This window comes from Anolis sagrei, chromosome 5 (assembly GCF_037176765.1).
Source record: "Anolis sagrei isolate rAnoSag1 chromosome 5, rAnoSag1.mat, whole genome shotgun sequence".
NCBI classification, from domain to species: Eukaryota; Metazoa; Chordata; class Lepidosauria; order Squamata; family Dactyloidae; genus Anolis; species Anolis sagrei.
Genome location: NC_090025.1, coordinates 103,841,516 through 104,102,164, shown reverse-complemented (window position 1 = coordinate 104,102,164; position 260,649 = coordinate 103,841,516). Strand labels below are relative to the sequence as shown.

Below are 260,649 nucleotides of genomic sequence, written 5' to 3'. Positions count from 1 at the left end.
TGGGCCCTGAAACTGTAAATGTATAAACTGGTCTTACTTAACCCCCTGTCTGGGAACAGGAAATGGCTAAGACAGCTAATGTATGCATGTCTAAAAGCCCAAACTACTACGAGGGGTATTTTTTAAGTAAGGTCCGTTCTGTTGTAGACACTAGTAGTTCGCGCGCATACCGCAACGCGAGCGTGCGTCGTGTACCGGCATGCCTCGGGAACAACTGTGCTCAGTTTCCGCTCTGTAGCTAACCTGTACGGTTCTGTTCTGTGCTTTAAAATGTTTAAGACCGGGATTGTGGCTCAGCTGGCTGAGTGTCAGCTGCATTAAGATCACTCTGACCAAAAGGTCATGAGTTCGAGGCCAGCCCGGGCTGGAGTGGGTGTCCAGCCATTGTGTAGCCCGTTGTCGACCTTTGCAACCCGAAAGACAGTTGCATCTGTCAAGTAGGAAAATAAGGCACCACCTTGTGTGGGAGGCTAAATTTAACTAATTTATGAGGCCATAAAGAAAACTCCGGGGAATGTGGAATGCGGAAGAACTTCATCGGTGTCGTTGATGGACGATGAAAAGCAGCAGCTCCCCTGGCGACCAGAAAAAAAAAAAGTTAAATAGCCTTGGTGTATTTGTCTGTATTTGTTGTCTGTCAAACTGGCATTGAATGTTTGCCATATATGTGTTTACTGTAATCCGCCCTGAGTCCCCTGCGGGGTGAGAAGGGCGGAATATAAGAACTGTAAATAAATAAATAAAATAAATAAATTAAGACTATCAACTCACCCTCTGCATGTGAGGTTCGCTCAGTGATATGGTTTTTGTCAGCAAGGAACCTGCCTGCTGCAGAAATTCATCGACAGATTTGTGAAGTGTACGGTGATACTGTTATGCGTGAAAGCAAAGTGCGTAAGACAATTCAAAGATGGCCATGACAACGTCCACGATGAGGACTGCTCCGGTCGCCCTTCTTTGATTACAGATTATTTGGTGGCTTCAGTTGAAGCGAGGATTTATGAAGAGGGTATTTTAAAATTGGTTCAGAGGTATGATAAGTGTTTGAACAAACTTGGCAACTATGTCGAAAAATAGAGTGAAGTATGTACTTTCTGAAAATAATTTTACTTTTTTTGAAATAAACGTTCGTTGTGTACTTATGTTCAAACAGACCTTACTTAAAAAATACCCCTCGTATATATGTAAACTGCAACTCACCTTTCATATACGTATTACCTCTGTATATGAGGGCTAGACAGGAAATGCACACCAACACCCCGATCCCAGGCTGGTGTTTTTCCTAGCTCTCTACTGAGAAGCCCTTTTCAACACAAGGGAGACTTGCCTACATTTTCAAAACTGCTCACATATTTATTTGAGAATTCCTCATAAATGTATAGTCTTCCATATACCTTGTGTGATCTTATCATATATGCTTATTAATAAAGGATAAACTAAGTACACTGAAGCTGGATAACAATATCTGCGCTCATACGATCCAGGGCATACCCCCTGAAGAACTAAAATAATATGAGGCTAAGACCATCAGGCGATGATAATACCAGCATGTAATTATAATGCCATCATGTAAGATAGTTTCCTGGCTCCCTGATAGGGATAATGATCGTTTGTGAGATTAGCATAACTCAAAAACCACTGGATGAATTACCACCAAATTTGGCCACAAGATACCTACTAATCCAAGGAGTGACCATCACTCAAAAATTTATTTTGTCATTTGGGACTTGTAGTTGCTGGGATTTATAGTTCACCTACAATCAAAGAGCCTTCTAAACTCCACCAATGATGGAACTGGGCCAAACTTAGCACACGGGACTCCCATGACCAACAGAAAACACTAGAAGGGTTTGGTGGGCATTGACCCTGAGTTTGGGAGTTGTAGTTCACTTACATCCAGAGAGCTCTGTGGACTCAAACTAGGCATGAATATTCCATATGCTCAAATCTAAACACCGATGGAGTTTGCGGGATATAGACTTTGACATTTGGGAGTTGTAGTTACTGGGATTTATAGTTCACCAACAATAAAAGAGCATTCTGAACCCCACCAATGACAAAATTGGAGAAAACTTCCTACACAGAGTCCCCTTGACCAATAGAAAATACATAAGGCCACCCAGTCCAACTCCCTTCACCAGGGCAAGAAAACGTAATCAAAGCCCTCCTGACAAAGAGCCATCCAGCCATAGATATAGATAGATATACATGATTCACACACAGAGATATATAGTATCATAGATTTGAAAGGGACCCCTAAAGAAGGACAATTATATGTTGCATGTTCCAGAGTAGGCAAACCAGACAATCTCCACATCAACACTGACAAAGAAATAGCAAGAAATACTGTTTACCCACAAGCATCAAAACATTACATATATTAGAAAGCAACATTTACTCATTACTTTATTTTCCAGATCACCAGTCTGGGCCACAGCAACACCTGGCAGGGGACGGCTAGTATTTGCATAAAAATCCATTGTGTTCTCCAATCTTCTTACTTTGTATTTACATGGACTGGACATTTAAGTCAATCACAAAGGTATTTTACCCTATTCATTGACAAAATTCCTGGACTCACGCCCCTCATGGGGGCGGATCTATGAACAGACTTGGATTTTAAACCCACCATTCAAAGCTGTTCCTTTTTGCCACTGCCGTCCTCCAAACGGTGACATCAGGAGAGTTCCCCAGCCAACAGGAGCCTGGATCGAAACCAGGCCAGTTTTTCAGCCAATCAGGGGACGTCGTGGATATTTTAAATGGTTACCAAAGTAAATAAAATGTTCTGTATTTCTCGGTAAATCTTACGTTGGTTCTTTTAGAGCAGAAGCTTTGTACTGACATCGTAGTAGAATCTCTTCTAAGAATTAAAGCTATAGTAGTTTCTAACCAAGCTCTGTTAGCTTTTTAGTTTTTAAAATAAAATTGCATAGACTTTTTGTATTATCCAGCTGTCAGATCAAGTCAACAAGTATTTTGTTTCTATGCTGTAACGGTCTTATTTCCTCTATTGTCAATAATGTTTGTAAGGCTGTCTTTTAAAAAATTGCAGAGAGCAGCTTTTATATTTCAAATTCAATAGGTTATTTCTTTTAATTAACCTGGAGTTGACAGACCTTGTAGGAGGTTCCCAGATGGGCATTAGGGCATCCATGAAATGGGGAAAACATTATTTGAGTTCATTCTGTAGTACTATTCCATTATCCGGGTGCAGGCCACTAGTGGGCACTAGAGAAAGAAGGATAGTCCATTTTATCATCATCATCATCATCATCATCATCATCATTTAATAACTTATTAATCGCACTCCATCCGAGAATGCTCCAGGCGATTTACAGCTAAATTACAAAAGATAAAATACATACATACAAAAATTAAAAATCAACAGAGATCGAATGCGCTAGTAAAAAGCCAGGTCTTAAGTGCGAGACTGAAAGGCCTTAAGTCACGCATGGCTCTCATGTAGGGCGGCAAGGAATTCCACAAGGCAGGGGCAGAAATAGAAAAAGCCCTGCGTCTGGTACTTTCCAAGTGCACTTCTCTAGGACCCGGTATATGGAGGAAGTCACGTTGGGCTGTTCGTTGCGACCTCCGATGATGGGAGAAGGAGAGGCGGCCCCTAAGGTACAATGTACCTTGGCCGTAAAGAGTTTTAAAGGTCAGAACTAGCATCTTATACAGGCCACGGTACTCAGTTGGAAGCCAATGTAAATGTTGCAGCACTGGTGTTATATGGCATTTCATGGGCATTCTTGTGAGTAACCTGGCTGCCGCATTCTGAACAATACGAAGCTTTCGGATCGTAGACATCGGAAGACCCACATACAGGGCATTGCAATAGTCTAGCCTAGCCGTGACCGTGGCATGGATGACAGTTGCCAGACCCTCGTCAGATAGGTAGGGTGCCAGTTGCCTCGCTTGTCGTAGATGGAAAAAGGCCTGTTTGCTGGCAGCAGCGACCTGAGCTTCCATTGTCAGCTGTGAATCCAGGATGACACCTAAGCTCTTAACAGTGGTCGATGGAGATAGGGCGGCACCATCGAAGGTGGGTAATGGAGGAGTCAAACCTGCCGGGCGGCCATGCCAGAGAATCTCAGTCTTCGCCGGCTTCACCTTCAGTCTGCTAGCACGTAGCCAGTTTGGCAGAGCTTCCAGACATAGGGTGAAATTGTCTGGAATTGACGTTGCTCCAGGCTCCAGGCGCAGAAGGAGTTGGGTATCGTCTGCATATTGGTAGCAGTCCAGGCCGAAACGCCGAGCCAAACTAGCAAGGGGTCTAACGTAGATGTTGAAGAGAAGAGGAGAGATAATTGCTGTTACCCCCCCCCCCCCCGCCCTTTGTCATTCATGATTTGGGGTTTTATCAGTTTTACCATATCTTATCATATTTATTTACTGTATTTTGTGTCTTATTTTAACTTACTACATAGAATGCAATCAAGTCTTATCAAGCCTTGTTGTTTGGTTTGGTATTGTGATATGGCCTAAGGGCTAATCAATAAAAATATTATTATTATTACTATTGAAAGGGTCTTTGAGTGAAATTAGCAAATGCTAAGCAAGGGGCTTTAAATGAAATTAGCAGCATGGAAGAAAATGTTTTTAAGAAACAAGATGTGGCATGTAGAGGTCATACAAAGTTCGAGCTTACATAGGAAGTCGGGTTGTGGTTAAGCCAAAGGTTGTGGTTAAGCACAAAGTCTGCAGGTACAAGAAGGTACTTTCCATCAAGAGCTTGATGGGGCAGGAAGAATAAAGGTCAAAGTATTTTCAATGACAAAAATATTCTTGTTTACTTGAGGGTATATAATGGTATACAAAAGCCAAGGGGGCGCGGCACTCTGTGAAAGGACAAACAGAAGTGCTGTCTGTCTGTCTTATGCTGATCAGCTTGAATAGAAGGTGTGGTTTACCTGAACCTATTGGACTCTGTGGATTTCTTCAAAAAGGGACCTAAACCCGTGATCCCTTATATTATTATTATTATTATTATTTATTTATTTATTTATTTATTTATTATTTGGAATCCCCAGTGGCACAGTAGGTTAAACCACTGAGCTGCTAAACTTGTTGATTGAAAGGTCGCAGGTAGGAATCTGAGGAGTTGTGTGAGCTTTCGCTATCAGCCCCAGCTTCTGTCAACCTAGCAGTTTGAAAACATGCAAATGTGAGTAGATCAATAGGTACCGCTCTGTCGGGAAGGTAACGGCACTCCTTGCAGTCATGCCGGCCACATGACCTTGGAGGTGTCTATGGATAACGCCAGCTCTTCGCCTTAGAAATGGAGATGAGCACCAACACGCAGAGTTGGGCACGACTGGACTTAATGTCAGGGGAAAGTCTTTACCTTTAATACTATATTATGATATGGGAAGAGGGGGGACAATCAGCAAAAATGGGGAAATTGTTTTCCTCCTTCAACTCCCTCCCTCCCCCTTCTCTCCACATCACCCCTAGTAGCCTCTGCCCAGATAAGGAAGAGTACCCTTCCTGTTAATTTGATATGTTCCCCTCAGAAGTTGAACCAGTCTTTGAAGTTATTGATGTCCAGACTAATCTCCATGGAGGAAATCATTTTGAATTCAATAAAATGAACTGCAAAAATGGTGTGTGTCCATATTTATGGTTTTTTTTTTCTCCTTGGTGAAGAAGTCTGTCGTATTCATCAAATTCTCAGACATCTCCGTAGCATCTCAAAATGTCGAGAACCACTGTTCAAATTAAAGTTTTATAATAAACTTTATGTTCTTGTCATTTCTGGTCAGTCGCAAGGCCGAACAGGGTATAGGGTTACAGCCTGTGCTGGATGGGGTCGCACTCCCCTTGAAGGCGCAGGTTCGCAGCTTGGGTGGGATCCTGGATTCATCGCTGAGCCTGGAGCCCCAGGTCTCGGCGGTGACCAGGGGAGCATTTGCACAGCTCAGGCTCGTGCGCCAGCTGCGCCCGTATCTTGGGAAGTCTGACTTGGCCATGGTAGTCCACGCTCTGGTTACATCCCGCTTAGACTACTGCAACGCTCTCTACGTGGGGTTGCCCTTGAAGACGGCTCGGAAGCTCCAATTGGTCCAACATGCGGCAGCCATGTTACTAACAGGAGCGGGGCACAGGGAGCATACAACCCCCCTGCTGTACCAACTCCACTGGCTGCCGATCTGCTACCGGGCTCAATTCAAGGTGCTGGCATTGGCCTATAAAGCCCTAAACTGTTCTGGCCCAAGATACCTAGCTGACCGCCTCTCGGCCTATGAACCCATGAGATCTTCCGGGGAGGCCCTGCTCTCAATCCCGCCTGCGTCACAGGCACGGCTGGCGGGGACGAGAGATAGGGCCTTCTCGGTGGTGGCTCCTCGGCTGTGGAACACCCTTCCCGTAGACATCAGGCTAGCCCCCTCCCTGATGATATTCCGCAGTTAAAGACCTGGTTGTTTGAGAAGGCATTTGAATAGAAGTGCAATGACGGGTAACTCGACCATAGGAATGGAACAACGGAAATGATATTGGATTGTGAACTTGACGATGAGATGACTCGGAATGGCTTGTAGTTATATTGATGTTTTTGATGAGATGTTTTGATAATGATGTACTGTGGATTATTATTTTTTTTGTATGTTGTATTTTTGCACCTGTTTTTCCATGTTGTACACCGCAATGAGTCGCCATTAGGCTGAGAATTGCGGTATATAAGCGAAGTAATAAATAAATTTCTCAGAATGAACCTTCAAAAGCTACTCATCACTCCATCTGGGAAAAACATTTTGAGCCCTTCCACACCGCTATTAACACAGAATATCAAGGCAGATAATTCACAATATCTGTTTTGAACTGAGTTATCTGAGTCCACACTGCCATACAATCCAGTTCAATGTGGGTTTTATACAGTTGTATGGAAGGGGACTTTGTTTCTTGCTCTGGTATTTTCCTTTTATCCAATGTACAAATAATCATTTCATTATACTGTTAATAATCAATTGGGTGTTTTAAAATCACCTTTTATTACACCATCCATTTTCTGGGTCTTATCGCTTGCACTTTGACATAGGATGTGAGGTGGCTGGTCATTCCGGAAGACAGAGAAAGATGGTGATACCTTTCCCTCTACTTTCCTTCCACTCATGGGATGAAGTTCTTAGTGTTTCCATCTTCATTGCTATGATACTTCATCTTGCTGACGGGAAGCTTCCCACCAGAGTGGAAATCATCTATCGGACAGATGGCAAGCTATTCAACCTCAGCAGACTGAAAGCCAAAACCAAGGTTACAACAACATCTGTTAGAGAACTCCAGTATGCTGATGACAACATCATCTGTGCGCATTCATAAGAAGACCTGCAAGGCGCTCTAAACACCTTTGCAGAAGCATACGAGAAGCTCAGCCTGTCATTATTATTATTATTATTATTATTAACTTTATTTGTACCCCGCGAGCATCTCCTGAAGGACTCGATGCGGCTTACACAGGCCGAAGCCACAAAACACAATACAATAGAAAACATAACATAGCAATAACAAAGCAAATCAACAATTAAGCAAAACAGCAATGACAATACATCAAGACATATTAAAACTGGTTCGGCCGGCGTGAAGGGGTACAGGGTTAAAAGTGCTGAAATGGCAGGAGGGGCGTAGGAAGTAAAAGTGCGGTGTGCAGCGATGTTAATTGTGCTAAAGTGCTACTAGGACTTGGGATGGGGATTCCTAATCCGAGAAGGCACAACGGAACAGCCAAGTTTTCAAGTTCCTTCTGAAAACTGCTAGTGTAGGGGCCTGTCGGAGATCTTTTGGAAGGGCGTTCCAGAGTCGGGGGGCTGCCACGGAGAAGGGCCTGTCCCGTGTCCCCACCAAGCGCGCTTGCGACGTAGGTGGGATCACGAGCAGGGCCTCCCCAGATGATCGAAGCGAGCGTGTGGGTTCATAGATGGAGATGCGGTCACGCAGGTAGGGTGGTCCCAAACCGTTTAGGGCTTTGTAGGTGAGCACCTGCACCTTGAATTGGGCTCAGAAAATAAACATTGAACATTGAGAAAACCAAAGTACTCTTCCAGCAGTCACCGGCCAATCCCTCTCCAATGCCAGAGATACAGATTAATGGTGTAACATTAGAAAAGGTTGACAATTTCCGCTACCTTGGCAGCCACCTCTCCACCAAAGTCAACATCGATAGTGAAATACAACACCGCCTGAGCTCTGCGAGTGCAGCATTTTTCCGAATGAAGCAGAGAGTGTTTGAGGACCAGGACATCCTTAGGGATACCAAGGTGCTTGTTTATAAAGCTATTGTCCTCCCAACCCTGCTATATGCCTGTGAGACGTGGACAGTCTACAGACGTCATATGCAACTCCTGGAACGATTCCATCAGCGCTGCCTCCGGAAAATCCTGCAAATCTTATGGGAAGACAGGCAGACAAACGTCAGCGTGCTGGAAGAAGCAAAGACCACCAGCATTGAAGCAATGGTCCTCCGCCATCAACTCCGCTGGACTGGCCACGTTGTCCGGAGCCCCAGCATCCGAATGATGAATTCGAGTCTTTCATCTCTCTCTAATTCTTGATGTCAGTTTCCACCCAAACTTCTAATGCAGAGCATTCTACAGTTTCCATGTTTATGACACCCTGTTTAAACATGTATTATTTTGCAGGACAGTAATTCAGTTTCCCTAAAAACCAGAGGTTAAATCAACCCCTTATAAGAGATACCGGCATATTTTATAAATTGTAATCACGAAATATATGGGGCACAGCACATCTCATGAAAACTTTTCATTTAAAATTTGTAAAGTATATGAAGATAGAAACATACATTTCAAAGACTTATGTAATTTAGGAGTAACATTGCAACAATATACATAAGATTTTTTAAAAACTATATAAACACATATAGTTTCTTCTCTAGTCAGAAGTGGGAAGGTGAGAGTGGAACCTCATGGCAAAGTGGATGGGTGGCAACTCTCCTGTCTTTCCTTTTTAATTTACTCATCACAGCAGCATTGATTTGGAGGCTGGTGACAGGATCCTTCCTGGAGGGTCGATCCCAGTTGGTGAAGCTGGGAGACGCCTGCTCGGACCCCTGGCCTTTGACCTGTGGGGTCCCGCAAGGCTCTATTCTGTCTCCCATGCTTTTTAACATCTACATGAAACTGCTGGGAGAGGTCATCCGGAGTTTTGGAGTTAGGTGCCATCTCTATGCAGATGACACACAACTCTATTACTCATTTCCACACAATTCCAAGGAGGCCTCTCGGGTGCTGGATGAGTGCCTGGCCACTGTGTCTATCTGGATGAGGAGGAACAAGCTGAAGATCAATCCCGACAAGACAGAGGTCCTCCTGGTCAATCGTAAACCTGACCGGGGTATAGGGTGGCAATCTGTGCCCCTGAAGCCACAGGTCCGCAGTTTGGGAGTCCTCTTGGATTCATCGCTTACGCTTGAGGCTCAGGCGTTGGCGGTGTCTGGGAGGGCTTTCGCACAATTGAGACTTATGCGCCAACTGCGACCGTACCTCGCAAAGGCTGATCTGGCTGGGGTGGTCCATGCCTTGGTCACCTCCAGATTGGACTACTGCAATGCGCTCTACGTGGGGCTGCCCTTGAAAACGGCTCAGAAGTTCCAACTGGTCCAACGAGCAGCGGCCAGGATGTTAACTGGGGCCCCTTACAGAGAGAGGTCAGCCCTCCTGTTCAAGAAGCTCCACTGGCTGCCGTTTATTTTCCGAGCCCAATTTAAGGTGCAGGTGCTTACCTACAAAGCCCTGAACGGTTTGGGACCATCCTACCTGCGCGACTGCATCTCCGTCTACGAACCCACGCGTTCACTTCGGTCATCTGGAGAGGCCCTGCTCGTGATCCCGCCTGCGTCGCAAGCGTGTTTGGTGGGGACACGAGACAGGGCCTTTTCTGTGGTGGCCCCCGACTCTGGAACACTCTCCCCAAAGATCTTAGACAGGCCCCTACCCTGGCAGTCTTTAGAAAAAACTTGAAGACCTGGCTGTTCCGATGTGCCTTCCCAGAATAGGAAATCTCCAATACCAAGTCCCATAAGCACTTTATTAAAACTAAGATTGCCGCACGCTGCACACTGCACTTGCCCTATAAGCCTTATATACCACCTGTCACATCAGCACTTTTAATCCTGTACCCATTACTCTGGCCAGGCCCAGTTTCATTATGTCCTAGTGTATTGTTTATTGCTTGTTGTTATATTGCTTTAATTGTTTTTAATTTGCCTTGGTTTTTGTATTGTTATGTTGTGTGTTGAGGCCTTGGCCTTTGTAAGCCGCATCGAGTCCTTCGGGAGATGCTAGCAGGGTACAAATAAAGTTTAATAATAAAAATAATACTTCTAGGCATGACTACTTTGAGGCACCTTAAAGATATCCTGCATTGGGTTCATAATGCCTTTACATCACAAATGTTTGTAGTTGGCCCTGTCGCTTCCTTTAGAAGTGCTCTAGAGCACCAGATTGTGAAGTCAGAGATGCTACTCTTCCTCACTTTTCAAAGAGATATTGGGTGGGGAGGAATGGCTCATCTGAATGCAGGTTTTTGGAGCTTTGGGGTTCAATCTACCATGGAAAGAGCAATGCCCTAAAATAGACCCTCCCACAAGGCAACTCCTTGCTCCTCCCTCTGACCTTATCCTGTCTCCTTTGCAGAACCTCTGGAAGGTCTGTGAGACCCGATTTACCTTTTGCCAAAAGAGGAGATTGAATAAAGTGGCTCCTGCCAGGTATTCCCTTTCCTCCTTCTCTCCCGCTTGTTTTATTTTAATTCACTGGTGTTTTAGTGAGCATCCTTCAGCGTCTTCTCCCTTTCTGGGTGAAGGATGAGTGTTTCTCCCAAAATTTATGTCATTTATGAGTCACACTGCAAGACTGTTACTCATAAAGGCCATTAATTGTTGCACTCTTGCCCTGGAACACCCTTTCACCCAACACTACACCAGAGTCCAGTACTCCAATAAAAGAATGTTTATTAAGAGAGCATATAAAAAGGAAAAAGGAAAATACAAAAGAGTCAGTAAGAATATAAAATGCAATTCTCAAAAGAAGCCAGAGTTGAGTAGCAGTAATCCAAAAAGGCCAGGTTGGAACACAAAACCAAGGAATCACTCAAAAACTCAATTTTGGAACGCATCATTACCCTCATCCTCAAGACATTCAGAAAAATCTCTGAACATTGCCAGACTACAACACTAATTCACGGATGCTTTACTGAGTATCCTGTAGTAACCCTTGATCTCTTTCAGCATAGCTATATGAGGTTCCCTTGGGAACATTTTGCTGTTTTCTCTTCTTCTCTAGTACTCCGGATGAAGCTCAAGAGTTCTCCTCCAAGGACAGCAATCTGACCCCCAAACAGCTGCTCTCGCAAGGCGACTCCCTCCTCTTCCCTCTGACCTTGTCCTCTTTTCTCCTTTGCAGAACATCAGGAAGTTCTGCGAGGACTGTTTTTCGTTCTGCCGGAGGAGGAGAAGTAAGAATATAATAATAGTGGCTCTAGCCAGGTATCCCCCTTTCTCCTTCTCGACTACTTGTTTTAATTTAATTCACAGATGTTTAGTGGGCATCCTTGATCAAGGTTCAGTTGCTGACATTTTGCTGTTTTTTCTTCTTCTCTAGTGAACCAGATGAAGCGAAAGTATCCTCCGAGGACACTTGGGATTTGGATACTTGGGTAAGGAGGGAAAGGCAGGAGCACTGTACTTCTACGAAGAGGAGAGGATCAGAATTTGAACAAAGTCTCCTCTCTCTCGTTTACAGCGTTTCTGGAGGGTATCAGCACCGCAGCCGGACCCGGAGTGAGGGCTCCATTCAAGAGGAGTCCTTTGAATCCTGGGTAAGGAGCAAAAGGCAGGAGGACTGTCTCTCTGCCAAGGGGAAGGGGAGGAAGTCTCCCAATAGTCACTTTGCTCTTCTCTTTCTTTCACAGTGCACCATCACTAAGAAATCCGATGAAGACCTGCGCACGGACACACTTTGGAGCCAGCAGGCTCAGAAAGAGAAGTAACTTCTTCTCCCTTTTAGGGTGGGGGTTGGGTCTTTGTGTGGAGCTGGAGGAGTCTTTGAGTTTTATGTTCTTACATGTTTTTTTTGTTTCTCCTAGTGCAACACCAGACATAGAAATTGAAGATTTAGAATAAGAAGATCCTGAGACTGCTGGGTCCAAAGTGTGCTGATACCATCCAGAAATGCTATATCAACAGATTACCCTCCTCTTGGTAAAAAAAATCCTTTGTTTTATATTGTGTGTGATTTCTATAGTTGATTTTTTTAAAATAAAAATGTAAAAAGTAGTATAATGCTCCTGCCTTTTGCCCAAGAGTCATGTAAATGTTTTTATCTCAACAGGCTTAACTCAACCCTCTTCCAAAGGAAGGATGCCTCGGAGACCCGGAGAAGAGGGTGGGCAGTGTCTTCTTCTTGAGCTGCGGGAATCTTTGGGTTTTATGTTCTTAGATATTTTTTGTTTGTTTCTCTTAGTGCACCAACACCCATCAAAATCGAGGATTTAGAAGAAGAGCCTGGGACTGTTGACTCCATAGTGTGTTCATAGCTCCACTTGCTTTTCGTTCCTCAGGAAGATCTGGAAAGAATGCTTTCCTTATTGCCGGAGAAGATGAAACAAAGTGGCTCCTGCTAGGTAGCCCCCTCCATCCTTCTTTATTTAAATTCACTGTCAACTCCTTTAGCGTAGCTATACAAGATTCTGTTGCTAACATTTTGCTGTTTTCACTTCTTCTCCAGTGCTTTGGATAAATCTAAAGAACCCTCCGCAGACAGCTCTTTGGACACTTGAGCAAGGAGAGAAAGGCAGGAGCATTGCACTTATCTGAAGAGGAGAGGATCAGAATTTGAACAAAGCCTCCCCTCTTTCCTTTACAGCGTTTCTGGATGGTATCACTTCCACAGCCGGGACTGGATTGAAGGAATGGGGCCCCCTTCAAAAGGAGTCCTATGAAGGAGTAAAAACCTCCGCAAGGACACACTTTGGAGCCAGCAGTCCCAGGAAAACAAGTAATCGTCTCCCTTTTAGTGTGGTGGGCTGCATCTTCTTTTTGAGCTGTGGGAATCTTTGGGTTTTATGTTCTTACATTTTTTTTGTTTCTCTTAGCGCAACACCAGACATCCAAATTGAAGATCTAGAATAAGACCTGAGACTGCTGGCTCCAAAGTGTGTCTGTTGCTCCGCCCAGGATTCATAGGACTCCTCGTAATGGGGTCCTCACTCCTTTCCTCCCGGCTTGGCTGCGGCGCTGATACCATGCAGAAACGCTATATTGAAAGGTTGCTTACCTGTAACCGTGGTTTCCTGAGTAGTTACCTGCGAATTCGCACATTGTGGTATTCCTGCGCCAGCGCAGGCCAACTTCGGAACCTTCTAGAAGCTTAAAATCAATGTATCCCCCTCAGGCCCCACCCTCCCCCCCTCGAGTATATAAGCCCCAGAGAAGGGCCAGCCTCCATTCCTCTTCCGCCGCAAAGCAGCCAGAAGGTGTGGCATGACACTCGAGGGGAGGAGGGAGGGTATGTGCGAATTTTGATACCATGCAGAAACGCTATATCAACTGATCATCCTCTCCTTGGTAAACAAATCCTTGTTTTATATTGTGTGTGATTTCTATAGTTTAGTTTTAAATAAAAAATGTAAAGAGTAGTATAATGCTGGTAACTACTCCACAGCCAGACCTGGATGCAAGAAGTAAGGGCCCCCTTCGGGAGGAGTTTTATTGACTGGATGCAAGGAATGGGGGGGCCCATTCAAGAGGAGCCCTATGAATACTGGATAAGGAGCAAAAGGCAGGAGTACTGTCTCTCTGCCAAGGGGAAGGGAAGGCCAAGCTTTCAGTGGAAGTCTCCCAATAGTCACTTTGCTCTTCTCTTTCTTTCATAGTGCACCATCACAGAGAAAACATCGAAGTGCCGGAGGAGGAGAGCTAATAGAGTGACTCCAGCCAGATATCCCCTTTCTCCTTCTCTTCTGCTTGCTTTAATTTCATTCAAGAGTGTTTTAGTGAGCATCCTTGATTTGCTTCAGCATAGCTACACAAGGTTCCATTGCTGAAATTCTGCTGCTTTCTCTTCCTTTTAAGGGAACTCACAAGACCAAGGTATCCTCCTCCGAGGACACTTGGGATTTGGATACTTGGATAAGGAGAGAAAGGCAGGAGCACTGTACTTCTGCGAAGAGGAGGGGATCACAATTTAACAAAGACTCCTCTCCTTTACAGCGTTTCTGGATGGTATCAGCACCGCAGCCGGACCCGGATGCAAGGAGCGAGGGCTCCATTCAAGAGGAGTCCTATGAATCCTGGGTAAGGAGCAAAAGGCAGGAGTACTATCTCTCTGCCTAGGGGAAGGGGAGGCCAAGCTTTCAGAGGAAGTCTCCCAATAGTCACTTTGTTCTTCTCTTTCTTTCACAGTGCACCATCACCAAGAAATCCGAGGAAGACCTGCGCACAGACACACTTTGGGGCCAACAGGCTCAGAAAGAGAAGTAACTTCTTCTCCCTTTTTGGGTGGGGGTTGGGTCTTTGTGTGGAGCTTTGTGTGGAGCTGGGTTTTATGTTTTTTACAAGAGTTTTTTTTTCTCTTAGTGCAACATCAGACATACAAATTGAAGATCTAGAATAAGAAGATCTGAGACGGCTGGCTCCAAATTGTCTGTTTTCCGTGTTGCCGGAGGAGGAGAGCTAATAGAGTGGCTCCAGCCAGGTATCCCCTTTCTCCTTCTCTTCTGCTTGCTTTAATTTCATTCACGAGTGTTTTAGTGAGCATCCTTGATCTGCTTCAGCATAGCTACACAAGGTTCCATTGCTGACATTTTGCTGTTTTCTCTTCTTTTTAAGTGAACTCTAGAAACCAAGGTATCCTCCTCCGAGGACACTTGGGATTTAGATACTTGGATAAGGAGGGAAAGGCAGGAGCACTGTACTTCTGCGCAGAGGAGGAGATCACAATTTAACAAAGACTCCTCTCCTTTACAGCGTTTCTGGATGGTATCAGCACCGCAGCCGGACCCGGATGCAAGGAGTGAGAGCTCCATTCAAGAGGAGTCCTATGAATCCTGGGTAAGGAGCAAAAGGCAGGAGTACTATCTCTCTGCCTAGGGGAAGGGGAGGCCAAGCTTTCAGAGGAAGTCTCCCAATAGTCACTTTGCTCTTCTCTTTCCTTCACAGTGCACCATAACCAAGAAATCAGATGAAGACCAGAGCACGGACACACTTTGGAGCCAGCAGTCCCTAGAAAACAAGTAACCGTCTCCCTTTTAGTGTGGTGGGCTGCGTCTTCTTCTTGAGCTGTGGGAATCTTTGGGTTTCATGTTCTTAGATATTTTTTGTTTGTTTCTTTTAGTGCACGTACAACCATCAAAATTAGGAATTTAGAAGTAGAGCCTGGGACTGTTGACTCCATAGTGTGTTCATAGCTCCACTTGCTTTTCATTCTTCAGGAAGATCTGGAAAGAATGCTCTCCTTATTGCTGGAGAAGATGAAATAAAGTGGCTGCTGCTAGGTAGCCCCCTCCCATCCTTCTCTTCTGCTTGTTTTATTTAAATTCACTGCCAGCTCTTTTAGCGTAGCTATACGAGGTTCTGTTGCTAACATTTTGCTGTTTTCACTTCTTCTCCAGTGCTTTGGATAAATCTAAAGAATCCTCCGCAGACAGCTCATTGGACACTTGCGCAAGGAGCATTGCACTTCTCTGAAGAGGATGGATTCAGGATTTGAACAAAGTCTCCTCTCTTTCCTTTACAGCATTTCTGGATGGTATCAGCACTGCGGCTGGACCCGGATGCAAGGAGTGAGGACCCCCATCGAGAGGAGTCTTGGGCAAGCTCCACCTGCTTTTTGCTCCTCAGGAAGAACGGGAAATAATGCTTTCCTTATGGCAGGAGGAGATCAAATAAAGTGACCCAGGAAGAGAAGTATGTCTTCTCCATTTTGGGTGGAGGTTTGTTCTCCTTGTTGAGCTGGAGGAGTCTTTGGGTTTTATGTTCTTACGTATATTTTTTGTTTCTCTTAGTGCTACAACAGCCATCAAGATTGAGGCTCATTAGTACAGAGATCACCTCTAGCCAGATAGGTCATAGATAGGCTTCCATAGAGGTTTGGTTGGATGAAGTGAGCAGCATGGGTCAAAATCCTGTTCCTTCAACAAAAAAGGAGACCACCTACTCCCCCCCCCACCTTTTTCTCAGAGGATCATTTCCACAAATTGCGTAAATGTATCATTTTAAACCTGAGAACAACTAATGCCATCATATTACAGCATTCGCTATTTCGCCCATCTACATCTGGATCATTACCAAAACCCACTTCCCAACCAGCTCTCAAAACATATGAAAAGATAGCTGTTACCAATGCTTTAGACACGAAAAGAAAGCTCTACCCTACACTTGAACCCAACATAATGTGATTAACACTGTGGGTTACCACTTCTGAAGTGTATGAATCAGTGGAATTTAACAAATGTGATGAAGTGGAGGGTCCCTTCATTCAGCGGCAGTGAGCTATCAGCTAGAGGAGTCTTTGGGTTTTTTGTTCTTTCATCTGGGTGGTTTTTCTTTCTTCGTGCACAGACATCTTTGGAGATTGAGGTTTATGAAGAAGAAGAAAAGGCTTCTAGCCATCGGATATGGAAGGCTGACCTCTCCAACAGAACAGGCCAGGGTGGATATGTGGGTCTCCTCCATTTCACCAGGAGACGCTATAGGGATTATTACAGGATGGGAGAGATCTGTGGCTCGTGGAAAGCAGTAACACTGGTCACTTTTGCAGGATTCCTTGAAGAACTGGTGCCTAGAGGATGAAGAGCTTTCTGATCAAGGTATGCTTTTCTACTAGAGCCCCAGAGGCTTATTAGTACAGGGTTCACCTTTAGCCAGGTAGGTCATGGATAGGCTTCCATGGAGGATTGGTTGGATGATGGAAGGGAGAGATCTGACTTCCTTTGGATGAAGATGCATTGTTCTGCTGGAAAGAGAAGGTAATCCCATTTGAGCATCCAAGGTTGATGTTCACCTTGCCAAGGTTTCCTTTCCTCTACTTCTGCTCTCAGGATTACCAGCTGTGAAGAAAGAGAAGAATGTGAGCAAGAAGGGGCCCAATTCACTTCAGGCTCATGTGTGCCAGTCTATCTGAATAAGAGAAGGTATGAGGCTTAGAGCAGTGGTTCTCAACCTGTAGGTCCCTGGGTGTTTTGGCCTACAATTCCCAGCCAGTTTACCAGCTGTTAGGATTTCTGGGAGTTGAAGGCCAAAATATCTGAAGACCCACAGGTTGAGAACCACTGGCTTAGAGGGTATTCTTGAGAGAACGGTATGCAGGAGCTTGTATGCTCAGCTGAAAACATCAAACCCCATCAGGAGCTTTGCTAATAAACAGAACAAATGATCGCACCCCATTGAGTTGTAACACTTTTCAAAATGTTGGGAGAACATCTATGAGGAAGTCATCCTCCAGCTGCACTATTGAAAAATGAAACATGCAAGATACCAGGAGGAGAGACCTGAGAGAACAAGTTGTCTCTTCCTCATTAAATGACAACACTCCGAATCACTGTTAGAATGCAATGCCTTTGAAAAGATGCAGAGCCCCCGTACTTTTTAACAGACCTCAGGCTGGGTAAAATGAAATGTCTCCTTTTTTAATGTAAAAGGAGGAGCCACAGGTACATCTACGGAATATGGATCACTTTTGGCATCCAACTGGACCTGAATGATTTAGGATTTTATCACAAAAGCATAACATAGTGCAATTGCAGATGTATAAGAGGCCCTGCAGCCATGTTTTTGCGCAGGACGGTATGACTCTCTTGATGCTGATGTGCAACAAACCTACAATGGAACAATTCTGCCAAAATAAATACTTTTTGAAAAGCACATGAGCTGGGAAGGACTGAGCTGGAAAGAATGGCCACAATGTGATCCACCTTTCATAACCCAAGTGGAAGTCAATGCCATTAGAGAGAAGTTTCAAAAGAGATATCATGGGGCATGTTCCTGCTTGCTTTGAGCGCAGTTTGCACCCAGGACTATGTGGCAAAGACGCTGCACATAGGAGGGGGCTTTGATGGCCTCTTGAGCAGAGCCCAAAAGTGCCAAACCTACCTGGCCTGCTTTTCCAGTGATTATGAGGGAAAGCGAGAGTGACTGAGGGTTTTTGAGAGCCGTTCAGCAGTGGAACTCTCTGCCCCAGAGTGTGGTGGAGGCTCCTTCTTTGGAAGCTTTTAAACAGAGGCTGGATGACCATCTGTCAGGGGTGCTTTGAATGCAATATTCCTGCTTCTTGGCAGAGGGTTGGACTGGATGGCCCATGAGGTCTCTTCCAACTCTATGATTCTATGATTTTCCCTCCTTCGATTTCCCCTTATATCTTTATGGCCACAGGTAGAGCTATAGTGCTACTATATCATTCTCAAACCTCTACTGGGAGTTGTATTTGGCCATCTTCCTTGCTACAACCCCCTTTCCCCTCTATTCTCATCTTATCTCTGCTTTCTTTAGAAATGGATCTAGTGAGCAGGGCCTGGCCTTTCCTTTCCCAGTGCAATCCAGAGGACCCTCCATCTCTGACATCCCTCTGTATTTCTGGGAAGGACCAACCTTCCAGTATCTTCCTGGCCTTCTTGGTCAGAGCTTGGGGACATCTGCCTGGCTCTGGGCTCCCCACGATCTGTACCCACCTCCCTTCCTCCTTGTTAGTACCTCCTCATCTTGGGAGCCATTTTGGGAAGTCTGTGTTCCTGGTAAAGCCACAGTCACTGAATTTTCCAGCTCCCATATAGCACACTGGCATAGTCCCAATCTGTCACACAGTGTCTCAGCCTCAGATGAGCAGTATTTGAAGGGTCACCCTGTCTCAGCCTCAGATGAGCAGTCTTCGAAGAGGCACACTGTCTTATCCTCAGATGGACAGCCTTGAAGAGTCACAATGTCTCAGCCTTTAGGATCACCACATCTGAGTCTCAAACTGGCAGCCTTGAAGGGTCACCCTGTCCCTGCCTCAGAATGGCAGTCTTTGAAGAGCGACACTGCCTCAGCCTCAGAAGGGGTGGTGCTTCTTTAAATGTGCCAAGGTGTTGGTCCTGGAGGGCCACACTCCCTCAGCCTCAGGCCTCCACAGGGCTTCCTGGAAGGGGACTCTGGCCTTCCTTACTTCTCTGCACGCCATAAGGCCCAGGAGCAGCCATAGTGCCAGGCCCCACTCAGGCCAGGCCTCTTCCTGACTCTTGGCCTGCAGGGAGTGCCCCCCTCCCTCTCTGCCCAGGAGGGGGCTGTGGCCTGCTGCACTTTAGGGCAAGAATGCTCATTCGTCCCAGTAACATTTGAGTCGACTGTGCCCCATAAGCAAGGGACTAGGCGCTGGGCAGCCTCTCCAACTGGACTCAGCAGGCCTGGGCCTGGCAGGAAGGGGCTGGGCCTCCATCGTGAAACTGGGGCTCCTCTTTCCTCCATCATGGAAGTGGCGTGCATCCCCTCCTTTTGGCATTTTGGGCACATGCTGGAAGAAAGGCCTGCCTGTTTGGGTGAGGGGACTTCCTTCACCCCAGAATCGGGCATTTCCTACTGATTTTAACATACACAGATGCATTCATGCCCAGCCATGGCCTGATCCTTGAGTTCCATGGCCAGGCTGGATTCTGCCCTGTCCTGGGAGGAAACCTCCTGCGAGTCTGTCTCCAAGGCTGGCATGCAGCCGCACAGCCCCCTTTCCCCCTTCCCTCAAGGGCTGAAGCCTGAGGTAGTTCTGGGAGGAAAAGGCAAGTGTCTGGAGAATGTGCTACAAATTGGGAAACACAGGGAGCATCCAGAGTGCAGAATCAAGGCAGTTGGGTACTGCTTAACTGCCGTGGCTCAATAGTATGAGATCATGGGAGTTGTAGTTTGGTGAGCTATAAACCGTCTTTGGCGGTTGAATGACTCCCATAATTCCGTGGCATTGAGCCATGGCAGTTAAAGTGGTATCAAGCTGCATTCATTCTACACTGTAGATCAGTGATTCTCAACCTTCCTATTGCCACGACCCCTTAATAGAGTTCCTCCTGTTGTGGTGACACCCCAACCATAAAATCATTTTCCAAACTTGGCATGGATACTCAATATGCCCAAATGTGAACAGTGGTGGAGTTTGGGGAAGATAGACATTGACACTTGTGCGTTGTAGTTACTGGGATTTCTAATTGACCTACAATCAAAGAGCATTCTGAATCCCACCAGTGACAGAACTGGGCCAAACTTCCCATGCAGAAACCCCATGACCAACAGAAAATACCCTGTTTTCTGATGGTCTTTGGCGACCCCTCTGACACCCCCTCGCGACCCCTCCAGGGGTCCCGACCCCCAGGTTGAGAAACACTGTATTATGTTGAACAGTAAATAGACCCCTTCTTAATATAGGTGCATCTACAGCAGTGTTTCTCAACCTGGGGGTCGGGACCCCTGGAGGGGTCGCAAGGGGGTGTCATAGGGGTCGCCAAAGACCATCAGAAAACAGGGTATTTTCTGTTGGTCATGGGGTTTCTGTGTGGGAAGTTTGGCCCAGTTCAGTCACTGGTGGGGTTCAGAATGCTCTTTGAATGTAGGTGAACTAGAAATCCTAGTAACTACAACTCACAAGTGTCAATGTCTATCTTCCTCAAACTCCACCACTGTTCACATTTGGGCATACTGAGTATCCATGCCAAGTTTGGTTCAGATCCATTATTGTTTAAGTTCACAGTGGTCTACCTGGATGTAGGTGAACTACAACTCCCAAACTCAAGGTCCCACCAAAGTGTTTTCTGTTGGTCATGGGAGTTCCGTGTGCCAAGTTTGGTTCAATTCCATCATTGGTGGAGTTCAGAAGGCTCTTTGATTGTAGGTGAACTATAAATCCCAGCTACTACAATTCCCCAATGACAAAAATCAACCCCCCCCCCCCCGCCAAACCCCACAAGTATTAAAACTTGGTCGTATTGCGTATTTGTGCCAAATTTGGTCCAGTAAATGAAAATACATCAGATCTTTACATTACAATTGATATCAGTAGCAAAATGACAGTTATGAAGTAGTAATGAAAATGATTTTATGGTTGGGGGGTCACCACAACAGGAGGAACTCTATTAAGGGGTCGTGGCAATAGGAAGGTTGAGAATCAGTGACATAATACAACAGAATTTACCAAAACAGCCATCCCTTTGCGGTCCAAATGTTACCTCAAATTGAACCCTCAAATGATAAATGCTTGTCAACTCCTCATTAAGACAGACTGGGCACGCACTGGGCATTCTCTCGGCCCTGCTCACCTTCCCCAATATCCCTTGCAAGGTGTAGATATGTTTCCCTCGCATCTCAGGGATGCAAAGACAAGGCTCCCAGGACGCAGGGCGGGTGGGCTTCCTCAGGAAGAGGCACGAGGGCTCCCCTCCCTGGTCGGACTCCCATCTCAGTCTCATCCTGGGGGCCTATCCTCAACCAGAGCCCCTCTTTGCGGTCTTTGTGGCACTAGCTGTGCCTGAAGCCACTTCTGTCTCTCAGGCGGAGGCAGTCCTGAACACCAAGGCCCGCCAACGGCTCCTCACACAGCCTTCTTCTCAGACACACTCAGATCCTGGGCAGGACTAAAAAACGGACGACGGATTTCAAATCCACCAACGACCGTTGAGTAAATTCTCCGCCCCTCCCCTCCCCTGATTGGCTCGGAGGCAGAACCGGACAAGTGCCTCCTCCAATGAGGCTGCGGATCCTAGCCAGCCCCCTGCAGGATCAATGAGGGACTCTCTGTTCTGTTCAGTCCTGCCTTTCTGTCCAAACTATATTTATTTATCTATATAAATAAAAATGTAATGTTCGTTTGTGGGATTCACAGAATTCAAAAACCCCTGGGGGAATTGACCCCAAATTTGGAGACAAGACACCTAACAACCCAGTGTATGTCCTTCACTAAAAAAAATTGATTTTGTCATTTGGGAGTTGTAGTTGCTGGGATTTATAGTTCACCTACAATCAAAGAGCATTCTGAACTCCACCAATGATGTAATTGAACCAAACGTGGCACACAGAACTCCTGTGACCAAGAGTTTGGGAGTTGTAGTTCACCTACATCAAGAGAGCACTGTGGACTCAAACAATGATGGATCTGGACAAAACTTGGCACAAATACTCAATATGCTGAAATGTGCACACTGGTGGAGTTTGGGGAAAATAGACCTTGACATTTGGGAGTTGTAGTTGCTGGGATTTATAGTTCACCTACAATCAAAGAGCATTCTGAACTCCACCAACGATGGAATTGAACCAAACGTGGCACACAGAACTCCTGTGACCAAGAGAATATACAGGGAGGGTTTGGTGGGTTTTTAACTTGAGTTTTGGAGTTATAGTTCACATACATTCAGAGAGGGCTGTGTGGACTCAAACAATGATGGATCCGGACCAAACCCTACACGAATACTCAATATGCCCAAATGTGAACACAAATACTCAATATGTTCAAATGTGGAGTTTGGGGAAAATAGAATCTTGACATTTGGGACTTGTAGTTGCTGGGATTTATAGTTCACCTACAATCACAGAGCATTCTCAACTCCACCAATAATAGAATTGAGCCAAACCTTCCACACAGAACCCCCATGTGAGCCACAGCAACGAATGGTAGGGAATATATAAATAAAAATGTAATATCCGTTTGTGGGATTAACATAACTCAAAAAACACTGGATGAATTGACACCAAAGATGGCCACAAGACACCTACTAACCCAAGGAGTGACTATCATTAAAGAAAAATGATACTATCATTTGGGAGTTGTAATTGCTGGGATTTATATTACATCTACAATCAAAGAGCATTCTGAACTACACCAATGATGGAATAGAACCAAACGTGGCACACAGGTCTCCTGTGACCAACAGAAAACACTAGAAGCATTTGGTGGGCATTGACCTTGAGCTTGGGAGTTGTAGTTCACCTACATCCAGAGAGCACTTTGGACTCAAACAGTGATGGATCTGGACCAAACTTGGCACAGATATTCCATATGCCCAAATATGAACACAGATGGAGTTTGGGGGAAATAGAACCTGACATTCGGGTGTTATAGTTACTGGGATTTATAGTTCACCTACAATCAAAGAGCATTCTGAATGCCACCAACGACAGAACTGGGGCAAACTTCCCACACAGAACCCCCATACTTAAAGCCATCCAATCCAACTCCCATCACTAGGGCAAGAAACGTAATCAAAACCCTCCTGTCAAAGAGCCATCCAGCCATAGATATAGATAGATATATATGATTCTCACACAGAGAGATATATGTATATGACAGATATAGTATCATAGATTTGAAAGGGACCCCTAAAGAAGGGCAAGTATATGTTGCATGTTCCAGAGTGAGCAAACCAAACAATCTCTCTCAATCAACACTAACAAAGAAACGGCAAGAAATACTGTTTACCCACAAGCATAAAGAAATTGCATATATTAGAAACCAACACTTTCTAATTGCTCTATTTTCCAGATCACCAGACTGGGCCACAGCAACGCGTGGCAGGGGGTGACTAGTCTACATAATAAGACCAAAAATATGTTTGTGTATATGTATTTATATTTGTTTGTATATATATGTCAAGATGGCTCCAACTTAGAACTGAAAGTACTGGAGGGGTTTGTGTGTGTGTGTTTGTGATAGACCCAGGGTGATGGGAATTGCAGTTCAGGATGACGGGAAGTGCAACCAGGAAGACCTGCCAGAGATCCTGGTGAGCACCACTAATTATGTATCTGGATCAAACCTGGCACAAAGACCCATCATGACCAAGTTTAAGGACTGATGGGGTTTGGAGGGGGATGGGCCTGGATGATGGGAGTTGCAGTTCTCTCACAATCAAAGAGCACTGTGAGCCCCACTGACAATGGATCTGGATCCAAAGAGGCACACCAATCCATCAACTTTAACTGTTGGCAGTGTTTGGGGGAGGTGGGACCTGGTAGTTTACTGACATCCTGATGCATTTTGTAATGTAAACATTCATAAAATCCAAATACAAAAAATTACTTTTGCTAATAAGTAGTGTCACAAATGACCTAACCTGGGCTTGGCTGGGTCCCTAAGCTAGAGTACTACAAACAAAGCCATGGAAGTTTGTTTGGGAGTCCTCTTGGATTCATCGCTTACGCTTGAGGCTCAGGCGTCAGCGGTGACTGGGAGGGTTTTCGCACAATTGAGACTCGTGCGCCAACTGCGACTGTACCTCGCGAAGGCTGATCTGGCCAGAGTGGTCCATGCCTTGGTCACCTCCAGATTGGACTACTGCAATGCGCTCTACGTGGGGCTGCCCTTGAAAACGGCTCGGAAGCTCCAACTGGTCCAACGGGCAGCGGCCAGGATGTTAACTGGGTCCCCTTACAGAGAGAGGTCAACCCTCCTGTTCAAGGAGCTTCTCTGGCTGCCGTTTATTTTCCGAGCCCAATTTAAGGTGCAGGTGCTTACCTACAAAGCCCTGAACGGTTTGGGACCATCCTACCTGCGTGACCGCATCTCCATCTATGAACCCACACATTTACTTCGGTCATCTGGAGAGGCCCTGCTCGTGATCCCGCCTGCGTTGCAAGCGCGTTTGGTGGGGACACGAGACAGGGCCTTTTCTGTGGTGGCCCCCCGACTCTGGAACACCCTCCCCAAAGATCTTAGACAGGCCCCTACATTGGCAGTCTTTAGAAAGAACTTGAAGACCTGGCTGTTCCGATGTGCCTTCCCAGAATAGGAAATCTCCAATACCAAGTCCCAGAAGCACTTTATTAGAACTAAGATTGCCGCACACTGCACACTGCACTTGCCCTATAAGCCTTATATACCTCCTGTCACATCAGCACTTTTAATCCTGTACCCATTACTCTGGCCCGGCCCAGTTTTATTGTGTCTTAGTGTATTGTTTATTGCTTGTTGTTTATATTGCTTTAATTGTTTTTAATTTGCCTTAGGTTTTGTATTGTTATATTGTGTGTTGAGGCCTTGGCCTTTGTAAGCCACATCGAGTCTTTCGGGAGATGCTAGTGGGGTACAAAAAAAGTTTAATAATAATAATAATAATAATAATAATAATAATAATAATGTGTTCACAATTGCGGTGAGCCAGTCCTCTGGAGCACAGACCCTACTGACGTCCTCTTTGGCCAAGGAGAATTGTTGCCTCTGACTTTGCCTTCAGCCCCTCTGTGTCTTTTCTGGCCCTTTGGCAGCTGTGCGCTCTGGGCCCTGAACCCGTGGTTATAGCAGAGCTGAAATCACACAACACAAAGAAAATGCACAAATTATACCTGGCTTCTCCATCAGGCAAAGGATGTGAAAAATCATGCAGGAGGAGGAAATTGATGATGGTCATCCAAGGCCTACATTTTGTGCCACATGTTGTTTCTGTCGGATATCAATGCAAGCGAAGGGCCTTCTTCCTCTCGGCTCAGGAGACTGAGCAATAAAAGTAAGGCAGTAAATTTTTTAATTCCATTGGCAGCAGGAAAATTAACAGAAAAATAAATAACATCCTTTGATATCTTGGCTGTCCCTGTCCTGCACAATGCTAACTTCTCCTTTCTTAGGAAGAGAGTGTTGTCTTTCTCAAGAAGTCCACGTGGTGTTACTTCTAGAAAAACATTTAGGGGCTGTTTAGGTAAATCCTGCCTATTGTAGTCTGCATGAAAATGTTGTACCTTTATTGCTGATAGAGACCTTAAAGAGCTAAATCCCAGTCTATAAGATCCCTTTTCTGAACCCAAACTATGTTCATAGCAGATCAGATTCTGAAGCTGCCTCCAGTTTTTGCGGTCAGCACACAGACAAACTCTTTCTCTATTGTCAGTCTTAGTCTTCATGTACATTGCCATTATAAGATGGGTTGAACTGCATTATATGGTTAGGGTAGACAGTGCAATGCAGTTAAGCTGCATTATATTAATCTTGACTGCCCATATAATGTAGTTCAATCTGCAATATAAAGGTAAAGTAGATAGGACCTTAGATGTAATACTTGACTCTTTTACTGAACTCTAAGCCTGAGTGTGTTTCTTTTTACTTAACAGTTGATCACTGTATACCACATTTTATCCCAGAACTTGGGTTTTACCATTTTCCCCTGCAGTGCATTGGTGCATTTAGAGGGGAATTTATTTATTTATTTATTTAAAACGTTTATATTCCTCCCTTCTCACCCTACAGAGGACTTAGGGAAGAGCACAACATATATGCGGCAAACATTCGATGCCAGGACATAAACCATAAATATATGCAAACATTAATATCACTTATTTCCACGTTAAACTCAGTTGCTTAAAAACCATTTCAGGACACCATTCTATTATTGCCTCATTGCACTGCCCCAAAGGCTTGGTCCCACAGCCAGGTCTTCACAATCCTTCTGAAGGACAGGAAGGAGGGGGGTTGATCTAATATTGCCAGGAAGGGAGTTCCATAACCGGGGGGCAATCACAGAGAAGGCCCTGTCTCTCGTCTCCACCAAATGTGCCCGTGATGGTGGCGGGACCAAGAGCAGGGCCTCCCCAGAAGATCTTAGTCTTCACAGTGGTTTGTAAAGGGAGATGTGTCCGGACAAGTAAACTGGGCCAGGGCGGTTTCATAGAATCATAGAATCAAAGAGTTGGAAGAGACCTCATGGGCCATCCAGTCCAACCCCCTGCCAAGAAGCAGGAATATTGCATTCAAATCACCCCTGACAGATGGCCATCCAGCCTCTGTTTAAAAGCTTCCAAAGAAGGAGCCTCCACCACACTCCAGGGCAGAGAGTTCCACTGCTGAACGGTTCTCACAGTCAGGAAGTTCTTCCTTATGTTCAGATGGAATCTCCTCTCTTGTAGTTTGAAGCCATTGTTCCAGGTCCTAGTCTGCAAGGAAGCAGAAAACAAGCTTGCTTCCTCCTCCCTGTGGCTTCCTCTCACATATTTATACATGGCTATCATATCTCCTCTCAGCCTTCTCTTCAGGCTAAACATGCCCAGCTCCTTAAGCCGCTCCTCATAGGGCTTGTTCTCCAGACCCTTGATCATTTTAGTCGTCCTCCTCTGGACACATTCCAGCTTGTCAATATCTCTCTTCAATTGTGGTGCCCAGAATTGGACACAATATTCCAGGTGTGGTCTAACCAAAGCAGAATAGAGGGGTAGCATTACTTCCCTAGATCTAGACACTATGCTCCTATTGATGCAGGCCAAAATCCCATTGGCTTTTTTTGCTGCCACATCACATTGTTGGCTCATGTTTAACTTGTTGTCCATGAGGACTCCCAAGATCTTTTTCACACGTACTGCTCTCAAGCCAGGCATCCCCCATTCTGTATCTTTGCATTTCGTTCTGTATCTTTGCATTAGGGCTTTATAGACCAAAGCCAGCACTTTGAAATGTGCCTGGTAGCAAACAGGCAGCCTGTGGAGCTGACGTAACCCACACATGCGAAAGAACATCAAACCCAAAGACTGCTCCAACTCACAACTCACTACCTCTGAATGCAGGGCTCTTGTCTCTTTCTTCATGGAACGGACATGACTTTGAGCCTTGCTCTCCTGGCCCCGAGGAGGCTGAGAAGGCACCCCAAGCCCCACTACCTTCAACTGTATGGGCATCTGCTGAAAGACCAGGGACCTGATGCCTTCTTGTCCCTTCATGCTATCTCTGTCTCTCTGAGTTGCTTACAGATTTCTAAATGTTTAACATAAAAAGGAGAATACAAGTAATGATGTGATTCATGGCCTTGAAGGATGGTCTTGGCGTAGGGTCGAGCTTAAACATGCTAGATGGAAGATAAGCACTTGAGCAATAGCCAAGTGCGGTGTGATATCCAGCATGTCTCAAAGTGTAAACAAGAGCGCTATAAAAATGCTCTGAGCCTGAAAATAAGTTGAAGCTTCAGAGGAACCTGTGGCCAAGGTGTCGCGTATCCAATTGCTATTTCGGAAGTGGTCCATCCTGCTGCTCTCTAGGGTTGACAGCAACTAAAGAGGGTGTTGCTTTGCTTCGTAAGGAGCCTGCCTGCTGAATAATAAATCTAAGAAGCCTTTTCATCCACAATCTGTGCTTGTTGTTGCTTCCAAGTTCAAACACAGAGCCTCTCTTGCATTTGGCAAGACAATAACTTAGCGGCTCATATACAGCTAAATGTGGAACAAAGACACTAACTAGTCGAAGTCTTGGTTGCCTTAGTGGATGATCTACGCCGGGAGCTAGACAGGGGGAATGTGTCTGCTGGACCTCTCTGCGGCCTTCGATACCATCAACCACGGTATCCTTCTGGGACGCCTCACGGGAATGGGTCTTGGAGGCACTGTTCTGCAGTGGCTCCAGTCCTTCCTAGAGGGTCGATCTCAGAAGGTGTTGCTGGGGGACACCTGTTCTGCCCCACAACTATTGTCTTGTGAGGTTCCACAGGGATCAATATTGTCTCCCATGTTGTTTAACATCTACATGAAGCCGCTGAGGGAGATCATCCGGAGTTTCGGGGTGCAGTATCATCTGTACGCGCATGATGTCCAACTCTGTCACTCCTTTCCACCTGCTACTAAGGAGGCTGTTCAGGTCCTGAACCGGTGCTTGGCTGCTGTAACGGTCTGGATGAGGGCAAACAAATTGAAATTGAATCCAGACAAGACAGAGGTACTCCTGGTCAGTCGTAAGGCCGAACAGGGTATAGGGTTACAGCCTGTGTTGGATGGGGTCACACTCCCCCTGAAGACGCAGATTCGCAGCTTGGGTTTGATCTTGGACTCGTCGCTGAGCCTGGAACCCCACAGTTAAAACTTGTGCGTCAGCTGTGCCCGTACCTTGGGAAGTCTGACTTGGCCACGGTAGTCCATGCTCTGGTTACATCCCGCATAGACTACTGCAACGCTCTCTACGTGGGGTTGCCTTTGAAGACTGCTCGGAAGCTTCAACTGGTCCAGCACTCGGCAGCCAGGTTGCTAATAGGAGCGGCACTCAGGGAGTATACTACCTCTGTTGCGCCAGCTCCACTGGCTACCAGTTTGCTACCGGGCACAATTCAAAGTGCTGGCTTTAGCCTATAAAGCCCTAAACAGTTCTGGCCCTACTTACCTCTCCGAACGCATCTCCTCCTATGAACCGACTAGGACACTAAGATCATCTGGGGAGACCCTGCTCTCGGTCCCGCCTGCATCACAGGCGCGCTTGGCGGGGACGAGAGACAGGGCCTTCTCAGTGGTGGCCCCTCGGCTGTGGAACGCCCTGCCTGCAGATATCAGATTGGCCCCCTCCCTGCTGGTGTTTTGGAGGAAAGTGTAGACCTGGTTGTTCTAACAAGCATTTGATTAAACAGTGTAATTGAACATAGGAATACGGAATAATGGATGACGAGACTGGATTCTGATTTTACTATACTTGTTTTGTGATGTTTTCCACTGATGTTGTTCACCGCTTTGAGTTGCCTGAGGGCTAAGAAAAGCGGTATAGAAATAAAGTAAATAAATAAATAAATAAATAAAGTAATGCACACACTAATGACTAAACACACAACTATTCTGCAGACCTCACACTCATTGCTTGTTCATTTCTACCATTTATTATCCTGCACCCATTAGCTAGCTCTATATAACCATGCATCTACTTTTAATAACTGTCCTCTGATTCATGTATCCAAACTGATGAAATTTGGCCATTGACCCATTGCCTTTGGTGACCCCACTGCAAATGTCTCCGGAACTCTAAAGGAAGCAAGACTGTAAAACAGGAAGCAAATAATTAGGCTCACATATCCTGTCCTTTGGCATATCCACAGGCCACTCACAGTCCACAGGGTCAAGCATATGATGTTTCTTTGGGAAAGGGATTACTTGAAAAACAAAACTGAGTATTGAACAACATTATTTTTTAGAAAAAGATAAGCTCAGAGGCAGAAATTAAGAATATAAATTGGATAGAGTCCGTTAACAATCAGCCACAACCTATGCATGAGACACAGGTGCCACCCTTCCCACCCGAAACCCACCTGTGACCAGTAACCTAGGAAAAAGGATCCTTCGCTCTCTTCTCTTTCCCCTCCCATGTCAACCTTTCTCTCCGTGGCTGCTTACCCGTCTAGCCCTCCCTTGTCTGCCTCATTCTTCTCCTTGATCAAAGAATCAGAGAGAGAAGAGACAAGGATCATCCAGTCCTGGCATTTGCTCTAAATTGTCAGCAGTGCCACCCACATTTCTGGCCCAAGAAAATAAAAGGATGTACAGACCATGCCACATAAGTGATGCCAAACTTAGGGTGGGCCACAGATGCCTGGCCATGAATACCTGGCTACTCTGAATGAATTCAAGTCTCCAGGGCCAGATGAACCACATCCAAGAGTATTGAGGGAACTAGCAGAAGCCAAATCAGAAGCACTGCCAATCATTTTTGAGAATTCTTGGAAAACAGGAGAAGTCCCAGCAGACTGGAAGAAGGCAAATGTTGTCCCTATCTTCAAGAAGGCAAAAAAAAATTAGACAAAAACAATTACCACACTGGGTGGTTCCAGACAGCACTTTATCACCGGCTTTAGTGAGGGACAAAAAATCCCGGGACTTCAGGAGAGGTCCACATACACGCCTGTTGGTCCCGGGATTTCTGCCTCTATTGTCCAGACATTATGCTTTGTTCTGTGATTTAGAGACTCCCAAGATAGCCGCCAGAGGCAGGACTGGAAACCAGCAGTTCCCTCCAGATGTTTCATGAAGTATCCCCACGCTTACAAACCTCATGGGATTGAAACACTACTGCCCAAGTCAGCAATACACAAACAGGAACACATATTTTTAAGCCAGGAACAAAACTTCATCATTATCTACTATTTTTACGGCCATCTGTCTAGAAAGATTTGGTTGTGTGCTTATAGCCTCCAACAACAGGGTCCTGTTTCTGGGTTTTATTTGGCTATCCATATTAGCAGATATCCGCATATCCGCATCTCTGCAAAAGTGTAGACCAAACAAATGTGTCCACATGTTTCATCAAGTTTCTGGCACACAAATAAAGCTTTTGGAGTAGGACTATGTCTATCCAAGTCAGCACTACACAATGAAACAGGAACACAGACTTTCAAGCCAGGAACAGAACTTTGTCATTATTGTCATTTTTTACAGGCTGCCTGGCTATCTGTCCAGACAGATTTGGTTGTGTACTTGTGGCATCAAACAGCCCAGAGCTGTTCCTGGGTTACACAAGGCTTTTCATATTAGCCACCTGCATGACCTTGGCTCTCAATATTTACATTCCTCTCCAGCACATCCATGTCCCAACAGCCAGTAGTAAGTTTTTGCCATAAACTACTGTACACATGTTATCAGTATACACCCAATGAGGAACCAACATGTGTAATCCAGCAACCTCATCCTGTTGTTCCCTGGCACAAGTACACCATGAGACCTGTCTGCACAGACGGCCACACAACAAGGTTTGAGTAATTATAATAATGATGACATTCTGTTCCTGGTTTGAAAGTGTCTGTTCTTCTTTCATTGTGTACTGATTACTGCGAAAGTACTTTTTGCACTCCAGGAACTTCATTTTTCTGCCACAAACGTCATCAAGCAAAGACAATTTTTTTGCCTTCTACTCAAATGTCACTTTCTTTTTAGGAGCTACCCAATCAGGAACAAGCATCAAAAACCCAGGAACAAACCAAGACCAAAAAATCCCATGATATCCGATTGCAGGACATACAGACATGCGAATATCTGGATATTCACATGTCTGTATGTCCCTGCAATTGGATATCATGAGATTTTTTGGCCTTTTTTTGCAATTACTTCTGGGTTTACAGAGAACAGCGTCTCTGCAATCGGATATCACAGTGTTTCTCAACCTGGGGGTCAGTACCCCTGAGGGGGTCGTGAGGGGGTGTCAGAGGGGTCGCCAAAGACCATCAGAAGACACAGTATTTTCCGATGGTTATGGGGATTCCATGTGGGAAGTTTGAGCCAATTCTATCATAGGTGGAGTTCAGAATGTTCTTTGATTGTATGTGAACTATAAATCCCAGCAACTACAACCCACAAATGTCAAGGTCTATTTTCCCCAGACTCCACCAGTGTTCACATTTGGGCATATTGAGTATTCGTGCCAAGTTTGGTCCAGATCTACCATTGCGTGAGTCCACAGTGCTCTCTGGATGTAGGTGAACTACAACTCCCAAACTCAAGGTCAATGCCCACCAAACCCTTCCAGTGTTTTCCATTGGTCATGGGAGTTCTGTATGCCAAAGTTGATTCAATTCCATTGTTAGTGGAGTGCAGAATGCTCTTTGATTGTAGGTGAACTATAAATCCCAGCAACTATAACTCCCAAATTACAAAATCAATCCTCCCCCAACCCCACTAGCATTCACATTTGGGTGTATTGGGTATTTGCGCCCAGTTTGGTCCAGTGAATGAAAATACATCCTGCATATCAGATATTTACATTATGATTTATAACAGTAGTAAAATGACTGTTATGAAGTAGCAACAAAAACAATGTTATGGTTGGGGGTCACCACAACATGGGGGGCTCTATTAAGGGGTCACGGGATTAGGAAGGTTGAGAACCACTGGGATATCATGAGATTTTTTGGCCTTTTTTTGCTATTACTTCCAGGTTTACAGAGAACAGCGTCTGGCCACCCTCCTGATTGCTGCGGGAGGTCCTGGGATAAAGGTACTGTCTGGATGGGCTCTTAGCTGTATGTGTTCTGGGAACAAAGGTGCATATACACTGTAGAATACTTTCATAATCATATAAAAACAAATTACTAGGGGATACTTGCATCATTGTATCCAGGCTTTGAAGCTGCAAGGCTATTCTATGCTAACCAAGGTGGCCAACTGCATTATTCCCACTTGCCTCTGATAATAATGAGATGGTGCTTCTGGAACATGGCCAGACAGCCACTACATTACCGGAAAGGCCAAACTTCCCAATGATTTCAAAATATCCATTCCCCCATCACCTCCTGAAATGATGAAAATGACTGCTGGCCCCCACTGCTTAAAACTACGCAAAGACTGCTCTCTCTCCTACACTTGAGGCTGAATGTAATGGGATCAGGGACTTCCTAAATTTTAAGTGTAGCACTCAGTGGGATTTAGTCTATGCAATGAAGTGGAAAATGAACTGTTCAGCAGTGAAACTCTCTGCCTCGGAGTGTGGTGGAGACTTCTTTCTTGGAAGCTTTTAAACAGAGGCTGTATGGCCATCTGTCAGGAGTAATTTGATTGTGCTCTTCCTGCATGGCAGGGGCTCGGACTAGATGGCCCATGTGATCGTCTCCAAATCTATTATTCTACTAGCTGTCCCCTGCCACGCATTGCTGTGGCCTAGTCTGTTGATCTGGAAAATAAAGTAATGAGAAAGTGTTGGTTTCTAATATATGTAATTTCTTTATGCTTGTGGGTAAACAGTACCGGTATTTCTTTCTGTTTCTTTGTCAGTGTTGATGTGGAGATTGTCTGGTTTGCCTACTCTGGAATACGCAACATATAATTGTCCTTCTTTAGGGGTCCCTTCCAAATCTATGATACTATATTTGTGTGTCTGAATCATATCTATCTATCTATCTATCTATCTATCTATCTATCTATCTCTATATCTATCTATGGCTGGATGGCTCTTTGTCAGGAGGGCTTTGATTACGTTTTCTTGCCCTGGTGAAGAGAGTTGGACTGGATGGTCTTAAGTATTTTCTGTTGGTCGTGGGGGTTCTGTGTGGGAAGTGTGCCCCAATTCTGTCGTTTGTGGGATTCAGAATGCTCTTTGATTTTAGGTGAACTGTGAATCCCGATGACTACAACTTCCAAATGTCAAGGTCTATTTTTCCTAAACGCCATCTGTGTTCATATTTGAACATATGGAATATTCGTGCCAAGTTTGGTCCAGATCCATCACTGTTTGAGTCCACAGTGCTCTCTGGATGTAGGTGAACCACAACTTCCAAACTCAAGGTCAATGCCCACCAAACCCTTCCAGTATGTTCTGTTGGTCATGGGAGTTCTGTGTGCCAAGTTTGGCCCAATTCTATCATTGGTGGAGTTCAAAATGCTCTTTGATTGTAGGTTAACTATAAATCCCAGCAACTACAACTCCTAAATGTCAAGGTCTATTTCCCCCAAACTCCACCAGTGTGCACATTTCAGCATATTGAGTATTTGTGCCAAGTTTTGTCCAGATCCATCATTGTTTGAGTCCACAGTGCTCTCTTGATGTAGGTGAACTACAACTCCCAAACCCAAGGTCAATGCTGACCTAACCCTTCCAGTATTTTCTGTTGGTCATGGGAGTCCTGTGTTTCAAGTTTGGTTCAATTCCATTGTTGGTGGAGTTCAGAATGCTCTTTGATTGTAGGTGAATATAATTCCCAGCAACTACAACTCCCAAACGACAAAATAATAATTTTTGAGTGATGGTCACTCCTTGTGTTGTGAGATGTTTTGTTGCCAAATTTGGTGTGATTTCGTTCATTGGTTCTTTTGTTTTTAAGGTACTCATTATGAACAGAGCATTTTTATATATTTAAATGAATCCTTGTGCCAGGTCTATGAAGAGCCTCCTGAGTGCGCCCACTGAGTCAATATAACTAAGATGGTTTGGTGTACTTTAATGTCATCTACATAGGGTTTATGTGAGTTTTCCGGGCTGTATGGCCATGTTCAAGGAGCATTCTCTCCTGACGTTTTGTCTGCATCTATGGCAGGCATCCTCAGAGGTTGTGAGTTTTGTTGGAAAATAGGAAAAAGAAGAGGAAGAACTCTTGTTTGTTTGAGGTAGGTGTGAAAGTTGCAACTGGCCGACTTGATTAGCATTTCATGGCCTTGCAGTTTCAAGGTCTGGCTTCTTACTATCTGGAGGAATCCTTTGTTGGGAAGTGATTACTTGGCCCCGATTTTTTCTTGTCTGGAATTCCCCTGTTTTTGAGTGTTGTTCTTTATTTACCGTTATGATTTTAGAGTTTTTTTAAAATACTGGTACCCAGATTTTGTTCATTTTCATGGTTTCCTCCTTTCTGTTGAAATTGTTTGCAGATTTCAGTGGCTTCTCTGTGTAGCCTGACATGGAAGTTGTGAGAGTGGTCCAGCATTTCTGTGCTCTCAAATAATATGCTGTGTCCAGGTTGGTTTATCAGGTGCTCTGCTATGGCTGACTTCTCTGGTTTAGTTAGTCTTCAGTGCCTTTCATGTTCCTTGATTTGTGTTTGGCCAATGATGCATTTGGTGGTCCCTATGTAGACTTGTCCACAGCTGCATGGTACATGGTAGACTCCTGCAGAGATGAGAGGATCCCTCTTGTCCTTTGCTGAACGTAGCATTTGTTGAATTTTCTTAGTGGGTCTGTAGATAGTTTGTATGTTGTGTTTCTACATCAGCTTCCCTATGTGGTCAGTGGTTCCCTTGATGTATGGTAAGAACACTTTTCCTCTGGGTGGATCTTTGTCTTTGCTCTCGTGGCCTGTTCTTGTCTTGCAGCTCTTCTGCATAGGGAAGCTGGTGAAGAAACACAACCGGCCATGAAAGCCTTTGACAATACTGGAGTTTTCCAACAATGTATCTGCGATAATGTATCCTTGATCTCCTTCAGGTGTCAGCAGCTGTCATCTTGCTGTTTTCTTTTCTTCTTGAAGGCTTCAGACCAATTTTAGAATTATTCCTTGGATTGTGTTCTTGACTTGTGTAAGGGGTGAAAGAAAAAGGCGGGAGCAATTTACTACTTTTAAAATTTTTATTTTAAAAATAAATAATTTATAGAAATTACACAAAAATTATATTCCTTCTTTGCTTCGTTCCTTCCTTCCTTCCTTCCTTTTTTTGTCTTAAATGCAAACTCTGGCAATGTAAAAAAAAATTCTCCAACTTCCAAACAGCATTCTATAAGTTAAGCCTGTTGAGATAAAAACATTTACATGAGTCTTGGGTAAGGAGCAAAAGCAAATGGCAGGAGCATTATACTACTACTTCTTATTTTTAATTAAAAAATAAACTACAGAAACCACACACAATATAAAAAAAGGATTTGTTTACCAAGTAGATGACAATCACTTGTTACAGCGTTTCTGGATGGTATGAGCACCGCAGCCAAGCCAGGAGGAAAGAGCGAGGACCCCATTACTGAGGAGTCCAATGAATCCTGGGCATGAGCTCCGGACACAGTTTGGAGCCAGCAGTCTCAGGCTCTTATCTAGTCTTCCAAATCTTCAATTGTTAAAACTGTTGTTTCACTAAAACAAAAAACAAAAAAAAGTGAGAACATAAAGCCCAAAGACTCTCCCAGCTCCACACAAACACCCAACCCCCATCCAAAAAAGCATAAGTTACTTCTCTTTCTGAGACTGCTGGCTGCAAACTGTGTCCGTGCTCTGGTCTTCATCTGGTCTCTTGGTGATGGTGCACTGTGAAAGAAAGAGAAGAGCAAAGTGACTGTTGGGAGACTTCCTCTGAAAGTTTGCCCTCCCCTTCCCCTTGGCAGAGAGATAGTACTCCTGCCTTTTGCTCCTTACCCAGGATTCAAAGGACTCCTCTTGAAGGGAGTCCTCGCTCCTTGCGGCCTGACCTGGCTGCGGTGCTGATACCCTCCAGAAACGCTGTAATTGAGAGAGAAGAGACTTTGTTCACATTCCGATCCTCTCCTCTTCGCATAAGTACGGTGCTCCTGCCTTTCCCTCCTTACCCAAGTGTCAAGATCACTGTCCTCGGAGGAGGATGCCTTGGCTACATCTGGTTCACTAGAAAAGAAGAGAAAACAGCAAAATATCAGCAACGGAACCTTGTGGGACTATGTTGAAGGAGATCAAGGATGCTTACTAAAACACCCGTGAGTTAAACTAAAACAAGTAGACAAGATGGAGAAAGGGGGATACCTGGCAGGAGCCACTTTGTTTGCTCTCCTCCTCCGACAACATGGAAAACATGATTCGCAAAACATCCTGATGTTCTGCAAAGGAGAAAAGAGGACAAGGTCAGAAGGAAGAGGAGGGAGTCGCCTTGCGAGAGCAGCTGTTTTGGAGCCTGTGCTCTTCCCATGGTAGCTTGAACCCCAAATGTCCCCAAACCTTTATTCAGATGGACTATTTTATTTATTTATTTATTTATTTATTTATTTATTTACTATGCTTATATACCGCTGTATCTCAAGCCTGAGGGCGACTCACAGCGGTTCACAAACAGTAAAGACAATAAAAACAGCAATAGTTCCACACAACAATGACAATTAATATACACATTTTCCATTAATAACTAATAAGCAATCCCAATACACAACTATTACAAAAAAAACCCATACCCAATCGCCTCATCATCCACACATGATCCAAGTTCGTCGTCCATTGTTCCGTTCCTATGTTCAGTTACCAGATTGCACCTCACCTCACCTCATTTCCCCTCCTGGTGATCTAGACCAGGACTTCTCAAACTATTTCCACCCTCTTTACGTCCAAGACATTTTGCATGGCACTGGGCATATTGGTCTATAAAGTAGCTCTAAAAATCAAGTTTTTCCTGAAAATAAATGAGCATTTGCAATGCTTGCTGAAAAGGATGGTTTGAATTGTAAAAATGTTCAGAAACTTTTTCTTTTCGTGACTCGACATTGAGCTAGGATTTAAGCCCTCCTAAAAACACCATGATAACCCTATATATGAAACTATAGATGATGAAGGCTACCCAATGCATTGTCGCACACCCGGAAGCCCATTAACAGTTTAGCCCATTAACTACCCCTCCCCATTTTTCTTGTTATTTGTAAACCTTTTACCTCTCTTTCCTGCTTCCCCTCCCCCCTCCACCAGTGCCAAAGGGCCAAACACTTACGTTAAGGAGTCTTCTTAAGGGCATTTTTGTAATTGATGGGCAGAGACAGAAGAATCAGAAAATGGTGGGAGACTGGCTGAGACAGGGAAACAGAATGTTTCACCTTGACCTCGGCAACGGAATGGGCAGCACTGGATCTGGTTCGGAACTGCGTTCTTAAAGCAACAGTGTAAACTAAGGGGCACCAAGCTCTGGGGAAGCAATGGCCCCTTTCTGAATCCATACAAATAGGGTAGTTGCCCAACAAAATTTGAAACCAGTGATATTTATTTACCGCGTTTATATAGCACTTCTCTCACCTTTGGGGAGACTCAAAGCAGTGTACATCAAGTAATGGCAAGATTCAATGCTAACACATATACAAAACCAAGCATAAAAGCTAAAATGATAACATGTAACCATAAATTAAACCAATTAAAATCATATTAAACATAGAACAGAAACAAACATTTAGACAATTGAAACATAGAATTAATTTGATAACAAATTAAAGAATAACTAAAAGAAACAAGACTCCGATACATTATACATGGCCTGCAAAATCAAGATACAAAGATCTCTTGGAAGAACAAAGTCTCCACCCAGTTGTGGAAAAACATTAAAGGGATGCCCGGATCCCCTGTTTAGGAAGGGACTTTCAGGGCCTGAGAACAGCCACTGGGAAGGCCCTCTGCCATGTTCCCACCAAATGGACCCATCGGTTGCACGTATATATTTAGTATTATCATAGATTTTACCTCAGGATTGGGCCGTATGAGGAAAAAAAGAAGAGAAAAAAAGTCTAGTGACTTCCATCTAATTCTTTGCGGGTTTTAAGCATATTCATTCAATAGTGTTCTATACTGAAAGTAAAAAAAAAAGAAAAGTTCTTGACTTTAGCATAAATTGAGTCAATTTTTCTGATGTTTCCATTTAATAAAATTTCTCATTTTTTTCGTATTCCTCTTATCTGTGACCAGTTTGTCTGTTTGGTCGAGTTTCCTGAGTTTTTCTTTAATAAAAAAGTTAATTTGTCCATATCTTTTATCTCCCTTATTTTATTTATCCACTGGTCTATACCTGGTATTTCCTTCTGTTTCCAGTGTTTCGCATAAATAATCCTAACAGCTGTCATCAAATACACGTATAAAATGTCTTCATTTGAATCTAGTATTAAATCTGAATTAGTTATTCCTAGTAAATAGTATTCTGGCTTCTTTGGGAATTTTTTCTTGAGGATCTGTTGACATTCTCCATGTATTGATTTCCAATATTTTTGGGATTCTTTACAAGTCCGCCACATATGAAAGAAACTACTGTCTTGGTCATTACATTTCCAAAAGTTCTTTTGTATATTTTTATACATTACACTTAATTTTCTCGGTGTAATGTACCACCGGTGGAACATTTTCAACCAATTTTGTTTTAAATCTGCTGCATATGTGTAATTTAGTTTTTTGTTCCAAATAAGTTCCCAGTCGGCTAGCAGTATTGGCTGAGGTCTGTGTTTCCATGTCTTGGTTGGAGGCCCTGTGAACTTTGAAAATCCCTTGTGAACTTCAGTAAATTATCCCTCTCTTCTTTATTGCTTGTTCTAGAAGTGGGTGTCCTGATCATATTAGTTAACTTTCAAAGCTGGTTCATAGCACCTACATTTACATCAAAGTGCCAAAAGAGACCATCTGGAAGCATGGGGCAAGGTGCTATCATTACACGAATGACACCCAAATATATTTCTCCATGCCTTCAAAAACACTTTTAGCTAACGAAATGTAAGTCCAGGTAGATGCGATGGACAGGCATTCTTAGTACCAGCTTTGACTGAAATGCCAGTTGTGCCCCTTCCAAGAATTGCAACACCTTACAATGGGGGTGCACACGTTGTAATTAATTGCAAACAAGTCGGCAAGACTATTTACAGGAACATCTAGGAGTGATTCCACTGGTTGCCTGTCTCTTCTGACAAGCCAACCCAATCTTTTTTAACCATGGCCTTGACATCATATTCTGTGTTTATTGTGTTTTAACTTTTATGTCATGTATTTTAAAATGTGTAAGTTTTGAAATATGCTTTCAGGGTTGCAATTCAAATATGTTTTAATATGTGATTTTATAGATCTATTTTACTATGTTATGTATTGCCTGGGGCTAAATGAATAGAGGGGCAATTCATATTATGATTATTGTTGTTGTTGTTGGTATTTTTATTCTCAATGTCCACTGGATGATTTGCAACAGGTCTAACATTTTCAATTTGGCCCAACGGTTCGGGGCTTGTCTGGGATATGACAAACACAGGCAGCCAGATCAGCCCAAACCTGCTTTCCTGGAATGGGCATTGGTGCATACTGGTGGGTGATAATTGGGGTGGGCCTTCTGGTCACCTTGGATTTTTTTTTTAAGTGGAGACATTTCTTCTTTAGCAGGGAATTTGCGTTTTCTTTTTCTTCTCTCTCTCTCCCTTTTTTTTTTTATATTGAGTTGTTGGGTTTTTGTTGTTGTTTTTGTTGATTTTTCTTTTTTGTGTGAGAAGAGATGTCTTGTACCTGGAGATGGTGCTGGTTTCCATCTGTTATCATCCAGTCCAACCCTCTTCTTCAGCCATGTCGGAATACATAATCAAAGCACTCCTAATAGATGATTGCCCAGGTTCTGTGTCCAGTTCTGGGCACCACAATTCAAGAGAGATATTGACAAGCTGGAATGTGTCCAGAGGAGAGCGTCTAAAATGATAAAGGGTCTGGAGAACAAGCCCTATGAGGAGCGGCTTTAGGAGCTGGGCATGTTTAGCCTGAAGAAGAGAAGGCTGAGATGGGATATGATAGCCATGTATAAATATGTGAGGGGAAGTTACAGGGAGGAGGGAGCAAGCTTGTCTTCTGCTTCCCTGGAGACTAGGACGCGGAACAATGGCTTCGAACTACAAGAGAGGAGATTCCATCTGAGGAAGACCTTCCTGACTGTGAGAGCCGTTCAGCAGTGGAACTCTCTGCCCCGGAGTGTGGTGGAGGCTCCTTCTTTGGAAGCTTTTAAGCAGAGGCTGGATGGCCATCTGTCAGGGGTGATTTGAATGCAATATTCCTGCATCTTGGCAGAAAGGGGTTGGACTGGATGGCCCATGAGGTCTCTTCCAACTCTTTGATTCTATGATTCTGCTTCTTTTCTTAAACTTTTTATTAAGCATCAGTAAAAAACATGAATCATCAAAAAGCATAAAGAAAAAAGACAGACTTAAAGGCGGTTCCCTCCTCAATAGGACATCCTTGCTAATATGTAGACATGCCCTGCCTGTCATGCCTCCTCTTAATCTTTTCTTCTCCAAGCTAATCATACCCAGTTACCTAAGCCACTTCACGTAGGAATTGTTTCCAGAATTTTTAGTAGTTTGACAAAAAAAAGAGTAGTACTATGATATCCTTCAATCTAAACAATTATACTATTTATGCAGCCTAGAATGGCATTGGTTTTTTAGATGCTGCATCGCTCTAGTTGATCTAATATTTCTAGATTCTGTTAGCAGTTACTACTCTCAAGCCAGTGTCACCCATTCTACATAACTGAATTTTTTTTCTGCCTCACTTCCCCCAACAAACCCTTGAAGAAGTTGGTCACTCCCACCAAAGGAACCTACCACTTTCACCTCATTCATAAGTTCATCAGCGTTGGTTTGAATAAGATGTAAATAGTGGAGCTTCTTATTGCCCTTCCACCCTCTGGACAATAACATTTCTGGGGGATAGGCTCTGGGCGAAAATGGGAAAGGGAGGTGGCTTCAGACCAGAGCCACTGTGGTGACCTTTCACCTAACTTCTGACTCCACAAAGTGATTTGGAGTGATTTTCATATGATGATTTCATCTGTATTCATTATGACCTGTTCTTGTAGGGTTGTTGTAGGAAGCAGTAAGACTCGGAGGCGATAACGCGGGAGCTCCTGCAGTTTTATCAGAGGCATTCAAAGGTTGTATCTCATAAAACTGAATTAATTCGAGACAAAATAGGAAAACCCTGCTTTGTTCTGAATTAATTTGATACCTGGTAAGACTCTGATCTTTGATAAGATTCAGATCTTTCCAGGTTTGGGCCCAGTGTGGATTGGGCCTGGAGACAGAGTCACGGGATCCCTGGGCCAAATCCACACAGTCCTCTTGGGTTTTTCAGACTGAATAAGCCCGGAAAACCCAGAGCATGCCAACCCCTTCCCCAATTCCCCCAAAGGCCCTAAAATAGAAAATAACTTACCCAGCTGCCATTAAGGTCCTCCTGGAGCAACCCCCCCCTTCCCAATGCGTCATTTCTAAACTCAAGGAGGACTCCGACAGGACCTTAATGGCAGCCAGTTATTTTCTATTTTAATGACTTGAGGGGAAGGGGTGTCCTGATGCCCTCCCGGAAGGTACTGGAAGGGCATCAAGATACTCCGCCCTGGGAAATGTGCGCAGTTTAGGGAGAGATGTGTGGACATAAACGCGCGCCAAAGCGGATTTCTTAAACCTGCTTCACTGCACATTTAAATGATTTCTGGAAGCAGCTTCAGGGGAAGAAAAGCAGTAAGTGAGGCAGAGAGAAGCCATGTTGTTGTTCATTCGTTCAGTCGTCTCCGACTCTTCGTGACCTCATGGACCAGCCCACGCCAGAGCTCCCTGTCGGCCGTTACCACCCCCAGCTCCCTCAAGGTCAGTCCAGTCACTTCAAGGATGCCATCCATCCATCTTGCCCTTGGTCGGCCCCTCTTCCTTTTGCCTTCCACTTTCCCCAGCATAATTGTCTTCTCTAGGCTTTCCTGTCTCCTCATGATGTGGCCAAAGTACTTCAACTTTGTCTCTAGTATCTTTCCCTCCAGTGAGCAGTCGGGCTTTATTTCCTGGAGGATGGACTGGTTGGATCTTCTCGCAGTCCAAGGCACTCTCAGAACTTTCCTCCAACACCACAGCTCAAAACCATCGATCTTCCTTCGCTCAACCTTCCCTAAGGTCCAGCTCTCACATCTGTAGGTTACTACAGGGAATACCATGGCTTTGACTAGGCGGATCTTTGTTGCCAGTCTGATGTCTCTACTCTTCACTATTTTATCGAGACTGGACATTGCTCTCCTCCCAAGAAGTAAGCGTCTTCTGATTTCCTGGCCACAAGAGAAGCCATAGTGGGCAGTTTAAAAAAAGACCTTTAGTGTTGGTAGTAGCAAGGAAAAACAAGGTTGTGGTTAACTAGGATACTTTCATATACTAAGTCTTAATATTTTAGCAAAAAAAGGGTTTAGTGAAAGTAGCAAAAGTAGAAGAGAAAAGAGAAATGTGTTTGGATTGGTTTTGGTGTAACCAGTGTGTCATTTACAGCTAAATTTGGGAGGGAAGATGCTTTAATTCATATATATAAGACAATTAGATCTTATAGGGCTCCCTTTCAATAATTCAGTAATATTTCTGGACCTTTTGACAAATTCCAACTTTTTTTTTTACATTTCCAGATTTGCTAAAAGACTTATAAAATCTCTCTGGCAGCACACACTACCTATATATCATTTTTAAAGGAAAGTGGGGATCCTCTAAACCAGGCACTCTCAAACTGTGGCCCTCCAGCTGCTTTGGCCTCCAACACCGAGAATTCCAGACCATGGAACAAGCTGGGTAGGGCTTCTGGGAGTTGGAGGTCCAAACAGCTGGAGGGTCACAGTTTGAGGATGCCTGCTTTAAACTGTAATTGGTGCTGAGCTCTGAAGAGGTGGATGGGTGGTCAGGGCCAGAATGGGTCCAGGGATCTCAGGCGCTCCTTTCCTCTCCTTTTCACACACTGCCTGCAGAGCACCTGACCACCTCCAGGTTGCTTCATCCATGTAACCTTTGCAGTCCCTCACCAGCGACATCCCTCAGGTGACGCCACTGCAAATGTATCCAGAACTCAGAAGAAAGACAGACCAGCTCTTTGGAGCAGCTGAAGTTTCTGAGAATTATTCAAAGGCAGCTCCATGTAGAGCACGTTACAGCAATGCAAACAGGATGTAACAAATGCATGTGGCCAGATCTGGCTTCTCAGAAAGCTCAGTTACAGTCCATTCACAATCATCTGCAACACATGCAAGAAACACAGATGACACCTCTCCCACCTGAAACCCATCCCACCTGTATCTGTAACCAAGAGAAAACCATCCTTCACTTCCTTCTCTACCCCCCGTGTCACCCTTTCCCTCAAGTGCTGTTGACCCCCCCCCCCCCCCTTGACTACCTCAGGTCTTTCATGTCTGTACCTGATCTATGTGAGCAGAGAGTGAGAGCTGTGGGCACACCTGCCCCTGAAGGAGGGAGGGAGAAAACAGGCCAGGTGCATGTAATTTTTGAGCCATGATATTCCATCTATAGAGGGAAGAGCAATGCACCCAGTCTCTCTTTCCTATCCCCCCTGACTGTCGTCCTTTCTCCTTTGCAGAACCTCAAGAAGATCTGCACCAGGTGCATCACATCTGTGTTTAGTTTCCCTCCTCACTTTCATTACAAAGTGTTTCCAAGCAAAACTTCAGGCAGTGCAACTCCAATCTGGTACATGGCTGGCAAATGGTGTGTGGCCATCTTGTACAATCCATTTATAAAAATATCCTCAGTGCCTGGATGTTGAGTTTTAGGTATTTTGATTTGTCAGAGAGGCAGTGTTGTTTAAGAATCTCTGGAGACCAAGGTTCAAATCTCTGTTCAGCTGTGGGACACCACAAGTCACAGCCTCTCAGCCTCAGAGGAAAGCAAAGGGAAACCTTCTCTCAACAAGAGTGTTGGAAACCCGTGTGATACCACCTCATCTGACAGGGAGTTTTTAGAGTACTAGTATGCTTCCACCCCATCTGGAGGACTGATGGGCTCACTGCTCATCAGACAATGCAAGGGAGCTTCCCGTGGAAGTCCTACCCCCAATGAGGTGAAAGTGTCACCAAATGCTTCCCAGGCAACAAGCAGCCTCCTCGCAATGGCAGAGCTTTCTCCATGTGATGGGGAAAGTGTTGAAGAGCTGGAGCTGCGTGCAGAGAGACCCTTTATGAGCATCATATTTATTATTTCTACCTTCATACATTTTTATACGGGAGAGAGATTAAAAGCCTAAATATCATTTTATTTCATTGTGTAAAATTTAGTCCCTTTGAGTCCCCCCATTTTTCTAATTCTATATTATAGCCAAAATTCTGAATTTGATCCTTGAATATTTAAAGAAAGAAATATAACTTCCTGCTTTTCTCCCATGATTTATGTCATTTATGAGAAACCCTGTAAGACTGTTACTCATATAGGGCATTAATTGTTGCACTCTTGCCTTTCACACAACACGACACCAGAGTCCAGTACTCCAATAAAAGAATGTTTATTAAAGAAAGAATATGAAAAGGAAAAAGGAAAATACAAATGAATCAGTAAAGATATAAAATGCAGTTCTCAAAAGAAGCCAGATTTCAGTAGAAGTAATCCAAAAAGGCCAGGTTAGAACACAAAACCAAGGAATCCAAAAGCATAAAATAATCCAAAGATATATCCATGAATATGAAGACAGGAACTTCTCCAAGGTAATTTCTCCAAAGATACATAGGCATGAAGAGGAACATGAAACAGGAACCTTGACAATACATGAACCAAGAACTTGGAATGGTTAACAGCAATCCGATGTCCTTTAGCAATATGGTCTCCTCTGAAAGGCATGAAAGCAAACCACTTAATTTAAGCCCTCCAAGACACCCATGACACCATGCATAACATATCTGGACCTCAAGGTCTTATCTCGAATCCTCTGAGAATATCTAGTTTACCAGTTTTTCGTGCTCTGCGTTCTCAAATCTAATCTATTCTCCCTTAAAAACTCATCATCTTCCTAAGGCCTTTTCTCAAGAGAACTGGTACTTTCATTTTCCCCTGTTGCCTGGGAATTAGCTGAAGAATCCAAAACATCAGCCACGTCTGCCTGCAATTCCCTCCAAATGCTCACAAACTCCTTATTTTGGAATCCATCATCTCCCTCATCTCTGATGTTTGCCAGACTACAAAATTACAGTGCTTTACTGACTATCCAGTAGTAACCCATTATCTCCTTCAGCATAGCTACATGAGGTTTCCTTGGGAACATATTGCTGTTTTCTCTTCTTCTCTAGTACTCCGGATGAAGCTCAAGTGTTCTCTTCTGTGAATAATTCTTTGCACACTTGGGTAAGAAGGGAAAGGCAGGAACATTGTATTTCTGCGAAGAGGAAGGTATCAGGATTTGAAAGGAAATCTCATCTCTTTCTTTTACAGTGTTTCTGGATGGTAACTACTCCACAGCCAGACCTGGATGCAAGAAGTGGGGGGGGGGGGGGGGGCTTTGGGAAGAGTTTTATTAAGAAAGGAAAACCCCTCTATTTTTACAGAGAGGAAAGGGAGGCTCAGCTTTCAGAGGAAGTTTCCCAAAAGGCACTTTGCTCTTTTCTTCTTTCGCAGTGCACCCTGACCAAGATAGGATCAGTAGGAGGGAGCATGGACACACTTTGGAGCTAGCAGTTCTAGGAAGAGAAGTACCCTCTCCCTTTTTTGGGTGGGGGCTGCATCTTCTTATTGAGCTGGAAAAGTCTTTGGGTTTTATGTTCTTCCATTTGTTTTTGTTTTTTTGTTTCTCTTAGTGCACCAACACCCATAAACATCGAGGATTTAGAAGAAGAGGTTAGGACTGCTAGCTCCATAGTGTGTCCATAGCTCCACCTGCTTTTCGCTCCTCAGGAAGATCTGGGAAGAATTCTTTCCTTGTGGCCAGAGGAAGAGATCAAATAAAGACACCTATTTTCCTTATTGCTGGAGGAGGAGAGCAAATAGAGTTGCTCCTGCCAGGTATCCCCCTTTCTCCTTCTCATCTACTTGCTTTAATTTAATTCACAGGTATTTAAGTGAGCGTCCTTGATCTCCTCCAGCGTAGCTACACAAGGTTCCATTGCTAACATTTTGCTGTTTTCTCTTCTTTTCTAGTGAACCAGATGTAGCCAAGGTATCCTCCTCAGAGGACAGTGATCTGGACACTTGGGTAAGGAGGGAAAGGCAGGAGCATTGTACTTCTGCAAAGAGGAAAAAGATCAGAATTTGAACAAAGTCTCCTCTTTCTTTTACACCATTTCTGGATGGTATCAGCACCGCGGCCTGACCCAGATGCAAGGAGTGAAGGCTCCGTTCAAGAGGAGTCCTATGAATCCTGGGTAAGGGGCAAAAGGCAGGAGTACCATCTTTCTGCCAAGGGGAAGGGGAACCCAAGTTTTCAGTGGAAGTCTCCCAAGTGTCACTTTGCTCTTCTCTTTCTTTCACAGTGCACCATCACCAAGAAGTCCGAGGAAGACCTGCACACGGACACACTTTGGGGCCAGCAGCCTCAGAAAGAAAAGTAACTTCTTCTCCCTTTTTGGGTGGGGTTGGGTCTTTGTGTGGAGCTGGGAGAGTCTTTCCAGGAAAGCAGGTTTGGGCTGATCTGGCTGACTGTGTTTGTCGTATCCCAGACAAGCCCTGAACCGTTGGGCCAAACTGAAAATGTTAGACCTGTTGCAAATCATCCAGTGGACATTGCGAATAAAAATACCAACAACAACAACAATAATCATAGTATGAATTGCCCGTCTATTCATTTAGCCCGAGGCGATACACAACATAGTAAAATATATCTATAAAATCACATATTAAAACATATTTGAATTGCAACCCTGAAAGCATATTTCAAAACTTACACATTTTAAAATACATGACATAAAAGTTAAAACACAATAAACACAGAATATGATGTCAAGGCCATAGTTAAAAAAGGATTGAGTTGGCTTGCCAGAAGAGACAGGCAACCTGTGGAATCACTCCTAGATGTTCCTATAAATAGTCTTGCCGACCTGTTTGCAATTAATTACAACGTGTGCACCACCATTGTAAGGTTCTGCAATTCTTGGAAGGGGCACAACTGGCATTTCAGTCAAAGCTGGTACTAAGAATGCCTGTCCATCGCATCTACCTGGACTTACATTTCCTTAGCTAAAAGTGTTTTTGAAGGCATGGAGAAATATATGTCATTCGTGTAATGATAGCCCCTTGCCCCATGCTTCCAGTTGGTCTCTCTTGGCACTTTCATGTAAATGTAGGTGCTATGAACCAGCTTTGAAAGTTAACTAAACTTTGATCAGGACACCCGCTTCTAGAACGAGCAATAAAGAAGAGAGGGATAATTTACTGAAGTTCACAAGGGATTTTCAAAGTTCACAGGGCCTCCACCCAACGTTCAGTGTGCGTGCAAATAAAGATTAGTGTAGTCCTCGCAGATAAAGTGACATTGTCGTCAAAGGTTTAAAACAAAAGACAGTGTTTCAAATGGTCCTTGGTTACAAGGTGACTTGATTCTTTACTTGAGTAGTTGCATTTTCTATGTGTAAAAGATGGTAGGAAGAGACATGGAAACACAGACCTCAGCCAATACCGCTAGCCAACTGGGAACTTATTTGGAACAAAAAACTAAATGACACATATGCAGCAGATTTAAAACAAAATTGGTTGAAAATGTTCCACCGGTGGTACATCACACCGAGAAAATTAAGTGTAATGTATAAAAATATACTAAAGAACTTTTGGAAATGTAATGACCAAGACGGTAGTTTCTTTCATATGTGGTGGACTTGTAAAGAATCCCAAAAATATTGGAAATCAATACATGGAGAATGTCAACAGATCCTCAAGAAAAATTTCCCAAAGAAGCCAGAATACTATTTACTAGGAATAACTAATTCAGATTTAATAGTAGATTCAAATGAAGACATTTTATACGTGTATTTGATTACAGTTGTTAGGATTATTTATGCGAAACACTGGAAACAGAAGAAAATACCAGGTATAGACAAGTGGATAAATAAAATAAGGGAGATAAAAGATATGGACAAATTAACTTTTTTATTAAAGAAAAGCTCAGGAAACTCGACCAAACAGACAAACTGCTCACAGATAGAGGAATACGAAAGAAATGAGAAATTTTATTAAATGGAAACATCAGAAAAATTGACTCAATTTATGCTAAAGTCAAGAACTTTTCTTTTTTTTTACTTTCAGTATAGAACACTATTGAATGAATATGCTTAAAACCCGCAAAGAATTAGATGGAAGTCACTATACTTTTTTCTCTTCTTTTTCTCCTTTTCCTATTTTTTCCTACTTTTTCTTCATGTTATTGTTCTCCCATTTTACATGGATAAATAAAATATCCTCTTTCCCCTTTTAATCCAAATAAAACTGTATATGAAAAATAAAGAAACATAGACCTCAGCGGATGTTCCTGTGCTCTTTGCTGTTGTCTTAAAGAGTGGGCAATGAAAAGAGACTTGTACAAAATGATAGAAGCACTTCAGTTCTGTAGCAAAAATGTCTTAAACACTCTGTATCTCATAGGGCCCAATCCTGAGGTAAAATCTATGATAATACTAAATATATACTTGCAACCAATGGGTCCATTTGGTGGGAACATGGCAGGGGCCTTCCCAGTGGCTGTTCTCAGACCCTGAAAGTCCCTTCCTAAACAGGGGATCCGGGCATCCCTGTAATGTTTTTCCACAATTGGGTGGAGACTTTGTTCTTCCAAGAGATCTTTGTATCTTGATTTTGCAGGCCATGTATAATGTATCGGAGTCTTGTTTCTTTTAGTTATTCTTTAATTTGTTATCTAATTAATTCTATGTTTTAATTGTCTAAATGTTTGTTTCTGTTCTATGTTTAATATGATTTTAATTGGTTTAAGTTATGGTTACATGTTATCATTTTAGTCATTATGCTTGGTTTTGTATATATGTTAGCATTGAATCTTGCCATTACTTGATGTACACTGCTTTGAGTCTCCCCAAAGGTGAGAGAAGTGGTATATAAACGCGGTAAATAAATATCACTGGTTTCAAATTTTGTTGGGCAACTACCCTATTTGTATGGATTCAGAAAGGGGCCATTGCTTCCCCAGAGCTTGGTGCCCCGTAGTTTACACTGTTGCTTTAAGAACGCAGTTCCGAACCAGACCAGTGCTGCCCATTCCGTTGCCGAGGTCAAGGTGAAACATTCTGTTTCCCAGTCTCAGCCTGTCTCCCACCATTTTCTGATTCTTCTGTCTCTGCCCATCAATTACAAAAATGCCCTTAAGAAGACTCCTTAACGTAAGTGTTTGGCCCTTTGGCACTGGTGGGGGCGGGAGGGGGGGGAGGGGAAGCAGGAAAGAGAGGTAAAAGGTTAACAAATAAAAGAGAAAAAGGGGGAGGGGTAGTTAATGGGCTAAATTGTTAATGGGCTTCCGGGTGTGCGACAATGCATTGGGTAGCCTTCATCAGCTATAGTTTCATATATAGGGTTATCATGGTGTTTTGGGGGGGACTTAAATCCTAGCTCAATGTGGAGTCATGAAAAAAAAAGTTTCTGAACATTTTTACAATTCAAACCATCATTTTCAGCAAGCATTGCAAATGCTCATTTATTTTCAGGAAAAACTTGGTTTTTAGAGCTACTTTATAGACCAATATGCCCAGTGCCATGCAAAATGCCTTGGACATAAAGTGGGTGGAAATAGCCCTGGTCTAGATCACCAGGAGGGGAAATTATGTGAGGTGAGGTGGAATAGTCCATCTGAATAAAGGTTTGGGGACATTTGGGGTTCAAGCTACCATGGGAAGAGCACAGGCCCCAAAACAGCTGTTCTCGCAAGGCGACTCCCTCCTCTTCCTTCTGACCTTGTCCTCCTTTCTCCTTTACAGAACATCAGGAAGTTTTGCGACTCATGTTTTCCATGTTGTCGGAGGAGGAGAGCAAACAAAGTGGCTCCTGCCAGGTATCCCCCTTTCTCCTTCTTGTCTACTTGTTTTAGTTTAACTCATGGGTATTTTAGTAAGCATCCTTGATCTCCTTCAACATAGTTCCACAAGATTCAGTTGCTGATATTTTGCCGTTTTCTCTTCTTTTCTAGTGAACCAGATGTAGCCAAGGCATCCTCCTCCGAGGACAGTGATCTTGACACTTGGGTAAGGAGGGAAAGGCAGGAGCACCGTACTTATGTGAAGAGGAGGGGATCAGAATGTGAACAAAGTCTCTTCTCTCTCGTTTACAGCGTTTCTGGAGGGTATCAGCACCGCAGCCAGGTCAGGCCGCAAGGAGCGAGGACTCCCTTCAAGAGGAGTCCTTTGAATCCTGGGTAAGGAGCAAAAGGCAGGAGTACTATTTCTCTGCCAAGGGGAAGGGGAGGGCAAGCTTTCAGAGGAAGTCTCCCAACAGTCACTTTGCTCTTTTCTTTCACAGTGCACCATCACCAAGAGACCTGATGAAGACCAGAGCACGGACACAGTTTGCAGCCAGCAGTCTCAGAAAGAGAAGTAACTTATCCTTTTTTGGATGGGGGTTGGGTGTTTGTGTGGAGCTGGGAGAGTTTTTGGGCTTTATGTTCTCACTTTTTTTGTTTTTCTTAGTGAAACAACAGCTTTGAAAATTGAAGATTTGGAAGACTAGATAAGAGCCTGAGACTGCTGGCTCCAAACTGTGTCCGGAGTTCATGCCCAGGATTCATTGGACTCCTCAGTAATGGGGTCCTCGCTCCTTTCCTCCTGACTTGGCTGCGGTGCTCATACCATCCAGAAACGCTGTATCAAGCGATTGTCATCTACTTGGTAAACAAATCCTTTTTTTTATATTGTGTGTGATTTCTATAGTTTATTTTTTAATACAAAATAAGAAGTAGTATAATGCTCCTGCCATTTGCTTTTGCTCCTTACCCAAGACTCATGTAAATGTTTTTATCTCAACAGGCGTAACTTACAGAATGCTGTTTGGAAGTTGAAGAATTTTTTTTTACATTGCCAGAGTTTGCATTTAAGACCAAAAAGGAAGGAAGGAAGGAACGAAGCAAAGAAGATATATAATTTTTGTGTAATTTCTATAAATTATTTATTTTTAAAATAAAAATTTTTAAAGTAGTAAATTGCTCCCGCCTTTTTCTTTCACCCCTTACACAAGAGTCAAGAACGCAATCCAAGGAAGAATTCTCAAATTGGTCTGAAGCGTTCAAGAAGAAAAGAAAACAGCAAGATGACCGCTACTGACATCTGAAGGAGATCAAGGATACATTAGCACAGATACATTGTTGGAAAGCTCCTGGAAACTATGTAGATGACGATGAATTGTCGAATCTTTCATGGCCGGTTGTGTTTCTTCATCAGCTTCCCTATGCAGAGGAGCTACAAGATCAAGAACAGGCCATGAGAGGAAAGACAGAGATCCACCCAGAGGAAAAGTGTTCCCTCCCATACATCAAGGGAACCACTGACCACATAGGGAAGCTGATGAAGAAACACAACATACAAACTACTTTAACCAGAGAAGTCTGCCATAGCAGAGCACCTGATAAACCAATCTGGACACAGCATATTATTTGAGAACACAGAAATGCAGGATCACTCTAACAATTTCCATGTCAGGCTACACAGAGAAGCCAATTTCAACAGAAAGTAGGAAACCATGAAAATGAAAAAATCTGGCTACCAGTATTTTTTTTAAAACCTCTAAATTCATAACAGTAAATAAAGAACAACACTCAAAAACAGGGGAATTCCAGACAAGAAAGGTCCAGGTAATCACTTCCCAACAAAGGATTCCCCCAAGCAGTAAGAAGCCAGACCTTGAAACTGCAAGGCCATGAAATGCTAATCAAGGTGGCCAGTTGCAACATTTTCACCTACCTCAAACAGACAATATTTAAAGAAAGATCTGGCCTGCCCTTGTTCCTATTACCGTACCTCCTCTTCTGCCTCTCAGATCTCGCTTCTGAAGATCGCAGTGAAGCGATGCAGGTGCCCATGTGCGAGATCTGAGAGGCAGAGAAGGAGGTATGGTAATAGGAAATTGACTATATTGAAATCAAATCTAATGCTTTTAAATTTTTTATTTGGTGTGTGTTGGAAGAGGGGTAGTCTTATATGGTGAGTATATCCCAAACTCTATATTTTAACTGGAAAAGTAGGGGGTCGCCTTATACGCCCAGTTGATTATATGCCGGAATATATGGTAACTTCTTCTGACTTTTTGGTTGGGGTTGGGTCTTCTTACATTTTTTTTCTCTCTGACCGCACCAACACCCATCAGGGATTCAGAAGAAGAAGAGCCTGGGAACATAGCTCCACCTGCTTTTCGCTCCTTACTCAGGTTTCATAGTAAGGTCTCCTAGTATGGAGATACAATGGAGCCAGCAATCAAACAGCTCCTCACAGGCAGAGCTAGGTAACTTCTTCTCATATCCTGCGAGGGGATTGGGTCTCCTTGTTGGGGGCCCTGACCAGCCATGCAATATACTGCACAGTGCTAAGGGATGGTGTGACCAGGTTCACTTTATAGCTGACATGGGGCACCTTCTCACCCTCCACAGGACCAGGGCAGCATGGGTCAAAATCTGTTCTTTCAACAGAAAAAGAGATAGAGACCCTGCATTCAGAGGCAGTGGGTTGGCAGTTAGAGGAGTCTTTGGATTTTTGTTCTTACATCAGGATGATTTCTCTTAGTGCACAGACATCTTTGGAGATTGAGGATAATGAAAAACAAAAACAACCTTCTAGCCATTGGATAAAGAAGACTGACCTCCCAATAGGAAGGGCCTAGATGGGCATTCAGGTCTCCTCCATTTCAAGAGGTGGAGCTACGCAGAATACTACAGGATGGGGAGGTCTGTGGCTCATGGCCAACCATAATATTGGCCACTTTCTAATCAAGGTATACTTTTCTAATAGTGCTCCAGAGGTTCAGAAAGAAAGTGATCACTTTCAGCCAGATAGGCCATGTGTAGGCTCCCATGGAGGATTGGGTGGACAATGTGAGCAGCTCTGAAAAGTGAGAATGGGAGACTTCACCACCCTTGGATCAAGGTGCATTGTTCTACTGGAAAGAGAAGTTAATCCCATCTGAGTGTCCAAGGTCAATGTTCATCTGGCTGATGATTCTTCTCCTCCACGTCTGCTCTCAGGATTACCCACTGTGAAGAAAGAGAAGAATGTGAACAAGATGAGGCCCAATTCACTTCAGTGTCAATCCATCTGGACAAGAGAAGATATGAGGCTAGAGGACACTTTAGACAGAAAACTATGCAAGAGCTTGTATGTTCAGCCAAAACCATCAAAACCGATCAGGGCTATATGAGAGGAGCTTTTCAAGGAAACAGAACAAATGACCATCCTCCACTGAGTTGCAACACTATTCAAAATGTTGGGAGAGAGCATCTATGAAGAAGCGATCCTCCAGTTGTACTATTTAAAAATCAAACATGCAAGAGATGAGGAGGAGAGACCCGAGAGAACAATTTGGCTCTCTCTCTCATTAAATAATGCCACCTCTGAATTACAGCTAGAATGCAATGCCTTTGAGCAAATGCAGAGATCTGTTGTGTGTCTTTTAACAGACCGCATCCTCAGGCAGAGAAAAATGAAATGTCTCTTTTTACCAAAAAAGCTGGAGCCACATTTACATCTATTGGATATGCATCACTTTCGGCATCCAGATAAAGTCCTAAATCACTCTTTTACCAAAAAAGCTGGAGCCACATTTACATCTGTTGGACGTGTATCACTTTCGGCATCCAGATAAAGTCCCGAATCACTCTTTTACCAAAAAAGCTGGAGCCACATTTACATCTATTGGATGTGTATCACTTTCTGCATCCAGGTGGACTTGAGTAATTTAGGACTTTATCATAAAAAGTCAGATATTCCTGTACTGCCTCTTTAACTATGCTGTGCTGCGTCCCCCCATTGCATCCTTTGCTCCATCATCCCAAAGTTGAGCATCATTAACCTTTAGGTACTATGGATAAATGTTCTTGTTCAGTTGACTGTGATAACCCAGCTGCTATTTAGAGTTGTTATTTCTTTAAAATATCTGTGGAACTAGGGAACATCCAAGTGAGAGTCTATATTGCAAGGATAAAAATAATCTGTCAGCATGATATCTAGTAACCCTGTCTGTCAGGGTTGATTGTAATAACTTCATAAATTCTGACAGCCAATATAAAACTGCTAGGTTCCTTCTCTCTATTATTTTTTTTCCATATTAGTAATAGTGGCCACCTATCTCTGTTATGGAGGAAGGGCAATGTCAGCCCAATATTATAAAAAAGGGTGAGGAAGAATACATCAAATTATAGTCATATCCTAGCTATTTAAATACAAAGCTTACCACTTGGAGGCAGGGTTAACATATTTTGGATAATGAACAGACAGACTTTAGAATGCTAGTTCTTGATCAAATCCTAAATCACTTGGCAGAGAATTATAGAAACACGTTTGGAAATTGCTTGTTTGTTGCATTCACAGATGTGAAATTTGCCTAATCTGAGCAAATTGTGGTGTAAAGGCCCATATACATGAACATTTAACTCTGAAAAGAGGGTAGAGGATCACTTCTGTAGAAAATGTTATTGTTGTTGTTACAGTAGTAGTACTATCCTATTTTCTTTTCCAAAAGGAGACTGCAGGGTGCATGGAGCTGATTCGGGTTAAGAAGCCTTGAACCATATTAAAAGTTATGGATTGCTCCAGTTTTCTCCAAATTCCATAGTAGGGCTTTATAAACTATTGGGCCAGTTCTGATAAAGAATAAGACAGAACTGTTTATATGGCCATTCATATTCCCTGGGCTCAGGCAGCCCATGGATACAGAATAGCACTCACCGCTTCATCCCTGTTCTCACTGCAGTGCTGACCACTAGCCTCAAAATGGCCCATGGGCATGACTTATCACCTGGAGTGATCTCTGTAAGAGTGAATGTAGAAGTGGGGAAGAAATGAGCAATTTTTAATGAGAACAGGAGGGATCCCTTCTCACTGGACATAACACAATGCTCTATAATACATTTCACAGAAGCAAAGCCTAGTGTGATAAGGCAACAATTCCCCCCAAACCCCTGCAGTATGTTCAGTTGGTAACAGGAATTCTCTGTGCCAAGTTTGGTCCCGGTCCATCATCGATGGGATTTGTAGTGGTTTGATTGCAGGTGAACTATAAATCCCAGTACCTAAAACTAACAAATGTCAAGGCTAATTTCACCCAAAATCCACCAGTATTAAAATTTGGACATATTGGGTATGCATGCCTAATTTGGCCTAGATCCATTGTTTGCATTTACAATGCTCTCTGGGTGTAGGTGAACTATAATTCCTATAAATCAATGTGAATTTCCCCCAAAATCCTACTGCAGTTTTTGCTGGTCATGAGGATAGCTCCAGGTCCATCGTTGGTTGGATCCAGAGTGCTGTTTGGTTGCAGGTGAACTATACATTACAGTACCTACAACAACTATAAATCTAGGTGAATTCCCCCCCCCCCCCAAGTATGTTCTGTTGGTCACGGGGGTTCTGTGTGCAAAATGTGGTCCAGGCCATTGTCAGTGGTGATCACAATGCTGTGTCTTAATGCAGGGTGAACTACAATTTCCATCCTATGGAGTCAGTTCCTCAACCCCCTAAAGAATGTTCAGTTGCTGATCAATTCCTGTTTGCTGTGTGCTATAGGAAAGGCAGTGGGATCTTGCAAAGGGTTATGGGAGAGCCAGTGGACAGAGTCATGCAAATTCCACACCAATTGAGAGAGAAAGGAACCCTGGGAGGTGTCTTTGGTGGAGGAAAACAGAAAATATAAGCTGAAATGGTCCCGTATAAAAGACTTCACTTGGGTAGTGGGCAAGGTTGGCATTTGTGGAGGACATTGGTAGGGCTCTTGGACATGTTCATGGTAACCTGCAATGTCAGTTTTGGGAGGGCCAGGGGCGTCTCCTGCTCAGTGGGAACTATAGCCAGTTGTGGAGGCTGGGCTATGTCTGTGTAAGGGGACACCCCATCACGTACACACATACACAGACAGACAGACAGCTAGCTAGATAGATACAGTGGGGGGAAAGTATTTAGTCAGAAAACAATTGTGCAAATTTCCCCACTTAAAAAGATGAGAGCGGCCTGTAATTGACATCATAGGTAGACCTCAACTATGAGAGACAACACGAGAAAATGCATCCAGAAACACTCAATGTCTGATTTAAAAAAAATTATTTACAAATTATGATGGAAAGTAAGTATTCGGTCCATCAAATCTCACATCTCACCACACTAAAACAGTAGATGTGGCTCTTAATGAGACATGCTGCATTATCACAGGGTGTCTGCGCCCCACACCACTGGAGAAATTACACTGCTTAGCCGACATCCGCCGGGAAGTAGCAGCCAATAGTGAAAGGACCAAGGCAGAGACATCTCCAGCTCATCCCGTTTGGGTATCAGCCAGCACGTCAACAACTTAAATCAAGACATAGTTTTCTTAGATCTACAGAGACACTCGCTGGAACACCCCAGCAAGCAAGAGTCCAAAAGTGGCAGGCCCAAACCCAGCACCTCAATCCATGGGTGATACCAGATGAGAGACTCCCCCCTGGGCACACAGAAGACTGGGTGACTTGGAAGGCGCTGAACAGACAGCGCTCTGGCACCACGAGATGCAGAGCCAATCTTAAGAAATGGGGCTACAGGGTGGAATCCTCGGCATGCGAGTGCGGAGAAGAACAAACCACAGACCACCTGCTGCAATGCAACCTGAGCCCTGCCACATGCACAATGGAGGACCTTCTTGCGGCAACACCAGAGGCACTCCAAGTGGCCAGATACTGGTCAAAGGACATTTAACCAACTACCAAGTTTGCAAAATCTGTGTTTTTGTTTTTTTAATCTGTGTGTTTGTTTTGTTCTGTTAGAATTGTAACACAATGGTATGGTTGCTGATGACACGATAAAAAAAATTGGTCCATAACAAAAGTTCATCTCAATACTTTGTTATATATCCTTTATTGGCAATGACAGAGGTCAAACACTTTCTGTAAGTCCTCACAAGGTTGGCACACACTGTTGCTGGTATGTTGGCCCATTCCTCCATGCAGATCTCCTCAAAAGAAGTGATGTTTTAAAACTGTCGCTGAACAACACGGACTTTCAAATCCCTCCAAAGGTTTTCTATAGAGTTGAGATCTGGAGGCTGGCTAGGTCACTCCAGGACCTTGAAATGCTTCTTATGAAGCCGCTCCTTCATTGGCCTGGCGGTATGCTTGGGATCATTGTTATGCTGAAAAACCCAGCCATGTTTCATCTTCAGTGCCTTTGCTGATGGAAGAAGGTTTGCACTCAAAAGTTCACAATACATGGCCCCATTCATTCTTCCATGTATATGGATCATTCACCCTGGTCTCTTTGCAGAGAAACAGCCCCAAAGCATGATGTTGAGGTCTACCTATGATGTTAATTACAGGCCTCTCTCATCTTTTTAAGTGGGAGAACTTGTACAATTGGTATCTGACTAAATACTTATTTTCCCCACTCTAGATAGCTATCATGTCCCCTCTCAACCTCCTCTTATTTCAAATGTTTAAAAGCAATGTTTTTGAATTTGGAAAGATTAGCTGTTTATGAGAAACGTTGCCCGGGGGACGCCCGACTGTATTTACTCAGTCTTCGAGAAGGCTTTTTCCATGTCCACTCCTCTTGGCGTCCCTTCAGCCAAAGCAAGGGCATTCCTCTGGGCAGCTAAACCAGGAAATCCCAACTGGATGCTGCCCCCCTCTCCCCCGCGAGGGTCTTCCTCCCGGGGCAAACGAAGAATGGGCAACTTAGAAGTCCCTTAACAGACTCAGAAGCGGTGGGCAGCTCAAAAGACAACCTGGCAAAATGGCACTACCTAAAAGAATCCCACACCTTATGTGACTGTGGAGCAGAACAGACAACTCGACATCTGTATGCTTGTCCACTGTGTCCTGCCTCATTTACAGAGGAGTAATTGTTGGAGGCTATTTATTTATTTAAAACATTTATACAGACAATAGTGAAGGCTCACTAATAGTGAAGGCTCACTATTTGGAGCCATGGAGAAGAACAACTCAACAGGTTCCTGGAACATCTTAACAGCATCCACCCAAACATCCAGTTCACCATGGAAAAAGAAAATGAAGGAAGACTGCCTTTTCTAGATGTCCTAGTCATCCGCAAACCAGATCAACAATTGGGTCACAACGTTTACAGAAAACCCACACACACACACACAGATAGATATCTACATAAAAACTCCAACCATCACCCAAGTCAAAAAAAGAAGCACAATTAAAGCCTTGGCAGACTGTGCAAAAAAGAATCTGCGAACCCCACCTCCTTCAAGGTGAACTGAACCACCTAAACTGGGCTCTACAGGCCAATGGATACTCCACCTCAGACATCAGAAGAGCTGCAAGACCGAGAACAAGCCACGAGAGTAAAGATGAAGATCCACCCAGAGGAAAAGTGTTCTTGCCATACATCAAGGGAACCACTGACCGCATAGGGAAACTGATGAGGAAACACAACATACAAACCACTTACAGACCCACTAAGAAAATCCAACAAATGCTTCGTTCAGCAAAGGACAAGAGGGATCCTCTCACCTCTGTAGGAGTCTACCATGTACCATGCAGCTGTGGACAAGTCTACATAGGGACCACCAAACGCAGCGCCCAGACACGCATCAAGGAACATGAAAGGCACTGCAAAGTACTCCAACCAGAGAAGTCAGCCATAGCAGAGCACCTGATAAACCAACTTGGACACAGCATATTATTTGAGAACACAGAAGTGCTGGACCACTCCAACAACCACCATGTCAGACTACACAGAGAAGCCATTGAAATCCACAAGCATGTGGACAATTTCAACAGAAAGGAGGAAACCATGAAGATGAACAAAATCTGGCTACCAGTATTAAAAAACTCAAAAATTACAACAGCAAAACAACAGAGGGGAAACAAACAGGCACATAAAATCACTCTCAACAAGAGATTCCCACCAGGCGTTTCCAGGCCATTGAATGCAAATCAAGGTGATCAGCTGAAACATTCACACCTAGCCCCAGCAGACAGGGGTCCTTTGTCTCACCCTGGTCATTCCACAGATATATAAACCCATTTTTCCTACTTCCAACAGACCTCACTACCTCTGAGGATGCTTGCCATAGATGCAGGCGAAACATCAGGAGAAAAATTGCCTCCAGAACATGGCCATATAGCCCGGAAAAACTTACAACAACCCAGTGATTCCAGCCATGAAAGCCTTCGACAATACACTTTATCACTGATTGCGTTCCCTCATGTCTCCTTGAAAGCCCTATACCAGTTATATCCTACCTTGGTGATACCCAGCGTTATTATTTTAAATTTTAAACTATTACATTTGGCCCGGCCATAGGTTTTTAAATGCTTGTGTGTCACTGTTTATTGTTTATGCGATTTATATTAATTGTATTATACTGGGTTGTTGTAGGTTTTTTCGGGCTGTATGGCCATGTTCTAGAGGCATTCTCTCCTGACGTTTCGCCAGCATCTATGGCAAGCATCCTCAGAGGTACTGAGGTCTGTTGGAAGTAGGAAAAAGGGTTTATATATCTGTGGAAAGACCAGGGTGAGACAAAGGACTCTTGTCTGCTGGAGCTAGGTGTGAATGTTTCAACTGACCACCTTGATTAGCATACAATGGGCTGACTGTGCCTGGAGCAAACTTTTGTTGAGAGGTAATTAGATGTCCCTGCCTGCTTCCTCTCTGTTGTTGTGCTGTTGCAATTTTAGAGTTTTTTTTAATACTGGTAGCCAGATCTTGTTCATTTTCATGGTTTCCTCCTTTCTGTTGACATTGTCCACATGCTTGTGTATTTCAATGGCTTCTCTGATTGTTTTTGTTATTACTTTTGTTATTGATGTACTGTGGGCTTGGCCTCATGTAAGCTGCACCAAGTCCCTTGGGGAGATGGTAGGTAAAGGTAAAGGTAGTCCCCTGACATTAAGTCCCCTGACTCTGGGGTGTGGTGCTCATCTCCATTTCTAAGCCGAAGAGCCAGCGTTGTCCGTAGACACCTCCAAGGTCATGTGGCCGGCATGACTGCATGGAGCGCCGTTACCTTCCCGCCGGAGCGGTACCTATTGATCTACTCACATTTGCATGTTTTCGAACTGCTAGGTTGGCAGAAGCTAGGGCTGACAGCGGAAGCTCACGCCGCTCCCCGGAATCGAACCTGCGACCTTTCCATCAACAAGCTCAGCAGCTCAGTGCTTTAACCCTCTGCGCCACCGGGGGCTATATAAATAAAGTTTTATTATTATTATTATTATTATTATTATTATTCTGCAAGCTAAACACACCCAGCTCCTTAAAGGGTTTGGTTTTCAAATCTTTTGTGATTTTTATTGTCCTTCTCTGGATGTGTTGCAGCTTGTCAATATTTCTCTTTGAATTGTGGTGTGCAGAACTGGACACGGTATTCCAGGTGAGGCCTTACCAAAGCAAGCTATGACTTCCCTGGATTGTCCCTCCTCTTTGAAGAGGATGCCTCATGAAACGCCATGAAGGAGATGACTGGCCCTCTTGTGGAATGAAGTCTTTCAGAGAGAGATGTGGGGGGGGGGGGGGGGCTTTGCATCTTCTCCTTCGCGAGCGAGGCACGTGAGGGCAGAGTGGCGAAGCCGCGCGCGCGCCCCGACTTCCCAGCCGAGGCCTGTCAACAAGGCGGCCTTTCCTTCCCTCCCGCCTGCTTGGGAGAGACCCTCAGGGAGGGAGCCAGGCTCGGCCCTGTCCCGCCCCCGCCCCGACAGCCCCGCCCCCGGCCTCGTTCTCCCGGCAGAAGCAGCAGCAGCAACAACACTGGCGCCTGCTTGGAGCTGCCCAGGCGGTGAGGTGAGTGCGGCGCCCCTCTGGAGGCTCCATTTTGAGGGGGAGAGGCGAGGTGGCCCCGAGGCTTCGTTCTCGAGGGCGGGGCTCCAGGCGGGGATGCCAGGCGAGCGGAGGAGGGGCACATCTGGCCGGGAGGGGCCTTCCTGAGGGGAGAAGGGAGCGCGCCTCGCCTCACAGGGCCACCGAGGGGAGCCCTCAGCGCCTCCAGAACCGCACGGGGAGAACCGCACGCGCAGCACGCGACAGGCCTCCTTTTTACACCCCCATCGAATTAGGGCAGTTCGAAAGGGGGAGGGGGACTTTCCGGAAGTGAAGCGTCAGCCTCCTCCAGATGTGGCTGCAGGGACCTCACGTCCCCCCGCGCATGCGCCTTGCAGAGTCTCTGAGAACTGAACCAAAGGACGTGGGGCTACTCTTGGCAGTTTGAAAAGGCAGGGGGAAGAAGAGGGGAGGCGCTTCTCCGTGTCTGAGGCTGGTCTATAGTGCCAGGCATGGGCAAACTTCAGTCCTCCAGGTGTTTAGGACTTCAACTCCCACAATTCCTAACAGCCTCAAGCCCCTTCCTTTCCCTCAGCCACTAGGCCAGTGGTTCTCAACCTGTGGTGGGTCCCCAGATGTTTTTGGCATACAACTCCCAGAAATCCCAGCCACTTTATCAGCTGTTCAGATTTCTGGGAGTTGAAGGCCAAAAACATCTGGGGACCCCAGGTTGAGAACCACTGCACAAGGTGGTTAGGAATTGTGGGAGTTGAAGTCCTAAACGCCTGGAGGGCTGAAGTTTGCTCATGGCTAGGAATGTGGTGGAGGCTCCTTCTTTGGAAGCTTTTAAACAGAGGCTGGATGGCCATCTGTCAAGGGTGATTTGAATGCAATATTCCTGCTTCTTGGCGGGGGGTTGGACTGGATGGCCCATGAGGTCTCTTCCAACTCTTTGATTCTATGATTCTATGACACAGTGTGGCCCTCCTTACTTACTTAGGCAATCCCTTGTTGTCCGAGTAGGATAGTTTTCCAAGATCACTGTACTGGTGTGTGCATAGGTGACTGCGCAGCCCTATTCTTGACCTGCATCTTCTTCCGCAGTGAGGGCATTGATTTCCAGGTGGAAGTCGATCCTGGTCGGGGTTGGCTTGATGCACCTTCCTCTTGGCACATTTCTCTCTTTCGCCTACCATTCATGCCTCTTCAAATTCTACAGCACTGCTGGTCACAGCTGGCTTCTAGTTGGAGCACTCAAGGGCCAGGGCTTCCCAGTTCTCAGTGTCTATGCCAGAGTTTTTAAGGTTGGCTTTGAGCCCATCGTTAAATCTCTTTTCCTGCCCACCAACATTCCGTTTTCCGTTCTTACGTTCGGAGTAGAGCAACTGCTTTGGGAGACAGTGGTTGGGCATCTGGACAATATGGCCGGTCCAGTGGAGTTGATTGTGGAGGACCATCGTTTCAATGCTGGTGGTCTTTGCTTCTTCTAGCACACTGACATTTGTTCACTTGTCTTCCCAAGAGATTTGCAGGATTTTCCAGAGGCATCGCTGATGGAATTGTTCCAGGAGTTGCATGTGACATCTGTAGACAGTCCACATCTCGCAGGTGTATAGCAGCGTTGGGAGGACAATAGCTTTATAAACAAATACCTTGGTATCCTTACAGATGTCCTGGTCCTCAAACAATCTCTGCTTCATTCAGAAAAAAGCTGCACTCGCAGAGCTCAGGCAGTGTTGTATTTCAGTGTGAATGTTGACTTTTGTGGAGAGGTGGATGCTAAGGTAGCAAAAATGATCAACATTTTCTAATGTTACACCATTAAGCTATATTTCTGGCAGTGGAGAGGGATCGGCTGGTGACTGCTGGAAGAGCACTTTGGTTTCCTCGATGTTCAATGACAGGCCGAGCTTCTCGTATGCTTCTGCGAAGGTGTTTAGAGTGGCTTGTAGGTCTTCTTCTGAATGTGCACAGATGATGTTGGCATCAGCATACTGGAGTTCTATAACAGATGTTGTAACCTTGGTTTTGGCTTTCAGTCTGGAGGCTGGTCTATAGTGCCAGGCATGGGCAAACTTCGGCCCTCCGGGCATTTAGGACTTCAACTCCCACAATTCCTAACAGCCTCAGGCCACTTCCTTTCCCCCTTCAGCCGCTAACTAGGAATTGTGGGAGTTGAAGTCCTAAATGCTTGGAGGGCCAAAATTTGCTCATGGCTAGGAATGACACTTTGTGGCCCTCCAGATGTTTGAGACTCCAACCCCACCCAAGAAACCCTAGTCAGCTTATCCAATGTCAAGGAATTCTGGGAGATGGAGTTCAAAACAAGTGGAGGGCCACACACTTTTTACACCACTGCACTGCCCTGGCTCAGTGTAATGGGGCGCTGCAAATTGTCTTTGTTTCCAACATCTTCAGTTCAGCCTTCTCTGTCAAAGTGATGGTGCCTCCTGACGCTACAACTTCCATGATCTCATACAACTGAGCCATGGCAGGGAAAGTGACACCAAACTGGTTTGTCATTTATATACAATAATTTTTTTAAAAAAACTTTAAGTGGAGGGATGCTTCACAGTCCCTCGGACTGTTGTGGGTCTGGACTATAGTTTGAAACAAACTAGAACAAATTCTTATGCACTGCACATATCTTATTTGCAATACCAAAAGCCAAGAAAGAACAATACAACTTCAACTTCCACAATTCCTAACAGCCTCAAACGACGAACACTTATAAACAACATAAACTCACCAGTATTTCAATGGGAAGTGTGGGTTTACTTTTGGCTGATGAGATAGTTAAGGTAATTAAGATTGTTGTTGTGTGCCCTCAAGTTGTTTCAGACTAAGGGCAACCTTAAATCTAAGGTTTAGGACAGGGACCGGGTGAATAACCTTGAAGGGCCACATCTGGCCCACACGCCTTAGTTTGGGGTCCCTTGGTGTAGGTGCACCCTTTGATGGGTCTAGCTATGCAATGGAAATGTGTTCATTTGTCAGGTTATCACAAATTGAGAAGGTACCTAAGAAAGTGTATTTGCTGTTTCTGCAAGATTTCTGCAAACTCGGAGTTCTGTTGGTTAATGGAGAGCTTTCCAAACTTGTGTGTTGTGCTACATTAGTGTGTCGGCTGCAGTGTCTAGGTGTGTCATGCGAATGTAATGAGAAACCTCTGAGTCTATGTGAAATTAGAAATCCCAATTTGCATTCATTTCTGTGCAACAAAGGTTCCAATAAATATGGTGTACTAGTATATTTCCTTGGGAGAATCGTGATAATGTATGTTATGATCTTATAAATCATATATTTTAAAAATATAAATGTTTTTTTGTGTCCTCATACATTCGTTATTACAATTTATGTATGTATCAGCAGCTCTTATAAGGGGCTGGTTTAAGCTCCACTTTGCTAGTAAAACCTAACAAAATGATGAATGTCTAAAAAGTGTGTTTCCAACATGAAATGTTTAGAAGGCTCTGGGTTAATGGGAAGTTGCACAGGGAGAAATAAGGGAGAGAGGCTGGGAACTGGAGAAAGGTCCTGGATTTTGTGGCCACACTCCAACCAATGCATTAAGCTGTTTCAGAGAGAAGATAGATTGATGGCAGATTAGAATCCTTTGCAACACAGTTGGCTCTGTACTGGCGATCTCTTGAGCTGTCACTTGGTATTCCAGAACAGTTCTGCAACACATAAAATCACTGAGTTGGAAGAGATCACTCGGGCTATCCAATGGACCCCCCCCCCCCCGCGATGTAGGAAACAGACAACCAAAGCACCCCCAACAGATAACCATCCAGCCTCTGTTTAAAAATCTCCAGAGACGGAGTCTCCACCACACTTCAAGGCAGTGAGTTCCACCGTTGAACAGCTCTTGCAGTCAGGAAGTTCTTCCTAATGTTTAGGTGGAAGCTCTTTTCCTGCAATTTGAATCCATTGCTTCAAAGTCTCTAGGGAGGCAATTCGAAGGCACACAACTCTCTAGGGCAGCAGAAAACAAGCCTACTCCCTCTTCCTTGTGACAGCCTTTCACATTTTTGATCATTGCTATTATGATTCCTCTCAACCTTCTCTTCTTCTATCAAAAGATAGAGTATGGTTTTCAGACCTTTGATCATTTTAGTCACCCTCCTTTGGACATGTTCCAGCTTGTCAATATCTTTCTTGAATTGTCGTACCCAAAATTGGACACAGTATTCCTGGGGATGTCTGACCAAAGCAGAATAGATTGCTTACTTCCCCTGATCTAGACCAGGGGTCCTCAAATTTTTTTAAGATGAGGATTGGTCACAGTTCCTCAGACTGCTGGGGGGCTGGACTACAGTCTGAAAAAAGCATGAATTAATTCCTATGTACACTGGACATATGGACATATCTTATTTGTAGTGCAAAATAACATGAAAGAATGATGCAATATTTAAAATGAAGAATGATTTTAACCAACATAAACTTACCAGCATTTAAATGGGAATTATGGGCCTACTTTTGGCTGATAAAATAGTCAAGTTAATTAGGATTGCTGCTGTTGTGTGCCTTCGAATTGTTTCAGACTTAGGGTGACCCTAAATCTTAAGTTAAGGGCGGAGGGGAGGTAAATGACCTTGGAGGGCCTCATCAGGCTCGTGGACCTTAGTTTGGGGACCCCTGATCTAGACACTATACTCCTTTTGATGCAGCCCAACATCCCATTGGCTTTTTAAGCTGTTGCATCACATTGTTGGCTCGTATTCACCTTCTGATCTTCTGAGACTCCAAGATCTCTTTCACATGTACTGTTCTTGAGCCAGGTGTCACCCACCCTATATTTGTGCATCTCATTTTCTCTGAATAGATTCCTAGAGTTGGAAGAGACCACATGGGCCATCTAGTCCAACCCCTGCCATGTCGGCAAAGCACAATCAAAGTACCCCTGACAGATGGCCTAAGTGTAGTATCCTACATTTATCCCTGTTGAAATTCATTTTGTTAATTTGGGCTCAGTTCTCTAACCTTGAAGGCCATTTGAATTCTGATCCTGTCTTATATAAGTTAGCCCTCCCAATTTGGTGTCATCTGCACCGAGTGATAGACCACAGACTGCTACTGAACCACAGCCCATTCGCTTCCAGTTGATAGTGCTTCCAGTCATGTTAATCTCTTGCTGCATAAAAGGAGGAATGAGAGGGAAAAAAGATATATGGCAACACCTTTAAGACTAACTGTCCTTATTTTGCATGGGCTTTCATGGATATCAATCTGCTTCTTCAGATGCAGGATAACAATTATTATCATTGCACCCAAAGTTTATATCCATGAAACATATGCAAATATATATTTTAAAAATAAACAGTTTTAAAGTTATTGCTACTTTCCTTCTCCCATTTCCCTTTTCCCCCAACCCCTAGTGAGTTTCCAGGAAACTGCAAGTACAATTGTAACAATATAGGACAAATATAGTGCCTGTTCAAGACAAAGGGGAGGGGGAAATGATGGCCAACCACATCTAATAGGCTGGCACTGTTTTAGAATGAGGTGGAGTCTCTTAAAATCTAGAGAATTTAAGGAGCAACCTAAAATATCTATGGTTATTCTTTAAATCAGGATTGCTATCATAGCACTCACAGCAGATTGCAGCCTCTGTTTAAAATCCTCTAGAAAAGGAGACCCCACTACTCTCCAAGGCAGCATATCCCACTGCCAAACAGCTTTTATTACCAGGAAGTTCTTCATAATGTTTAGGTGGAATTTATTTTCCTCTCTTCATGCAATCTGAATCCATTGCTCTGTGTCCTATTCCCTATCGAAGCAACAAACAAGCTTGCCCTTTCCTTAACGTGACATCCTTTCAAATATTTAAACATGATTATCATGCCCCCTCTTAGCCTTCTCTAAGCTAAACATACCCAGCTCCCTAAGCTGTTCTTAATAGAGCTTGGTTTTCAAGCCTTATACTGTTTTGGCTGTCATTCTCTTACACTTTTAAGCTAGTCAATATCCTTCTAGAGTAGTGGTGTCCAAACCTGAGTGCAGCATTCTAGATGAGATCTGATCAAAACAGAGTAGAATAGGATGTTGACTTCTCTTGATCTAGACACTATACCTCTATTAATGCAGCCTGAATCACATTACACTATTAAAGGGCTACTTTAGCTCTATTAATACTTCTAAATCCCTTTTATATGTAATGTTTTCAAGCCAGGTATTACTCATCCTACATATGTGCATTTCATTTTTATTACCTAAGTGCAGTGCCATTTTTCTTTGTTATAATTCATTTTGTTAGTTTTGGTCCAGTTCTATAATAATAATAATAATAATAATAATAATAATAATAATGGTGACAGCAGGATTGAAGAGAAACAATTGGAAAAGCTGACATGATATGAGGATTTAAGGATCGACTGCAAACCAGTCAAACCAGTCAAGGTGGTCCCAGTAGTGATTGGCACACTGGGTGCAGTGCCCGAAGACCTTGACCTGCACTTAAACACAATCGGCGCTGACAAAATTACCATCTGCCAGCTGCAAAAGGCCACCTTACTGGGATCTTCACACATTATTCGCCAATACATCACACAGTCCTATACACTTGGGAAGTGTCTGACGTGTGATCCAAAACAACAGCCAGCAGAGTGTCTGTTGCGGACGCATCTTGTTGTGTTTCAAATAACAACAACAACAACAATATTTATTATATCCTGCTTTAGCTGTTTGTTTTCTTCTTCTTTAATTAATAAAGTATAATTTTGAAAAGCTGACCCCTAATTGCTATTGGAGAAATAGTACAAATCAACTCAGATTCTCATGACTGCACTGAATCTGGGGTCAGTAATCATTCTAACCCAGACTGGTTACATCTGACTGCATGGAGTCTGAACAGCAATATTTAGGCCTTCAAGGTTACGTGAAAGGGGCAATGGATACTGTTTTGCCAAGAGAAAGCCTTGGAATATATAATTTGATTTGGAAAGTATTTAGGGACTGGCGTAAGACTCAGTCTGTAGAAATAGTGGGACATTTTTGCAGGATGACCTACATAAAGATCTTCGACCACATACACTAAAACGGCATATTACAGCCTTGTTGTTGATCTTGAAGTGAGATGACTATGTAGTTCCAGCATGGCCTAAAATTAAAAGGTTTCTAAGGGATGCAATGCCAAAGTCACATCCAACAGTCCACAGGGTCTCTACTTGGGGCTTAAATTTGGTGTTAAATATGGTCACAGAACCTTTTGAACTAATAAATGCTTTTTTGAGATTACTTCCCTTTAGAGTGGCTTTTATTGTAACAGTTACTTTGGCTAAAAAGGTTTCCCAGTTGGCAGTTTTCACCATGAATTTGTGCAAATTTGAGCAGGATAGGCTAACAGAAATATTGGATCTATTTTTTAACCAAAATGCATTTCTAGGAGAAACAGTTTCATAGAAGAAGAAAAACTGAAAACATTTGAAGAAGCCAGTGTGGCTGCACATTCAAAAAAGATATATAAAGAATAGAAGAAAGAAGGAATCGCTTAGAAAGAGTGCATATATGTATTCCAAGCTTGGAGGAGTAGTGTAAGGAAGCTAGAGCTTAAAATGAGCTGCAATTAGCTAGCAAATAAGAATCAACAAAGAAAGGTTTTTCAAATACATTGGAAGCAAGAGAATTACAGAAAAAGTAGTGAAGCCTCTGTTCAGTAACAATAGTAAAATGCTAACAGATCACAAGGGAAAGACAGAACTGCTGAACACTTACTGTTTTCCCCAGAAAGAGAGTTGTGTGCTTTCATGCATCAAATATTTTTTTTATTCAGGTCACTAGATTTATAGATGTTGAGAATGCTGTCATTTTTCTAGTTTTCAGCAAATTATTTGAGAAGGTTCTCCCTAATAATGTTATTGGCAAATAACATTACTGTGGGAACACTATCAAATCAATAAATAATTGATTGGAAAACTGTGCAAACCATTGTCATCATTGCCTGTACTTCAGATTGGAAGGCGGTCTCAGGTAAAGTGATGCAGAATTCTGTCCTGTCTCAATACTCTTCAAAATTTTGTTAATGACTTAGACAAATAGGCAAAGGGTATCTTTATCAAGTTGATGCATGATGCAACACTAGGAGTGGTAGCTAAAAATGTGTAAGATCAGAGCAGGATACAAAAGACTCCTGATAAATAATTGGGTGGAAATTAATAAAATGAAATCGAACAGAAACAAATGCAAGTGGAGAACACTTGGCTTGTGAGTACTACAGATAAAAAGGACATTGGAAGTGTTGATCATAAGTTGAACATGACCCAGTAGTGTGATGCTGCAGTAAATGAGTCCAGAGGAGGGCAACTAAAATGATCACGGGTCTGGAGAACAAGCCCTGTGAGGAGCAGCTTAAGGAGCTGGGCATGTTTAGCCTGAAGAAGAGAAGGCTGAGAGGAGATATGATAGCCATGTATAAATATGTGAGAGGAAGCCACAGGGAGGAGGGAGCAAGCTTGTTTTCTGCTTCCTTGGAGACTAGGACGCGGAACAATGGCTTCAAACTACAAGAGAGGAGATTCCATCTGAACATGAGGAAGAACTTCCTGACTGTGAGAGCCATTCAGCAGTGGAACTCTCTGCCCCGGAGTGTGGTGGAGGCTCCTTCTTTGGAAGCTTTTAAACAGGGGCTGGATGGCCATCTGTCAGGGGTGATTTGAATGCAATATTCCTGCTTCCTGGCAGGGGGTTGGACTGGATGGCCCATGAGGTCTCTTCCAATTCTTTGATTCTATGATTCTAAAGAAAGCAAATACTGTTTTAACCTTTATTAAAGAACCCTATTTCTCCAGTCAGGGAATGCTACTGTCACTCTTTCTGCATCAATCAGGCCTCATCTACAGTATTGCATTTTCGGTGTCTCTTTTAAAGAAGGATACAGACAAGTTGAGCATGTTTAGAGATGGCAGGAAGGATGATACAAAGCATGAAGAGCAAAAGATGTGAGGAAAAGTTTAATGAAGATGGGCACGTTCAGCTTGGTGAAGAGAATGTACACTCTAAATAATCTCAAGGGCTGATAAGGGGAAGAAGGTACATGACAGTTCTCTAATGCCCCAGATCTAATGATTTGGAGTTAGAGGCATATATATATTTATTAAACACAAGGAAAGCATCTTGATAAGAGTAGTTCAGCAATGGAATGAATTACCTTGAGAGCTGGAGTGATCTCCTCCTCTAGCCATTTTCTGAAAGAAGCCAGACAGCTATATTCTAGAGATGCTCTAGCAAGAAATCCTCCATGGTCAAGGGAGGTTGGACTCCAAGGCCCATGGGGCTTCTTCCAACTCTGGGTTATTATGGTTCTATGATTCTCTGATGCTACTTCTCTAGTCTACTTGTTTGTATAGAAAGATTTATTCTTGCCCCTTTAGTGAAGGCCTTCTAGGTGGTGGCCCTCTGTCTCTGGAACGCCCTTCTAAGGGAAATAAGACAGGCCCATTCCTCCCCTCCTTTCATTACAGCTTTAAGACCTGGTGGTTTCAACAAGCCTTTGAGAATGACCAGTTCTAGCCCAGCCCCAAACACTGTTGAATATGGCCTTATACTTCCTACCTATTACTCCGGTCATCCCTCTAATAGGCCCTGGAAATGAGCAGCCATGGACCTGTACCTGCTCTTGTTGTTAGCTTGTTATAGCACTGTACTTAATTCCCAGTCCCCTCATATTTTGAGTTTGTACTAACCTCAACCCAGTCTTTTAATTGATCTGAAAAAGCAGGATTATTTTAATATATATGTGTTATTGTGATAATTTTATGCTTATTTTGTTTTGTTAATTTTATGTTATGCTTTTTATTCTGTATGTTTTGGTGATGTTGCTTGGAAACCGCCCTGAGTCCCCCTCTGGGAGATAGAGCGGTATATAAATAAAGTATTATTATTATTATTATTATTATTAAATGTCCTTTAAATGCCCTTTGGACATTTAATAGATGACCAAGTCTGCAAACTTTGTGTTTTGTTTGTTTATTTGTATGTTTTTAACCCTAACTCTAACCCTTCACGTCTTATCTGGGATCCACAAAGTTTTGTGCTAAAGTAAATAAGTCTCAAAAATACTACAAGACCCCTTCCCTCTTTTCATAGTAAAATAGAATAGCTCAGCTCTCTTTCTGAAAATACTCAGAGAAAATGACCCCTTCCCCATCTTTTAGTCACTATCCTCTCTTCAATGCTTTCCTCCATAGCTGAAAGAATTAATTTTCAGACTCTGTTTGGGGAATCCTTTCTGAGGGTAGGAACCATTGAGTTAGGTAGAACTTATTTCTAAGAATCCAATAGATAGTGCCGCACTGTGATGGAGGCATAGATTTTCAAAGTGAACCAGGAGTGTGGTGGGCTAGGTAGTTCCCATCTGTTTGAATTAGAATCGTACAATTGATCAGTTGCCAACTATGCAGCCTGCTGCACCCTGGGTCTGCTCAAGGAATGAGCAACAATGGCAGTCTGTAGATCAATGCAAGGAGACTTAGGTGACTCAAGAATGGCTATTTCCCCTTCCCTTAGTGATCGATTGATCCTAATCTGGATGGATTAATTCAGCGTGTGTTGCTTTCTGCTTTACTCATTGAGGGTAGGAAGAACTATTGCAGTTCACCATATTTAGGGAACAAGACCACTGAACTGTTGCTTTTATCAGGGCATTCAGGCACCAACTAAGCTGTCAGATCTTAGACCATGAAGTCAAGCACTACAAAAAGCTGCTTAGAGAGCTGGGTATATTTAGCTTGGAGAAGAGAAGGCTGGGAGGGGATATGATAGCAATGTCGTTGAAAGGATGCCATATTGAGGAGGGAGCAAGTTTGTTTTCTGCTGCTCAAGATACAACAACAACGAGCAATAGATTCAAATTACAAGGGAAAATATTCCACTTAAACATTAGTTACAAACAAATGAGTCATTCTTAAGAACAGGAGAGACAACAGGAAGTGAGAGAAACTCACCCCTAGGAAGGGAAATTCACTCCTGAAAGAGTCATCATGTGGGAAAGGTGTCTCAGCTGAAACTTTCTCACTCATTCTTGTTTCCACAGCAAGTCAAAATTTTCAAAATGCAGTTATCACATAGGGACAGAAAGTGATGTGAAATCGTCTGAACACAGGCATAGGAAGCAAAACACATACTACAGGGGTATTCACCGTTCTGTGCTATTCAAACCTAATATATATATATTTTGCTGGAGTTATAGGGGTTGGAGATAAGTGACTCTTTTGTTAGGATAATTTCCTATATGATTACCAAAATTATAGATCCAGAATAAAATCCAGAATGTATAAATCCATAATATACATCTCAGTATAGTTCTAACATGTTTTTGTATGTAGCATAACCATTTTAATAGAAGTTGTTAAAAACAGAAACAACTTGAATCAGATTACTGATACTGCTTTTTTGCAAGCACGATTTCTATGAATATTCCAGTCAATAGACTTTTCATGCCAAAACTGCTTGTGTTTTTAAGTGTGCTTCCTGTTTTTATATTTCTGTATGCGTGCCTGTCTTGATAGCAGCTGATAACAGTGGCCTTGCATTATTTTAACAATAGATGCTTGTTCAGGAACAGTAAGTAGCTAAGAGTTGGCTGGTACCAGCCATCTATAGCCAGTGGTTCTCGGGTCAGGTTCAGGGAATTCAGCCAATATAAATAAGTTCCTTTTTGTATAGCAGACTTCTCAATAGGGAATGTGTTAAATGTAGTTTAGAAATAAATTGTGAATTAATTGGGTAGAAGGGAGGAAATATATATATGTATCTCTCTCTGTTTTCCATTTGTGAAAAGTCTAATATAAAATCAATTTAATCTATGAACGATTTTATATATGAAGGTATACAGAAATAAACATCTTTGGGGCAGGGGAACCTAAAGGGACAGAAAACCTCCCAAATAGCAAAAAGAGGAATGAACATGCTTGTGGGGTGTGGAATGCTGCCTTTTTGCATGTCCAGGGTGTGTTTCAATCAAAGAAAAGTAATAAAACATACACATTCCATATGTGGAAGTAGTAAATTACAACTTTAGTGGCTGCAGCTATAGGTAGAGCTCACACTAGGGGGTTCAGGAAAGCATTGGACCCAATCTCTAACATGATCACTCAATGAGTCTGGTTGCGACAGCCATTCCTATCTTCCGTCGACCTTTACTGCCTGGTTCTTTCTACAATCCATTGCTGCGCCTCTGTGCCCTCCTGGCTCCCAGTGCTTAACGCTAGCTGAACACTGTACCTCCTGATCGGGCCTCTGTACTGCTACTGAACAGGTGGAATATCACATAGTATCCATGTCCAAATACAGTCAAATGTGCCCCACATATGACTTTAACCTCCAAAACTCAAAGAATCCAACTGTGAAGGCTGTTTGAACAACTTAGTTTCAAACATAGAATGGCAAATGACCAGCAGTCACCCAACCAGCTTTCAGAGCAGCTAAAATGGGGTGGGTCTTTGCCATCAGTTTTCTACAATGCCATCTACTTCCATATTTCATTTGTTCTTTGGATCAGGAAAGTATGTCACGAAACCCATCTGTGGGATGATACCTTGTTCCTTCAGATAAGACAAGCATTGTGAAACCTGGCACTCGGAAGTGGGCTATGCCCCTACATACTCTTCCCTCCAACCAGGGGAGATAAATCTGCTTCTGACACCAGTACGCCTGCAGTCCTGTTCCCAGACCTGCTGCTGCATGGGAACACTATTGTATTCCTCAAGGAACCTCAACTATAATTATAATAATAATAATAATAATAATAATAATAATAATAATAATAACAACAATACTTTATTTATACCCCGGTCCATCCCTTCAAGGGGACTCGGTGCGGCTTACATGAGGCCACACCCATCAATACAATACAAACAATATAACACAAAACATAATAAAACCAAACAAAATACAAAAAAATGCAAAAACAATATAATGTATAAGTATTAAAAACACAGAAGATTTCACTGGCCAGGGCCAGATTCAGGGATAAACATTAAAAAAAAAAAACATTGGGAGATAGGACAGTGTAAATTGTAAGGAGGGGGACCCGGGAATGAGGAAGGGATTCATTACACAAAACATAAAATAAAGTGCTTCTAAGGACATTTTGTGCAAAATGTGGTCAGGGAGTGATTTACATTCAGTCATTGAAGGCACATTGGAATAGCTAGGTTTTCAGATTCCTCCTGAAGACTTGCAAGTCTTTCCCCACACCCCAGTGGGCTTGATTCCAGCATTTGTCCTAGTGAGGCACATGCTAAAGGTACTTTGTGGGGACACAACCTTACAGGCAAAATTGAGGTGACCCAACAAGGACTGAACCTCCCTGGGAATTGCTTTGTTCAGTGCAGCAAATCGCTGAGCCATTTCCTCAGAACATGCAACCTCTCCCAAGGCAAGCATGACTCTCGCTAGTCTAGCAAGATGCTGAGATGCACCAGCAAATTGGTTGGTCCTTTAGTCTTCTGTGCTAACAGGATCCCAGAATCCCCTACCAAGCGCTGGAAGACATTTAGCATCTTGGCACATTCCTCTCCTCCCACCATGTCTATCATTATAAAATGATCTGGGTAGTGGGTGACAATGGAGACTCAGCCCAGACGTCACAATGTCTACTCAATGAAAATGCAGAAAGTCTCAAACTCAGCATAACTGACTGAGCACCCCATAAACATGGCGTTGTCATAATTCTTGAGTCCCTGATACTTGAATCCCAGCAGGTAGAAGTCATCTAGGTAAACCAGAAGGAGCCTAAATACCAATTAGATGTCACATTCTGCCATAGGAGCTTCAGGGCACCAGGTGGACCACCTGTCAAAGAATTCATCTCTCACTGGATACTGCTGCTTTTGGTATGAGAGATGGAAAAGGCTGAGCTCCCTCAGGACTTTTTTTGAGGCCAATCTGCAGTTTAGATTAGTCAGGGGTGGCTTGGCAAATGCCCCTGCTGCCTGCCCTACCATGAATTCATTTTCTATTCAGCTACCACCATCTCTGGAAGTTCCCTAGTTGACCCAAGATCAGTGTTAGAAGTTACCCTTGGCTCTTCTACTGATATCTGTAATCCCCTGGAAAATCCAAACTTTATGAACTTGAGAGCTATTTTCATATAGTTTTGTTTTAGGAGGAGAAGCAAGGCAGCTAGTCTGGATTGGATCCTAATCCTGCCCTCATGAAAGGAACAAAACAAAGATAAACATTGTTAACTAATGAGAACTTGATATACAAAGGCTTTACTGAAGCAGTTAATATCAGCATGGCTACAAACATATCAGTATCTATCGCCAAGCATACATCTGTATAGCATTAACCTCCAAAACACAAAGAATCCAAATAATTACTCAAATAACTCAAAGAATCCAAATAAAAGCAGATAATTGGATCTGTGTCACATATACAATACAATAATAGTGTGTAATACTAGCAGTATCTCCAAAAGAAGAGATCCTACATCGAAGCTCCTTGTTGGGCTAAGGCAGGTACAGGTGGCTAGCCTCTTGCCCAATACTCTTTTGGGTAGAATGGATAGCTGTGGCCCTCTACTTTCGTGTAGTAATTATGCTGTTGTAGTCATGGTGCTGGTGCCCCTAGCATTTTCAGTGGGACTATTTGTCTTTGTGAGGAGTAAGGTGTACCTAACGTGTGTGTCTTAACTCTTCCCATTGCAAGTTAAAGGGAGGGTATTTTGATTAAGCATGAAAATGTAGGGTTTGCCATTTTTACTCAAAGTTTGTGTAGCCACACAAAGTCATGAATGCATCTCCCATGGATACAAGGGTTGTGCATATTTTGTATTTGGGCCGGAGAGCAAAGACTGCCTGAAAATTGTACCCAAAATTGCTGCTGGTGGTGGTGGTGGTGGGTTGTTAGGGGGCTGAAGTGGGACTATAAATGTCTGGGAGCCATGTGTGACCAGTAATCTGAATTTTCCCCACCACGTTGCCTTAAGTGAAAATCCTATCTTGTAAACATAATTCCTTTTATTGTTTTAGGGTGAGCACACAAAGAAGAAAAAGTGGACCTGCATCGAATCAAACATTGGCTGTCGCCACAACATACAGTGACTTCCAGTGAGTATCCTGGGTTCTCTGATTTTAACCTGACTTTGTCCCACTTTAGACAAAGTTGGGAGACACTGGAGTTTGCGCGAAACTCCAGAGTATCCACACGCTTCGTAGCTGTGTGGACAGCTGGAGTGGATCCAATTAGGAGATGGCTCCTTCCATGTGACCGTTGTCACTCTCTCTAGCCATGGAACTCTGTGCAAGTATGTGGCTACTGTGGTCATATTTGTTGATATAAGAACAGGGTGCCCACATGACCCTCAAAAATGAAGGCTTGATCTACCTCCCCTTGCTAGTTGCATGATTGCTTCCTTACAACATGACCAGATATGACAGGCAATGCCCAGGTGCTTGACTGGTGTTCTGTGGCCAGCAGGGAGTGGTGACTGTGACATGGAAGATGAGCTGATATTTCAGTGGGTTCAGCTCAATGCATCATGGTCACGCAAAGGCCAGTCTGGAGCATAATGCTCTGGACTTACCCTGGTTTAAGCAGCCAATGTAGACTCATTCTTATTAATTGTTTTGAACAATTGTAGAAACAAAAGGAGGAAAGTATTTATTGCTTAGTGGTTCTGTTCAGAGTAACTAGTTGTTTCTTTCAAATGCATTGTGGACGTCTTTCCGAGGTAAGCGTGAACGGGTTTCAGAGCTGAACGGGTGCAATGTCCCATTTCAGACTCATCTAATGGAACATAATCCAGAGCTTCAGCTACTTTATGGTAGATGGAACTAACGTTGCATGAAACACACTCCAATCTGTCGCGTGGCAGGAGGGATCTTTTTTTTCTATCCGACCTCTGCCACCAATTGTAAAAAAGAAGGCCGAAACAACAAATCTCACACACACACACACACACACACACACACACACACATATATATGGGGCGATGAAGAGACTAAGGTAGTGGTGATGCGTGTTGCTGAGGCTTGACTTTTAAAATGTTTTTACTTGAGGCACTTTTTAAAAGGAGTCACTCATTACCCCAACCAGAATCCTGCCTTCTTCTGAGGTAAATCTTCTTCTCAATAAATGGACATGAGTCTTACTTATAAAAAACTGATCAAGGATGTATTTATTCAAGGATTCATAGGTGTACAAGGTTTGATGGTTATTCTGTATTTCTTTAAATGTTGTTACAGTTGACTTTAGTTAACACAGATACTAGTAACAGTTTCCAATATAACTCTCAGTATGGCTTTTACTTCTACCAGACTAGCTTTAAACTTATTTAACTGCAAAGCATCTTTGTTTTCTTAACTGAAAATTCAAGGAACTGGCTTGGCTTTTTCTCCCTTCAGGTATCCCCACTGAAGTTATAGATTACTACTGGGGTTTCTTTTTCCCTTAGCTCATGTGCTAATTGTTAATTTAAACAGGTCCTATTGACTCTCTAAACCAGTGGTTCTCAACCTGGGGTCCCCAGATGTTTTTGGCCTTCAACTCCCAGAAATCCTAACAGCTGGCAAACTGGCTGAGATTTCTGGGAGTTGTAGGCCAAAAACATCTGGGGACCCCAGGTTGAGAACCACTGCTCTAAACACACAGGCTGAAGACTTAACACTTGGCTCAGCTGACAATACCCACAGCCACCTTTTCCCTTTGACTACCTGTCAAAGACTTAAATCACTTGGTTCGGTTTCTCAACACACCAGAACCAACTTTCCTTTTTGGTTTCCTGACCAAAGAGTGACTTTCTCTCTCTCTACCAGTGGCAGTTAGTTCTGCCCTTTTTGCTTCTGCCTGGAGGCCTACGTCACTATGGCAACCACAGCAAATGTTGGCCTACACCTATCATATCACATCAATAAACACATTTAAAACATACATTATAATTAGCTATTTTATTACAGTGCATCAATCACTTATTGTGTTTTTTTGGATGATTTCGAAAGAATTATCATCCTATGTGGGGTATCTCCAGAAATGGCATTACAAGCATTATTCTGCTTTATATAAATGTTTCTTTGAGTTTGCGGCTGGAATAAATGGTGTGTATGTGTGTAAGCCTGACTGCTTTGGGTTTTGTTGCATTGTTGGGAATTGAAGAGCTACAAACCCATGAACCACGCAAATCTCTCCCCTGCTCCAAGGTGTTTTGTACAATATTATATACACTGACATGGGAACAAGGCTCATTTAATTTTCTTGTGTGTTGAAACCTATAATATTACATTTTTAGTGGCTGACTGAATGTCAAGCAAGTAATAAAAGGGAGAAGGAGCACCCTTCTCACTGGAAATTAAATTCTCACATTGCCTGCCTTTCTTGCCACATCAGAGAAGGGTGAAGAGGAACAGTGTTTGTATCATATTTCCAGTAATGCTAAGTAGTTCTACAGTTTGAATTTAAAGTGAGATAAGTACATTGGGAGATATTTATTTTCAGCAGTGGAAGAGGAAGCATCCAGTAGTGAGCTGCTCCTCTTATTTTCTCTGGCAGGCAAAAAGAACTACTCAGAAGCTGCCACTAGAGGGAGCAACCCATTGGGGAATCTAAAAGTAGCAGAGGCTTGTCTTTAAAGTAGGAGTCTTCCGAGACAAATTTTGAAGTTAAGACTCTGTTATATTCCTTTTGATATGCTTCCTGCCTGCAAGCTGTTTAAGGGGTCAAGCCTCCAAAACGGCGTTGAACTAGCCAATTTGTCAGTTTTGGATAGAATAGCAAAATGTCGTGCTGCTTATGCAATGGACTCAGTTTCTGTCTTGTTTATTTTTTAAAAAGTGAAATATTGTACATGGTTATTCCAGTTGCGCAAGTCCAGTTGTGTCCAGGGGTGAACAGATGTGACATTACAGTGATACAGGATCACAGCTTTTCTTCCACCCGCTACAGCAAATATTTCTAGAAATAGTTTTTTCAGAAATCCATTGTTGTTGGTCAGTTGTTGCTTACATGTGTGGAAACTGCTTTAGTATTAGCAGTACTTCATTCTGTCGTTTTGTGAACCTGTTATCAGTCCTGCTAATTTTTATGAGCAGGAGTATCACAATTTATGTTAGGGGATAATCTGTAGATTTGAATTAGAAAAATAAATAATATTGCAACTGCCAGCCCAATTGTGCATTTTCAGATTTTTGCCTTACAGTTGTACATATTCTCTCATTGGTGTCAAATACAAATGAATCGTGTCAATATTTTGATCATTCATTTTTATAGTTATATACATTAAAAGTACTATAATTTAAAAAATATATTTACACATGAATGAAAACACTATAATATTTTATTTATAATAGAAATCCGATAATTTAGAATTAGTACAAAAAGCATTCAACCTGTGTCCTAGTCCCAAAGGCTTATCACTGTATGCCCCAGTGTTTCTGAAAGATGTGGTATAGCAAACTCTAACAGCAATTATTGGCACTCCAGTTTCTAGGTTTTTAAACTGTTTTCAGAGATTCTTCAGGAATGTTTAGGTGTGTTTTTGAATATTATTTTTTGTTCATTTGCTTCATCTTTTAATTTTTTCTGTCTCAGGGAATGCGGTGGGCTGAAAAATAATAGATTAATGCTTTAAGTAGATTAATGCTTTAATGGATCTCAGTGTGCATGTGCTACATTCTGTGCAGCCTGCTAGTGAGAGTTGGTTATATTGGCATGTATATTTATGACTGCAAATGCAACAGGATTATGGGAAATGAATCACTTTGCCACCATCATTTACCTCTCTTTGTTCATCTGCTACAGAATGAAATGACATCAGCTATAGAGACAGTTTTCTTGCTATTTAAAGCTGTGAGAGGATGTGTCAAATGAAATAAATTGAATCCGGGGAGTGGGGTGAGCTCCCGGTGTTAGCCCCAGCTTCTGCCAACTTAGCAGTTCGAAAATATGCAAATGTGAGTAGATCAATAGATACCGCTTCTGCAGGAAGGTAATGGCAGTCATGCTGGCCACATGACCTTGGAGGTATCTACGGACAACACCGGCTCTTCGGCTTAGAAATGGAGATGAGCACCACTCCTCAGAGTCGGACATGACTAAACTTAATGTCAGGGGAAACCTTTACTTTTACCTTTTAGCAGCCCATCAGGGACACCTTGAGCCACTTCAGCAGTGGGTGGGTGTTTCTACCTCCCAGCCACACCAAAGCTGGTTTGGTGCTACTGGTCAGGGGCTGAACATGCACCCACTCTCCCTTCCTGTTGCTACTAGCTAGAGCAACCTGAGAGATAAGAGGGGAGGAAAGTCTCCTTTCACAGTCATGAAAGGAGGGAGAGAACTGCTGAGCATCAGGTAGATCACCCAGTTGGTGCTGTAGCTGGTAGCGACAGGGAGGGAGGGGAAGGAGAGGACAGTCACCCAGCATCCCCAGGCCGCCTGAGCCTGGGGAGCATGGGACAGCAATATGAGAGTCATTTATAAAGCTTGAGGTGGAGTGAAGCAGCGGTATTTTAAGTAAGAGATTCATTGCATGAGGTTCTCTGCAGAGAGAGTGAAATCAAAATGGACACTGCAGTGTCTGCAACTAAACCTATGCACTTAATCCACTCCTTCATGTTATTATCCAAGGCTGAAAAGGAAGAAGGGAGGACAACCTTTCTTTTTCCAGCTTGGGCAAGAGAGTGAGGAACTTTTTGCCTCTGCCTCTTGTCTCTGTCTTTGCACTGGGTTTCTATTTGAGCTCTAACTCATGTATAAATTGACCAAAGTTTTTTGGAGTGATTTTTTGTCAATTTGTTTTTATTTATATGGTATTTTTTTTAACAAGAACAAAAAAATCAGTACAAGAAAAACATCAAAAATGATTGCATAAATCTTATATAACAGTTAGGAGGCCAGAACCATGCAAAATATTCATCCATTCACATCCATGAAAAACTTCAGGTTGTTTTCTTTGATCATGAGGAAGAACTTCCTGATCGTGAGAGCAGTTCAGCAGTGGAACTCGCTGCCCCGGAGTGTGATGGAGGCTCCTTCTTTGGAAGTTTTTAAACAGAGGCTGGATGGCCATCTGTCAGGGGTGATTTGAATGCAATATTCCTGCTTCTTGGCAGGGGGTTGGACTGGATGGCCCATGAGGTTTCTTCTAACTCTTTGATTCTATGATTCTATGATCACATGTCTGAGTGAAATGAAAGGAGACCATATATTCCCAGATTGCCTGTGCTTTCTTGTCTAAGTACTACCAGCAAGGTAAGACGATCTCTATGCTATAGGTCCAGCAAAGAAAGTTTAGGAGAAGCAAAAAAGAATCAAGACATACATTTACAATGTTTTAATATGGCCTTTGAATCTTATCAGGACGTGTTGTAGATTGTATTTTGGTACTATGACAGCTGTGTTGCACTTTTCGGCTTTACTCCTTTTTTATTAGCAGATTATAGTCTTTGCCACAATCTAGTCTTGATCTTTATTTTTGGCAGACAGCATGGAGCTTCTCCATCTTCTGCTTCTGATTATGTAGGCTATTTGATTTCTCATTCCGTGATGGCCATATATACAGTTGCCTGAAATATATTTGGAAGGAACAATTGTAGACCTCACAAATTTCAATAAGTTGCTTCATTTCTTGATCTGTGGATAAATTCTTCTGAAATATTTTGTCTTCTACGCTTACTTCCAGTTGCTCATGATTATTAATATGTCTTGTTTTGGTATGTGGCCAATTTCTACCTGGATACTTGCAGGAAATCTTTTAATTCCTTTCTCTTTTGTTCTTGTAGTTGGAGTATGAATTTGCATTATACTTATATTAATAGTTTTTCACTGAACTAAGCATTTAAGGGTGTTTGTGTCTCTGATTATATTTATTATTTATTATTGTGTCATATAAGCTTTTAGGATACAACAGAGGGCTGATTTATTAAAGTTTATTCAAAGACCTTTTACTTCACCATAATATTTCAGCCAATGCTTCTTAGCCTCTAAATTATCGTATATACTTGAATATAAGCCGACCTGAATATAAGCCAAGGCACCTAATTTTACCACAAAAAACTGAGAAAACATATTGACTCGAGTATAAGCCGAGGGTGGGAAATGCAGCAGCTACTGGCCAATTTCAAAATAAGCATAGATACCAATACAATTACATTAATTGAGTAGATTAAATGTTTTTGAATATTTACATATAATTTTAATATAAGATAACTCTGATTAAATCATTATTCTCACCTTTTTCAATGTAATAGTGCTTACATATCCTTCCAATAAGAGAGTAAAATAGTAAATGTAATAACAACAACAACAACAACAATAATAATAATGTAAAATAATAAATGTAATACTAATAGAGTAAAATGATAAATATAGTAATAATGAATAGAGTAAAATAATGGATGTAATCAAAATAATAATAATAATAATAATAATAATAATAATAATAATAATAACAGAGTAAAATAATAAATAACATTGACTCAAGTATAAGCCGAGGGGGACTTTTTCATCCTAAAAAAAGGGCCGAAAAACTAGGCTTATACTCGAGTATATACAGTATACTAAAATGATATATCATTGAGTGATTTGTTTTGGATCCTAGAGCTAGTGATATTAAACAATAGAGGGGATCACGGAAAACTGAATTGTACCACTTGACAAGGAAAATTCCTATGTGTTGTGGATATTAATTCTAATCTAAGAGTCCATATAAACATTTTTAATAAAACGGTTAAATTGATTACCATTTTTATTTTATCTGAAAACATGAATAAGGAAGCCACATTCCATTCTGTCAAATGCTTAGTGAATATCCAGGGAAGCATCTGCAATAGATTTCTTTATTAATTTACAATAATGAAAGATATAATCAGAAGACAGGCATCTCAGGAAGAAAACATGTTTCTGTACACAGCAATTCAATCATGTTGTGTATTTTAGCACCTTTATTCTCTCTTTCTCTCTTTGTCTTTCTCTCTTTCTCTGTCAGACATGAAGGAATACGCTATTGGTAAGTTTTCAAATATATACACACATATTTTCCAAACAAAGCTTAGAATTAGGGATGTGATAATGTTTGTATTGATTGTGTTGTGTTTCTCCCAAACCTGACTGCGTTTTGCTCCCATCCTAAAGGCATTGCATGGAAATACTGGGGGTTGCATGGAAATGTGTGCACTTATGCATGTATTTTCTCTAGGTGCAAGTGTTTCTGTGGGTTGTGATATTTTTTGCTGTAGTTCTCAAAATTGTAAAAATATCCAAATGGTATTTCTATTGGATTATTTACTAGGTATTCCCAGCACCAGGTCCATTTTTTATTCCAATCCTTTATAAGGATTTAGAAAAGCATTTTCTCCTTTTTTCATTTTTTTTTAGATATATAGTATTAAAGTATTAGTACCAAAAAGGTTACGAATCAGTCAACTTTAGATTCAGTTTGATTATTTGGGGTGTTGATTCAGAAAATTGCATTGGATAGACCATCTAGTAGTCGCCATCTGCTTGCCCACAGAAAACCATATGTAATAATCTAGAGCTGATGTGGTCTATCCAGTGGAATTTTCTGAATCAGCACCCCAAATAAAACCAGGAACAGGCCTAAAAACAAAGACACCTAAGTGCCCCCACTTTCAGGTGCCACAGTGGGAAGGAGGAGAAGAAGAAGCAGCAGTCCAGAGGCTTGTTGTCCCATCTTTCGTGTGTCGTCAGCCTCTCCCCTCCCGACATCTCCATTGCCTTAGCGCTATAAGAGAGTTTCGCGAGTCTAGTGTAGTTACGGTGAGGCCGCAGACCATATTTTAATTCTTGAGGACCACTGGTAGTCCATGGACCACAGGTTGGGAACCACTGCTCTAAAACAATATATAGGAAAAAATATCCTTCAAGTAATAGGATCAGGAAGTTGGTCTGGATGATCTGTGTGATCTCTTCCAATTTTATGATTCTATGACCATCTTACCAAATCTTTCGCAACTGTTTTTATTTCTTATAAATATTTTAATTAGGTTTTCAAAAAGGGAACATCCCCTAGCCCTATAACCCAACCCTTTAAAATGCAAATAATTTTTAAAAGACATTAAAAAACACCGTTGACTTCTCCCCCCTCAAGCAAAGGCACCTGCCAAAATGTTATAACGTACTTCTGTTCTAATCACTTTAACTTCTGCTAAATATAAACAAATGTAGTTAACAGTAATATTTACCCACAAGTGATATGAATACAAACATTTTTTTACAAAACTACAATTCTTAGAATTTCATTTATATTTTTCATTTCAGTATTTCTTCATTTTTCCTTTTTATCTAGATTAATCTTGAATGTATTTCAAAAATTTCCTCCAGTATAATATCTTGTTATATTTCCTCTTTCATATTAAATGTTCTTATTTCCATTATTTATCCATGTCTCTTCCAATATTTTTCATCTATAACAGGTTATCCCACCTGCTCACCCATATCTTAATATTAACAATTTGAATACTCTAAATGTAATTCAATTCTTGGAATTTCAACTTTGTATATTTTATCTTAATGTACCCCCCTCAATTTTTCTTTTAATTAGTATTGAGCATATAATTTCAATTTCCAATCTACTGTCCATTGTCAGTTTTCCTTGTACAAAAAACCATCACTGAATTAGCAATTTGTTTGTTTGATTTTTGCATGTTTCTCCTAGTGGAATGGCCTTAGATAGTGTTTAAGATGTTCATGGAGGCTTTGTTTGTCTGCTTGAGTGGAGTTTGAAAGCTTAAACCTCACCTACTCTGTAGTTCTGGTTAAAATTCCTTGCTTTTCCTCTGAAGATCGGTCTAGATCCATTTTTGTATTTCAATGACATCCTCATAAACAATCTGTCCATAAACATTTGTCTTTTTGTTTACTTCCTATTGATTTGTTGCCTCCTCCTTCTGAGTTGGCAATTCCTGATCAATCTGATGTATTACAGCTTGTTCTTCTTTCTTTTGTTTGTCTATAGTTTGTTCTGTAACTCCCATCTTTTAGCTCCTGTCTAATATTAATTGCTCTTTGAAGAATGTCTTTTTTCAATTCTGATAACAAACACAATGGGAGCAGGAACTGGAAGAACTAGAAGGGGTTAACTGTTCACCAGCAAAGAACATAGATTAATTGTTGTTGTAATGTCTTACATCTCAGCTTGGAATGGGAAACTGTTTCCCACTGTTTCCCATTAACTTTTTCTTGTCTTGAATGTTTCCTCCTTTCTTTTTTTGTAGTGCTCAACAAATATTAGTATTTTTTATACCTGTGGAGTACAGGCAGTGTCCAAGTAAGAGGCAGGATAGGTTCTGTAGGTTTGTTTTTAAGTTGAATTTGTAAGTCAGAACAGGGACTTTTTTCAACTTCGAATAATATAGGGAAGGGTTAACACCCCTGTGGTGTTTGTTTTGCTGTCTGTGTCTCTGTTCAAAAGATTTCCCCTGACTTTTCCTTCCTCTAATAATTGGATTTTGAAAAAAAAATGGCTTTTTGTGGAAACAAAGATTGGTGATAAAGCTTCAGTGGAGAAACCTTTTCCCCATGATAATTCTTTCAGGAATGAATTTCCCTTCCTGGAGTTGATTTTTCTCACATCCTGTTGTCTCACCCCCATTCTTAAGTATGAGTCGTTTGTAAGTCAGATGTTTGTAACTCAGGAACTGCCTGTAATTTTCTTCTTTTCCACAGTGAGGACTTAGAGATGATAGTTCACAGCATGGAGAAGATTGTTAATATTACCACAAGGGCTCATCAGTCTTCCAGTCAATTTAGTAAAGTTTTAAGAACTTTAAAAAAAAGCTTGCCTTTAAGGGGGTTCCCAGTCTTCATTCTTTTATGATGATTTATGAAGCCAGTGGAAGGAAGGGTTCTTTGAGCTTTTACAGCACACACTTCTGCACGTCTGTAGGCAGTCAAACATAGCAATATGAGCCATTTGTCTTTTCTGTGTTCACTCCCTAAGGTAGGAATTGTGAGGTATTGAGATAAATGTTGGCATGTGGATAATTCTTTCACTTTTTCCTATTCCTAGAAGAAGTTTCAGAATCTCTAAATCAGCTTATTTTTTGCAGGTTGCTTTTCTCTTACTTCGAACTGAAGTGAGAAGTTATTTCCACTCACTGTCTCCTCCTTTGATGTCCTTCAGGTTTTTTTTAAAGAATAGAACAAGTAGACATGAAGTTGATGCAGCAGGAAAACTCAAGGAGCTGTATTGTGAGGACACATGCTTCCTTTGACCAGCCTAGAAGAGTCCCTAAAGTTCTTATTATGTGTTTTATATCATTTACACATTTCTCACATTGACTAAAGTATATTTCATAGTTTTTCTGCTCTGTATATTTTCTCTACTTGCATTTTAATATATGCCTTTTATTTCTTTAAAACAATCACACAGCATGCAGATGTGTGAATTCTGGAGGTAAGGTTCATTTCTTCTCTTAAGTCTTGAGAGGTGTGACTAGGCTATTTTTGTCAATACTTTGAAACCAATGGATTTATATAAAACTAGTTGTACCTGCCACGTGTTGCTGTAGCCAACTTTCCCTCCCTCTTTCTCTCCTTTCTTTTTCTCCTTCCTTCCCTCTTTCCTTCCTTCTTTCCCTACTTCTTCCCTTCCCCCCTTTTTGTTCCCTTCCTCTTTCTCCCGTCTATATCTATTCTTGGACTGCAACTCCCATCAGTCCTCCTGATCAATCTACCTACCTACCTACCTACCTACCTAATCTATCTATCTAACTAATCTATCTATCTTACCTATCTGGAGGATTGCTCGGATTTGCAGTCCAAGAATAGAAAATTGGAAAAAATGCAGGGATTGGGATGCTCTCAAAGAAATCCAAGGAGAAGAAAGCTTTCAGCTTGGAAGCAGTGTATTTGGATCATCCTCCTCTCCTAAAGGGCCTGGTCTAGGGGATGCTGGGAGCTGTAATCCGGAAGAGAATGTTGATATTCTATTGTGTGTTTTGTTTTCCAGGGGAGTCATTTTGTACATGCGCTTTAGCATCTTTTTTTTTTTGCTTTTAAGTCTCTTCTGCTGTGTTTTTCAGTGTTTTTATGAGTGATGGTCACTTGTTGGCCTGATAGGTGTATTGTGTTCCAAATTTTGTGTCAAATTGTTCAGTGGTTTTTGAGTTACATTAATCTCACAAATGAACATTACATTTTTATTTATACAGATATTGTCCTTCAAACACACATGCCCAACCCAAAAGGATTCTGGACTTTCCTTCCTGCTCAAATTCAGCTTAGAAGAAAATGCAAGACCCATTTTCAAAAACCAGTCCAATTCCTATGAGTTTTCTATTTTTACTTTCATTTCTACATGTTTTATGTAGAAATGAAAATCTTTCAAAATAATGGTGTTGAACTACCACTTTCCCCAACTCGCATAATTTACTAGCACTGTGAGATGAATTTCTTTGTCCAGCAATCAGTATTTCATTTGTAATTAAAATTAAGAAGTGCAATGGTTATTGTGAGGTTGAAAACAGTCAAATTACATTAAAGACTTTTTAACACTCTCTTTCATACAAATCTTTAAGATTTTGTTGGATCACAATTCCTCTCACTGGCCACTAGTCACGTTGTCTGGGGCGGAATGGATTGAAATTCAACAACATCAGGAGGGTCACGGGTTTCCCATCCCTACTGTCAATTCTGTTCTCAAAAGAATTTGTTCTTGATGACTGAAACAGAGTAGAAATTTTGGGGAGCTCTCCAGAGTTCCATGACTCTGAGAGCTCAACACAACAACACAGGTAAGTTCTTGTAAGAGTGTGAGGAAGGTGGAGAGCCTTGCCCCCAGAGTAAAAAAATACTTCCTTCATCCACTGGGAAGATATACAAGCTGTGGCTCAAGACATGTTGATGACCACCAGCTGAGTGATTGTAATGGAGGTGTGTATGAAGGGCGGGGCTGGGGGAAGATAAAAAGGGAAGACATGGAAAATTAGAGGGAAGACAAAGACCAGAAAGAATGTGGAGAGTTGCCTTTGAATCTTTCTGTGGAGAGGCTACAATAAAAGGAGTATTGTGAACATCTTGACCAGCTTGCCTTCTTTTTGCTTGAAGACAGTTATCCTGTGTTTACATTACCCACATGGCAGAGGAAAAGCTTTCAACATGAATGCCAAAGCCGATGCCATTCCGCTTCCAATGGAGGAGGAAAAAAACCCCACAGCGCTATTCTATTTTCTCCCCACCGCAGAGCGCAGGGAAAGCATGATGGCAGCATTGACCCATGTGAAAAATGGGGTCAGATCTGAATCAGAAGTGAAATGGTTCAGGGATGTATCGAACCATTCCCTGACTTTTTCTAATGTGGGGCAAAACTGTGTTCGCCGGTTTTACACTGTGTCGAGTGCAAAAAGGCCCTAAACATCATGAGGATGCCCAAAACTGATTTCTTGCCAACTTCAGGGTTTGTGGCTGCAATTAGTTGGAGCCAGGATGGATTTATCAAGAACAAATGCTGACAAACTAATCAATACACACACATACAAACACACACATTTTGTGTCACTTGTTAGTAGATGATAGTAAATGTAGATGCAGTTTATCTGTATTTCAGTAAACATTTGATAAAGTTACCCATAATATTTTGACTGATTAAATGTTGAATAGATAGGAGTAATGTAAGATAGATCAATGACACTATTAACATGGTTTTTGTTCCTGGGTTATAAATGTTATTTCCTAATTGGTTCTTGTTGCACTCCAGACCAGGAAAAACCCTCTGACTTTAAACACCACACAGCTGAGTAGAAATGCAATCCGTTTATTTAAGATAATTAAAAAACAGTAGTAATAAAAAGCACTTTAAAAGAATAGGTAAATCCAATTAGGTAGAGAGATAAGCTGGAACAAATAGTCCAGGAAATTAGTCTATCAAAGTTCATGAAAAACATTGGCAAAAACTTCTATAGTAAAATCCAAAAACTGGAAACGTGACTCCAAGGCAATTAACAATTGAATCTTTCCAAAACAAGGCTTCCAAGGAAGAGGAACGAGGTCTTGACTTGATTTATCTGACTACTGATCCTGTATTTGGGATTTTTATCTCCTCATTACTCTATGTCCCAAGCGGCCAGAAATGGGTTTCGTATTAGCCTTGAATCCCTTATCATTTTTTCTTTGAGCCTGGCAGAACGCCTAAGAGACTGGTCTGCTTTTCTATTCTGACTAATAACATCCCGTCTATCTATTTGCTCATTAACTTCTGCAGCTCGCCCAGGTGCCGAGCTATTCTCAGGCTCTAAACCATGGGAATTCTCTGGTAGCGATTCAGGGAGCACACCATCATCCCCACACCCTTCAGGAGCATTCTCATGAGAAACTACACTTTGAACAGGGATCTCCTGGTCATTGTCTGCATCAGTATCATTGGAAGCAACGTTACCCACATGAACCTCATTGTCATCATACCCTGATCCTGAAACACAATCACTGGCTGAACTCCATCAGTTCTATCATAAGTTGGTTCATATCATGGGAAAGGTTTATTAAATGGCAAAAACTTTGTTTTTGTGGGATATTCTGCAACACATTTTACTATAGTTTTTCAGTGAATATCTCACTGAGTCTCAACCAATGCAACATAGTTTGTGGCAGTCACAAAAACAAAGTTTCTGGAGTATAACACTTACTTTAAAAGTAAGTACTGCTCAATTAAACAGGAAATAACACTTCCAAACCAGGAACAGAATTATTTTCAAATTTTGTTATGTAGCATAATTGTTTGGAAGCTCTGTTCGAGGTCTCAACGTAAATAGCTATATTTCCAAACTGAAGTAAAATCTGAGTGGATACTGCAAGGGTCTGTCCTGAAGTCAACAGTTTTCAGTATTTTTATTCAGTAACTTAGATGTTGAATTTGTGAGAATCCACAACATGTTTGAGGGTGACACAAAACTGAGAGGAGTAGCTAACCCATTCAGAGATAGGAACAGTTCAATAAGATCTTAATAAATTAGAAAATTGGACTAACCCTAATAGAATGACATTTCATAGAGATAAATAAAAAAATGGATCAATTACACCATTAAAATACTTGACTTAGCAGTAATGCATGTGAAAAGCACCTTGGGATTGTTCTTGATCATAAATTAAATATGACTCAGCAGTGTGATGCTGCAGCAAAGAAGGTAAATAGTATTTCAGCCTTATTAAAAGAAACATAGTTTCCAAGGTGAAACAAATATTAGTCTTCTGATCAGGACTCATCTTGATCATAGGATTCAGTTTTGGATGTCTCTTTAGGAAGAGTATAGGCAATTTGGAGCAGATTCGGATAAGGACAAGTATGAGAAGAGGTATGATGAACAAAATATACAAGGAACTGGGTACATTCAGCCTGTTGAATAGAAGACTGGTAAAGAAAAGACAAGAGAAGAGATGGCATGACTGAACTCTTTAAATTTAAACATCTAAATTGATGTCAAATCTAAAGGGCTGTGGACTTTGTTTCCCCTGCTCCAGAGGGTACGACTAGGTCTAAGCTATAGGATGGTAGATTTTGGTTAAATGTTCAAAGGAACCTATTGACATTTAAGAGATATGGAAATGGAAACAGCTGCCTTGGGACATGATGAGGTCTCCTCCAAAAAAGAAGCTGGAGATTCTCTGACAGGGATGCTCTAGCATTGGACAAAGAGTTGGACTCAATAGTCTTGAGTCCATTCCACCTGTATTTTATAATTACCGTATATTCTGGCGTATAAGACTACTTTTTAACCCAAGAAAACCTCAAAAGTCAGGGGTCGTCTTATACACAGGAGTAGTCTTATACATGGGACTTGTCTTATACACGGGAGTTGTCTTATATGCTGGAGTAGCCTTATGCATGGGAGTCATCTTACAGAGCAGGTGCTGAAAATTTCAATCCAAATGGGAGAATCTGTGGTTGCTGCATATGGTAGGAGAAGCTCAAAAATGACAGTGGCCACGTCCCTGCCCTATATGGCATTAAGGGCAATGCTGTACAAATATGGTAGAAAAAAATCCATTCATCACGATTCGTGGACTTAATGTGGTCCCGATGGTGAGGTGAAGGGGCGCCTCTCTGGGAAGGTGTAACTGAAGGGCGGAGCAAGCTGCAGGCGTCCGGGGTATGGAAAAAAGAGATAGAGTGGCTCTGGGCCCAGAAAAACAACTCTTTTACCTGTCTGTCCTGCCCTTGTATCCTATTACCGTACCTCCTCCTCTGCCTCTCAGATCTTGCTCCTGAAGACTGCAGTGAAGTAGTGCAGGTGTGCATGTGCGAGATCTGAGAGGCAGAGAAGGAGGTACAGTAATAGGAAAATTACCATATTTAAATCAAATCTGATGCTTTGAAAAATTTTATTTGATATGTGTTGGAAGAGGGGTAGTCTTATACGGCGAGTATATCCCAAACTCTATATTTTAACTGGAAAAGTTGGGGGTCGTCTTATACGCCCAGTCATCTTATATGCCAGAATATACGGTATGTGCTTCTGTATATAAGGAATATATGTGTACTAGGTGGAAGTAGCTAATACTCGTTGACAGACCTCAAGTGTTACTTCATATAAACATTGTGTATTTTTCCAGGCGAGAAAATATTTTTGGCTGTGAGAATGACAGTCCGAAAGAGACCTAAACTTTGTTTTAGACCACGACTTAAACCAAGGACAGCTCACATTTCATGCTCTACTACACTTTCTCATCCTAAATTAGAAATGCACTTCATACTACATGGGGTATTATGCAACGCTTATATAATCTGAACAAATTTGTTGTATGAAATATTTAAGGTCATGTTCCACAGGAATCTTAGAATTACTATGTATATGAAGCAGTAGTCCATTCTCTTAGCATTCACTGTTTTACTGATGCCCATTAGTAAGGTTTGAGTGCAGTTTGTTATATGTGTATCATATTGCCAAGAGCAGCATCAGGTTATTTTTCAAAGCAAAAAATCAAGGAACAAAAATAATGGTTCCATGGTCAAAAAAAAAAAAAAGAGAAAGGGGAGAGGGAGAAATAGAGATTTGTCAGCACTTTTAAGACTACTTTTAAGACTAACTCTTATTTTGTTTTAGCTTGAACTTTTGTGGATATAAACCTGTTTTTTTCAAATGCAATACAGAGTGATACTAAGATCTCAGGTATAAAGCGTATTTATAAAGTGGGAATTGAGTAGAATGTCATTTGATCCAGAAAGATGAAAATCACCCCTTTCTCCAAATTTTGAAATTGCTGAGCAAGGTGATCTAGATCTTTAAAGCTATATTTATTAATAAGCCAGTTCACTACACCTTGCCAACATACAGAAACTAAACCAAAAAAAAAAAAAAGAAAGAAAAGAAAAAGGAAGAAAGAACGAAAAATACCATAAATGAAAAGAAAACATATATAATTACTAAATAACTCTAAAACACGAAACCAAATAACCTCATTAGCAACTAATTTAAATACTAAACTAATTAAAACATAAAAGACCCCCCATCTAAATTGTAATAAAAGAAGATAAAATCGTATTTATAAAATTCTTGTTCTTTTATTACAGACTTACTAATTTGACTTACTAGAGTTACTAATAATTAGAACCACAAATTAGGACATCATTAGTTATCTCATTGTTCAAGAAGTTATTAAATTGTTCCAGACTTTTTGCAAATCTTCAGGCAAGTCTTTTAGAGCCTTGGAAACCTGGGCAAGATTTGCAACTCTTCTCTTCTTGGTGGACCAATTCATTTTTTATATTAGACTTTTGTATCTTTGCAGGGACCGGTTAGTGTTGATGTGTAAAAGCAATAAGTCTTCTTGCCAAATTAGTTACCCTAATTTGAAAAAAAAAAAACTCTCACTGAGAAACTGGGTTGTGTGTTTTCCGGACTGTATGGCCATGTTCCAGAAGCATTCTCTCCTGGCATTTTGCCTGCATCTGGCAGGCATCCTCAGAGGTTGTGAGAAAATCCCTTTCATCACATGTGTTGTAGCGAAGACACTTGTATAGGTTCCCCCCACATATCTTACACGTTATGTACCAGAACATTGTCAAAAAGTAGAAAATGTCAGAATGCTGAACCAATAGAAATACAGTAGGTCCTTCCTGTTTATAAGAATTAGGTGTGCAGGAACCCTATGAAAGTGGAAAAATCTCCAGATATGAAGCAAAGTATCCTTATGAATCTAGTGGGTGGTGAGCTCCAAAGTAGTTCCGTCTCAGCTTACCTGTCTGAACGTATTTTCCCCTATGAACCATCTCGGAGATCAAGATAGTCTGGGGATGCCCTGCTCTCGGTCCTGCCTTCCTCGCAAGCACAACTGTTGGGGATGAGAGACGGGGCCTTTCCAGTGGTGGCCCCTTGGCTGTGGAATTCCCTCCTCAGCGACATTAGATCAGCCCCCTTCCTCCTAGCCTTCAGAAGAAAAGTAAAAACTTGGCTTTGGGATCAGACTTTCGGAGAATAATGCAGTGCAATAGCAGATTTGGAATATGTGCAATGACCATGGAACGACTTTGGACTACAATTTCTGGATGGTGTGATTTTAATATAGAATGTAATGCTTTAACATGTTTAATATGTATTTTAATGTGATTTATTTTAAGTATAATGTTTGTATGTGTTTTAAGGCACTGAATAATTACCTATACGTAAGCCACCTTGAGTCCTCTTCGGTTAGAGAAAGGCGGGGTATAAATAGGATAAATAAATAAAAAAATGCTAATCAAGGTGGCCAATTGAAACATTCACATTTACCTCCATCCAACAGACGGGTTCTTTTTCCCACCCAGGACATTCCACAGATATATAAACCCCATTTTCCAACAGACTTCACAATCTCTGAGGATGCCTACCATAGATGCAGGCGAAACATCAAGAGAGAATGCTACTAGAACATGGCCATACAGCCCGAAAAACTTACAACAACCTAAGATAAGACTGTCCTACTCTGATTAAACCATTATTCTAACCTCCTTCAATGTAAATGTGCTTATGTATCATTCCAATAAAAATAGAGTAAAATAATAATTGGAATAATAATAATAGAGTAAAATAATGTAAATGTAATAATAATAATAAATAGAGTAAATAATACATGTAATAATAATAATAATAATAATAATATAACAGAGTAAAATAATAAATAAAATTGTATCGAGTATAAGCCAATGGAGGCTTTTTCAGCCTAAAAAAGGGCTGAGAAACTCGGCTTATACTCAAGTATTTATGGTAGTTAACTAAAATAAATTAAAACACAATAAAACTAGATTAGATAATAAATTTGATAAAATGAGATTAAATTTCAAGATGAAAGCAGGGGGAGTAGAGTGACGAGTGTTAAAAAGTCATTAGATAAGTTCATCACCATGACAAGGGAGTATTGTCATATAGCAGCCTTGCACTTCAGGAGGTAGCCTCCTGAAATTGCTGATTGGTGAGGGCCATCATTGTTGTTCTGTGCTCCCGAAGTCCCAAATCTGTGAGGAGAGTGAAACAGCAGTGATCAGTGTTGACAACCAACTCTAGAAGCATACACAATGGTTGACTTCTGGAGTTGGTTGGCAAGAGAGATTATTGTTGCTTTACTTCCCTTGAAGACCAGGGACAATTTACAGCAATGGTTGGAGATGCCAACCATTTCTAGAAGTCCACACTGTGGTGGGCTTCTGGAGTTGGTTGGTGAGAGAGATTATTGTTGCTTTACTTCCCCTGAAGACCAGGGACGATTGATAGCAATGGTTGGAGATGCCAACCATCTCTAGAAGTCCACACTGTGGTGGGCTTCTGGAGTTGGTTGGTGAGAGAGATTATTGTTGCTTTACTTTCCCTGAAGACCAGGAAGAATTGACAACAATGGCTGGAGATGCCAACCATCTCTAGAAGCCTACACAGTGGTTGACTTCTGGAGTTAGTTGGCGAGAGTGATTATTGTTGCTTTACTTCCCTTGAAGGCCAGGGACGATTGACAGCAATGGCTGGAGATGCCAACCATCTCTAGAAGTCCACACTGTGGTGGGCTTCTGGAGTTGGTTGGTGAGAGAGATTATTGTTGCTTTACTTTCCCTGAAGACCAGGAAGAATTGACAACAATGGCTGGAGATGCCAACCATCTCTAGAAGCCTACACAGTGGTTGACTTCTGGAGTTAGTTGGCGAGAGTGATTATTGTTGCTTTACTTCCCTTGAAGGCCAGGGATGATTGACAGCAATGGCTAGAGATGCCAACCATCTCTAGAAGTCCACACAGTGGTGGGCTTCTGGAAGTGGTTGGCAAGAAAGAATGCTGTTGCATTGCCTGCCCAGAAGTTGTAGAGAGGGTGAAGCAACAGCAATGGCCTGTCAACTGCCTCCCAAAGCTCATGTAGTAACCAGATTCTGGAGGTCCTTGATATGGGGGATGACTGGTGTCCACCCACCCAAAACCGAAATCTGCTCCATGCACATTCACACAGAAACCAGGGCAGACCTTGTGTAGGCGTAGGAACACATAGCTTCTAGAGTCAGCAAGGATGTTGAAGAGGGCTTAAAATATTTGTGTCCCCCCCCCCCCCCACAAATATCTTGAGCCCTCTCTTGTGGGGATCTTGCGGAGGGCTAGCTGTATTTCTTTGGTTTGATGATTCATTTCTTTGACATATTTCTTGCTTGCTTGGTGTTTTGTTTGAATATATGAGACGTTTATTGTAAATGGAAAATCTCAATAAAAATAGAAAACTGTGGATTGTACATAACCAGAAGTCATTAATTTGATGTGTAGTCCAAAGAGGAGCGTGTGCATTGAATTAATGGGTTCCGGTTATAATTCGAAAGGGTCAAAAGACCATTTTTTAAAAAACCAACCTGTCAAAAAGGCAGGTGCATCGGCATCAATATATGTAGTGTGCCATGAAGTCATTGCCTTTGTTCATACTTTTGCTAATCCATTGGAATTTCTAATATAGTTTAATGCAGCTGTTTCTCTTTCTAATCTTCTTTGTTCAAGGACAATGACCTGTAATAAAAGTTTTTTAAAAAGTTAATCTTAAAGGTGTTGCCATGTTTCTTTTCTTGTTTTTTCTCCCTCTCTTTTTTCTTTTTTGCTACAAGAGACTAAGATAGCTACTTCTTTAAAAACTTCCCCTGTGACCAATCTGGCAGAATTGTCTGGCTGTGTATGCTCGGAGTGCTTTCTAAACCCCTTTAGTCTGTAGAAACCTTAGAAATAATGTTCAGGGATTCTTGCAAGTATATTGTATCTAGCTCTTAGTGTGATCAGTACCTAATAATAGATGTCAATGCTTTTTTTTTTGCAGAGTATATTATTCAGTGGATGTCTTTATTTTGCCCAATTTTCTCGCCTACTCTTTTTGTTTGTTCTAATGCAAATCAGGAGCGCAGGTAGAAAAAAAAATCAATTTTCCTTCATTAAATTGCTTTTGTGATCTTTTCTGCCTTATTCAAACGTATCTAAATGCCTTATTGGACATTTTTGTTCTACTACAATACAAGATGTTAATGAAGTATGGTATGTGCAAGACTAGTTTGTTTCTATATTTTAAACCACAAATGACTTTTCAATGAATCTCTTTTTTAACGAAGATAGTTAAGTTTAGCTTACTTAACTTGGAGTTACTCTCCTTTCCCCCTTTCATACATCTTAAAGACTCAGTACTCGAATCTAATGCACATCTTTGTTTGACTGAATTGTTTAGCTAAAATTGAGGTGCACATTATAAAGAAATAAATAATAAACTTTATTTATACCCCGCCACCATCTCCCCGATGGGAACTCGGGGCGGCTTACATGAGGCCAAGCCCAACAACACAATACAATAAGTAAAATCAAACTGCCAACAATAACAGAATAAATTACATAAAGTATAAGAAAAACATATAAAATTAAAATAAAGTCATTTATAACACAGTAACAGTGAGTGGGCCACATGTACAGAATCAAATACTAAAGCTAAAAACATGGGGTGAGATAGGGATGGAGCAGATTTATTTGTGTGGGAGAAACTCTTCAGGAATGGGGTCAAGAGGAGTCTTCGTACAGGCGAGGAGGGGGTGTACTCTAAGGACAAACGTTGAGGGGTCACGGCAATATCAGATTGTATGATTAATCACCAAAGGCGCAACAGAACATTAGATTTGATGGTGCATTAGAGTCATGCACCAAAAGGTGTCTTTGCCCCTCCATTAGGCTGAGACTAGAGAACTCACCAACCTCGACCTGATGGTGGAGCAGAGACTTCTCTCCCCAAGCAATTTCTCTTTCATCCCCCAACTTAGCAGACATAGGAGAAACTGCACCCCTTTCCAACCCAGGCCCCTTCTCCTTCGTCCCCAAACTTAGGAGATGGTGAAGAAACGATGCCCCTTTCCACCCCAAGCCCTTAATCTTTTGTCCCTCAACTTAGGAGACGGTGAAGAAACGGTGCCCCTTTCCACCCCAAGCCCTTAATCTTTCAGGGCTCAATGCCGTGAACATATTGTGCAGTTTTACTTTCTTTCCTAAAACTTTTTGAGTTGCCTCAACTTAGGAGATGGTGAAGAAGTGGTGCCCCTTTCCACCCCAAGACATTTCTCCTTCATCCCCCAACTTGGGAGACAGAGGAGAAACAGCACCCCTGTTCTAAAGAAGGAAGAAGTGGCATCACCTTCAACCTGGCGGAAGGGCGCTGTTTCTCCTTCTTTGTATTGTTGAAGGCTTTCATGGCTAATGGAAACATTCACACCTAGCTCCAACAGACAAGAGTTCTCTCTCTCAACCTGGACCTTCCACAGATATATAAACCCAATTTTCCTAGTTTCCAACAAACCTCACAACCTCTGAGGATGCTTGCCACAGATGCAGGTGAAATGTCAGGAGAGAATGCTTCTAGAACATGGCCATACAGCCCAAAAAACCCACAACAACCCAACTTCTTCTCCTTTCTTTAGAAAAATGTTTTGGGGTGTGCATTACATTAGATGGTGCATTAGACTCAAGTAAATATGGTAATAAATTTCCATTAAATAACTGGATTAGGCTAAAATGGGCTTTAACAATTTTAAACCAATCTTTTGATGGTTTATTTTAGGTAAAGATTGTAAATTGATTTTAATTAATTACCATATATTCTGGTGTATAAGACTGTTTTTTAACCCAAGAAAATCTCCTCAAAAGTCAGGGGTCGTCTTATACATGGGAGTAGTCTTATATGCGGGGTAGTCTTATACATGGGAGTAGTCTTATACGCTGGAGTAGTGTTATACATGGGTTTAGACTTATACACGGGAGTGGTCTTATACACGGGGTAGTCATACATGGGAGTAGCCTTATACATGGGGGTAGTCTTATACATGGAAGTATCCTTACACGTGTAGATCGTCTTATACGCGGGAGTAGTCTTATATGCCAGGAGTCGTCTTATAGAGCGTGTGCTGAAACTTCCAGTTGGATTGGAGAATCTGTGCCGCATATGGTAGGGGGAGCTCAAAAATGGGAGTTGCTGTGTCCCTGCCGTATGCAGCGACTGTATGAAAGCATTACAAGTATGGTAGAAGAAAATCCATTCATCAGGATTCGTGGACTTAATGTGGTCCCGATGGTGAGGTGAAGGGGCGCCTCACCAGGAAGGTGTAAGTGAAGGGCGGAGCAAGCTGCAGGCGTCCAGGGCGCCCAGGATGTGGAAAAAAGAGATAGAGTGGCTCTCGGCCCAGAAAACACACCTCTTTTACCTGTCTGGCCCACCCTTGTATCCTATTACCGTACCTCCTCCTCTGCCTCTCAGATCTCACTCCTGCAGTGAAGCGGTGCAGGTGCGCATGTGCAAGATCTGAGAGGTAGAGAAGGAGGTACAGTAATAGGAAAATTACCATATTGAAATCAAATCTGATGCTTTTAAATTTTTTATTTGGTGTGCGTTGGAAGAGGGGTAGTCTTATATGGCAAATATATCCCAAACTCTATATTTTAACTGGAAAAGTTGGGGGTCATCTTATACGCCCAGTTGTCTTATATACGGTATATTTACAACACAAACATTTTTTGACAATTTTGAATAGTCAACCTACGACAGTGTGGAAAAAATCAGGCTAAGAAACATTTTTATACAAGGCTTTAAAAACCAGAATCATAAGAGCTGGAGAACACCACGATGGTCAGCCAGTCCGATTCCCCTGCTATGAGCCTGGTGGGTTGCTTTCTGTTTGGAGATCTCTGGAGAGGGAGACTCTATAACTCTCCAAGGCAGCATATATCACTGTCAAAGTTGGTGAGGGTCTTCACGGCTGTTCAGCCCTAACAAAGTCCCAGAGCTGCATGGAGGGCAAAGCAGTAGTAATGGGAACCTTCAACTTACACTGAAAGCTTACACACCAGTTGGCTTCCAGAGTTGGTTGGCAAGGGATATGACTATTGCTCCTCTGCACTGAAGACTCAGGAAGGACTGAGTGATACAGGTAGACTGTCAGCCCTCTCCAGATACTCACATTTTCTTATTGAGTGACATGATTAGCAATGGCAGATGAAGGGGGCAAGGGGTGCAAAAGATAGGAAGGAACAATGGCAGCTCCTAACTCCCCCCTCCCTCACTGGAAGGTCAGAGAGGAGAGGAAAGGATCAGCTGTGAGGAATGTAGGAATGCAAATTGAGCTTCAGATATTTGCAATCTATATGAGAGCAAGATGATCTGCTCAATTCCCACTTCCTTCTGGGATTTTCTTGTGTAAGGCAGAAAAGAAGGAAGGGGGTTGGGTGGAGGAATGGCAGATGCCACTTGGGGTGGGATAATGGTCAATGCCACTTTTTTTGGAAAATGAAACTTCATCTTCAAAGAAGCAGTTCTTCTAGGCCGTGTTGCGACTGTAGGAAAAATGGGAGGAAAGGAGGAATCTAACATTTTTATTTCAACACAAACATTTATGGATATTAGTTCACTTGCCTGACCCGGTAACTGATCAGTGTTGGGGAAAACATCTGTACTAGTTGGAGTTTTCAGTTGGTTCAGAAAAATGATTTACGTGTCCTTTATATGTACATTATAATACAATACATTCTCAGTTAACTGGAACTCTCAAATATTTATTTATCGTGTCAGGCAACCGAACAGTTGTATTACATTTTTGACATGACAAACAAACATACAAAAGACACAGAGTTTGCAAGCTTGGTAGTTGATTAGATGTCCTTTGACCAGTATCTGGTCACTTGGAGTGCTTCTGGTGTTGCCGCAAGAAGGTCCTCCATGGTGCATGTAGCAGGGCTCAGGTTGCATTGCAGCAGGTGGTCTGTAGTTTGCTCTTCTCCACACTCACATGTCGTGGATTCCACTTTGTAGCCCCATTTCTGGAGGTTGGCTCTGCATCTCGTGGTGCCAGAGCGCAGTCTGTTCAGTGCCTTCCAAGCCACCCAGTCTTCTGTGTGCCCAGGGGGGAGTATCTCATTGGGTATCAGCCATTGATTGAGGCTCTGGGTTTGAGCCTGCCACTTTTGGACTCCCGCTTGCTGAGGTGTTCCAGCGAGTGTCTCTGTAGATCTTAGAAAGCTATTTCTTGATTTAAGTCGTTGACGTGCTGGCTGATGCCCAAACAAGGAATGAACTGGAGATGTCTCTGCCTTGGTCCTTTCACTATTGGCTGCTACTTCCCGGCGGATGTCAGGTGGTGCAATACCGGCTAAGCAGTGTAATTTCTCCAGTGGTGTAGGGCGCAGACACCCCGTGATAATGCGGCATATCTCATTAAGAGCCACATCCACTGTTTTAGTATGGTGAGATGTGTTCCACACTGGGCATGCATACTCAGCAGCAGAGTAGCATAGCGCAAGGGCGGATGTCTTCACTGTGTCTGGTTGTGATCCCCAGGTTGTGCCAGTAAGCTTTCGTATGATATTGTTTCTAGCACCCACTTTTTGCTTGATATTCAGGCAGTGCTACTTGTAGGTCAGTCTCAAGTGACTGACAAAAAGAAAAGAAAACATACTTTAAATAAAAACCTACTTTTATAACACAGTAAAATACTTGTGTTGCATTCAGTTTGTTTTTATTTGTCTTAAATTGCTTCTAATTATTGCATTTCAATATTAATATCAGACGAATACAGAATTTATGGTATGGTATAATATGAGGGTATAGTATAGTATGAGGGAGCCCCTGGTGGTGCAGTGAGTGCAACCCTTGCGCTGGCAGAACTGAAGACCGACAGGTCAAAGATTCAAATCTGGGGAGAGCATGGATGAGCTCCCTCTGTCAGCTCCAGTTCTCCATGCAGGGACATGAGAGAAGCCTCCCACAAGGATGGTAAAACCTCAAAAACATTTGGGCATCCTCTGGGCAACGTCCTTGCAGACGGCCAGTTCTCTCACATCAGAAGCGACTTGCAGTTTTTCAGGTTGCTCCTGACATGAAAAAAGGGGTATAGAATTAGACGTATTTTTAATAACAATGCAAAACAACAGAAACTACATTTAACTAGCATCTTCCAATCCCCATGGGCGACAGCTGACTGAGTCTACTGTCGTCATTACAATAGGGCTGTTTATTAAGATTACTTAGATAACATAAATGTCACAAAAATCTTCGGGGTGAGAAGGGCGGAATATAAATGTTTAAAATTAAACAAACAAACAAACAAACAAACACCTGCCATTTACCAGTCACCATCTGCTAGCGCACAGGAAATCAATTTCCTATATTAGAGCCCCAAATCACCCCAAGAACAGACCTAAAAAACAATGCACCAAGCAAAAGAAAAGTTTGAGTCTGAATGGTAGGTTTTGTAGGGAAGAGTATAAGTGAGAGTGAAATGCGTAATTGCATGATTTGCTGATCTTTGTTATGTTCAATAAAATAAATTTTTATATTATGCTACCATTGTTCATTCTTTGTTTATGAAAATCCCATGAAATTCACGGTGATTTGAAGGCATATACATACAAACATGATTTTGTCTTCTGTGTGTTTGTGTGTGTAGATAGATAGATAGGGTTCTGACATGGTATCTATGGATAAAGGCATACGGTATCCAGTGGGGATGAGTGTAGCAGAATAGCCCACAGTTACACCTTGAAGATATTAGTAGGTCCCCACTGTTGTAACCCGAATATGAGATGTCTATATTAGTGGCAGAGGTGAGAATAAGGGAAAGCCCACATCTTTGGTGATTGCAGTGAGATTTCATGTGATGGCAGTGGTGGTTTAGGCAGAACCAGGTTGTGGGAAAAGCACACAGGACAGGAGCCTCACAACCACTAGCACTACCTCTGCCACCATATGGCAGTTCTAGTTTTGCAAAAAAAAAAAAAAAAAAAAAAAAAAAAAAAATTAAAAAAATGCTGGCCTCCACAGTTGTAGGGAATCCCTGATCTGCATTGTTACTGTAAGCTGATCTCTTTCTTAGAAAATCATTCAACATCCTGCCAAAGATTTGGAAGCTTACCAGGAAAGGACCGTGGCAAGACAAATTTCAGCATGCTGAATGCTAACACTGCTATGCATCGCAAAAATGATGGGTATTGACAGCTGTGCAAGCCCCCATTGTTCATTCAAGCTTGCTACAACCCCCTCTAAACTGGAGTGCTCAGCTTGAATTACACTTAATAAATTGGTACACTTTTCTCATTTTATAAACTAAAACTGGACTACTTTGAAGTTTTATTTTAAATGTTCCTTCCTCTCCTTAAGCAGACACAATTGCCATCTGAATTGTCATATGTGGTGTCCTGTGGACATATTGTATAAACAAAAAATAAGTTAAATTATTCATATCAACCTATGCCAACAGACCATGTTACATCAAAATGTAAGCATTTTTAAGCCTGCCAACCCTACCCTAGTTTGCATATGCATTTCATACTGCAGTGCTGCTATACAGCTACTATGGAAGAATGGTTGAGATGTTTCCAACATGCACATAAGGGAGACAGAACTGTGTACACAACTCATGGGCTGTACAAACATTTGTTATTAATGTTGCTTTGCAACAAACATTGCTAGCCTTTGTGTGTGCTCATTACATCCTTCCCTTTGAACCAAACTAGAAGAGAGATGGTCTAAAGCAGCGGTCCTCAAACTAAGGCCCGGGGGCCGGATACGGCCCTCCAAGGTCATTTACCCGGCCCTTGCTCAGGCTCAGGGTTAACCTAAGTCTGAAACGACTTGAAAGCACACAACAACAACAACAACAATCCTATCTCATCAGAAAGAGTTGAAATATTTTTAAAGGACTCCCTGCCCAGGTGAAAAAGGGGGCAGTTCCTAGATCCATTTTGAACCAGAGCAGGCAAAGATGGACCTCTGATAAGTGATGGGTTGCACATTACAACAGTTCATAGGAATATTTTTGCAAAAAGTCTCACAAATCTGATCAGGAGAGTTTTAAACTGAATTATGGTATGTTGGGGAGAGAGACGTTCTTGGGGGCAGGAGTTCAAGAAGTGCAGGAGATAATTGTCCAATTGTTACAGACAGAATTGGGTAAAAAGTACAAGAATTTGACAGTGGAGGATCCTTAACCAAGCAAGTAATTGTCTTAGATGTCTCAACACTACTACAGAGAGTATAAAAAAAATAAACAAGATGAACATGAGCATTTAACTCAGCAAAGCAAATATGATGTAATAGGTATCACTGTAATAATTGATGGTATTAAACTATTTCAAAGAAATAGACTATATAAGCAATAAGGAGAAGCATTATATGTCAGGGATGCTTACACCTATGAATAATATTATGAGTTAAATTCTGGGGAAAATTGAGGAGAGAACCAGCAGGGTTGTCCTTGAGGGAATGTTCTACACTCCTCCTCATTCCATTTTCAAACATACTAAATGATTAGCAATATTAAAAAAAATACCATTTACTGTTGACCAGCACTTTGAATTGTGCCAGGAAACAAGCTGGTAGCCAGTTGAGCTGTTGCAACAGAGGGGGTTATACACACCGAGTAGCCAGCCCCAGTCACAACAATCTGGCTGGAGCTCTTTGGGCCAGCCAAAATTTATGAACCGTCTTCAAAGAGAACTTGAAGTAGTGTGCATTACAGTAATCCAAATGGGATATATTTTAGGCTGGATCTACACTGTTATATAAAATCCAGATTATCTGCTTTGAACTGGATAATATGGTAGTGTGGACTCATCCAGTTCAAAGCAGATAATGTGGATTATCTGCTTTGATAATCTGGATTATATGGCAATGTGGAAAGGTCCTTCTCTTTTCCAGTTTGGTTGTTTGCACAACAAGAACTGGAGAAGAGGGAGCATAATTTGACACTTTCAATCATGAAATAAAGTGTCCATGTAGTAGAGCCACCCTAGGACATGAAGTAATGGATTCAAACTCGGAAAAAGAATTCCATGTAAGCTAATAGTAAATGCTGTTCGATGTCGGGATATGCTGCCTGGGAGTGTGGTTGCTCCTTCTCTTGAGGTTTTTAAACAGAATCTAAATGATAATCTGTTGGGAATATTTTGATATTTCTTCTTGTATGCTGGGGGTTGGACTTGAAGTCTCTTCCAACTCTCTGTACCTATGCTTCCCTAAACATTCCTTAAGCATCTTCCATGTAATGTAATGATAAACTCTTGTTCTGTTGTTTTGGAAATATGTGTATGACAAGAACATGTAAATTCCTATTCACATGCCTTTTTAATTGAACACACAAATGACCGGCAAACCACTAGAGCAGTGGTTCTCAACCTGGGGTCCCCAGATGTTTTTGGCCTTCAACTCCCAGAAGCCCTAACAGCGGGTAAACTGGCTGGGATTTCTGGGAGTTGTAGGCCAAAAACATCTGAGAACCACTGCACTAGAGAAAAACAGATTTGTATAGTCATGCAGCATAGACAGATATAGCCTCCTTTTCCTAACCTTTCTAATAGTTTACGCTATCTCAATAGTTAACTATCTCAAACAGAAGGGTAGTAGTGCAGGAAAACGTGTTTGTCTCCCACAAGTTATTAAAACTCTCAGGAGACTATTTTTCCTGTCTGAAGACCCCAAATTGACCACCAATTCAAAAGAGACAGGCAGACAGACCAGACAGATTGGAAGCGGATGCTGGTTTATAATTTGGGGATTATGGGATCTTGTGAGTTTTATTGTGGTTTTGCAACTGGATTAAGCACTGGATTCAGATGATTCCAGAGATACAGGTCTGCTGTAGCAGTGTAGTAGACCTTTGGGGAACTTACAGACAACACAGTTATGGAGCATTGATTCTTTTAACCACCATGGCAACATCCTATGCAATCTAGAGATTTGCAGTGGAGAAGTGCAGTGCAGACGACACCAAATTGGGAGAGATAGCCAATACTCCAGAAGACAGGAGCAGAAATCAAAACGATCTTAACAGATTCGAGAGATGGGCCAAAACTAACAAAATGAAGTTCAACAGTGGCAAATGCAAGATACTCCACTTAGGCAGAAAAAACGAAATGCAAAGATACAGAATGGGGGACATGTGGCTCGAGAACAGTACGAGTGAAAAAGATCTTGGGGTCCTCGTGGACAACAAGTTAAACATGAGCCAACAATGTGATGTGGCAGCAAAAAAAGGCAATGGGATTTTGGCCTGCAAAAATAGTATAGTGTCTAGATCCAGGGAAGTAATGCTTCCCCTCTACTCTGCTTTGGTTAGACTACACCTTGAATATTGTGTCCAATTCTGGGCACCACAATTGAAGAGAGATATTGACAAGCTGGAAAGTGTCCAGAGGAGGGCGACTAAAATGATCAAGGGTCTGGAGAACAAGCCCTATGAGGAGTGGCTTAAAGAGCAGGGCATGTTTAGCCTGAAGAAGAGAAGGCTGAGAGGAGACATGATAGCCATGTATAAATATGTGAAAGGAAGTCATAGGGAGGAGGCTATGCTTCCCTGGAGACTAGGGCACGGAACAATGGCTTCAAACTAAAAGAAAGGAGATTCCATCTGAACATTAGGAAAAACTTCCTGTGAGAGCTGTTCAGCAGTGGAACTCTCTGCCCTGGAGTGTGATGGAGGCTCCTTCTTTGGAAGCTTTTAAACAGGCTGTATGGCTATCTGTCGGGGGTGCTTTGAATGTAATTTTCCTGCTTCTTGGCAGGGGGTTGGACTGGATGGCCCATGCGGTCTCTTCCAACTCCATGATTCTATGATTTCAAGGGTTACTTGGGATTCTCAGTTGGCCATCTCCTCTAGTGCCTCACTATACTCCATGCCTGGAGCAAACTGAGTTTTTTTCTGGCTCTCTATGAAACTACTACATGATGTTGTTGCCGTGTACAGTTTAGCTAATGTATGTGAACAGGATGTGATGAATGACTGGTTATTTCATGCTCTTCTTCTAGAAAGCTTAGAGTGATTTTAAGGGGCTGTCAGAGGTCGCCCATCCATCCACTGATGATTTCATCTCATATTAGCTTATGTAGTGGTATGGCATGGCACTTTTCATAACTAAACAAGATAGGCACATGTCCCCAAAGATCTTGCAATTTAAATTTCAGCAGGAGTATTAAAAGGAATGAGTGAGAGCAAATGCATATTTATATGAATAAATCTGAAGTTGCACATTTATGGAATAGATAAGGTTTGGAGAAAGGTTTGAAAGAAAAGCAAGAAGATAGATTTCTGGCTGTGAAAGGCACAGAAGAAGAATGAAATATACTAACAGGTTTTGATTGGCATTTTAGCATGCTGTACTATTTTATATCAATGGAATGTAACACCATTTTCTTTTTAAGTCAATCTTGACTGACATAATCTGCCCAGTATTTGGTCTTCCTGATTCATACCTCTTAATGACCTCTTGCTGAAACATCCTAGAATGCTGGCATTAGTATGTGTGCTGACTATAAAACAAGTGTGTGTGCTAATATTCAATATCCAACAGGAACTGTCATGCAGTCCGTCTACAATTGTGTGTGCCCCCAGTTATAGGCCCTTGAAGGTGGGGTGGGGGTGGGAGGGGGAAGTGCCAGAGAAGCTTACTCATGGGAACTTTTGTGAAACTTCCCCCTGCTTTAACTCCAGCTGTTGCAATGGCTCCAGCTATTCCCTGCTTTTTCTTCCTGCAGCTGTTGCTGGTTCATAATCTCTCCAAATACCACATTTCCCATTAGTGCCCAAAGAGCTCTTGGCTCTGAAGGGAATGCTTGTATGCACATTTTTGCAGGGTGACCTGTAGTAATAGAGGTGCTTCTGTCTCTGGATGCCAGCAGCTTGGATCTTCTCACATGACATGTGTGCAAAAAAAGTGAGCATTACGGATGATTTGATCTGCTATCTGGGTAACACTATATTTCTTCATTTGTTGGTTTGTTGGTTTGTTTTTGTATCCTGAGCCCCAATACCTACAAATACAGGTATTGAACTGAGTTACACTTTCTCATTCTTCTTCTGGTGAAGGCGAACCAGAGTGAGCATGGCTCTTACCATTCCCAACCTTAACCCAGACCAAAAAATCATCTGAACCACAACACTAATAATCAGGATCTTGTATTGTCGAAGGCCTTCATGGCCAGAATCACTGGGTTGTTGTAGATTTTTTCGGGCTTTATGGCCATTTTCTATAGGCATTCTCTCCTGACATTTCGCCTGCATCTATGGCAAGCATCCTCAGAGGTAGTGAGGTCTGTTGGAACTAGGAAAAAGGGTTTATATATCTGTGGAATGACCAGGGTGGGACAAAGGACTATTGTCTACTGGAGCTAGGTGTGAATGTTTCAACTGACCACTTTGATTAGCATTTGATGGCTTGTTAGTGCCTGGGACAATCTTTTGTTGAGAAGTGATTAGATGTCTCTTATTGGCCTACATCAATAGGAGCATAGTGTCTAGATCTAGGGAAGTCATGCTACCTCTCTATTCTGCCTTGGTTAGACCACACCTGGAATATTGTGTCCATAAAGTGTCCAATTCTGGGCACCACAATTGAAGAGAGATGTTGACAAGCTGGAATGTGTCCAGAGGAGGGCGACTAAAATGATCAAGGGTCTGGAGAACAAGCCCTATGAGGAGCAGCTTAAGGAGCTGGGCATGTTTAGCCTGAAGAAGAGAAGTCTGAGAGGAGATACGATAGCCATGTATAAATATGTGAGAGGAAGTCACAGGGAGGAGGGAGCAAGCTTGTTCTCTGCTTCCCTGGAGACTTGGACACGGAACAATGGCTTCAAACTACAAGAAAGGAGATTCCATCTGAATATGAGGAAGAACTTCCTGACTTTGAGAGCCGTTCAGCAGTGGAACTCTCTGCCCTGGAGAGTGGTGGAGGCTCCTTCTTCGGAAGCTTTTAAACAGAGGCTGGATGGCCATCTGTCAGGGGTGCTTTGAATGCAATATTCCTGCTTCTTGGCAGGGGGTTGGACTGGATGGCCCATGAGGTTTCTTCCAACTCTATGATTCTATGATTCTATGAAAGTAACTGGAGGGTACAAAAGTGTGTAAGAGGAGAAGTGGTATATTCTACATGCTTTCTGTGCAATTCCACGCAAGAGATGTGCCAGTAAAATGACAGGTTTTGGGGGTTTTAAGATCCTTCTCTCCCTCCATACACGCATCATCCATCTCTGCTCCTCTCTTGTCATGTATACTCACAGTACGCAATCTTCATTTCCGTACTTCACGATTTCTTCCATTTTATCTGATGTTCACTTGAATACAGAGCAAGCAAAACTTTGCTTAGGAAAAGTTGTGACTACAGTGGTAAAATCCCGGTATCCAATTCACATTATTGCTACCCATTCTGTTTAAGAGCAGTTATATTGCAGAGACATGCAAACATTGCATGAAATTCACCAAGTAAACATTTAGCTTAAAGACTTAATCCCTTTCCAGGCTTTCCTGGTTTTTTTCAGTGAGACAGCCCATCCTCCCAGTCTTAGCAGCTGCTTGAGAACTCACTATGTTTTTACACTCTGTCACCAGTCTTCTTGGATTCTTGTTCATTTGTTAACCTGAAACTTCAGGAGCCATATCCATCATCCTCAATATCATTATTGGCCAACAACGTACCCTGAAGCCTTTCACAGCTGAGACCATGCCTTCCAAACCTTCAGTATCATACCCAGAAGTTTTTGATTCCATAGTTACAGAAACATTGTGTTCCAGATACATGAGGGGAGCTATTGTTCTTTTGCAACAGATATAGTTCCAGGTATTTCTTTATCATGAGGGCTGGTTTCTGCCATTCATTTCTATTTAGTTGCCATGCTTCCAGTGTGTTTCTTGCTGCCTGGGTGACTTCAGAACGCTATAATTAGTACACTTGCGGTGCTGTCAAAGCGAGTCTTGGTGTACTTCCAAATGAAATATTTCTGTGCAGTCATCCTGCCTCATTTATGAAATAACTAAAGAGGATGATATCTAGATTGTAAGTCTCAATGCGTTGTGTTTTTTTTCAACCACTCCTCCCGTGGTTTTTAACTTACTTGCTTGTGCTTCATTCTCTTTTCCCCTTGCTTGGCTGAATTTATAATAATTCATAATAAAGTAAAATCGCGAATCAGTATACTTTAAACTTGAACTTCAGTTGGTTTTACATTAAAAATAAAATAGATTACATTTAAATAAATTTCTTGGGGTGGGATGATGAGTTTGAAAATGAAATTCTCCATTCTTAAATAAGCAGTTCTGCTGTCTATGCTGAACTGAAGGAAACAATGAATTTGGGAGAGGATGAATCTAGCATTTTAACACAGAAATTTGTGGGCATCCGTTCACTTTCCGGTTGCATCCCGTACAGATTACTGCAACGCACTCTACGTGGGGTTGCCTTTGAGGACTGTTAGGAAGCATCATTTGGTCCAACAGTCAGCAGCCAGGTTGCTCACTGGTGTGGCATACAGGAAGCATACAACCTCCCAGTTATTTTAGCTCCACTGGCTGCCGTTTTGCTACTGATCACAATTCAAAGTGCTGCTTTAGCCCATAAAGCCCTAAACAGTTCTGGCCCAGCCTACCTGTCTGAACGTATCTTCCCCTGTGAACCATTAAGATTATCTGGGAAGGCCCTGCTCTCAGTCCCACCCTCTTCTCAAGTGTGGCTGGTGGGGACGAGAGACAGGGCCTTCTCAGTGGTGGCCCCTTGGCTGTGGAACTCCATCCCAAGCAATATTAGATCAGCCCCCTCTCTCCTAGCCTTCAGAAGGAAAGTAAAGATCTGGCTGTGAAAGCAGGTTTTGAAAAATTAATGCGGTACAACAACTTAAATATGGAATAATGTACAATTGACTGCTGAAGGGCCTTAAACTCTGATTCATGGATGGCATGTTTTTAACACTGGAATGTATTTTATTATGTTTAATATGTTCTTTTAATCCAATTTATTTTAAGTCAATATTGTATGTTTTTAAGGCACTATGTAAGTGCCACTTCTTTTTTTCATGGTTTCCTCCTTTCTGTTGAAATTGTCCACATGCTTGTGGATTTCAATGGCTTCTCTGTGTAGTCTGACATGGTGGCTGTTAGAGTGGTCCAGCATTTCTGTGTTCTCAAATAAAATGCTGTGTCCAGGTTGGTTCATCAGGTGCTCTGCTATGGCTGACTTCTCTGGTTGAAGTAGTCTGCAGTGCCTTTCATGTTTCTTGGTTCGTGTTTGGGCGCTGTGTTTGGTGGTCCCTATGTAGACTTGTCCACAGCTGCATGGTATACGGTAGACCCCTGCAGAAGTGAGAGGATCCCTCTTGTTCTTACGTGAACAAAATCTGGCTACCAGTATTAAAAAACTCTAAAATTACAACAGCAAAACAACAGAGAGGAAACAGTCAGGGACATCTAATCACCTCTCAACAAAAGATTTCCCCAGGCACCAACAAGCCACACTAAACAACTGCCAGGCATTCAAATGCTAATCAGGGTGGTCAGTTGAAACATTCACACCTAGCTCCAGCAGACAAGAGTTCTTTGTCCCACCCTGGTCATTCCACAGATATATAAACCCCTTTTCCTATTTCCAACAGACCTCACTAACTCAGAGGATGCTTGCCATAGATGCAAGCGAAACGTCAGGAGAGAATGACTCTAGAACATGGCCATATAGCCCCAAAAAACCTACAACATATCTCAATATTCTTTTTCATCTTCACAGTGCTGTTTTTGATGTGGAAGAAGTTCACATGCCCATTGCCTTTTTTGGCAAACCTAACACTTTCATTGAAACAGGATGGAAGACATCTCAAAATAACCTCCAGTCATCAATATGACTAAACTGTGTCTTCAGATAAGGAATGAATTTTCTCTCCACAGTTTGAAAAGATCTTCATCAGTTCATTTGTAGGGATAATTTTTCACTAGAGCAGTTACATCAGGTGTTTCAGATTCATTATGATCATGAAGCAGTTTCAGCAGTTTCTCATAACATCCTGAACAGGAGATGAAGGCCTTGCATGGTTCCCATGTCAGAAAAAGTGATTAAAGTGACGACTTTGCATCTTACTCTTTGTGTGTAAATAAACGAGAATATGATACTCATTATGTACAGGAAGTAGAATGCATCATTTTGGATAATCATGGGGACAGTGTACTAAAAATGAGAGTTGATGTCATAAATGCAACTCTATCCAAAATTGTTTCCCCGTTCCTATACCGAAGATCGATAGAAGGTGTAGTGCCCAGCATATGGAGAACCACGTTCTCTGAGGCCAGTATTCAAGGGTTCTTGGACTCTGGAATGGTATTGGCACTCGAAAATAGAAAGGCTAAATTTCTGTATTACATGAATGATCCTCCAATTCATTGATTTCCATGGTTGAGTGTGGATTCCAACTTTGGTCTGCCAGACTGTTCGTCCAGCACTCAGACCATTTGCCCACACTGGATCACAACCATCTTACTTTTTACTATTCCAGCTTATCTGATGTTCTTTTCCCTCTTTCGATTTCTGATTTCACAGATAGTAACCATGGGCTTGGGTAATTTATACCCCAATAAAAATATCTTCTTTGAAACTGATCCAGGAATTAATCCAGCTGCCTCGTGTTTGAAATGATTATTATTCTGTTAAATGGAATACATTAGGCCTTCGGTATTCGCTGGGGTTTGGTTCCAGGACTCTCACCCCCACGTGGATACCAAAACTTGTGGCTTCCCAAGCCTTATTATATACAATGGAAAACTAAAATACATAGTGTCCTTTATATAATTTTTTTAAAAAAATCAAGGTATACTTTTTGTAAATTTTAACAAAAGTATTTTCAGTGGTTGAATTTGTAAATAAAGAATTTATGAATATGGATCGTTGATACTATAATAATAATAATAATAATAATAATAATAATAACTTTATTTATACCCCGCCACCATCTCCCCAAGGGACTCGGAGCGGCTTTCATGAGGCCAAGCCCAACAGTACATCAATAAACAAAAGCAATAAACAAAAACAATAAATACAATACAATTAATATAAATCACATATAAACAATACTACATGCATACTTACCAAATCTCTTTTTGCTACGCACTGAGTCTCTTTTTGCTGAACTGGAATGGGAAGTATAGCTTGGCTTTTGTGAAGTTACTATCAATTTTAGTGAGAAGTATGCAAAAATATACTGCTGAATTATTCCAGTTAATCGGTACCTGAAAAAAGATACATTTTTAATGACTGTTGCCGTAATCACCCAGTTAGTATAACCATATAGCAACTTCTATAATTCCCCAACCAATAGGGACTGTAATCTTTTTAAAATACGTGTTTACACTGATTTCTGCCACAGTTTGCTTATTAGGAAGAGATTGCTCAAAACAGTCATCGAGGAAGAGAAGAGTCAAATGTCTTGCTGATACGAAGTATATGCAGGAAACGTGGTGTGGAGCACAAGGGAAATCATGACGAATATCAGTGTTTTTATACAGACCAGAACAACTTAGATAACCCAGACCTTTTGGACGTTGACAGACTCATGCAGCGTTTTCAACCAGAACAGTGTAACCAGGAGCATTCAATCCTTCTAAATAAAAACATTATGGGGGAGGATGTGAGACAGGCAGCTGTCAAAGTTAAGCCCAAGAGGTCATCGGTGCCCAGTGGATTCAGCGGGATCACCGAAGAATGGAAGAATCTTTAGCTCTGAGGTTGGAAACATTATTTAGTGATATCGAAAGGCATTTTAGATAGCTCTGATTATGGCCCAGCACAGATTCACTGTCTCAGAGACCGCAATGTAATAATAATAATAAGGGGACTCGGGGTGGCTTACATGAGTCCAAGCCCAACAACACATGAATAAAACAACAAAGCAGTAAACAAATAAAACAATACAGTTAATATAACTCACAAATAGGTAATATCACACAAAAATTTAAAAACCTATGGCAGGGCCAGATGTAATAAATTAAAATTTTAAAATAAACATTGGGCGTGAATAGAGGTAGGATGTATCTAAGCAGGGTTTTTTTTTAAGTATATGTCCCCTACTCCCCTTCTTTTCGCCGACACAATGGAACAGATGCCCTCCTCTCACACTCCAGCATCTGAGGAGTTAAAACTCTGAAAGAAAACACATACTTTTTGTGAATAGTCATAAATCCAAGAGAGGATATCTCAGTAACCATGGGAGATCTTTAGATATGTAAAAAGCAGGTCTGAAAACTGAGTTGTAGTGATGTGCTATGTTACCACCACACCCCAAACACATTTTGACTTGGATCTTTAAGCTCTCTTTTACACAATAGAAGAGATATATCCTCTGTGTTCCTAGAACCTGAAGATCAAAAGAGTCCTTGCATGTTGTGTAAGCTGTGATTTACTTGAATAATTCAATTTTTCCTTTACCTGTCAGTTATATAGAAAAAACGCTCAATTGCAGGACTGGAATAAGATGGCCAATTATTGAATTTCATGACACATATTCAAGTCAGGGGGCTGATATTGCAAACCAACAAATTTCTGAACTCTTCAGGGACAGAAGGCCTTGTCATCAGCTCTCATTAAATCCTATATTTTATAAACAACCCACTAGGGAGCTCAGATCAAGTGCTTATTTCCCACTCTGAAAATCCTCAGGGTTCAGTGTCAGCTGCTTATCAGAATTCTGAGTATTGATCCTGCTCCACATTGTAGTGGGATATGAGCTTATTTCCAAGCAAGTTGTGAGTACAGCTACACCATATGCAGGTTGATTTTAGCTCTTACAATAGCAATCAGCTACTATAGAGTCATAGTTCTACTCTTCTTTGTTTCCTGTTTCGTCTATTTCACTGAAGCCTATACATTCAAGCTTATACATTCCAATCACGAAACCCATCCCATCAGGTGTCAGTGATGTCTAAGTCATAGAATCATAGAATCATAGAATCAAAGAGTTGGAAGAGACCTCATGGGCCATCCAGTCCAACCCCCTGCCAAGAAACAGGAATATTGCATTCAAATCACCCCTGACAAATGGCCATCCAGCCTCTGCTTAAAAGCTTCCAAAGAAGGAGCCTCCACCACACTCCGGGGCAGAGAGTTCCACTGCTGAATGGCTCTCACAGTCAGGAAGTTCTTCCTAATGTTCAGATAGAATCTCCTCTCTTGTAGTTTGAAGCCATTGTTCCGCGTCCTAGTCTCCAAGGAAGCAGAAAACAAGCTTGCTCCCTCCTCCCTGTGGCTTCCTCTCACATATTTATACATGGCTATCATATCTCCTCTCAGCCTTCTCTTCTTCAGGCTAAACATGCCCAGTTCCCTAAGCCGCTCCTCATAGGGCTTGTTCTCCAGACCCTTGATCATTTTAGTCGCCCTCCTCTGGACACATTCCAGCTTGTCAATATCTCTCTTGAATAGTGGTGCCCAGAATTGGACACAATATTCCAGATGTGGTCTAACCAAAGCAGAATAGAGGGGTAGCATTACTTCCTTAGATCTAGACACTATGCTCCTATTGATGCAGGCCAAAATCCCATTGGCTTTTTTTGCCGCCACATCACATTGTTGGCTCATGTTTAACTTGTTGTCCACGAGGACTCCAAGATCTTTTTCACACGTACTGCTCTCGAGCCAGGCGTCCCCCATTCTGTATCTTTGCATTTCATTTTTTCTGCCAAAGTGGATTATCTTGCATTTGTCACTGTTGAACTTCATTTTGTTAGTTTTGGCCCATCTCTCTAATCTGTCAAGATCGTTTTGAATTCTGCTCCTGTCCTCTGGACTATTGGCTATCCCTCCCAATTTGGTGTCGTCTGCAAACTTGATGATCATGCCTTCTAGCCCTTCATCTAAGTCATTAATAAAGATGTTGAACAGGACCGGGCCCAGGACGGAACCCTGCGGCACTCCGCTCGTCACCAATTACAGATCTACCTCACCGTAGTTTTGCCTAGCCCACATTGGACTAGTTTCCTTGCCAGAAGGTCATGGGGGACCTTGTCGAAGGCCTTACTGAAATCCAGGTACGCTACATCCACGGCATTCCCTGCATCTACCCAGCTTGTAGCTCTATCGAAGAAAGAGATCAGATTAGTCTGGCATGACTTGTTTTTGATAAATCCATGTTGACTATTAGCGATGACTGCATTTGTTTCTAAGTGTTTACAGACCGCTTCCTTAACTATCTTTTCCAGAATCTTGCCCGGTATCGACGTGAGGCTGACCGGACGGTAGTTGTTTGGGTCGTCCTTTTTTCCCTTCTTGAAGATTGGGACCACATTGGCCCTCCTCCAATCTGCTGGAACTTCTCCCGTTCTCCAAGAACTCTCAAAGATGGTTGCCAATGGTTCCGAAATGACTTCCGCTAGTTCCTTCAATACTCTTGGGTGTAGTTGATCTGGCCCTGGGGACTTGAACTCATTAAGAGCGGCCAGGTATTCCTGGACGACTTCTTTCCCAATTTGGGGTTGGATGTCCTCCAATCCCTCATCCACTCCATCTTGCTGAGGTTGAAGACTCTCTTTTTGTGAGAAGACCGAGGCAAAGAAGGCATTAAGTAGTTCTGCCTTTTCCCTATCCCCTGTCAGCATTGCCCCATCTTCTCCTCGAAGAGGTCCTATCGCCTCCTTGTTTTTCCTTTTTCTACTGACATAAGAATAGAAGCCCTTTTTATTGTTTTTAATGTCCCTGGCAAGTCTGAGCTCGTTTTTTGCTTTAGCTTTGCGGACCTTTTCCCTACAGGTGTTGGCTATTTGTTTGAATTCTTCTTTGGTGATTTCTCCCTTTTTCCACTTCTTGTGCATGTCTCTTTTGTGTCTTAGCACAGTTAGAAGTTATTTGGACATCCATTCTGGCTTCTTTGCACTTGTCCTATTTTTTCTTTTTGTTGGCACGGTTTGCAATTGCGCCCTGAGTATTATTACATATTTGCTTAACTGTGTTAAGAGTTCAAGTTCATATTGTTTATTTCTCATGCTCCATGCAACTGAAAAGATAGTAAAGGTAAAGGTTTTTCCCTGACATGAAGTCCAATCGTGTCTGACTCTAGGGTGTGGTGCTTATCTCCATTTCTAAGCCGAAGAGTCAGAGTTGTCAGTAGACACCTCCAAGGTCATGTGGCCAGCATGACTGCATGGAATGCCGTTACCTTCCCGCAGGAGTGGTACCTATTGATCTACTCACATTTGCATGTTTTCAAACTGCTTGGTTGGCAGAAGCTGGGGCTGACAGCGGAAGCTCACACCGCTCTCCAGACTGGAACCTGTGATCTATCGGTCAACAAGCTCAGCAGCTCAGCGCTTTAACCCACTGCGTCACCGGGGGAGATAACTGTAGAGATATCTAGGGCCATTCGCCCAGCTCCTTATTTTCCCCTCCCACTGTTGGATTCTTGTACTCTTTGCTCTCCATAATAATTGTGCTATTATTTCCAGCACTTATTGAACTCCTGCTCTCAAGTACCCTGTCTCCTTCCCCAAAAAACTCAGTTTAAAGCCTCCCTCCTCCATCATATTAGTGAGACTTAGCAAAAATGTTCCTGCAAACTGCGATTTCAAGTCATTACTGGAAGTAATGGGTCATTCTATTTCAGGTACTGTGAGCTATTGATCTCCAGATGATAATAGTGATGGCACTTATTTATATTCTTCCTTTCCCCCCAGTTTGGAAAACAATACAACCAACAGTAAAAATACTACATGCTTGGAAATTAGCAGCTCACAAAAGTTAAAAAGCAGTTAAACAATGATAAAAGTTCATCTATATAAATAAAAATTAATGTTCGCTTGTGGTATTCACAGAACTCAAAAACCACTTGACGAATTGACACCAAATTTGGACACAAGACACCTATCAGACCAATGTATGTCCTTCACTCAAAAAAATGATTTTGTCATTTGGGAGTTGTAGTTGCTGGGATTTATAGTTCACCTACAATCAAAGAACATTCTGAACTCCACCAATGATGGAATTGAACCAATCTTGGGACACAGAACTCCCATGATCAACAGAAAACACTTCAAGAGTTTGGTGGGCATTGATGTTGAGTTTGGGAGTTGTAGTTCACCTACATCCAGATATCACTGTGGACTCAAACAATGATGGATCTGGACCAAACTCTACACGAATACTCAATATACCCAAAAGTGAACACTGGTGGAGTTTGGGGGAAAATAGAATCTTGACATTTGGGAGTTGTAGTTGCTGGGATTTATAGTTCACCTACAATCACAGAGCATTCTGAACCCCACCCATGACAGAATTGGACCAAACCTTCCACACAGAACCCCCATGTGGGCCACAGCAATGCGTGGCAGGGGACAGCTAGTCTTAAAATAAATTCAGACAGCAGCAACAAGAACAACAAATGAAGTCCAGCTCATTGTACAATTCTTGTTTCTGTGGGGGAAAAAAATCAATTTTTAAAGGTCTGCTGAATAAAAAGGGCTTTACTTGTTCTCAGAAAGAAGAGTGTCAGTCTATCCACAATGGAAATGTATTCATGTCTCTCTTTAGCACTGTATAGCTTCTTTCTTATCTAGAAATTCAGAACCTGCAATTCTCCAGATCCCAAAACTTTTTTTGTGCCAGCCTCCTGTTTTCATCTTTGGGGATAGGAGGCTAATCACACATCCGGTGACCACTAAATTTTTCCTCAAAGAACCCCGATGGGGAAAAGAAAAGGGGGAAAGGGAGGAGGACTCCGCTTACACAAAGCTGCTGTTAAAAGGAGACATCCCAGCCACTTCAATGCTTTCTTTCCATCCAGGCAATGGCAATGATGTACAGTGGGATTGGCATCTTGGAAACAGCCACAAAAATGAATGCCGCCTGTATAAAGAATGGAGAGAACGAAAAAGCTCATTTAGTATTTTGTGAGAGAAGAGAATTACCCTCCTTTGCTAAAAGTACAAAAAGTGTGCTGAAAGCTAGGAAAGCATCTGGGACACCAGCTTTTTACAGGGAGCGTGTGTAAGCATTTTCCTTTCTTCCCTTTTGTCCATAAGGACTCTTTGAGAAAAAGTTAAACAGGCTCTAAACATGTGACTAGCCCCTTTCCCCTCTGTCCGTTGTTCACTATGTATATGCAAAAGCAGGTATTTCAACCCCCCCCCCCCAAATTAGAAAAAAAAAACTTCTGGTCCTAAGCATTTTGGATAAGGTAGACTCAATCTGTATATATGTATTGCAAACACAGCAGTATTTTCGCAAGCAGTATTTTACTTTTATTCAGTGTTATTAGGAAGTGCCAATCCAATCCCCAAAGTTTGTATCAAGATATTGGATACTTAATTCTTTATTATCAGAATCTGTTCAGTTACTCTCAATTAGATTAGCCAAGATCGGACAATTCTTGATTGGAATCAGGTTGGTTACTCCCAACTAGATCAGTCAAATTCAGATAATTGTTGAATGTCAAATAAATACATGGGTAGATCCCATTGGGTTAGGACTAACGGCAAAATTTTGGCCATTGTGAATTTGCTGTCGGGCCTAATGCCAGGATGTTTGTGAATAGGTAATGTTAATAATATAAACTATCAGTATTTTTTGTATTTAATTCCTGTCTGATCTTACAATCAAACATAGGTATTGTATACTATAAGAATCTTGAAAATCCTAGTCCATACATACATTAATAAATAAAGTGAAGGAAACTTTACAAAGATAGGTGGATATTATATTACCTGTCTTTTAGTGCCCTTTCTTCTTGGTTTCCATATGGCCAGAAAGAGGAGTGAGAGCTGGAGGTACGTGTCTCTGTCTTCTTCTGATATATTGGGTTTGCTTTGATCAGTAAATTTTCACAGATGCATAGTAACAAACCAACGGAGCTGTAACATTTTGCTTGATTTATGTTTGACAAACCTATCTCTTACTAGCTATAGCAACATGGACAAAGAGATACTTGTTTACTCAGACAATATTTTATCTAACTTTTGCAAAGTTTTTGGAAGAGCGATAGGAAATATATGTGGGAGTATATTCTTGATTATACAAAAGTTCAGATACTGAGACTCCAGGCTTGAAAACACTCACAATTTATGTGCCAAATCCTTCACCCTGCTTTTAGAAAAAGCAACAACTGTTTTGCATAAATATGATCCCGGTGTCCACTGTAGTTTCGGTTTTAATTATCTGCCCAGAGGCTCCCTGAAGGCACTCCAGAGAGAAAGCCTGGAAGGGCTGGCGAAGGAAGGGAGAATTGTCCAGTGGGGGCAGAGATTGACAGTTGGCAAGGGCGTGCATTGGCTTGACCCCAGCAAGTTGTTTGTTTTTCTTTTGCTTTTGCCATTTGGGCTTCAGCCAGTGTGCTTTCTGATGGTAAGAGCTATTCACCAGTGGAATACGCTGATTCAGATTGTGATAGAGTCTGCCTCTCTGGAGGTTATTAAGCAGAATCCAGATGGGCATCTGTTGGGAGTGCCTTGAATTTTTCTTACTGTGACCCTGGCACTATCTTTTAACTCTATAATTCTGCTTCAACCTGCTTCAAATTTAGATATCATACCTATCTATATAAATAAAAATGTAATGTTCGTTTGTGAGATTAACATAACTCAAAAACCACTGGACGAATTGACACCAAATTTGGATGCAATACACCTACAAGTGACCATCACTCATATAAACACTGAAAAACACAGCAGAAGGGACTTAAAAAGCCAAAAAAAACCCCAAAAAACACATTACAATGCAAAACCACATATATACACAAACACACATATATACACATATACACAAACATATATATACACACATATACACAAACATATATATACACACATAAAACACATATACATAGACTGGGCCACAGCAATGCGTGGCAGGGGACGGCTAGTGTTATAATAAGATAAGAGGTACAAGTTTTCTATATTAGAAGTTTGTGCCTACTGTAATTGAGAGGCAGCATGGGTTTTTTTTGTTGTTCATTTGTTCAGTCGCTTCTGACTTTTCATGACCTCATGAATCAGCCCATTCCAGAGCTTCCTGTCGGCCATCACCACCCCCAGCTCCTTCAAGGTCAATCCAGCCATTTCAAGGATGCCGTCCATCCATCTTGCCCTTGGTTTGCCCCTCTTCCTTTTTCCTTCCATTTTCCCCAGCATCATTGTCTTCTCTAAGCTTTCTTGTCTTCTCATGATGTGGCCAAATACTTCATCTTTGCCTCTAATATTTTTCCCTCCAGTGAGCAGTTGGGTTTTATTTCCTGAAGTATGGACTGGTTGGATCTTCTCGCGGTCCAAGGCACTCTCAGAACTTTCCTCCAACACCACAATTCAAAAGCATCTATCTTCCTTTGCTTAGCCTTTCTTATGGTCCAGCTCTCACATCCATAGGTGACTACAGGGAGTACCATTGAAGCCATTGTTCCGTGTCCTAGTCTCCAGGGCAGCAGAAAACAAGTTCGCTCCCTCCTCCCTATGACTTCCTCTCACATATTTGTACATGGCTATCATGTCTCCTCTCAGCCTTCTCTTCTTCAGGCTAAACATGCTCAGCTCTTTAAGCCACTCCTCATAGGGCTTGTTCTCCAGACACTTGATCATTTTAGTCGCTCTCCTCTGATCTCTTTCTCCAACTGCATGCGGCCAACCACATCTAACTGGCCCGTCTCCCCATATTTACCATACAAAAGGCAATAAACACAAACAGCTTTCTAATAGAATTAGTAAATATGTAGCTGAATCTCTCAACAGGATAAGCATGCAGTGATATAGAAGGGTTGAGGAGGTGAACTGTTTTTTGTTTTTTGTTTTGTAAATTACTGTGAAATCTAACAGATTTTCTCTTTAGTTGTTCTTAATTTTCCTTCCATGCCATGTGATATCAGCTCTGCTAAAATTGTGGGTTCAAGGCCCACAGTGTCAAAGTCCTAAATAATTGAATGAGACACAGGAAAGGAAAATCAAAGGCATTTATTCTCCTTGGCAAAAGAGGATGTCAGCGGGGCCTGCGTTCCCAAAGACTGACATGCCTCAGTGCAAACCTACAGAAATATTTATAAGACCTTGACAGCAGTTTGAAACAAAGGACTTCTGCTGCCCTGAGTGCCAATTAGTCCAGATTGCGGCAGGCTAGGATCTGCAGGCTGACTGACTGGGATGCGCTATTTGTCATTGTTGCCAATTGGTCTCCGGGTTTGGGGGGAATTGCAATAACTTGTCAGTTTGAAGTTTGGTATCGGTGCAGGTGGAAAGGAATGTAGTTGGCCTAGATATAATGCCTTTCAATTGGTTTTGATGTTTCTGTTTCAGTCAATACAATGGGTAAACAAAGGGGTGCTCGGGGTGTTGCAGAATTCAGTGGAAACCCCAGGAGGGAGGATGGGTCTGATCTAGCAATAGAGGTGATAAAATGTTCCCAGGAATAAGATCTTATCATAAAAAACAGGAAAAGACCCAGCGGTCCTTTCTTAAGTCCATTGTATGTTACATGTGTCTTCCAATGGTATTGTGAAGGGATTATACTAACTAATGTGTGGCCATCTCCACGGATTTGAGGTATGTATAGTGTTTGTGCAACATTCCATGTGGTTCAATGAAAGATAGCTTGAAAGTAGGAAAGAAGTCAACATGGATCCCCTAATTCATTCCCATGGGACCATGGACTATGGGGTGCAATATTTCTATAACATTCATACTTCTTACCACTGGTCTCATGGACTTATTGGGCAGTTTAGCCTGGTGTAAATGTGCCCTTGAGCAGATTAGCGGAGCAATTCGTGACCATTGTTTACACAGCCGGGGAGCAAAGCATCATCTCTGGAGTGCTCACATCTTAATTTCTCTGTGTCACCACCACTGATCCTAGCTGGCCACAGAGCTATGTAGAGCTCCTGATCATTGTGGATGCTCTTGTTGACATCTGAATGGGGTTTCTGTGCAACTAGCAAGATGGAGGGGAGATTGACTCCACAAATGTCTGCATAACCATGCTAGTCATAGAGATGATCCATTCTCATGTCAGTAAAGGTGCTAGAAGCTCAGATGCTCTGCAGCCAGCTAGGACTGGCATTGACACAGGCATGATCCATTTTCCTTCTCTGTGCTATTTATTTATTTATCATGTCAGGAGCAAACCAAACAGTTGTATTGCATTTTTAACAAACAAACAAACAAAACACGAAATTTGCAAGCTTGGTAGTTGATTAAATGGCCTTTGACCAGTAGCTGGCCACTTGGAGTGCCTCTGGTGTTACTATAAGAAGATCCTCCATTGTGCATGTAGCAGGGCTCAGGTTGAATCACAGCAGATGGTCTGTAGTTTGCTCTTCTCCATACTCGCATGCCATGGATTCCACTTTGTAGCCCCATTTCTTAAGATTGGCTCTGCATGTCGTGGTGCCAGAGTGCAGTCTGTTCAGTGCCTTCCAAGTCACCCAGTTTTCTGTGTGCCCAGGAGGGAGTCTCTCATTTGGTATCAGCCATTGATTGAGGTTCCTGCTTTGAGCCTGCCACTTTTGGACTCTTGCTAGCTGAGGTGTTCCAGTGAGTGTCTCTGTAGATCTTAGAAAACTATTACTTGATTTAAGTCATTGACGTGCTGGCTGATAGCCAAATGGGATGAGCTGGAGATGTCACTGCCTTGGTCCTTTCACTATTGGCTGTTACTTCCCGGTGGATGTCAGGTGGTGCAATACCGGCTAAACAGTGTAATTTCTTCAGTGATGTAGGACGCAGACACCCCATGATAATGCGTCATGTCTCATTAAGAGCCACATCTACTGTTTTAGTGTGGTGAGATGTGTTCCACACTGGGCATGCGTACTCAGCAGCAGAGTAGCGAAGCGCAAGGGCTGATGTCTTCACTGTGTCTGGTTGTGATCCCCAGGTTGTTCCAGTCAGCTTTTGTATGATATTGTTTCTAGCGCCCACTTTTTGCTTGATATTCAGGCAGTGCTTCTTGTAGGTCAGAGCACGGTCCAGAGTGACTCCCAGGTATTTGGGTGTGCTGCAATGCTCCAGTGGTATTCCTTCCCAGGTAATCCTCAGAGATCAGGATTCTCGTCTGTTCTTAAGGTGAAAGGCGCATGTCTGTGTTTTAGATGGATTAGGGATCAGCTGGGTTTCCCTGTAATAGGCACTAAGCGTACCTAGAGCTTCGGAGAGCTTCTGTTCAACCATCTCAAAGCTCCCTGCTTGAGCGGAAATGGCATGATCATCAGCATCTGTGCTGATAAGCACACAAAAAAGTTGTGGTACTGGTTGGACAGTGATTCAGGCTGAATCAGACCCAATCAATCCGGCCACACTGTTCTGAAATTACATGCTTGGTAGATACAGGGAATATTGTGGATGTAGCTTATTTTGATTTCAGTAAGGCATTTGACAATATTCCCCATTATCTTCTTACAAATAAACTAGAAAAATGTGGGCTAGACAATACTACTGTTAGGTGGATTTGTAGGTGGGCAAACCACCAAACTCAAAGGGTGCTCACTAATGGTTCCTCTTCATCCTGAAAAGAAGTGACTAGTGGAGTGACACAGTGTTCTGTCCTAAGCTCAGTGCTGTTAAGTATATTTATCAATGTAGGTTTAGAGGGCATGCTTAGCAAGTTTGCAGATGATGCCAAATTGGGACGGATAGCGAATATTCCAGAAGACAGGATCAGAATCCAAAATTACCTTGATAATTTAGAGAGTGGGGCCAAAACTAACAAAATGAATTTCAGCAAAAACAAATGTAGTATAATGCACAGATACAAGATGAGTGACACCTGGTGTGACAATAGTCCATGTGAAAAAGATCTTGGAGTCTTAGCAGAAAAGTTGAACATGAGCCAACAATGTGATGCAGCAGCTGAAAAAGCCAATGGGATTTTGGGCTGCAGGTAAAAAGACTAGACTGTCTAAATCAAGGGAAGTCATTGTGCCCCTCTATTCAGCTTTAGTCAGACCTCACCTGGAATGATGTGTCTGATGCTGGGCACCACAATTTAAGATAGATATTGAAGAGCTGTAATGTGTCCAGAGAAGGGTGACTAAAATGATCAAAGGCCTGGAACGCATGCCCTATGAGGAATGGCTTAAAGATCTGAATATCTTTAGCTTGCAGAAGGAAAGGCTGAGAGGAGACATGATAGTCATGCTTAAAGATATGAAAGGATGTTCTAAGGAAAGGGATCAGGCTTGTTATCTGCTGCCCTGGAGACTAGGATTCAGAGCAATAGGTTCAAATGACAGGAAAGAGATTCAACCTGATCATTAGGAAGAACTTCCTGACTATAAGAGCTCCTCAACAGTGGAACTTTGTGCCTTGGAAGTTTTTAAACAGCCTGGAGGCTTTCAAACAGGCCATCTGTTGGAGTGCTTTGATTGTGCTTTTCCTGCATGGCAGGGGTGTAGATTGGATGGCCGATGTGGTTACTTCCAACTCTATATTCTATGATTCTGTGAAGCCACTGGATATTAAGGAGTTACTCAGAAACTTCAGAGCATCTCACAACTTTGCCTAAAAGTCAGTTTAATGGTTAAAATAACACACACCAGGATAGTCATTAGAAGGAATGGTACTGTTGCATTATCTGGGCAGAGGCTACAAGGGAGTGCTAGAGAGAGAGAAAGATAGAGAGAGTCATACAGGGAGCATACCACCCCCCTGTTGTGCCAGCTCCACTGGCTGCCGATCCAGTTCCAAGCACAATTCAAAGCGCTAGTTTTGACCTATAAAACCCTATACAGCTCTGGTCCAGCGTACCTGTCTGAACATATTTCCTTCTACGTCCCACCTCAGAGTTTAAGATCTTCTGGGGGAGACCCTCCCCTCAGCCCCGCCTCTGTCTCAAACACATTTGGCGGGGATGAGGGACAGGACCTTCTCGGTGGTGGCCCTCCGCCTGTGGAATTCACTTCCTGGGGAAATTAGGTCATCATCATCCCTCCTCACCTTTAGAAAGAAGGTAAAAGCATGGATGTGGGACCAGGCCTTCGGGCAATTAGGTTAAAGGACAATTGATAATGTTGACTATGGCTTGGAAATAGATTTGGATAAGTTAAGTGGAGTACTCAATAGTATATGGCTTGATAAATAGCCACCAGACTGGTAATAGCTCAAGGGACTGTAGGTATACTGTTTTAATCTTTATGTTTTAATGTTTGTGCTTTTAATGTTATAATTGCTGTTGTATTTTATTATGTAGCATCGAATTGTTGCCAATTGGAAGCCGCCCGAACTGGGGTTTTTTTGGGGAGGGGGTTGCTTCTGTAGATTAGATCTATGATTCACTGATACTTCTTTTGCACTGACTTTTGAGTAAGACTTGTGTGGTTTTCAAGGAATAGGACTCCACCTGATAGATTTGCCTTGAAAAGTCTGAAGAAATTTTGAGAGAACCATTTGTAGACACCATTAGTATTGACATGTTACTCTCCATACATAATGCATGGCATTCTTAGAGGATCCATAACCCCCACAAATTCTGTTTTGACCGGGATTGTGAGAAATAATAAAATTTGTACATTGATTTGAAAAGAGAAAATCAATGTGTTTTTAAAATGTAGTGACTATAGTTCGAAAGGACAAATTCAGTCCTGGGAAGTTTTTTGAAAGTAAAATAAATATCTTACAGCAATTATCTCTTAAACACGGTGAAGATGTTTCAATTTTAAGATACCTTGTTCAAGATTACTTCCCTTAATACAGAAGCTAAAAAATCCATATTTAGATACCTACACAGACTTCAGACTCTCTGGACTCCTCTCCAAAGCTGTCTTATATCCAAATATGGAGTTAAGATTCAGCTTTTGTGTTCTACATCTTTTTCTTTAAAAGACTATACCTCAAAGATAGTTGACATGAAAGAGATAGCTGAAGTCCATATTTATACAGCAAAATAAAAAGCAATTAAATGTTAAGGACAGCTTTCAAGCAAGTTATAATCCTTAAGGCAGTGTTTTCCTAAGGTTTTGAAACCTGAAGCCTGGTTTTGTGGGGGGTAAAACTTAAGGAACATTTCATTATTCGTTTAAATTTTCCTCATGTACTTTTGTGCTTTAATGGCTCATAAAAGCTCATAAAATTGAAGGAATGCAACATTAAAAACGCATTTGCACAATCTGATAAAAAACTACACAACTAAGTGATAGTAGTATTTCTTCCATGCTTTACAAAAGGTCCAAATTTTGTGACCCTGCACCCCTTGAAGAGTAACATTTGAAAAGGGGAGAGCTGCCACTACTGATGGAGATGCTGGAAATTAGGGGTTCCAAATTGGGTGGAAACCCACAAACTTAGTGGGGTCTGCCTACTTCAAAAATGTACCCCTCCCCCTTTGTAGGGGTCAATAGAAATCGTGGTGGTGGGAGGCAGAGCTAGCATTCGCATTGCTTGTGTGAGCAGCATAAATATGGAATGCCTTTAGGAGGTTGCCTGCAAATGAATTGGGAATCAGTGCTGCATTATGCAACATCGTTCTTTTGTGTAATGCAGCGATGGACAGAGTAATTGCAGTAAACACAATTATGTCCTGGGGTGGGGTGGGGTGGGATGGGATGGAGAGATTCTTTTCTTCTGTTGGGAATGGGAGCGGGAGTGCACAACACTGAAAATCCAAAAAGGATATTAAAATGTAAGTGTTCAACGGAAGACCTGGGCAAGGCCGATTAGAGTTAGCCAATCGCAGCTCAGAGACTGCAGTGGATGGGGATGAATAGGAAAGGATAAATAAATGAGCCTTGTTTCTGACAGAAGGTGGACACGGAGACAAGGAAAAGCTGTAATAGAGATAGCACAGTTAGGGCTCTTCCAGACAGACCAAAAACCTGAGAGAAATCAGCATTTGACATGTGGATTTGTCTTGGGTTTGTGGCCAAACTGAGACCCCAAACCCCACGATTTTGGCTGGGATGTGTGTTTGGCCAAATTTCCTCCCAACATCAGCATAGGAGGGATGTGGCCACTGCCCCCTGTCCTACTTTGCTCCCTTTTCTATCTTTAAACAACATAAAATTAGAGAATTCCCAAGGGTGGAGGTTTCAAAGCACTCTGTTGCGCCTGGAAATGTCAGAGCTTTCAAGAGGGGAGGACATGACACAACCCTCAAAAACTCAGTTGTGTCATGTCCAGGTGCAAAAGCGCCCTTTGAAGCCACCAGTGTTGTCAACTGTCTAATTTTATGTTGTTAAAAGGTTGAAAATGGGGTGAAGGAAAGGAGGATGGCATTGCCATCCCTCCTTGGTGGGCTGTTTGAACCCATGGAGGCGGGACCACTGTGTGGACTGCTCCTGAGATCATGGATATCTATCTCAGGAGTAGTCTTTACCAGCTACACCTGCAAAGATCCGGACCTTATTGAAAGGTCCAGCTCTATGTAAGTGTTTTTTTTAATCCGGAGTAAACCTGGAAATCCACTTTTACTCCAGGTTAAACCAGATTAGCCTGAGGCATTGTTTGAACTCCCCAGGCTAATCTAGAACATGGACTTTAGGCCTGTGTAGATGGGTCCTTAACTAGGAAGAGGCACTAAATCTCAAGAAGTGGATTAAAAGGAACCAGAGCACCTTCATAAAAACCCCAGGAATAGTTTCAGACTGGAATGGTGGCCACACAATCTACTAATCGGAGATTACTAATCGGAAATTAGAACTGAACCTTGGAAAAATAATATAAATTCAGTCCATGAGATGTGCTGTTGACGCATCTCCATGCCCATTTGGAATCAGTGCTGGACTATGGCAGGGCAGAGAAAGTTAGAACAAAGGCAGAAAGACAGAGTCCCTGTTGGATTTCAAGGGATTTCCAGTTCCATGTTTCCTTTTGCGCATGTGTCGTGATTCCAAGTTTTGAGTACTGTTACTGAATCTTATGTTTTGAAATTAATCTGCTTTTGTATTCCTGGTATTGATGCTACTCCTGTACTTTGATTTCTGAGGATTATTCCTGATATTTGGACTCTGGTTTTTTTATACTATTTTGCTGAATTGTTTTTAATATATATTCTTCAATAAACTGCTTTGTTATTTTACCTTGGACTGGAGTGTATGTTAAGTACAGAGGTGGTTCCCAGTCTTGGAGTGCAACAGTTTCATCAATTACACTTCATTTGCAACATCAATGAATAGTTATGAAAGAAATTCACAGAGGATAAGGATGGAAGGTAGGTGAACCAGGATAGTATAGGGTTTGAGTATTAAATTATGACCAAGGAGACCAGAATATGATCCCTCTCTGGCCCATGGAAACCTATTTATTTTCTTTCTTTATACCCCACCTTCCTTCCTGAGAGGACTCAAGGCAGCTAATGTATTATGTGACTTTGGGCAAGTCACATATAATCAGCCCAAAAACCTTATTCTCAGGGTCACTCTGCCTTTTTTATATATAAGTAGGAGCCCCCAGTGGCGCAGCGGGTTAAACCCCTGTGCCAGCAGGACTGAAGACCGACAGGTCGCAGGTTCAAATCTGGGGAGAACGCAGATGAGCTCCTTCTATCAGCTCCAGCTCCTCATGCGGTGACATGAGAGAAACCTCCCACAAGGATGATAAAACATCAAAACATCCAGGTGTCTCCTGGACAATGTCCTTGCAGATGGCTAATTCTCTCACACCAGAAGCGACTTGCAGTTTCTCAAGTTGCTCCTGACACGACTATCTATCCTATCTATCTATCTATCTATCTATCTATCTATCTATCTATCTATATGTTAAATTACAGTACCTGGGATTTGTGGGTTAATATTTTTACTTACGTTTATAATAATAATAATAATAATAATAATAATAATGATAATAATAATAATATACTTTATTTATAACCCGTCACCATCTCCCCAAAGGGGACTCGGGGTGGCTAACATGAGGCCAAGCCCAAAATAATACAACATAATAAACACACAATAACAAAATACATCGTAACAAAATATTAAATAACAAAATCAACAATATAAAACAGCATAGTAAAACCAGTCACAGAGGGCAGGCCAAATTTATGAGCTAAAATGTTAAAAAGTTAAAACCCTGGGTGAGATAGGGATAAAAGTGCATTTGTAGGAAAGGAGCCCAACAGGGAGGAACCATGGGATTTAGCCATTTTAGGGGTGGGAAGATGCTTTATTCTGAGGACAGCTGTAGACTAAGACAACCCAATGGGTTGAGCGGTCATTCTCCAAAAAGCACAATGGAAGAGCCAGGTTTTTAGGTCTTTCTTAAAACCAGCTAGGGTGGGGGCTTTCCTGATCTCTTTAGTCAGTGAATTCCAAAAGCGGGGGGCCACAGCGGAAAAGGCCCTCTCCCTTGTTCCCATAAGATGAGTCTGTGATAGAGGAAGGGGCGAGAGAAGGGCCTCTTCAGCGGGTCGAAGAGATCGTGCAGGTTTGTGGTAGGAGATGCGGTCACAAAGGTGGGTGGGTCCCAAACCGTTCAGGGCTTTGTAGGTAATAACCTGCACCTTGAATTGGGACCGGAAAATGAACAGCAGCTAATAGAGCTTCTTAAACAGGAGGGTTGACAGCTCTCTGTAATTCGCCCCGGTTAGAAGTCTGGTTGCCGAGCTTTGGACCAATTGAAGTTTCCAGGTCGTCTTCAAGAGCAGCGCCACGTAGAGTGCATTGCAATAGTCCAGTCTAGAGGTAACTAAGGCATGGAGATTTCTAGCTTACACGCAAGTACATAGGGAAAACACACATACATTTTGCTCTTTGCCCTTAAAAAATATCAGGATGATTTATGTAAAATATGTTATATCTGATGGGTGAACTGAACATAGTAGTGTGAGAATGGTGTCCTGTATGCTTGCTTTTTTTAAGTGGCTGAAAAATAATAAAATACATACCTCCAGCCAGATTTAGGAAAAGAAGGCCAGCACATTTCTTGGTGTCCACTTTCAACTTACTACAGTTTTCCTTTGCATTATAGGAATATAATCGCGTACCTCACATTTCAAGCGTATAAATAGTTAAACAGTGCTTGACATTTAAATGTGATTTTGGTGCACTTGTATAGTAATGATAATCCTATTAAAGATCTTATGTCATGGGGGAGGGGGGATGTGTGCAAGGCGCAAGGCACGCTTTGATTGGCTGGGGAAGCAGAAGGGGAGAGGCTTTTCAAAGCGGAGAGGAGGCCTTGCTTGATATTGTTAGAACAGGGATTTCGGTGGGAAATGCCCAGAGGTTGCAGTTCTTGATGATCTCATATTGACGGCAGCAGCACAGTGCTGAGTGAGCAAGGGTGACCTGAGCTGAATGGGAGGAAAGGAATGGTGGAAAGAGAAGCAGCAGCAGCAACAGCAGCAGCAGCAGTGTGTGGAAAAGCAACAGCCAAAGCAAAGGAGAGAGAGGAGCCGAGAGAGGGGAAAGGGCTTGCTTAGAGTGCCTGCCAGGTGTACTGAAAAATCAGGCCGTCTGTGGGAATGAATACAAGGACTGTTTCGCTGCCTATAGATCAACGCTTGTCCTCGGACTGAATTTGTGTAGGGCGCACGCAGGTGGGGGGAGGGTGGCTGAGAGCTTGACAGCTCTCTTGAATACAATGCTAAGTTATGCATAATGATTTGGCAAGACAGCCTGGGAAATGCTGCCGCTGCATGAAATGCTTTCATGTAAATCCTAGTTACGGATGCGTATAAGACAAGCGGCTTGGATATAAAGGTGAAGGGGGGGAAGAAAGGCAAGGAAGCAATGCAGGGAATGTCGTAATAAAGGTCTGCATTGGGTCGCCTCCTCGAAAAAAGGAGGGGGTGAAGCCACGAGAAATCAGCCTCATGTGGATGGTGGCGTTGACATGCGGTTGGGCTGAATTCTGAGAGATGCTAGACATTAAATCTGACAACTCTGCGCAGAGAGACCATGGAGAAGTCAAGTAGCGAGGATTCCTCAATTCACCGGAGTCCATCTTTGGATAGCAAGGACTCAGACTTTGCTAAACCTTCTACCTCAGGCAGGCAGTTTGGCCGAGGCTTCACTGCTGGAGCTTTCTACGGTACCGCTGGATCACGCACAAAGAACCAGAATACAGCCCCGACCGGGACTGGTGGACAGAGTGACAAATGCAATGCACCCAAAGGCAGCAAATACGTAGTCTTTTACCTGGATTTATCATTTGTTTTCCTTTTAGAATTTAAGAAGTGCAGCATGGCGAGAGGCTGCTTGTGTTGTTTGAAATACATGATGTTCCTTTTCAATCTAATATTCTGGGTAAGTTGTGCTTTTTTTCTATTGTCTTCATTTAGAGCCCCTCTCCTACCGCAATGTGAGCCCAGTAAATCTTCCAAAGCTTAACAGTAAGAAGTACTGTCTCCTTGCCTTGATCTGAATGGAAAATGTATAATGTGACATACATATTATGTGCTCTAAAGGAAAAAGAATGCACAATTCTCATCCATTTCTGGCTCTCTTACGAGATTGGTGCAGAGGGAACAGAGTTTTTCTTCTAGCCATGCTATTTAATGTTGGTAGAGTGGTATTGTTTGCATTTGTTTAAAAACACAGTGTAATATTAAATTATACTTAATATCTCAGCTATTCCCCATGAGTTATGAATAAGTTATTTTCAGTTTGAATGAGGTTTAGACTTTTTCATTTATTGATAGTTGTTTTGAAGCAACTAATGTTGTAAGCGCATAAAATGAATGATTTGGACTTCACTTAAAATCGCTTTTGCTCACACTGGTATGTTAACTTGGTAAGCTGGAGAGACCACAGTGTGCTATGCTGTGGGAACACAATCGATTCTACTTCATCAGCCACCCAGGAGGCGTGTGGAGCTGCAACCGAGCTTCAGTAAGCAAAATCTGAGAGCTCGGGCTATGATTACGACCCAAATTATGTCACTTGGAAAATCAGGCTGCTCATGCCAGTCAAAATAATACCTTTGACTTTTAAAAGATTCAGGTATGAAGGATTCAAAAAAACCTAGAAGTATATTCCTATGTGTGAGTTTAGAGGGGAAATATTCAAGGTCTTCCTTTATTTGTAAAATGTTGTTAACCAATTGTTGTTTCCCTTTTACAGTCTGTTAAATTAGAGTTGGGGAGGCATCTTTGTTTTTTGGCAGCTGGCTTTTCTCTTAAGCTGACCTGTTTTATCTTTTGAACATGGGGGACTGAATGGGGCACGCCAAGCCCCGAGTCCCCAATCTGTGAGCTTCAAGTGTAAGTGGACTAGAAGCAGGCAAAAGATTCTGCTTTAGAGAGAATGATCCAGGCTGCATGTGCCAATGTGTGTAGTGGGTTGTGTGTTGGACTGACTAGGACTCTAAAGCACTGGGATTTGAATCTTTCTCTGTTCAGCCATGGAGACCCACTGGATGACCTTGTGTAAGTCACACACTTATCACACGGCACTTTAAAGAGTAGGTATAGTATGTGCATCCCACTTTAATTTCTATGGCTGCCTCCTGGAGAATTCTGGGGTTTGTAGTTTAGGGTGGAAGTCTTTAAAATCCTCAGCTGGAGAGGTCCTGGATCTCACTAAACTACAAACCCCAGAATTCTGCAGGAGGCAGCCATTGGATTTAAAGTGGAATGCATACTCTGTGCCTGCTCTTTAAGTTCTAGTATGACAGACAATGCCAAACCTTCTCTGAACAAATCTTATCGAGAAAACCCCATGATATGTTTGTTTTAGTGTTGCCATTAGTCGGAAGTAACTTTAAAGTGCACAACAACAACCAAACTGAACGTTTTCCCAGCAAGGATGCTCTGTTGTTTTAAAATTTATTTATTTATTTGTTTATTTATTTATTTACTGTATTTGTATACCGCCTTTTTCAGCCCGCAGGCGACTCAAGGCGGTTTACAGGCAACAATTTAATGCACACATTATTATAAATACAATTAAAATATTAATATATAATATAAAACCATAACAAATCAATGAAACAAAAATCATTAGCGTAAAACATATCTTTTTGACTGTTGCAGTGCTTTATTACCATTCATGGAATACTATTAATGATAGAGTGTACAGTGAATATTTAGCTGTTACTGCTAATGCTAGTCAGATCCAGGTCACGTGGCAGAACGGTGTCACAGAGGGTGCCAGTTTTGCCCACTGGGTCAGAGAATCCCACAATCTAGGTAAGGCCTCTTGCTCTCTTCCGTTGTTCCTCTGCTGGAGTTGGCAGATAGGGAAGGCCATTGCTTCTGATTGTAAGGCATGGAATGGTTAGTAGAGGAGGAGTAGGCAGTCCCTGAGGTAGCTTGGACTTACTTAGTGCTTTAAAATTAATCATCAACACTTTGAATTATACCAAGAAACAAATGGGTGGCCAGTTCTGCCGGTGTAGGCTAGGTGCAAGGTGGCACTCACACTCCTTTATCATTTCTTGCTGTTATCCCTATGGACAGCAGAAAACCACCACATCTATTTCTACGAGGGTTGAATAAAAAGTAATGCCTCCACCTTCGTAACTCCTCAACAGATGGCAGTACTGGTAGGCGGCAGATACTGGCTTGTTCAGTAGACTCTCCTCTACAGTTCTATTTTGGCAGGAAGCCTTAGCATTGAACGGTTGTGTTGTTAAAGTGCAAAGTATGGAACCCTGTGCAGATGGTCAATGCGATTTAAGCAACATGCAGTCATTGAATTCTTGACAGCAGAAGGTGTCATCTCAACATCTTTAAACTTACTTGCCCAATGATGCATAGTACTCACGTCAACACAATCACCATAAACAGCTTGCATTCTCTTATGAATCTCCTTCATTCAACCCTCGTAGACTCACTTAGTGATGGGATTTGGGACCTATGATTTCACAGCATTGTGTTATATGTCTCAAGTTATTGTAATATCCATTCATGTATTAGCTGTCTTAAGCTACATGGAGGTAGTAAAAAAACCCATGATGCTTCAATGTAGTTGCACTGAGAACATCAATTCTAGTTTGCACACTCATCATGAACAAACATATTTTCTAGCTTTATGGTCATCATATGAGAGAAGGGCTAAAAGGCTTCCTCATTCAATGCATATTTCTTAGGATCCATGACAGGAACTATGCACATAGTTGGTAGGGTTCTTTGAAGTTTTTGCTTAAACACATAGCTCTGTTGAAGAGACACACTGGTTTTCAGTTTAAATGATGTAACTCAAATGAAGCTGCCCTTTCCAGAATGTTGCATACATCTATATATTGATAATAATCTGTATGTGTGTACGTGGCATGGGTATCCATTTACACACAGGCTCCCACCTCCACAAACAGCTACAACTCCCAGTGCTGAGGAGCCACCAATGGCCCTCCCTCCAAGGAACATGGCAGGTTATAACGGGCGCCACCAACATGTCCAAGAGCCCTGCCAATGTCCTTCACAAACACCATACTGCCCACCACCCAAGTGAAGGCTTTCATATGGGGACAATTTCCTTATAGATTTTCCTGTTTTTCCTCCACCAAAGACACTTCCCAGTGTTCCTTTCTCTTTCCATTGCTGTGGAATTTGCATGACCCTGCCCACTGCCTCTCCCTTAACCCTTTCCTACCCCTTCCTATGGCACATAGAAAACAAAGAATTTATCAACAGTTGAACAGCTGGAGGGGTTTGGGGAACTGACTCAGCATGATGGAAGTTGTAGTTCACCCTGCATCAAACCACAGCACCGTGACCTCCACCGACAATGGACCTGGACCACATTTGGCACACAGAACCCTCATGACCAGGCATGTAGCCAGGGGAGGGGGGCTTGAGGGGCTTCAGCCCACCCCACCCCCCAAATTCTCAGGGTGGTCTGCAAGAAGGCCCTACTGGTACATTATTTAAACTTATATTGATTCATATCATGATCTGATCGCCATGCTTAATATGTCCCATATGAATGAGGGTATTGGGATAACGATACAAAAGGTTTGCTAGGGTAGATCCTCAGCCCCCCCTCGAATCAAACTCAGCCCCCCCCCCCCCAAATTAGACTCAGCACCCCCCGAATCAAAATACTGGCTACAGGCCTGCCCACAACCAAGCAAACATACTGTAGGAATTTGGGGGGAATTGGCCTTCACATTTGGGAGTGGTAGGTACTGGGATTTATAGTTCCCCTGCAATCAGACAGCACTCTGATCCCCATCAACAATGAACCTGGACCACATAGAACCCCTATGATCAACTGAACATACTGGAGGGGTTTGAGGGAAGTGACTTTCATTTCTGGGAGTTGTAATTCACCTATATCTGGAGACACCGTGACCCCCACCAACAATAGACTGGGATCAAACTTGGTGGGAAGTGACCGGACTGGGACCAAACTTGGCACATAGAGCCCCCATGACCAACTGAACATACTGGAGGTGTTTGGGGGGAACTGACTGGGCCAGGACCAAACTTGGCACACAGAACCCCCCTGACCAACTGAATCTTCTGGAGGGAATTGAGGGGGATTGACCCACCATGGTGGGAACTGCAGTTTACCCTCTAGCAAGAGAGCACGCTGAGCCCCACCAATGATGAATCTAGAGAGCAAATTTGCCCAACATGACAAACTTTAACCAAGGATGGAGTTTCAGGGGATTAACCTGGTATTATGTGAATTGTAGTTCACCCACAAACTTATGCATTTTGGATAGTAAAAAATGACTTTTTCAAATAACCCAGGCAATGCCGGGTACCCAAGCTAGTTTAAAATATTTCTGAGCTACCAGGACAGAGCACAAGGCTTGCAAAAGTGGGCATATTTTCAGTGTGCATTTTGGAAAACAAGAATCTCCATAACCTTTTAGAGAAAAATGGCATTCAAACAATTTGAAAATCATAACCTTTTGTAAAGCATGATCTTCTAGAGAAGAGACAAAAACCCTTTTGAGTAAAATCTTCTCTTCAGTGGTATATAACTACATGTACTTATGCAATGCAATTTGGTTTCCAGTTGTTAGACTAATAACCTAGTTGTCTCTGAACTGTTAGGAACAGCGATTATGCCAATGCACAAAATTTAGCAGTTTTTCAGAAGTGTTTTTTCAGTTGTCCAAAAATCAATCTACTCTCCCATAAAACATCTCAAGAGGCAAAAATAGAGTAGACTTCATTAAAAGTAACATATTTTGTTTACTCACAACCATCATGTATTCAGCATACAGGTACGTAACTTGTCAACCTAGTTACAGATAGGTTTTGAAGTAGTTTCTCTGTACAGATAACACAGGGCATCTATTTTTACAATCAGCAGCAACATCTTTATATTCTGAGAGTCTAATGGAGTCTGTCCTCTAAAATGGAGTCTGAGGTCTGAGTAGTCTCATATCTGATCATGTGGTCTGTAGCCCTTCCTACAACTTCTCAGGAAAACATAGAGCAAAGAAAAGAAAGCTTCATATCAAAACATACAGTAAGTAAGTAAGCAACAGGATTACGTACGAACACATTACTAGTGGAGGCCTGAAGAAGATTGCTATTTCCAACAAACTAAAACTGTTAATTTCTAGAGCAGGTCAGATTTCTGTGGGAAGACGTTTTCTATAGTCTATGCCACATGCAATATATCCTACTCCAGATAAGTACAGAGAAGCCTTTCCAGATGGCCTCAACAACTGAATGGCCTCCTGTAATGAATCTCCAAGATGCTTTGCAAATAAATCACTCATAACGGTTTTGGGTTGGGTGTTATAAAGGCTCCAAATCCCGTCTGTTTCCCCCCCCCCCTCTTTTTTTTCTTTTCAATTTTTATTGCTTTTATTACTTTATTTATAACATAACATATACAATACAATAGTACAATAAATCATAATCTAAAATATCCCTTTTATGTCATTCACAACCTCCCTCCCCTCTCTCAATCATGGACAACTGGATTATATGAGTCTATACTGCCATATAATCCAGTTCAAAGCAGATAATCTGGATTTCATATGACAATGTAGATGGGGCCTTACACAAACTACTTCCCTGTCAATCCTCTGATAAATTTTCCTTCATTTAAGTGTTCAATTTTCTTAATATTTATTTAATTAATTTATCTAAAATTTCATCTGATCTAATTGTGGTTTAAATCTGCTACTGTTCTGACACATATAGCTAATAATAACTGCTTTCTATGTCACCTCAAAAAAAGTCTATTTTATTTCTTCTCTCTCCAGCCTTACTTTGTATGTTAATTTTTGCAGATACAACTATGGCTCATGCTTTATTTAACCTATTCTGTATTGATAGATTCTCTAATTTTTCATACTTTGATGATCTGCATTCTTGCAGCGCATACCAAGAATAATATAAGATCTTTATTCAGTAAATTCTCATTTCCATTTTTGAATAAAGAGATAAGAAGTAATGCCTTTTTGAAGTGTCCCCTCCCAATTGAGAATTAAGGCCTATTCCCAAAACTTCTGTATTTTTGGACATGTTGTTGTTCATTCGTTCAGTCGTCTCCGACTCTTCGTGACCTCATGGACCAGCCTACGCCAGAGCTCCCTGTCGGCCGTTACCACCCCCAGCTCCCTCAAGGTCAGTCCAGTCACTTGAAGGATGCCATCCATCCATCTTGCCCTTGGTCGGCCCCTCTTCCTTTTGCCTTCCACTTTCCCCAGCATAATTGTCTTCTCTAGGCTTTCCTGTCTCCTCATGATGTGGCCAAAGTACTTCAACTTTGTCTCTAGTATCTTTCCCTCCAGTGAGCAGTCGGGCTTTATTTCCTGGAGGATGGACTGGTTGGATCTTCTCGCAGTCCAAGGCACTCTCAGCACTTTCCTCCAACACCACAGCTCAAAAGCATCGATCTTCCTTCGCTCAGCCTTCCCTAAGGTCCAGCTCTCACATCCGTAGGTTACTACAGGGAATACCATGGCTTTGACTATGCGGATCTTTGTTGCCAGTCTGATGTCTCTACTCTTCACTATTTTATCGAGACTGGACATTGCTCTCCTCCCAAGAAGTAAGCGTCTTCTGATTTCCTGGCTACAGTCTGCATCTGCAGTAATCTTTGCACCTAGAAATACAAAGTCTGTCACGGCCTCCACGGTTTCTCCCTCTATTTTCCAGTTGTCAATCATTCTTGTTGCCATAATCTTGGTTTTTTTGACGTTTAGCTGCAACCCGGCTTTTGCGCTTTCTTCTTTCACCTTGATTAAAAGGCTCCTCAGCTCCTCCTCGCTTTCGGCCATCAGAGTGGTGTCATCTGCATATCTGAGGTTGTTAATGTTTCTTCCAGCAATTTTCACCCCAGCTTTGCATTCATCCAGCCCCACACATCGCATGATGTGTTCTGCATACAAGTTAAAAAGGTTGGGTGAGAGTATGCAGCCTTGCCGTACGCCTTTCCCAATCTTGAACCAGTCTGTTGTTCCGTGGTCAGTTCTGACTGTTGCGACTTGGTCCTTGTACAGATTCCTCAGGAGAGAGACAAGGTGGCTTGGGATGCCCATCCCACCAAGAACTTGCCACAATTTATTATGATCCACACAGTCAAAGGCTTTAGAATAGTCAATGAAGCAGAAATAGATGTTTTTCTGAAACTCCCTGCCTTTCTCCATTATCCAGCGGATGTTGGCAATCTGGTCTCTCGTTCCTCTGCCTTTTCTAAACCCAGCTTGAACATCTGGCAACTCTCTCTCCATGTATTGCTGGAGTCTTCCTTGCAGGATCTTGAGCATTACCTTACTGGCATGAGAAATAAGGGCCACTGTACGGAAGTTTGAGCAGTCTTTCGCATTTCCCTTTTTTGGTATGGGGATATAAGTTGATTTTTTCCAGTCTGATGGCCATTCTTGTGTTTTCCATATTTGCTGGCAAATGGCATGCATCACCTTGACAGCATCATCTTTTAAGATTTTAAACAGTTCAGCTGGGATCCCATCATCTCCTGCTGCCTTGTTGTTAGCAATGCTTCTTAAGGCCCATTCAACCTCACTGCTCAGGATGTCTGGTTCTAATTCATTCACCACACCGTCAAAGCTATCCTCGATATTGTTATCCTTCCTATACAGATCTTCTGTATAGTCTCGCCACCTTCTCTTGATCTCTTCAGCTTCTGTCAGGTCCCTGCCATCTTTGTTTCTTATCATACCAATTTTTGCCTGAAATTTACCTCCAATGTTTCTAATTTTCTGGAAGAGGTCTCTTGTCCTTCCTATTCTGTTGTCTTCTTCCACTTCCATGCATTGCTTTTTTAAAAATAGTTCCTTATCTCTTCTGGCTAACCTCTGGAATTGCGCATTTAACTGGGCATATCTCCCCTTTTCACTGTTTCCTTTTGCTTTCCTCCTTTCTTGGGCTACTTCCAGTGTCTCAGCAGACAACCATTTTGCCTTCTTGGTTTTCTTTTTCTTTGGAACGTACTTTGTTGCCGCCTCCTGAACAATGTCGCGGACTTCTGTCCATAGTTCTTCTGGGACTCTGTTTACTAAATCTAGTCCTTCAAATCTGTTCTTCACTTCCACTGTATATTCGCTAGGAATGTTAGTGAGATCATATCTAACTGGTCTGTGTATTTTCCCTGATCTCTTTAGTTTTATTCTAAATTGGGCAATAAGAAGTTCGTGATCTGAGCTACAGTCAGCCCCAGGTCTTGTTTTCACCGACTGGATGGATGTCCGCCACCTTTGGCTGCAAAGGATGTAGTCAATCTGATTTCGGTGTTGACCATCTGGTGAGGTCCATGTATAAAGCCGTCTTTTAGGTTGTTGGAAGAGAGTATTCGTTATACACAGCGAGTTTTCCTGGCAGAATTCTATCAGCCTGCGTCCCGCTTCATTTTGTTCTCCCAGACCATGCTTGCCTGTGATCCCAGTTGTCATTTGACTTCCCACCTTGGCATTCCAGTCTCCTGTAATGAAAATAATGTCTCTTTTTGGTGTATTATCCAGTAGGTCCTGCAGATCCTCATAGAACTGATCTACTTCTGCTTCTTCAGCAGCTGTGGTTGGGGCGTATATTTGGATCACTGTGATGTTGAAAGGCTTTCCTTGCACTCGAATTGAGATCATTCTGTCATTTTTTGGGTTGTATCCAAGCACCGCTTTAGCGAGTTTCTTATTAATTATGAAGGCTACTCCATTTCTTCGATGTTCCTCTTGTCCGCAGTAGTAGATCTGGTGGTCATCTGATGTGAAGTGGCCCATTCCAGTCCATTTCAGTTCGCTGACCCCCAGAATGTCTATCTTTAGTCTTGACATCTCACCAATAACAACATCCAATTTGCCCTGGCTCATAGATCTTACATTCCAGGTTCCTATGGTGTGTTGATCTTTAGAGCATCGGATTCGTCGTTCACCTCCAGTACCGTCGGCCGCTAGCCTTCCTTTCGGCTTTGAGCTAGCTGCGTCATCACATCTGGGGCTAGTTGAACTTATCCTCTGCTCCTCCCCAGTAGCATTTTGGCCATCTTCCGACCTGGGAGTCCCATCTTCCAATGGCATACCGACATATCTCTGGTTGTACTGGTCCATTTAGTTTTCTTGGCAAGGATACTGGGGTGGTTTGCCGTTGCCTTCCCCAGGGATCACGCTTGGTCTGACCTCTCTGCCACGACCGTCCCGTCTTGGGTGGCCCTTCACGGTTTCGCTCATGACATCACTGAGGTGCTCAAGCTCCAGCGCCCCGACAAGGCGGTGATCCTTTGCTGGAGATTTTTGGACATAATAGCCCATTATGCTCTCCAGAATAATTTTGACACCACATTAACAATTGTGTGCAACTTGAGGGGATGATAATGTTTATGGATAATTTTCAACATGTTCTCTCCCTAGAGACAGAGGGCACCCTTTTTGGGCTTCTCTAAATATAGGAAATTGTTTGATATTTACTTTTGTTCTTGTATTTTCTCATATTTTTTATGATTGCTAGAAATCTATGCCCCATATTTCTTTTTAGGAGTTTTGCCAAGAAACTGATCTCAATAAGGTTGAAAGCTGTCATCACATCTAGTGATATTTGGCTATTGGATTCTTGAGAGAATAACTCCTATAAATTATATTTAATGCTCTCCTTGTGTCTCCATTGATGTCCCACTCGGCACAAATCCAGTTTGATGTGGATGAATATAGGTTATGATTAATTTCTTTAATCTTTTTGCCGTAATTGAAATAAATATATTAGATCCTGATCAGGTAATGTTAGAGGTCTGTAAGGTAATAGTGACAGAGGATTCCCACTGGTTTAAATAGAAGTACTATTTTTGGCTTATCTTATGATTCTGGATATTCCTTCCTGATAATATACCATTGTAAATCATACAATTGAGGGATTAGATAACCCACATGTTTTAAATAGAAATTGGTATTAAGGTCATGCAAGCCTGGTGTTTTATCCAATTTTAATTTCACGGTTGTTGTTTTTACCCTTTTCTCAATAGTTATTTAGGCACTGAATACATCTTTATGATCCTTTTGGAGATATTTAATAGGCAGTTCATTTATAAAGTCTTTGACATCATATTCCTATCAATACACAACAAATTTATAGAATCAAAGAGTTGGAAGAGTCCTCTTGGGCCATCCAGCCCAACCCCCTGTCAAGAAGTAGGAAAATCGCATTCAAAACAACCCTGACAGATGGCCATCCAGCCTGTGTATAAAAGCCTCCAAAGAAGGAGCCTCTAGTACACTCCGGGTCAGAGAGTTCCACTGCTGAACAGCTCTCATGGTTAGGAAGGTCTTCCTAATGTTCAGGTGGGATCTCCTTTCCTGTATCTTGAAGCCATTGTTCTGCATCCTTGTCTCCAGGGCAGCAGAAGACAAGGGTGCTCCCTCCTCCCTATGACTTCCCCTCACATATTTATACATGGCTATCATGTCTCCTCTCAACCTTCTCTTCTGCTGGCTAATCATGCCCAGCTCTTTAATCCGCTCCTCATAGGGCTTGTTCTCCAGACCCTTGATCATTTTAGTCACGCTCCTCCGGACACATTCAAGCTTGTCAACGTCTCCCTTCAATTGCGATGCCCAGAATTGGACACAGTGTGATTCCAGGTGTGGTCTAACAAAGGCAGAATAGAGGGGTAAGATGACTTCCCTGGATGTAGACACTGTACTCCTATTTATGCAGGCCAAAATCCCATTAGCTTTTTAAGCTGCCGAATGACATGGTTGGTTCATGTTTAACTTGTTGTTCACGAGGACTCCAAGATCTTTTTCACACGTACTGCTGTCGAGCCAGGGGTCCCCCATTCTGTATCTCTGCATTTTGTTTTTTCTGCCTAAGTGAAGTATCTTGCATTTGTCCCTGTTGGAATTCATTTTGTTAGTTTTGGTCCCTCTCTTTAGTGTATTAAGATTGTTTTGAATAGCTCAGCATAGAAATCTTTGAAGATAATTAATTATTTCATTTGGATTTGAAATGAGAGGATTATTTTGATTTTTAATTGAATTCAAGTAATTTCTTTAGTAATGTTGCATACTTGTTGCTAAATTCATTGTATATTGTTTGTAAATATCCTAATGTAAAATGTATTTTTTTTCCTAGGGAGTCCAACTCTGATCCCCTTTAACATAATTCTACCCATGTTTCATTACTCCCTGTTTTTATGCTCTTTTGATAATTCCCCAATAATTTTTTGTATCTCTTTGCTCATTTTTTGTTTTTCTGTGTTTCTGCTTGAACTTTCCTTCATAAAATTTTCTCTTCTGACAGTCCATAAAAGTCCCAAATTACCTCAATTATCAACATCTTGGACAATGGAGTAGAAGGCATGCTTATCAAATTTGCGGATGTCATCAAATTGAAAGCAATAGCTAATACTCCAGGAGTCCAGAGGATCGGATCACAGATTAGAAAGCTGGACAAAATTGCCGAAATAAAATTTAACAGGAAGAAATGTCAGATATTACACCTAGGCAGGAAAAAATGAGATGCAAAGATAATATAGGATAGATGACGCCTGGTTTGAAACAGTACATGTGAAAGGGATTTAGCAGTCTTAGTAGACCACAAGCTAAACATGAGTCAACAGTATGATGCATCAGCTATAAAAAAAACAATGCGAATCTAGGCTGCATCAGTAGGGATATAGTGTCGAGGCTGAGGGAAATAATGATACCTTTCTACCAAGACTTATGAGGAGTGACTCGGGGAGCTGGGTATATTCAGCTTGGAGAGAAGAAGACTTAGAGGAGACATGATAGTTGTGCTTCAGTATTTGAAAGGAGGTCACATTAAAAAGGGGCCAAGCTTGTGTTCTCCGAGTCTAGAGACTAGATGATGGAGCAATGTATTCAAGCGCCTGGAAAAGATAATCTATCTATCTATCTATCTATCTATCTATCTATCTATCTATCTACTCCATTTATATACCGCTTTTCTCAGCCCTTGGGCGACTCAAAGCGGTTAACAATAGCAAAATTAAATGCTCAAAACATCATAAAAACAGTTAAAAACTATTAAATCAATAGCATAATAAACAATTAAACATCATTATAATATCTTATTAGCATCTCATAGGTACAGGGTGAGGCAGCCTAACTTCCTTTTTTTAAATGTACACCAGTCGGTTGAAGATGTAGCAAAGCGCTAGTGGTCTCGTTCGAGAGGCGGGAGTATAAAGTTTTGTCCCAACACAGTTCAGTTGCCATCATGCGTTGGAACAGTGAGGAGCGTGCTTTTGCTGTTGAGGCCTACTTTTCAAGCGGATTTGGAGTGGCCGGCCCGCTCTCCAGATTTGGCCCCTTGTGATTTTTTTCTATGGGGTTTTTTGAAATCCCGTGTTTATGTGAACCAACCAAGGACCCTACAAGATTTGAAGATCAATATACAGGAATGAAATTGCCAACATAACGCCTGCTATGCTGGCAAGAGTAATGACAAACGCCAGATATCGGTTTACTCAGTGTATGGAGAATGGGGGATGTCACCTACCTAATTTGATCTTCATTATTAAAAAATATATATTCTGATTCATACAATGGGTTTTATTAAGTTTTGAAAAAAGGAGGTTATGCTGCCTCTGTAGAATCAAGATTTAATCTCATCATCCATTGTTCCATATTCTTATATTCATTACACTGCCTATTCAAATGCCTGCTTGAACAACCAGGTCTTCACTCTCCTCCGAAATGCTAACAGGGAGGGGGGCGATATAATTTCTGTAGGAAGGGCATTCCACATTTGAGGGGCCACCACTGAGAAGGCCTTGCCTCTTGTCCCCGCCAGACATACTTGTGATGCAGGTGGGACCGAGAGCAGGGCCTCCCCAAATGATCTTAACCCCTAGCTTAACGCCCTAATCTAAACATTAGGAAGAACTTCCTGGCTTAACGTCCTAATCTAAACATTAGGAAGAACTTTCTGACCATAAGAGCTGTTCAACAGTGGAACTCTCTGTTTCGGAGTGTGGTGCAATCTCCTCTGGAGACTTTTAAGCAGAGGTTGGAAGGCCACCAGTTGGGAGTGCATGGCAGGGAGTTGACTCCTTCCATCTCAATTATTCTATGGTTCTATTTGTATGTGGAAAGGGGCGGAGAAGGAGATCTGCAGAATGAAACCGACAAGGGCTTTTTCTATCTCTGTTGTTTAAAGACAAGGGGATGGTGTAAAACAATACACTGTGGTGATAGAAGCCTGGAGAAACAGACTTTCCATATCAGGTTGCAGCAGCATGTCTGCAGTAAATGATAAAAATAAAGTTTGCACTGGGAAAGGACAGGGCTATCTTCTGGTTGAATCTGCTGTAGCTGTGTCTGCTTGTTAAAGGCACCAATAACAGTCATGATAAATAGCAGCTGCCCCCAGAGTCCTTTACTGAGCAGTTTGAATAGCCTGTTTCACCAGCTACCCCCAACACTGAAGAGGAAAAGAAATGATACACCTATACATTTAGTCGTCAAAATGGAAACCACAAAGGTTTTCTATTGGTACATTTGGAAAGAAGCTCCCATGTTTTTTTCTTTTTTTTAAAAAAAAAAGTTTTTATTTGGATATTTTAAATATACATAAAAGTAACAAAAACATAGGACGAACGAAGGGGTTGGGGCAGGGAAGGAGTGTGCAAAACGGGAGTGAGGAAGAGAAAGTAGGAGAGAAAGAAAAGGGGTGCTGAAGACTAGAGAGGCGGGTAGGGTGGGCAAGGTCGTTGTTGACTTCCATTCGTCTTCCTTTCGTTCTGTTTCTTTCTACGTTATGCCTTTAATTCTGCAAAAATCGTAATAATTCTCTTTCCTCCACATATCAATGCCTATTTTACAAAGACTAGTTCACATGATTTCCATTCTTTAAGTACTCTTCCAAATTCGACCAGTTTGTCAGTTTTATTATTTTGCCGATGTTTTTCTTCAGCAAAAATTTATTTATTTTATTTATTTGCTATATTTATATACCGCCGTTTCTCAGCCTAGCCGGCGACTCAACGCGGTTTACAACATAATATAACAATCAACAGTATACAGTTAAAAGCATAAAAAACATAAAAAACATAAAAGCACAATTCATACATCAATACCAATCCAGTTCGACTCTTAACTAAAAACGTGATCCAGTTCGTCATCCATGTTGCCAGTCCTTTAGTCAGTTACCATTCGTTGCATTGGGTTAGCCAAATGCCTGCTTAAACATCCAGGTCTTCAATCTTCTTCGGAATATCATCAATGAAGGGGCTGATCTTACCTCCAAGGGCAGGGCGTTCCATAGCCGCGGGGCCACCACAGAAAAGGCCCTGTCTCTCGTACCCGCCAGCCGCACCTGTGAAGCAGGCGGGATAGAGAGCAGGGCCTCCCCAGAAGATCTTAGGGTCCTGGCGGGCTGATATGTTAATCTGTCCATATCTTTTATTTCAAATATCTTATCAAGCCACTGTTCCTTAGTTGGAAAAAGTTCTGATTTCCAGTTTTTTTGCAAATATTATCATAGCCGCGGTGACAAAAAAGTAAATAATTTATTGTCATTTGAATTTGGAATTGTCTACCTTGTATATTCCCAACAGGTAATATTCGGGCCTCATTTACAACTTTTTTTAGCACTCTTTATGAATCATTTTCCAATATGTGGTGGCTTTGCTATAGCTCCACCACATATGGTAGTATGAACCTACACATTCTTTACATTTCCAGCATTTATTGTCCATATTTTCATACACAATTCCAAGTTTTTTGGTGTTATACAACATCTATGAATCATTTTCATCCAATTTTCTTTGAGGTTAGTAGCATATGTATATTTCAATGTGTTTTCTATAAAGTTCAGTGTGCTCTTATTTATTTATAACAGGCTTAATTGGCCTGGTTGTTTTGTTTTGTTTGACATGTGTCATCATACACGATACCTCGTAGTCGAGTTTGATTATCTTGCAAGGGTAGAGTCCTGGTGGTAGGTCCATAAGTGACTATGAAAACCTATTCTGGATCCACATGATCTTTCACAGTGAATTTCCAGTAATTTCCAGATGCAGGCCCGTAGCCAGGATTTTGATTGGAGGGGGGGGGGCTGAGTCTTGGTGGGGGGGGGTCGACCCTAGCAAACCTTTTCTATCGTTACCCCAATACCCCCAAGCATATGGGATATATTGAGCATGGTGATCAGATCATGATATGAATAAACACAACAGTTTAAATAATGTACCAGTAAGGCCTTTTCGCGGACTACCATGAGAATTTCGGGGGGGGGGGGGGCTTCAGCCCCCAAGCCCCCCCCCCGGGCTACATACCTGTCCAGATGGAAGGTGGTCACTGTAAGGGTTTGCTTGATGTGCCTTCCTCTTGGCACGTTTCTCCCTTTCGTCCTGTTTTTGTGCTAGACTTTAATAAAAAACTTGTTGAAATGTGTTGAACTTCTCTTTTTTTAAATTGTGTAGAGAACTATCCTCATTCTTTTCATGTAATTGCTGCCTCTGGCAGCACATTTCCTGTTAAAGAAATCAAGCTCAGCAACACATCCTTTGTTAATTTAGATATATCTACTTTATTCTTGTAGGTGCTTCAGCATTTGTGCAAATGAGCTGCAGCACAGGCATGTTTCTGATAAGCAAACAATTAAATGATAATTATTATTGTCATTTATTTGAGATATATCTCACCATACTGGAAAATGGCAGATAAGCTCAACCTGGGGGGGGGGGGGGGGGGGGTAACAACAGATGGGCAGCTTCGGGGGCCCTGTTGTCCCATCTTACTGTTTTTTATCTGCAACCCAGATTTGGCTCAGAGGGCCTTTTGAACAGAGGCCTATTCTCTGAAAAGTAGGGCACTCTGTGCCGCAAGACTTTGGAGCATCCACCTTATGGGCCAGATACAGCTTCCAGGGCTTCCCCATCAGGCCTGTGGCCTTGTTTCAGTTCCCTGTGCGCGCGCGCACACACAAACATGTATGTTTTTCATCTAACTGCTCTATGTTAGGAGAGAAAAGCCAAACAACAATGATACCCTATGCAAAGTGAATCTTCATGTTGGGTTTTCATCAGTTTAATTGCATACTGAAGCAAGAGAGAGGGGGAGAGAAGGTTTAATCCTACCTTCTTTCCCTGTGCATTACCATTAAATCTTGAAAAATCCTTGCTACTACCACAAAGCAATTTAACAAAAACAAAAAACAAAAAACCTTAGTAAATGACAGAAATCTAGGCTTTTAAAAAACTAAAAGTTGGATCATAGGCTTCTGAGACAGGGCAGGACTGGAAAGAAAGGGTTAGTCCCAAATACAAGTAATCCCTATTGTAAAATGGTTGCAAATACAGCATAGTCAAGTTACAAGACCCAATAAAATAAAACAAGCATTTCTGGGGGGCTTGGGCAAGTAAAAGAAGTTTTTTCACTACAGATTTGACAAAAGATCAAAACAACGAAACGAAACAGGTCACCTTGACTGAACTACTAAATTACAAATTATTTAAGTCTTATTTTGGAGAAATCATAGTGTTCTTAGATATTTCTCTAAAGTAGAAAAGTCCAAATTGGCTTCTAAATATTATTTCAGGTCAAAATCTGGTGACAGATCTTCCCCCAGATCTTTGTAATTCCACACAATATATGAAAAAAATTGTGTTACTGTGTCTGTTCCCAAAATATACCCAGTGATGTTGAGCAGGAGGTAACACCTGCAGCATAGCTTGACCCACACCTTGAATTAAGGTTTTGTATGAGTCCCATTGAACTATATAAAGCACGGACATCACCCATATATATCCATCTTTCAATATTATTGCTACTTAACCTAATCAAGAAAACTTCACATTGTTTTTTTTTGTTAATTCATTTTGGTGGCTGTAAACATTAGCCACTGTTTAATGCATGTACTCCTTACGTTTGAAAAATAGAGCAGTGCAGTAATGTTAGAATGGAATGTGTGCAGTTTGACTACAGATTGGCCTTTAGACTATGACTCTGGATGACGTGATTCATTGAAATGCATTTTTATTATTCTTATTATATTTTAATTTTTAACTTACGTTTTAACTGATGTTGTATGTTTTAAGGTAACATGGAGATGTGATTGTAAACCGCCTTGAATCCGCCTCAGGGTAGAGAAAGGCGGGATATAAATAAGGTAAATAAATAAATAAATTGTACACCCCCCCCCCCAAGGGATGACATCTTTAAAAAAAAAGGCCTCCCTTATCAACAGTAGAGACTTTTCAAAATGTTATCTACAGGTATTGTCTGCATATGTGTGGTATGATTCTAAAAACTTGTCTCAATCTTGAATGAGATACAGACTTTTTTTCATCTCGCCTATGAAAAAGAAAGATATTCTTAATCCATCTGGCTAAAGATTTTCAACTTTGCAAGAATGATTTGTGTATGAATTGTTCAAACTAGGGAAATGGTGTCGATAAAACAGAATAGCTTCTGTCTTGTTGCAATGGCTTTTGAAAATCAGATGGGATAGATGTGTTATTTGCATCTTTTTGATCAATAAGCCAGTCCTTCTGAGCTTGGTGCATCTGTGCATGCTTTGCTCTACAAAAGGAGAAGGCACATGTTTTGTGCAAAGCCATACAATTTACAGAAAAATTGTTAGAAGAAAGTGTTCATTGCTTTCTTGTGCTGGAAGTGAGACTTCTTCACACATCTAGTACTTACTTACTTAGGCGATCCTTCGTTGTCCGAGTAAGATTGTCCTCCAAGTGCCGTGTTCTGGCGGTGGGTACGTAAGTGACTATGGAGCCCTATTCTTGACCTGACACACAGTGGAGGGGAAAGTATTTAGTCAGATACCAGTTGTACAAGTTCTCCCACTTAAAAAGACGAGAGAGGCCTGTAATTGACATCATAGGTAGACCTCAACTATGAGAGACAACATGAGGAAACATCCAGAAAATCACATTGTCTGATTTTTAACAAATTTATTTGCAAATAATGGTGGAAAGTAAGTATTTGGTCACCTACAAACAAGCAAGATTTCTGGGTCTCACAGAACTGTAACTTCTTATTTAAGAGGCTCCTCTGTCCTCCAGTCATTACCTGTAATGGCACCTATTTGAACTTGTTATCGGTATAAAAGACACCTGTCCACAACCTCAAGCAGTCACACTCCAAACTCCAGTAGATGAAAGCTAAAGAGATGTTGAAGGGCACCAGAAACAAAATTGTCACCCTGCACCTGACTGGGAAGACTGAATCTGCAATAGGCAAGCAGCTTGGTGCTAAGAAATCAACTGTGGGAGCAATAATTAGAAAATGAGATACAAGAGATACAAGACCACTGATAATCTCCCTCGATCTGAGGCTCCATGCAAGATCTCACCCCGTGGGGTCAAAATGATCACAAGAATAGTGAACAGGAATCCCAGAACCACACGGGGGAACCTAGTGAATGACCTGCAGAGAGCTGGGACCAATGTAACAAAGGCTACAATCAGTAACACACTACGCCACCTGGGACTCAGATCCTGCAGTGTCCCCCTGCTTAAGCCAGGACATGTCTGGGGCCAACTGAAGTTTGCTAGAGAGCATTTGGATGATCCAGAAGAGTATTGGGAAAATGTCATATGGTCAGATGAAACCAAAGTAGAACAGTTTAACAGAAACACAACTTGTTGTGTTTGGAGGAGAAAGAATGATGAGTTGCATCCAAAGAACACCATACCTACTGTGAAGCATGTGGATGGCAACATCATCTTTTTAAGAGGGAGAACTTGTACAATTGGCATCTGACTAAATACTCCCCCCCCCCCCCACTGTATGTGAATAGGTGATTGTGTGTACATTATGAGATTGTGTGAGTGCATAAAGACCCACTTGTTGAGGCAAAGTTGATTCAGTGCCATTGTAGAACTTGTAATAATTTTTGGTTTATCATTGCAAATGTAATACCACTTACAGTAAATAAACTTCTCTACTATATTGTATGGTTCTTAGCAGTGGTTCTCTGACCATCTGGCATTGCTTTCCTTAAGAGATTTAAATAGTCTGAGCTGAGGGACAAGGAAGCTTATGGTATTTAATTGTGTGGCTGGGAAGGCAATTTATGATGTTTTCTTCTTGAGTACATCGTATGTCTGACCAAAAAAACAAAACAAAAACCAAGAATCCCAACATTATCCTGCCCTGCTGTATGTAATTCACCTTTTTATAAGAAACATATTTGCAAATGAGCAAAACTGCATTGTAGCAACAATTCAGTATTAAGTTTACTTATATAGATAGTGGTATGTAAAAAGATATGGGATAAAGATACTCAACTTCATATGCTATTGCCAACAGCATCCTTCTCACTGATTGAGTAGCATGCCTGCTGCTTTCTCCTCTGAACATGATATGAAGTATGAGCCAGGCTCTACATATTAATCCATTTATAGAAAACTTCTCCCCACATAACCTTTGTTTTTTGAAAAATGGGGAAAATAGCCTTCCAGTGTGAGTAAGGGGGATACTGTCAACAGCAAAATTGCCAGCCCAGATTTCATTGTATAGTACTTGTTTGATACTCTATATAGCTATCCTAAGATCTCAAGTTTTGTAAGAACACATCCTCTCACTCTTGAGAACCAGATAATAATTAAATTTGGCATCACGAAAACTTATCAAACATGGTTTGATCCCTAAGTGTTTTCCCAGTGTAATAGTGTGAAGAAATTTTACCTAGCTACCTATTCTCAGCAATTCAGACTATCTGAACACATCAATGCCAAAATATTATTTACCCAGTATGAGATGTCTTTTTACCCATTGACATTTCCATGAAATTGGTATCTTTTCCCTCCATGAAGCAAAGTGCACATACAGCAAGAAGAGGTGTATTGGCTAACTGGTTAAAAAGATGTGAACAACCCATCAAATTTCAAATCTATGAAAATCTGTGCAACAAGGCAACATCTTGCATTTGAAGTATGCAATTTTCACTAAAAGCATTCTCACAAATGCAAAAATTGTCATGTAACTGACGCAAAATATTTCACTGTTTTGAAAGGGAGGATATTTTTTTCTATTTTCTCACAGAAAAGCAAGACAAGTGTGTTTTACAACTCATTGTAAATTATGGTTGGTTCTTAGGTTTTTTTCCTGTCTGGAAAGGATGCTTACCATGGGCAAATTCTGTGATCTCCATAATCAAGGAGTTAATGGAGTGCAGAGTTCAAGACACCCAACTGATTTCACCCCAAGTTCAATTCTGGGGAGCAAGTAATGAGACAAAGTAATCATCCGACCCATATATCCATCTCATTGCTGAGACAGAATATGAAAATGTCAAAGGATAGTGCTACTGCCTTGCATTTTCGTATCCTTATTTTTCTTTAGATTTTGATCTTTGTACAAACACATGTTGTCTAGAATTGACATTGAGAAGTGATCAAAGATGTGATCCTGTACTTGTTTACCTGAGTATAAACACCATTTAAATTAATGCAGACTGGTGATAAGTTCAGTTCACACATCCAGGGTCACACTGAAAAAAGTCACTGATTCAAAGGGTCATCATTGATGAATATTGGATGTAGCTGATGTTTATAGTAGATAGAAGTATCTACATGTTGTAGGCAGGCTTTTACAGCAGAAAGGTTTTTCTAATGGGTCTGTTATGGTAGTTGAATTGTTTTTAACAGTTTTAGACTTATTTGTTTGTATCTGGCTTTAACTGGATAGTTTCAGTAATGATAACATTTAATTCTATGTTAATATTTATATTTTATAAATGTTTTATAGATGTTTTAATTGTATAGTTTTAAGGCTGTGAGCTGCTTTGGGGGTTAATTCCAGAAAGAAAAGCGAGGTACCACTCCTACTCCTTCTAATAATTTTTTTTAGCTGATCCAGCATCACCTTGGGAGGTAGATAAAATTCCTAAACAAGTTCCATGCAAGGATCAATTTCTTCTCTGGATGAGACAGAAACATGTCCAGTAGTCTGAATAGTTATATATAGGCATACAACGTGGCTCCCAACAGGCACAAAACATACCAGTTTGGAGCTACATTATGGCCAAATAGAGGCTGCCAACCACTTCAGTGGTGGGACACCGATCTCACATCCCAACCATGTTGAAACTGGTTTGGCACATTGGGAATAGGCTCGGTTTCCATTCCCCCCGCACCCAGATCCCCCTCCCAAAAGACAGAAACACAACACTTATCTGAGCTCTGTCATGGTCACTTCCTGGTCCCTCTCCATGTAACTGAGCAAGGCAGCTTGGGAGAAGCAAGACCCTTACTAAGCCAGGTGGCAAGGACCAGGAAATGAACATGCAACACCACAGGTCATGTTTTTGTCTTGGGAGGAGGGGAGAATCAGATGGAGGGGGGAATCAGATGCAGAGGGCATGGAAATCGACCCCTATTCGGGGGGAGGCAGGGGGAGAATATATAATGACCCCCATGGCTCTATTAGATTGTGCTACATAGAGTGAGACAGTTTTGTATGTATACTATTTTGTTAGATATTTGGTAGATGGGGAATTTAGGAAGGGTGAGAGTCACAGAGAGAGTCACAGAGTAATAGAGATTGGAATCAAGACTGTTTCCTAAAAAACACCAAAGACAACACACTGATGTAATATTTTGTAATACCATTGAGCATTCAGGTGATTGAATGTAACAGTAACCTGATAGTGGCCAATGAACACCACATCACACCAAATTTTAAATATCATACTTTTAAAAGTCCTCTAACTGTGATCTCTCTCAGTCCTGACAACAAGAAGTGTGCTCTAAAATTATAACAGCTAAACAACAGAGAGGAAAAAACCAGGCACAGATTAACACCTCCCAGCAACAGATTTTCCCAGGCGCAGGCAGGCCTTCAAATGCTAATGAAGGTGATCAGCTGAACATTCACACCTAACTGCAGCAGGGAAGAGCTCCTTGCCCCACCCCAGCCATTCCACAGATATATATAAACCCATTGTCCTAATTCCAACAGACTTCTGCCTCTGAGGATGCTTGCCATAGATGCAGGCGAAACGTCAGGAGAAATGCCTCTAGAACATGGCTCTATAGCCCGAAAAAACCCACAAGAACCTAGTGATTCCAGCCATGAAAGCCTTCGACAATACAGTGTGCAGTTTGCTTTTGCTGACTATACCAATAAAGTTATCAACTGCTTGCAAAATTTTGATTTGGAGAGACAGGCTGGACTCCACCTGATAAATTGGGCAGTGGAAAGGGCAGGACGGACAGCTGCTCACCCTCCCCAGGCTGCCTGAGCCTGGGAAGCATAAAGTGGCTGTGGACACCAATCCGGGATTCCACATAGGAATCCAGGATGGGTCCGTCTTCTGCCCCAACACAGGGGAAAATCTGAATCTTGCTGCAGGATTTTTTTGTGTTTAAAACTCTGCATGCAGTTGCATTAAGCTCTCATCAGCCTGCGTGTGTTGTGTAGGCTCATGCAGGCTGATGTGACCCCACATGGCCTTAAAATGTAGAAGTGCCCTAAGATACAGTATGTAGCAAATCAAGCCTTTATCACACGAGTAAAAAAGCTAGATGTGGGAATAGCAAAAATCAGGAAGCTGATAGAAAATTATCTTATCTGCCCAGTTAGGTAGTCCAAAGCTGCAGGAATATAGACTCCTAGGAAATCTCCCACCATAAACCTGCACGATCTCTTCGATCTTCTGGAGAGGCTCTTCTCTCGCCCCTTCCCTTTTCACAGGCACGACTTGTGGGTACAAGGGAGAGAGCCTTCTTCGCTGTGGCCCCCCGACTCTGGAACTCATTACCAGGTGAGATTAGGCAGGCCCCCACCCTAGAAGCTTTTAAGAAAGTGCTAAAAACTTGGCTCTTCCGATGTGCCTTTGGAGAGTGAACACCCAACCCTTTTTGTTAGTTTCCATGTACAGTTTGATTACACAATGCACTTTCCTTCACCTCAAAGAAGCCCAAAACCCCACTGCTCCCCCGTCTCGGGCTCCTCTTTTACAAATACACTTCTTCTACTTCCTATCTCACCCAGGGTTTTAATGTTTTTAACATTTTTTCCTACACATTTGGCTCACCCTGTGATTGGTTTTATTATGTTACTTTGTATTGTTTATTTCATTTTGTTGCATTATATATTTTGTTTTGTTTAATTTTCTATTGTTTTGTATATTATTCTGTTGTATTATTGTTGGGCTCGGCCTCATGTTATCTGCCCCAAGTCCCCATTGTTTATTAAAGTTATTATTATTATTATTATTATTATTAAAAAGGAAACATACTCAGGAGTAGCCATGTTGGCTGTGCCTCAAAATACAACAAAATCCAAACACCACAAAATAGTGATAATTTTATTGGCCAATTAGGATGTAAAAAATGCATGATCTAAAAATTCAAAGTTCTGCTGGCTTTTTCATCACACAAAAATCATATAGGAGAAGAAACATGATGAATCAAAAGCTTATCTTTTGCAAAAAAAAAAGGAAAGAAAGGAAGGAAGGAAGGAAGGAAGGAAGGAAGGAAGGAAGGAAGGAAGGAAGGAACAAAAGAAAGAACAAGGAAATGCTAGGGCCACGACATAAAGGAAAGAAAAAATATGTCGACAGAATAGGAATACAGTGTCTTGATTGAAAGAAGTCATAGCCCCACTCTATTGGTCAGACCTCATCTGAAATATTGTGTCCACTTCTGGACACTGCAATTCAAGAAGGATATTGACAAGCGGGAATGTGCCCAGAGAAGGGTGACCAAAATGATGAAAGGTGTAGAAGCCAATCCCTATGAGGAGAAGCTTAGAGAGCTGTATATGTTTAGCCTGCAGAAGATAAGGTTGAGAGGGAACATGACAGCTATGTTTAAATATTTGAAAGGATGGCACACTGAGGAGGAGGCAAGCTTGTTTTCTGCTGCTCTGAAAACCAGGACATGGAGCAGTGGATTCAAATTGAAGGAAAGGGGATTCCACCTAACTTTGGAAAAACTTCCTGACAGTAAAAGCGGAATATGCTGCCTAAGAGAGTGATGGAGTCTCCTTCTCTGGATGTTTTTAGTCAGAGGCTAGATAGCCATCTGTTGGAAGTGCATTGGTTGCATTTTCTTGCATGGCAGGAAGCCGATCTGGATGGCCCTTATTTTCAGAGTCACAAATTTTCGAATATTACAAAAGTCCAACTGAGCATAGGGTTACAGCCTGTGCTGGATGGGGTTGCACTCTCCTTGTAGGCACTGGTTCACAGCTTGGGAGTCCTCCTGGACTCATTGCTGAGCCTGGAACCTCAGGTTGCGATAGTGGTTGGGGGGCTTTCACACAATTAAAACCTGTGAGCCAGCTGCGCCTGTACCTTGGGAGGTCAGATTTGGCCACGGTGGTCCATGCTCTTGTTACATCCAGGATAAAGTACTGCAATGTGCTCTACGTGGGGTTGCCTTTGAAGACTGTTTGGAAGCTTCAAATATTCCAACGAGAGGCAGACAGGTTAATAACTGGGGCGACATACAGGGAGCACACAACTCTCATGTTATGCCAGCTCTACTGGCTGCCTGTTTGCTACCAGGCATAATTCAAAGTGTTGGCTTTGGCCTATAAAGCCCTAAACGATCCTGGCCCAGTTTACCTATCTGAACGTATCTCCCTTTACGAACCACCGCAAAGACTATGATCTTCTGGGGAAGCCCTGCTCTTGGTCCTGCCACCGTCACAGGTGCATTTGGCAGGGATGAAAGACGGAGCCTTTTCAGTGATTGCCCCCCAGCTATGAAACTCCCATCCTGGCAATATTAGATCAGCACACTCCCTCCTGTCTTTCAGAAGAATGGTGAAGACCTGGCTGTGGGACCAAGCCTTTGGGCAGTGCAATGAGGCAATAATAAAATGATGTCTTGAGATGGTTTTTAAGCAACTGATTTTAAAGCGAATAGAAATTATTTTAGTGTTTGTGTATATTTATGGTTTTATGTGCCAGCATTGAATGTTTGCCGTTTATATGTTGTGGTCTGCCCTGAGTCCTCTGTGAGGTGTGAAGGGAGGAATATAAATGTTTCAAATAAATAAATAGGTAGCTGAAGGGCCTCAGTGCTTTGACTGAAGGGTCATCATTTGGTCTCTCCTCCCAGTTCAAGGACACCGCCCAGGAAAGGAGAGAAGGGTAGTAGAGGGGAATAACTGGCTTCACAGATGATGCCAGGAGAAATAATTTGGCTTCCTGGACCATGATCTGAGGTTTAATAAAATTTGACTTCTGGGAAAGGATGGATTTCATCTCTCAGAGATTGGAAGGAATGTTTTTGCGAAGAGTCTCACAGACCTGATCAGGACGACACAGAGCTTTCGAGAGAGGAGGGAGAAATCCCCCCTTGAAAGCTCCATGCATCATTTACAGACACCACAGAGCAAAGAAGACCCTCCAGTCTTGGTAAGGAGGCTATTTTTAAACTGTTTACAGTAAAAATGGGGGCAAAGGAGGGGAGGATGGCACTGCCATTCCTCCTTCATGGGTTGCTTGAGCCCACAAAGGTGAAATCACTGTAGGGACTATTCCTGGGATTGCGAATGGTGATTCCAGGAGCAGTTTCCACATACTCCACACCTGCAAAGGTCTGGATCTTTTAAAAAACCTGGAATTATCTTAGATTTCCAAGTTTTATTTAGTGTTAAAGTGCATTACGATGAAGCGTTGTTTGGACACCTCATTATAATACACCCACTACACCATATTATATGCAGTGTAGATAAGGCCTAAGTTATCTGTCAAAGCTGTTTTAAGGTTCTTGACAAGCTCATGCTGGCTTTTACTAATCACTGCATGGTTGTCAAGATGCTTGCAAACGGACTCCTGTATAATTGGTTCTAATTTGATTTTCACGACATTGCGGTCAGGCTGTAGTTTACACTATCTTGTTTTCTTTGCTTTTTTTGTTGAAGAAACCATGTTTTCTCATCTCCAGTCCTCTGGTGCTTCACCAGTTATATACATCTATCTCAGAAATGATGGCAAGTGGCCTTGTGAGCGTGTCAGAAAGTTATTTCAGTACTCTTGGATGTAATTCATAAGGCCCTGCAGATTTGAAGTCATTCCACGTTGTAGAATTAATGCAGTTTGACACCACTTTAACTGCCATGACAGGATGCTATGGAGTCAGTTGAGTTGTAGTTTTACAAGGACTTCAGTCTTCTCTGACAATTAGTGCTTGTGCTACACCAGTCTACAACACCCATGATTCCATAACGCTCAGTCATGGTGGCTAAAGTAGAATCAAAAATTCACCCCCAGTGATTCCTGATGATTCCTTATCAATCTTGATTTGCAACCTGGATTCCTTGCCAAGGACTCTGCTGATGTATGGAAGCACCCAGGCGGGATCGACACTAATAAATCATACAGTTTGAACTGCATTATCCAGGTCTGCATTGAGCATATAATGCAGTTCAAACTGCATTATTTGCCAATGTAGAACTAGATTTAAGCCCCTTCTAGACTGCCATATAAAACCCAGGTTATCTGCTTTGAACTGGATTATATGGCAGTGTAGGCTCATATAATCCAGTTCAAAGCAGATAATGTGGATTATCTACTTTGATAATCTGAATTATATGGCATTGTTGAATGGGCCTTAGTCATCTTTCAGGGTGAGAAACCAAAGCAATGTAAGCATTCAGCATTTTTGCGTTTTTATTGTGATGGCTTAGCATTTTGCCATTCTTGCGGAGCATCAAGCTAGCCATTTCACCAGGGAAGTGGGAAATGGGGAGGTGGGATGGCCAGAGCAGTAGACATAATCACTTTTATGTAATGAGGTCAATCAATTCCCCTGGTTTTCCAGGATTTGGTGGTCATGAAGAAAGTGAAATAGAGAATAGAGTAACATTGGTGAAAGACTCTCTAAAACTGTATTGAAGGCCAACCCCATGACAGACCAGGCAGCAAAGAAAGAGTTTTTTGGTGCTACCATTACATCTGCAAGGGGCTGCCTAGGAGAGCTATTTCAAATGGTCAGTGGACTATTGCACCCTGCTTCTCAAGCTGAAAATTCAGACTACTCAACAAACCACTGTAAAGAATTCGCATGGCACTTTGAAGATAAAAGTTGCTTAGATCTGTTTTGACTTAGATACTGTAGTGGATGTTGCCTTGGCTCTTGTTTGCCCAGTGATATCGGGTCCTTTCCAGTTTGTGCAATCTGAAGATGTAAGACCTCAGCACATTAAGTCACCTAACATGGGGGACAGTTGCCTAACGTGGGGGATTCACCAGGCATTACAATGAATCCGCGGGGCAGTGGGGGAATCCGTCCCCCCGTAGCACCGCTTTCCCCATCACACAGGAAGTGGTGCTGCCTGGCTTCTCTCCACACTTGTCTCATTGCTGGCATCAAGGACACAGGAAGCTTCCCATGTTGTTGTTGCTCCCTCGTTTGATGCTTTCAACATCCTGGGAACGGAGCCTTACCAGAAGTAGCTGTATGCCATTTGATGGTATCTGGAGGGCTTTGTCCCTGAACTTTGCTGAAAACGTCATACGACAGGTAAAATTGTCAGTGTGATGAAGTGTGTAGACAGGATCGTTGGAGAGTTGAGAGTTACCACATGTGTTTTAGTTCCCTGCCCTTCCAGTTGATGAAACAGGCCAGAAAGGGGCTGAGTGGATGAAGTGGATAGGTAATCCCTTCTGTTGTGCAGAAGCGGATTTTAGCCAGGTCCAAATGCAAAAGACACACAAGCAAGAGGAAAAAGGAACAGAAAAACTTTACTCTTATCAGCAGAGGTAATAAACTTGCAGTGTTGCATACAAAATCAAACAGTGCAGCAAACTTATGTAGAATAAGGCTTCTTCATCTTCATTCAAATGAGAGAGAAAAACATAAACCTTGAGTAAATAGCTATTCCACAATAGCAAAGAGCTTCGCTGTTAGAGCATAGCAGCATTAGAGCACCTCCTTCAGAACAGCATATTGCTTCTCTCCTTAGAGTGCCATATTAATTCTCCAAACTGTATTCTAAAATCCATACAGTTACACCCCACCGGGAGTGGCTCAAATATGCTGGCTGACCTACATTACCAGCTGCACATAAAAATTAACATCATAAGGTTTTTCTTTAACACACACACTTGATCCTGCTACGACTTACTGTAACACCTTCTTACAACAAGACAGAATTCTAACTTGCCTAACGGCCATTTGTGAAGCATGTGTTGAAAAAGCCATCCCAGAACCCCTATATAATGGATAATTATCAATTAGTGTGCACCTTCCATTTTTGGGCAATGTCTTGGGAGTGTGTGATGGCGTCTCAACTCCAGAAGGACACCTGGCATGTGAACTAAAAAGGTCTCCACTTTCAGCCTTTAATATGAGAAGGCAGACTCGTGATTCTTCCAAAGCCCATGTCTGTATTTAGCTTGAGAAAAAGTGAATCATGGAACTCTCATTTATAATGAAATTACTGCGGCAAAGAGGCTTCAAGTGTTGATGTGCCATTGTATGAATAATTGCCACTCGTTCTCCGTGAGCTGTCATGTTGTGACTGGCTCAGTGTTGTTTTGTGACTGATGGGCCTCAATCATTTTCAGCCTTGTAAAGTAGAGATGAGGGTCAAAACCTTGAGCATGCATAACTTTTTGAATGGTTTGGAAAGAGTACATCCAAAATTTTGATAATTTTGATAATTTCAAAAGCTGCGGTCATCATCTGAAGCTGAATAGTGGGAGCTGCAATACAGGTAAAGAGGAAAACATCTTCGCAGTGAATATAATGGTATTATTTTTGTTGCCACAGGATTTGGTGGTGTGGAATAGACAGAAAAGGGAACTTTGGTGTCTTTGGTCATAATTTTATGCCACCTCCAGGGTCAGAGGCAGCTCCTGGGGAAGTGCCTCCAATGTGTCTCCCTATGAGCTTTCCATGATCATCTGGTTGAGAATTGTGGAAAACAAGATCCTCATCTTAGATAGGCCTTTCCTATGTCTTTTATGCATTGCTGAAATAAACATAGCCTTAATAGAATAGGTAGTGTGTCTGCAAACAGAATACATAGGGAAACAGTCCTTGACCTATTTAACCTAAAGTGATCTCAGTAGCAGTTATTCCAGAGTTAAGTGGATTTGAACTATTTGTGTTCTGACTTGATTTGCTATTAATTTCCATTGACAACTTCCAGCAGCTTCACATTACAAGGACCAGTGACTTTATCTCTAAGCTTTTAATGATCTTACACGTGAGGCTTAATTCTAGGCTTGCTTTCACACCAGGTTTCTTCATAGACTTCAGTAGGACTGACCTTATTTTATGATGTGAAGAATATTTATTTATTTACTTATTTATTTATGACATTTATATGCTGCCCTTCTCACCCCAAAGCGGACTCAGAGCAGCTTATAAGTAACTAGCGGTCCCCTGCCACGCGTTGCTGTGGCCCAGTCTGGTGATATGGAAAATAAAGTAATTAGAAAGTGCTGGTTTCTGATATATGTAATGTCTTTATGCTTGTGTAAACAATATTTCTTGATGTTTCTTTGACAGTGTTGACGTAGAAATTGTCTGGTTTGCCTACTCTGGAACATGCAACATATAATTGTCCATCTTTAGGAGTCCCTTTCAAACCTATAATACTTTATCTGTGTGTATGTGAATCATATCTATCTATCTGTATCTATGGCTGGATGGCTCTCTGTCAGGAGGGCTTTGATTACGTTTTCTTGCCCAGGTGAAGGGAGTTGGACTGGATGGCCTTAAGTATTTTCTGTTGGTCATGGGGGTTCTGTGTGGGAAGTTTGCACCAGTTCTGTCATTCGTGGGGTTCATTCAGAATAGTCTTTGATTGTAGGCAAACTATAAATCCCAGTAACTACAACTCCCAAATGTCAAGGTCTATTTCCCCCAAATTCCATCTGTGTTCATATTTGGTCATATGGAATATTCATGCCAAGTTTGGTCCAGATCCATCATTGTTTGAGTCCACAGTGCTCTCTGGATGTAGGTGAACTACAACTCTCAAACTCAAGGTCAGTGCCCACCAAATGCTGCTAGTATTTTCTGTTGGGCCTGGGAGGCCTGTGTGCCAAGCTTGGTTCAATTCTATCATTGGTGGAGTTCAGAATGCTCTTTGATTATAGGTGAACTATAAATCCCAGCAACTACAACTCCCAAATGACAAAATCATAATTTTTTGCGTGATGGTTACTCCTTGTGTAGTGAGATGTTTTGTTGCCAAATTTGGTGTGATTTCGTTCATTGGTTCTTTTGTTTTTAAAGTACTCATTATGCACAGAGCATTTTTATATACATAGATAAGTAAATACAATATATTATATTATTACTATAGCACAATATTAGTATTATATATTACTATATTGCACTATATCATTATATTGTAATATTATTAGTAATATTACATGTAATATAAAATATATAATTATGATATCATTATTAGTGTTATATTGTATTATTATAATATTATCAATATTATATGTATATACATTATATTATATTATATTATATTATATTATATTATATTATATTATATTATATTATATTATATTATATTATACTTGGCTCTTGTTTGCCCAGTAATATCGGGTCCTTTCCAGTTTGAGAAGTCATGGACTGCAAAAGGAAAAAAAAATAATTGAAACTTTTCAGGAAGAAATCAGGAATAATAGTGTTCATCTGTAGTCTTTATTTCCAACATTTCTACCCCGTCCTTCTCAACCCCCGAGAGGGGACTTAGGGTGGCTTACAACCGGCAACAATTTGATGCCGCAACATACAGTACAAACAAATATAACAATATGACAAAAATATAAAACAATAGATAAAAAGTTAAGTTACAATAATTTAAACATTATTATCAAGCTGTTGTGCTGTGTTAACTTACTTTGGATCGATGCACTGAATTCATTGAGGCTTTTCCCTGAATATATACTGTTAATTTTGCTCTCTGAGGTGTAAGGTGTTTGTGTGTATTGGGCAGGGAGGGGGTGAAGTTTAATGAATTGTTTAAGCTTCCTTCTTTTATCGGTGATGCAGCACAATTCCAAATTTCTTAAATGTGGAGAATATCTTCAGCAGCATCCACATCATCATTGCCATCGCAATTCAGTGACAGTTGAGCTGGAGGGAAGGAGTCCTATCTAAAGTCCAGGCAAACAGGGTGACTTAACATATTAACTCCATGCCTGAAAAAGTTATATAGCTGAAACATGTTAGAGATGGCAGGAAATATCTATCTATCTATCTATCTATCTATCTATCTATCTATCTATCTATCTTTCATTAATCCCTCTCTTGATTTGATTTTATATTTCTCTTAACAAATCTTTCAGATGTCCTGATACTTTAATCATCTTTCTCTAGGCTCCAAGTAAGTCCAATCATCCTCTTTCTCTTGCATCTTATCCTATCTTGGACTTGTGTTGCTGTTGGCTTTTTTTTTTTTTTTGCTTTGCTATACACACTTAGATACATGTTTTTTTGCTATTGCTTGCATAGTATATTAAAACAGATACTGTGCTAAAAATATAATTCTAAACAAACATTTGTTTTTATCATCAAAATTCCCAACCCAATAATAAAATGATTGGTGAGTGTAATGGATTAGCCTACCTTACAAGGTTGGTGTACAGGCAGTAACAGGCCTGGCTTGAAAATGCTAAGGAGAGCAGGAGGGCGGAGCGATCAGGCAGCGTTATAGTTGGAAGTGCTGTCTGATTGACTGATGAAATTGTAGCCCAAAGAAAGATGCTTAGCAACCAGAGATGGCGGAGCCAGAAGGGAAAAAAGAGCTAATGCAGCTAGAGTTTTGTCAGTTTGGAGTTGGGAGTTCGAGTTTGGAGTTTGAAGAGTTAGTTTATGAGATTTGAAGGAGAAGGGTTTTGGGAACTGTTATTAGAAAGATACCTCTTTGAGGAAAGTAATAAAAGCCTTCAGGGAGAAGGATTAAGAAATATAGTGGGCCTCTATAGTTTTAGAGTGCTGGTGTGGAAAGAGGATTCAAAGGGTTTAAAACAACCTGTTTGTATTCCTGTGTGTGGAACATTGTTTTCAAGAAACTTATGATATAAAACCATTCTCTGTATAAGTAATTCCTGGCATTTTATTGAAACTACTATGCATCTTTACTGTTCAAGAACCAAATAAATATCATATTCTTGATGTTTATTCTTGATGTGACCTCCTAGCAAGGAGGTGGCCTATGGATCAATAAATGGTGGCAGCAAAAGAAACCTTAATAATAAATTTCTGGCAGCAAAGAAATATATAACATCATTATATATACACACACATACACACACATATACAATGGTCCTGTCTTGTGGGTGTGCGAGTGTCTTGTTCCTTGGCCTTCGCCAGCCTAACTCATTACAATGAGCATCTTTATATTGCTTGGAGATGATCTTTGCATTTTGGTTTTGGACAATGTAGGAAAAATGAAGCCCTCAGGTGCTTCATAGACTAGATTGTGAAACAATAAATTCAGATTATAAGAAAAAGAGATTTCACCTAATCCTTATGAGCTTTTTTAATGCAACTAACAGTGGAATAGACTGCCCTAAAGCATTGTGGACTCTCCAGTGTTGGAGGTTCTCAATAAGAGATTAGATTAACATCTTTTAGGAGCGCTTCTGGGAGTTGGAGTCCCAAATACGGGGGAGCCACAGGTTGTGCAGGTCTGGTCTGCACAATGTGTTATCTTTTGCTTAATGAATATCAACTATCTGAAAATACTGAAAACTTTCAGCTGAAGTCATGACATTTCTATCTTTTTAAACTGGGGTAATTGCTCACTCAGTTTTTGTGGAGGCATTCCATTACTTGCTTTTCAACGAAGCAACTAATGACCTCATCATACGGGGCTAGAATCTGGCATATGCTGATTTAGCGCCGGTAACCCATGGAGCTAGCCAGCTTCCATCAGATGATGTCATGCCGGCTCTTTGGATGGAGGGTGGAACCGGTATGCCACCGCAGTAACACAGAAAGCTCATAGATCTATAGGCACACTCCCCCCCCCCCCCATGCGATCGTCCTCCTGGCAATGGGAAGTGTGGGGCAGTGGATTCCTCACACCTTGCAGCAAAGCGGAGCTCCTCCTCTTCCTGCCGCTGGCCATCTAATGAGGTCATAAGACATGATCAAAATTGGAGTGAATTTGTACATTCCTATTTACCATTTCCATGAAATGTTTAAAAATCCCTGACACTGCTGAAATTCCAGACTAGAGGCATTTTAAATGGAACGATCCATCATGTATTGACTGCAGTTTGGTTATCATCTGCCTAGTCATCCACTGTTGGCTGCAGAGAGACTTTGCAAAGTTGAGTTTTGTACATCACTGTCTTACAGATAGAACACCCACTAACTAGTCAATAGCAGGGACAGAAAATGTGTCTAGCTTCACAATACCTTTATAAGCCCCTCACACAGGCCCGTAGCCAGGATTTTGATTTGGGGGAGGGGTGAGTTTTATTCAGGGAGGGGGGGCTGAGTCTGAGCGAAAGAGGGTCTACCCTAGCAAACCTTTTATATCATTACCCCAATACCCCCATGCTTATGGGATATATTGAGTATGGTGATCAGATCATGATATGAATAAACATAACAGTTTAAATAATGCACCAATAAGGCCTTCTTGCAGACCACCATGAGAATTTCGGGGGGGGGGGGGCTTGAGGGGCTTCAGCTACATGCCTGCCCTCACATAAAAGCATTGCCATTAGCTTTTAAGGCAAGGAAAATAGGTGTAATTCAATTTTTATCTTGTCACTAACTCCTTTTTCTGAAGTCACTGAAGACCCATCTGTATGGGCCACAAAATCCAGAGCTGTGTTTACGGTGTTTACACCATTCTGTTCACAAACTTCATCAGTGGCGGCTCCAGAGTTCTCACTGCCTCATCCTACAATCACTCTTACCTTTGCTGTTTTTGTCACTATGTTGGTGGTCACCAAGGTCCAGAGAGTTCCTGGCCATTGCTTGTTACCTTTGCTGTTGTTTACAATCAGGCGGAGAGGGGCAAGGGGAAAGGAGGGGAGCAATCAATTGTGTGTGTGTGTGTATGTGTGTAGTTTACACACATACACACACACACACACCACCTCGCCTCAAAGTGCAGAGCTGTTTACACACCAAGAGTGGAGCTGCTCTGGAGCGTCAGGGACGCTCAGAAGCATTCCCTGACTGTACCTGACATGGGGCAAAACCACATTAAGCAGCATTGCCCCATGTTGGGGGCAAAGTGGCCTCAGGCATCATATAAATATACAGAACAAAAACCATTTTTCACCATTTCCCTTCACTTTGGGAACATCTACACCAGTGGTTCTCAACCTTCCTAATGCAGTGACCCCTTAATAAAGTTCCTCATGTTGTGGTGACCCCCAACCATAACATTATTTTCGTTGCTACTTCATAACTGTCATTTTGCTATTGTTACGAATTGTAATGTAAATATTTGATATGCAGGATGTATTTTCATTCACTGGACCAAATTTGGCACAAGTATCCGATACACCCACATTTCAATACTGGTGGGGTTGATTTTTGTCATTTGGGAGTTGTAGTTGCTGGAATTTATAGTTAACCTACAATCAAAGAAATCCACCAATGATGGAATTGAACCAAAGTTGATACACAGAACTCACAAGACTACCAGAAAATACTGGAACGGTTTGTTGGGCATTGCCCTTGAGTTTTGGAGTTGTAGTTCACCTACATCTAGAGAGCACTGTGGATTCAAACAATGATGGAGCTTGACCAAATTTGGCACAAATACTAAATATGCCCAAATGTGAACACTGGTAGAGTTTGGGGAAAATAGACTTGTCATTTGAGAGTTGTAGTTGCTGGGGTTTATAGTTCACCTACAATCAAAGAGCATTCTGAACTCCATCAATGATGGAAGTGAAACAAACTTGGCACACAGAACTCTCATGCCCTACAGAAAATACTGGAAGGGTTTGGTGGGCATTGACCTTGAGTTTTGGAGTTGTAGTTCACCTACATCCAGAGAGCACTGTGGACTCAAAGAATGTTGGAGCTGGACCAAACTTGGCACGAATATTCAGTATACCCAAATGTGAACACTGATGGAGTTTGGGGAAAATAGACTTGACATTTGAGAGTTGTCTTTGCTAGGATGTATAGTTCACCTACAATGAAAGCGTATTCTGAACGCCACCAATGACAGAATTGGGCCAAACTTCCCACACAGACTTCATGGCCAACAGAAAATATTGTGTTTTCTGATGGTTTTTGATGACCCCTTTGACACCTCCTGGTGACCCCTCCAGAGGTCCTGACCCCCAGGTTGAGAACCACTGATCTACACTGACTCTTTATCCCAATGCAGGCATGAATCAACTGTGTGCACTGTGCAGGCCTCATGACATATGGGTTAATACAGACCAAGTCCACTTAACATGGCCTTGAACCAAATTTTTAAAAAGTTGTAGGTTGCTTTGACTTTTCCCCAAGAATTTGGAGCGAACTGTAATTTTGGGCCCATAGAAGCAGTTGGGTCAGTTCTGAGACGTAACTGGCCACAACTGTTTACACATTCATACAATATTCCCAGGCTCAACTGGCTTGAGGACGCAGGATGTCACTCACCATTCCCCTCCTGTTTTCATCATAACAGTGGCTAGTGTCTATTGCTCATTGCCTGGAGTGATGTTGGCCTGGATGCAAGGGTGGTGGGGTGGGGGGAGGAGAGTGTGATTCCTCCTCTCCTCTTGCCCTCTCCAGCGTTGCTCTAGTATCACTTCAAGTGACAAGCAACAAACAGTGGCTGCTGCTACCATGAGAATGGAAGGATGATGGTAAGGCTGACCCAAACCGGGTTCAGTGCCACTAGATGGTCAGGAGTTTTCCCCACCTCCAGAGTGGCCCCCGGGGCTTGTGGTAAAAACCATCCTGGGGCCAATCTGGAATTTTGGACTTCAGATTGGCTCTGAGATAAAGAGTCCATGTAGAACTGCTCTTGAATCCATTATTCTCTTAATCTTTACAGATACTGAATACTGCATGAAAACTGTTATGTAATTATGGTAAAAAAGCATTTCCAAAGACACCAGGGTGAAAGTTTTTTTAGGATTTGGGATTATTTATAGAATCTTATTGTTGGAAGAGACCACAAGGGCCATCCTGTGTCACTTCACTGGTCACTTTTCTCCAGAATGAAGAGGAGCCATTGGTAAACACCCTTTACATTCAGCCAGTTCCCAATCCCCCTGCTTATTATTTAGAACTTTTATATCTCTACCTCCGTTGAGGGACTCAGAACGGCTAACAACAGCAAAAATTCAATGCTACACAATAAATGACATTTAAAAAAACATACATAATACACTATAAATACCTATAAAAGACAGTTCACTGAGTTAAAAACAACATCCAACTAAATCCAAACATTGTGGTCCAATAAATCTTAGTCTTTACCGGTTCAATCCATCAATCTGTGAATGCCTGATTCCAAAGTCAGGATTTCAGCTGCTTCCTGAAGATCAGGAGGGAGGGGGCAGACCTAATCTCATTGGAGAGATAGCTGGGGAGCCACCACAGAGAAGGCCCCATCTCTCCCCCCCCCCCCATGCACGACTGCGAAGGTGGTGGGACCGAGAGCAGGGCCTTTCCAGATCTCAAAGTCCTTGATGGTTTATAGGGAAAGATACGTTCGGACAGGTAAACAGTAGTATTTTCTAGTCCAGGGCTGTTTAAACTTTTCCACTTGCACCCCCTTTTTACTTTAAGAAATTAATGTCAGGTTGACTGAGTGGTAATTGGAGCCTCCCCCCCCCCCCCCTTTTTTTTTTTTTTTTTTGAAGATAGGGGCATTTGCCTTCCTTCAGGCTTTTGGAACTTCTCCTGTTCTCCAGTAGTTATCAAAGATGATTGCCAATGGTTTTCAAATTACTTCTGCCAGTTCTTTTAATACCCTTGAATGTAATTCATCTGGCTCTGGAGACTTGGATTCATTTAAATTATCCAGATACTCCCGTACTATTTTACCTATTTTGTGCTCCATTTCTCCTACTGCATCACCTGTTACATCACCCCCTAGTTGAGTTCTGTTAAGCCTTTAGGGAAAGCGTGAGTCAAATAAGGTGCTGAGTAGTTCTGCCTTTTCTCTGGCCATATTAACTTTTTGCCATCATCTGTACACAGTGATCCTGCTATTTCCTTGTTCTTTCTTTTGCTATGGACTTAAACAAAAATAGCTTTTTGTTTTGGTTTTAACCTTTCTAGCAAACCTGAGATTGTTCTGCTTGTTGGTTTTTCTAACTTTATCTGACTATTCCTTTGAATTCCTCTTTTGTGATTTCTCACTTTTGTTTTGTTTTTTAGCTGGTAATGTTATGGGAAATCCAAGATGCATGACATACAAGGAATGACAGCTGTCAGAGACAATTTAATTTTAGGATTGGATGTACTCCAAACCCATACTGGCCAGCCACATCCTTGGTGCCCACATAAACAGTCTGTTCCAGCAATAGGATTTTTTGTTTTTATGACTTACCAAAATTGTATTGTTTCAAAATAATTTATCATTTAACTAGCCAAGTTAGCATGGTAGGTATGTATCTGATTCTGTGATTCTTGATGTAGAGCTCTTCTAAACATCATAGTTGCTTATTTTTCATATTACAGATCAAGGAAAATAAATTCTGACCTATTTATCTGATAGACAGATGGAAATTAGGAAGCAATACCCCCCCCCCTTTATTGCTTTAATCCCTAAACAGATTAACATAGAACTGAATCCAGATGTCAGCGTTTTGCTTTATTAATGTATTTAAAGAGTTGGAATTATCTCTTCTTTTCATCCCACTAGAAATTAAAGATGGATGAGAAATATTCTGTTAGCTGATAAAGCTGACTGATGCTTGAAGAGCACAATAAACCATTGCTTCAACTTTGCTTGACTGGAGATGGAAAATTGCCCCTCTCCCATGGGTCAGGTTTGGAAAAGGATTCTGTAGACAGTTTCCCCTTTTCTCCCTTCAACACGAATGTTGTTCATTCGTTCAGTCACTTCCGACTCTTTGTGACCTAATGGACCAGCCCACGCCAGAGCTCCCTGTCGGCCGTCACCTCCCCCAGCTCCTTCAGAGTCAAGCCAGTCACTTCAAGGATACCATCTATCCATCTTGCCCTTGGTAGGCCCCTTTTCCTTCCATTTCCCCCAGCATCATTGTCTTCTCTAAGCTTCAGTACATACATTTCTTTTTTTTCTTTCCTTAGCTGTTTGGTCAGGCAGTGATGGGACAGAAGAAAATGTGAAGTCACTTTCAGTTTGGTTAAAAAACCATACGGTTGTATCCATATTCAGGGTGCCTCCACACTGTACAATTAATAGAATTTGACTGCCATGGTTCAATGCTATTTAATCATAGGATTTGTTGTTTTATAATGCCTTTTAACGCCTCTGCCAAAGAGTGCTTCTGCCCCAACAAATCCTAGGATTCCATAGTATTGAGTTATGGCAGTTAAAGTGATGTAAAACTGCATTAATTCTACATTGTAGGTTCATCTTTAGTCATGCTTAGTAGATCCATAAATACTTGTAGGCTTTAGGTTCAGCAAGAGTATCTCAATTCACATTGGTTTCTATGATAATGTGACCAATCCATGCCCCTCAAACTGAATTTGAAAGCTTACTATCGTATTAGAACTCAACAGAGGACATACCATGAATCAGAAATCTCATATAACATTTATGACATTCTAAAGTCACGGTGTATGTGTGAGTGTGTGTGTGTGTTGGAAATGTGGTGACGGAGGGGGAGAGTGTAGATTAAATAGTTGTCTCAGCTCCCAATTAAATGTGCAACATAGATCTCTGTAAATTAGAAACCCCTCAGAGTTGGCCTACTTAATTTCTTTCGATCTGGACCTGGCTCTTTTGGTGATAAACAAGACTTTGAATTATGCCTAGAAACAGACTGGCAGCCTGCGGAGCTGCTGCATCAAAGAAGTTGTGTGTCCCCTGTAACTAGCCCCCATTTAGCAATCTGGATGTAGCTGTTAGCACCAATGAAATTTTCAAACACTGCTCAATTTTTCAAACACCAGCGTTTTGGGGGTGGTAGGAAAGAAAGTCCTCCTCCAAAGTTTTTACATTTCAGACAGATTTCAGACAGACTGGACTCAAGCTACATGAACAACACTTTGAATTGTGTCCAGAAAGGGACCAGCAGCCAGGGAAATTATTGCAGCAAGTGAGGGGTTTATTTGTTCACCATAGTGAGCCGTAGTTGCCAATTTGGCTGAAGCATTTTAGACTTGTTGATATTTCCAAATTGTTCCTAAAGGTACCCCCCTCCCCAGTCTAACCCCCTGCTGTGCAGGAGCATACAACCAAAGCACTATTGATAGATGGCCATCTATCTCTACTTAAAGACCTGAAGGAGATTCCATTCTCCGGGACAGCATATTCTGTGTCAAAAGAGTTCCCATTAACCGGAACTTATTACTAAAGTGTAAGTAGAATATCATTTTTCTACAACTTGAATCCATTGCTCTGTGTTCTAGAGCAGCAGAAAACAAGCTTTCCCTTTCCTCAATATGGCATCTTTTCCAATATTTAAGCATGGCTATCATGTCCCCTCTCAGCCTTTTTTCTCTCCAAGCTGAATGTACCCAGTTCCATAAGCTGCTCCTCATAGGGTTTGGTTTCCAAACGTTTGATCATTTTGGTCACCCTTCTCTCTCTCTCTCTCTCTCTGTGTGTGTGTGTGTATATAACTATGGTAAATTATATATATATATATATATATATATATATATATATATATGGTGTATGTATGTGTGTGTGTGTGTGTGTATGTGTGTGTGCATGTGTATGTGTGTGTGTGTGTGTGTGTGTGTGTGTGTGTGTATATATATATATATCCATAGTTATATACCACTTTTCTCAGCCCGAAGGTGGCTCAGGGCAGTTTACAATGGCACAATTTGCTGCCTACAATAAGAAAGAACAATTAAAACATTTAGCATAAATAACATTTGATAAAATAAAATAAAACCGATAAAAGTATAAATCCACAGCATCTCATTACTAAAACCATTACCCAATCGCATTGTCCAGTGATTCTGAAGATCAGAGTTTGTCTGCTACACTGCATTTGGGAAAGCTTGCTCAAAAAGCCAGGTTTTAACTTTTTTTCAAAATGTTAGGAGGGTGGGGGTCGAACTGATATCCCTAGGGAGGGCATTCCACAGACGAGGGGCCACCACTGAGAAGACACTGTTACTCGTTCCTGCAAACAGAGTCTGTGAAGAAGGCAGGACCGAGAGCAAGACCTCCGCAGAAGATCTTGGGGTCCTAGATGGTTCATAAGGAGAGATGCGTTCAGACAGGTAAACTGGGCCAGAACCGTTTAGGGCTTTATAGGCTAAACGAATTCTGCTCGGTAGCAAACTGGAAGCAAGTGGAGCTGGTGCAACACAGGAGTTGTGTGCTCCTTGAGCGCCACTCCTGTTAACAACCTGGCTGCCGCTCGTTGGACCATTTGAAGCTTCCAAACAGTCTTCAAAGGCAATCCCACGTAGGGAGCGTTGCAGTAGTCTATACAGGATGTCACCAGAGCATGTATATATTCCAGCTTGTCAATACCCTTCTTGAATTGTGGTGTCCAGAACTGGACACTATTTCAGGTGAGCATAATAGAGTGGGATTATGACTTCGTTCAATCTACACACTGTAGTCCTATTGGTGCAGCCTAGAATCACTTGATTCTTTTTTAGCTGCCGCATCACACTATTGACTCATGTTCAGCTTGTGGTCGACTAAGACTGCTAAATCCCTTTCACATGAACTGTTTTCAAGCCAGGTTTTCAAGCACTTAGGGGGCTGGGTATGTTTAGCTTGGAGAAGAGAAGGTTGAGAGGGAACATGATAGCCATGTTTAAGTATTTTCAAGGATGTCACATTGAGGAGAGGCAAGCTTTTTTCTGCTGCTCTAGAGACTAGGACACAGAGCAATGGGTTCAAGTTGCAGAAGAGAGATGCCACCTAAGCATTAGGAAGAACTTTCAGATAGTGAGAATCCTTTGACAGTGGAACATGCTGCCTGGGAATGTGGTGGAGTATCCTTCTCTGGAGAGCTTTAAACAGAGGTTAGATGGCTGTCTGCAGAGTGCATTGATTGCATGTTCCTTCATGGTAAGAGGTTTGACTGGATGGGCTTTGTGGTCCCTTCCAACTCTATAATCCTATGGGTCTATGATTCTTCTGAGTTTTCCAAAGCATCCAAAGATTGAAATAGCAGTGGCAGCTGTTGAAAGGCACTGTTTTGTCACGTAGTCTGGAGACTTGCTGTTCAATCTATGCCCAAGGATTCTTGGGCTTATCTGACCCATTTAAGTCCAAGCACATGTCTTCCTGATAGACATTTAAACCATTGCCAGAGATTTCCAAAGGGCTGAATCGAGACTATATTTTAAATATCTAAACCTGAGAATCTGTTGGCAGATGAAATTTGAAACAGCGAGTTTGTGTCTGTAATGCATTTTCTTCATTAACAACAATTTGCCAATCTTCAGCTTTTTGGAAGCTTGTTTTGTCTAGCTTTCCTGGGCCTGTTCTGTAACATTTTTAATCCCTGTTTAAAGATTATTACCCATTGCCATAGGGGAGAAAAAGCAAATTCACAGCAGCGAGGTATTATGTTCTCAAAAGCTTTGGGATGTATGCTTCTTAGTTTTCAATCTAGGAGAATGGGTTGCAAGATGGCTAATAATAAATGCGGGAGATTGTGTAAACAACAATTCAGTTTCCAAAACAGTGCAAGGAGGGAGGCAATGCTGTGGAGCACTAAAGTTCAATAGCTTTTTTTTTTTCAAACACACATGCACAACCAGTCAGGGCAGGAGAGAGCAAAATAACAACAGATATTGGAGCTCATTAAAACACCTCATATCATGCCAGCATCATTTTCATTTGTACTCATTAAATTACGATATGATTTTATAATGTTGTTACACTATTACTTTAAATATAAGAAATAATGGTGGTCCATGCTCTTGTCACATCCCGAATAGATTACTGCAATGTGCTCTACGTGGGGTTGCCTTTGAAGACTGTTCGAAAACTTCAATTAGTCCAATGGGCGGCAGCTAGAGTACTTACTGGAGCGTCATACAGGGAGCATACCACCCCCCTGTTATGTCAGCTCCACTGGCTGCCGATCCAATTCCGAGCACAATTCAAAGTGCTGGTTTTGACCTATAAAACCCTATGTGGCTCTGGTCCAGGGTACCTGTCCGAACATATCTTCTTCTGCATCCCACCTCGGAGTTTAAGATCTTCTGGGAAGACCCTGCTCTCGGCCCCGCCTCTGTCTCAAACACGCTTGGCGGGGACGAAGGACAGGGCCTTCTCGGTGGTGGCCCCCACCTGTGGAACTCCCGGGAAAATTAGGTCATCTTCATCCCTCCTCACCTTTAGAAAAAAAAGTTAAAAACGTGGATGTGGGACTAGGCCTTTGGGTAATTAAGCGGACAATGACAATAACAATATTGACATTGGCTTGGAAATGGATTATGGATAAGTTTGATGGAGCATTCAACCACAGTTTTCGGCTAATAATGGCCACCAGAGTGGTAATTCTTAGTAGATTTTAATTGTATTTTTTAATGTTTTTAACTATTTCTAATTATTGACTGTTTATTTTTATTATGTATATATTGAGGCATCAAATTGTTGCCAATTGGAAGCTGCCCTGAGTCCCCCTAGGGGGTTGAGAAGGGCAGGGTACAAATATTCAAAATAAATAATAAATCTATATAAATAAAAATGTAATGTTCGTTTGTGGGATTAACATAACTCAAAAACCACTGGACGAATTGACACCAAATTTATACACAAGACACCTATCAGGCCAACGAGTGACCATCACTCATAAAAACACTGAAAAACACACCAGAAGGGACTTAAAAGCCAAAAAACAAAAAATACACTACTACGCAGGTGCAAAACCACATATATACACACACACAACACACATATATACACATATACACAAATATATACACACACAAAACATATATACACAGACTCGGCCATAGCAACGCATGGCAGGGGACGGCTACTAATAAATAATATTTAAAAGTAATGCTGTCGTATGTGAAGGAAAGTAGTGGAGAATATTTTGAGACATGCTTCTATTCAGTACATGAACCTGAAGAGTTATTTGAAATAGTTCAGGGTGGTAGCACTATTTCACTATAACTGCAAATCACTTTTTGTATGGATTGTTGTCACAATGATGCAGGATAAGATGATCGCATTCAAAATGGCTACTGAATTATAGCAGAAAGAAGGCCACTAGCAGATTATTTTTCAGCATGAAAAAAATCACATTCTCAATTACTATACAGCAGAAGAGTACTGAAAGAACCATGGCATCGTGTGATAAGACTGAAACAAAAGCGGAACCAAATCACGGCTATGTTGGTGTGTCTGATAAGTACTTCAGTGTAAGGCACATTCTTGTGTTGCCATAATGTGATTCCATTGAGACATTGTTTTCTTTTGTTTTGTTTGAGTGAAGAATGCAAAATTAAATTTATAACATCTGAAGATGCCAGCCACAGATGCCAATGAAATATCGGGGAAATTCTGTTAGAACACGGCTGTAACAGGAGCTCCAATTCTGTTTGTTTTTTGCAGTCCTAAGTTTCAGGGACTCTGCAGATAGGTGGCTTCTTTTGGCTGCAATCATAGGGCAAGCCACCTGTCTATTATAGTTAGGTTCCCTGGTCCCGCCCCCTTTTTGGGTTTTGAATAGGAGCCATTTTGGGTCAGTCCACATAGAGAAGCCTTTCATGCAGGACATAATACCAAGAGCTCCTGTAGAAAGCTTCGTCTTCTACGACTTGGCTGGGAGATATACAGCCTTACAGCTCCCTTGCTGAGGAAATCTGGTCTCACAGCACTTCAGCCAGCCATCACTGAAACCTGAACTTCTTTTTTCCCTTGGAAGTCTACAAAGCTCTGCTTGGTAAGGGTCACTCGCGGAAGCCAGAAGCAGTTGGTACCGGGTGTAGGGGCTCCATGCCAACAGAGGCAAAGACAGACTGCCCAGATTAGAAGTTAAGGATTTCCCCATTAGTTGAAATTCAGTTGTGAAGATAGTGCCTGTTCCCAGTGGACAAGATCGAGAGAGCCAATAGACTATTAAGAAAGCCTTAAAGTACCTGTTTGTTTTCAATAATAAAGAACTTTGTTAAACCTTCAAGCAATCTAAAGACTCTGTTTAACGAAATCCAAAGGCCTTTAATCTGAGGCAGCCCAAGCGTCCCGTTGGGCACACAGAATTTATGTCCTGTCTGCAGTCTTATGTACAGGCCCAGCGTGCGACAGCACAGCCATACAGCCCGGAAACTACACAACACTCCAATTCAAAATCATTTCCAAATAGAAACTGTCAAAACAAATATATAACAAGATCGCATCTAGGCTCCTTAAGAGAACTTTGCGTTCACATACATGGACAGAGAAAGCAGAAAATTATTTCACTATGACTGTTTTGCTTGTAATTTGGGTTGTCTTGTGCTTGAGCAAGCAGAGGTATCAGGTGGAAAAATGATTTGCCCAAGGTCACTGGGTGTCTATAGCCATCTATAGCCAGTGAGAATTGACACTGACAGCAGAAATAGAAATTGCATGTCAGTGACAGCCTGAGGAAATGCAGGGAATAGAACTGCTAACTTCCATCCCCCACCTACAGCTGGCACCTATGTAACACAAAGGAATGTCTGGCATCTATTTACTTTATTTTACACAAGGCAGAACAGATAACCAAATGTGTGTGTATGTGCGTGCGTGCGTGCAATAGGTGAATAACAGAATCTAGCAGCACTATTTTCAGATAGAACATGGACCCCAAAATTTGAAGTCAAACAGGCTGAGAGGTAGCTTTTATCCAAGAGCTGTGACTATATCGAACTCAACAGTTTCACACTGATGCGGCATTAGGGATTGTACAATGGTGATTAATGTGAAAGGGTGGGTGTTTTCTTTTTTGTAATTCTGCATATGTAATGTGTATTGGAGATGGCATTTAATTTTATTGTATGACTAGCTGTACCCACCACTCATTGCTGTGGCCAACCTTCCCTCTCTCTCTCTCTCTCTTTCTCTCTTTCTTTCTTTCTCTCCTTCCTTCCCTCCCTTTTTCCTTCCTTCCTTCCTTCCTTCCTTCCTTCCTTCCTTCCTTCCTTCCCTCCCTCCCTCCCTCCCTCCCTCCTTCCTTCCTTCCTTCCTTCCTTCCTTCCTTCCTTTTCTTCCTTTTCCCTTCCTTTCCCCCTTTTCTTTCCCTTCCTCTTTCTCTCCTCCCTATTCTTGGACTGCAGCTCCCAGCAGTCCTCCTGATTGATCTACCTACCTACCTACCTCTATCTAATCTATCTATCTGGAGGATTGCTGGGAGTTGAGTCCAGGAATAGGAAATTGGAAATATGCAGGGATTGGGATACTCTCAAAGAAATCCAAAGAGAAGAAAGCTTCCATCTTGGAAACAATGCATTTGAATCATCTTCCTCTCCTAAAGGGCCTGGTCTAGGGGATGTTGGGAGCTGAAGTCCAGAAGAGAGAGTGGATTGCGTGTTTTGTTTGATTTTTTGGTATTTTAAGTCCCTTCTTCTGTGTTTTTCAGTGTGTTTATGAGTGATGGTCACTCATTGGCCTGATAGGTGTATTGTGTCCAAATTTGGTGTCAATTCATCCAGTGGTTTTTGAGTTATGTTAATCCCACAAATGAACATTACATTTTTATTTATATAGATGTACAATGGCTATAAAGTTTTCTATTCTGTTGAAGTTGATTTAATAAAATTATTAACAGCTGGGTTTTTTTTAAAAAAAAATCATCAAATATTATGGCTACCACATGCCTTGGTGGTGTCCATTGGAATGGGAGAAATAAATAGCATCCTGTGCAATTGCAGTATGTCAAAGATCCTCAGAAGTTGGTGCTGGAGCTGAGAGTTGTATTGTTCTCCAAAAATAAGGCTATATGATGTCAAGCTGTCAGATCTATAGAATCAGACATTTCTCTTTTCTCAGGGATGGCTCCATTAAGAAGAGAAAGCCTAGTTTGCAGGTAGCACATTGTTGAGAACAATCAATGCTAATCAGGCTGTAGAGAATCCTTGTCACAGAAACCTTCCAAAAATCAAGGTTCACTAGATCCACAGCATTCCCCTGATCTGCAAAACATGTAACTCTATCAGAAAAGAAAAGAAGATTGGTTTGTCACAACTATTTTTGAGAAAGCAGTGGTGGCGCTTATTAATTGCAGAATTATTTTCTAAGTGCTCACAGAATGACTACATAATTATCTCTTTTATAATTAAGTTGTAGATTTATTTGGGTTGTTGAGCCATCGACAACACATTGTACATTTATTTATTTGCTTGTTGGAGTTTTATTTGTGCAATCCTTTAAATCCTTGGTTATGGCATCTCAAAGAAATGCCATAAACAAACAAGCAAGCAAAGCATGAGTGACAATACTTAGGTCATTTCAATGTTCGAGGAGTCATATATTCCAAACCAGAATGGAAAATAGTATTTTTATATTACCTAGACCACCAATAAGGTTGATATTCGAGCCCGTCCAATAGCCAATCTATATTCAGTCTTCTGGAACTCAGGGCTCTTCTACACAGCCCTATATCCCAGAATGTCAAGGCAGAAAATCCCACATTATCTGAGTGTGGATTCATATAATCCAGTTCAAAGCTGATATTGTGGGATTTTCTGTCTTGATATTCGGGGATATAGGGCTGTGTGGAAGGGCCCTTAGTCTATCCATATCTTTATCTAGACCAGATGAGAAAGAGAAGTAGAAGTTGTTTATTGTTATTCCTGTCACAATTAAAGACCCTTCCACGTTATCTAATGAATTCTTCTAGTGGTTTCATAGATATTAAATATGTATGGGTTCTAATAACATAATTATCATGCTACCAAGCAACAATGCTTCAATCACATCTTTCAGATAAGTGCAGTTTTACCAAAGCACAGTGTTTCCCACATCCAACCCTGACAAACACATTGTGATCAGTAGGAAGAGTAAAAAAATACCCTTTTGCTTGCATGACTGCCATAGATTAGGCCTACAAATGAGTGCTCCACTTATGGGTCTATACTTACGCCATTTCAAAATTTTATATAAAGATGTCATAGAATGACATTTGTCCTGAGCATTCCCTAGTTCATCTCTACGTGTGTCTTTCAGAGTTAGACTGTCCTAATAGAAAGATACTCCATTTAGTTGTTAATGACAATAATTCTTAAGAAGTCATTCTCTTGGATTTCCCTTCTTATACTTGGTTGTCATCACACCTTAAAAGAATTACATATAAAGTTCAAACCAAAACATTTCTAAAATGACTGTTCATGAATGTTAAAATTTGTGTCTCTTTTCCCTTTGGTTTTTTCCAATTGTTATCTTTGACCTATTGTTCTTTATTGATAGTTGGCTTTTATTTGATTTTACAATTGATAAATAAATCCCAATAAAAGATAAATTAGTAAGCAACATGGCTAGAATCAGCAATTTTAATAGAACTACCAGATAAAGCAGGCCTGCACAATTTGGCAGTAGTAAGAGACCAAAATTAAATAGGCTAAACCTAGTTAGGTTTCAGATAGCTTTTTAGCGACTCACTCTGGGTTTTTGAGAAGGAGCCTTAGGGCCTTTTCAGACAGGCCGTATATCCCAGGATCTGATCCCAGGTTCTCTGCATTAAACTGGATTATATGAGTACCCACTGCCAGATAATCTGGGATAAACAGAAAACCTAGGATCAGATCCTGGGATATAGGGCCTGTCTAGAAGGGCCCTCACCTTAGAGCAGGGGTCCTCAAACTTTTTAAACAGAGGGCCAGGTCACAGTCCCTCAAACTGTTGGAGGGCCGGATTATAATTTGGAAAAAAAATGAATGAATTCCTATGCACACTGCACATATCTTATTTGTAGTGCAAAAAATACTTAAAACAATACAATAATTAAATTGAAGAACAATTTTAACAAATATAAACTTATTAGTATTTCCGTGGGAAGCGTGAGCCTACTTTTGGCTGATGAGATAGGATTGTTGTTGTTGTGTGCTTCCAAGTCGTTTCAGACTTAGGTTGACCCTGAGCGAGGGCCAGATAAATGACCTCGGAGGGCCGTATCTGGCCCTCGGGCCTTAGTGTGGGGACCCGTGGATTCGATCAATATGTCAGAGTTCATAAGGGTTCCGTATCTCAGATCTCATAGGGGAAAACTGGTGCCATGTTTGGAGTCAGCAGGTCAAATATACTCACAAAAGGGCTAATATTTGAAGAACCCAAATGTGTATTACCCAGTGTAATTCCTAAACCTGACTAGTGTAACTCCACTCCTTATTCATTCACTTTGAACGCTACACCCATCTCCTCACTCCCAACTAATTCTTTTAACTGTCCAAAGGAACTATCAGCTTCTATCCTTTATTCAGGTTGGCCCTGAACGAGGGCCGGATCGTATCCAGCTCCCGGGCCTTAGTTTGAGACCCCTGCCTTAGAGCAAGCAGCAAAGTGAATTAGTCTCAATTTCACTTTCCCCCCTCAGCATTGCAGTCATTTTTTGAGGGAAGAAGTGCCTCCAGATCTATGTTTCTCCTTCACAAGCGAGGAAAATGAGTGGTGGGGAGTTGGTATTTTTCCCACCGGAATTGGAGGAGATGAGAGAGGCAACCAAGGGGCAAAGAAAAAGGGTTAGGGTTAGCTAAGCTTCTCTATAACAAGCAAAAAGTGCAGAGTTGAAGGTTTTGCCAAACCAGCAAGCACTTCCAGCCTCCTGACTAGATCTATCAGTGGCGTGCCCTTTGTCACAGGTTAGTTTGGTAACTTTTGTGCATACAGAAAGGAAACACATAGAGGTAAAACACTTGGAGGGGGAATGGTGGGTTCAAATGGCAAGTGCTGCTTTTGACCTCCCTTTCTAAGGGTTAGACTCAGAGCCTCTGCAGGCCACACCAAAGCCTTGTGAGGGCCACATCTGCCCCCTTGGCCACATGTTGTGCAGGCCATTCTGTGATGAATAGTTTTCACCATCTGTTCTGAAAGGTAAGAATGAAAACTCGGTTATTTGAGGCTTGTTTGTAATTGTATTGTTTATTTATTTGGTCAGTAGCCTGCCTCTACTTGGTGCCTCTATTTGGCCAGTAGCCTGCCTTTACTTGGTGGCTCAGGATTAGGAATAAAACAGATATTTAAATTGCTAATTACAAACACCAAGAATCACTAGACTAAAAGAACAGTGAGAAGGTTTATTGATTTGAATTTTAAATATTTCTGTTTGTCATTTTTGGTGTTTTGTCAACATAAAAATAAGCAATAGCATAAAATTACATTACTACTTCCCATTCCTACTGGTATTACCATTCCAAAATTGTTTTACTACAGTGATTTCTTCTAGAATGGATGTAAAAGGGAAAGTAAGTTTCATCCCCCCCTTGAAGAAGTATTGGTAAGGGGGGACCTTGGATGGAATTTACAAGGGTATTAATGCCTGCCCCCTTTAAGACGTTTTGAGAGTGTTGCTTTCACGTCGTCATGATTTAAATGGGGCACCGTATCCAGTTGCTTATTGGCATCAACCTGTTCCTTTTGTTTCAGAGCTGACAGGCCTCCAAGATTTCACTTGAATAGTTTCTTATGGCTCCTTTCCATAAAACAAAAATCACCATAATTGCTTTCTGCTGCTGTAGAAGACTACTCTATAATTTACAGTAATCACAATGATGCATGCGCACACACACACACACACACACACACACACACTGATGTTTCTTACAAATGTTTGGAACCATATCTTAGCAAAGCTTCATTACCTGTGTTTACAACGATTGCTGCTGTAAGCTTGCATGTCCCTCTTATAACTTGACTTTTCTGCTTACTACAAGGTCATTCAGCTGTTTACTACTCCCAAACACTGCAGTTCTGCATAAAATGTGTTTTCAGTTTGTTGGAATTATGTGAGTTATTGTAATTATAATTATAATAATAATTATTATTATTATTTTCAGCATTTCTACCCTGTCCTTCTCAACCCCTGGAAGGGGACTCAGGATGGCTTACATTTGGCAACAATTTGATGCCATAACAAATAAACAGATACAATATAACAGCAATTTAAAATGATAGATAAAACATTAATTAAAACAATTAAAAGCATTATTGTCATCCACATAACTATTCCAGTCCAATTCCACATAAAAAGTGCTGTTATACCTGCTGTCCAAAAGCCTCTTCCAGTTCTATGATTCTAATAATGATCAGCACCATAGAAAGGCAGTTACAAAGAGTGAAAATCACAATTAGAGATTATGTATGCTATATCTTCTTTGTACATAAACACATCAAACTTTGATATGTTTATGTATGAACATGCCATGCCTTGATTCTTCTGTTGAACAGGAAAATTACGCAGGAAATCAAGGTTTGTCCTGTTTAATAGGCTTGTTTGATAAAAAAAATTGATTCAAAACTCTTTTTGGATGTAGGGGGCGCTGGTGGTTCGATTCGGAAGTCAATACCGATTTTCATAGAAAAAAAAGTTCAAAACTTTTTGAAACTTCCGAGACTTCTGAATCCTTCCTTAATAGTTTGAAAGTGTTATTTCCTGTTTCATTGGGTGGTCTCTACTTTGAAAGTAGTTGTTTTACTCCAGAAAGGGGGGAGGGAGCAAAGGGAGGAAATTCATCCAGTCTGGTTTAAAACGCTTTCCAGGCTCCAGACCAGAAGCAAGGGGAGAGGAAAAGCAGGGAATTCATCCAGTCTGGTTTAAACTGTTTCCCAGGCTCCAGACCAGAAGCGAGGGAGAGGAAAGGCAGGGAATTCATCCAGTCTGGTTTAAATTGCTTCCCAGGCTCCAGACCAGAAGCAAGGGGAGAGGAAACGCAGGGAATTCATCCAGTCTGGTTTAAATTGCTTCCCAGGCTCCAGACTAGAAGCAAGGGGAGAGGAAACGCAGGGAATTCATCCAGTCTGGTTTAAAACACTCCCTAGGTTCCAGACCAGAAGCGGAGAAAAGCTGAATAATTTCTGACTCACTTATTGCTTCTTAACAGAAATGGTGGAAAAAGCTTCGGGAGGGCAAAGGGACTTCTGGTTTCATTAAAAACTTCAAAATTGCTTCAAAAAGCAAATCTTTCTGAACTTATTCCGAATTACAAAGATTCCAATCAAACCTAACCATGCCTACTGTCTAATTAAGCTAAAAATGAAAAAATTAAATTTAGATTCCTAAAAAAATCAGGTGCAATGTAAATTGTTCAACTGCCTGATCTTTAAAAACATGTGCTTTAGCACCTAAGTGGTGCAATCAGTATCATTTCAAGATACATTAAAATGAGTCAAATAGCGGAAATATAACACAGACTAAATGCAATTCCTCTGAACAGAAGAAACATCAACAAAACTGTATGCTCATCTTTTCTGGAATGACTCTTACATTATTCATCGTTAGTCAGTCTGTTTACCTGCTCAAATACTGATACACAGCATTAGCTGGTTGTCATTTATATTTACATGCGGTTAACATGCTCAGATAATTTCATCACTGGCCAATTGACTGTTGGTTTAGCATCATGCCTCTCTCCCACCATGATGCCAAAGGCAACATAGAGTACAGGTTGAAACAAAATACAGCTAGATCAATCAATAGTACAAAAAGGGTTTTTTAAAATTAAGTGATCATGTTTAAAATATTGTTTCAAAAAACATTTAAAACAGAATGAATAATAAAATCTATCACACTTGATTAAGGGATCCATCTTCAGCAGCCAGTTAATAGCTAAAAGCTAGTACAACCTCATTGTAGGACAAACATAACAAAGTACAGTTTTTCCTCCACACTCACAAGTTTGACTTTTGCTGATTTGATTACACCATCTAACAAAATTTGAAAAGAAAAATCTGTTCCTGGTTTGAAAGTGTTATTCCTGTTTAATTGTGCAGTACTTACTTTGAAAATAGTTATTATCCTCCAGAAACTTCATTTTTGTGATTGTCACCAACTTCGTTGAATTGGTTATGAGATAGTCATTGATAAACTATAGCAAAACGTGCTGCAGGATGTCCCACAAAAACAAATTTTGTGCAGTTTAATAATTTTTCCATGTTTTTAATGATAGAAACAATTAGGCAATTTCATTTATAACCCAGGAACAAAAATCATGTTACATAGTGTTATTAGAGTTATGTTAGGTTCCTGAGAAGTTCCTTTAGGTTTATTTTTTTTTAAATGTGGTTTTTCAATTTTGCAGAGGCCGTGTCCTTTACACCAGCAAATGTGAAGGGCTGACTGTACTTCATTGATATGCTGAGGTGTCGATATCTGAAATTCAGCTAACACTGCTTGACAATCAGAGAACATACTCTCCCTTGTGCTGATAAATTATATACCGTAATAATGGAGTCTGTACGGAAGTTGGAGCAGATGATGCTGTCAAGGTGATGCATGCCATTTGCCAGCAAATATGGAAAACACAAGAATGGCCATCAGACTGGAAAAAATCAACTTATATCCCCATACCAAAAAAGGGAAATGCGAAAGACTGCTCCAACTTCCGTACAGTGGCCCTTATTTCTCATGCCAGTAAGGTAATGCTCAAGATCCTGCAAGGAAGACTCCAGCAATACATGGAGCGAGAGTTGCCAGATGTTCAAGCTGGGTTTAGAAAAGGCAGAGGAACGAGAGACCAGATTGCCAATATCCGCTGGATAATGGAGAAAGGCAGGGAGTTTCAGAAAAACATCTACTTCTGCTTCATTGACTATTCTAAAGCCTTTGACTGTGTGGATCATAATAAATTGTGGCAAGTTCTTGGTGGGATGGGCATACCAAATCACCTTGTCTCTCTCCTGAGGAATCTGTACAAGGACCAAGAAGCAACAGTCAGAACTGACCACGGAACAACAGACTGGTTCAAGATTGGGAAAGGCGTACGGCAAGGCTGCATACTCTCACCCAACCTTTTCAACTTGTATGCAGAACACATCATGCGATGTGCGGGGCTGGATGAATGCAAAGCTGGGGTGAAAATTGCTGGAAGAAACATTAACAACCTCAGATATGCAAATGACACCACTCTGATGGCCGAAAGTGAGGAGGAGCTGAGGAGCCTTCTAATCAAGGTGAAAGAAGAAAGCGCAAAAGCCGGGTTGCAGCTAAACGTCAAAAAAACCAAGATTATGGCAACAAGAATGATTGACAACTGGAAAATAGAGGGAGAAACCGTGGAGGCCGTGACAGACTTTGTATTTCTAGGTGCAAAGATTACTGCAGATGCAGACTGTAGCCAGGAAATCAGAAGACGCTTACTTCTTGGGAGGAGAGCAATATCCAGTCTCCATAAAATAGTAAAGTGTAGAGACATCAGACTGGCAACAAAGATCCGCCTAGTCAAAGCCATGGTATTCCCTGTAGTAACCTACGGATGTGAGAGCTGGACCTTAGGGAAGGCTGAGCGAAGGAAGATCGATGCTTTTGAGCTGTGGTGTTGGAGGAAAGTGCTGAGAGTGCCTTGGACTGCGATAAGATCCAACCAGTCCATCCTCCAGGAAATAAAGCCCAACTGCTCACTGGAGGGAAAGATACTAGAGACAAAGTTGAAGTACTTTGGCCACATCATGAGGAGACAGGAAAGCCTAGAGAAGACAATTATGCTGGGGAAAGTGGAAGGCAAAAGGAAGAGGGGCCGACCAAGGGCAAGATGGATGGATGGCATCCTTGAAGTGACTGGACTGACCTTGAGGGAGCTGGGGGTGGTAACGGCCGACAGGGAGCTCTGGCGTAGGCTGGTCCATGAGGTCACGAAGAGTCGGAGACGACTGAACGAATGAACAACAATAATGGAGTCAATGTTAGAAATTGAGAGAAAATGAATTGGTAAAAGGAGATTTAAATATCACAGCAAGATAGTTTGTTCTGAACCTTTCATAAAAGAGGACCTGTGATTGATCTATCAGTGAATCAAATATACTCATGTATAAGTTGACCTCATGTATAAGTTGAGCGTTTCATACTCAAATTATGGATTTGAATATGACCTTTGAGTAAGTCGAGGGCCATTTTGTGGAGAGGGGAAATCACCAATGCTGCTCCTGCCCGTCATCACCATTTTCTCATTCAGATGTTCATAAAATCCAGAGGTAGTGCCACAGTGAAAAGAGTAGATGGGTTTGATGTTTCTTCTAGGAAAGATTAAGCCCATGCCTTTTGCCACTCTACTCAGAGTAAGCAGTGGTTCTTTTTTCAATAAGAGGTAAGATATGGTACTCACATTGACGCATGGATATGTCAACCCAGCTTTTTTTTTACAATAATTTCTAGACTTATGTGTGGGTATACAAGGTGATACCCAGAAGAGGACAGGATGGCAATAGAGGACATCATCATCATCATCACAAAAAGTTTTCAAACTCATATGTAGTTGCCGTTACTGATACCACAGTAGTTATCCACTCTGAATCAGTTCCTAAAAGACTTTCCTTAGACCATGGGGTAGTGACCTTACATCTCCTTTGTCCGCTCCCCTAAAATGTTTGTCCCCTTACTTTATTTTCCCCTACCTGTTCGAAGGCCTGTCTCCAGCACTCTGTTTCCAATTATTCTCTCCCGCACATTTTTTTTCCATTCCATTTCTATCTCATCCTGAATTTTTATCATTTTATCTTGTTCACATGGCCCGCTCATTGTGATTGTATTTTGCACTGTTTTATTGTATTCTTATGTTTTATTTACTTTATTGCGATGTTTGTTTTGTGTTTTTGGTTTTATTTTGTTGTAATGCACTACTGGGCTTGGCCCCATGTAAGCTGCCCTGAGTCCCCTTTGGGGAGATGGTGGCGGGGTATAAATAAAGATTATTATTATTATTATTATTATTATTATTATTATTATTAATGTCTTAGTGCTATTTATGTATGAGATTTATTTTAATTGCTTTGTATTAGTATTTGTATTTTACTTTGTATTGTGGTATTGCTTGTATTGATGTATTGTGGGCTCGGCCTCATGTAAGCCTCACCGAGTCCCTTCGGGAGATGGTAGCGGGGTATAAATAAAGTTTTATTATTTATTATCATTAGTGGCAGAGAAAGGGCATACGTGCGCTACTATAATAAAAGCTTTATTTACATTCTGCCCTATCTCTCCAGAGGGACTTAGGGCAGATTCTAAACATAAAAGGCAAACATTCAGTGCCCAAATACAACAAAATACATCCGTAGCAGGCCCGTAGCCAGGATTTCGATTGGGGGGGGGGGGCTGAGTCTGAGTGAAAAAGGGTCTACCCTAGCAAACCTTTTGTATCGTTACCCCAATACCCCCATGCATATGGGATATATTGAGTATGGTGATCAGATCATGATATGAATAAACATAACAGTTTAAATAATGTACCAGTAAGGCCTTTTCGCAGACCACCATGAGAAAGCCCCTCAACCCCCCCCCACCCCCCGGCTACATGCCTGATCCGTAGTAATGAAATTTAGTGTTTGGGACCAACATTTTGAACAGAGTGGAATCAAAAGGTCAAATCGAAAGTTGGACCTCAGCTGATGTTCGTATCATTTCCATGCTATGTATTTGGCAAATATGCAGCATGAAGTCAGCAGCCCTTTCCTACCACTGCTGGTGCCCTCCACAAGTACTAAGGACCTGCTGCTCAATTCATAACATTTGCAGTGTCCACCAATAGGAGTCCAGCAGGGCCAACAGCTGCTTATCATTATGATCCAATCCAGTAATACTAAATGTCATGTTTTATTTTTGAATTTTAATTTATCATCTTTTCAAATAAAGGTATAGAAAATATGGGAGGGGGCGATATTTCTTCACGGTATTTTCTAGCCATGAAAACAGATTCCTTCCAGCTGCTGTTAGTTCAAAAAGCCAGCTGTTCTGGTAGTGCTGAAGGGTATAACACTTTCCATCTGTAGCACATTTCACTATTACGAATTTTACAAATAATTTCTTTTAATCATGTTTACAAACTATTAACATTTCATTACAGGCTGAAATTCTGAAACTGGAAATAAAACTGAATGGCAGTAATGCCAACAAATGTTTCCCATCAAATTAGATGTGTAATTTGTGCCCTCCCAATGTTATTGTATTGCAATTTACATTGGCCCAGCTAGTCTGCCCTGGGACAAAAGGCGATAGGAGCTGTAATACAACACTTTATTATTATTATTATTATTATTATTATTATTATTATTATTAAATGTATTTGTACCCTGCTAGCATCTCCTGAAGTACTCAATTCAGCTTACACAGGCCAAGGCCTCAATAAAACAACAGCATAACAAAACACATAACTTAAAGCAAACCAAACAATAAAACAATAGCAGTAAACAATAAAAACAATACACCATAACACAATAAAACTAGGGCCGGGCCGAATGTAATGGGTACAGATTAAAAAGTGCTGGGTGTGACAGGTGGATGTAGGATTTCAGGGTAAGTGCAATGTGCAGATCATCTTAAAACTCGGATAAAGTGCTTCTGGGATATCTTGCTGGAGTTCCTATTCTGGAAAGGCACATCGGAACAGCCAGGTCTTCAAACTCTTCCTAAAGACTGTCAACGTAGGGGCTTGTCTGATGTCTTTGGGGAGGGTGTTCCAAAGTTGGGGGGCTACCACAGAAAAGGCCCTGTCCCTCGTCCCCACCAAACGTGCTTGCGATGCAGGTGGGATCGCGAGCAGGGCCTCTCCGGATGAGCGAAGAGAACGTGTGGGTTCATATACGGAGATGCAGTCACGCAGGTCCCAAACCGTTTAGGGCTTTGTAGGTGAGCACCTGCACCTTGAATTGGGCCCAGAAAATGAACGGCAGCCAATGGAGCTCCTTAAACGGTTGCCCCAGCCTAGATTCTATTGTTTGCTATTCTGTGAATACTGCAGGAAGTCCACAATAATAAATACTGTACATGGTATAGTCATAGGGAGGAGGGAGCAAGCTTGTTTTCTGCTGCTCTGGAGACTAGGACGCAGAACAATGGCTTCAAACTACAAGAAAGGAGATTCTGTCTGAACATTAGGAAGAATTTCCTGACTGTGAGAGCCGTTCAGCAGTGGAACTCTCTGCTGCGAACTGAAGCAGAAGCGTACTAGAACAATTTTGTTCCATGAGATAAAGCTGTAAGAGAGCCTCAAGCCTGTGCTCCAGTCTAGTCCACCCATCCTCAGTTTTTGCCATGCTATTTTTAAACATTAAACATTAAACTTTCCATTTTATTCTTTTTCATTCCAAAAAATATCATTTCAAACAAGAAAAGGAATCCACCACCACTGCAGAAGATTAAGGTATCAAATAATCCGACTTGAACATATATTAATCTATGCATCTTCCTTCTTCAATCACATACAATTTTATCTAAGGAGGTAATGCATAATCTATTTATTTTTGGCATTTTTATCAACCTTCACAATATTTAATCAGGATTTAGAAAATATAACCTGGTTTTGAAGTGATATCAAAAGGAGATTCTATCTGAACATTAGGAAGAACTTCCTGACTGTGAGAGCCATTCAGCAGTGGAACTCTATGCTGTGGAGTGTGGTGGAGGCTCCTTCTTTGGAGGCTTTTAAACAGAGGCTGGATGGCCATCTGTCGGGGGTGCTTTGAATGCAATTTTCCTGCTTCTTGGCAGGGGGTTGGACTGGATGGCCCATGAGGTCTCTTCCAACTCTATGATTTGATGGTACTGTGTCATTTAACTTGAGTAGACTAGGACGCAGAACAATGGCTTCAAACTACAAGAAAGGAGATTCTGTCTGAACATTAGGAAGATTTTCCTGACTGTGAGAGCTGTTCAGCAGTGGAACTCACTGCTGCAAACTGGAGCAGAAGCATACTAGCAGAAGCATACTCTTTCTTTTTTCTTTCTTTCTTGTTTGACAAATGGCCATGATTCAGTAGTAAGCAGTTATAAGTATAGGCCAACCATATTTTATTACGATTTTTAAACTGGGTTATATTTTGAAACAGTCTCAACTAATATCAAACAATTCCTGAAAGATTGCACCGCTGGAGACTACTCATTAAATTGAGTCAATTTTTTCAAGACCAAAACCAAGTATATTTCCCCTTTTATTCGGCATGTTTTTCTCTTCTGGGACATATAATCATAGTATTTGTTATGCGTGAAAGCACTATGGAGAAACCCTCACAACATAACTTTGGGACCCACAACACTATAAGAGTTGTTATAAGCAATCTCGTGGAAGAAGAAAAATGAGAAACATCAGGAAAAAAATCAATGTGGCTGCACAGCAAGCCCAAGGCGGAAGTAAAAGGGAGGGGGTGTTAAAGGATTGGAAGGGAGGATAAATCACCAAGGAAGAGTGCAGGTAAGTATCTTGTGTTTGCAAGAATATGTGAGGAAAATGAAAGATCAAAATGAGCTGGAAACCAGTTGGAGAGGCAATAAACAACAAAATGTGTTTTTCTAGATGCTGTCAAAGCAAGTGAATAACCAAGGAAACATTGGGACCACCACTAAACTAATTTTATATCTTTTTTATTGGGTCATTAGATAAGTAGACTGTGTTAATGTTATAGACATTGATCATCTGAATTTCACCAAAGCATCTGATAAAGTCTCCCATAATATTTTGATTAGCAAACTGATTCAACGGAATGGATATTAACACTGTCAGGCCCCATCTACACTGACCATTTAAATCAGTGTGAATGTGGATCAGCCCCCGGTGGCGCAGTGGGTTAAACCCCTGTGCTGGCAGGACTGAAGACCGACAGGTCGCGGGAGAGAGGCGGATGAGCTCCCTCTATCAGCTCCAGCTCCTCATGCGGGGACATGAGAGAAGCCTCCCACAAGGATGATAAAAACATCAAAAAATCATCCAGGCGTCCCCTGGGTAACGTTCTTGCAAACGGCCAATTCTCTCACACCAGGAGCGACTTGCAGTCACTCCTGACACGACACACACACACAAAAAAGGCCACAGATGATCGCAAAATGAATGCAGCCTGATCCGGTTTATCTCAGGTAAAGCTGCTTAATGACACTGCATCCCAGGTTAAAAAAACACAGAGGAAAGCCCAAATCCTGCACCACGATTCAGTCTTTCCTCTGGATTCTGGCAGTGCAGACACCCATAGCCGATTTTTGTGTTAATTGTGAACCTCCAATAAATGTCTATATATTACATTATACTAGCTGTCTCCTGCTACACGTTGCTGTGGCCCAGTCTAGTGATCTGGAAAATAAAGTAATGAGAAAGTGCTGGTTTGTAATATATGTAATTTCTTTGTTCTTGCGGGTAAACAGTATTTCTTGTTGTTTCTTTGTCAGTGTTGATGTAGAGATTGCTTGGTTTGCCTACTCTGGAACATGCAACATATAATTGTACTTCTTTAGGGGTCCCTTTCAAATCTATGATATCTGTCATATGCATATGTGTGTGTGTGTGAATCATGTAATCTATCTATATCTCTAGCTGGATGGCTCTTTGTCAGGAGGGCTTTGGTTATGTTTTCTTGCCCTGGTGAAGGGAGTTGGACTGGATGGCCTTAAGGCAGCATTTGTCAACCTGGGGATCAGGACCCTGGGGGGGGGGGGGTCATGTGGGGGCGTCAGAAGGGTCATCAAAGACCTCAAGAAAACACAGTATTTTCTGTTGGTTATGGTGGTTCTTTGTGGGAAGTTTGGTCCAATTCTATCATTAGTGGGGTTCAGAATGCTATTTGATTGTAGGTGAACTATAAATCCCAGCAACTGCAACTCCCAAACGTCAAGGTCTATTTCCCCCAAACAACATCTGTGTTCATATTTGGACATATGAAGTCTTCATGCTAAGTTTGATCTAGATGCTTCATTTTTGAGTTCACAGTACTCTCTGGATGTAGATGAACTACAACTCCAAAACTCAAGGGTCAATGCCCATCAAACTCTTGTAGTGTTTTCTGTTGGTCAGTGGAGTCCTGTGTGCCAAGTTTGATTCAATTCCATTGTTGGTGGAGTTCAGAATGCTCTTTGATTGTAAGTTAACTATACATCCCAGCAACTACAACTCCCAAATGACAAAATCATATTTTTGAGTGATGGTCATTCCTTGGGTTAGTAGGTGTCTTGTGGCCAAATTTGGTGGCAGTTCGTCGAGCGGATTTTGAGTTATGTTGTCACTCAAAACGAACAGAGCATTGATAGATAGATAGATAGATAGATAGATAGATAGATAGATAGATAGATAGATAGATAGATAGACGAGCATCAGGCATAGGCTAAATCAGTGGCAGATGGATGGAGAGTGGTTGTGTGAACTAATTCACACAGTGCAAAAAAAAATAAAGGGAAAAAAGGAAAGAATGGACAATAGAATGTTTAAAATGAAGAACAATTTTAACCAACATAAACTTAATAGCATTTCAGTGGAAGACCTCCGGGGTCATGCTTCCCAACCCCCTTCTACCATGCCAGAAAAGCACAATCAAAACACTCCTAACAGATGGCCATCCAGCCTTTGTAATAATAATCATAATCATAATAATAGCAGAAACCTCAGAGACCATCCAGTCCAACCTCCTTCTGCATGCAGAAAAAACACATTCAAAGTATCCCCAACAGATGACCATCCAGCCTTTGTAGTAGTAGTAGTAGTAGTAGTAGTGATGATGATGATGATAACAGCAATAGCAGAAACAGGGGCCATCCAGTCCAACCCCTTTCTACCATGCAGGAAAACCACAATCAAAGCACCTTCTGAGTGGTGGGAGGAAAATTGGGTTTTGCAGGAAAAGGGCAAGAAAAAGAGTCTGGGTGGCGAGGGAGGTGGGGGAGAAAGGATCTGTGTCCCGGGAGAATGCTGCTGCTGTTTTTTCTGGCAGCTCAAAACTTTAATTTCCCTGCATTACTCAGGAGGAGGAAAGAGGAGAAGGGGGGAAGTAGCATGGCACTGCAGAACCCCTCACTATCACCCGTGGAGCCTCAAGGACTCCGCGTAGCACAGATCGAGAATCCCTGTATATGAACTAGAAAAATACATTGTTATTAATAGAATGAAATTCAGCAGAGATAAATGCAAAATTCTACATTTAGGCCAAAAGTAAGTAAGTAAGTAAGTAAGTAGTAATAATAATAATAATAATACTTTATTTATACCCTGCTACCATCTCCCTAAGGGACTCGGTGCGCCTTACATGAGGCTGAGCCCACAATACATCAATAATAAAAGCAATAACAAACAACAATACAAAAAATTTAAAATAAACCTCATAAACAAAAAATAAAAACCTATGGCTGGGCCAAATGTAATAATTAAAATTAAAAAAAATAATGCTGGGTATGAACAAATAAAATATAACTGGGAAAGGATTTTGAGAGAGGGATGGGGGCGTGCAGGCAATCCTAAGTCAGTAATAAAGTGCATTTGGAGGACATATTGCTGAGAGTTTCCTTATTCTGGGAAGGCACACTGGAACAACCACGTTTTCAGGCTCCTCCTAAAGACTGCCAGAGTTGGGGCATGCCTGATGCCCTTGGGAAGAGAGTTCCAGAGTCGAGGGGCCATCGCCGAGAAGTACAATTTTTAGTCCATGTAGATGGAGCCCCCGGTGGCGCAGTGGGTTAAACCTCTGTGCTGGCAGGACTGAAGACCGACAGGTCACAGGTTCGAATCCGGGGAGAGGCGGATGAGCTCCCTCTGTCAGCTCTAGCTCTCCCATGTGGGGACATGAGAGAAGCCTCCCACAAGGATGGTACAACATCAAAACATCCGGGCATCCCCTGGGCAACATTCTTGCAGACGGCTAATTCTCTCACACCAGAAGCGACTTGCAGTTTCTCAAGTCAATCCTGACACGACAAAAAAAAAAAAGTCCATGTAGATAAACCCTTTGACTGATAGAGAAGTTTCTGATTCTGTTCTGTTCTTTCCAGTCATAAACTAGGTTAAAATAAACTAACCTGGGGAACTGATAAAGAAGTTTGCGATCATACCAGGAGCTGAAAGAAAATATTCCGGAGTTAACAAAAAATCTATGGATTTCCAAAATAAAATTGGAAAGAACAGAAACAAAATTCTGGGTTTTCTGATCTTTTTAATCTGACCTATCAGAAGTGTAGAAGTTATGATGTGTAGAATAGTATTGGGGAGGAGGAAAATATTAATTGTATATTTCACAAATTAAGTAATAAAGTTGACTGTCTAACAGCAGGAAAAGAAGATAAATGACCTTATGCCCAGTATCTCATATCTGCACCAGTGGATTCAACCCAGGCAGGTGTTCCTTTCTGTCTGGAGAGGGTGAGCTATAAACATTTGCCGTCTTAAGAGCTCGAGGGCACATAAAGCTAGCTGCTGCTGCTTCCTCCTCTTCCTCCTCTGAAAATAATTAACAGATGTAGCAGCCTCATTCTTTCCTTCAACGAATGCTTAATGTCTTAAAGTATCCACTTACTCTTGTGTGTGGACTTCTGTTCAAGCTGATCTCATTCTGCAGACATTACTGAACATTATCAATGCACATTGGAACCAGATGGTAGTCTCCAGAGCCTTCTCCTGAAGAAGGCCATCTGGCTGGAGCTTTGTGGTGATGGGCCAACTTTACATCCCTACCAAATTAATATCTCGAGGAGAAAATGCTGCCAGAAAACAAATAAGCCCTGTAATGTGTGTCTCAATTTTGCCCCCTCTCAAAAACAGCATGCAGGGGCTAGCCTTCAGAGACTGGACTGAAAAGCTGCCCTCCATTTTACAGTAGACCTCTGGCCAAAATCCAGTTATTATTGCCCAAAACATTGAAGTATTGAGTGAGGTGCCAACTGGAGAGTTATCATTTTAAGTAAATCCAGTTCTTTCAGTGAATCTACTCTGCTCCAACTCAAAATGGGATTGAACATCTGTTCCTGATGCATTCACAAGAAAAATTGCTACCCATAGACATTTGTGTGGTGTATTTATTATACAAGTAGAAGATACACTCCCCTCTACCCACCACAAAACAATTTTAGTTGATAGCATCACTTTTTGTTTTCCAGTACAGGATATTTTTCAACTTGACACATAAACTAAAAAGCAATATTTTCTAGACAAATTGGAAAGGTGATGTATGGTTACTGAATAAGTCATAAAACCTCAACACACCAGGATTCGCCACCCACCGTGGCAAATCCATAGGACCTGGTGGGGGGGGGGGCGGTCACCCTATGTCTCACATTGCTTGGCTTCTCCCTCAACCTATCGGGGGGGGGGGGAAGCATCTGTCGCCTGTGTTCCCCCTGTTGTTACCTATGCACTGGAGTCCCGCTGGAAATAGATCTATGTCTTGGGATAGGAGCTGGTGGGCTCAGTGCCTCAAGTGAAGAGGGAGCATTGTATGATGGGTAGTTTTACCCATCTGATGAGGTAGTAAGTCTCCAATAGCAGAGAGCAGTGAAGCTTGGAAAGTAGAGACCTGTTCCATCTCCCAGGCGACTGGTTTGCATTGCTTTTTTAGTTGCTTGGAGTGGCTGCCCCTTGCCTTTCTCTTAGGAGCTGCTGCTGCAGCCTTGCAAAGCCTGGAGTTTAACAGCCAAAGGCAGGAAAAGCCAGCCTGCAAACTCTTTGCAGTGATTGGCCTAGGGAGCAACTCTTTGAGCCCGCCCCTGCTCCCGGGGTAAGACTTCCATTTTGGAGTCCTCCCTGCCTGTTCAATTCTGAAGAAGGAATCTGATGTGCTGGTGGCCAGAAAGTAGCACCGACAAACCACTGCAAAAACAATTGAGATATTATAGTTAGATGAGCTTAATTGAATTATAGATAGGAATTGAGGAATTAAGATAGACAGAGAAGTTTATTGAGAAGAATTGAGCTATAGTTAGATAGATTGAGTTATACAGTATAAAGAAAAATAGATATTGAGCTTTGAGAATTGGGTTTTATAGAATCTTATAGAGAGAGACTGCATTGCCTTATCTTCAAGGCTAATCTGGAACTTAAATAGATAGGGAAAAATTTGTTCTTTCTAAAAGACAACAGCCCTGGATTAGAGTGAAGGATCTCCGGATCCCTTTGCCACTTGGGGAAAGGCTGACTCAGTAACTGGTGGAGAAGAGAAAGAAGAAATATCTATTTGGTTTATCAATTGACTGTTCTGTTTGTAACTTTGAAAAATAAATATCCTTTTTTGATGTTCAGAACTTATAATAGACTCAGTTGCTGAGAATCTCAATCTTCTCAAGAAAAGCATAGGGAACAGACATAGGGAACAGCACATCATAGTTTTGTTTTTAAAAGCCTCTGGGTGTAACGGCACAAGACCCACATCTCTGATATTGTGGAAGGTGAGTTCCTTCTGTCATTTATTACATAAGAATTCATGTTCAACTATCAGTAATTCAGAAAATTCCTGAATATTTCAATGTATCCAGTTCCATCTTTCATCTTTTGAAAAAAAGCTGAATTTAGGCATCTATCTTCCTATATTATAATACTGTATTTCTATAATTCTAATTATAAGCATTTCTAAAAATTGGGTGTGCCATAGGACCTCATCAGACGGGCAGGGGAAAAGCAAAGGGAACCCTTCCTCCTTCGTTCCCTACCATCTTGTCAGAGTTTTTATCATTTCTTAAGTTACAAGTAATTAAAGCAGCAAACAGTAAGAGTCAAACCACCTGACTAGCATTGTGTAATTGCAACCAGGGTAGAGTAGCTGCTGGGGTAATAAAGGAGCAAAAGGGCTACTCCATGTTGAGGTGTTGGAAGGAGTTGGAGTTTACTGAAGGCAGGATTCTGAAAGGCTTGTGGCTTAAGGAGACTGAAGGTTGGAGCATCACAAATAATTGGACTACAAAACCAGCCTGCTGCAAGTAAGAAGTCTCCAGTTATCTGGAAGTATCAGGAGAAAAAGGCTAGAGAAGTATTCCAGTCTTCAGCCACTGTAAATACTTCATGTGTACACACACACACACACACAATACACACACACTTGTTATACCTGCCACGCTTTGCTGTGGCCAATCTTCCCTCTCTCTCTCTCTCTCTCTTTCTTTCTTTCTCTCCTTCCTTCCTACTTTCTCTTCCTCTTCCGTTCCTTCCCCCCTTTTCTTTCCCTCTTTTTCCCCCCCTTTCTTCCTTCTCTACCTATTCTTGGACTGCAACTCCCAGGAGTCCTCCTGATCGATCTATTTACCTACCTACCTATTTCTATCTAATCTATCTATCTGGAGGATTGCTGGGACTTGCAGTCCAGGAATAGGAAATTGGAAATATGCAGGGATTGGGATGCTCTCAAAGAGACCCAAGGAAAAGAAAGCTTGCAGCTTGGAAGCAGTGCATTTGGATCATCGTCCTCTCCTAAAAGGCCTGGTCTAGGGGATGCTGGGAGCTGTAGTCCAGAAGAGAGTGTGGATATGTTATTATGCGTGTTGTTTGCAGGGGGAGCCATTTTTGCACATGCACTTTAGCGCCTTTTTGATTTTTAGGCTTTTTAAGTCCCTTCCGCTGTGTTTTTCAGTGTTTTTATGAGTGATGGTCACTCGTTGGCCTGGTAGGTGTATTGTGTCCAAATTTGGTGTCAATTCGTCCAATGGTTTTTGAGTTATGTTAATCCCACAAACTAACATTACATTTTTATTTATATAGATACATGTATAAAGTCTGCTGCAAAGACAAAGGTGTGAGTTTGCTCCTTGGTTGGAGGTAGAAAGCTTCCATGACTGTTTGTGACTACACACTAAACTTCATCGCTACATCTCTTTCCTCACTTTCTGTGATGACTGGCCATTCCACATTGATTCCTGTCATTTGTTGTGCTTTCCCCACTTCCTCTTTGTTTTCTGCAGTTGGAAGTCGGATAGGACCCACCTCCTGACAATGGAGTTATCTCTCCATTTTCAGGTGCTGGCAACATGGATTCCCATGAGTAGCCACCGGAAGTAGCTTTGCATCGTGGGATGGCCTCTGTGGGACTCCAGTTTGCCTATGCCTGAACATGGAGAGAAGATGTAGAGAAGACTGTGTTGCATGTATATCTTATGTATTTTTGTTGTTCATGGCGGTGGTCTTGAAATTAGGATGTGTCCTACAATCAAAAGCATTTTGCAATTGAATAAATACAGTATTGGAATTTAGAGTCACCAAGCAAAAAAGTGGAAAGTTCTGAGAGTGCCTTGGACCGCCAGAAGATCCAACCAGTCCATACTTCAGAAAATAAAGCCCAACTGCTCATTGGAGGGAAGGATAGTAGAGGCAAAGATGAAGTACTTTGGCCATATAATGAGAAGACAGGAAAGCTTAGAGAAGACAATGATGCTGGGGAAATGGAAGGAAAAAGGAAGAGGGGCCGACCAAGGGCAACATAGATGGATGGTATCCTTGAAGTGACTGGATTGACCTTGAAGAAGCTGGGGGTGGTGACGGCCAACAGGGAGCTCTGGCGTGGGCTGGTCGATGAGGTCACAAAGAGTCAGAAACGACTGAACTAATGAACAACAAAAAGCAAAAAAGTAGGGTCATAGCTCAAGTCAAAAATATGGCTCATGTAAGGCAGCTTCAAAAAGTTGCATAATGTTCTCATTAAGTATTACTTCAAACATTTCATAATTAGGTTTTGGAAGTCATTACTTAAAGACATTCTGATGATCACTAGCTAGCTTAAGAGGGATTTTTAAAGGATGTAAAAAACTCATGAAGAAAAGTTCTGTTAGCACCTCGAGGTTTAGTAGCTAAGTGGGTCTCCATATTCAGAGGCAGTGTTATATTGGATTTTGAGGACAAGCAGCAGAGAAGGCTGATGACTTCCTGTCCTGCTTTTTAAGTGCCTAGACTCTAGAGGCATTTGGGTGGCGACTATTAGAAACGGAATAATAAATTAGATGGGCCCTTGGTCATACATTTTTATGTTATAAATATTCATTGATACCTTGCTGATTGTGAAAAAAAATGTCATTGTAAAGGAATATAATTATTTTCAGGGTGTAAGGCTATGGAAAAAGAATTAAACGAAAAGTTAAATAGATATGTTTGCAATATCAGCAAAAATCCAGCAGGCTGTGCTGAAGGGATTGATTTCTAAGATCCTTACTACTTTATTACACTAGAGAATGAATCGACTTTAAATCCGGTTTCTGCCTCCTGCAGAATTCCAGGTTTTGTAGTTTAGTGAGGCTGTTAAAGGCTCCTCCCTAAACTACAAATCCCAAAATTCTGCAGGAGGCAGCAACCAGATTTAAAGTGGATTCATTCTCCAGTGTGATGACTCTAAGGCATCTTATCCTAATATGCTGTTTTTCATTTATACTGATAATAAGGCAATATCGAGATAATAAGGCAATATGAAACAGTTTTTTTGAACTATATCTCTAAGGATCTTTTTAAAATTTAGGACATCATTAATATACTGCTTCTTTTCAAATAATTAAAGTTGAAAGTGAAAACCATGTATCGGAGGGGGCGGCATATCAGAGCTGGCCATTGTCCAAGCAGAAGGATACTTTGACTCTGTATGACTGCTTTCTATGAAGAAGTGGGCCTCCGCATGAAACCTACAGAAATGAATCCCAGGCCATCTAAAGTCACCCTGGTACAACAGACACACACATGCACACAAGCACACACATGCACACACACAAACACCTGTTAGGCTTCATTTTGATAAACACAGCTGGGAGAAATCCAGCCTTTCCTGTGTCAAACTTTTCAAACAGATGCCAAATACTAGGCTACTCACTGGAGCGTCATACATGGAGCACAACACCCCCCCTGTTATGTCAGCTCCACTGGCTGCCGGTCCAGTTCCGAGCACAATTCAAAGTGCTGGTCTTGACCTATAAAACCCTATACGGTTCTGGCCCAGCATACATGTCCAAATGCATCTCCTTCTACGTCCCACTTCGGTGTTTAAGATCTTTTGGGGAGGACTTCCTCTTGGTCCCGCCTCTGTCACAAACATGTTTGGCGGGGACGAGGGGCGGGGCCTTCTCGGTAGTGGCCCCCCCGCCTGAGGAATTCACTCCCCTATTATCGACATCCCTCCTTTCCTTTAGAAAGAAGTTCAAAATGTGGATGTGGGACCAGGCCTTCAGGTAATCTTGCTGACAGTGACAATGATAATCGCTATGGAAATGGACTATGGACATGCTTGATGGAGTCTCTAACTACAAAATTCGGCTCAAATAAGGTCACCAGGCTGTTATTGTAACAGAAACAGATTTTAATTAATTAATGTGATTGAATGTTTTAAATGTATGTAATTATTGGATTTTATTTTGTATTTTATTATTATTATGTGTACATTGGAGGCATCGAATTGCTGCCGGCTGAAGGGGGGGGGGGGGGGAGGAGTTGAAAAGGTCAGGGTACAAATATCTTAAATAAATAAATAAATAAATACTGGAGGTACCATTACTACTACTTCTGATTGAATGGAGGAGGCTAATGAAGAAGTAGCCTGGGTTGTTGTAGGTTTTTTCAGGCTATATGGCCATGTTCTAGAGACATTCTCTCCTGACGTTTCACCTGAATCTATGGCAAGCATCCTCAGAGGTAGTATCCTCACTACCTCTGAGGATGCTTGCCATAAATGCAGGCAAAACGTCAGGAGAAAATGCCTCTAGAACATGGCCATATAGCCCGAAAAAACCTACAACAAACCAGTGATTCCGGCCATGAAAGCCTTCGGCAATACAAGAAGCAGCCTGTCTCAATTCAGAGGGGGAAATAATGATGCATTCAGAGATAGCATGCGCCCTCTTTGACTCCCGTCTTGGAGACCATACCAGTTCATCCTTGTCCTCTGAATTGGCTTCCTACTCTTTTCCTTCTCCTCTCGTTAACCACAACCAGAAAAAGCACATTCAAAGATTTGACAGATGCTAGAGATGAGATTTCATATGTAGTATAAAGGGATAAGGAATAACTTCTTGCACCATCTCCATATAAGCCACACATGCATTTGTTTACTCTGTACTTCATCAGAAAAAATAGAATCCTATCCACAAAACTCATACTAAAGTAAAACCACTTTGTTCTTGTGGGTTTTTTTCGGGCTATATGGCCATGTTCTAGAGGCATTTCTCCTGACGTTTCGCCTGCATCTATGGCAAGCATCCTCAGAGGTGAGGTCTGCTGGAACTGGGGAAAAAAGGGTTTATATATCTGTGGAATGACCAGGGTGAGACAAAGGGCTTTTGTAAGTTTTCCCAGTTCCAGCAGACCTCACCTCTGAAGATGCTTGCCATAGATGCAGGCAAAACGTCAGGAGAAATGCCTCTAGAACATGGCCATATAGCCCGAAAAAACCCACAAGAACTGAGTGATTCCAGCCATGAAAGCCTTCGACAAAACCACTTTGGTTTTTTCTCCCTCTTCTTTCCTCCTTGCTATTTTGCCTTTGTATGTCACTAAGAGATCCCTGTCCTCAGCATTTAATATGTAGGTCATGCTTTACTCCTAGATAGATTAAAGTTGTTTAAATGAAAATCCATCCCAGAGTGATCTGTGTATTTTATGTGGTAGCAATCAAGTGGTTTTCTGAATTTCTACAAGTACAGAAGGGCTTAATGGTTGGTGTTATATATGCCTTATCCAACCATAATGTGTCAGGCATTCACTGCACATGAACAAATCAAAACGGCATCATTGTGAATTTACTTATTAATATTTGGTGAAAAATTCTGTGCCCATTTTGTGTTTCTCCTGAATAATTTATTTAGAAATCGATTTTTTTAAAAAACACAGAAGCTATTGTCCTGGAGGATGAGGTTTTGCCAAATCATTTCAAAGGAATATAAGCTGTTTTGCATTGCTGAATTTCTGAAGTATGGGGAGAATGTGAATGATGGTGCCAACTTGGCATCTGGTGAACTTGGTGCCGTCTAATTTGCTCAGCTTTCCGTAGTAGTTCGTCACAATGAGATAGGAGCTTGGCTGGACTTAAGGTGACCTTTTGCTTGATGGACCAGCACAAAACAGACAACTTTACAGTATGATCAGTTTGAAGACCCCTGCACAAATTGCTGAATGAAAAAAGATATTGCAGAGGTGCCGCTGCAGCAGCTATTTGGCACAAGCACCAGAATTAATCATGTCATTGCAGAAAAAGTCAGCTGTTCCCTCTCTGCAATGCCAAGCATTACAGACACTGGTCCAGAAATATTTCATCCATCTGCCAAGATTTTAAATCAGTCACACAGGTTTCTAATTTTAAACTCTATGAAGAGAAAACACGCTCACTCTTTTTTACAGTAGGATTCATGCTCACAGAAAGCACTAAAATGCCTTTTCTATTAAATACCATAATCCAGTGATCTGAAGGCACTTATTCTTTACAATATCTCCAGGCCAGTGGTTCTCAACCTTCTTAATGCCGCAACCCCTTAATACCGTTCCTCATGTTGTGGTGACCCCCAACTATAAAAAAATATTTCCGTTGCTACTTCATAACTGTAATTTTGCTACTGTTATTAATCATAATGTAAATATCTGGGTCATTGTAGGTTTTTCAGGCTAAATGGTCATGTTCTAGAAGCATTTTCTTCTGACGTTTCGCCTGCATCTGTGGCAAACATCTTCAGAGGTTGTGACCTCACAATGCCTGCCATAGATGCAGGCGAAATGCCAGGAGAGAATGCTTCTAGAACGTGGCCATATAGCCAGAAAACCCTACAACAACCCAGTGATTCTGTCCATGAAAGCCTTCGACAATACAATGTAAATATCTATTATGCAGGATGTATTTTCATTCACTGGACCAAATTTGGCCCAAATACCCAGTACACCCAAATTTGAATACCGGTGGAATTGGGAGGGATTGATTTTGCCATTTGGGAGTTGTAGTTGCTGGGATTTATAGTTCACCTACAATCAAAGAGCACAAATACTCAATATGCCCAAGTGTGAACTCTGGTGGAGTTTGGGGAAAATAGACCTTGACATTTGGGAGTTGTAAGTTGATGGGATTTATAGTTCACCCACAATCAAAGAGCATTCTGATCTCCACCAACGATGGAATTGAACCAAACTTGGCACACAGAACCCCCACGACCAACAGAAAATACTGGACAGGTTGGTGGTCAATGACCTTGAGTTTTGAAGTTGTAGTTCACCTGCATCCAGAGAGCACTGTGGACTCAAACAATGATGGATCTGAGCCAAACTAGTCACGAATACTCAATATGCCCAAGTGTGAACACTGGAGGAGTTTGGGGGAAATAGACCTTGACATTTGGGAGTTGCAAGTTGATGGGATTTATAGTTCACACACAATCAAAGAGCATTCTGATCTTCACCAATTATGGAATTGAACTTGGCACACAGAACCCCCATGACCAACCTAAAATACTGGATGGGTTGGTGGTCATTGACCTTGAGTTTTGAAGTTGTAGTTCACTTACCTCCAGAGATCATTGTGGATTCAAACAATGATGCATCTGAACCAAACTAGTCACGAATACTCAATATGCCCAAGTGTGAACACCGGTGGAGTTTGGGGAACATAGACCTTGACATTTGGGGGTTTTAGTTGATGGGATTTATAGTTCACCTACAATCTGAACTCCACCAATGATACAATTGGACCAAACTTCCTACACAGAACCCCCATAACCAACAGAAAATATTGTGTTTTCTGATGGTCTTTGGCGACCCCTCACGACCCCCCAGGGGTCCCGAACCCCAGGTTGAGAAACGCTGCCCTAGGTTTATATTTTTCAGTATTTTGCTCCAAGCTTGATAGCTTCAGCAGTCACTAAAAACAGCCCATTTTGAGAATTTTGACCTAAAACAAACAAAAAACAACAAAAAATGTGGCCAGAATGCAGGCTCTTGAATGACACGATTCTATACATGTCTTCTCAGAAAAAAGTCCCATTGAGTTCAGTGAAGCTTCTTCACAGATAGGCGGGTTGCAGCCTTAAAATGCCACATTTAATGCAAGAATGAAATATAGAAAAGATTCTCCTGTAACTTTCTGGGCTCTTTTAAAACCACAGAACTGCTTTCTCAGTGTTGGTTCTGTTAACGCGGCTAAAGGGCACATTTATTTTAACAGATGCCCTGTGCTCCAGTGATAGACAGAATGTCGACCCAGTTCTTCAGAGATATCTCTGAATTATATTAAATAGATTGCATTGAAGACTCCCCCTAGCCCTCCAGCCCCTGGAGGCGCCCTATGAACTCTCAATCCAACCTTCTCCTCTAATGCAAAGCTTCACCCTTCCTGTGAGCGGCATCCCTGCTGTCTTGGATCAGAGATAACGGCAGGGATTCCCCTGTGCATGCAAGGGAATCCTCCGTGTTGTCCTTGATCTGACCAGAGACAGCACGGCTCCATGTCTGCTTTCAGCTGGTGTTTCAAGAAGCCAGCTATGTTCTAATCCAGGATTCAGAAACACCAGCTGAGAGACAATCTCTTCTTCTCCACTTTCCCCGCAGGAGGGTTGGGGTGATCTTCCTGTCTCTCATCAGAGCCTCAAAGAACTCCTAGGAGCAGTCGCTGAAAATAAATCCAACCCCCTCTCTCCCTCCTTGAATGGGGATGCAAACGGGTAGTGATTCAGCTACTTCTCGTCCAAATCTCCTAGAAATCTTAATAGCCAAGCAAATAATTACTTCATGTGGATGACTTTTCTTTCTCCTTCTGGATCTCTTCAGAAGAAGGAAAGGGGGCAAGTGTCAGCCACCCCTTAGCAGGTGGGAACTTTGGGAGTGCCATTTGGAAATGGCACTGTGATAGCTTTGTCATGCCCCCAATATCATCCAGCCCATGAATCATTTCAGGAGGGGAAATCTGTCACCACACTCCATTTTGCATTCCTATCTCACTCCAGATTATACAGCGGAAAAGGGTGAGGTTAGTCATCACACATGCTGGAGTCATAGCAAGACAGAACTGTTTGATCAAATTGATCCAGACATACCATTTACTGCTCCTCCACTTTGAAAGTCAATTGTACAGTTTCACAATTTGTTAAGCATGTACTATTTGTGCAAGAGTTCCTAGAAATCTGAAAACTCAGTATAATATACAATGGAACCTCTACTTAAGAGCATTCCACTTAAGAGTGTTTTGAGTTAAGAGCCATTGATCAACCCTCCTGTTTAAGGAGCTCCACTGGCTGCCGTTTATTTTCCAGGCCCAATTCAAGGTGCAGGTCTTGACTTACAAAGCCCTGAACGGTTTGTGACCCACCTACCTGCGCGACCGCATTTCCATCTACGAACCCACACGATCTCTTCTATCTTCCAGAGAGGCTCTTCTCTCGCTCCCGCCCACAACACAAGTGTGATTTGGGAGAACGAGAGAAAGGGCCTTCTCTGTGGTGGCCCCCAGCTCTGGAACTCACTCCCCAGAGATATTAGGCAAGTCCTCACGCTAGCAGTCTTCAGGAGGAATCTGAAAACCTGGTTATTCCAATGTGCCTTCAGTGATTGAATGTAAGATACTCCCTGACCAAACTTTGCACAAAATGTCCTTAGAAGCTCTTTATTTTATGGTTCGTGCAATTAAATCCTTCCTCATTCCCGGATCCTCCTCCTGATAATATACATTGTCCTATCTCCCAGTGTTTTAAAATTTTATTCTTGAATTTGGCCCTGCCCAGTGAAATCTTCTGTGTTTTTAATGTTTGATTTTATATTGTTGTGTGGCATATTATATTGATTTTGCATTTTATGTATTTTTTATTTTGGTTTTATTATTCTTTTGTGTTATATTGTGTGTACTGTATCGATGGGCATGGCGTCATGTAAGCCGCACCGAGTCCCTCTGGGGGAGATGGAGCAGGGTATAAATAAAGTTTTTATTATTATTATTATTATTATTATTATTATTATTATTGATTGGCCCAGGTTTCGCTTTGACATAACAGCAGCATTTTTAGTTAAGAGCTAGTGTCAGAGGGAGTGCTAGCGAGAGAGTACAGGACTTTAGGACTTCAAGGGAGCAACCTCCATGCCTCGTGCTTGTCCACTTTGGGAGATTGCTGTCCATTTTGCTCTTGTCTATTTAGAGGAATTTTGGGTTAGTTGATTTTGTGTGGTTTTTATTCCTGATATGTTTGGCTTCGTGAAGAGAGCGAGCAAGAGAGGGTGGGAACCTGGAATGAGTACAGTGTGAAGAAAATTATGCTTCTGTCTATTTGCTTTGTGCTTCTTTGCCACAATTTTGTGTTTCTACCATTTTAAAGTGATCTTTCTTTTTTATTGTTCCATGAGAATGTGCTTTTATAAATTATTTGTTATTTATAAATTTTCTTATTTAAAAACACATTACAAAAACATTGGGGGAGGAGTTCAATGGGAAAGAATGGATTAATAGCATTTCAATGAGGAAATTTGCTTTGATATAAGAGTGTTTTGAGATAAAAGCTCAGTCACGGCACGAATTAAACTCTTAAGTCAAGATGTCACTGTATATGAAAAGTATAAAATATCCTGAACAATTTGCATATAAGAAGCAACATTATGAGTGCTCACATCTCTAGTATCAAGTATGCACAAAGTTAGAAGTTTCAATCCATGTAATATTTAAATCTTTGGGCACAGTTTGAACAGATTTCTGGTGGGGATTATACAGGGTATGTGGGAACTAACTGAGGCTCCATTGTCATAGATGGATCACTATTTGATGAAGCTGGACCTTTGGATTATCTGTAACATATGCTGAGGAGGAAAGTGAAATGTGATGGTTCAATCCAGGAGAAGGATAAATCTTCATGATTTTCCGAATCTCATGAAAATTTTCCTGCAGCTTTAGCATGTTGTTCCAGGAAGATACTTGTTTATCTCTATCACCTAGGTATTTTAAAAAGTAAAAAATTAATAAAAATAAAATATACATATAAAACTCCATAAACTTTAAAAACACAATTGACTTCTCCTCCAATCTAATCATGGCATCTATCAGAATATTACACTTCTATTCTACTAATTGCATCACCTTCTACTAACATAGACAAATATATTTAAGATGAGTATATATCCACAAGTAATATTAATATAAACCAGTTGAACATTTTGACTAAAATTTTATTCTTGTAATTTAATCTTTTATAACTAATTGCAGTGTCCCCCAAAATTTTGATTTTACTGTATTTTAACATGTTTCTATATAGTAGCTTGTATTTCCCCGTTCATTCTTAATATTCTTATTTCACCAATCCATCCTCCTAGATTAAAAAGTCTATATTTTATTTTAATTCTTCCAAAAATTTTGGTTTCTTCATCCCAGGGCATTCCCAATATTTTTCTTGTACAACATTCCAGCCTTCAAATAGCAAATTGTTTATTTAATTTCAACATGTTTCTCCCATCAAAATGGATTCTCGTACAGTTAGCAGAGGCTTTGTCTATTTGAGCAGAACTTAAAGGCTTAAATACCTCAAATGTTATACTGTGTTTCCGTGTGAAATTCTTAGGTTCTTCTTTGTCTGATGTTTGAATCCACCTCCCTACTTCAATCACACAGTCTGTTTATGGGAATCTATTCATTTTCCCCATCCTTGTCATTTATTATTTTTTATTGTTGTTATTGTTATCGTCCTGTCTTCCTTTTGAGCTGATAATTCCCGATCAGTCTGTTGTACTATATCTTTTCTGCTTCTTGTTCTTTTTCTGTGATTTTCTTTGTGATACCTAAGATTTGCCTGGATTCTGTTATTATATCTTTAAGGTCCTGTTTAATTCTGATCTTGAGAAAGCTTTTTAAAATTCCAATAATATTTGCAAAATCTGTATTTGTGCCATCTTTCAGTTTTCTGCAACTGCAAGAAATTAATTACCATTTTGCTATCCACCAGGGGAGAACGTATATTAGCTGCTAATTAAAATGGCTTAGTTTTTAGCTGTGTATTGGAATGTGGACTGTTTTGCCACGCTCTTTTCAGTTGAATATTATTTGAATTGAAGCCTTAATGGTCCTGAATAGTTCATCTTTATCTTTGAAGTTTCATACATTTCTTAATAAACTGTTTTTAAGCTGGTGGAATGATATTCTCCTCCGCAGACAAGTAATCAGTGGTGGCCTCCTTTTTGACAACATGAAGAGTTTGTTGATTAGCTGAAAAACAAATGTAAAAATCTAGTCAAATTTAGGCAGATTTATATTCAGAAGTAGAAAAGCTTGCCTTCAATTGAGGAGGTTTCCAATCTTCTCTCTCCTTTATGTTGATTGATTAGGCCAATAAATGGAAGGATGATTCCTTAGAGCTTATTCAGGTTAAAAGCTAAGGCGAATTTTGCTGAGAGGCTAAGATGGCTGTTTGTCTTTTCTGTGACAAAGAGCATTGGAATTTTTTCCCCAAAGGGAGTACCTGTACAAAGGGGTGCTTTTTTACTTGAATTATATTGCTGAAAGCGAGGAGGAGCTGAGGATCCTTCTAATCAAGGTGAAAGAAGAAAGCGCAAAAGCTGGGTTGCAGTTAAACATCAAAAAAACCAAGATTATGGCAACAAGAATGATTGACAACTGGGAAATAGAGAGAGAGAAAACATGGAGGCAGTAACAGACTTTGTATTTCTAGACGCAAAGATTAGTGCAGACGCCGACTGCAGCCAGGAAATAAGGAGACGCTTACTTCTTGGGAGGAGAGCAATGTCCAATCTCGATAAAATAGTGAAGAGGAGAGACATCATACTGGCAACAAAGATCTGCATAGTCAAAGCAATGGTATTCCCTGTAGTCACCTACGGATGTGAGAGCTGGACCATAGGGAAGGTTGAGCGAAGGAAGATAGATGCTTTTGAACTGTGGTGCTGGAGGAAAGTTCTGAGAGTGCCTTGGACCGCGAGAAGATCCAACCAGTCCATACTTCAGGAAATAAAGCCTGACTGCTCATTGGAACTTCTTGACTATTTATTTTTGGCATATTTATCCACCTTCACACTACTTCATCAGGATTTAGAAAATTATAACCTAGTTTTGAAGTGATATCAAAACGAGATTCCATCTGAACATTAAGAAGAACTTCCTGACTGTGAGAGCCGTTCAGCAGTGGAACTCTCTGCCCCGGAGTGTGGTGGAGGCTCTTTCTTTGGAAGCTTTTAAACAGAGGCTGGATAGACATCTGTCGGGGGTGCTTTGAATGCAATTCTCCTGCTTCTTGGCAGGGGATTGGACTGGATGGCCCATGAGGTGTCTTCCAACTCTAGGATTCTATGATTCTATGATTCTGTGAATACTATACAGCTGATACTGAGTGCTGAATGAACTTTTTCCTGGCATTCTATTAGAGGTAGTATCAGAATATGTAGCTGAATCCATTCAGATTTGTGTAAAATACATCAAAATAAACATGCACCTCAATTGAATTTAAATGTTTTTCTTCAGAGAGTTTTCAGAAAAACGAAGATGTATTATATCAACGAGCTGTACATTTATTTTTAAACACTTGTAGTCTTTAATCTTCCTTTTTTTACTTTTAATTTTAAAAGTAAAGGGTTGTTTTTCTTCAAAATCTATAGAACACAAATATATTTAATACCGGATAGTTCAGAATGTCAGCAATTATCTAAGCTGGCAAAAGCTAGTTCCAGTTCTTCTGGAACTAGCTTTTACCAGCTTAGATAACAAAAGAAAACAAACCAAAGGAGAGAGCCTTTTAGCACTGTAAAGACAAGCACATTATACTTGATGGGTGCTTTTGGAGACTGCATCCCTCTTCCATCACTTGCACATAATGACATGAGCTTCTGTTTACAGCAAGAGTCTGAAGAATGTTTGCTTGACAAATAGCAGCATACGCATTCCCAACAACATGTTTGGATTACTGCAGTGTACTCTGCCCTTCAAAGAAATCCTTGGAAATTGCCACTGTTTTGGATTGCAGAAGTGAAAATGCTAGTGGGCACTTATTCACAAGACATCAGACGTGAAAGGTCTGCACTAGCTACTAATTTATTTTCAGGTCAATATTCAAAGCGTTAGTGATGAAAGGATGTTCTCCTCGGTCTCATTTAAACTGTGGAATGTCCTTCCCTGAAAACTTTCCTGGAACCACATTAAACAATATTTTGCTGTACAGTATAAGCTTGCATGGCCATTGGCTTTATAAGTTACTAGCTTGGGGACCCAGCAGTGCCCGGGTTATTTCAGAAGAGTATTGTTTGTCTATGCGTCAAGTTTCGTCAGTGTGTGCAGGTGAACTACAACTCCCATATGTAAATCTCATTGTCCATGGTCCATTTTTCTCCAAACCCCATCAGGATGGAGAGTGGGTCATGGGGGCTCTGTGTGCTAAGTTTGGTCTTGATCAGTCATTGGTGAGTGTCACCGTGGTCTTTGGAAGTAAGTGGAGGTACTGCATATCCCATTCTCCATGGTCCATCCTCCTCCAAAGTGCACCAGGGTGTAGAGTGGGTCATGGGGGCTCTGTGTGCCAAGTTTTGTCCTTTTCTGTGATTTGTGGGGGTCCCAATGTTCCGTGGGAAGTGAGTCGGGTGAAAGTACTGCAAATCCCATCATCTGTGATCCATCCTCCCCCAAACTTCACCAGGGCATGAAGGGGTTCATGAGGATTATGTTTGGTCCAGGTCCATCATTCATGCTAGTCTCAATGGTATTGCAAGCCCCATCATCCATGGCACGTCCTCCCCCAAACCACACCAGCATGTCTGTGTGCCAAATTTGGCCCAGTTCCATCATTGATGGATATGGCTATGGTCTGTGGGAGCTGGAGCGATTGAAAGTGCTGCAAATCCCATTATCTGTGCTCTACCTTCCCCCAAACCGCAGCAGGACATAAAGGGGTTCATGGGGGTTATGTGTGCCTAGTTTGGTCCAGGTCCATCACCCATGCAGTTTGCAGTGGCCTGCAAAAGTGGCAGCCAATCAGAAAACTGCCACATACACCGCCCTCCCTCCCTCCGCATACAAACACTGACTTTTATTATATACATAGATAGATAGATAGATAGATAGATAGATAGATATTTAATGTCCTAGTTTTATTAGATGCCGCCATCTGTTTTTCCAGTTGTATTATTTATTGTCTTGAAATATTACTATTTTATTTTTATTTTGTTATTGATCTTCACTGTTGTTACCCAAACTAAGTATTGTGTATATATCACAGTAATGTGATAGCAATAACTTGAAATATATACAAGCACTTGCCAAACATACATGCATATCCTGAAGCCCTCCAAATGTCCACTTTAAAAACACTTGCTGTGTCTTAAAATTTTAACCTTCTCTCTTCTCTTCTTTTTTTCAGTTATGTGGCTGTGGGCTCCTGGGAGTTGGAATATGGCTGTCAGTGTCACAAGGAAACTTTGCCACGTTTTCCCCCAGCTTCCCATCTCTGTCAGCTGCCAACCTAGTCATTGCCATTGGGACCGTCATCATGGTGACCGGCTTCCTGGGGTGCTTGGGTGCTATCAAGGAAAATAAGTGCCTTCTCCTTAGTGTAAGTTGAAAGTAAATGTCTTGCTCCTTGTTTTACCAATTAGCAACTTGATCTTTCCCACATCTCCCTATCTGGTTAGACGGAAGTTAAGCTCTGACTTAAAATTGTATACTTAAGAGTCCGCTATGATCCAGACTCTTTCCTTTTGATAGTTCATCTGCTGACTGAAATCATCTTTGCAGGGGTGAGGACAAAGGCAGAATTACAATCACTATAACGGATAGCAGCTTAATAGCAAAGTAAATTGCCCTGTACTGTTCTTACTTTGAGGAACAATCTGAAATTAGAATATTTACCATATGTTATGGTAAGTGCCATGTGCCTGTTTTCTATCCTCTTTAGGACAGGAGGGGCAAACCAGTGGTTCTCAAAGTGTGTTCCATGGAGCCCTTGGGGCTTTGCGAATCATATTGAGGGGCTCCACAGTTTCCTCCTTCCTCCTCCTCTCCCTCCAAACTTTCCATCTTCTTTCCTGCTCCTCCCCTTCCCCCACCTCCCTTGCCACCAAAAGTATTTTCCTCCCACCTCCCTTGCTACCAAAAGCCTTTTTCCCTCACCTCCTTGTTTCCAAAACCTTGTTTTCTTTCCACCGCTCAGAGGATGCATTGATTGTGCTTTTTCTGCATGGCAGAAGGGAGTTGAACTAGGTAGCCCCTGGGCTTTCTATTATTATTATTATTATTATTATTATTATTATTATGGCTGGATGGCCATCTGTTAGGGGTGCCTTGATTATGCTTTTACTGCATATCAGAAGGAGGATGCACTGGATGGCCCCTGGGGTCTTCCACTGAAATACTGTTAAGTTTATGTTGGTTAAAATTGTTCTTTGAAAGTTTGCCCTTGTCATATATATCTATGTATATGTATGTGTGTGTGCACGTGCACACATATGTATATGTGTGTGTGTGTGTGTATGTATGTATATATATATATATCATATACTGTATAAACATTTATTAGGACTCCATGAGAAACTTTTGCTCCACAGCTGAAAAATTTTGAGAACCACTGAATTACCAACTTAATTCCACTAAAAATGAATGGTGAGGAGTTCATGTAGCTATCTGCAATAGTTGTAGTGTGTTTCTATTCTTGCTCAAGTATGTTGTTAGCTATACTTACAGAAAGTGCCAGTTGCTGGCCCTTTTGGAAGCCTTGTGCTCCATGTATTCACAATCTGACATATTAGAAGGAACAAGGTGTTCTTGGAGGCAGACTGTCTTGGAAGCGAAACACAAGGGATTGTCTCAGAGGAGAATGTCACTTCCCAAACACAGGAAGTAGGCACTTGGAGTGAAGTGACACATAAAAGTATATAGATTAGGAATTATTCTATGAGTTTGGAGTTACAGAATCAATTCAAGGCTTTTAGGAGGAAGCAAGTCTGATTTTTTGCTGCTCTAGAGACTAGGACACAGGGCAATGGATTCAAGTTGCAGGAAAAGAGATTCTCTCTAAGCATTAAGATGAATTTCCTGGTGGTAAGAGTTTTTTGGCAGTGGAACACACTGCCTTGGAGTGTGGTGGAGTCTCCTTCTCTGGAGATTTTGAAACAGAGTCTAGATGGCTGCTGTGTCAGCCTGGATGAGGGTGAAAAGATTGAAACTCTAGGAACTCCTGGTCAGTCGAAAGGCCGAACAGGGCATAGGGTTACAGCCTGTGTTGGACGGGGTTACACTCCCCCTGAAGACACAGGTTTGCAGTTTGGGAGTAATTCTGGACTCATCGCTGAGCCTGGAACCCCAGGTCTTGGTGGTGGCCGGGAGAGCTTTTGCACAATTAAAGCTTGTGCACCAGCTGCGCTCGTTCTTTGGGAAGTCTGACTTCGCCACGGTAGTGCACACTCTGGTTACATCCCGAATAGACTACTGCAACGCTCTCTGCATGGGGCTGCCTTTGAAAACTTCTCGGAAGCTTCAATTGGTCCAGCGGTCAGCGTCCAGGTTGTTAACTGAAGCTGCATACAGGGAGTGTACCACTCCTCTGTTGCACCAGCTCTACTGGCTGCCGATTAGCTTCCGGGCACAATTCAAAGTGCTGGTTTTAACCTTTAAAGTCCTGAACGGTTCTGGCCCAGATTACCTGTCCGAACGTATCTCCTGCTAGAAACCATCACGAAGCTTAAGATTGTCAGGAGAGGCCCTGCTCTCAATTCCACCACTCTTGCAAATGCGTTGGTGGGAACAAGAGACAGGGCCTTCTCAGCAGTGCCCCCCCCCCATCTGTGGACCTCTCTCCCTAAGGATATCCGGTTGGCCACCTCCCTCCTGTTCTTTAGGAGACAACTGAAGACCTGGCTCTGTGGCCAGACGTTTGATTAGATGATAATGACAATAGGAAAAGGAAATTTGCATTTTGTGACTTGGATTCTTCCGGCTCGGCTTGGTTTTACTGGCGCGTTAATTTATTAATTTATTGTTAAATTTTACTGATGTTGTTGTACAATGTTTTAAAATGATTTTATTGTGAATTGTAATTTTTATGGTATTTATGCTGTTAGCATTCTCTGATGCTCATGTGAGGTTGCGCTGAGTCCCCCTTGTGGGGAGAAGGGCGGGATATAAATATATGAAATAAATAGTAAATAAATAAATAAATTTGTCAAGATTGCTTTGAATGTATTTTCCCGCATGGCAGGGTGTTGGACTGGATGGTCTTGTGGTCTCTTCCAACTCTAAGACTCAGTGATTGTATGATTCTGGCTGGAAATGCTAATAAAACTGGTGCTTTCCACAAAAAACACTTTTGTGCATTGTTGCCTAGAGGGATGTAAACTTCCAAACTTTATTTCCACCATTTGCATTAATATTTTTAATAGACATTATTGCATTCATGCAACCACTCAATAACTACTGAGATTGACATTGAACAAACACTTCTCCTATACATACTCCATGCCTCAGGTTCTTGTTAAATGTTTTGCATTTTCAAGATAAGATTAAAAACAAACAGAACTTCACATGGTAGCAAAATAACAAAAAATTGAGCAACATACAACAAATGTTGGAGGAGAAAAGAAAATGGGGATACAATGTTTATTGCTAGACATAAACTTACAATGTATGTTTAAATATGGTAAAATTGTCATACAAATTAACTCATGGTTTCATCTTCAGTTTTGTTGAATAACCCCCACTTTCTCCAATTGTAATGTTCTTCTTTGTTCTGTTTATGCTTTTTTTCAGTTTTTCATTGTTTTGCTGATCATTCTCCTGGCTGAGCTGATACTACTAATTTTGTTCTTTGTTTATATGGACAAGGTAAGTGTTTGTATAGTTCCGTCCAATTATTTAGCCCTTTACAGAAGCAAAGCTACTTTCCCCTTTTTATTCCCTAGAATAAACAACAATTAGGTATCTCCACCACACATTAAGGTACAAATGGTATGGAAGAAGATTCCATAGATAGATACATTTTATTGATTGGCCTATTGGCCGTATCAAAACATTTAACACATAACACATTTAACACATAACACATTTAACACATAGTCATACAACATAGAAATATTACATTCAACACAGTTAAGAAGTGCAACAAAACAGGGAACTAAGTCCCAGCTTCTGCCAACCTAGCAGTTCGAAAACATGCAAGTGTGAATAGATCAATAGGTACCATTCCGGCGGGAAGGTAACGGCCCTCCATGCAGTCATGCTAGCCACATGACCTTGGCGGTGTCTACGGACAACGCCAGCTCTTCGACTTAGAAATGGAGATGAGCACCAACCCCCAGAGTTGGACATGACTGGATTTAATGTCAATGGAAAACCTTTACCTTTTCCTAAGTCATTGGCCCTGCATGATGTTTTGCAGTACTAGGGTTGCCAAATCCCCAATTTTTCTGGATTTCACCCATTATATTAGGATGCTAGTTGGTCCCCGCTTGAGCCATTATCAGGCCCGGATTCCAAAAACATCTTTTAAAAACTTCTATAAATGCAGCCCTAGAGCAAAATATACAGCCAAATCCCTGTGTAATACTTTTGGAAAAACAAGCCACTCTACTTTTGAATATTTTTATACTAATGAGTGAAGTTTCAGAGTTACTATTTGGAAAACCCATTCCATCTCAATACAGGTTAGTTAGAAATCTGTAAGAAATTCAGTGTTTCAGATCCATTTGAAGTCTATTTGGCAGAAAATCTTGCCCAAAAGTGGACAGAAAAGGTATAATAAAGCAAAGGGTATAATAAAACAAAGTGAATATAACTATCACTATATAGGACTCCATACAGACTGTCATTCTTCAGTACTTTTTTTTGATCTAGTCTTGTAATATTTTTTATTAGATGTCAAAACCAAAATAGCAAGTTCCATTTTATGAGGGTCACTTAAGATTTCTCTAATGCTTGAGGGTAAAAACATGAACTGAATGTGTCAGGATGGACGATTTTGAGAGAGATTGATGCCAAAAGCATTGGGGTTTGCTAGGTGAGCTTAAGAACATTATTTCAGAATGGAAACATTTCAAATATTACATTGATCTTTGGTGCCTCTAGGGCCGGCTGTTGTTTTTTAAGCAACAACAACAACATCTCCTTTCTCTTTTAAAGTAAATTTAGAATACCAAAGCCCCAGGCCCCATATACATTGTCATTTATTGCAGTTTCATAATTGAATTGCATTATATGGCATTGTAGACTCATATAACACAGTTCAATGCAGTTGCACTGCATTATGAAACTGTGTTATATGGCCGTGTAGATGGAGTCCCAGGTCTATAGCTTTTCAAAAACATTCTAGATCTCCTTTCACTGACATTGCTCTTTTCACATATTAATTATCAATTTTAAATGATCTTGTAATCCAGAATTGCCATCATATCTCATATGACTCTGTTTGCAAACCTGAGATCATCTTGAGATGCAAAATGAAGAAATTCTGCCCCATATCTAAATAACTCAAAATCATTCTGATGTTGCTAATGCTTGTCTTATAAAACATAGGTTAATGAAAATGCAAAGCAAGATTTAAAGGAAGGTCTCAAGCTTTACAACACAGAGAATAATGTCGGGCTGAAGAATGCGTGGAATATCATTCAAGCAGAGGTAAATACAGTAGAATATTTCATTGTAAAATAACACCCTCTCCACTTATGCACTTACCATAGTTTACCTGCCTATGGGATGTCGGTGTTATACACATTAATGGCCAGTTGTTTCTCAGGTCGAATTCAAGGTTTTAGTTTGAAGTATTGAACAGCCTTAGGCCTGGGGAATGATGAGAGTACTAGTCTCACTATGAACCTATTCAGTAACAAGGGCCCCTTCTACATTGCCATATAATCCAGCAGATAATCCACATTACCTGCTTTGAACTGGATTATATGATTCTACACTGCCATGTCAAAGCCATGGTATTCCCTGTAGTAACCTACGGATGTGAGAACTGGACCTTAGGGAAGGCTGAGCGAAGGAAGATCGATGCTTTTGAGCTGTGGTGTTGGAGGAAAGTGCTGAGAGTGCCTTGGACTGCGAGAAGATCCAACCAGTCCATCCTCCAGGAAATAAAACCCGACTGCTCATTGGAGGGAAGGATACTAGAGACAAAGTTGAAGTACTTTGGCCACATCATGAGGAGACAGGAAAGCCTGGAGAAGACAATTATGCTGGGGAAAGTGGAAGGAAAAAGGAAGAGGGGCCGACCAAGGGCAAGATGGATGGATGGCATCCTTGAAGTGACTGGACTGACCTTGAAGGAGCTGGGGGTGGTGACGGCCGACAGGGAGCTCTGCCGTGGGCTGGTCCATGAGGTCACGAAGAGTCGGAGACGACTGAACGAATGAACAACAACACTGCCATGTAATCCAGTTCAAAGCAGATAATCTGGATTTTATTTGGCAGTGTAGAAGGGGCCTAAAAGGGGCCTACAGTTACCAGGAGAGGTGGTTTTGAGCATACTGGGAAACCAGGAATAGAGGAAGCTCGAACCCAAGGTGTAAGCAGCCCACATGAGATTGATTCTGAATTTCCCATCCTTCCACTACATTTAAGGTTTTCACACTCATATGGGGCCTCAACAGCCTGACTATCCAAGGTTTTGAAGAGCCGTTTCTTGAATGTTTGCCCTCTTGATTTATAGTTTTCTCTTTCCTCTATGACATCTTCCATACACTGCACACCTGACTGATTGTCTCAGGGCAAGCTATAAAAATAAATCCAAACATTGCAAAGTCATTTATCAGTACAGCTATATAGACATCAAGATCCCCTGAGCTCTTATCGGTATATACTCATGACAGATGTACAGCAAGAAGTGATGGTCATGGCAAGAGGACATGTTTGCTATTATTTATTTATTTACAGTATTTATATATAGCTTTTCTCACCCCTAGGGGAACTCAAAGCGGTTTACACATAGATAATTGCAAAAATTCAATGCCTTACAACTACAATAGTAAAACCATACATTAGACATAAATCATATTAAAAACAGTATATCACCAAACATCAATATATACTGGAAGCAAACACATTATATATACTAGAAGCAAACACACTTCCCAAACAGTTTTGTGGACCCAATTCAAAATGTTGATGCAGCTTGAGCATCCCTTATCCCTACCTACATTTATACCCATTGCTTCTCGTCATTAAACAGGGACAACAGGATATGATACAATTCTCATGATGCCTGCCACATGGTTATGATTCAGCCATTTTAACCTGCCCCTCAAAATTCCACATCACCACCTACTTAACTCTTCAGTGGATGTGTATGACCACATATCCATTAAAACTGTATTTTCCAACCAGTGATGCACAATGGAGTTGCAGACTGTGCATTTCTATCTAACAGTGTATTATCTACCTAGCACATTTTTACCAAGGATATAATTTTTACATGAATTGAAAATCTGCCTATTTTCTTTTGGTATGAATATGCAAAATGTATTGTAATAATTAAAACAAACAAACTTTTGACAATGTTATATATGTCATGGGAAAAGAACTTATTTGATTGTGGTGGCATATACAATTTTGAGTTTGATGTGTGTGTGTGTGGGGGGGGTGCTTGTTTCTTTAAAACAAGTACTTTAAAAGAAGTATTTTAAAAATTGGCATAAAAGTCTATAATGTAGTTGTGATCTTGATAGATTTTAGACGTTAGCAGGAAAATTCTGAAGTATGCTTTCAAATACAGTTTTTTAAAAAGGACATTGTCATCCCTGCCCCATCCCCCCCTTTTTTATAGATGCACTGCTGTGGGGTTACGGATTACAGAGATTGGTACCCAGTGTTGGGTGAAAACATTGTTCCTGACAGATGCTGCATGGAAAATTCACAAGACTGTGGTCGGAATTCCACCAACACAAGTTTAGTGTGGAAAACGGTAATTCTAGTTTATATGTAAATTGGAGTTTGCTTTTTATCTAACCCAGGAAGTAAATCTAATGTCATAAATATTCCTGTTTATTTAGAAGTAACTAGCTGGCATGGCTATTAATTACACACGTAACGAAACAGGACCTTCCAGTGGGCTAGTGCAGGGCCCCAGGGGCCTCCATCACTTTCTGTTTCAAAGAAAGCCCAGCCTTTTGGAATTACCAAATGGAGCCATACCAAAAGATTTGCCCTGTGGGGCGGAACAATTCAAGAGAGATACTTCAAGGGCTTGCCTCTGTTAGAAGGAGGCACAGACAGCTTGATTTTACTCATCTCTAAATCGGGGCCACTATAATGTATACCTGCTGTTGGCAAGTTGTGTTTTGGAAAAGTGGGGCAGAAACATGAAGCTGCTGTTGGAATCACTGAGGGAAGAAGGAGGATACATAGAAATATGGAGTAAGGAGACAGACTGTTGGAAAAGTTCCATATCCCTTAGCATTGGAGATGGGCTCTCCAAATGGAAAGTCTTGCTCTTGAATGCCATGTTTGTGCTTTGTATAACAGCCATTTAGGATATATAAACCTGAACTAGGTTGCTGACCTGGACTGCGTTACAGAGATCTGCCTGGATGAAGTTTAGGGAAGAGGCAAAATCTCTTCTACTTTTGTCCAGCAGGGGTCTGGCAGAAGAAGGTCAAATATGGAGGTCAGGTAGTGGAGTTGTACTAGATTCCATGCTTGCATCCTCACCTGTCCTACAACCTGTTGGGCTTGAGCATGTATCTCTGAAAGTGGATATCTGTAGTAGATAGACTAGGGATTCTATTGATGTGTTACCCACACTGCTGCATAAAATTTGCCTTCCTGATGGAGCTAGCGCAGTTTTGGAGATACCACTTGAATCTCCTTTGTTTGTTGTGCAGGGGAAATTCAATTTCCATTCCTAGGCTACGTTGCCAATGAAGCTTAGGGCTTCATACCTTATATGGCAACCATGGTTCTGTTCCAGCAGGTATCTGGCACTACTCATAGGCAAATCACATTCTGGACTTGGTTTTAACTGCTAGTAAAAATACGATGACTAGCACTTGCATTGTAATGACCCATAGTCACTATTACTCACTGGTGTTTAGATTTCTTTGGATTTGAACATTGATCAATGGATTGCAATAAGGAATTTCCTCTAACTTGGGCAGGTAATTGCATCAAAGCACTGATTGGTTTCTGGAACAGTGAAATGGCTAGGGAAGAAAATGCAATTGTACCTAAGGCCCGATCTACATTGGCATATAATGCAATTTCATAATGCAGTCAACCATAATGCAATGCAGGCTCCTTCTACATATTTATTTATTTACGACATTTATATGCTGCCCTTCTCACGCTGAAGGGGGACTCAGAGCGGCTGACAAGATATATATATATATACACACACATACGCACACACACACACAATGCATTATATTATTAGCATAGTACAATATCAATATTATATATTACTATATTGTACTATACCATTATATTGTAATATTATTAGTAATATTACATGTAATATAAAACATATAATTATAATATCATATTAGTAGTATTATATTGTATTACATTATAATATAAATATTATATGTATATACAATATATTATATTGCATTATATTATATTATATTATATTATATTATATTATTAGCATAGCACAGGAGACAAAGTGGAACTGTCCCCTGCCCCCTCCCCTCTTTTCACTCTTAATGTTTAAGAAGTCAGGGGAAAGTCCAGAATCGGTGATAAAATGTGCTACAGCTGATCAGTGTACGGATGCTGGAGAGTGGAAATCCGGGAGGGACATGGATATCACTCATGTAAACAACGCCATTGGAAATTTTGGATAAATGAATGGGATAATGCACTCTCAGGAAGGTTAAAAAAAACCTGTCCCGCACCCCCAGGGAAATCCCCCTCCCTGTTTTTTGCGTTGGAAGATGAGTTCCATTGCTGATTCTCATTTGATGGGCTGCTGTAGTCCAGCACATTTTTCTCAATGGGGTAAGAAAAAAAAAGTCATTTTGTTGCATCCATTCAGCATGGGGGAACTTTGTCAACATCACAAGAGGTTTTTTTTTTGCAGTTCCCAGGATGTGTGTGAAGACTCTCCAGAGTGGAATTGGATTTCTTTAATCCTCATTCTTATCTGGATTATGCAGCTGTGTGGAAACAGTCAGAGATATATTTATTATTTTATTTATTTATTTACAGTATTTAAATTCTGTTCCTTCTCACCCCACAGGGGACTCAGGGCAGATTACAATGTACATATACATGGCAAGCATTCAATGCCATAGACACACAACATATATAGACAGACACTCAGAGGCTATTTAACATTCCAGCTTTTCATGAGGGTATTCTGGCCACCAGGGGAGCTGTTGCTTCACCATCCATTTGTGACACTGATGAAGTACTTCCTCATTCTTTGCATGCTTGCTGGAGATTTTTATGGCCTCATAAATTAGTTAAATTAGACTTCCCGCATAAGTGGTACCTACATTTCTTACTTGACAGATGCAACTGTCTTTCGGACTACAAAGGTCGACAGCAAGCTACACAAATTGGTCAAAAGCTCACCCCAACCTGGGCTGGCTTCGAACTCATGACCTTTCAGTCAGTAGTGATCTTAATGCAGCTGACTCCCAGCCAGTTGTGCCGTAGTCCCAGTGCTATAAGGCCTTAGTGTCCCTTCCCAAGGAGTGGAAGCAAAGTAGTCAGAAGAATTAGAACAAGTGTGACTCGAGACAATATCAGCTTTGCTAATATAGAGGCCGAGTCTCCAGTCTGTAGCAAGACTCTCCAGCAATTTCCAGTGTCACGGGAAATACTGCTGGGTAATGTGAGGATAGTACTAGATCTATCAAGTAGAGTAATCAAGTTGGCAAGGCAGAAGGTAAAGACCCATGGTCAGCCATCCATGCAGGGTTTAATGGAAAAAGAAGAATACTTACTCTTCTTTGAAAAGCGCATTAACACTTCTTTACTTAAGAAAACTTGTGCATAAATAAATATATGGATAGAAGGAAGAAAAATGGCTGCAGATTTATAGTGTTGCATAAAAAGAGTGGCTGTGGTACGGCAAGAAGTCAGAAAGCAGCATAACGTAAACTAAGATGTTTGTGTGAGTATAGGTGTGTAAAGGTTGCTAACCCTATGACGATTGTATAAGGTCATTTAAGTTATACATTTTGTTAAGACCAAACAACTAAAATAATTTACTAAGACTCACAGTCTTATCAATAAATTAATTTCAAGATTTGAAATGCAAACCAAAAGCTTTGTAAGCGTCCTTAGAAAACAAAGGATTACAATAAGATTAGAAACTAAAAAACCCTTACATATCATATAAGGTCAATTTCAAAAGTATTATTTATTTATTTAAAACATTTATATTCCACCCTTCTCACCCCGAAGGGAACTCAGGGCGGAGCACAGCATATATACGGCAAACATTCACTGCCGGGGCAAGAATTCATTATATGTATACATAAACTTTAAAAACATTTATCTCAATATTAAAATACACTGTTTACCTGCATCAAATCTAATTGGCCTTGTAAAGTTTCCTATCACTTCTTTGTTTCACTGTCCCGAAAGCTTGGACCCTCAGCCAAGTTTTTCCCATCATTCTTAGCCTGCTAGTAGAAAGTTACTCAGGCATACATCTATACTATAGAATTTATTCAGTTGACAGCACTTTAACTGCCACAGCTCAGTATCATGGAATCCTGAGAGTTGTAGCTTTACAAGGATTTTAGATTAATCTTATGGCAATTTGGTGAGGCACCAGAACTAGTTAGTGCTGCTGCTTCACCAAACTACGACTCTCATGATTCCATTGCATTGAACCATGGTAGATTAAGCTGTGTCAAACTGCATTAATTCTATAGTATAGAAGATACTGTTGGAGCTGTTTGCAATTCGTAATGTAGATTTCAAAATATGTATGTATGTATGTATATATGTCTAAAATGTAGTAGCTTTGTGCCGAGTGTATTCCTGTGTGGAAAGAGTTACCTGAACCATGGAGGGAACGGCATTCCTAGAGAGGTCATAAATCAAGTGTATAGAGCAAATGGACGCTGCGTCATACGTCAAACGTCATTCTGGAATGCAGGAGGTGTGGACTAGTACTGATAACTGTTCTGTGTGTTTGCGATGCTACGATCGGTCAGAGAGGAAGCAAGTTTTACGATGTGCTTAGTGTTAAGTAGCTTCTAATGTATATAACTGTAAATAAATTAGTTTATAGCCCAAGGTGGCTGTGATTGATCTGTTCCTGCCTTGCTGTGCTTGCCGATGCCACTGACAGATACTAAGGATATGAGAGCTGGACCATAAGGAAGGCTGAGCGAAGGAAGATAGACGCTTTTGAACTGTAGTGCTGGAGGAAAATTCTGAGAGCGTCTTGGACTGCAAGAAGATCCAACCAGTCCATACTTCAGGAACTAATGCCCATCAGCTCACTGGAGGGAAGGATATTAGAGGCAAAGATGAAGTACTTTGGCCACATCATGAGAAAGCAGGAAAGCTTAGAGAAGACAATGATGCTGGGGAAAATGGAAGAAAAAGAGTGGCCGACCAAGGGCAAGATGGATGGATGGTATCCTTGAAGTAACTGGCTTGACTTTGAAGGAGCTTGGGGTGGTGACAGCCGACAGGAAGCTCTGGCGTGGGCTGGTCCATGAGGTCACAAAGAGTCAGAAGCAACTAATAAACAACAATAGAAGATACACCCTAGGAAGGAGTTTTCCAACGGCCCATTTGCAAGGGATACATACATCAGTGCAGATCCAGAGTGGCGGCATGGTGGGTGGTGGGTGTCTGCATTGCCCAGTGACTTGATGGAGTCTGCAAGGCTCAGGCCCTATCTATACCGCCATAAAGTCCAGTGCAGCACTCGAATCAGTCTGCTGTGTCCAAATACGGGGTAATTCATTTTAACCCGAAGTAAGCCATTTAATCCATCTTGACTCCAGGTTAAGATGGATTATAATATTCAGATATTATAAAATAAAATATATTAACATATAAAACATAAAATAAGAACTGGCAATATATTTATATATTCATTTATTTCTGGACATTATCACTTCTGTTTGTGACGTGTTCAACATAGATCATCATCATCATCATCATCATCATCATCATCTTTATTTGTATACCGCCCTATCTCCCCTAGGGGATTCAGAGTAGTTTCCACATATGCAAAATAATACAAAAACATACAATATAAAACAAAAACATAGATATAAACTGTTAACACAAGAAATACATTAAAATCAGTAATTGTTTCTGACACGAGAAGACAAAATAGATTAGGTAGAAGAAAATATCTGCATCATGTTGTGCATGCTACTCTCTTAGATTTTGATATTTTAATGTAAGGGGTTTTTTTTTACCATGCTTATGTTAGTTGTCTTATCAAATCATTTAAAATACCATTTTTTTTTGTCCCAGGGTTGCTATGAAAAAGTGAAGATGTGGTTTGATGATAATAAGCATATTCTTGGGACAGCTGGGATGTGTATCCTCATAATGCAGGTAAGTGATCCTTCAGTTATGTATTATTGAGCAATATACAGATCGCATATGGGTAATTTCCAGTCGTTCTAGGAGGCCTACATCTGTTCTGGGACCTAAGGAATAGGAATCTCCATTTTACAAATCCCACCTCTAAAATCATTTTTTAATAGGCCACTAAAGTGAACCCTTCTGGAGGTATTTCTTAGGGCCCTTTCCCCAAAACTGAAATAATCTTTTTAGCAGTGGGAGACCTAACTGAGCCACCAGGAACAACCATATTTGTTAGCTGACTATCCTGTACCTAGTCTCTGAATTTCATAACTGTATAGGTAGGAAAATATTTGTATAAAAACTATTATTGTTGCTGTGTCTTTGAGTATCAAGCAAATTACATCTTCTCCATTATTTTTGCCAATAATAGCAGACCTCATTATCTTTGAAATTGTCTCTGGTAATGTACCAGGCAAGCTGAATGTGTCTTGTCTCACCTCCAGATCTGGTAATGTGAGATTTATTATTTGAAAGAGATACCTTCTAGGATATTCGCACTAGTACAAGTTGTTTTCAGACAATATGGGCATTGAAATAGGTAGTGTCTGAGGTATTTGGGGGAAAAGGAAAAAATGCATTCTTCTTGGTCATCTGTTTTGAACTGTATGTAAACACTATGTCGTTAAAACCCCCAAGTTAGAATTCTGATCTATGATTGTCACATGAACGGAGAGTCACTATCATCCCTTTCTTTGGCACAGAACTTATATTATAAGCATCACACCTTCTTCAAACACACACACACACACACACACAAGCCATCCCCTGCCACGTGTTGCTGTGGCCCAGTATGTGTATATGTGTTTTGTGTGCGTATATATGTGTATATGTGTGTATTTATATATTTGTGTGTATGTGTATTTATGTGGTTATGGGCATGCATTGTAATGTGGTTTTTTTTTTTTTTTTGGCTTTTTAAGTCTCTTCCGCTGTGTTTTTCAGTGTTTTTATGAGTGACTGTGGCCAAACCTTCCCTCCTTCTTTCTTTCCTTTCTTTCTCTCCTTCCTTCCCTCCCTCTTTCCTTCCTTCCCTGTTTATCATTCCCCTTTTCTTTCCCCTTTTCTATCTTTCTTCTTTACCTGTTTCTTTCCTCCCCTCCCTTGCTCTTTGGTTCCATCCTTCCTTCTCTCTTTCCTTCCTTCCTTGCCTCCCTCTTTCTCTCTTTTGTTCCTTCTCTCCTTCCTTCCTTCTCTCTTTCCTTCCTTCCTTCCCTCCCTCTTTCTCTCTTTTGTTCCTTCCCTCCTTCCTTCCCTCTCTCTTTCCTTCCTTTTTTCATTTTTCATTTCCTTCTCTCCTTCACTCCTTCTTTCCCTCCTTCTCTCCTTCCTTCCTTCTTTCCTTCCTTCCCCCTTTCTGTGTATATGTGTTTTGTGTGTGTATATACACATATATGTGTGTGTGTATATATTTGTATATGTGTGTTTGTGTATATATGTGGTTTTGCGCATGCGTTGTAATGTTTTTTTCTTTCTTTTTTGGCTTTTTAAGTCTTTTCTGCTGTGTTTTTCAGTGTTTTTATGAGTGATGGATACTCGTTGGCCTGAGAGGTGTATTCTGTCCAAATTTGGTGTCAATTCGTCCAGTGGTTTTTGAGTTATGTTAATCCCACAAACAAACATTACATATATATATATTACTTACTTTACTTAGGCGATCCCTCGTTGGACGAGTAAGATGGTCTTCCATCATGGGTTTCCTTGTGGGTCCGCATGTGGCTGTGGAGCCCTATTCTTGCTCTGCATCTTCTTCCGCAGTGAGGGCATTGGTTTCCAGGTGGAAGGCGGTCCCGGTCGGGGTTGGCTTGACGCGCCTTCCTCCTGGCACGTTTCTCTCTTTCACCCTCCACTCGTGCCTCCTCGAATTCTGCAGCACTGCTGGTCACAGCTGACCTCCAGCTGGAGTGCTCAAGGGCCAGGGCCTCCCAGTTCTCAGTGTCTATGCCAGAGTTTTTAAGGTTGGCTTTGAGCCCATCTTTAAATCTCTTTTCCTGTCCACCAACATTCCGTTTTCCGTTCTTGAGTTCGGAGTAGAGCAACTGCTTTGGGAGACGGTGGTCAGGCATCCGGACAACGTGGCCTGTCCAGCGGAGTTGATGTTGGAGGACCATCGCTTCAATGCTGGTGGTCTTTGCTTCCTCCAGCACGCTGACGTTTGTCCGCTTGTCTTCCCAGGAGATTTGCAGGATTTTCCGGAGGCAGCGCTGATGGAATCGTTCCAGGAGCTGCATGTGACGTCTGTAGACAGTCCACGTCTCACAGGCATATAGCAGGGTTGGGAGGACAATAGCTTTATAGACAAGCACCTTAGTATCCCTACGGATGTCCCGGTCCTCAAACACTCTCTGCTTCATTCGGGAAAATGCTGCACTTGCAGAGCTCAGGCGGTGTTGTATTTCGGCGTCGATGTTGACTTTGGTGGAGAGGTGGCTGCCAAGGTAGCGGAAATGGTCGACATTTTCTAATGTTACACCATTAAGCTGTATCTCTGGCATTGGAGAGGGGACGGCTGGTGACTGCTGGAACAGCACTTTGGTTTTCTCGATGTTCAGTGACAGGCCAAGCTTTGTGTATGCTTCTCCAAAGGTGTTGAGAGTGGCTTGTAGATCTTCTTCTGTATGAGCACAGACGACATTGTCATCAGCATACTGGAGTTCTATAACAGATGTTGTTGTGACCTTGGTTTTGGCTTTCAGTCTGCTGAGGTTAAATAGCTTGCCGTCTGTCCGATAGATGATTTCCACTCCGCTGGGAAGCTTCCCATCAACAAGGTGTAGTATCATGGCGATGAAGATGGAGAATAAAGTTGGGGCAATAACACATCCCTGTTTGACACCCGATTCCACCTTAAATGGGTCACTTTGGGAGCCATTGCTGTCCAAGACTGTTGCCATCATGTCATCGTGGAGGAGCCGCAGGATGTTCACAAATTTGCTTGGGCACCCGATTTTTTGGAGGATGGTCCAGAGAGCGCTGCGATTCACTGTGTCGAATGCCTTTGCAAGGTCGATGAATGCCATGTACAGAGGTTGGTTTTGTTCTCTGCATTTTTCTTGGAGCTGTCTTGCAGTGAAGATCATGTCCACGGTTCCTCTGGAGGGGCGGAAGCCGTTCTGGGATTCTGGGAGGGTGTCTTCTGAGAGGGGCAGAAGGCGGTTTGCAAGGATTCTTGCGAGGATTTTTCCAGCAGAGGTTAGAAGGGAGATACCTCGATAGTTTCCGCAGTCTGTTCTTTCCCCTTTTTTGAAGAGGGTGATGATGGTGGCATCCTTGAAGTCTGCTGGGATTTTCTCGGTCACCCACACTTTTTCTATGAGCTGGTGGAGTTGGTGTGTCAGCGCAGGTCCTCCCTCTTTAAAGATTTCAGCAGGGATCCCATCCGGTCCGCTGGCTTTGTTGTTCTTTTGTTGCCTGATGGCATTGCTGACTTCTTCCAAACTAGGCAGTGCTGCAAGCTCATCCCTGGTTTGTTGTTGCGGGATTTGTGAGAGGACCTCTTCGGCCACACTGGAGCTGCGGTTTAGGAGGCTTTGGTAGTGTTCTTTCCAACGTAGTGCAATTGACTTTTGGTCCTTCAGGAGTTTGGTTCCGTCTGATGAGCGTAGAGGCTGTATGCCATGGTTTCTTGGCCCATAGATGACCTTTGTGGCTTTGAAAAATCCTTGAGCATTATGGGTATCTGCCAGGTGTTGGATTTCTTCAGCCTTCTTTGTCCACCAGATGTTCTTGAGTTCTCTTGTCCTTCTTTGGACCTCAGCTTTTGCACTGGCGTAGATCTTTTTCTTAGCAGCACAGTTGATGTCTCTCTGCCATGTTTGGAAGGCTTTCCTTTTCTTGTCGATTAGCTGTTGGATCTCGATGTCATTTTCGTCAAACCAGTCTTGATGTTTCTTGGCTTGGTATCCAATAGTTTCTTCGCAGGCTTGGATGATGGAGGTCTTCAGTTTGTTCCAATGTTCCTCAACATTTTCGGGGTGTGCTGTGGGTAGATGGTCCTTGAGTGCTGTTTGGAGATGAGCTCGCCTGGAGGGCTCCTGAAGGGCTTGGGTGTTCATTTTGCGCCTTGTCTTTCTTCCTTGGAGTCTGCGCTTGGGGGCGATCTTGATAGCCATCGTGGATCGGATTAGCCTGTGGTCGGTCCAGCAGTCGTCAGCACCTGTCATGGCTCTTGTGAGGAGTACGTCACGGCGGTCTCTGGCACGTGTGATTACATAGTCTAAGAGGTGCCAATGCTTTGACCGGGGGTGCTTCCATGATGTCTTGAACTTGTTTTTCTGGCGGAAGAGCGTGTTGGTGATGACAAGGTTGTGCTCCGCACATTTGGTGAGAAGCAGGATGCCATTCGAGTTGCTGTTTCCAACCCCGTCTTTTCCTATGGTGCCTGGCCACAGGTCGAAGTCTCGCCCGACTCTTGCATTGAAGTCCCCCAGGAGAATGATTTTGTCCTCCTTAGGTATCCCCGATAGGACAGTGTCCAGCTGATAGTAGAATTTCTCCTTGATGTCTTCATCAGCGTCTAGTGTTGGTGCATAGGCACTTATGATGGTTGCCCGTTGGTTTTTGGCAAGATCAATTCGGAGGGTGGAGAGTCGTTCGTTGATGCCAGTGGGTGCTTCGGACAGATGTTTCATCAGATCATTTCTTATAGCGAAGCCAACTCCGTGCATTCTTTGGTCTTCTTCGGGCAGTCCCTTCCAGAAGAAGGTGTAGCCTCCTTTTTCTTCCTTCAGCTGTCCCTCTCCTGCTCTCCGGGTCTCCTGAAGGGCTGCTATGTCGATGTTGAAGCGTCCCAGCTCCCTTGCGATGATGGCAGTTCTGCGTTCGGGGCGTTCACTGTCACTGTTGTCCATCAGTGTCCGTACGTTCCACGTACCGAAGTTCATTTTTCTTTTTTGGCCGCAGGATGGTGACCCCACTGGACGCGGCAGTCCAGTCAGGGATAAGTGAGGCAGACTATGTTTAGGGCACCTTTTCTAGCCCCCTCCCCGTGTGGGGTGAGCAGAGTGGGTCCTAAAAAGGGCTGCTCAGTCGCGGATACAGCTGCCGAACTACTCAACTGCCTCGGACCTTGAGGTAGAACGACTGAGTCCGTACCCACCGCCCGTGTGCCAGTCTGTGACTAGGGGCTTCCAGATTTCACAGTCCTGCCCCCGTCGCCACTCGCTGATCGCCATGGGACTTTGGTTGCTTGGTTTTTATTTTCTTTGGAAGACGCCTGTGCGTGGGTTTTTTTTAATGTGTGGAGGTCAGTGCACAACTGAACAACACACAGTCTTCACAGAGTGAGGTTCCCCTGGTGATGTAGTTTAACACAATGACCATGGCTTCTCAGTCTGTTGCAGCCTTCTTCCGCCTTCGCAGCCGTTGTAACATGTGCCATGTTATCCTCCGCCTGCTCCGCCGTTGAGGTCTTTGGGTCTTCGGACTGTGCTTGGTCTGGGACCTCCCCCGCGGCCACTCCTGGGAGTGCAGGACTCCAGTTGTTGTGCCCACAGGTTCATCGGAACACGCAAGCCCCCTCACCACGACAAGGTGACAGTCCATCGAGGGGGATATATATATATATATATATATATATATAGAGAGAGAGAGAGAGAGAGAGAGAGAGAGATTAAAAAAATAATATATTGGGAAGACAGAACTGATATTTGAGGAGTCATGACATTCTCATACAAAAAGAAAAACAAATTAAATGCCTGCTGTGTTTCCTGCTAGTTCACCAAAGTAAAATGCCCAGTTTTCTCTATATCCATTTGGGTTTTCTCCTGTTAAACTCCTGCCGTCACAAATTCTGTCTTTCTTACCCAGATAACTTAGTTTAAAGTCTTCCTGATCAGGTCTGCGAGACTCTTCGCAAAAAGCATTCCTGCCAATCTCTGTGAGGTGCAGATCATCCCTGCCAGAAGCACAATTTCATTAAACTTCAAACCATGGTCCAGGGAGCCAAATCTTTCCTGTTGTCACTATCTGCAAAGCCAGATATTCACATTCAGATATTCAGACATGATCCTTCTCTCCCTTCCTAGGACATGTCCTTGATTCAGTCTTAATTTTGCTAAAGTAATGCTCCCACTGACCAATTTACTCAAGTCCAAACAAGACGGGGAAAGGGAACAGGAAAATTAAGCCAAACCTGTACTAATCTGAATAGAGTGGGTTGTGTAGTGCCAAAAGGCCATTTAAAATGCTTATTTAGCTCAAAATCTATTCTGAAACATCTGGATCAGCCATTTCTGATGTAATAATAATAATATGATACTATAATTATATATTTATATTACATGGAATATTACTAATAATCTATATAAATAAAAATGTAATGTTTGTTTGTGGGATTAACATAACTCAAAAACCATTGGACGAATTGACACCAAATTTGGAAACAAGACACCTATCAGGCCAACAACTGACCATCACTCATAAAAACACTGAAAAACCAAGCGGAAGGGACTTAAAAAGCCAAAAAAATATATTTAAAAATACATTACAACGCATGCACAAAACCACATATATACACGCAAACACACACACACACACACAAAACACATATACACAGACTGGGCCACAGCAACGCATGGCAGGGGACAGCTAGTATTGCAATGTAATGCTGTAATACAATATAGTAATATTTAATACTGATATTGTATTATTCTAATATAATATATTGTATGTATATATATATATATATATATCTTGTAAGCTGCTCTGAGGCCCCTTCGGGGTGAGAAGGGCGGCATATAAATGTAGTAAAAAATTGTGCAATAAGAACCAAAGAAGTGAGCAGAGTGTCTAATAATAAACTTTATTTGTATCCTGCCACCATCTCCCCAACGGGGACTCGGGGCGGCTTACATGAGGCCAAGCCCAACAATGCAACAACAAAATAAAATCAAATGGAACAACATAATCAATTACATTGAACATAAGCTATAAGAATACTACAACCAGTATAAAATTACAATAAAATAAAACCATTCATGACACAGAACAGTGAGCGGGCCGCATGTACAGATTAAAATACCGTATATTCTGGTGTATAAGACTACTTTTTAACCCAATAAAATCTTCTCAAAGTCAGGGATCATCTTATATGCGGGGTCGTCTTATACACAGGAGTAGTCTTATGCACGGGAGTAGTCTTATACACGGGAGTAGTCTTATAGAGTGAGTGCTGAAACCAATCGGATTGGAGAATCTGTGGTTGCCGCATATGGTGGGGGGAGCTCAAAAATGGCAATGGGCGCGTCCCTGACGTATGCAGCAACTGTATGAAAGCATTAAGGGCGACGCTGTACAAGCGTCGCCCTTAATGAAGAAAATCCATTCATCAGGATTTGTGGACTTAATGCATTCCCGATGGTGAGGTGAAGGGGCACCTCACCAGGAAGGTGTAAGTGAAGGGCGGAGCAAACTGCAGGTGTCCGAGGCAACCGGAGTATGGAAAAAAGAGATAGAGTGGCTCTGGGCCCAGAAAAACACAACTCTTTTACCTGTCTGGCCCACCCTTGTATCCTATGACCATACCTCCTCCTCTGCCTCTCATATCTCGCTCCTGAAGACTGCAGTGAAGCGGTGCAGGTGCGCATGTGCGAGATCTGAGAGGCAGAGAAGGAGGTACAGTAATAGGAAAATTACCTTATTGAAATCAAATCTGATGCTTTTAAAAAATTTATTTGGTGTGTGTTGGAAGAGGGGTAGTCTTATACGGCGAATATATCCCAAACTCTATATTTTAACTGGAAAAGTTGGGGGTCATCTTATATGCCCAGTCATTTTATATACCAGAATATACGGTACTAAGGATAAAAACAGGTGGTGAGATAGCAGTGGAGCGAATTATTTGTGAGGGAGAAACTCTTCCAAGATGGGGTTGAGAAAAGGACCTTTGTGTAAAGGGCGGGGGAGGTGTGCACTAAAAACAAACATTGAGGGTGAATGGTGAGGGTGAAATATAAATTTATGGAAACTTAATCTCCTTTGATATAATTTACAAAAAGAAATAAAGAAAAAAGACATAGAACACTACTTGGGAGAGAAATATTAAGTGACTGTTACAGAAATGTATAATTTTGCCTGAGGAAGACTAAAAAAGTCTTTACCCAATATAAATTTATATTTCATACCTGTTGATTGATTATTGACCTATACATACTATTGTATTTGTGGGTATAGATTACTTTGGTGGATAATCAGAAACCCATTTAATTTATCAAAAGAGGCTGTAGCCATGGAAGTCGCTTTGGAAGTGTTGAGACATTTCCTTGAAGAGGGAACTTTGAAATGCAATGTTTATACTGACCACCACAATTTAGAGGTGCTAAAAAAAGTCCAAGACAGATCTGCCAAATTATTTTATAAGTTCAATTTTGAACTGAAATATTTTCCAGGCAAGAAAGACTTTTTGGGGGACTCTTCATCAAGGCTGTCTCAGCATGAGGGTCAAAGGGAAGAGATAGTGGACGCCCCTTTCACTCCTTAGCTGCTGAAACCTGGTGTGCTGTTTAGGGGGCAAGCAAAACAAGAGGCGTAAAGGTGTCCAATTCCATTTATCAAAGCCTGAAACAAGCTGTAGATCAAGATGAATGGATACAGAGCCACAAGGGGGAGCTAACATTGCAAATGATCTGTGGTGTAAAGAAAATTAGATCTACATACAGAAAGACATTTAAGAAAGATGCTACACCAGTGCCATGATGTAAAAACAAAGGGACATTCTGGCTTTGTTAAGACTTTTGCACTTATTCAGGAAAAATTAGCTTTGAGATGGACTGTCCAGTGATACATTTCAGAATGTATGCTTTGTGCTGTGGCTAATAGGGAAAGGGGCAAGCTGTGAGAGCTGCTTCAACCATTACTGACCCCATTCTAGCCTTGAAGAGCATATTAATATAAACTTTAATGTAGATTTGCCTCTGAGCCATTGAAAAACCATCATCTGGGTGGTGACAAATTTGGTTTTCCCTTGACATTAAGTCTAGTCGTATCTGACTCTGGGTGGTGGTACTCATCTCCATTTCTAAGCCAATGAGTCGGCATTGTGCGTAGACTCCTCCAAGGTCATGTGGCCAGCATGACTGCATGAAGCACCTTTACCTTCCAGCAAAAGTGAAATTATTATTATTATTATTATTATTATTATTATTAAACTTTTATTTGTAGCCCGCTATCATCTCCCGAAGGACTTGATGCGGCTTACAAAGGCCAAGGCCGCAACAACACAATAGCATAACAATACAATTCAAAGCCTATTCATCTATTTCCATTTGCATGTTTTTGAACTGCTAGGTTCGGGAGGAGGAGGACGGAGTATAAATATATGAAATAAATAAATAAATAAGTTGGTAGGAGCCGGGCTAACAATGGGAGCTCACCCCACTCCCTGGATTCTAACCACGGACTTTTCGGTCAGCAAATTCAGCAACTCCGTAGTTTAACCTGCTGCGCGATCAGGGCGCCCTATGTTCTCTAAGCAAATCCATTTTATTGCATGCAACATCATACCAACAGCCCCTCCATTTGCCAAATGGTTTGTTGTCTATGTGTGCAAATTACACAGCACACCCCACAAGGTCCTTTCTGATTGCAGCATCCAGTTTCCGAAAGCATTCCTAAGGGTATTGGAGATAAAGGAAGGTTATGAACACTACCTTTCACAAACTAATGGCCAAACTGAAAGAATAAACCAGGATTGGACATTACTTTCATTGCTGGGATGATTACCTTTTGCTGAAATGGCTTACAACAGTTCTGTGCATTCCAGTCCCCCTTTGAAGCTGTATATGGCCAGAACCTTTAGGCATTGCAGAGCCTTGAGATCATCCAATCTGATCCTGTGACACTAAACACACAACACCAAAACAGCCTGGCCTTGTGTAGTGGTGGCATTGGGAAATGCCAAATAGAGATACACATTTTATGCTGATAAAAAGCAGGAAGCTAATTGAGACTTAAAACTGGGACAGTCTATGTATTTATCTAATACTTGCATGTTTTTAAATAATCAACAACTATAAAAAATAGCTCCCAAATATGTAGACCTTTTGTTATCAAAAGATCAATCAGTCCTGTGACTGCTGAACTGGGTCTCCCAAAGAACTGTAAATATGTTCCCCCAGTGATCTGAGAGATCCAGAATTGCCAACAGGATTATACTGTTCCCATTCCATTCTCATAAGTCACTTACCCAAAGTGGTGTCTACCTAAGCTGAGATCAGATACCACACAGGAAATGGATCATTCTTCTCCTAAGTTTTGCTTGCCATCAAGAATAATAGAATCATAGAGTTGGAAAAGACCTCATGGGGCATCCAGTCCAACCCGCTGCTAAGAAGCAGGAAAATTGCATTCAAAGCACCTCTGACAGATGGCTTTCCAGCCTCTGTTTTAAAGCTTCCAAAGAAGGAACCTCCACCACACTCCAGGGCAGAGAGTTCCACTGCTGAACGGCTCTCACAGTCAGGAAGTTCTTCCTAATGTTCAGATGGAATCTCCTTTTGATATCACTTCAAAACCAGGTTATAATTGTCTAAATCCTGATGAAATAGTGTGAAGGTGGATAAATATGCCAAAAATTAATAGATTATGAATTGTAATATCAACATCTCCTTTTGATATCACTTCAAAACGGGGTTATAATTTTCTAAATCCTGATGAAATAGTGCGAAGGATGATAAATATGCCAAAAATAAATAGATTATGAATTACCTCCTTAGATAAAATTGTATGTGATTGAAGAAGATAGATGCATAGATTAGTATTTGTTCAAGATGGATTGTTTGATATCTTAAACTTCTGCAGTGGTGGTGGATTCTTTTTCTTGCTTGAAATTATATTTTTTGGAATGATGGAGAACAAAATGGGAAGTTTAGTGTTTAAAAGACACATGGCATAAACTGAGGATGGATGGACTAGACTGAAGCACAGGCTTGAGGCTCTCTTACTGCATTATCACACAGGGCAAAAGAATTGTTCTAGTACACTTCTGCTCCAGTTCACCCATGGAGCCCTACGCTGTCCATCATACAATGTAGGATGACTTCTGGTGGCGCTCCATGGGTGAACTGGGGTGGCAGCAATGGTGGGACGCTGCCGCCAAAAACATGGAAACTGTCCCATATTCTGTTAGGAGCAATGGGGCTTAGGTTTAATGGCGACGCTTTCCCACATGGTATGGGAAAGTGTCAGTTAGCGACCGGATGTCAGGATTGCCCCTCTGCCACCTCAATGACACCCAAATTCATCATGGGGGCTGGCAAATCACAACACCAAACTTCATCAATGTGATGAAGCCCTGAGTGCTTTCTTTGCAATTGTGATTGACAACCAATAAAAGTTTATTTCTCTGCCACCACCATTGCTAAGTGTCAGCCCAGGAGACTAATGATGATTGGGTCTCACTTAATGCAATTCTAGCCAACTATCAGACTGAACTATCAAAGGCTTGTTATGACCAGTGTGAATTATATGTTGCACATAAATTTGTCTGCATCCACTTCAAAGTAAATGCCATATTTGTGACAAATTTAGAGATGGATGCTGCTAAGAAAAGACAGAACTAGGTCCTGTTGTCATGGATACTTCTCATTTTTTAAAGCTCTTTCAAGGGATGACACCAACAGCATGCTTTTGAAATTAGTCAGAGACTCAAGGCTGGACATTGTTTTTGGGTAGCAGCTACGATTAACCCCCATTCAGAAATTATGTGGCTTCAAATATTTGAAAGGAGTGTTGATAAACCACTATAAAAGTGGCCTACTGAAATACTTCCTATTCATTGGGCTGCTGTGAGGTTTCTGGGCTGTATGGCCATGATCCAGAAGCCATAATGCTTCTGGAGTGGTCAATCCCGCTGTTTAAGGAGCTCCATTGGCTGCCGTTCATTTTCCAGTCCCAATTCAAGGTGCAGGTTATCACCTATAAAGCCTTAAACGGTTTGGGACCCGCCTACCTTTGTGACCGCATCTCCTTCCACAAACCTGCATGCTCCCTCCGATCCTCGGGGTAGGCCCTCCTCTCCCCTCTTCCTCTGTCCAGGCACGACTTGTGGGAACAAGGGGGAGAGCCTTCTTCGCTATGGAACTCGCTACCTGGTGAGATTAGGCAAGCCCCCAACCTAGCAGCCTTTAAGAAAAATCTAAAGACTTGGCTTTTCCGATGTGCCTTTGGAGAGTGACCATATATTTCAGTCCTGTTGTTTCACCTACACTGTTCCCCTCATATTGCACTTTCCACCACCTTATTGAAAGTCTAATTCCACTGTTCAGTCCCCTATGAGCTCCTCCCCCACAAATGTACCTTTTCATTGCTATCTCATCCAGTGTTTTATCATTTTATGTCGTGCATTTGGCTCACCCACTGTGTTTTATTTTCCCTTATGTTATTTTGTACTGTTTATTTTACTTGATTGGTTTATTTATTTTATTGTGATGTTATTTTGTGGTTTATATTTTATGTTGCTGTAATGTATCACTGGGCTTGGCGTCATGTAAGCCGCTCCGAGTCCCCTTTGGGGATATGGTGGCGGGATATAAATAAAGTATAAATAAATATTATTATTATTATTATTATTATTATTATTGACACAAAAGCACAGTATGTCACAGCAAACGAGATCTATATGCTGGATTTCGTATCACAAAATCACAAGTCGAACACTTCCCAAGCGTCTAGGACCGTGTGATGTATTTTCGAATGATGTGCGCAGATCCAAGTAAGGTGGCCTTTTGCAGTTGACAGATCGTGATTTTGTCGATGTTTATTGTTTCCAAATGCCAGCTGAGATCTTTTGGCACGGCACCCAGTGCGCCAATGACCACTGGGACCACCTGTACTGGTTTATGCCAGAGCCTTTGAAGTTCGATTTTGAGATCTTGATAGCGGCTGAGTTTTTCCTGTTGTTTTTCCTCAATGCAAGGAAATGGGTGCCACTTTGTCAAGGTGGGGGGCTTAACTGCTCCAAGGATGCTGAGAGCTGTACTGGCAGTTGTGTAACTACCAGCAGGTACAACCATGCCAGAGAGGTCTCAGCTGAGGAGTGGAACCAAGAGAATCTAACCCAGAGGTCCACAAACTTTTTAAACAGAGGGCCAGGTCACAGACCTTCAAACTGTTGGAGAGCCAGATTATGATTTGGAAAAAAAATGAATGAATTCCTATGGATTGTTGTAGGTTTTTTCGGGCTGTATGGCCATGTTCTAGAGGCATTTCTCCTGACGTTTCGCCTGCATCTATGGCAAGTATCCTCAGAGGTAGTGAGGTCTGTTGGAACTAGGAAAAAGGGTTTATATATCTGTGGAATGACCAGGGTGAGACAAAGGACTCTTCTCTGCTGGAGCTAGGTGTGGATGTTTCAACTGACCACCTTGATTAGCATTTGATTGCCTGGCAGTGCCTGGAGCAATCTTTTGTTGAGAGGTCCTTTGTCTCACCCTGGTCATTCCACAGATATATAAACCCCTTTTCCTAGTTCCAACAGACCTCACTACCTCTGAGGATGCTTGCCATAAATGCAGGCGAAACATCAGGAGAAATGCCTCTAGAACATGGCCATATAGCCCGAAAAAACCTACAACAATCCAGTGATTCCAGCCATGAAAGCCTTCGACAATCCCTATGGACACTGCACATATCTTATTTGTAGTGCAAAAAAACACTTAAAACAATACAATAATTAAAATGAAAAACAATTTTAACAAATATAAACGTATTAGTATTTTAATGGGAAGTATGGGCCTGCTTTTGGTGATGAGATAGGATTGTTGTTGTTGTTGTTGTTGTGAGCTTCCAAGTCGTTTCAGACTTAGGTTGACCCTGAGCGAGGGCCGGGTAAATGACCTTGGAGGACCGTATCCGGCCCCCGGATCTTAGTTTGAGGACCCCTGACCTAACCCATTAACACTATGGAGAAGCAAACCAAAACAAAGTCTATACTGGCTCGGTCGACGTCCAGGATAAAAAGGTGGATGCTGTTGATTCTGGACATCCATTGACAAGTGGGCTACAGAATCAAAATACAAATTAACCATCACAGAAGCGGCAGATATATACAATGCCGGAAAACCACACTATTATTATTATTATTATTATTATTATTATTATTATTATTATGAGGTGCCAGGTGCATCAGAAGGAAGGATCCTGGGAGGGAAGCCTAGGTAGAGTTGGACAACGAACGCTATGTGTGAAGCCAAGTGTTAATGGTTTTCCTTCTCTTTTCTCTTTCAGATACTGGGCATGGCTTTTTCCATGACTCTCTTCCAACAAATTCACAGGACTGGTAAAAAATATGATGCCTAAACCAATGCATTTTAAACACATCAGCACTTCTGTCTTGCCATTGGGGGAAAACCACCCTGAAAAAAAAGAGGATCAAGCGTTGTCCTACTTGGGCCTCCATCCCATCAATCCCTGGACTTATTTTTTGTTTCTTCTCATTCACCATTTTGCCAAAGAGGAGAAGAAAGCTACTGAAAAGAAATCACACCGATCCAGAGATCCACCTTTTAAACAAACCCTAGTATTATTTAAGGAATGGTTTTAAGTAGCCTGTGAATTCTATACAGACTTATCTGGGAGTAAGTCCCATTCAACTAAGTGAGACTTATTTTTCCAAGTTGATGTGCATAGGATTGCATTGATACGATATTAATCTGTGTTAGACTTATGAGGGTAACCTATGTTAACTTCTAGAAGGAGCTCTTTGACGCTTCTCTCACAGATCAACAAATTGCTTTTGCCCAACATGATGCATGGAGACTTGAAAAGAAAGCTACTCAGATGGAACTGCTTGGATTGAGTTTTGGGGGTGGAGAGAGGTTAACTTTTTCTATCTTAATGTGTATTTAGTAGCCTGATTTATAACTTTTTACTGTGTTCTTCCCTCTTTTTTCCTCATGCTTTTCTCCCAGTTCTACTCCGCAGTTTTTAAAGAATGCCATTTTTAGAGTTTGTTATTTAGAACTAGAACGAAAGATGTAGCAGTTTCTATTACAATTATCATAGTCTTTTCAGCCGAGCCCTGATGTGATACAAATAGACTCTGGGATGGACACCTGGAACTTTTTAGATATACAATTAAGACTGTAAGTGGACACCTTGAAATTGCAATATAGAAATGAAGCAAACATGCCTATGCCAGAATTGGCCGCTGCCTGCCGGGGAGTAGTTTGTGACCAACATTATGTGGAAAGGTCCTGAGTCCCTTGAAAGATCCTGAGAGCCTTCAAATGTACGTGCTACTTCTTTATTCTTGGTGTCTTACAACACTATTAGAACTGCATACATTTGATGCGGTGTGCATTAGTAATCGGGATTATCCCTCTGTTCCTTCCAAAATCCGGGACTGAGTGAAAGGTGGCTTATCAGTCCTTATAACTAACAGGCACTTCTGTGATGCTTAAAAGAGTGACCAAGCTTTGTTCTTCTGAGATACTTGTCACATAAATAATAAATGAATAAATGAATAATTCCTGTGAGCTCAATTTACCCACCCATCCCCTCACAGTTTGCCCACTGTGTCTCCTATTCATCCACCGCTGTCAATGAGGATAGCTTAAGCTCCATTTAATATATTTTCATTGTTCAATCGCCTAAAATTGCAGTGTTATAACAGAATGTTTTGCTCTCAGCAGAAATGCGCTGTTGCACTTTTGCTACAGTCATTGCTTTGAAGATTTATCCCTCCAATCAGTAGATTTTCCCAGAGCTTCAGGCCGAAAATAGTTTTGTCTAAAAGTGGCTGATTATAGCTTTTGCCAAGATCCTATTCACTGCTGGGAGAGGGTAAAACACCACTGGTACACTTCCATCTCTAGTTCAATGCATTTTTGGAGCACTTCATGGCCAATTAGTAACAGAAGGTCTCTCAACCTCCCAGGAAAATACTGCGAGATCATCACTGAATCAGTATTTTACGCCTTATGTGTGCCCTTGTGTCTTCCAAGACCTCAAATCCACAAGAGCCACAGAACACGGGGGTACTCACATTGAAAAAATATAGTGCTATTAACTGCCTTATTTCCATCCAAAACCTCAGTTTCTGAGTCTGGGTCAGGGACTAGGAACTAAATGCTTTTCCCTAAATTATAATAATAATAAAACTTTATTTATACACCATTACCATCTCCCCAAGGGACTCGGTGCGGCTTACATGAGGCCGAGCCCAAAGTACATCAACAGTAAAAGCAATAAGAAAACAATGTATTGTCGAAGGCTTTCATGTTCGGAATCACTGGGCTGTTGTAGGTTTTTTCGGGCCTCTAGACGATGGCCATATAGCCTGAAAAAACCTACAACAACCCAATAAGAAAACAATCAATACAACAGTTAAAATAAATCTCATAAACAAAAGTAAACAATAAACAGTAACAATAACAACAAGCATTTAAAATCTATGGCTGGGTCAAATGCAATAATTTAAAATTAAAAAAAAATTAAATTGCCAAACCCAGTATTCCTTAGGATGTAACTTTGGCAACTAAAGTGAAACAACAGCACTATAATTCTGTAATTTGAATTTACCTTCCCATTTGTGTGGGTAAATTGTGGAGTGCGCACTGCCTATAGGCTCCTCTCTTTACTTACCAAACTATAGGTGTGTTGACAGGTAAGCCATAGAATCCAATGTAGGTAGCTTTTTACGTCTTCAGAATCTATATAAATAAAAATGTAATGTTCGTTTGTGGGATTAACATAACTCAAAAACCACTGGACGAACTGACACCAAATTTGGACACAAGACACCTATCAAGCGAATAAAAAACACAGCAGAAGGGACTTAAAAAGCCAAAAAAATTACATTACAACGCATGTACAAAACCACATATATACACAAATATATGCACACATATACACATATAGACAGACTGGGCCACAGCAATGTGGGGCAGGGGACAGCTAGTGGCTTAATAAAATCCATTTGAGCAAGCCTAAGTTTACACCCTAGACCAGGGGTCCTCAAACTAAGGCCAGATACGGCCCTCCAAGGTCATTTACCCGGCCCTCGCTCAGGATCAACATAAGTCTGAAATGACTTGAAAGCACACAACAACAACAATCCTATTTCATCAGCCAAAAGCAGGCCCACACTTCCCATTGAAATACTAATAAGTTTATATTTGTTAAAATTGTTCTTCATTTTAATTATTGTATTGTTTTAAAGTGGTTTTTGCACTACAGATAAGATATGTGCAGTGTGCATAGGAATTCATTCATGCTTTTTTCAAATTATAATCCGGCCCTCCAACAGTTTGAGAGACTGCGACCTGGCCCTCTGTTTAAAAAGTTTGAGGACCCCTGTCCTAGACAAAGCTTCAAATGTGAAGGAAAAAAATCCCCGTCGGCAGGGATTCACCATTATTTATATTATATAAGCCACTGTTCCTTGGTTGATTCCATTCTTGAGATGATTCTCAGTATTATCTTTTCAATTGCTTGCATGTCTTTTTGTTTAGAAAAATAATGATTCTTGTAAAATCAATATATAACTTTAAAAAAGGACAAACATTTTATATAAATCCGTGCTAGCTAATGCCAATATTTAAAAATTGGTCAGTCATATTTAGTCACATCTCCGGGAATGCAGCAGTTTAGCATCTACATGATGCAAAAGTGAGTATTAAGAGCAGTCTTGATTAGAAAGTGCCATAGCTAAAGCATGCCTGCCCATCACTGACACTCTTGTAGCCTCAGGCAGAGAAGGTCCTCAGAGGAAGGCCTCTAATGATGATCCCAAGCTGTGAGTCAGCTCATGATGGGAGAAACATCTCTGCAAATATTGGGGTCATGAGCCATGTAAAACTTTCAACACATACCATAGACATGAGCCTGGAAGCTGACATCTGATAATGCTACCAGCCTGGAAGCTGACATCAGATAATGCTACCATCCAAGTAAGAAGCGAGGTCATATGATCAGACTGGTAGTTGATTTAGCCATTGCATCAAGTGCTAGCTGCATTACTGAACCATTCTTTAAAGCCAGATCCACATATAGTGGCACCCCCGGTGGCACAGTGGGTTAAACCGCTGAGCTGCTGTACTTGCTAAAAGATCACCAGTTCGAATCTGGGGAACGGGATGAGCTCCCGCTGTTAGCCCTAGCTTCTACCAACCTAGCACTTCAAAAACATGCAAATGTGAGTAGATCAATAGGTACAGCTCCAGCGGGAAGATAACAGTACTCCATGTAGACATGCAGCCACATGACCTTGGAAGTGTCTATGGACAATGCTGGCTCTTCAGCTTAGAAATGAAGATGACCACCAACCCCGAGTCGGACACAACTGGACTTAATATCAGGGAAAACTTTTACCAACCTACCACATATCGTACATGGCAGTAATTTATGCTAGGGATTGCCAGTGTAGGCAGCTAACCTATCTCTGTTCAAAATTAATGTTTCAGGACCACAAAGCTGGTATGACACTCCTCAGGATGGAAGGCACCTTTGCCTCAAGTGGCAGTAATGGATCCAATATTGGCCCCAAGCTATGTACCCACTCATTCAGGAAGAATGCAACCCTTTCTAGAACTGCTTGAACACCACTTACCCCATCAGAAGGAGAGTACCCTGGTCATGTTTGGATTCAGCCTCAAGTTTTGGCCACCAATCGTTGTGGCCAAACATAAGTTCAGTACATCCCATGCTTCACTGGCTGAAGACGAAAATGAGAAAGAGAGCTGTGTGCCACCAAGATCATAGAAGAATAGTTAGAAGAAACTACAAGGGCCACCCAGTCCAACTCTCTGTCATGCATGTACACAAAATCAAAACACCTCCAACAGACACCACCACACTTTGAGGTAGTATATTCCACTACTAAACAGCTCTCACAATCAGGAAGGTCTTCCTAATGTTTAGGTGGAATCTCTTCCTCTCTTCCAATGCTCCATGTCCTAGTCTGTAGAACAACATAAATCAAGCTTGCCTCCACCTCAACGTGACATTCTTTCAAGTATTTAAACATGTCTATCATGTCCTCTCTCAACCTTCTTTCCTCCAAACTAAACATAACCAGATCCCTAAGCTGCTCCTCATAGGATTTCCAAACCTTTGATAATTTTGGATGTCCTCCTCTGGACACATTCCAGCTTGTCAATATTCTTCTTGAATTTTAGTGCCCAGAACTGGACACAGTATTCCAAGTGAGGTCTGACCAAATCAGAATAAGAGTGGCATGCTTACCTCAACCAAGACACTATACTTCTATTGATGCAGCATTTGCTTTGTTAGCTTCCGTATAGAAGATGGAAGCTGTCTCCACTCAATGTTTCATGGGACCTTATTCCAGGGCCAAGTCAGAGTGTTGAATTCTGGATGGATTGACCATAGGATGATTTTTACCGTTAGCTCCCTGGCAACGTCATAGGAGGATAGGAGTCCTTACTGCCAGCCCTTGGACCACTGTTGAGGGAGGATGGAGTCCTGTTTGGCGGTGCCAGTGCCACTGGATGGCCACCTTGTAGGCCTTTTTTTGTTCCCATCATAGCAGCAACCAGCGTAGCAGGCTGGTGGCCATCTCATGTTGTCCAGATGTTGACCAGGGTGCCTTAGCAATGCAGGATAGAAGAGCGAGAGGGGAGTACCCCTATGTTTTCTCCGATTACTCTTGTCCCCAAACAAGGTCACTCCAGGCAATGAGTGATGGCTAGAAGACATGTTGCACCCACTCGTTACCGACAAAAACGGGAGGGGGTTGGTTCGTGCCATCTGAGTCTGGGGAATACAGTATGGCTGTGTAAACAGTTCTGTCTCAGAATCAACCCAAATGTTTACATGGGCCATATATGACACTTAAACCTACATCCTGAAATCAGTGCAGTACTGAAAATAACCTAGACCCATTTGTATGCTTCTCATTTACTGCAAACCTTACAGGGAATGTCCAAATTTGTGGTTTCAAGGGAGTATTGTAAATCCCTCATGAAATATTTACACAGCTGAGAAGTAATATTGGACCATCCCTTGAGCATCACTCAATTGCTTTGCTCCTATATAATTACCCCAGGGATGCTTGCTATAAAAACAAGCACATTTCTCCTTATTTCTTGAGCTATTCTTGACACATTTTTCATCCACATTCTAAATTTTCAGCATAGACCTAAACTTAACCTTGTTGCAAATGTCCAAGTACAGAGACAGATTTCACATACTACCTCACCATAGTGGCTCAACAGAGTAAGAAAGAAGCAATGGAGTGACTCCTTGCCGCACGAGCCTTTGGCTTCTCAGCTGTCTTTTGTGTTTCCCCTTCTGTCTTCCCTTGCCTGGGTTCTCAGCATGTTTAGATGTACTATGTATATCTGTAGCTGTGTTCGGTTCTTCATAAAATATTATTTGGTGAAATAGAATAGCCGAAGAATGGCAGGTATATACCACAACCTAGACATAAGAGCTAATCTTTCTTTCCAGTATAGCTGCAGTGATGGGCGTTCCCCTCAAATGAGCTCCCGATTCATATTCCATTTTCAAGCTACATAAGGGTTGCTTACAAATTTCTCCTCATTTACTTTTGAATTCTTTCACCAATACAATAAGGGACCATACATGAGAGAAGCCCTCTATGATATGTTCAGGATTACAGTAGATGAATAGACAGGATTTCTGTCAGGAAGCAAAAGTTGCTGCTACGTGTAGGAGGTTGCTTCTTCAGTTTTGTTTTTTTGTTCTGGAAGAGGCGGAAAGAGAGGCCATGAACGCTTTCCATTTTTGTTTTTGTTTTTCTTCTTAAATTTTATGTCACATCGCTACCTCTTCTCATTTTTGCCAGATTTAATTTTCGTTCAGTACAATTAAACCAGAGAATCCCATTCCTTGCAAAAGACACCTTTTAAAAATAGTTAATTTAGAAAGAGAGAAAATTGGGAACAGCTACATTATATATCTAAAAGTTGGTCTCTGATTAACCTCATCACACTGGCCGCTAGAATTACGATGTGTCTTGGCAAATCCGGCAAATGTTCGTCAGTCATCAGTTGACATCAGATTATAAAGACAGTCATTCAACCGAGAGCGAATAGCGATACTTGCTTTCATTAATCATAAGCCAAATGTGATGTTATTAATTACTCAAATGTTGTATTTCATTATTCTATTTTCACTTGACTTAGCCAAAGGTTTGTTGACCGAAATAAAGGCTACTGATGTCAACTGATGCAAATGTTGTCGGAGGCATGGGGTATTTGTCACCCCACGGCTCTCGGGAAGCTGATCCCATGGGGGAAACGTAGACAGCGTGGCTTCCTCCTGCGCAACATGTTAAGCCTCCCATGTTCCCGCTGCGGCGGCATACATCAGTTGAGCTCTAGTTGATCCACAGAGCCCTGCTGGAAGTTCCTCTGTGTCATGAGACTCCGTGGATCAACTAGGGCTCAGCTGATGTATGCTGCCAAAAAAAGCCCTATCTGATGAGGGAGTAAGTAAAAGTAGATCACAATATGTTCCCACATTACTTGATTCAGCTTTATTTCTATGTATTTGTTATTGCAGGCTAATTACAGCAGGGCTAGATGGCATGTTTTCAGTGACGGCCTACAACAGACTTGAAATTAGCACTTGTCTATAGCATGCTTCAATTCTTTTTGCTTTGAGGCAGAGCCTGAGATAGGGATAGTACGAGATTTGAATGAAAAGTAATGCCTCCACCTTCGTAACTCAACAGATGGCAGTACTAGTATGCAGCAGGTACTGGCTTATTCAGTAGACTCTCCTCTACAGTTCCATTTTGGCGGGAAGCCTTAGCATTGAACGGTTGTGTTGTTAAAGTGTGAAGTATTGAACCCTGCACAGACGGTCAGTCAATGCAACTTAAGCAACGTGCAGTCAATTAATTCTTGACAGCACAAGGTGTCACCCCAAAGGAGATTAATCAGAGAATGCAAGCTGTTTATGGCGACTGTGTTGATATGAGTACTGTGTGTCGTTGGGTGAGTAAGTTTGAAGATGTTGAGGTGGGAACATCTGACTTGCGTGACAAACAAGGAGTAGGATGCCCTGTGACAGCAACTACCAAATTTCACAAGCAAAACGTTGACAAATTGATTCAGAACGATCGTCGTATTACTCAGAAATTTCAAGCATAATCAGCATTTCACAAGAATATGCGGGTCACATTATTGCTTTGTTTGGCTATCAGAAGATCTGTGCACGATGGGTAACCAGGATGCTGATGCCTGAACTGAAAGCGCACAGACTTGAAATTTGCCAGGAACTGTGACGGCTTCAGAAAACTTGTTCATCATTGGCAGAAATGTATCCAATTGTCTGGTGATTATGTGGAAAAGTGAATAGTGGTAGTTAAAGAGCACATTCTAAGGATTACTTCTGTGTTTGATTTATTAAAATATTCCCATCCAAACCCAAGTAATGAAGGTGGAGGTATTACTTTTCATTCAACCCTCGTATGCTTATGGGCTGCTATAACCACTAACAGAATAGTCTGCTGATCAACATGTTGTGAACACATTGCACTCTTCTATTCCCCTCCTTCTTCAGACCAGAAGCAATTATCTCACCACCCAAGGCTTCGGCAAAGAAGTACTCAGTGACACACATATCATTATTGTTTCTTTTCAGAACTCTTCTGGTCAAAGGATCAATGAGCCTTTCAGGTGTATTTATTTTCAAGGAGAAGAGGGATTTATAATGAGGTTGCTGCTGGTGGAAATCCCATGTTCTTTGTCATTCATATCCAATTTCAACTTTATATGGTTGAAGTCAGTGTTATTTACCTCCCAGTAGTGCCAATTTGTGGATCATGTGTTCCAAATGACCTGTCAAAGGAGTCATTCACATGTTTTCTGTGAGCCAGCTTTTCATCAGAGGAAAACAAGAAGCAATATATGTCAACAGTCTATCATATATATGAATATGAATATGAGAGAGAGAGATCATGCATAATTGATGTGTGTGTTGATACATTGGATCATAACCATTTTCTGTGATTATTGATGTTTGGCATTTTGTTGTTTTTTAAGGGAAAGAAATGTACATGTTAATGTGAAGATAGAAAAAGTCTGATGTGTTGACAACCAACAGCAGCTCCACCCATTGTAAACATCAGTAGACCTCTGAATAGACTGGCGATGTGAGTCAGGGAATCCTAGTCCCTTTATAAGCAGAATTGTCCAGTAAATTGTAGTGCTGCTCAGTACTTTGGTCCTTATGGTATCCTTTAACTACCAATGCCTGGACAATGCCATGGTTTTTACATTGCACTTGTATGTCAAGTGGCACATCTCACTTTGTTGATGTAATGAATCAAAACTCTAGTTTTAGGTGTGCTGTGTTGGCCTACCAACAAGGGCCTATGTGGCAAGAATATATTTTTCCATATAAGAAAATCTCGGAATACATCTATGCTAAAAAAAATAAGTGTAAGAGGTTATTACAGATATGTCAGAGCTATTTTCCCTGATGGAGTTATTGCTGTATAGAAGAAATTCTATACGGAAGGCGGTTTGGCTATGCATTTCAAGTGATTCAACCCAGAAAAAATATTTTATCATCTCACTAAGAGTTAGTCTTTGAATCATATATAGCAGGCTGTCTCAAATCCTTATTTTTGTAGACAAAGCACAAAGTACATTTTAAGAATCTAGAGCACATAGATATTTCCTTAACATTTCTGCGTTTTCAGCACAGTATTAAATGGTTATCATCAAATCCAGACTATGTTACCAAGAAAGAAAATAGGAAATGGCCATTGTTACCTTTAGATGTGATAATTAATTATACCTGCCCATATGGGTAATTGATTTCATAGGGGAGAAACAAGGTAGGGGAGTTCACATAGAGGAGTTGTCTATGCACATCCCATTGATAGTAATATCCTTGCATTGTTGTCTTCCTCACCAATAGGGAGAGGGAAGATGGGAGGGGAAATAGCTCTACTTTATATAAGAAGGTATTGGACTGTACTTCTATACTATCAAGTTGGTACATAAACCAAGAAGCAATACTGTCCTTAAGCTGAACAAAGCCAGCTATGTTAAGGTGGGGAAATAATTATACTCTCTGGTATATATCTTATCATACTAATTACTCTATAGCTGTTTGGTAAAAGGTATATGGACTCAGTTTATTTTCAGATTGTACATTTTTGTTTTGCATTGGACGTGTGGTGCGTGGCTGGGTGGCTGTGCATTCCCCTCATTAAAGAAGCACCCAATATTGTTTTGATTATTAAATTACACAATTTTTAGCATGTTTTTAAATAAAATCTGATATTACGTAAATATTTTGAGCATATACAAATGTTGATTTATGTGGCATTTCGCATTCCCATACATATATACAATCTAAGTTTAGTTAACATATCAAGCTTTCCAACTGGTTTATTTTTAAACAGTTGTTAAGACTAAGGAAGGAGCCAGCAGTGGGTTAAAGCACTGAGCTGCTGAGCTTGTTGACTGAAAGGTTACAGGTTCGAATCCAGGGAGCAGCGTGAGCTTCCGCTGTCAGCCCCAGCTTCTGCCAACCTTGAAGTTCGAAAACATGAAAATGTGAGTAGATTAATAGGTACTGCTCCGGCAGGAAGGCAACAGTGCTCCATGCAGTCATGCCGGCCACATGACCTTGGAGGTGTCTACGGACAACGCCGGCTCTTCGGCTTAGAAATGGAGATGAGCACCACACCTCAGAGTTGGACACGACTGGACTTAATGTCAGGGGAAAATAATAAATCATAATAAACCTTTATTTATACCCCGCTACCATCTCTCGAAGCCCCCGGTGGCGCAGTGGGTTAAAGCACTGAGCTGCTGAGCTTTTTGATCGAAAGGTCGCAGGTTCGATTCCAGGGAGCGGCGTGAGCTTCCGCTGTCAGCCCTAGCTTCTGCCAACCTAGCAGTTTGAAAACATGCAAATGTGAGTAGATCAATAGGTACCGCTCCGGCGGGAAGGTAACGGCGCTCCATGCAGTCATGCCGGCCACATGACCTTGGAGGTGTCTACGGATAACGTCGGCTCTTCGGCTTAGAAATGGAGATGAGCACCACACCCCAGAGTCAGACATGACTGGACTTAATGTCAGGGGACTACCTTTACCTTTTACCATCTCCCGAAGGACTCGGTGCGGCTTACAAGAGACCGAGCCCAAATACATCAGTAAAACACAACAACAGTACAATAATAAAAAACTCATAAACAAAGCAAAAAACATAAACAATAACACCACGGTGCATTAAAACCTGTGGCAGGGCCAAATGTAGTACTTAAAATCTTTAAAAATGTTGGGCATGATCAGGTAAAATAGGCTAGATATTTTAGGGATAGGTGGAGCGTGCAGGCAATTCTAGATCTCTAGTAAAGTGCATTTGGGACATATTGCTTGGAGTTTCCTTATTCTGGGAAGGCACACTGGGACAACCACGTTTTCAAGCTCCTTCTAAAGACTGTCAACGTTGGGGCATGCCTGATGTCCTTGGGGAGTGAGTTGCAGAGTTGAGGGGCCACCATCGAGAAAGCCCTGTGCTTCGTCCCCCACCAATCACGCTTGCGATGCAGGTGGGATCGCGAGCAGGACCTCTCCAGATGATCAAAGAGCTTGTGTGGGTTCATATACAGAGATGCGTTAACGCAGGTAGGCGGGTCCCAAACCATTTAGGGCTTTGTAGGTAAGTACCTGCACCTTGAATTGGAACCGGAAAATGAACGGCAACCCAACAGGAGGGTTGACCTCTCCCTGTAAGGAGCACCAGTTAGCCTGGCCGCCGCCCGCTGGACCAATTGAAATTTCCGGGACGTTTTCAAGGGCAGCCCCATGTAGAGTGCATTACAGTAGTCCAATCTGGAGGTGACTTAGGCATGGATCACCCTGGCCAGATCCGTCTTTACGAGGTACAGTCGCACTTGGCGCACGAGTCTTAGTTGAGCAAAGACCCTCCCGGCCAACGCCTGAGCTTCAAGCATAAGTGAAGAGTCCAGGAGGACACCCAAAGTGCGGACCTGTAACTTCAGGGGGAGTGCCCATCTCAAGTCCTCCCTCCATGATGACGTCCTCTTTTTATTTACCAACGGGCAAGGGGGGTACCCATCACATGTTAAATTGGACGATTTTACACGTTTCTATGCAGGGAATTGAAAAAGATGCCAATTCCCAATCGATTTGGGAATCATGGGGGAAACCCTCACTTTAGAACCAGCAAAATACCCGGAACACACAGTTCAAGCTTGCATCATGTGATGGGCTCCATGGGTTGCTGATTCTTAAATATGTAGAAATTCTGATTTTATTGTGTGTGATGAAGTCCTAAATGATGGATTAGTGAAAATGGATTTGAGTATTAAATGTGTTTGGATATTTGGCTAGGAAGGATGAGCACAGTTTGAAATGTTTGTTTTATGAGTGGTTGCTGAGCTCTTGGCATACAACAAAAGCACAGAATCCAAATCTGCCTATATGGGTCTGGTTAGCAAGCAAGATTCCAGGTTTAGAAACTGTAGGTTTTCACACTTCCTTAATTTACACATACTGTGGATTTTAGAATAAAGATTCCTGCCTGTCAACCAGAATACTGAAGAAAAGACAAAATAGAGATAATAATAATAGAATCATAGAATCAAAGAGTTGGAAGAGACCTCATGGGCCATCCAGTCCAACCCCCTGCCAAGAAGCAGGAATATTGTATTCAAATCACCCCTGACAGATGCCATCCAGCCTCTGTTTAAAAGCTTCCAAAAAAGGAGCTTCCACCACACTCCAGGGCAGAGAGTTCCACTGCTGAACGGCTCTCACAGTCAGGAAGTTCTTCCTCATGTTCAGATGGAATCTCCTTTCTTGTTGCTTGAAGCCATTGTTCCGCATCCTAGTCCCCAGGGAAGCAGAAAACAAGCTTGCTCCTTCCTCCCTGTGGCTTCCTCTCACATATTTATACATGGCTATCATATCTTCTCTCAGCCTTCTGTTCTTCAAGCTAAACATGCCCAGCTCCTTACGCCACTCCTCATAGGGTTTGTTCTCCAGACCCTTGATCATTTTAGTCGCCCTCCTCGGGACACATTCCAGCTTGTCAATATCTCTCTTGAATTGTGGTGCCAATAATAATAATAATAATAATAATAATAATAATAATCTTTATTTATACCCCGCCACCATCTCCCCAAAGGAGACTCGGGGCGGCTTACATGAGGCCATGCCCATCAATACAGAAACACAATATAACACAAAAACACAACAGAAAATCAGGAAAAAAATAACATAAAATACAAAATGTAAATATACAGCACAACAATATAAAGTCTGAACATTAAACCACTAATAATGAACACAATCGACAGGGCCAGTTCAAAGATTAAAAATTTTAAAACACTGGGAGATAGGACAGTGTAAAATATCAGGAAGAGGATCCGGGGGATAAGGTAAGAGTTCATTGCACAAACCAGAGAATAAAGTGCTTCTGAGGACATTTTATGCAGAGTTTGGTCAGGGATTATCATACATTCAGTTACTGAAGGCACATTGGAACAGGCAAGTTTTCAGACTCCTCCTAAAGATTTCCAGGGTGGGGTCTTGCCTAATATCTCTGCGGAGTGAATTTCAGAGCCAAGGGGCCACCACCGAGAAGGCCCTCTTGTCCCCACAAGTCGCGCCTGCGATGAAGACGGGAACGAGAGAAGGGCCTCTCCGGAAGATCAAAGAGGTCGTGTGGGTTCGTAGATGGAAATGCGGTCGTGCAGGTAGGCGGGTCTCAAACCATTTAGGGCTTTGTAGGTCAAATCCTGCACCTTGAATTGGGCCCGGAAAATAAATGGCAGCTAGTGGAGCTCCTTAAACAGGGGAGTTGACCACTCCCTGTAGCTCGCACCAGTTAGTAGTCTGGCTGCCGCTCGTTGGACCAATTGGAATTTCCATGCCGTCTTCAAGGGCAGCCCCACGTAGAGCGCATTGCAATAGTCCAATCTAGAGGTAACAAAGGCGTGGACCACCGTGGCCAAATCCAACTTCACAAGGTACAGTCACAGCTGGAGCACGAGCTTCAATTGTGCCAAGGCCCTCCCAGCCACCGCCGATGCCTGAGCTTCAAGCGTTAGCACTGAATCTAGGAGGACACCCAAGCTGCGGACCTGTGACTTCAGATAACATTGCTCTTGTAATACATCACTCTAAGATGCTATCTTCTCCAAATGACACCAGTGAGGTGTTCCAAGACTACTATGCCATTTAATTACTACTTTGGGTAGTACTAAGTCTACACCTCGTATTAACAAAACAGAGGCTTTTAGGGCTGTTTGGATGCCCTCCAACTTATGCAGCTAGAAATGAACCAATGTTACAAAGAACAAATTATTATTATTATTATTATTATTATTATTATTATTAACTTTATTTGTACCCCGCGAGCATCTCCTGAAGGACTCGATGCGGCTTACACAGGCCGGAGCCACAACACACAATACAATAGAAACATAACAAATAATAACAAAGCAAATCAGCATCAAAAGCGAAACAAATCAAAAATTAGCAAAACAGCAATAACAATACATCAAGACATATTAAAAACTGGTTCGGCCGGCGAGAGGGGTACATGGTTAAAAGTGCTGAAAAAAGGCAGGAGGGCATAGGAATTAAAGTACGGTGTGCAGCAGTATTAATTGTGCTAAAGTGCTACTAGGACTTGGGATGGGGATTCTTAATCCGGGAAGGCACAACGGAACAGCCAGGTTTTCAGATTCCTTCTGAAAACTGCCAGTGTGGGGGACTGTCGGAGATCCTTTGGAAGGGCGTTCCAAAGTCGGGGGGCCGCCACGGAGAAGGCCCTGTCCCGTGTCCCCACCAAGCGCGCCTGCGACGCGGGTGGGATCACGAGCAGGGCCTCCCCAGATGATCGAAGCGAGCGTGTGGGTTTGTAGATGGAGATACGGTCACGCAGGTAGGGTGGTCCCAAACCGTTCAGGGCTTTGTAGGTGAGCACCTGCACCTTGAATTGGGCTCGGAAGATGAATGGCAGCCAGTGGAGCTCCTTAAACAGAGGGGTAGACCTCTCTTGATAATGAGCTCCGGTTAGCACCCTGGCTGCTGCACGCTGAACCAGTTGCAGTTTCCGAGCCGTCTTCGAAGGTAGCCCCACGTAGAGCGCATTGCAGCAATCCATTCTAGAGGTGACCAAGGCGTGGACCACCCCGGCCAGATCAGCCTTCACGAGGTATGGTCGCAGTTGGCGCACGAGTCTCAGTTGCGCAAAGGCCCTCCCGGATACCGCCGACACCTGAGCCTCAAGTGTAAGCGAAGAATCCAAGAGGACACCCAAACTGCGGACCTGAGGCTTCAGGGGGAGTGTAACCCCGTCCAACACAGGTGACCACCCTATACCCCGGTCCGGCTTACGATCGACCAGGAGGACCTCTGTCTTGTCAGGATTGATCTTCAGCTTGTTCTTCCTCATCCAGATCGACACAGCGGCCAGGCACTCGTCTAGCACCTGAGAAGCCTCCTTGGAATTAGGTGGAAAGGAGTAGTAGAGTTGTGTGTCATCTGCGTAGAGATGGCACCCAACTCCAAAACTCCGGATGACCTCTCCCAGCGGTTTCATGTAGATGTTAAAAAGCATGGGAGACAGAATAGAGCCTTGCGGGACCCCACAGGACAAAGGCCAGGGGTCAGAGCAGGCGTCTCCCAGCTTCACCATCTGAGTTCGTCCCTCCAGGAAGGACTGGAGCCACGACAGAACCGTGCCCCCAAGGCCCATCCCGGAGAGACGACCCAGAAGGATACCATGATCGATGGTATCGAAAGCCGCTGAGATGTCCAAGAGAACCAGCAGGGTCACACTCCCCCTGTCCAGCTCTCTGCGGAGGTCATCCACCAAGGCGACCAAGGCTGTCTCGGTGCCATGACCAGGCCTGAAACCAGACTGTGACTGATCTAGGTAATTGGTGTCGTCAAGGAAACCCTGGAGCTGGGAGGCGACCACCCTCTCCAGCACCTTACCCAAAAGGGGGAGGTTGGAGATTGGTCTGTAGTTATTCAGCACCGTGGAGTCAAGGGAAGCTTTTTTGATGAGTGGGCGAACCACAGCCTGCTTCAAATTAGATGGGAAAATTCCTTGCTCCAACGATGCATTGATAATCGGTACAAACCAGTCAAGCAACCCCCCTCTGGCTGATTTAATGAGCCAAGATGGGCATGGGTCTAGAGATGAGGTGGTCGCTCTCACAGCCCCAACAATCTCCTCTACAGTTTCAGGAAGAACAAGCCTAAAAGAATCCCACAAGATTGGACAAGCAGGTGCCTCCGTCACCTCTCCTGGCACTGCGATGAAATTGGAGTCGAGCTCAAGACGTATCTGGGCGACTTTACCTGCAAAATGGTGTGCGAAATCGCGACACCGAGCTGCAGGGTCGTCAGGGACCTCCTCCACCACAGGAGGGTGGAGAAGCTCTCCCACGACCCGAAACAGCTCCGATGATCTATTTGCTGCAGATGCAATACGGGCGGTCGTGAATGATTTCCTGGCCACCCGTATAGCCACGGAGTATGCCTTAAGAGAGGCTTTAGCCCGTGCTCGATCAGATACATCTCGAGATTTCCTCCATTTGCGCTCTAGCCCCCTTCTCGTATGCTTCATCACAGCCAGCTCCTCGGTGAACCAAGGAGATGGCCTGTCACGACGCAACGAGATGGGGCGTTCAGGTGCGATCGTATCTAACGCCCTGGCCATCTCCCCATTATAGAGAGTTACCAAGGCGTCGACAGAATCGCCAGGCTCCAAGGCAGGAAGAACCCTAAGATTCCTCAGGAATCCACAAAGCCCAACTAAATCAAGAAAACTGTTCAGCCACAAGCCATATTGACCTTTTCTCATAACTGTGTATCTCCAGTTATGTACATATTAATTTGCTTGTAAAAACAATATCACACAATTTCACTGTAATAGTATTGAAGACAATTAATGTTAATGATAAAATATAAAATTATTAAAACATTATTAATTATTATTAATATTATTAATTAAACCCTTTAAAATCAATCAATTAAAAACTGTTAAATGTTAACCCTTTTTGGTCTTATCTTTTCATGTTATAAACTTTATTATGTTTCCTATTATTAACAAAGACCAGTTATTGCCGCAGTAATAAAATAACTTTATTTTTGTACCCTGCTTCCATCTCCCCAAAGGGACTCGTGGCAGCTTACATGGGGACGAGCCCAAACAGCATAATTAAAATATGCTGTACTGTATATCAAAAGCATCATGGTTCAATCACATTATCTTATCTATACAGAGCTTAGTTAACCATATCCAATTATGCTTATCTATACAAAGATAAGAAAGTTAATGAAAAATCCCCAGTATTGTGACTACACAAGCATGTTTTACCGTGTATGTTAATGACACATCAGTAGCAATTTTATTAGATTTCCATTAATCCAGAATTGATTTTTATATTCATGTTTTATTACACATAAATCATGTCCAGAATGTGATTTTGCACACCCTACCACCCTTGTTCCAACTTTGAGCTTGAGAGAGATGAAAACAATTTATTGTCGAAGGCTTTCATGGCCGGAATCACTGGGTTGTTATAGGTTTTTCGGGCTATATGGCCATGGTCTAGAGGCCTCTAGACCATGGCCATATACCTTAAAAAAAACCTACAACAACCCATGAAAACAATTGTAAGAATGTTGGTAAAAGGCCTTTTCTCATTGACCTGTCAACCAAAAAGACATGACTATTAACAATAAATACATCTACCCAAGAAAGGTTCAACAATCAATCAAACATAATTTGGTCATATAATGGCAAAATGTGTAGGATCAAGACAGTACCATTGATAGAGGAGAGAGGATAATTTTCAGATCAACCATCCAGCTGCCAAACAATTGCCATTTATTTATCATGTTATAATGTATTTTACAACACAAAGTTAAAAACTTGGCATTGTGCTAAATGTCCTTTGACCAGAAACTGGCCACTTGGAATTGCTGGTGTTGCTCTAAGAAGGTCCTTCATTGTGTATGTGGCAGGGCTCAGGTTGCTTTGGAGTAGGTGGTCTGTGGTTTGTTCTTCTCCACACTCGCATTGTTGTGGACTCCACTTTGTAGCCCCATTTGTTAAGGTTAGCTTTGCATCTCATGGTGCCAGAGCGTAGCCTGTTCAGCACCTTCCAGGTTGCCCAATCTTCTGTGTCTCCAGGGGGCAGCCTCTCATCTGGTCATCCACTGATTGAGGTTCTGGGTTTTCACCTGCCACTTTTGGACTCTCACTTGCTGAGGTGTTCCTGTGAGTATCAACATTATGCTAAGGATGTTTAGAGAACTGAGCTTTGAGAGAAGCAATAAATACAGAGTATGGTTTACAAAGGTAATAACTGTGGTGCTGATTACCTTACACAGCTTGTGATAGCACCAATGGGAGGAATTGTTGGCCTAAAATGAAAATTAAAAATTTAGATTTATGCTGATCTGTTTCAGCAAGTCTGATCTACTTCAGCTTTACAAGAGTTGATATCTCCCCATGGCCTGTATGGTTCGCTTAACTCTGTAAATCATGCTATGCTAGAAATGCTGTAACTGCAATATGATGTGCCCAGTGCCAACAACCAGACATTATACTCGTACTTACATACAGTATGTCATGCCCCAGCCCTGGAATAGCTTTTCACCCAGACACCACGCAGGGACGAAGGAATCCACTAAGTAAAGTAAATCCACTAAGTAACAAATCACACCTAAAAACTGTCAGGCCATCAAATGCTAATTGAAACATTCACACCTAGCTCCAACAGATAAGAGTTTTTTCTCCCATCCTGGACCTTCCACAGATATATAAACTGAATTTTCCTAGTTTCCAACAAACCTCACAACCTCTGAGGATGCTTGCCACAGATGCAGGCAAAATGTCAGGAGAGAATGCTTCTAGAACAGTGGTTCTCAACCTTCCTAATGCCGTGACTCCTTAATACAGTCCCTCATGTTGTGGTGACCCCCAACCATAATATTGTTTTTGTTGCTACTTCATAACAGTCATTTTACTACTGATATAAATCATAATGTAAATATCTGATATGCAGGATGCATTTTCATTCACTGGACCAAACTGGGCACAAATACCCAATACACCCAAATGTGAATGCTAGTGGGGTTGGGAGAGGATTGATTTTGTAATTTGGGAGTTGTAGTTGCTGGGATTTATAGTTCACTTCTAATCAAAGAGCATTCTGAACTCTACCAGCGATTGATTTGAACCAAACTTGGCTCCCATGACCAATGGAAAACACTGGAAGGGTTTGATGGGCATTGACCTTGAGTTTGGGAGTTGTAGTTTACCAATATCCAGGGAGCACTGTGGACTCATGCAATGGTGGATCTGGACCAAACTTGGCATGAATACTCAATATGCCCAAATGTGAACACTGGTGGAGTCTGGGGAAAATAGATCTTGACATTTGGGAGTAGTAGTTGCTGGAATTTATAGTTCATTACAATCAAAGAACATTCTGAACTCCATCAACGATAGAATTGGCTCAAACTTCCCACATGGAATCCCCATCACCATCAGAAAATACTGTGTTTTCTTATGGTCTTTGGCGACCCCTCTGAAACCCCCTCGCGACCCCCTCAGGGGTCCCGACCCCCAGGTTGAGAAACACTGTTCTAGAACATGGCCATACAGCCCAAAAAACCTACAACAACCCAGTGATTCCAGCCATGAAAACCTTCAACAATCCACTAAGTAAAGTTTCCATACACTTGATTGAAATTATATCCAAAACATGTTTTAGGAACCTCAGATAGTCATGTCTGTAGGGTGGTCCATGCCTTAGTCACCTCCAGATTGGACTACTGTAATGCACTCTACGTGGGGCTGCCCTTGAAAACAGCCCCGAAATTTCAATTGGTCCAGCGGGCAGCGGCCAGGTTGTTAACTGGTGCTCCTTACTGGGAGAGGTCAACCCTCCTGTTCAAGGAGCTCCATTGGCTGCCGTTCATTTTCTGGTCCCAATTCAAGGTGCAGGTGCTTACCTACAAAGCCCTAAACAGTTTGGGACCCACCTACCTGCGTGACCGCATCTCTGTATACGAACCCACATGATCTCTTTGATCATTTCGAGAGGCCCTGCTCGTGATCCCACCTGCATTGCAAGCGCGATTGATGGGGACGAGGGACAGGGCCTTCTCGGTGGTGGCCCCTCGATTCTGGAACTCACTCCCCAAGGACATCAGGCATGCCCCAATGTTGGCAGTCTTTAGAAGGAGCTTGAAAACATGGTTGTTCCAGTGTGCCTTCCCAGAATAAGGAAACTCCAAGCAATATGTCCCAAATGCACTTTACTAGAGATCTAGAACTGCCTGCACACTCCACCTATCCCTAAAATATCTATCCTATTTCACCTGATCATGCCCAGCACTTTTAAAGATTTTAATTATTACATTTGGCCCTGCCACAGGTTTTAATGCACCGCAGTTTTATTGTTAATATTTTGGCTTGCTTATGAGTTTGTTGTTATTGTATGGTTGTTGTTGTGCTATACTGATGTATTTGGGCTCGGCCTCTTGTAAGCTGCACTGAGTCCTTTGGGAGATGGTAGCGGGGTATAAATAAAGGATTATTATTATTATTATTATTATTATTATTATTATTAATGGGTTAGGCTGGGAATCCTTATCAACTTTTCAGATGACACAAAGGAGGGGTAGCCAACACATGGAAAAGCAGGAACAGAATTCAAAAGGACCTTGACATATTGGGCTGAAACTAATAGAATGAAATTTGACAGGTAAAACTGCAAAATTATACATTTATATCACAAAAAACAAATGTACGAGTATAGGATGGGGGGGGGGGGTGTACTCAGAGGTGGCCCTAGGTAATTTTCAATGGTAAGCAAACAGTATTTTGGTACACCCCCCCCCCCCCCAACTAATCACTTATATATATTTTTTCTAATTGTCGTGGGAGTTCTGTGTGCCATATTTGGTTCAATACCATCATTGGTGGAGTTCAGAATGCTCTTTGATTGTAAGTGAACTATACATCCCAGCAACTACAACTCCCAAATGAAAAAAAAATTATTATTATTTTAGCATTTGTCACTCCTTGGATTAGTAGGTGTCTTGTGGCCAAATTTGGCGGCAATTCATCCATTGGTTTTTGAGTTATGTTAATTCCACAAATGAACATTACATTTTTTTAAAATATAGATTTATATGCCGCCCTTCTCACCACACAACTCGCATATGTCAAGGTCTCTTTTCCCCCCAGAGTGCCTCAAGAGTGCCCCTGGGCAAAATCAACTATACTGCAAACGCTTACTTTGCGTAATGGGTTGAGCCACCCCTGGGGGTACTTGCTTTAGCAGTACTATGTGTGAAAAGGACCTTGGGGTAATTGTTTACCATACATTGAACATGACTCAGCAGTGTGATAACGCAGCAAATGAGATAAATGATATTTTAACCTGCATGAATAGAGACATAGTTCCAAGTAAGGGAAATGATCATCCCTCTATTATATATTCTGCACAAGTCAGACTTCTCCTGGAGTGCTGCATTTGGAGAAGGATAGAGACAAATTGGAGTGGGTTCAGTCAAAGGCTACAAGAATGATAACACGTAATGAGAACAAAATATACGAGGAAAGGTTGAGGGAATTGGATATGTTCAGCCTGGGGAAGAGAAGATGGCTGTGACACGATTGCACTTTTCAAATATCTAAAGAAGTGTCAATGAAAGGAAAGTGTAGGTTTGCTAGAATGTAGAACTGGTTATAAAGTTTTTAAGTTCCAGAAGGATATAGAAGGAAGCTTGAAATGCAAACAGTCATTTGGCAATGGAGCCAAACATATAGAGAGGTGGTGAGGTATCTTGCTCTAGATCACTGCTTCTTAAACTATGAGTCCCAACACCGAATGGGGTCCCATAAGAGAAAATGGAGTAAAAATTGGCAACAGTAAAAGGTTTCTGAACACCACTTAACTGTTTTAGAGCCGCTGCAAACTAGCCTCCTGCGGGAGCAAACTGTGCCAGCACGTCCATGATGTCATGAGACTGCACCTCTCTCTCCGCCCCTTTCTCCGCCTCTTTCTCCGTGCCAGAGTGGTTCTTCCTTTGCTAGGGCAGCATTGCCAGCATACTCTCGTTGTTGAATTCTGCCAACAACGAGTCTGTTCCGTAGTCAAAAGCCAGTCCAAAGGTTCAAGATTCCAGGATTCCAAGATTACAAGAGACAGGTCAGGACACCGAAAAATCCAACAGACCTGGGGGGAAACCAGCAACATCCACCACCAAAATGCAACAGATACTTTTCTCCCAAAGATAAGTCTCAAAGTTAATTCCTTAAATCCAGTAACACCCAACTGCAACCCATCTCCTGCACACCTGCACCCTTAATTGCTTTCACCCATGAACTCTTACTTACAGATTACTAAACCCTTTACATTAACCCTTCTATCACCAAGCACCATCAACTGCAGAACATATGACACTGGCCAAATTTTGTGTCATTTCATCATGTAGTTTTTGAGTTATGTTAATCCCACAAACTAACATTACATTTTT

The 260,649-nt window shown here is 41.8% G+C and overlaps 1 protein-coding gene across 4 annotated transcripts; it reads left to right on the top strand.

Annotated features, from left to right (window-relative positions):
• Positions 1–61,402: 61,402 nt before the first annotated feature.
• Positions 61,403–248,383, top strand: TSPAN9 (tetraspanin 9). Of its 4 annotated transcripts, none has more exons than XM_060778075.2 (11): positions 61,403–61,510; positions 76,462–76,539; positions 83,409–83,429; positions 86,814–86,837; positions 131,730–131,809; positions 211,015–211,206; positions 214,395–214,469; positions 216,156–216,257; positions 218,404–218,541; positions 224,037–224,120; positions 238,374–248,383. In XM_060778075.2, exons 3-11 carry the CDS (start codon positions 83,411–83,413, stop codon positions 238,443–238,445), a joined length of 786 nt encoding a protein of 261 aa, XP_060634058.2. In that variant the 5' UTR covers positions 61,403–61,510; positions 76,462–76,539; positions 83,409–83,410; the 3' UTR covers positions 238,446–248,383. The 4 variants fall into 4 exon arrangements, with proteins under 4 accessions (XP_060634058.2, XP_060634061.2, XP_060634059.2 ...); XM_060778076.2 differs by having other exon boundaries at positions 61,431–61,505; XM_060778078.2 differs by lacking the exons at positions 83,409–83,429; positions 86,814–86,837.
• Positions 248,384–260,649: the final 12,266 nt, after the last annotated feature.

Coding starts and splice junctions, on each gene's coding strand:
- TSPAN9 (XM_060778074.2), top strand. CDS start 131,462: ATGGAGAAGTCAAGTAGCGAGGATTCCTCAATTCACCGGAGTCCATCT. Junction 214,470..216,155: donor TCTTTGTTTATATGGACAAG/GTAAGTGTTTGT, acceptor TATAAAACATAG/GTTAATGAAAATGCAAAGCA. Junction 216,258..218,403: donor GGAATATCATTCAAGCAGAG/GTAAATACAGTA, acceptor CCTTTTTTATAG/ATGCACTGCTGTGGGGTTAC.